This window comes from Mesocricetus auratus, unplaced genomic scaffold, assembly GCF_017639785.1.
Source record: "Mesocricetus auratus isolate SY011 unplaced genomic scaffold, BCM_Maur_2.0 Super-Scaffold_6730, whole genome shotgun sequence".
Classification (NCBI taxonomy): Eukaryota; Metazoa; Chordata; class Mammalia; order Rodentia; family Cricetidae; genus Mesocricetus; species Mesocricetus auratus.
The window spans coordinates 78,434,626-78,708,197 of NW_024429184.1; the positions used below are offsets into that span (position 1 = coordinate 78,434,626).

Sequence of the window (273,572 nt, forward strand, 5' to 3'; positions counted from 1 at the left end):
AAATCTTCTGAGTTTTCAATGTCCTTGTATTTTTTTAGTTTTTCTATCCATTTCTGCCATTTGGTAGCTTTTCCCTTGCCTCAGTGCTGACAATCGACTGGTTCCATCTCCACTGTTTTAAATGAAGAGCCAGCTTCCATGGACTGGTCACCACCCTTCCCAAGGGGCTCCAACAAGTGTTATTGCTTGAGTCCCTGTAGCCCTTCTCTCATTCTGAGGCTACAGTTGGAGAAGAAGGACAAGGTCCTCTGGAATGAAAACACGTGAAGAGGCAGGCTCTGGCATACTTTATTATCACCAGGTTACCGAGTTCAGGTTTGGCTGTTGTACCTATTCCTGTCCTCCACCTTAAGAAACAATTGAAGGACACCTTTGAGAAGCCCCTAGGGAAAGGCATGGCTTTGAGTCTTACCCCATCTGCTTTGCTTTTCAATAACCCCCTTCTCTATTCTAGGCAGAAAGCAGGGCCACTGGGACAAGGTCAGACAAGCAAGATGCAATAGTTAAAGAGGTGCCCAACCCCAGTGCAAACAAATGCAAGCTTGGCCCCAGAGAATGGGACCCCCCTTACATTTCCCACCTTGGACGTATTGCCTACCTCACCATAGCCCTGGCCCCAACAAGAGTATCTGCAGCCTCCATAGAACTCTGAACTCCAACAGTCCTAATCCTCAGCCCAACAGGAAGGAAGGAGGGAAGAACAATCCCTTTTGGGAAAAAGCTCCCTTCCCACTCTACATTTCCCTGCTGTCAAGAGAGCCCCAAGGTCTTTGTTGGTCCTACTGTGTGATGGACAGATGGGCTAGTATGACATATCTTCTCTGTTCATGCTCCTCTCTAGAACTCACAGTCAAGCTAACAAAAGAAGGATTGTGTTTCCATCTCCCCTACTGCTCACTCCCAGTCCAAAGTCTCTGGGGAATGAGGGCTCACATAAGTAGCAAGCTCTTTTTTTTTTTAAACAATGGTGGCTGAGCTCCATCCTTCCTCAACAATTTAGGGACAAGCCTACATTCAAAGCAATTTGGAAAGAACTATAGTTGTATTGCTTTCCCTAACAAAGTATTTTCAAATAAATATCCCCGAGGGTCTACTTTAAAGAAAAGATACAACCCTTTTCTATTAGCAAAGCTATTTGCACAAAAATGGTTGCATGAAGTCTAGAAAACACTTATGCTCTAAGTAGGTTCAGTCAAAGCCTTCCCATTTGATTTTCTCAGGCTGTGGGCTAAATCTTTTTGTCCAAGATTTTGATGAAGGTAGACCCAGCTTAATCCAGCTCTGATGATGTGGGATCCAAAACAGTATTGTGAGTACTCAAAGATGGATCGGGCATCGGGCATCCAATGCTCACCACTATAGAGGTCTCCGTATGGGATATAGAACAAGACTTGGGCAGCAGCAAAGGAGGTTGGGGTAGGAGAGGAGCCCCATGTGACCTATGTATGGTAAGAGACCATCTATGGTCATGCCTTTCTTCAGGCAACAGAAAGGTCCAGGTGACATGAAGGGATGTTTGTCCATCAGTGAAATTGAGTATCTTCTGACTTCCAGAGGTTCATTGGGGGATAGACAGATAAGTCTCCAGTTTCTCACTAGTACTCAAACCATCATCAGATTTGAGTTCCTATTTGGAGATGGTGTTTTCTGTTTTATTAAAAAATTAGAGATGTGTTTTTATTTATGTTTCTGTATTGAAGATTTTAAGAGGGGAGTCTTTGCTTTATTTTTGTTGATGTTTTGCTTCTGACACAGGGTTTTACCACAAATTGGCCGGGTTGAGTTCAAACTAGTAATCCTCCAACCTTGTTCTCCTGAGTGCTGGGATTACAGGAAACAAACTACCATACTTAGTGGTCTTGACTTAGAGTTAGCTAATGATAATAATACAAGAAGTAAAATTTTATGTACACACATATGTGAATGTGTGTGTGTGTGTGTATGTGTGTGTGTGTGTGTGTGCTTCTATGGGTCAGCACCACTCATGAAATACTGGAGGCCAGAAGTACTTCAGATTTTGTGTTATATCTGCATATACATAATGAGATATCTCAGGGATAGAGCCCAAGTTTAAACACAAAAATTCACTTATGTCTCCAATATACCTTATACACACAGCCCAAAGGTAGCTTTGTGCCATATTTTTAGTGCACCTGTGTTTTGACAGTGACCCTTCACAAAGTTGGCTGTGGAATTTTCCACCTGTGATAACATATCAGCATTCAGAAAGTTTTAGATTTTGGAATATTTTAGATTTAAATTAGGGCAATTCTTAATCTGCATTTACTCATTGTTCATCTACAATCAGAAAATGGAAAGTAAAACTTTCTCTCTACTCAGACTTGAAGATTAAAACCCCTTTGCTCTGAAAACTTTGGTCAAAGGATCACAAACTAAGAAACGCTTCATCTGCTGGCCGAGGAGACAATAGAAGTCTCAAAGTATCACAAGATGAAAGCGGGGCGATGAGATGAAACCATCTGGCCTGAGAAAACTAACACATGTTAGGGGTCAGGGAGCCAGTGTGAAGAAATACCTTCAGGACAAAGGGCACTAGAGTCTTCCCAGGGAGGTGAGGGGTGAGCACATACAAGGAGCTGACTGAGTCCGATGAGCAGTTAGACCACTGGGCTTTTATCCCACACCACCCCCTGCTGGGCCTTCCTGAACTCTTCCATGCCCACACTCCTGAACTCAAGGATTCATCTGCTTCGTGACAAACTTGAAGGGTCACCCTGGGCCAGGGAAAGTCACCTCAGGGATTGTGGGAATGAAAGCTGCACACCTTTTTTGATTTTTTTTGGTTTGTTTTTTTGTTCTTTTTCAAAGACAGTGTCTTACTATGTAGTTCTGACTGGCCCAGAAAGTTCCAAACTTACAGAGGGCTATCTTTCTCTGCCCCACTCTCCCCTGAGTGCTGGGACTAGCTTATCACACTTAGCTGCACACCTTCACTGAACATGAAAGTCCTGGCCCTACTCCCTGAGAATCTGACATCCACTCTCTCCTACTCTTGGGGAACTTATCCTGTTTCTTGCATGGGTATAGGGACCAGTGATCAGAAGAAAAGTTGAGAGCTTCTAATGCCCAAGCAAGCCTACAAGGCCACACAATGCTGGTGTCATCCACTGAAGATGTGGCTTTGGGGACAGAGAAAGAGAAAGAGAAAGAGAAAGAGTATGGGGTCAACACACTTAACTCCTGGATGCTTGTTGCATGAATGAGAGGCCAAGAGGAAAACTTAGTTTGTGAGCAAAACACAGCAACCACGCTGGGCTGAAATGTTCCTTTGCCTGGTGCAGATGTGATTGAAGGGTTTCCAGAAGGTTCTGTAATGTTAAGGCAATTAGAACTTTTTCTGTAATTTCCAGATGATGGGTTGGGGTGAGAGGAGGATGCATTTCGGCTTCACCAGTTGCTATAAAGTCTCAGCTCCCAGGATGGGGTTGGGGGAGTCTTCTGTCAAAGATGCAATGCATGCATGGGAGTAGGCCAGAGATGCAGAAAGAGACAGAAAAGACAAAGTCAAGATGTGTGTTTACAGGAGGCTGGCTGTGAGTACCAGAGAAGAGGAGGCATGGGCAACCTTGAAATCGATGCTCGACTTTTTTAGGACCTGTTACACCTGATTACTCCTGAGGCTGAAGTCATCCTGGTAACTGGCAGGAGGTCTCTCCCTCCACAGTGGCAAGGTGGCTTCCAGGCTGTAACCTCTTTTTGAGGAAAGGAAGGGTTAGGTTTGATTCTTGTTGCTGCAGAGGTCACAGTTGGGTAGCTCATGAGAGCAGTGGCAGAACATCTGTTTACTAGCTCCTGGAGGATGGAGTAGCTGCACTTTGTAGGCCCTTGTGTAAACCTGCTAAGCTGGTTGCTTAAAATGTTGGGTTTGTTTCTAGTTTCCAGGGGAAATGGAGACAGAGGGAATTTCCATGACTTGCCCAGGGTTATAGAGCTAGGAGGATACAGGATTTGGTTCAGACACTTACCTCATATTCAAGCTTTGACATTCCAGGGTATCCTAGGATGCCCAGAGGAAGTAGGAGGTGCAGGAAGAGTCCCCTTCTCAGAGTATGTTACTAAACATGCTCTCTGTCTTGAGTGTGGCACATGGTTTCAATGCCTGCTTCTCTACCCTGATGCCTAAAAGATGGTAGCTCCCATTTCCTGCCCACTTAAACCGATCAGCAAACTTCAAGCCCTTGCTTCCCCGTACTCGGCTCTTTGTCAAGAAATGCTGATTCAGATGATTGTAGTGGTTCTTGCCTGTGATTCCAGCACTCAAGGGGCTGAGGCAGGAGGATTACCACAAGTTCCAAACCATCCTGGACTGCATAGTGAGTTTCAGACCATCCTGGGCTACAAAGTCAAACAGAGACTAATTAATCTACTTAAGACTCTTGTTACACTAACATTTTCTTCCTACAGGTCCCCATGATTGTCATCATCCCACTTCAGCAGGAAGTAAATTTGAGAATTCCATGCCTCCTCTCCCTAATATTGATATTAGAGGGGAGTTTACACCTGTTAGTGTTAGTTTTCAATTATTTTAGGGTTGGGATTGGAAGGAGGTGTTCAGACTTGGGCATCCCTTCCAGATAAGTTTAGAATTTAGGTGGAATGGAAATGTTTAGCTTAGGATATAAGTAGATTATAACTTACTTATCACCCTCTATGTATATATGTTGTATATGTTTGAGTTTGTATCAAATTTAAATCTTCTGTTTAGACTAAAAGGGGAATTGTTGAAGTGAACACCACAAAGTTATCCGCCCATGAGGGCGGGGACAAGTATATTAGCACAGGTAGAGATAAAAAGAATCGAAAGGAAAAAGGACCTCCTCTTTTGAAAGCAGGCCACGCTTCTGATTCCCAGCTTATGTGATTCTCTCTCTCTGGTAAATAAATATTGTATTCCCTATTGCGTTGACTATCATCATTATCTTTATTTCCAACAAATGAACCACCATGGACTCCATTCTTTCATACGCACAGTTAAAACATTTTTGCCTTCATCAGCATCTCCTTGAATCTCACATTTCATGTTCAGCTGTTCAGGACAGTGTGTGGCTCTGCCTTCCAGGGAGGGAACAACCAGGTCATTGTGGACTACTCTCCCTGCTCTGTTCTTGTTACAGTCACTCTCCTCACTTGCTGAGGTGACTCTCATGGTCTCTCATCAGGCTTCCCTACTGCTGACAGTGCAGCACAGCAGTCTGGTACTGTCAACATGTAAGTTGAATGGTGCCGTCCTCTGCCTGTGAGCTCCAGTAGCATTCTCTTGCTGTCCAGCTTGTGCCAGGGACCTGCAAGTGCTCGGGAAGTCCTCTGGGACTTGTCACTGCTGACCTTGTTAAACACTTGGCTCCTTAAAGCTCCTTAACTGCCTTCATCATCTGGGCACCTTAACTTTCTCCCACTTTCAGAATTCATCCTTGGCGCCCCCTTTGTCTAGAGGACCGTTCCCTCTGATGTAGACATGACTTGTTGCCTCTCTTATAAGGATTTATTTTCTCCATGTCACCTTCCCACCACTTGAGTTAATGTGGCCTTATATCCCAATTACATTTTTCTCTATTTTATTTATTATAAATATTCATCCGACATACAGTAAGATTTATTTGTGTCCTAATTCATAGACTTTAAGTACCAGGAGGTCAGAGTTTTTATTGCTTGCCACTCTTTCCCTAGCATTGCCTGGCGTGGTGGCTTGAATGAGAATGGCCTTCATAGATAGCCTCATACATATTCTTGGTTCCCAGTTGATGGAACTGTTTGGGAAGGATTAGGAGTATGGCCTTGTTGGAGGAGGCATGCCACTGGGGGTGGGCTTTGAGGTTTCAAAAGCCTACACAATTCCCAGTTGTAGTGGCATCTTGCCTTGCCAGTGAACTTGTGGTGGTGGCTACATCCTTTGGGCATGGTTTCAGGCACAGATGTGACCAATTATAAGGTAGAGGAGGGGCTGGCTCATGCTCTCTTGGGTTGCGGAGAGCATTGGAAAGGCAGAGACTGAATCTTCTGGAGCAGGAAGACCTCGGCAGTTACTTACTCTTATCTGTGCTTCCCTAATAAATTCATATTTATCAGTTATCTTGGGTCTGGTGGACTCATTTAAACTCTGCCTTCACCCAGTTAGCTCTCTCTCTACTTTGTGGTTGTTATCTCAACATGCAAGCTCCTGGCTATTGCTCCAGCACCATACCTGCCTGCCTGCTGCCATGCTCCCCACCATGATGGTCATGGACCCACCCTCTGAAACTGGAAGCTCAATAAACTCTTCTATAAGCTTTCAAGAAATGAATAGCTCAAAACTGAACCAGGACTTCTGGCATTCACCTTCTACAACCCCAGAAATACACCTGAGTTCCCCCGAGACAAAGGGCTTACCATGGGATTCCCCTGAACAATCTTTTCTTTCATACACTGCAGAGGTAAGCTTGTGGAAACTGTCAGTTAATGTATAATATACATATCCCAAGAACAATTTTCAATCTGTACAATTTTTAGTACTTGGGAATTCCATTATTGAAAGAAGATTACGCAGTAGGTGTTTGGAGAAATGACCCAAACTGTCGGAAGGGCTTATGGAGAACTGGAAAGGATCAAGATCAAGAACATTTTGCTCTTGAAAGAATTTTGGCAAGAAATGATGAGATTGGGCACCCCCAGAGCTTGAGCCAACATGAATCTCAGCAGAGAGGGTATTGTAAGCTCTGAAATTAATTCAGCTGTTCATATATATATATATATATCCCTTTACCCTCTCAACAGCACATCCAATCACCTAACCATCTACTCATAATCTAGCCACCCAACAATCTACTCAACTATTTATTCCTCCATCCACCCATTCACTGTCCATCCATCCATCCATCTTCCATCTCCTCCATCTACCACCAACTCACTTAGAAAAGCAAGCATTATTCATCCACTTATCCTTCCTTCTTTCTTTCCTGCTCTCCATACACTAATCTTCCAATACCTGGGCCTTATTATAATTCTGGGGTCACAAAGATAAAGTAGACCTTCTGGTCCATCTTGAGGACTCATGGTCCCATTAGAGAGGCACCCACCTCCAACATACCATTCATAGATGTGGGCATATGAGGTCTCCCAGATTTATCTTGAGGGAGAGATAATGGAAAGATTTCCTGGCAGTGAATAAAGACCTCGAGTTGAGACAAAGAGCATAAAACACAGGGCCTGGTGAAATGGAGGGGTGGATGGGCAGCAAGGAAACTTATACCAGAGAGGGGAGCCTAGAGGGGCACAGGAGGGGAGACAGATGTGAGGAAATGATGGAGAGAAGTACCCTGGGCTTGGAGCTGTAAATGTCTTTCCCAAGCTAGAGGTGGTCCAAGTCTTAGGAGCCTGGGGAATGGGTGGGTAGACGGGTGGGGGAGGGGCCCTGTGGGCAAGCGTACACCCAAATGAACAGAAGTATCAATAGTTTCATTGGGAGTTTTCAGTAATGGCTTCTTCAGATCCTGACAAGCCCTCTAAGGAACACAAAGCAAACAGGGTACATGGAAGATATCAAGAAACTTGACCGTGTATGGTACATGGTGGAGCCAGGCCTGCCTTATCCCAAGAGCAGCAAGCCAACAGCTATACAACATATCAACAACAGAATGAAAGCCCTAGCGATAGTAGATGCCACATCCCACAGTGAGACCACCACGGAGCACACGTCAGAGGGGCGTGGCAGAGAGGTGGTGTGGACTCTGAGCTGAGGATCCTCTCCGTGTTATGGTAGGGGCTCTGAGAGGACCAGAACAGGGGGCAGGCTGGCAGACAGACAGACAGACAAGCATACAGGGGTGGGGGTGGGGTGAGGAGGATCAAGGTGTCAGGATCTGAGAGCACCTATTCTCTTGGTCTCTGTTAAGTGGAGGAATTATCTACTTTTCACCAGCTCATAGGGCTCCCAACACTTCCTCCTGATGTTTTTCTGCATTTGCCTCTGGGTTTGTTGAAACTGGGGAAAACAGATAAATTTCTTAGCACACAGATGCTCAGATGAGCTCTCTGTGGGGTGTGGTTGGTAATAATTTAATTAGCCCAGCTTTTTTGGGGAAAAAGTGTTAATTAGTTTTTGCTTAAAATACACGTCTTGACAACCTCTTCTTCTCCACTTGTCTCCCCTGAGTGAAGCTCCGATTTTCCATCCACATCCAGCCGCAAGCCCCGGCCTGAGTACCAATGCTATTAAAAAGAAAGAAAATTAAAAAAAAAACTATTTTGCACAGTCACAGATTATGCCATGTCATGAATATAATTCCTGTACGGTTGAGAGATGCAGAAGGTGGCTAATGCCACAAAGAGTCACTTGCAAGGAGCAGCTTCTGATGTGAGTACGAGATCTCAGGTCTGCGGCCGTAGCCCCACCCCCAGGAGGTCTTGGGTGATGGTTGATGAACACAGAGTAAAAGGTGTGGCCAGAGCATCTTAGACAGATGGGAAGAGGTCTCGCCAGGTGAGTCCATCCCCCCGAGACTTGTCTAGCCACCTGCCACAGTTGAAGATGGTGGCCACGCCAGTGCTAGTGTTGGTGACCTCCACCTTCTCCACCAGCCAGCCTGAGTAATAGCCGCTGCCGTCATGCTCCAGCCGGACCTTGCGCAGCTCTCCCAGCTCTAGCGTCTCCAGGAAGAAGCGGTCAGTGCTGCCCCGCTCGAAGAGGTTGCGCATCTTCTGTTTCAGTTCCCTTTTGCCCGTGTCCCCATTAGCTCCAAAGATGGTCACAAAGATGTTGGCATCCGTGCCCGCCCCTGGTTCGTAGCCTGTTGTCACGATGATCTCGTACTTGACTGGTACCAGGCTCTGGATTTTACTGGCGAAGCTCTCTGTCGTCTTAGTAACCTCAAATACCTTGAAGTACTTCCTCTTCCTCTTGAGCGGGATGAGGCAGTCACAGTTAAAGAAGTACCTGGCAGAGCATTAAAGAGAAGACAGGATTCAGCTCAGGAGACGCCACCCACGATACCGAGCGAGGCTGGACAACCCTTCCTTCTAGTTGTTCCTTGTTTCTTCTAATTCTTTCCTTGTTCCTCGTATTCCACACAAAATCCATAACCCAAACCTGTTGGTCCTGTCTTTCCCTACCCCATCCCCTAGTATCTCCCTGTTTGCTCTGCTATGATAAAAAAAATCACCATCCTTTCAGGATAGATATCAGGAGTCTGCTAACTTGTCTCTATGCTTCTTGCTCCCTAGGTTTGGAATAAGAAATTGCTACGGGTTCTTCCCAATCCAAGTTGTTGTAGCATGCTGTCTTCTGGCTCCTGTTGAACTCTCAGCAGCTGTGATTTTCCACCCACAGGAGACTAGCATAAGATGGAGCCCACTATCATTCCATCATGGAGCGGGAGAGGGACACATGAGCATTTATAGGTAGTTAACCATCCCCAGATGTGGGTCATGCTAATAAGGTCCTGTCCCTCCTTGAGAATTTATAGGCAGTTAATGGTTCTGAGCAGGAGGGTATTGTGAAGCCCTGCCCCTCTCTAATGCCCCTCTCTGAGAACAGTGAGGCTATCCGTTCCTGAGGGAGAAAGTTTTTCTTCAGTTGTTTAGTTGCTTATTACTTTCCTATATGCCTTTAGGTAACCCCAATTAAACTCACTGGTTTACCAGTCTAGACATGGATGGAATCCTTTCTTTGTTCTGCATTGGCCTCCTATCTGGAGTGAATAGCTGTTGGCTCATCTCCCCAGGAAACGTTCCCATAACACTAATAATTTAGCAAGTTTTGAAATAAGCAGTCCTGGTGCTTGCTAATGACTTCAGGAATGAAACAATGGAAAAGTGTGCCCAGAGGTGAAGACACTGGGATGTTTGGAGAGCAGTCATCCTACAAGGCTCTCCACAGCAGTGGCAAGGAGCCCACTGTAGGAGATCCCTGCTGGGTCAGCTCACACGGGGAGCCCCCAGCAAGTGTCCAGGGCTAGACGGAACCATTGTTGGCAGAGTACCTCTAGATCAGAAAGAGGGAGAAACTGTGACTGGAAATTGCAGTATTGGGCAAAGGGGCAATTCAGTCTGAGCTATAGTCTCCACTGGACACAGAAACAGGACCAGCCCTTGCCCTTCACCCTGTGATAGCCTGCACAGAGGCAGGACCTGCACCTGCTGCCTCCAGAAGAACCTTCCAGAGGGAGGGTTTATATCAGCACCCACCCCGTGAGAACACACACAAGACAGGCCCAGCACCTGTGCCAAGCATCTGCCTAAGTGAGAGACCACAGAGGTGGCTACATCACCCATGATCTAGGCACACCAGAAGACACACAGGCAGGTCCTATGACTATGATCCACCCCTGAAATGAGTAGCACCAATGTCCTTCCTCTGGGAAAACTCTAGAGAGTCCTCACACTGGCAGAATCAGCACCCAAGTCCTGTAAGGGACAGGTTGCACAGGCTAGTGTATGATTGGGAGTCTCCTTGCCTCGGTTTCTCAAGTGTTGGGATTATTTTAGGCTGTTAATTGCATCTCTCTCTCTTTCTCTCTCTCTCTCTCTCTCTCTCTCTCTCTCTCTCTCTCTCTGGTGTGTGTGTGTGTTCACACACATGTTGGCACACACACATGGAGAGGCCATAGGCAATCTTATATACAATTCTTCAGATGCTACCTACCTGAGTACCTGAGTAGGGTCTCTTTTTGAGTCAGGGCCTCTCACTGATTAGACGAGGTTGATTGGTCAATGAACCTCAGAGACCTGTCTGTCTCTGCTTTCTCAGCACTGAGATTACAAGTGTGTGGCACCAAGCCAGGCTTTTCTGTGGGTCTCGGGAATCAAACTCAGGTCCTTATCCTTGAGTGGCAAGCCCTTACTGACAGCTATCGCCCAGCTCTGACTGCATTCCTTACCACGTTTCCTTTTGATTCCATAGTCACTTGGAGCTGCCTTTATCCATTTTTTCTATTCACCTCCTCTTGTATTTTCTCTGTTGCTCTCAATACTAATTTCTAGCACTACTCTGTGTCTTTACTCCCTCCCCACCCAAAGTATCTAATATCTTAGGACATGACATATTCTGTCTCTTATCCCCTTCAGTTGTTTACATTGAAGGGTGATTGCTTTTACCTGACTACTGCCATGTTTTCCTAGGTCTATGTATCACCTGCAGTCACTATGAAGACAGGATTGTACTCTTGGAGCAAAGCTGGAATGCAAGCACGCAGACTGTGGTTTAGCCTCACATCCAGGCCAGTGAGGATAAATGACATCTTGACTTTCCCACAACCTAACACTACCTGAACATTCCAAATAAATAGACTGAACAAATATGCATGATTAAAAGTAAGATAAAAGGCACCCAACCTTCAACCCAATGTACAAAACCCAATGCAGAGACACAAGAAATATATGTAAAAAATCAAGCAATGCAACTCCCGAAAATCATTAATTCCACCATAATGGACTACAATGAGTGCAGATGAGATGTAATCCTAGGTAATAATTAAAAATGGTTATAAGAATGTTGCACAAAATCAAAGAGTACACAAATAAATCTCATAATAATCATAAAGAGAACACACACACAAACTGCTGAATAAAATAAAGACGTTAATGCAGGATATTAAAGGGAAATTCAATAGAGAAAAATACTATTAAAAATGGAGAGGGGAGAATGGAAATGAGAGACTCCATGAGGGAAAAACCCTTAGTGGAGAGACTCACCAATAGAATATATTAAGTGAAAGACAGAATATCAGGGCCTGAATATAAAATAAATTAAAACATTCAGGCAATTGCAATGATAAAACAATAAGAAAGCACAATGGAACACCCGAGACCTATGCGATGCCATAGAAGACATAAACACAGAAGATGGAGTTCAAGCTAAAGACATAGTGATCATAGTCAATAAAAGCATAGCAGAAATCTGCTTAAACCTAGAGAAAGTGATGACCAACTAGACGCAAGAGCCATTGAGAATGCCAGGCATAAAGGACCAGAAAAGAAATTCCCCACATGAAACATTAAATGAAACATTAAGACAATGGAGATGAATTGAAAGCTTTGAGAAGCACCAAGTAACATATAAAGGCACCTCCATTGGTGTAACAGCAGATTTCTCAACAGAAATTCTAAAACCCAGGAGAGGATGGGACAGTATATTTGAGTGCTGAAAGACAATAACTACTGACTCTGATTACTACATTCAGCAAAATCATCCCTCATTTAAAGAAAAATAAAAACTTTACATGCTAAAACAAGCTAAAGGAGTTCATGAGCACTAAACCAGCACTACTAAGGATATTTGAAAGAATCTATCTACTGTAGTGAAAAAAATATCCATGAGATCACAGGAAAGAATAAACTACACTAGAATAGCATATAAGCAGGAGAAGGGAAGCACCAAACATTACAAAATAGCAAAATGACAGTAGTCAATAATAACTACCGATATTAATGATCTCTATCTTCTAATCAAAAGACACAGGCTATTAGATTGAATTTTAAAAAAAAAAAAGCCCATCTGTTTACTGTCTACAAGAAACCCACCTCACTGGAATATATGAGCACAGCTTTAGTGTGAAATAATGGGAAATGATACTCCACACAAATGGAATTAGGAAACAAGCAGGTGTAGTAAAACTAATAGCTAGCAAAATAGGCATCAAACCAAAATTAATTAGAAGAGACAAAGAAGGCTACTTCATATTGATTAAGGAACAGTCTACTGAAAGGATATTGCAATTGTAAACCTATATGCAGTGAATATTGACCAATTAACTTTATAAAACAAACACCAATTGATGTAAAGGTACAGCCTGACCGCAACACAATAATAGTGCCCCACTCTCACCAATAAGCAGGCTATCTGACAGACAAAACCAAATTAGCAAAAAACACCAAAGAAATATCACAGCTAAATGCCACTGAATATCAAATGGACTTAACAGACATCTACAGAATATTCCACCCAAACATTGCAGAACATATTTTTTCTCAGAAGCCCATGTAACTTTCCCTAAAATAGATGACATTTGAGAACACTAAACAAATCTTAAAAATACAAGAAAGTTTAACTAATTTCTTCCATCTTTTTAATTTTGAGAATATAATTTAGTTGCAACACTTTTTCCTTCCAGTTTCTCACTTCAAATTCTACCCTATCCCCTCCCCCACTCTCCTCCATTATATCCTATCTTATTGCGACAAAATAAAATCAACAGCAAGAGAAATGATAGAACATCACTCATGAAGATTGAGCATACTACTGAATGATAAATGACCCATTCAGGAGATCAAGAGAGTAATTTCAAAATTCCTAGTATCAAGTAAAAATAAAAGCACAACCTACTGGAACCTGTGGCACATGATAAAAGCAGGGTCAGGATGTTTATATCTACAAATGCTTACATTTAAAAATTCAGAGAGGTCTCAAATAGAGAGCTTAATGGTACACTTTAAGGCCTGGAAACATCAGATCACGTCAAACCTAAATCAGTAGATGAAAAGAAATAATAAAGATAAGGCAGAAAGAAATGAAAACCAAAAGAATAATACAAAGAATCAACAAAGAGTTGGTTCTTCATAAAGATAAACAAGATTGAGAAACCAAACTACTGGAAGAGAAGACCCACATCACTAAAATTAGAGAGCAAAAGGGAGATATCACAACAGATACCAATGAAATTCAGAAGATCATTAAGACATACTTGGAGAACTTATATTTGAGCCTCTAAGATAGCTAGATGATAAGGGTGCCTGCTAACAGGCTTGACAACCTGAGTTCAATATCTGGAACTCACCTTGTAGGTGAGAACCAACCTCCACAAATTGCCCTCTAATTGTCTCCCTCTCCCTCTCCCAGAGTATTAAAAAATGAAAACACAGACTACGTAAATTTCTATGTATACATATGTGCAAACATTAAACCTAGATGACACAAACAATGTAAATATATGTACAGCAGGCAATGAGATTAAAACATGATTATGAAGTTTCTCAAGGCTGGGCCCAGATGGATTCACTGGTAAATTCCACCTGACACAAAGAAAAACCAGATTTTCTTTATTGTATGTCACAAACCAGAAAGGAGGATGCTACCAAAGCCCACTATAGGACGGTAGGATTACACTGAAATTAAAAACAGGTAAGGGCACACACACACACACACACACACACACACACACACACACACACAGAGAGAGAGAGAGAGAGAGAGAGAGAGAGAGAGAGAGGCCAATCTCCTTGATGAACATAGAATAATTACTTGTAAACTGTATTCAATCATACACCAGAAAGATCATCCAGGAATGTGAAGATAATTCAACATCATAAACCGATAAATCTACTCCATCACATCATAGATTCAAGGATAGAAGTCACACAATGATTGCAGAAAAGATTTTCTCACAAATGCCAACTTCCCTTCATGATAAAATCCCAGAAGAAACTAAGAATAGGACAATGTAATGATGATCATCTATGACAAACTTGTATCTAACGTTGCACTAAATAGGGAAAAAACTCAAGACATTCCCACTAAAATCAGGAATGAGACAAGGGTGCCAACTTTATCAATGCTTATTCAATACAGTCTTTGAAGTCTTAGCTATAGCACTGAGACAAGAAAAAAAAATAAAAGGGACACAGACATGTAAGACAGAAAGAAGCCAAACTATTCATACCTGCAGATGATGTGACATTGTAAGATTGTAGCAGAATACCCAGAATCAATAAACACTGTCAGCAAACTAGCACAATAAATGAAAATCAGCTGAAGACCTCTACAATGAAAACTTTAAAAAACCAAAAGAAAGTGAAGGCAAGGGAAGAATGGATCAGCAGAATTAGTTTAGTGAAAATGGATGTAGATTCATTTGCAATCCCCATCAAACTTCTGAGTCATTATTTACTAGAAACAGACACTCCCAACCACTTCCAAATGGATGATGCTGGAGGTACATTCCCAACCACTTCCAAATGGATGATGCTGGAGGTACACTCCCAACCACTTCCAAGCTATAGTTCAGAGCCACAGTAACAAAAGTAGCTCAGTATCCACAGGGGGAAAAACATAGTGGGAAAGATTAAAAGACCTAGATTTAAACTCACAGCTATAGACACCTAATTTCTTTATTTTAACCAAGATACCAAATAGCGTATGCAAAGAAAACAAATAGTGCAAAAGCCGGTGAGAGGGAGGGAAAGGGGATGCTTCTACACTGTGGTGGGATGTAAAACTGGACAGTTTCTATGAAGGTTAATGCAGGATTTCTCAAAAACTAAAATAGAATTGTCATACGACCCAGGCATTGCTCCTCCTGGGTGTAAATGTCAAGTCAGCACTTCACACCCATGCTCACTGAGCACTGCTCACAGGAGCCACGCCCATGCTGACTGAGCACTGCTCACAGGAGCCACACCCATGCTCACTGCAGCACTGCTCACAGGAGCCACACCCATACTCATTGCAGCACTGCTCACAGGAGCCACACCCATACTCATTGCAGCACTGCTCACAGGAGCCACACCCATGCTCATGCAGCACTGTGCCCAGGAGCAATGTAATAAAACCAGCCTCGGTGCCTGTTGACATGAATGGAAGGAAGAACATGGCATGCACACATGACAGAGTTTTATTGAGCCATGAAGGAAAGGAAAGGATGTCATTTTCTGAAAAATAGATACAACTAGAAATCATTATATTGGGAAAATAAGCCAAACTTCAAACTACTAAAAATCACATTTCCTTTCCTTTAGAGATCCTAGTTTTTAATAAAATAGATACTTAAACAGTTATGCCTGTATATGATGTGGAAGGAAGATTGGGACGGCAGGAGACAAACAGAAAGGGGGTACAGGGAGAAGGGGAAGAGAGTAGATATGGTAAAACTCCATGGTATACTTGAAAGAAACTGACCTTACAGAACCCGATACTGTGCTGTGAGTAGATGCTAATGAAGAATTAAGTACTCTTTTACATCTGTTCATTTATTTTGTAGCTATGTGTTTGAATGTGGGCAAGCACCTGGCATACGCTGCTGTGAAGGTCAGAGGACAATGCGTAAGAGTAAGCACTCTCTTTCTACCAGGGACAAACTAAGGTTAGCAGGCTCGGCGACAAGCCCTTTCACCTGCTGAGCCACCTCTCAGGCCCTTGATGCCAGTACAAACATTTTAATTGGAAAGAAAGGGAAAAAGAAATTTTGAAGGTAAAAAATGATCATACCTCACAGAAAATTTTTGTTCTGTTTTGAGAGCTCTCCTCCACAGATTTGTCACTTGATGTATTTGGATATTTTACATACCAGAATATCTTCAAAGAGATGCACATTCATTGTTCAGTTTAAAATTCTTTTAAAATGTGAGGGTTTTTTGGATTAGATTCATCAATATTCATGATTGGATGTAAATGCACAAATTGTATGGTCACATACATGGGTTTCCAAGTGTGGTCTCTCCCTTCCTCTCTGTTTGGCTACGCCTCCTTTCTCTCTGGTTCCTACCTCAGCACCCCGCTCTTACCTTAGATAACCCACATGACAGCCGAGGTTGCAGCCTGCCAGACTTCCTCCCTTCCACCCCTTCTGACAGACCCACGTACACACAGACATATGGGGATGGCAGTGTTCTCCTTTCTGCGTGGCACCGTACAAAATGCGTTTTCCTGTGTCTTGGTTTCCTCACTTGATAATACTTCCTGGGAGCTGCTCCAAGTCATCTGGTACACATTTAGACCATTATTTTAAATGGCTAAAAAATTCTCCGGTACAGATACAAGGACATGTTTCCTAACAGAACTGGAAACGCCACCCAAGATGTGGGACTCAAAGCCAGTGGGGTCAAGATGCTGGATGGATTCGGGGGAGGGGCTGTAAGACTAAGGCTGAAAACAGTCTGGCTTAAAACTCGGGTGTGGCATAGTCACTCCTCTGTGGACACTGTTTCCACAGGGATCAGGAAAGTATCAGGAGTGTGAGGTCCTCAAAGTGCCCCTGATGGCTGCCCCTAATGGGTAGGACCTAGGGAAAAGTTCATCTTTTACCCACTCTTTGGTCTTACTTGAATTTTACAGTGATTATATATTGGATAAATTATTCAGATAAAACAGAGTATGATTTTGTTTTTTTAAAATAGATAACAGCCTCTCCATGTGTCCTTCCACTGGAACCTTGAAGGTATTAATGATGAATAAGAATGCCAAGGTCTGTGATAAATGTATCTTGTGCACGGCTCTAGGTTCTATCCCCAGTATAAAAAGCACACTGTACATATATATACATACATACATACATGCAGAGAGAGAGAGAGAGAGAGAGAGAGAGAGAGAGAGAGAGAGAATTAAGGTTACCCCATACAGTGGACTAATGCTAAGTGTTGGTCAGCGGGGTCCCTTAACCCCTAAACAATAGAAGCTATTGGCATTGTTCTTCTTCATTCACTGAAACAAGATGCTAAGATCCTGCTTCTGAAGACACTTGAGTCATAGGAGTTGGAGATACCTGGCTGTCGCTTCTTTGTGGGCAGTGACCCCCTTCCTAGGGAAAGGAGGGGCTTCACCGTGTGAAATGAGCAGGGACAGTTCCTGGAAGCAACATGGTGGGAGCAAGACCAGCAGTGGCCCTAGGTGAGATGGCCTACAAGCAGCCAGTGCATGCCAGCTTGTGGGCCATGTAACTCGTGTCTTATCCCACCAGGTAGGCCTTGGCACTGGCTCTGCCCACTAGGCTTCCTGGCTTCTTCTCAACCTCTCCCAGGCCTTTCAGTGGCTTAGAGCAGTGGTTCTCAGCCTTCCTAATGCTGTGACCCTTTAATACAGTTCCTCATGGTGTGGTGACCCCCACCCATAAAATGACTTTTGTTGCTACATCATAACTATTTTTCTATTGTTAAGAATCATAATATAAATATCTGTGTTTTCCAGTGGTGTTAGGTGACCTCTGTGAAAGGACACTTCAACTCCCAAAAGGATCAAGCCCCACAGGTTGAGAAATACTGCCTTGGGGCCTTTCCTGGCTTACTGTAATAGTCCCAAGTAGTTTTAGCTTTACCAACTGATAGTTGTGACTGTGCTTCCTAGATATCTAAGGCTCTTACTCTCTCAGAAATAGTCAAGTCTCCAGACCCTGATGGCAGAAATGCAAAATCATAGGCACCTGGAAAGCAGGTGTGCTATTGAATGCCTGGGTGACCTATTCTTGCCATAAAAGACGTCCTCATGGAGGCCTCCTAAGCCACTCGCACAGGAACATCATTTCTGTGTCATTATAGAAGGAGGGAAGGGAGGGAGGGAGAGAAGGAGAAAAGGCTCCACTATCTACTTCTGTGTGCCTTCCTTCATGTTTTTGTAAGGAAATCTCCCTGGATTGAAAGGCAGGAGACACCCAAGGTCACTTAATCTAGTCTCCTGTCTCTGGTGGTAGATTCATATAGTTCAGATACCTCTAGCAGAGTGGTTTTCAACCTGTGGGTCTCAACTCTTTTGGGGGTCAACTGACAATTTCAAAAGGGTCACCTAAGACCATCAGAAAACACAGATATTTACATAATAACAAATTGCAAAATTACAGTTATGAAGTAGCAACAAAAATAATTTTATAGTTGGGGGTCACCACACCATGAGGAACCGCACTAAATGGTCACAGCATTAGGAAGGCTGAGAACCACAGCTTTAGCACATAGCAGCTGCTTCTTCCCGTCCTGTCTTTTGGGTTTATTATATTCATGAACAGGGTAACCTTGGTCTTGAAGAACACACCTTCCCACACATTGCCCTCTTGCCTATGTGTGGTTGAAGTTCCCACTGTACCCCAGGCTCAGCTCTGTACATACACATTTCCATACTCCATCTCAGTGATGGTGATTGTCTTGACATGCCAGACTAGCTCTCTCTTGGGGATGAATCGGTCCTCCCTGGCCAGGTGACCCACGCAGAGGGAGGCAATGTCTCCCAAGAAGATGCTGTCAAACTCGAATGTGTCTGTAGTCCCCCTGCAGAAAACCAAGATGTGATCAATGAGCTGCCTATGCCTAATGATGCAGGCAAACACTTAGTGAAAAGCCTACTGTATTCCAGGACGGTACGGAAGGAACATGTAATGGCACATCCAGCCTGGCATTACGTGAGGGATTCAGGATTTAGGCTAGGTGGTTTTTTGTTTGTTGTTGTTGTTGTTGTTGTTGTTGTTTCTGGTTTTCTTTTCTTTTTATTGACAAGGTTTCTCTGTGTAATAGTCCTGACTGTCCTGGAACTCACTCAGTAGACCAGGCTGGCCTCAAACTCACAGAGATCTGCCTGCCTCTGTCTTTGTAGTGCTGGGATTAAAGGCATGCATCACCATCGCCCTGCCAGGCTAGTTTTTAATCAAGACAATGACGATGAGAAAACCCTGCCAGCTGCCTGGTTCCCGCATGTAAATGTCAATCACTAAGCAGGCTGGGACTTGGAGGAGGCTGAAGACTGGGATGTGGAGCTGCAGAGGGAGGAGAAGGAAGAGCTCTCAACTAAGGATCTATCTTTGAAAAATCTTATGACAAGAGAAGTCAAGCACTGGGGGATCTACTTGGATGGAATTTGAACCCCTGAGGACATGGTAATGAGAAGGCAGGGTGTGGGCAGTCTGCTGGTACCAGTTTGAGGAGCACAGACTCTGTCCTCACGGAAGGGGGATATGAATAAAAGGTTGAGGTAAACAGAGTGGGCTGTCCTGCCAAGTTAGTGTGTTGAAATCTAACCCTGGGTGATGGAATTTGGAGCTGCGCCCTTGGAAGGTGGTGAAGTGGTGAAGGTGGGGATTCTGTGAATGGAATCTTATGAAACAAACCCCAGGGAGCTCCTGCACTCTCTTCTGTTGCACCAGGACACAGTGAGAGGACCCCCACCTGTGAACCAGGAGGCAAGTGCCACCAGATACCAAATCTACCGGCAGCCTCAAGAACACGGGAAAGAGGTTTCAGTTGCTTGTATGCCACCCTGTTTCATATGGCGGCTCGGATGGGCTCTGACAAGGGAGGTTGAGCAGGGAAAGTGGAGGAACAGAGATGACATGAGCATCTGAGGCCTCCCGGGAGAAGCAGAGGGAGAGCTCTGGGTTGGGATGTGGGCTAATAATTTCCAGGGAATTACAGGTCTGGCACACAGTAGGTTCTTTCTGGTTAGGTCCATCACTCAGTGAGGGATATTATTGGGGTCCCTGGGTTACCCTCCCCACCCCCATTCCATCAATCATCCTTCTTCTTACTTCCGAAAGGCCCGCTGTCTGGAAGAATTTTCCACAAGGAACTCCTTGGATCTGTTCTTCCTGCCCTCCAAGATGAGCCAGACGTTCTCTCTGGTTTCGCCTCCGTTGCCAGTTTCTATGACAATCTCGTAGGCTGCAGGGAGGAGGTGGGAGAGGGTCAGCAGCAGGAAGCAGCCACCTGCCAACAGCCAGTCCCTCCCCCTTGGGGACTTTTTGTTGACCTTAGGCCACTGTTCTGGGTGTAGGAGGCAGGTTAGCCTTGCTGACACCAAGGCACTGTCATCAGAACTGGTGACAGGGGCCTGCAGTGGGCAACCTCTTGGCTGGCCGGTATGGAAATGTGGCAGCCATAGAGAAGGACACAGGAGGTTGGGGTGAGTTCTCAAGAGATAGATGCTGGGGTCTGATTCTCACAGCGGCTGAGCCAAACTAAAATACAACATAGAAACCACATCCCCAGAAGATGAGGGGAAAGGGGCAGAGCAGGCCTGGCTACAGGAAGCACACTCCAAAGAAGGGCCCCAGAGAGCACACAGCTCTGCCCCATTTCCCTCAGACTCACAGTAGTCCCTGCCTTGCTGTCCCCAGTGTGACTGCACTGGCACCTCTCCACCAAGCTTCTATAAGGGATGCCAAGTGTCAGAAGTACCAGATGGGGGACTAGAATTCGCTTTCTAGCCCCAGGGATCTAGCTCAGCACTGAGCATCCCTAAGACAATGCAATGATGCCATAACGTAGTAGCAAAGGTGCCTCTGGATTAGAAGAGCTGTTGTTTGCACGTCTTCTGTCTCAGCTCCTAGTGCCTGCTCTCTTTCCGTCTCCAGGCTCTGACCTGCTAACTCCCGCATAGAGCTCTGCCAAGCTCCCTCTCTCTCTGAACGTGTCCACTCACTCCTCATCTCCTTCTGCGTTTTTGCCTTCTTAGGAAGGCCTCTGCCAGTGCCGTAATTAAAGGGATAGCCTGGTCCACAACACCTCCAGTCTGCCTCGCCTCACTGTTATTTCCCCTTGTTCTCAGCATCTTTAACATTCTACTATCATTTCATGTATCCATTATTGCTTATCGTACCCCTCTTCTCCCTTCCTAAGTGAGAGCAGCCTCCACAAGGGCAGGTGCTCATTAACAAATTTCCAACTGCCAAGAGCAGTGCCTGGCACATGGCGGGCCCTCAGTAAACATATTTTTAAATTTTATTATTTTATGTTCATGGTATTTTGTCTGCATGTATGTCTATGCACAATGTGTGTGCAGTGCCCAGGGATGCTAGAAAAGGGTGCTGGATCCAGTAGTTACAGATGGCTGTGAGCCACCAAGGAGGTGCTGGAAACTGACCTGGCCTCTTGAGTGCTGAGGCATCTCTTCAAGCCCCTCCTTCCCACCCCCACCATGTCAGTAAATATTTACTGAAGGAAGGGATGAATAGCTGTGTGGACCAATCACGGGAGCCTCCCGAGGAAGGGAGCCCTGGAGCGTGGCCTTGGAAGACAGCTGTGATACAAGGAGCAGAGGGGAGGATGGAGGTGTGTCCCCAGGCAGAGGGAAGAATGTGAGTGAAGGCATGGCATGTGAGGAAGCATGACATGTGACAATGTGAGGAGGCGTGACATGTGATCCAGCCCAGGGATGGAGCCTGCATGCGGGAGTACAAATGCTTGCCTGAGATGACCCTTGTGCATATAGAATAAATAAACAGATGACACATGACAGCCATGGGAAAAGGACAGGGGAGGACAGTGTGCTTCTGGTTGGCATCCAAAATTTGACTGCCTGCCCTTGTCAGGACTCTTGCCCATCGGGGAGCTCCCTGCCACGTGCTGGGATGGTCTGAGCCTTTCTCCCCAGGGACTTGATCTTTCCTCCTTCCCTGAGACTACCCAGCAGTAAGAATTCAGGCTGGTGCTGCCAGCCGCTGTCTTCCTGGGGTTCATGGAAACTTGCACTAAGTAAGTTAACATCCTGGGGGAAATCAAGCTGAGAAAAGAACGAGCCACACTGACACTAGTGTCACCTCTGGGGACAGCAAAGTTGGAGCTAGAGCCACCTCAGGTTTCCAAGTTCTGGGAGCAAATACATTTCCTGAATCCAGCAAAGACACGGTCTTTAGGCATGTTCCGTGAAGAGTCCTAGCCTCTCCCAGAAGCTTCTGTTGGGACCATAAGAGGATGGAGGCTTCGAGAACACGTGGGAGGGTGAGTTCTACCACCTGGTGGAGCAGTGCGTGTTCCATCCCCGGGGACTGACCAGCAGAGGAGATGTACCAGAGCTGGAAACAGTGCAGATACACAGTCAAAGCAGACCTACAGGCTGTTAAAGTAGCAGATAGAAAAATGAAGGGCTAGGAAGGCAAAGGCCCCCTTCAGCTCGAGGGCGTTCCAGCGGGAGAGGTGCGTGAACTCCCAGGTGTGTGTGTGTGCACATTCGCACACGGCAGCATGCAATCTCCCTGTTGAAGCCAGACCCTGGGAAAACTGCAGAGCAATGCTTGATGGCCCAGACGTCAGTGTTATACATGAAGAGTGCCGGCAGCTCTTGGCTCTGGGGGTATGTTGGAGTTACCTGCAGAGGTGAATGTCTGCATGATGGCTGGAGCAGCTTCTGGGGATATTTCAGAGACCTGGAGATGAAGCCTGGAAACAGGATGCTGGCTGATGTGGGCAGCGGATAAATCAGACGTGCCAGCCAAGTCCAATAGGGAGAAAGCATCCTAGAGCCATGCGGCTGGCCTTGCATAACCTTTCTGAAGTTTGTTCTCTTGAATTTTTGACACAGAGGTGTAAATTGCACCCTGTCTTCTCCTTGCGGGTAGATGTAGGGTTTCCAGGGCTTAATGGGAGTATGGTATAGAATGCCTTCACATAGGTGAGGCTTTGTTCAAGACTGAGGGGCTGTTTATACTCATAGACCACGTGCCCCAAATGACCCGGGGTCACCAGCAGGAGAACTCCAGGAGGGTATGGGAATGTCCTCTAAAAGTCAGAGTAGGGCATGGCACTTCTGACTTCTCAGCGTGTGCATTTGTCTCAACATTAAATAAAGGCAGCTGAGAGTTGGGATCAAGTTCAGAGCATGGCACTTACAGGATCAGCTGCCACCTGGGAATAAAGTTGTGGTTACCTGTCTGTCCCCATGTGAACAGCACAGGTGCTGCTCCTTACACAATCACAGTATTGACAGGTGGGTCCAGGCCCTCTCCTGGCTCCCTGCTTATACTCTCCTGTTTTCCACACCTACAGAACTCACTCCACTCCCAACAGCCCGAATTCTGCATGTAATGGCAGCTATTTGGCTGTTTGGAAATCTGAGAGGGAGACTTGGCAACGGAGACGGGCTTTACGGAGTGTTCCTCTTCTAAACACCAATGGTCTGAGCAGTCTCCATTGCTCATGTTGGCTTTGTGTGAGGAGCTTAAACGTCCCCCCTCTGAGTACATCATAAGACTCTGTGTAAAGAGAACACTGCTTCTATTCACTGAGTCCCAAGGTCCACAATACTCCAGAGGATGGGCAAACATGAGTGACACTGTCCTGATTCTGTGTAGGTTACAAAGCAAGGGATAATCACCCACAGCATCCAAAGCAAAACTGGGCACCCACTAATTCCTTAGTAATAGTAGAATAACAATAGCAGAAGTGGAGAACAATCCTCTAATCAGGCCGTGAGTTCTCTACCCTATAGAAAACTCAGCAAAGGGATGCTGTGTTTCCATCTGAGTGCATGTTCAATGTTCACACAAAGTTCACACCTCTCAAGGCAGCTAAGTTCACCATGGAGCAGTTTGAATGACCTGGCAGAGATGGTAGTAGTTTCTAAGTTAAGACACTCACTTCTCTCTTACAGTGTATAGTGGTCATGCAAAGAGCTGCCCAGTTAGGGCACAGTTCCCAGGTGCCCTTGCATCTGGTAGAGCTATGAGACAAGTTATTCTAAACAAAACACAGGCTAACATGCTGGACTGCCGGGGAGGGGGTCTTCTAGTTCCTTTTTGGTGAGAAGTGTGGAAGCCACATCTTAGAAATGGCAAAGACACAAATGGCAAGAGTTTAAGACGCTACATCACACTATGGAAGATAGCTGTCTTACTTTCACACTGACTATCCATTGCAGAGGTGAGAAAGAAACTGTGTAGTTCTAAGATGCTGAGATGTGGGAGTCTGCGCTAATAACTGGTTGAAAAAAATCCCTTGTTCAGTCGAGTTCTGCCTTTGGTGAATTTTCCTCTGATCACCGGGCCCAAATGCTGGCCTGGGTACTACAAAAATGTCTTCCAAAGGTTAGATGGCCATTCACCTCAGGAACTGGTCACTCATTCTTTCTCTGCATCCTACATGTCAGGAAGTGGCTGGTGGGGACCCTTGATCTCCCTACTTCTGTTGCTAGAAACTCTAGGTTGGCAGTCTTTGTCACATGTATCAGTTGGAACAATCCGTAACATAAAAACAGCCTGAGAGAGTGTCACAGCTGCCCTGCCTGGCCCTTGGGTCAGAGAGAGCCTGCCCCAGTGGGCTTTCCTTCATTAGCACCTGTGATTCGGGGTCATGAATGTCTTAGCAGTTCTCAGAATCTACTCTTAGGGGGTCTACTGAGGAATTTCCCCTGCAGCCACATGGAGTCATCTCTTTCCCACTCCTTTCCTACCCACTTGAGGCAGCCCTTCCTCAACTAGGAAAGTCAGCCCTGATGACACAGTGGGCTGGGCTCACACGGTCCCACTACGTACTGGTCTCTTCCAGCTCGTCACGGATCTCATTGTTGGCACACGCAAAGTCCCGGACGGTTTGCCTGTCACCCTCACTCTTGGACAGCCAGCAGTCACAATGGAAGCGGAAAGTCTCATCACGTGAGTTGTCCTTCACGTCAACGTAGTTCAGGTGCCAGCCAGGAAATATTCCTGTGGAAGAGAGGACTGGGAGTGGAAAGCGCCCCTCTCTCTGTCAAGGCCTCCCTTCTCCTATCATACATCCATAGCTGAGTGACCCCGGGCAAGTGCCTTATCCTCTCTATGGTCAGGTATCCTTGTTGATGAAGCGACCAGGTGGGTTAGATGGCTTTAAGGACTCCTCCAATCTGAGGAACACAGGGGACTTTGCAAAATTATTGGAGGATTTATGAATGAGATTTCAGTTGTGGGCTCCAAGAAACTGCGATACCTTCACCCTGCAAACGTCTTCCACTGAGGATTTATCCAGCATGGACCTTTCACCAAGGAAAAGGCTTGCTGCTTCCATCTGATTCATGGGAATTTTCTAGACCGTTCAGGAGACTTTTAGCTGAAGGATGGTTTCTGCTGATTCATTACCTGTGTTCACCAAGCTCCTGTTAATTACCCTTGACCCTTCTGCATCAGTTCAGGTTTTATCTCCACCAGGAACCCTTCCCTAATGTCCCCCATCATTCCAGAGGCTGTATCAAAAGTCTTTCCCATGCTCTATAGTACCCTGCATCTGTCTTGGGTACACACATTCAGATTCGTGTTGCCCTTACTTACACGTGTCTCTTCTCTGTGACCACAGATTCGTGAATGCAGACTGAGTCTTGACAGGGCTTTTAATGTTCAGCCTATAATTGACAGATCACTAGCTGCTCAATGAATTCTGAATGAATAAGTATGATTTGTGTTGGGGGTTCTTGGCTGAACTGTTCAGCCATCATTGAAGGGCCCAAACACTGCCATTCCCTGGGATGTGTTCCTGAATTTGGATACATCTTGGGCTAATCATGAGGACAGAAGTGTCCCCACCACAGCAGAACTGGCAGTGTGGGCCACCTTCGGTTTGCTTTGACAGCTGTGTGTGACTTACACTGTTTCCATCACTCTAACTTAAACTCACCGAGAAAATGGGGATTCCCACAGAGATAGCAACCCCAGTGCTCTGGCAGGCTGTATGATAATGTTAGCTACCACAACAGATCCACAAGGCAGTTGGGTTTACTCCCACATCCCTGTCTCTCAGGCCACCTACGGCTCTGGAGGCAGTTCTAGTGTCACAAATGCCTTTCTCTCAGATCAGACATTGTCTAAAGCCACACCTCTGGGGATCTTGCCTCTTCTCCCAAGAATATATAAAAGTTTTATAGATTTCAGGGTGTGAATGCTAAGTTCATGAGTGGGATACATATGCTGGCATTATTCCAACTTTCAAAAAATATTGTTTGAGGATCTCATACATAAATATAAAGTTTTGACCAAATCTACCCCCACCGCTCTGTTGCAATTGCTCTCATATTTCCTCTCTATATTCCTCACCATATTTCCTTCCTAACTTCATGTATTCTTTTAGAAACACATTGAGCATGCTTAGTGTTGCTACTATGCAAACAGGCGTTGGGCCATGTATTGGGACATGAGTAGCCTGATCAGGAGCTGAATCTGAGGAAAACTGACTCTCTGTCCCCTAGCACCCACCACTGGTTAATAGTTCTGGAGCTGGGATTTTGTAAGCCCCTCCCCATCCATGCTGGAATTTGGGTTGGCTTGCTCTTATCCAGGTCCTATGCATAAAGCCACACAGCCCCTGAGTTCATTTGTGCAACACCCCAGTCATGTTCATAAGATACTGCTTCACAGACATCTACTACCTCTGGCTCTTACAACCTTCTTTCTCTACACTCTGTGACAATCCCTGAGCCTTGGAAGTTAGGGTGTGTGGCGTAGATGTCACTCTAAATGTCGAGGACTCCATGTATTCTCAGCACGTTAGCTGGTTATTAGTCTCTGTATTGATCAACGTGTATTGTAAAAAGATACTCCTCTGATGAAGATGGAGCAATGTGTCCACTAAGCTGAATTCTCCCCCAAGGACCTATAGCCCACCCAGCCATGGGTTCTTGTCCCAGTTCACAGTATCAGATGTCAGTTCTGTCTTGTGGAATAGAGTTTAGATCTAATCATGAAGGAGTTGGCTATCCTCAAAACACTTGCACCACTATTGTAGCAATGGGCATATCATGCCAGACTAGTCATTACTGTATCTCTCAGTGTTCATAGCCAGGTAAGACTGCTGTTGACTTTCCTCTCCCAACATAGTCCCTTGGTACTATGAAAACTAGTCAACAGGGAAGAAGGCTCCATGTTAGTACCATCTTGATTTCTCTGGGCCTTATATGATTCAAGTATATGGTGTCTTCAAAGGAAGATCTTAGCATCAGCTTAGCAATGGCAATAGTCTGTATCATTTTGTAGGTTTATGGAACCCCCATTGACTCATAGCTTGAGTGGAAGTAACCCACTCTTGGCACTAGGCTTTGTGCTTCATAGCCTATGACATCTGGAGAAGCGTTACTCCCCTGCACAAGGTAACTACGTTTAGAATACTTTTTATAAGTTGTGTATCTATTTTAGGAAGTTCCTACAGCTGTAGGCTTCCATATAGCTTTTTCAAAGGTCTTTGGTGTTGTTTATCTCTCACTGTATTTCTTGTATTGTGTGTGTGTGTGTGTGCAATCAAATCTTTACTGAAGAAGGGAACATGAGAGTTAACAGAAGTGAGAGTGTAAAACACTGTTGCATTATACAGCAGTGAGGTGAGTTAGTTTATTCATGAACTTTCCTTGCACTTTTTAAATCTTTCTTGGTTTTCTACAAATTAGGGCCAGCACCATTTGTAAATTCATGGATTGTCAGCATATCGGGGATTGTTCCTAGTAGTACCATGAAGCTGATCACAGAGCTTAGGGAGACTCCATGCATGTAGCAAGGAAATGATTAAATAAGATGGTCAGAATCTACCTCTAAAGGCTTCTCAGTAGAACACAGAAAGGATGCACAGGCAGAGAAGAGAAGACACAGAGCTGGTTGTGTTGAAAGTGATCCAAATGAAAGAGAAGCTGGGCTTTCCCTCTCCCTACGCTCTGCCATGAGCAGTGTGTGAGTAGGTCGTCTCACCCCACCCGATTCCCTTTTGCAATTGGAATTCAGCGATGCAACTCTTTCCACTAAACAACAGACTAACCCCAACTCCCTCTGTTGATTTTCTTGCCCTGATTTAGAAATGTTGAGTGTGATGGACAGAGTCTAACTTAACAGTTTGTGCTACAAAAATTTTACCCAACATGCAAGCGGAAACATGCAGCTTATTTTTTTGTTGTTGCAGTCTGATGTCACCCAGATTTGCTGCTGAAGACAACAGGACAGACTCAAAGGTACAGCATTCCCAGCTGATGGCCAACACTAGTTGCCTAGTGGACCAAAGGGGAATCACCTGAAACTAGTTGTTAAGGAACTCACTTCTTGCCAAGTCCCTCTTCATGTCCCCATGCTTTTACCCACAGAGAGTAAAGGCTCCACACAGGTCACCACAGTGGAATACAGGTGTGTGCCCTGTATTTGTCAGAGCTACACAGATCACAAAATACTTACCTTGTCTCTGCTGCTGGATAGCTGACAGATTCCTCCAACTTTTTCTCATGTGCATGGTGCTCTTAGCAACACCCTGCATACCATAACGGCCTTTTAAAGTCACGAATCAGATTTTGACACTTCACCACATAAACGCTCCAGTAGCTTCTCACTACTCATGGCTGCTCACTGAGAATGTATAGCGAGACACACTGGAACCCTTTCCACTTCTCTACTCTGACTCCCGACTCCTCACACCCTCACTGACTACACCACCTGTATTGCACTTCTGATACCTTGATCGATGGAACCTTGTTTATCCACTGTCTGAAATGATGATCCCCAGGCTCTAGGTGACAACACTGTCTCATTGCTGAGGACTCTGAGAAAGTGCTCTGTTTGCAGGATTTCCTCATGCTTCGACACTCACTCTCAGTCTCTGTATACTCACCCCTGGAGAATCTGAAATCACTGTTTTCACATCATTCTGAATTGTAGTTCTTGTCTCTGTTAATGAGGTTACAAGCCCCTGAGATCAAAAGGCTTGTAATAATATCTAATAAAGCTTATTGCACATGAGTCCACAACACGCCTGAACATGAGAGAACAGGAAGAAAGCAGTGGTTGTAGTTCTAGGAGAGGAATTTACAGCCTTGCCTAGGAGGAATGGTCTGTCCTAGTACTATTGATTATTATATCCCAAATGTCCTAAAATCCACTTTGAGTAAAAAGGTCTAACAGATCTGAACTACTGTGGAGTCCCAATGTCCCAGGTAGGAGGTGACAGGCTGACTGTGAGTGAGGCTGGTTAATAGTTTGGACTTCCATACATGAATCGGGTTGCCTTCTGCATCTGGCGGGATGCAGGGGTCCGTGACTCCTTTAGTCTGTTTCAATCAACCCTGAGCTGTTCCCCTATGCTCAGTATCTGTTTGTTCTCTGCACGACGTGGCTCTAACTGCCTTGGAGCCTCTCTGCTGTCCCCCAAGCTCACACTGTTCCTCGTGTACTGTATTAGTTACTTTCATCATCACCATGACTGGGATAACTTAAGGAAGGGTTCATTTGAGCTCACTATTTCAGAGGGTGGAGTCCTCTCAGCCGGGAAGACACGATGGAGTTTATACAGTAAGAAAGTACAGTAAAGACTCTTACAGGACGGCAGACTCAGAAAAAAATGACAGCAGCCCCTATTTTCCTCCAGCCAGGTCTGGCTTCCCAAAGGCTCACAGTCTTCAAAATGGTGATGCTAACTGGAGATTGTTTTAAAATATAAGCCCACAGGGGACGTTTCCAATTAAAACCATGACATGTTTGTTCTCTTGGCCATGGGCACTGATACCCGGAGAAATCTTTGTTTCTAGGGTTGTAACTATGCCTCAACCTGCTTAAGATTATTTTTATATTCGTGCCTGACTTCTCTAACTTCAAGGGTTGGGAACCGTGTCTTATGACCTCTTAATCATATTACTTAGTATTCCAGGATCATAGAAGTGATAAATTATTTTCACTTTCAAAAAGCCAACTGTCAGTATTTTTATCCAGTGCAAACCATTGAGATTCTTCTCAGGTAGAAAGTTTCACTCCACCAAGCAACACCTTCCCTAAAAATAACTCAAAAGAAGCAAAAAGCCAATCTGGGTGACTCACATTTCCTCAGCAAGATCACGGATGGTTTGAAGTGAGCTATAGAGCCACCAGAGAGCTCTGGGTATGGAAGAATACAAGATTCTAGCTATTACCTTTCTAAAACTCTCACAAGAGTCTCATCTTAGAGACTGCCACAGGGAAGCCCCTGGGATTTGGCAGATCTGAGCTCAGGTCCCAGTGTATTTACCTAAGATCCCTATGATGATTTCTGAGGTCCTTAATATTTCTATGGACCAATAATTAAAAATGTCAATCATTTTGTGGTTAAAAATTCATTACTAAGCAGAGTTTTCATTTAACAAGAGGAAGCAAGAAGAGCAAGATGCATTTGAAAATAAACACTATTACAATTTGTTTAGTACTGTAAAAGCTATCTGGGTAATGAGAATTAAGTAGAAGAATTAATCATTTATCTTGATTTTCTTCGTCAAACTGCATTTCATGGCAATCAAATAGCCTAGGGATAAAATTTTGAGAAGAAAATCCCTAGCTAGTAAGTGGAAAAGAAAGTGACAGAATTATAACATCACATTTGTAATTCTAATTGATCATCACCAGATGAAGCCATTAGATAGAGAGGTATGAAGGAAATTTACAGTGCAGCAGCCAGGCTCTCAAGAACTGAATCCAGAATTTAATGCTAGCGCCAGTATGAGCGAGACTTCTTCCCTCGCGCTGCCATATCAATGTGCAGCATTTCTTCAGTGTTTAGTACGCTCTCCTGTGTACCCCACATACATTTATAAGTAAGTTTCCCTATGACATACACTGGGAAAATGCATTAAATAGAAGAAATTGAATAATGCAAACAAATCACTGGTAAGTGTGATGATGACGGTGGGGTTTTACAGAAAAATGTCCATTTTCGAAGGAGAAACACACCTAGTGGGTGTGTGTTTTGGGGTGAAGTGGCACAGAGTTTAGGGTTTAGTTTTATATCCTCTGGCAACTCGATAGGGGTCAAGAATGGAGGACATAACCAAAAGGCTAAAGCTGATGTGATAAATCATGATGAACTGGGATGATAGGCAGGTAGGAGCCGATGTTGCTTTTTTCACGTTTGTGCATGTTTAAGACTTCACTAAATTAAACAACCCTCCCAGAAGCTCAGAAGTTTCACTAATTTAACACCCCAGTAACAGATACAGGGGATGAAAAGAACACTATAATTTAACTAAACATTTGTAGCCTCATATATGTATTTGTTTAGAATCTTTACCTTTTGGTGGGGGAATCTCTAGCAAAACACATTTATCCTCACAAATTTCTATGCCAGGAAAAGATGGAGGTGGGGGAAAATTCGTAATATGAAGACAGCATGGCAAAGAGCTGTTAAAGATACTCAGCTGTAGTGCCTTCGAACATTTAATCTCCATCCTGGAAAGAGAAAGCTACTTCAGAGAGGGATTGAACTGAGGACCTGCTTCTTCTCAGGACTTGTATCCCAAATACAGGTTCACCTGTCCATGGTATTATCCGGTTCTCTTTTCTCTCTGCCTATTGGGAAAGAAGATCACATCAACGACTCAGAATTTCTTTATATCCAAGAGTCATCATAGGACCAGGCCATCAGTTAGTCTTCTGTATCCAAAGCAAGAGTCAGACTCTCTGGGGGAGTCTGGTATCTAATGACAGTTTATAGCTCCTAGCGACTGTGTGGAGGGGCTGGAGCTGTCCGCAGTGCTGAACACTCTCCCTCACCATGAAGGGTTTTGACAGCAACAGAGAGACGAATCTGGCTAATTGGGTCCATGTTTTTGCACAGTAGAATATACAACAAAAAAGCCAAAATGTCTAGATATGTTCACAATAACTGCCTGGATACGGAATGTAGGCATTCAGAGAACTTAATTATGAGCTCGGCTGAGGTTTATGGCAGGGCTTTTTATTAGTGTTGCTGCTGTTGTTGTTATTACTTTTATGCACAAAGAAACCTTTAATCCTGGAGGAAATGGAATCTCCTGTTACAAAGGCATGGAATACAAGGAAGGATTTGAGAGTCTTAGAGAAAGATGTAATTAAATTCTACTAAACTATATTAATTCCCTATTATATAACATAACAGGTAGTGGATTGACATCAGGCAAAGAACAATGGCCAAGTCAGCAGAACTTATGGAGCTGCAAGCCAAGTGTGCTGGCTGGTTTTATTGCAACTTAACACAAACTAGAGTCACTTTGGAAAAGGAAATCTCAACGGAGAAAATGCTCCTAACAGACTGGCCTAAGGGCAAGGCCATGGTGAATTTTCTTGATTGATGACTGATGAGGGTGGGTCCAGTTTACTATGGGTGGTCCCGCCCATTGGTTTGTGGTCCTGTGTGCTACAAGAGAACAGGCTGGGCAAACAATGATGAGAAAGCCAGTCAGCAGCACTTCTCCACGGGTTCTACATCAGCTCCTGCCTCCAGCTCCTGCCCTGAATCCCTTCCGTGGTACACTGTTATGTGGAACTAAGAGCTGAAATAAACCCTTTTCTCTCCAAGTTTCTTTTAGTCACGGTGTTCCTTCACAACAATGGAAACCGTAGCTAGGAGAGTCAAGTAAAGGAATCAGAATTCAGTCACATGTAGACCAACTGTTTTGGAGGCATTTTGAACAAGGCTGGCCAATAAGTTTCAGTGACAAGGTAAAAACATAAAGCAGCATTCTATCCAGCAGTAGGGACATACAGTTATGACAGGATGCCTGTTTGGGATCACAGCACAAAACAGAACACCTGTGGCTGGAATTAAATGGAAAGTCCAGAATGGGAGTCAAAGCTAGTCAATGAGCCTATTAGCATTAGACTGTTTCCTTTTCTCAAGCTTAGAGACTGACTCATTTCTGTTCCCCAGTTCCCACAAGACTGATTTCAAGGCCGTGGAGACACAACCTACAAAAGCTGATGCCATCTTAAACATCATGACTGAACCATTCAGCCTTATTGTACTTAAGTTGCGGAAGCTAGCTTCTCTGACATGGAGCTCATGATAGAACTGTGCTCCAGTTCTCTGTGTTTTCCTGGGCCCCAGTAGCCTTGAATCTCTTTTCGTTACCAGCAGATTCTCTGCAGCAGGCACATGACTGAACAGTGACCCTGGAGAAGTCTTTATTGTTCCTTAAAGGTTTGTCCTCGTTGTTTTATTTTCCTCGAGCTACCTCAAACAAAAACAAAAACAAAAACAAAAACACTACATATTGAGGTTTAGAAAAACAACAGGAAAGTATTATTTCATGATTCTGGAGACCAGAATTCTGAAGGTAAGCTTTGTCCATGACCATTTTCTTTGAAGAAGCTATTGGGTTTGTAACACCTACCCTTGAGGGACCTACTCTTATAAACACTTTACTAAATATCAGGTATGATGTGCTGCATCCAGAAACTGTTCAAATACATAGACAGGAGAAAGAGATTTCCATGGACATCTAGAAAAGAACCTAGAACCTTCTCTTCTGGCCTGACTGGAGGTTACTAAGGAGCCAGTCTCATGATGTGGCTGATAGACTCGGCTGGCTGGGATCCCAATCCTTCCTGCTCAGGCACTAGGCTTTGAGGCTGCTGCTTCTGAGGCGGAAGCTATGGCAGAAGAGGATCGGAGGACTTGGGGTTCTGAGACTTGTTTCTTTAGTGGGGAGCTATGTTTCCCACTGCATTCACACTCTCCTTCCACGCTGGCTCCGCCAGTCCAGCCCGCAAGGTTTTTCTAATGAGGCCTGTGCGCGCACACACACGTGGCTTGGGGTTTGCACACCTGTCTTGACTGAGCAAGTCACTGTGGCTTGTCATGTCAGGGACTGAGTCTGATCTTTTAAAGTGTCATTCATTCATTCATTCATTCATTCAGATCATTCAGACTTTGGGCTAACTACTGTTAGGATGATCATGGCAGACGCAGTGGGGGAAAGCAGTCAGGATCTCCTTAGATTTACTACCAATTTGTGGGAAGGTCTTACGAATATGTGTCTTTCCACAGGCCTGTGATACCACTTGAGGTGACTAATCTGACTATGCCGGGAAGTTAATAAAGCATAGTCTGGGATCTGGTTGATGAATCTAAAATGTGGACAGGTGTGTGGGAGGCAGCGGGACTGTGTGAGTGGGATTGGTGGAGGAAGATGCATTACTTGGGGGAGTTACTGAAAGGCAAGAGCTGAGGCCATTCCTATATTCCTGTCTGCCTATTTTGGATGCTGTGAGGCGAGCAACTTCCCTTGGCCACGCCCCTCCTCCATGATGATATTCCTCACTAGGAGCACAAGAGCTGACTGGACGGGAAGCTCCAGCATGGCTCCAGAATAAATCCTTCCTCTGTTACTTGCTTTCGTCAGACATGTTGTCCCAAGCACTGCAGCTTGTCGGGATGAGACTCCTACCTGTGCTTCCTGATGATAACGCAGATAGAGGATGCTACCCCTCCCACCGCCACCTTCCTTCCTAGCTCTCTGGCACAGGGGCACTGAAGGTGCAGAATTAGGATCAGCAGGATGGGCAAGGTGGGTCAACTCACTGTGGTCCTCAAGTGGACATCCTAAGACCCCGATGCTCTTTGGTTATAGAGCAGGGGGTCAGGAACACCTTTTTGTGATATAAAGTCAGGAAGCACACCGAATGTTCAAAGGTTTGCAACTCCCCCTGTATCACAGGGCCCCAGGCCCACCAGGAACACATAGGTATTCAGGTCAGCCATGACTGAATGGTGCAGGAACCATGACAACGGTGACAGCTGGGTAAGTCTTCATCATTATGTCATCACTTTGAAGAGCAGCTGTTTTCTCTGCTTGGTCTGAGTTTGTTGTCACATGGGAAATGCTTTGACTGTGACCTCATGTTGAAGCGAGTCAGTGATACTGCTCCTTCTGGAAGCTCAGCCAGCTGCTGAGCTGGGTTTGTCAGCAATCAGTTGCAGTGTGATTTGAGGAGGTAAAGTGAGGCAGGCAGCCTCAGGACCGCTCTGTGGGAGGTGAGGGTGCTTCAAAGACAGGAGAGGCCCTTGAGAGTACAGCTTGGGGGGAAGCCAGTTTCGGCTCAGGACACTAGAGGTGAGTTGGGAAAGCAGCAAGCATGGCGGTGTGTAAGTCAGGCAATGAACCTTCAACTGTGACATCAAACGGAGGCTGCAGGTGCAAAGCCAGAAGAAAGAGACCCCTGCAGAGAGCAAAGCAGTGGGCAAAGGCATGGGGAGGCCATGGACTCCATCACAGCAACGAACGAAGTGCCTTGGAGATAAAACGAGTAAAGTTCTCTCTTGGCTTGTATGTTCCTTAAATTTATAAGCCAATATAACTATATTCAGATGCAGGGTTGTAAGACTGATAGAAAATCCACAGGAAGTGGACATGGTGAGACTCCTTCCTTCCTCCCTCCCTCCCTCCCTCCCTTCCTTCCTTTCTTTCTTTCTTCCTTCCTTTCTTTCTTCCTTCCCTCCCTCCTTCCCCCTTCTTCTCTACTCCCCCTCCAATCCAGGGATAGAACACAGAGCCTTACACATGCTAAGCAATTATGCTACACTTGAGCTACTCACTCAACCCAATCCTTTTTTTTTTTCCTTAATTTTTATGCCCAAACTAAGTAGAATTCACATTCTGATATTGCAAAAATGAGGAATTATTACCCCACACACACCAGGGAGAAGGTAGAAGGAACTAAGCTTCGGGTATAATAACTGCCTAGGAACACAGACCCTCTAATGGACGGTACATCCAAATGGTGCAGTCCATGGCTGAGTTGCCTTCCTGCTGGGGTAGGCAGGGTCTACTCACCTAGAGAGGCAGAGGACCCAGGGAGCACTGTCCCAGAAAGGGCTACCCTTTATTGCCCTGGTGTCAGGTGGTAGCTACCTTTGTTGTCGTGCCAGACCCTCAGTTTGCAGAGGTGGCCCAGGCTCAGCATGTCGGGGAAGTTGAAGGTGTCCGTGTTGTTCCGCTCAAACTTGTTCCAGTTGGCTGACTGCTTCAGGGCCAGGGTCCCGCTGTCCCCATTTTCCCCAAAGATGATGATGAACACATTGGCATCCGTGCCTGCCCCTGGGAAATGCACAGGTGAAGTCCTGGGAACTGGCATCTCTCACAAAGCCCTCCACTCTGGCCTTATTCCCAGACTCCTGAAGCACAGGGGACAGAGTCTAGAGTCAATGAAACTGGGGTAAGGATCAGAAAGGCCAGAAGTGGTCTGGACCTCTTAGGTGTTATAGGGAACCATGGAGTTGACCTGGTCTAGCTGCCTTGAGAGGCACGCATCATAGGTTTTTCAAGTTGGAGTTCATATCTCCTAGAGCACTGTGTGCCTTTAAGTTCATAAGAAACTGAGGCACTCCCCCAGGTGGCGAAGCATTCAGGCCACCTTGTGATTCTCTGTGTTCCCTAAAAGTCAATGAAGCACACAAAAGTTTAACAGGACAATTGGTCTTGGATATTAATCACACACACACACTTTGTATAGCTTGCAAACATCATGGTATCATAGCAACTACCATTGTATTGATAGTGGCAACTGCCATTATATTTTGTTTCTGGTAAGAGTATAATTCTTGGAACAAACTTGTCTCTGCCTCAGTCTTGCTAAGACCCCTCCATCCTGGCCTGGTTAAGATTCATTTCTCAGTGGCCATATCAGGTAACCTTGGCCCAGGAAGTAAGCACCGGTACCTACAAGGTGTCCAATTCTAACCCTTACCTTCTCTTTGCATGTTTCTGTTACTGTTGGTCTAAGTGAAATTACAATAACATGAATACTTAACACAAAGATGCACCTGTCCTTAGGGAAGTGCTTCAAATGCATTGACCACTGTTAAGCAGCCAGAGCTCCTGGAGGAGGAGCCTGTGAGGTCACGCTGTCACACAGCTGTTGCTATCAATGAACTTAATTATTTTTCTGAGAGAACATCATGAAGGAATAAAAAGAAGCCCTTCAAAGCATGTTGTCACTGGGAACATCAAGCAATACAGAGGAAGGTCCACAATGATCAGAAAAGGGAGAAGGAACATGCTAGACACAAACTCTTCCAGATCTGCTGACCCATCTCTTATTCCTGAGATTCCCATCATGACAGCTCAGTTTCTTTGGTAAACTGCTCTGATAGATAAATCATCTATGGTGAATAGGAGTACATCTGCCAAATTCCTCTTAAAGGTCCCTGTAGAGAGGCCTTGGCTAGAGGGGGAAAGGCAGGAGGTACTGCCTTCTGGTTAGATAAGAGGCATTCCCTGTCTTTGCTTAGAAACCCTTGCTCTGGACATTCTATCCACTTAGTGGCTCTGTTTGTCTTTCTGGACCTGACTTTGACATTTTTCTGGGATGCTTCTGTGACTCTTGCCTGGATTCTGGCTCCTCAGAAGTGCCCGCACTGACATCTGTCTTGGCCTCGCCCAATGGTGTGTTAGCTCCACCAGATTATCAGATTTGTGGGGGCCCTGGAGTCAAACACAAATGACTGCGAAGCATAGATTGCCAAGGTGCATGGCACTGTGTGAGAGGCATCCAGCAGTTGCAGGAAGCGGCAGATTTTTGAACCAAGCAAAGGCTGTGTCCTTAAAACTATCCTCTCCATTTCTGCGAGGAGACAGGGACAAAACCAGTTTGGCCACTGGGAGGAAATACTTTGCCTCCACAGAAAGGGACACACTGAGGAGATGATTTGGCTTCAGCAGGTTATATGAAGGAAAATGCCCTGGTTGGAAGTCAGTGTCAAGCCATAACTCAAGAGTGGAAGGCAAGGGAAGAGGAGGCAGAGGGTCACAACCTACCCAAGATGTCACTAGTCTTCACAGAGACTGTGTAGGAGGTCCACTCCATCATCTCTTCTTCGTCAATGACTGCACACATTTCACACACCAGGGTCTTCTTGCCCTTCTTTTGGGACAGCCAGTCTCCATAGTAGAACATGGTCAGGTCTCCTGTGTTCATATTCTTCAGCAGGATCTGGAGAGGGGCCGTGCAGAAATACCCTCTCTTACCAAGCACCATGCCGTGAACCCCCATCCCAAGCTCCCTGACTCAGACTTTTGGGTGTGGGAAGGACTCTGCTTATGTGTTTTGCTGAAAGTACCTTGTGATCTGGAAATTGGAAATTTTATCTGAACAGGCTTCCACAGTAATGCCTAGAATGTGTGTAGAAAAATGTTTGTCGAATAAGTGACAGAAAAGAAAACTTATCAAGCCATTGTCAACCAGGGAGTAGGACACTGACTTTTGCCGGCTTGGTGTGGATGCAATGTTGTTGGCTCAAGGAAAGAGTGCAATGGCTTTGCAGGGGAGGGGAGCTTGAGGAGAACCAGGACAGATGGCCTTTGATGAGGGACAAGCTTGCAGGCAGAAGGATTTGAATTGTAAATTATGAAAACCATGTTCCTCCAATCCCGTGTGTGGTGTGTGTGTGTGTGTGTGTGTGTGTGTGTGTGTGTGTGTGTGTGTGTGTTAAACTCCCAATCTTCGTGTCTCCGGGTACAACCTTATTTAAACTATGGCTATAATCAATTAAGATGAGGTTACAAGGTGGGCTCTAAGCAAAATAAGATGGGGGAGTTTACACATGGAGACCTGTGTACATGGTAAGAATGTTGTATGACAGCTGGTAGAGTTTGAGGACAGTCAAGGCCAGATCCCATGCACAGTATTCAGGGAGCACATGGCCTGCCCACACCTGGGTTCCTGCTCTTCTGTCCCCCAAATTCTGGAGCTTTGTTACCCAGTTACCAGAAACTCTCCCACTGTACAAGATGGTCACCTGCACCAGCTCCAGCCCATTTGACATGGGGGCATGCCTGGGGGACTGTCATCTGTGTCATTTGTTCTCTTGAGAACATAGCAAGCTAGGCTGTGCACTGGGAAACCTCTGCTCCATAACAGTGAGTGTTGTGGTTGTCCTCTGGTGCCCAGTGCCAGCTGAGCCTGTGGCTGTGTGTGATGTGGGGTGTGCTCTGTATGCTATGCGATGGGGTGGGGAGTGGAGACAAAATAAACTTCATGAGTTTAACTTTCTCATCATCCCTGCCCAGGATGCCCTCAGCCTGCCCAGGAGCCCAGGGATGGGCCACAATCTGGCTGCCCGGTGGGCTCAGGCTCCTCTAGAGAGAAGGCAGGGAGGAAGAAAGCTGTACGGCAGTGTAATAGGGCACTGGACGCCCACCACCCACCAGCTCTCCCTGCCTCAGTCTGCTTCTCTCCTTATCACTCCACGTATCTTGTCCCAGATAACACCGCAAACCTTCCCCATCCCAGGTTCTGCCTACTGTGCTGTGTTCTCTAGCAATAATTCAGATCTTACTACACACATTAAAGTCTCATTCCCCGATTAATCCACACCAAAGACCATGATCAGGATAGCTGCATTACAGGCTCACTTATAACCCAATCACACGGAGGAGAGGTAGGTAGGGACAGAGGGAGAACACCACATTACCCTCTCCAGGAACCACTCTGGCCTGCTACCCATCCCATCAATGCGGATGCGCATCTTGGTAAAGGGAGCTATGTCCAGGATCTCCATGATGAAGGTGTCATTCTGTTCCCGCTCAAACCTGGGGGTGGAACAGAAGGGAAGCTGGTAATCTGGCCCTGGCCATAGACCAGACACCTTGCTGCTCCCCAGCTGCCCATCTTTTGCACCACAGGTGGGATCCTGGAAGACTGGGTTAAGCAGGTTTGCCTGATAGACATAACCCTGAGCCAAGAGCTACCAGATTTGGGTTCTGTTCTCATCGGCTAGTTTCTTATCTTCCTTTCTAGGACTGGGATCCCTCACTTATCATCTGGGAGGATGACATTCACCCTGTGGTTTCACAAAGCTATCCCAGAGAGCAAATGAATGTGAAGCTAACTTTAAAGGTAAACTGGAGTCCATACCAGAAAAGCTTTAGGTGATAGTCTGTGAGTGACAAGGCCACCTAAAGTCACTGTCTGGCACTAGAAGATGGACCAGCCTCATTTCTCTGTGTGAAACTGTACAGCGGATCACAGTGGCTCTGGACTGGTCCATATTCCCCCCTGACAGTTGTGAAGGGCAGAAAGTTGAAGGCAGAACTGTTTTAGTGGCCGCCATTCTCCGGTCCAGCGCTGCATCGTCTCAGAGATGTCTCTTTGGTCTTTGCTGCTCTTCCTGCAGGGCCACCTGGACAATGTGACCTTCAGTCCTAACTGCTCCCTTAGCTGCTGCCTGCTTCCATGACACTGCTGGAGGACCCCTGGGGTGGGGCTGGGGCTCCCAGGGAGGAGTCCCCAAAGGGCAGTTGTTATGCTTCTTTGGGTACGAGACCACACCCAGTGCAGTTGAGACTGTGAGTGCCACAAGGTGAGAGCAGGGCCTTGTCTGGGGGACAGTGTTGTTCACAGGTCACCTCTCCTTTGACAACCTACAGGTGTGCGTTTCATGGCCATTAGAGTTCTCCGGAGGGTGAGGAGAGACAAGGAGTAGCTCATGACTGTTGAGCACACAGCAGCTGACAATGGGGCCTACTCCAAGTACCCCCACAGTACCTCTGTCCATGTTTGTGTATACCCGTGTGTGTGCGCTGGCCTCCATCTTGACCACACAACTTTTCTTGGGGAATAAGCATTTCCTGACACAGTCTCATGGTGTGTACATGTCACATACCCAGTACTCTTTCTGCCTTCATCTACCACCAAGACACCCCAACAAGACCTCTCGGGCATGGGTGCCATGACTCCTGGGAGCAAATGCAGTAAAACAAAACATGGCTCAGAGAGGAGCTTTATACGAAATGAAGTAGGAAACGCAGCTCCCCTCTCAGTATAACCTTCCCAGAGAGAGAGAGTCCTTTCACCAAGCCAGGTCTCGAAGCATTTACAGTGTGGTCATGCTTATGATAGGACTGCAAGCCACAGCCCCGGAATTTGTCCCTGGAGATGACTTCTTTCCCACTCCTCCTTCTTACCCTCCCTCTCTCCTTCCCACCCTCCCTCCTTCCCACTCATCCCCCCTCACGCCTTCCCATCCTCCCTCCTTGCCTCTCATCTGCAATTAGGCTTCGGACACCTGCAAAATGGGTGGAACATAGGAACAAGACAATCAGCTGGAGAAAATCCCAGAAATTGTGATTTGGTGGGGCTTAATGTTGGAGTAGAGAGAAGAGACTAGCAGAGATCAAACACGCTATGGGGTCACAGATGGACCACACCTAGAAATCAAGCCCCAAACCACAACCTCTTTAGCACTTGGCTCACAATGGCCATTTGTTCAGAGACTACCAATGCCCTTACTTGGTTCCAGTTTCCCAACTAAGGACCAAAGAGAAATATAAACCTCTGTCTTTAATTCAGTCATATGGGATGCCCGATTCTTCTTCTTTCTTTCTTTCTTTTATTTTATTTTATTTTGCTTTTTTGTTTTTCAAGACAGGGTTTCTCTGTGGCTTTGGGGTCTGTCCTGGAACTAGCTCTGTAGACCAGGCTGGTCTCGAACTCACAGAGATCCGCCTGCCTCTGCCTCCCGAGTGCTGGGATTAAAGGCGTGCCCGATTCTTCTTAGGGAGCCTCACCACGCCTCAGCGATGCTTCTCCATGCGTCTTTCCACCTCACCATACCTGGTTAGGTTTCCTGACTTCTATTACAGAGAGCTTAAGTAAGCAGCCTTTGTTCTCATTGACGCTTCACTTACTCCCCAGCTTTCTGAGTTCAAATCCCAGTGACTATTTGCTTCGCTCTGTGTCTCAGGATGTCATTATAAATGGGAGACGCTAACAGTGCAGAGTAGAATTAAAACGGGTGGCAGAGCTCTTTCATCAAGGCCCGGCATGGAGTGGGTACTCAATATCAGCCATCCCCAAGGCTGTCACCGTGGGATTGTGTAACTAGAGTGCAGAAGTGCTAAGAGAGGGCAGTAGAATGTCCTTAGCAGCCCACTGGGATGGGCAGCTCTGTCTGTGGGAAGGAACTTCTGCCTGGTCCTCACAGCTTCCGTAGCCAAGTCCCCATCGCAACCTTCATCACTGCCATCATCACCCTAACAGACCATTTGTTAATGTTTGAATAACTGATCACTTTCATTTTCGCAATTATTTTAGAAGCAGAAAAGTCACAAAGTAGAATCCCATGCACCCCTCATGCTGCTTCTCCCACTGAGGGTGTCTCTTACCGACAGGGTGCGGAACAAAACCAGAAAATGAACACGGTGCAGTAGTGTCAACCGCGCAGGCCCTAAGGAGGTCATTTCTGAGAGACCAGGCGGGCGAACAAAAGAAGGAAAGAACTGGGTTGGAGAGATGGCTTGGAGGTTAAGAACGCTGGCTGTTCCTCCAGAAGGCCAGGGTTCTATGCCCACCACCCACATGGCAGCTCACAACTATCTGTAACTCCCGTCCCAGAGTGTCTGACACCCTCTTCTGTCCTCCATGGGCACTTAGCACCCAAGTGGCACACAAACATAATATGCAGGCTAAGCGCTCATACACATAAAATAAATAGTTTGTTTTAAAGGAGGAAAATTTGCTATGGCTTTGGTAGTCAAGGAAGACTTCCTGGAGGAGGAGTGCTTAGTCTGGCTCCTAAAAGGGAAAAGTGTTGGGAAAGAACAGCCAAGGCAAGGCAGCGATGAGTTCTCATTGTGTGCAGCGGGTGGGACAGAGCCAACCTGGCTGAGGATGGAGTTAGATGGAGGCTGGATGCGAGCAGGGAGCAGGGTCAGGCCCCCGCTAGGTACCTGGCCTTCTTTTTGTCCAGCTGCACCTCTTCTGTGCTCCCATTGATGCCGTAGAGGGTCATAAAGATATTGGAGTCAGTGCCGCCGCCGACCACGTCACCAGTCCAGACTGTCATTTCATAGAGCACCTGCCGGGGCAGAGACAAGTTCCTGACCCTCAGCCCCACTCACCAAAGCACCCAACCCTTCTCAGTGTCCCCAGGGAGCAGCGACATGTTCCCCAAGCCCTGCGACTCTGGCCAGACACAGTTGACTCAGTTGCTCCTGGCCCCACCACACTCACCCAGCTGGTGGGCTCTGGCAGAGGCATTGCAGCCAGTGACTCCCACTAGTTCTCTGTGACCCACCCATGTGTGTCCATGTGAAGGTAGGACAGTCATCTTGGGAGCATTCAGAGCTCCACCCAAACTCAGATGCCAGCCCGATCCTTGCTCCCTCTATGGAGAGCTGTGGGGCACTCCTTGTAGGGTCATGGGATGCAAAGGTGGCTCAAACACCATTGGTGCTGGTGCAGGGCCGACCATGTGGGTGCAATGGCTATATGCTATGGTGCCATGTGTACGATACAGCCATACATGTGTATAGTATGGCACCATCCATGTGGTACGGTGTCATGGCTGTGGCATGACCCTATGTGTATGGTAAGGACATACATTTGAGGGTACTGTAATGGTTTTAAGTATCCCCATCTTCCTGCCACAGCCAGCTTGCCTCTGATATCTGTGAGCAGGGAATGCCATTGTGGGATGGACTTTGAGAATTCTTCCTCAAGCCACCTATGGAGTGGGCAATTGCCTGTTCATTCAATTTCTGCTTTAGATTGGGATTTTGTTCCAAAAGGACCATCTTCTTCAGGCCCTGGGGGGAGGGAGAGCAGAGCCTGCCCTTCCTGGGTGTTTGAGTTGAGGCACTTTGAAGGCTCTTTGTGAGAGGCAGCCTTGTGTGGAGGTGTCACCTGTGTGCTGGATCCTGGGGGCCTGGGCTTTTACTCATCTCTTTGTAATAGGTACTCACAGACCAACAAGTAGCTCTGAGAGCTTGGGAGAGGCAGAGAGATGGCAAACCTACCACGTTCTGTCTTACCTGAGCAACTGCCTAATCCCCATGCTGTTCAGAAGACTTGGCTGTGGTCACACCCTGGCCACTGTTCCAGATAGGTGCTCTATCTGGACTCTTGCAGTACCTGGCCTCTTCTCCAGGGCACAACAGGGTCAGAAGTAGCATGTGAGAGCTTGGCTCACAGCAGAACATGTGACACCATTGTGGAGAATGGACAGGTGTGACCAGGGGAGTTACTGGGAACAGGCAGAAACCTGGTCCTTTATCTCTCTTATCCACACAGGCACAAAAGATAGAAAGGTCAAAGTGAGGGTGTTGATGGCCTGGAGGAGACCAGTTTCTGAGGCCACACCCTGCTCCCCCATGTTCTCTGTGTTCCTTGTTCCTTCCCTTTACAGACACATGACTCTCTGTGTTTCCAAAGGAGAGACGGAAGCAGGGCTCCGATCACTCTGGCTGGTATCCTGGAGAGAGGCCAGTCCAGAGGGCCCTGGTGTTTGTATAAGCGTCCAGCCCAAGATCATTGCCCTGTGACCAGCGGGATGTGGATCTGCATTTCTCAGACTGAGCTGGGAGGAGTTGTGGCGGCTATACAGGGTGTGGTGTGAGCCGGGAGCACCACAAAGACACACAGAGGCTGTGAAGCGGGTCAGGGCAGAAGCCCAAGGTAAGCAGCAGGTTCACCCACACCTCCACCTGGCCATGGAGAGAGAAGTCCATGCTGTAGAAAGTGCCCCTCCACTTCCCCGCTGGGGATGAGCAGGCACATGCACAATTTCCTGTGGGAGGACCTTCTTGGCCCTGACCTTGACGGGTGGCCTGACTGAATAGAATTGGGCTGTTATTGGCTCCATAGCTCATGTGGGAGAAAGAGCCGGACAAGGTCAGGTGAGCAGGAGGGCTCTGGATCACCAACTAGATGTGTGTCACTTGCCTCCTACATCCCTCTTGCCTGACAAGGACCACCTGTGAGGTTACACAACTTGTTCCAGCTCATATGACCCATTAGATAGAAAGTAAAACTCCTGTCCTCTTGGCTGTTTCAACTGTGAGGGGTCCCATGTGACCAGCAGTGCCACACTGTGAAATCTAGAGGCCTCCAGTCTCTGGTGTCCTTTGCCCCCTGCTGCTATGCTGTGGGTGTGGAGAGCATGACAGTGCACATCTGGGCAGAGCTGATAACCATCCAAAGCTCGTCAGGGACTTCTAGTGATCCGGTCAGTTTTTGCCAAGATTGATCATGGAACAGGCAATGAAGACAAATGTTATTTGAGTGTGGCATAGGAGAAGACCAAGGCCCAGAGAAACTAGGAGACTTCCCCGATGTCACACAGCAGCAGACCAAAAGAGCAGGCTCCTGGCTTGAGATAGGTGTCCAACCATCTTTCCAGGCTACGCTTCTGTCAGTGTCCCGGTGACAACTCTCCTATGCCCCTCACTTTCATCTTTCCCGAGTCTCCCACCCGCAGGGCACACACACACATACCTTCACTCCAATGTTCACCACCATGGCATCCAGGAGGTCAAAGACACGGGAGGTGACACCATCGCCTCGGTCCTTGGCAAGCCAACAGTTGCAGCGTAATGTGTATTTGGTACCCTGGGTAGGCACCGCCAAGCATAGCTCCTCTACCAGCCAGCAGCTCTCGGGGGAGGCTCCGTCATGGCCCAGCTGTGAGGTACACCATCCTTGTGAGGATCTGGGCAGAGCTGTGAAAGAAGTCTTCCCTGCTCAGTGTCCTCTGCCTGCCTTTTGCTCTCATCCCGAGGGGCTCCTCTTAATATGCTAGACACTCAGTGGCCAGGGGACCTTCCAGGGAGGAACAGAGGTTGAACAGGTCTCCGGGCTAATCAAAACATGACCCTGGGTGGGCCTGGCCTCACAAGCTGAGTGCTTTGAGGGAGAATGTGGATGTTAGGGTTAGAAGAAGTTAGAGATGTCTGAAGTGAGAGAGTTTGTCTCCTACTGGCCTAGATTGAGAATGCTGACTGCTTTGGATGAGCACCTTAAGGCAGGGACTGACAGGAATGGAAGGTCTCACTCCAACAACAGCAAGAGAATGGATCTTGATGACAGCTAGTTGACTTAGAGAAGGATGCAGGCTCAAGAAAATACAGGCTTCGCCACACTTTGTTTTTCTCTAGGACAGTTCATGTACATGAGTTGTTTTCAGATATCAACTTAATGGTAATTTGTTACATAGCAATGAGAAAATGAGAACGCAGGGTATCTCTACTGAATGACCAGAGCATGGGGAACTTGAGGTCACCCCTCCCCCCACCCTGACTGATGGTGGAGGCTGGAGATCTGCCTCAACTCAGAAGGGCTCCAGGTCGTAGTTCTGCTCCCAGATCCCTACCCCCACATGCTGACCAGTTTGTTTCACTCCCCAGGGGCAGTCACCATCATGGGGACCCAGGGCCAGCACCTCGATTTTCTTGATGATGCCCACATCCAAGCCGCCGACATAGAACTCCTCCACAGAGCCGCAGCTGAAGCCTCGCTTCCCCTGGGGATAGTCCAGCCAGATGCGGTTGCTGCGCTCATCATCTTCCCCAATGAGTAAGATGAAGGCTCGGCTATCAGTGGCTGCATCCTTGTGCTTCCCAGTGGTCACTGACACATAGTAGGGGATCACTGCGGGAGATGGTGGGGTTAACTTTACAACAGGCCCCACCCACGGGCAAAGGGCTTGGGAACTTGGCATGACCTTGGGAGGGTCATTTGGGAACTTTCCTTTCTTTGCTCAGAGACCAAGTGCAGCAAAGCCTTCCAGATAGGCTGCAAGTTCATGGTGGTATGTGTCTGCTCTGTAGGCATGAAGCAGTCAGTAATGCCCGAATGGGAAGACCAGAGAGTGCCCTTGTGTCCCTTGGTGTGCCAAGCTTCTGGAAAACTTATTGGCCAATATCTTCCTTGAATCTTTCCCTACCAGGTAAGGAAGTATAAGGGCAACTTCCTACCAGGTCTGGGGTTACATGCCCAAAATACTAACCACTGTTGAGGAGGAGGTTCTCACAGAGAGTAGAAATTGGGGAATACTAACCAAAGTATTTTACCTGTAACACAGATGAGGGAAGTCCTAGAGGCATCCATTTCCAAACCAAACCAGGTTAGTGGTATCATCAGACAAACTCATTTAGGTCATGAAACTTAGATTCTAGAGACTCAATCAAAATCCATTTTCCTTCCACTAGGGATGGTACTAATAGGTAAGCCGGTGATTGATGCATGGAATTCTGGGGTAATTGTTTTAAAGGTCTGGCTCTCCTAGAAGGAATACACTTCTATCCATTCTGCTTAAGATGAGCATCTGAGCCAGGCATTGGTAGCACACGCCTTTAATCCCAGCACTCGGGAGGCAGAGGCAGGAGAATCTCTGTGAGTTTGAGGCCAGCCTGGTCTACAGAGTGAGTTTCAGGTCAGCCTCCAAAACAAAGCAGAGAAACCCTGTCTCAAAAAAAAAAAAAAAGATGAGCATTTGATGGTTGGTGTTTCGGCTCTCTTCTCGGAAGGTTATCTTGGGTGACCTTTAGGATAGGAGCCTTTTATGAGGTTTCTGAGTGAATGGGTTGTAGAAGCCTAGCTCCCTGGGCATCCAAGACCTGTTGAATCAATTTTAAATGGCTTGCTTTTGAATTTCTATGCACTAGAAAAATGTTAAAGTTGTTTAGGTCACTATTTCCAGGTCCCTGACAATTGCAGCCAGGAATCAACAAGCCAAGGACCATTCTCCTGGCCAGTCATCTCAGATGACAGGGGGCATAACCTTGCTGCAGTAAGCTTAGATTGGGTATCTCTCTGAAAGGGTCCGGCTAGCCTGTCCTGAGTAGAGTCACTAGCCTGGCACTGTACACTAGCACATGCCTTGCTTAGCTCTCCTGACTTTTCCACAGGACATCCACTTTGTGGATTCTGCCATTTTTCACACAGTGAGATGGTGGTATACAGAGTGCCAATCTCTGCTGGCCCCATAGACCTGTGCCATGCTTTCTTAGAGGGGTCATTGTGCTGGTCACGCTCTTAAATCTAAGAAGGGAGGGCTTATAAATGTTCAAGAAATAAACATAGAATGGTCTTATTTAAAAAATATGATAGGTGAAATGAATTTCTCAAGGAGTTAGGATACTGCAAACACAAAGCCCAAGAGATTGGCTTTATCCAAAGCTGGTATTATTGTCAGAATGGGTATTAAGTCCCCCAAAGAATAGCTTGGGACCTCTTTCCTGAACACCAGTACATACTACATTACATTTTGGGTGGCCGATTTCCACTGTTGGTTTTGTTTTCTGTTGCATTGGCCCAGGTCACCTAGCCAGAATCATGTTCTGAGAACCTGAGTGAGGGCAGAGATTAGGACAATTCCCTTCTGGTGGATAAAGGAGACCATCACCAAAACTCTATCCATGGCTTGGTTTGGAGGGGGCTCCTCTCTGCCTGCTCACCTCATAGCGCTGTTGTACACAAGACCCAGTTCATCAATAACAGTGGGGCTACAGTGACAGCCTGTCTAAGAGTTTAAAGTTGTTTCCCCATGCCTGGTCATCTTCCAAAGAGCTCCCTGCTCTGCTTACCAGGGCCATCCTGAACATAGTCAGCCATGGGTCCTGTCACTGTGGCAATGTCCACATCTGCCATCTTGGAACTCAGGGCGATCTCCCAGAAATCAGCAGGGCTGCTGCAGTTGCTACTGCGGTCGCCAGTGTACTCCTGCAAGGAAAAGAACAGCCTCAGCTCACTGCAGCACCGGCACCTTCTGCTCCAAAGATCTTCCCTGAGCATAAAAACAAGAGGCTGTGGTTGTGTGTAGGTCTCAGTTCCCCTTGTACCTTCTCATAAAAGAGCCTCTCCAGACGCCCATCCTCCTTCTTCAAGGACAGCCAACGCCCGCACAGGAATAGAAACTCATCCTCGTTGGTGTCGTTCCAGATCTCCACCTTCTCCACATACCAGTCGGCACACCATTTGGTGTTGTCATGGCGGAGCTTGATCTTGTAGATGACACCCAGGTCAGCAGCCTCAATGATGAAGGTGTCGGCCTGGAGAGTCCAAGTATGGGGACTTGGTGGGGACACCTCATTTTAAGCCCCATAAACCCCATCTTCCTAATTACTGGGTTGAGTAGATATTCCCAGATGGGGATCCCCTCTAAAACCAATTTAAAGTCCAAGTTCAAGGCTCACTTCCTCACTGGCTCCATTACACGGTCTACTCCTATATGCCCCTCCTTGGGTGAAAACCTCCTTTGCCCACATTTTTATTGGGATGCGCCTGTGGGTGTTTGGAAGACAGTGTCTCACAACTGTGTGAAATGCTTGAAGACTATGATCAATGCAGATGAGGGATGTTGGCCCATGTCTGTTGACCAGAAACTGCAACTATTGAGTTCACTGGAGTCAAACTGAACACACCCTCCACTTGGTTGCCTCTGTGTAAAAGGAAGATCTTAACGTGTGCCCAGGAGTGTTTGCAGCAGGACAGCTCTTCCTGTGGAGAATCAGAAGTCATCTGGGGCCTCATCCCTTTGGAAATAGCAGAGCAATTGTGGGACATTCCCCATAGAGTGGATATGTGTGTGGTTACAAAGAAGAGTCAGTCCCCATCTCCATTTGAATGTCCTGGTGTAAAAAGTTCCACTACATCCCACTGAAATGCCAATGACAAGAAGCATTTAGCCAGTGCTATGCCTCATAGGCAAAGGAGAAACTAGACCTCACTGCAGCACAACAAGGAGCTTCTATGGCACATGGGCATGAATACAGAGAAAACACATGGAAAGGCATAGAAGCCGAAGTGTGGCTACTCTTCAAAATGTGCTCAGTGGCCTGCTGGGGACATAGCAGGCGGGCTGTGCATGGCAGGTCCTGAAAGTTGCAGATAACCATGGCAGATTTGGTGATATCTATGATTTTTGTGTCCCTGGGGGACTGCAGGTAGTGAGTGCTCTACTAGCACTGGATGGGTTGACTGGTGGGCTCGTGGCACCTGCTAGGGAGACCAGGTTGGGTTCAATGCAGAGGCAGATGAGGAAGGGCTGATGGTGATGGAAGAGCTGTCCTGCTGCAAACACTCCTGGGCACACGTTAAGATCGTCCTTTTACACAGAGGCAACCAAGTGGAGGGTGTGTTCAATTTGACTCCAGTGAACTCAATAGTTGAAGTTTCTGGTCAACAGATGTGGGCCAGCATCCTTCATCTGCATTGATCATAGTCTTCAAGCATTTCACACAGTTTGTGAGACACTGTCAGAATACCTGTTGCTTGTCCCAGGCCTATTTCTCTCCTTACCAGTAGCAGGTGCTTCAGTACAAAAGGGGCCTGTCTGGCTGAGCACCAGGCTCTCAGGACATGCACGACTGCCTGCACATACATGGCCACGGGCTAGACTGCCGCCAGACCAGTTCCATGACTGTTCTCCTTGGAGATCCCCTAGCCTGTAGGGTTTTGGGTAGACTTAGGCACATGGAGATGAAGGAAAGAAACCGAGGATCCAGTGAAGGGTGTGGCAGGAAGCACAGAAGGGAGAGGAGCTGTGGTGGGGGAGGGAGGCTGAGCTGTATAGAAGGGGAAATTTGGATGGACTTTGTCCTTGTAAATCACAGTGCATCAGAGCTAGAGATGCTGTGGATACTGACTGGTCATGTGACTTTCCAGCTTCTGTGTAGCCACAGAGCCTTAGTAGAGAGATGCTTGGCCCTCTATAGACAGGCCAGGTCAAGGTTAGTCTATCTGGGTGACAGAGAGGAGTCCTTCTGGTCCCCAGTATTATTTCTATTGTTCCTGGAGGCCTTAGCTCTGTATGACACACGTTAGACAATTTATATTTGATTCCTCATCCTGAGACACGGAAACCAAGGTCAGCACAGCTGAGTGAGACAAGGGGATGAAGGCAGAGCCAGGCTTCCAGGCCCCTCATCAAGTCTCAGTCAGGCCCGCCCCTGGCATCCTGCAGCCTCCACTGCCACATGCATGAACTGCCCACAGTGAGCTGGCTTTCTGAGGAGGCCACTTCCACATAGAGGACAATCTAGAGCGTAGACCCACCTTCCACTCCACCCCACCCCATGTACGGGACCCAGAGAAGTGCACTGACTGGGCATGAACCCAGTGTGTCTCTCCTACCGTTCCTCTCTCGAACTTGTTGGTGCGGTTCTCTGACTTGCCAAGGTACCGCTCCCCAGTGTCCCCAAGGTCTCCGTAGATGGTGATGTAGACCTTGGCATCTGTCCCGGCCCCAGGAACGTTCCCTGTGAAGATCTGTACCGAGTACAACACAACTGCACATCAAGTTGGATGGGGAGACAGACAGGGAAGAGAAGGGTGGCAGCACGTTAGCTTTAGTTTTCAATCACCACTCTTCCTTTCTTACTCTGATTACTCTTCAGCCACTGGTACCCTACACCTTGCCCTATACCCCAGGCAAATGCTTTCCCCCAAAGGTACAGTGACTGATGCCTTATCCTTTGTCCCCATGGTGCCAGTATCCAAAGCTCCTGAGGAGAATTGAAATTAGTGTGGTGTCTTGGTTTTGGTCTGCTGCCGTGGCTCAGCAAGGGTGACTGCTAGCTGGCTATTACAATTAGAAGACTGCTCGCCCAGCCTCCAGACCTGTGGACAACCAAGTCCTTCATATGCTTCTACAGATGCTCGGAAGGCTTTGTTCCCCTCTCTGTAGCCCTTTGCTCTGGGGAATTTGGAATTTCTAGCCAAGGATCACAGGACTTGGTTGGACTGTCCCTAAGAGAAGAGGATGGGGAAGAAGCTTTTAGAGCAGTGGTTGGAATCTGGGAGGATGAGGGGTTCCTGAAGCACTGTTTTTGGCCACCCAGAGAAATGACCCCCCAGGGTTAACACAGACCCAGAGTGCAATGGCACTGTATGCAGTGTGATACCTACCCTGGATTGAGGGCTGTTCCTGTGAACCCTAGTGACTTATGAGACCTTAGAAAATGGTTCTCTTTCCTACAGCGACTGAGATGGGCTTTCTTTCCAACCCTTGTAAGTGGCCCACAGCCACCTCTAACTCAGTGCAGCCACCTCTAACTCAGCGCAGCCACCTCTAGCTCAGCGCAGCCACCTCTAACTCAGCGCAGCCACCTCTAACTCAGCGCAGCCACCTCTAACTCAGCGCAGCCACCTCTAACTCAGCGCAGCCACCTCTAACTCAGCGCAGCCACGTCTAACTCAGTGCAGCCACCTCTAACTCAGTGCAGCCACGTCTAACTCAGTGCAGCCACGTCTAACTCAGTGCAGCCACGTCTAACTCAGTGCAGCCACCTCTAACTCAGTGCAGCCACCTCTAGCTCAGCTTGCACCCACAGTTACAGACACGTTCACACCCACACATGGTTCCTGGTGAGCCCTTTTCCCCGCTGGTTTCTGCAGCATCATGCTTCCCTCTGACGTAGGTGGGTTCCTCATCTTCCACACAGCCCGTGGCCACTAAATTCGTTAGTTCCACCTTCTCCCCTCTTCTCTCATTTTGCACAGTCTACCTTTGTTTTCCTTGACCTCATAAGTCTTTATCTTCAACCCAGGTCTCTGTGCTTCAGACTCCCAACTGCTGTCACCAATGACTGCCTCCACTGAGACTAGACCCCAGCGTCACACAATCATACATCTGAATGGAACTTTATCCCTCCTGTATCCAACCCCTTCTCCAAGCCAACCCTCACCTTTCCCTTCTTCATGGCCACTCATTCTCCTAAGCCCCCTGTTGCTTGATGGTCAGAGGCATGTCCCCTGATACAGACAAGATTTCAGGACCATTTGCTCCAGCTCTACCCTGCTTAGCTTGGTGCAGAACCAGCAAGCATGCCATGGGCCTCAATAACTGATGATAAGATTGTCTCTGTGTTGCTTATAAGAGACAGCATTACCCAAGTCTGTCAAGCCAATATCATTAGGAATCCTGTCACAGCTTAGACACAAGAGTTGATGACTGTCCTCTCTGTGCCATCTCCCTTCACTTCTGGCTGCATTGAAGCCTGCTCCACATTCTAAATTGTCACAGGTGGGTGAACCTGTTAAGACGCCTTTTCTACAGTCCTTGTCCCAGACTGGGCGGCTGTATTCTTGGGGCTGTGACCGAATGGTCTTCTCTCCCACTCTACCTCCTGCTGTTTTTCTCTGGTCCTTTGGGAATTAAGAAAGCCAATTTGGCCTCTGATGCTGAGCAATGCGGGTTCGTGGGATCCAGCTATTTCTGGATCCTCCTCCCTCCAGTCCCACCCAGGCCACACAGCTTGTGAGGGAAGAGGTGTTTCCTTAGAAACCTCGGAGTGAGTTCTGTGGTATACAGTTTATAGAGAACGTCTCAAGGGTGTTGCTGGAAACGGCAGCTCAGGGTCCAAGTAGAAAAGACACGTCTCCCTGACTGAACGGCAAGGAAAATTCAGAGAAAGATGTGGATGGAGAGAATTACTCTTGGGCAAGATGGCTCAGATTAAAGAAAAGCAGGGGCTGTGGCTGTTTTACAGAAAAGGAAATATGTTTGCCTCTTGTCTCTTGACTCTATCAGCAGGAAGATCTGTGCCCCGCCTCCACCAGCTTCATAAGAGAATCCTAAGTTTTACTGGAACCCTGGGTTTTACTCCAGTTCTTCCAAAAAACTATAGCACCATAAATTTGGGTTGGTTTTCCAAGTTCTTAGAGTTTGTATAGTCTGTGTAGAGTGTCCTGTTGGGAGGACTGTGGGCATCTTTTGTGTATCATCAGTGGTAGAAACTTTAACAGATAACATTGATTATTGAATAGTAACATAGGGAGTGACATGGACAGCACTAGCCATGTGGTAAGGGAAGGACACATGTGTGTGCCACAGTGCAGTGAGAAGAGAAGGCTGAGGAGTGAGCCTTGAATGCCAGTAGATACAGAAAAGACCCAGCACTAAGTGGACTACTTAGAGAGATAGGAAGATAACCAGAAAATGGTGATGTCACTGAGACCAAAGGGAGGAAGAAGTACATGAAGTGGGTGGTCAGGATGATTCAAACCCTACAGAGAGATAGCATCCGTGTACTATAGTGGCCCGTTCATGCAGAAAACCAAACCCAGAGAGATAGTATCTGTAGATGATAGTGACAGTTCATGCAGAAAACAAAACCCCAGAGAGATAACATCTGTGGAAGATAGACAATGGTTCATGCAGAAAACAAAACCCCACGACCCTAGATCAGTCCAAAGCTGTACCTAGACTCCAGAGACATGCCTTGCTTGGAGATTTCTTTTACACTACAGGGTTTCAAAACAGAGGCTCATGCGTTAGGCAAACACTCTCCCATTGACTACACTCCAGCCCTAGGCTGTGCTGCAAGAGTGGAAAGGACCAAACCACTCCCACTGGTGACCAAATAAACAGAGCATACAGAAAGTCAAGAGCAGGGTAAGCCAGGCAGAGGGTGACCTGTTGGGATGTGTCATGCTGTAGAAGTAGGAAGATATTAGAGCACAAAGCTTTCAGTGAAACAGGAAAGACTCTGGGGACTGGCCTGCTGTCTGTCAGCTGCATGAACTTGGCAAGTTCTTTAACCTCTGTGAGTGAGCCTCAGTTGCCCAGTGACAAGCTAAACCACTCTCATGTGTGGCCATGTTTAATCTGACAGGGCCTGGTGCTTTTCAGGGAGGTGTGTGGTCCTGGAGCTGCCTGTGTGACAAAGGCCACCTTTCCCACGCACACTTACTGTCCAGGGGCTCCTCCACTTCCTTGTAGACTTGTCGTAAGGACCCATCCTTCATGTACTTCTCAGTGAAGATGTCATAAGGGACCAGTTCTCGAATGGTCTTCTTGTCATCCTCGGAGGTGGCAAGCCATCGATCACATGGGAAGGTCAAGGTCTCTGTGCCCTGGGGTAAGGAGGCGGGAGGAAGACTAGTCTGGAAGGTGGGAACCAGAAGCTCCAAGATTTACCAGCATCCTCACCAGAACCAAAGACAAAGATGTTGCCTCACTGTACGAAAACACAGGGAACCTTTCTGCACCTGTTTCAGAAGACCTAGCCTTGGAGGCTCGCACACCCATAGCAGGATGAGTTAGCTTTTGAAGGCTGTTCCTCTTGGGTCACTTAATAAATATCTGAATTCTGTCTATGACACAAAGGGCTCTGTTTTTAAATTTGTCTTGTCATCAGCACCTCACTGTCTTTTAAATATGGAAGTTTGCATTTTTTCTAGTATTTCCAAATTGTTCAGGTTTGATTTTCCTCTGGGGTTGACCCTGAATAGAAGGAAGAACATGCTGGTCACTCACTGGTTCTGTGGCTTTGGGACTTGGGCAGAGACAGAGACCAAAATAGATTGCCTAAACTGTTGTCTGCCTCAGACCTGAGCTAGTTAACAAGCCCGGAGGCCGAAGCAACCACCAAGTCACTCTGCTGTGAACTCTTTCTGGACAAAGTCAGATGATGTAGCGGGGCAGACACATCTCAGACTTACGTCTTTATCAGGGAGGAGCCTGCGGATGTCCACATGGGAACAGTGCCACCCTGGGTTGACGCCTGTGTTATCATGACCAATCCGGATTTTCTCAATGATTTCACCCACATCTTCTAACTTCATCAAGAAAAACAGGCACCATGTGTTAGTAGAAGGGCTTCCATCACTCTGTGCCTCCTTGGAGCGCCCATGTTCAGATCCCCCTGAACTTCTGGGGGTAATTTGCTCTCCACATGTCTCTACTGACCAACCAGGCCAAGCCCCCCTCTAAATACAATATGCTAATGATTCCTTCCTTCAGTCTTGACTTAATTGACCCTGATTTGGGCATTCAGATCTTTCAGGCATGTCTGAATCTTCATAGAAGCCATTACCTTCCCCATCCTCCATGATTTGACGCCATAGTAGCACATTCTCTGAAAACAGAGTTTGGTCTCAGAAGATATCTAGTGCAGCCCATGCTCCTGTCTCCATAGACCATGTTCAAATCTTCCAACTCTTAAGAACCTCTCACTTTCAGTAATTCTTTTTCTCTACTCCTACAAATTCTATTCAAACTTACAGAAAAATGATGTCTTAGTCATCCAAAGTCAGGGTCATGGCTGTGGCAGTCCAATGATGTTATGACTAGGTCAAAGACCACAATCTGTTTCTTTTTTTCACCTGTTCCCTAGCTCTAAGTGCCTAGCCAATCACCATTCTACTCCACAGATTGAGGAAGATGTCGCAGTTGCCATGACTTTTCTGTCCTTCCAAAATGATCTACCCCCTGCCACTTGTTCTGGATCAGAGAACAAATTCCATGGTTACAAATTGTAGCACGAATAATAAAAGCCCAAAGACAGATATTGAGGTTAAAGCTGAAGACCAGAGAAGCAAAGTGGCCAGCCACTAGAGTTCCCACCTTTACCAATGCTCGGACAGAGGGGGCGATCCTGTCCTCTGATTTCATCTCCAAACTGCACTGCTCCTCAGGCTGCCTAAATTGCAATGAGTTCCTGTCTCCTCCCACCTTATATTCCTCTCTCTACCCAGCCATATCACTCCCGCCTCCACCTCCCTAGTGTCATCCCAAGTGCTGGTACCAAAGGTGTGAGCTCTGTTTCTCTTTTAGACTGATTCACTCTCACATAGCCCAGGGTGGCCTTGAACTCACAGAGATCCATTTGCCACTGTCTCCTGAGTGCTGGGATTAAGGGTGTGGCCACCATTGCCTGTCCTCTATGGCTAGCTAATGGCTTAGGTGTATGGCTAACTAGTGTTTTTGTGTGTTTGTGTGTGGCTAACTAATGGCTTAGCTCTTAACTAGGTGTGTTGTTAACTAGTAGCTGCGGGACCAGGCAGGACAAGGAAACCGCCAGCAACAGCACAATGCCAACTTAGTAAGTGGAAACATGTCCTACTCTGGGTGCTTATGTGTGAGAAGGGATTGCTGCACTGTCACCCTCTTGGGAATGTCATGAGGACTCAGTAATTTGGTCCATACTGAGTGCTTAGACAGAGCTGATGTTTCCAAAGAGCTCAGGAGTACCATCAGTGTTCTTCTCCCAGAAAACCCCTCGGGGTGGACTACAGAGGGAGGAGGCCATTTGCTAAGGGCTAATCCAGAGTCAGGACCAGAAGGTGAGTTGTAGACTGAGGAGACATCATAAAAGAGTAGAGAGCCTGAAGACTCAGGCAGGAAAGACAGGCTAGGAGACAAAGCCTTTTAATTTGTTTCTAAGCTTCTGCATACCCTAAGACCAGACAATTGAAAAAGGAAAACCAATAGCAAATGAACTGGTAAATTATAGCTGCCTACTAATGGGACCTCACTGATAAAAGTCCTCGAACATCCTGCTGAGGTGTAACTTAGGCACTGATGACATCACACTCTGTGATGCACCTGCCATGTTTGTGGAGAGCCTTGTATAGATGAGTGAACCAGCCCTGAATTTTCTGTGACACACCTCAAAGCTGATTCATCCCAGAATGGGTGGGGAGGAAGCGATGTTTCTGGGGTCACAACTGGCTGAGGATAAGAACAAGCTAGACACTTTGCTTCCCACAAAAATATATGGGCATGTCATCACTGGTCCCCATTAGTCAGAGAACTGAGGCTTCTGAGGTTCCTGGCTCTTCTCCTAGGCTGACTTCATTGCTATTCTCTTCCTAAATCTCTTTACATTCCCCCTGTGACTTCAAGCTCCATATTTTCCTGTTTCCACCCATGGACCATTGGGCATGCTGCTCAACTCCCAGGAATGCCTCTCCTCCTTGTTTTGAGAATGCCCACTTCCATGTCTGTCTCTAATCCATCTCCTGTGGGACCTTTTCCTTCTCTGAATACCAATAACAAGCCCATCCACTTGGGAGTCTACCAAGGCTGCCTGCCTGGAAGCCCTGAGACATGTATGCTAGAAGCATGAAGATATCCTGTTACCATGCTTCCTGTTCACTTAGGTCCTGGCCACTTATCATCATCATCGTCATCTTTAATCCTGACACTTATCTAGGAGGCCCAGCTAGCTTTATCATCCTCCTGTCTGGCTGGACATATGGAGCCTCAGAGAGGTTGCACAAGCTGCTCATGCCCCACTAACTATGGCCCATCTAGATGAGGACATTACTCTTCACCCAGCCCCTCCACGGCAGTGCACAGAAGCAGGTACCTCGACGATGAAGCGGGAGGCAGACTTCCTCTCGAAGAACAGCTTCTGCTCCCTCTTGTTGGTGCAGAGGAACTTTTGCCGGGTGCACACAGCATCGCAGCCATAGATGACTATGAAGATGTTGGCATCGGTCCCAGCAGCAAAGACATCACTGGTGTAGAGGGTGATCTCATAAGGAACAACTGAGAGGGAGGCCAGAGGACAAGGCCGGGGAGTGGCAGGAAGAAAACAGAAGACACCATAGGTGAAGTGAAGGTCTTTTCAGCATCAGTGGCCTTTCATACGGAGCTTCTCATGTCTGGTGTTCACAGACAGCCCCCAATCCTTCAGATAGTGGATTTACTAACACAGCATGGCTAAACATATGGATTATGTAATTTGAAGAGTTCATGTTCAAATATAGGACCTAACTTGATCAGTGAGACCTGGGAAAGTTACTTAGGAAACTTAGTTTCCATTAAAGTCTCATTAACGCGAGCCTTAGTAGGACTCTGTGACCTAGAGAGCTCTGGATTTCAGAGGCAAATGGCCGATCAGGTCAGCCAGGCTGCAGTGGTGGCATGCCATTCCGTTCTCATCCCGTCCATTGCTCGCAGCCCCCCATTTGCTCCACAATTGTCAGCTCCCTTGTGCTCCCATGTCACACCTGGCCTTTCTTTCAGCATCCCCAAATTTATAGATGCTTCTTATAGGGGAGTGGCCAGGAGGTGGAGAGGGATTCATCAGGGATTATTCAGTAGCTGCAGGACTATCTATCCTTAAAGGAGAGTTGGCACATTAGAGCTGCTGACAAGCAACTTCCCAGTGCAACCACTCCACGACCAGTGACCAGCATGTTTCCACGTGGGCTGAAGACCTTCATTCCAGGAGCTCTTGGAGGAGTCAATAGGTAGAGATTCCCAAGCCCCTTTTCAGATTGTCCAATTCACACCTCACACTGGTTTGAAGCTATTAAGCTAAAACAACGGTGTCAGCTATGGGGTGAGATTCATTAGCAGATTATGAGATGAGGCTAGTGAGTTGTCAGTCAGTAGTATTCTGAACAGAAAACACTATTGTATTCCACACAGACAGACACGTTTGTTTGTCTCACATGTATATGAATGAATAAACTCATTATGGGTTTCTGGGCACAGAGAAATCTATAGCTGTATCCATCTGTCCATCCATCAATCCATCTATTCATCTATTCATCCATCTATCTATCCATCCATGTACCTATCATCTATCTATTCCTATATATACATATGTATATACATACAGAGAGAGAGAGAGAGACAGAGAGAGACAGAGAGACAGAGAGAATAGAATATGAATATAGACTTGGAAGAAGGCTTAGTTGGTAAAAGGTCTGTCATGCAAGCAAGCATGAGGACATGAATTCAGATCCCCAGAACCCACATTAAAAGCTAGGCACTGGATCACATGCCTATAACATCAGCACGGGGGGGGGGTGGTAGGACAGAGAAGGGTGTATCCCTCAAGTTCAGTGGATAGTTAGCCTAGCCAAATTGATGAACTTCAGGTATAGTGAGAGAGACCTATCTTGAAAAATAAGAGGTACAAGGCAATTAAGGAACCACACAACATTGATGTTCAACCTCAACATGAGGCCACATACATGTATATACACTTACATACATCATACCACACCACACACACAATATATATATATATATCACATATGTGTACCAAACATCAGATGGACAGAAGGAAGGGAGATAAGGGAGGAAGGGAGGGAGAAAGAGAAGGGAGGGAGAGAGAGAGGGAGGGAGGGAAGGAGGGAGGGAGGGAGGGAGAGGTTTCATAGAAGTGACCACAGGCCCCCTGGGCTGAAAAATACCCTACTTATAGTTTGCTGAGAAATACGCAGCCTTGCCAGGCCCTCAGGAGTGAAAAAGGCTCCATCTGCAATGCAGATCTATCCCCGGAGACCTTGGAGGTTTCTCCCCGGACTAGGCCTGGAAACCTGAGAGCAAGATGGCTGTAGGTAGGATAAGGGCTTTCCCAACAGCAGCAGCAGGAAGAAGAGCTGAGGAGGCTTCTGGCAGGCACCAGATCATCCTGTTCCAGGCCTGGGCCCAACTTGGTTCCTGGTTCTGCGGCCATCCTAACTGTGTTCGTGCCTCTGTTTTCTTAGCTGTACTGTGAGGTTAGCTAAGTCTAGGGTTGTGTTCTTTAACTATGGGACTCTTATGAATATGTATCAAAGTTATCCAAAACAGCTTGACTTGAACACTGGGGAGCTATGCTAGATGATGTCGTGGGGGCACTTATTCTCTGAACTGGCTGTCCTGAGATATCCCTTTATCCACCTGGTCCCTCAGACCACAATGAAAGCCCAAGGACCCTCCTAGCCCTCTCACAGCACGACTCTGACATTCGTAGCTCCCCCCCACCCCCCCACCCCGTTTCTACATCTGGATCCTGACTGCATGTGTGACACCCCACAGGTCCTGTCCCCGTTCGCTGTCCTTGTGTCCCAGCAGGCCTCAGCAGGCTGTGCTGGCCTGCTCATCCCGGCAGCCTTGATTAACTGCCACATCTGGCTTACAAGACACTTCTCCAGTCCCCTGACTGAAACGGCTGGAGGGTTTTTTCTACTATCCCTAGGAACAAAGCCTTGCAGTTGGAACTCTTTGGCTGTGGGCCCCCTCACGCCCAGAGTGGATCTAATCAGATCCTTCTTCCTTGTTTCCTCTTAGTCTGCAGTTCTTTCCCTATCCACTCCTTAAAGAAAAGAGAAAGAAAGAAAGTGTGAGTCTACGACTCATCGTCTATAGGTGATGTTTGTGTGTCATGCCATCTCATATAAAAGGTCTAAGCATCCATTGTTGTTTGCAAGATTCCTGGAGCCAATATTTAAAGATACAGAGGGACACTCATGTACTCTGTCAGGTTACAAAAGTCTGGTGAGACACAAACCATGGCCTGTTCAGGTGCAAGAAGGCAGAGGGATGCCCCCGCTCACAGGGTCCCACTCAACCCTGCTGTCAGTTCTGAGTGTCGGTTTGGTCTGACATGCAGCAGCTCCTGGGGCGGGGCTAGATCCAAGCCTTGACTAGGGGACCAGAAAATACACTGTTGGCCCGTTGGCTCCCACTTTGGCTGCTTTGGAGAAGTGAAAGCACTTGGCTGACCCATCATGTTGGAATCTGAGTTATTTGAAGAAGGCATCTAGTGTTGTTCATATTAGCTAGAAAAAATATTGAATGCCCCATGATGGTTTCAGATTTCCACAAATTCTGACAGATTTCCACTGTTCCTCTGGTTTCAGTTTGGGTCTTAGCACCTAGTACAGACTCATATGCTTATGAACATTAGGTGTGAATATTTTCACAAGGAACCACTCACCCACCTTCCACCTTTCCCTTTTATTTGTCCAGTGAAAGAAATTACATTTACCCTCAAGGACACAGAGAGAGAGAGAGAGAGAGAGAGAGAGAGAGAGAGAGAGAGAGAGAGAGAGAGAGAGAGAGAGAGAGAGAGAGAGAGAGGAGGAGGGGGAGGAGGAGAAGCAAGAAGAAGAAGAAGAAGAAGAAGAAGAAGAAGAAGAAGAAGAAGAAGAAGAAGAAGAAGAAGAAGAAGAAGAAGAAGAAGAAGAAGAAGAAGAAGAAACTCTCAAAGTAGGGATTTCTCTGGCCTAATGGAATTGAATTAGTATTGTGATGGGGTGGACATGGCTCCTCATGATCACTGGTTCAGTAGTAGTCATCCTGCATCACTGCCTCTATTTTGTAGATGAGGATACTGAGTCCAAGAGAGTCTAGACGATGTGTTGTCATCAGCTAGTGTGGGGCTAGTTTAGAATAAATCTATATTATCTTTTTTGGATCTGGGTCTAGGCTCACAGTTCTCCCTCAACCCCAGAGCTCAGGACATTTGAAGAAGGGACAAGAGAGCTGAACAGAATCTCCAAGGTGGGTTTGGCACCAAGTCAACTGTGGAGCAGGATCTGATGGGGCTGGGTTTGACAGGTTATGGGGTCCCCTGGGAGGGCCAGCATTGTCACAAGGGTTCCTACATGGCGTGTAAAGCCGTGTCTGAAGCTCTGCGTGGAAGAGGTCCCTGACGATGGTCCCGTCGTCCTCATTCTTGGCCAGCCAGCGCCCACAGGGAAAGGTCATGCACTTTCCAAGAGATGGGGCATCCACCTCTACCCAGTCTACAAACCAGCCTGGGGCCTTGCCTGTAGATGAGAGACACACAGAGTGACAGAGAGGAGAGAGAGAGAGAGAGAGAGAGAGAGAGAGAGAGAGGGTCCATTAAGAGCATGTACCATATGGCTTCCTGTGGGCCAGCTCAAAGACTCCTAGCACCCTTCCTTTCTGATGTCACCCAGAGCTCCACCAGTCCTATAGCACCTTTCACTGACAGCACTGCCAAGACATCTCTTATTAAGATGCGCAAGTGACTAAAACTGCATCACACTCTGGGCTGGGTTAATGAAACCAGAGTGGATGAAGTTCTAAACAAGGAGCGAAGGGATGCAAAGGAAGCTTGTGTTTGTGTAGACTTTGCCATGTCACCATATGCTGGAGAGGACACTCATGGCTTTCTGGTTCTACTTGTGAAGGATGGAAGGTGAGGCAGCAAAGGCTCAGCTCAGGGAAGTAAATGAAAGCCAGGGAAAGACCCTTATCCTACAGTCCTGATGGTGCCTGCTTCTAGGATGGGGATTCTTCCTCAAGAAAAGACATGGAAGTTTGGAGAACAGCAAAGAGTCCTACTTTACCATGAAAAATATATGGACACACCCTTTGTCTGACTGCTTTGTCAGTGGGCTCCACAAAGGACTGACTGGCTCATTGGTTCCTCAGCTGGAGTCCTAGGCCAGCAATTATTCATGGCATTCTCAGAACCTGAGTCAGAGATGCTGGGGTGGCCCTAGGAATCATGTTCTAGTATCTCCTCCCCCTTGGGTGACTTCAGTGCACCATCAGATTAGAGACCCATTAAGCTATCTCAGGAGTTTTCCCAATCCAGTTGCACATTAAAATCACTGAGGTTGGGGTCTGGAGAAAGTCTTCCCAAGTCACCTGTGTCCAGGTCCCAGTGCAGATCAATAAGCCCAGAATCGGTGGCAGCCAGGTCACCAACTAGGCAAGTGGGACCGAGACACTTTGTTATTATGGAAATGGTACAGCCCACACTGTCTTGTCTATGGGCTCTCTAGTTCAACCATAGAACAGATGGGAGGCAAACCAGACCTGTGTTGTCATGGCCGATCCTAACTTTCCACAGGTCTCCCAGATCCAGCGTTTCCACGGTGAAGATTTCAATGCTGTCCCTTTCAAACTTGTCACTGTTGGTCTTGGAGGACTTCAGGAGGGTTATTCCTGGCAACCAGATAACCCCATCATGACCAACTTTCTGAAATTCCACCAAACCATCAAAAGTGCCATACCCCTCCCACTGTGTGTGTGTGTGTGTGTGTGTGATGTGTGTCTCTGTGTGTATTGTGTGCATGTGGTGTTTTGTGTGTATGGTGCCCAGTTTCTGAAATAACTCTGTCACTTCCTGAAGATCTTATAGTGGGGGGCCCTGGGACCCAGGGCTGAGTTTTATTGGACTTGAAAGAGCCCTTTCTTCCAGGTTATTATTGTGGTACAGTTAGGGCAAGGGCATCTTTGCAGCTACAACAGCAGTAGCCCCCCCCCTTTTCTCATGGGACCCAGCACTGTGTTCTGCTGTAGGATAGTGTGGCCTGGACTACCTGGGAACCATCTGCTAAGTCTGCCAGAGTGCCCAGAAAAATGCTGTCTTTCTTACCATTGTCATCTTGTGTGCCAAAGAGTGTGATGAAGACATTGGCATCTGTGCCCGCATTCTTCTTGTCCCCAGTTTTTATGGTCACTGAAAATGTGGTTGATTTGTCTGCCAGGAGAAGAGGACAGAGAAGTGAACTGTAGATCCCCTGGGGACCCCAAGAAACGGGAGAGGAGGCTACTTGATCTGTCCACTCCAGCTCCTCCCCTGCATCGTTCCTACACCATGGTCAGCAATGGGCACGTATCTGTCCACACGGTCAGTCCTGCAAACCGCTTTCCTTGCCCTGCCTTTAACTCTAGAAACTCCCTCGCACTATAGAAATAGCTCTGCTCTGCCTGCAGGAGCCCTTGATGTGTCGGGGTGGTACACAGTCAAGGAGACATGAGGCAACGGGTGTCTGCAGCCCATAGCCGGGAGCTCTGGTCTGGCTTCTCTGACCTCTCTAGGGTAGGCAGGGCTTCACGTGCTAGAGAAATACACCTCAGTACCTTAGAAATGTGCCTGGAGGGCTGGGCGGTAGTGGCACACGCCTTTAATCCCAGTACTCGGGAGGCAGAGGCAGGCGGATCTCTGTGAGTTCGAGGCCAGGCTGGACCACAGCCTCCAAAGCAATACAGGGAAACCCTGTCTCATAAAGAACCAAAAAAAAAAAAAAAGAAAGAAAGAAAGAGAGAAAGAAAGAAGAAATGTGCCTGGAGGAAGGACACAAAACAAATCAGAGCCAACTCGATCATTCTGTCCTTGAATAGTACAACACACAGCTGTGGACCTCCACATTGCAACTCTATGCTAGGCATATGGGAACCTGCCCTCCCCCAACTTCTACAAGGAGGAGAGGGCAGGACAGCTTGAGTATACAGGAGGAAGTACCCAGAGCCCATAGGTAAGGAGAGACCAGAGGAAGGGAATGGGAAAGAGAGATAGAAGTGGGGATGGGGGATGGAGGGAGGAGAGAAGAGATAATGGGGATGGGGGAAATCATCTCTAATACAAGAAACCTTTTTGTTCCAGAGCCAGGTTGTCAAGGGGGTTATTGCCACCGTGTCCCCCACCCTCCTCATCTTCGCTAGGTAGCACATAGGATTCATCCACTGGCAAGAGCTCCCTGGATAGCTGGCCATCATCCTCCTCCACTGCTAGCCACCGTTGGCATGGGAAGTAGTACCTGTGGGGACAGGGTAAGGAAGATTGGGGTGTCTCTCTGGAATCATATGGGAGTTGAAACAGGCTTAGAATGAGGGACCTGCCTGGGGCTGAGACTACCCTGTCTGACCTCCATGGCATTGCCCTCCCATCCTGCCCAAGTCTAGGAATTACCCACAAGTCTGCCTAAGATAAATAATAAACCCAGGGACAGGTTCAGTTTGTGATATATTGGGTGGAGAAATCTAGAAAAAGAGGCACATATGAGACCGTTATCACCCCTTCTTGGGCAATCGGAGTCAGCTCCTCCAGTACAACACAAGACAGGCACTCCACGGTGGCTTATGGAGTCCATGGACTTCGATGGCATGAACCAAGTATGCGGGGGTGGGTGTAGGGTGTGCCTAAGGAGAAGAATGTGGCCTTGCAGCTGTCGGGGAAAGGGTGCCCAGGAAGACTCCTCCATGGAAACGCAGTACCCAGCACACTGGTGGGACCCCGAGAGGAAGGTGGGCCAGGATGACAGGTAGACGGGTTACTAAGGACTCACTTCTTCAGTCCATCAACGTCTCCTGTCTCCACTCCAGCTAATCCTCGTATGATACTGAGCAAATGCCTTCCTAGGATTGTCAGATTTAGCTAGTGGAGGGCCAGGGTACAAACAATGGATCACGTTCTTGTTTGTAACCCATCTAATATTTGGAATGTACTTGTATGGCTAAGGGTAGGCTCTCTGTAGGAATCTACTGTTGCTCTCTTTCCTTCCTTCCTTCCCTTTCTTTCTCCCCAGCCATGCCAGGGCACCATGGAGGCTGCAGGCCAATGTCTAAACTCCGGAGCAGCTCGAAGGGTCTCTGTGTCCAGGCCCTCTGCAGGCTGGGGGCCATCGCTCTTTATCTGCACCTCTTCTCCTTGCCCTGATGTGGAAGCGCCATTTGTGAACTAGTCCAGCTCTGGGGTGGGCAGTACCCTGGAAAGTGTCTCCTCTGGCTGTCTATGTCCTCAGCACCTCCAAATGTCAGAGAAGCAGATCAGAAGGTTCGGCGTCAGCCCTGCACGCAGGTGGGTGAGGAAGGTGTCTTGTCCTGATTGACAGACAGGAGGACCACGGTGGCTGAGCTGGACCCTCAGAATAGACAGCCATGAAAGCGCTTCTGTGGGAAACGGGCACGGCTCTACTTCTCGGCTTTAAATGTGTGTGTCCACAGGTTAAAGTCTCACCCAGGAAGATGACTCAAGGACAATAGGCTGTCGTTCTAAGTTATGGCAGGGAGAGAGGGAGGGGTGGGTTGCGGCAGAGACAATGGGAGCCAGCAAGGGCAAGGACAGAGGCAAGGACAGAGGCACTCACAGAGAAAGAGCCTAGGAGGTGAAGGGATGGGAGCAGAAACCAAGCAAGAAAAGGTTCATCCCTCCCACAGGTGCCTGCTGAACACAAACTGCACCGACACAGGTTTCCACTTTGTGGAACTCCATTGTCCCCAAGAAGACACCAGCGGCAGGATCCCGAAGGGTGCCATACTCACAGCACCAGCCAGCGGATCTCCCCTTGAGATCCAACAGGAAGAAGCAGATCTCAGCGGGAACCTGGCCAGGGCTGCAAACTGGATGTTTAGCCTTCTTCCCCTAGGGCCAGTAACCACACATGGAAGTCCAGGGGGACTGGGCCTAGTGACCCTTCTGTCCTCCCACACGAATAAGTTCCGCTCAAACAGGACTCTGGAGTCAGATGTAGCAGGCAGGGGCTGGTAAGGAATAAAGCATAGGGGCAAGCAGGTGTTCTGGGTCAGAGAGGTAAAGCGCGCAGCAGCTCAGATAGGGTGAGGCAGGAGGGAGTCCCAGGCTGAGCGGGTAGGAGAGACACATGGAATCAGAAATTGGAACCAGCTTACACACACACACACACACACACACACACACACACACACACACACACACCTTACTTGAAAAATAAAATTTGCACACTCCAGAATTAAGTATGAATAGTTCGCAGGACCTGCAGTACTGAATCTGCAATCTGCACTGCCAGAATGGCTTGTGGCTGGGGTAGGAGGATCAGAAGTCTAGGTAACTTAGTGAGATGCTGCTTCGCATTGAAAGCAAGAAGAGGACTAAGTATACAGCTTGATACACAGTGAATGCCCCCAAACAAATGAGGAAGTAGACTAAGATGGCATTTTCCTGGTTTTAGGTGTAAGCTAACAACAGGACAACATTAAATATAAGTAGCAGATGCTGCTGTCGCCGATGACGATAGCCCCAGCCTAGAACTCAGGCACTTTGAACTTGACCCTTGCTCAGCCAAGCTTTCTTCTGGATGCTGGGGAAACACAATAGTGACAACAGAGACAAAATCATTTCTTACATGTGCCACTGTTGAGAAATGATAATGACTAAATAGGTCAGAATAAAAGGGGATCCAGAGAAAACAGTAGAGAGGGCATGCCAGGGGTCTACAACACAGTCTAGCAGGGGAGAGACCAGCCTAAACACAAGCGCAGGGATCTCTGAGGATGGAATGCCAAGGAGAGAGGACCACCAATAAAGGCTCCAGGAAGACCTGTTTTTGTTTGGCTCAAGGAATAACATGAACTGAGCAAAATGGACGTGTGTGGGTGGGGTCAGGGCAGGCTGGGAGCAGAACTGAGAGATTATAGAAGCCAGGAAGGACATGTTGGTGTTCATCCTGTAGAAGACAGGAGCCTCTGTAGGTTTTAGGGCAAAGGCCTACAGGATTCTGGTCTGGGTGACATCAGATGGCAGGTCAGGAGGTTGTGACCAGAAGGACAAAGCTGTAGGATGTCACCATAGACTCAAACCCGCACTCTTTTGTGCCAGGAGCCACCACAGTGGGCTAGCAGCTTGGGGGTAGCTGTGAGGCTGAGAGATCCAGGAGAACCAGTTGGAAGGGAGGTTGCAACCTTGGTCTCCAGTTAGGTGAGGATGGTGTCAGTGTTCCCAACCCCTTGACTAGTGGTCGTTTCCTTGCCCTGTGAAGGCTGAGACAGTCAGGGAAGGGCCCGGAACCTCTCTAGGCTAGCAGTGTTTCTAGGATATCTGCTATTGTGATTCTGTCTTCAGGACTGATGCGATTTTCTCTTTTTCTCCAAGACTAAGCTGTGTTCATCATCAGTGTGAAGGCTGCTGAAGCCAGCTCATTACAGACCCTCACCGATGAAGGCTTCTTACTAACAATGGACAAGCCAGTGACATGCACATGGGGCAGGATGGAGAGGTGGGTAGGGAAGGAAGACCAGCGAGAGGCCTTCCCTCCTAAAAACAACAGAAACACATTCTGTCTGGACACATAAGCAGAACTCCTCGCCGTTCAGAGCAGAAAATTCTTCAAATTAGTGAGATGCACAAAGAAACAGTTGGACAAGAGAGGAAATGTAGCCAGGGGGTGGCACTTTAATTTCTAAATATACAATTCCCCACACATTCATTTAATGGCAGAACAATCAAACTCCCAAGAGGAGCTTTTTTTTTTCTAAATCACTTAATGTCTTGATTTGGAAAAGGTAAGAATAGCTAATATTCTTACAGGATAATGAAAGAGGACAAGTGCTGACAGACATTCAAATAGATTACAAAGCTACAATAATTTTTAAATTGTTGGGCTGGACCAGAAATGTCAAATCAACAGAACAGAGTAACTAACCCTGACTGAGCCGGAGGGGAAGCTGGGCGAGTCTTTCCAGCCTGTCTCTCAGCACTTCTGTCCTTTCCAAGGTGAAAAGCCTTTGTTGCAGGGCATCTTAGGAAGTAAGCAGGATGGCATCACTAAGCCAGTTTGTTAGAAGAGGAGATGACAGGAGGCAGCAGCGTGTGCTGGCTAACCTAGTGTAGTGGCAGCTTGTTTTGCCAGTGGACTTCTTGCAGTAGTGACTACATCCTAGGGGTGTGGCTTCATGTCTGCATACCTGAAGCCACTCCCCTAGGATGTGGCCACCACCGCAAGTCCACTGCAAAACAAAATGCCACTACAACGTAGCATGAGTTTGGCAGAGGATCCACACAGGTCAGGACCCCGTGGTCCCCATCACAGGATTGTTTTGGCAGCCAGAATACTGAGTTGTCTGTGAGGTATACATCAGGTCCCCTTGAAATGACCGGGTAAGTTTTAGGGGGTAGGGTAAGCTCTGTTACCCCCTGTCCTGTATGGAGCTTGGCTCAAGGAGAGGACATGGTCTAAAATACAGCAGGCTGCAGGCCAAGAACTGTGCCCAACAAATATGTATTTATTAAGTGCTTACTAAATTTCACATATTGTCAGATCCTCAGCAGCCCTGACACCACTCCAGGGCTAGCATGCATTTGACTGTCACCACTGAACTCTGCACGGAAGAGTCTTCTTTCTGCTCAATTTCCCTGGATTTCCTCATCCAAGAGGCAGTGTGACCTAGTGGTAGGAAACACACCACAGCTCATATCAGTGGTCTGGATACTAGGCCCTACTCTGGCACAAGCTGGTTCTGGGTGTGGTGGTTTGAAAGAAATGGCCCCAAAAGGGACTGGCACTGTTAGGAGGTGTGGTCTTATTGGAGGAAGTGTGTCACTGTGGGGGTAGGCTTTGAGGTCTACTGTGCTCAAGCTTCCCTCACTGTGACAGACAGTTGACTTCCTGTTGCCTGCAAGAGGTAGGACTGTATGCTCCAGTACCACGTCTGCCTGCATGACATGCTCTCTGTCATGATGATAATGGACTGAACCTCTGAAACTGCAAGTGAGCCACCCCAATTGAATGTCTTTATTTCTAAGAGTTGCTGTGGTCATGGTGTCTCTTCACGGCAATAGAAACCCTAACTAAGACAGAAGTTGGAACCAGGAGTGGGGTATTGGTGTGATTGACCTGACCATGTGTTTACTTGGAAGAATTAGGATTTGGGATTAGGAAAGCAGTTGAATGCTTTAAGCACTGCTTAATGTGCCATACAAGTAGGAGCATGGAAGATATAATTGCTAAGAGTTATTTGAACTATGGCAGGGGGTGGCTGAAATCAAGAGATTTCAGAGGAGAAGAATTTTAGTATGTTACCTAGAGATCATTCTTGTGATATTTCAATGAAGAAAGTGGCTGCCTTTGCCCTTGTCTAAAGAGTTTGCTGAGGCTAAAGTGAAGAGTTTTGAATTAATTCCATTGGCAAAGGAAATCTCAACACAGACTAGCATATACTCTGTCACATGGATTTTAGTGGTAACTCTAAAGATATATAATGAAAAGTAGCAAACTGAGCAAGGAAAAATACTTAAGGAGACAAAAGGCACCAGAAAGTGGAATGGAGATAAATCCTCTATTCAAGAAGAAAAATGGATTAAGAGGTAGAATAAAGGGAATGGAGATCTCAGGGCAAGATCCCACCCAGCTATGTTTCCAACTTGTGAAAAGCAAACAAAGAAAATCTTAGAGTATGGTGTGGTGGGGATACACCTTTAATTTCAGCACTGGGAAGGAAGAGGCTGGTGGATCCTTGAGTTTGAGGCCAGAGTTTGAGGTCTACAGAACAAGTTTCAGGACAGCCAAGTTTAAGCAGTGAAAGACAGAGAACTGGTGGAGACGTAATTGAACAAGGAGGTCATGCTCCAACCCCAGGAAGCAGCAGAACTTGGGAGTTTCATCCATGTGCTTCCAGATTTAGAATAAAGGATAAAAGAAAGGAGTTATGAAATGAAGCCTCTGAGGCCAGGCACGTGTCATGGAGTCCCTGAATGGAGGCCCAGAGAGGCATTGATTGAAGCTGTGAAGTTGAAGCCTGGATTGCCTTGGAGACCCCAAGATGCTAGAGATGCCAAAGTCATCTCTGCCGAGGAGAGCTGCTAACAAGGAGTGGAACCAGCCCAAGAGAGAGAAGCATGCTGCAGTCAAGCTTGAAAGGAGCTGGAGATCTCAAGAGTGTTTTGACACCAGACATGAAGATGAAGAATTTGGAGTTTGCCCAGCTGGTGTTTGGTCTTGCTTTGGTCCAATATTTCCTCATTATGCTCCCTTCCCTGAATTTTGGAATAGTAATGTATATCCTGTGCCATTTTATGTTGGAAGTATATGATCTACTTTCTGATTTTGAGTTTTACAGGAGAGTTACAGTTAAGAGATTACATGCATCTCAGGAGAGATTTTGGCCTTTGAAACAAGTGTGAGACTTATAGACTATAGGGACTTTTGAAGTTGGCTTGAATGCATTTTTTTCATTATTATAAGGCCATAAGCCTTTGGGGACAAGGAAGTGTAATGTGGTGGTTTGAAAGAAAATGGCTCCCAAAGGGATGGCACTATTAGGAGGTGTGACCTTGTTGGAGGAAGTGTGTTACTGTGTGGACAGGCTTTGAGGTCTCTTTTCTCAAGTTTCCCTCACTGTGACAGTTTACTTTCTGTTGACTCCAAGATTTAGGACTCTCAGCTCCAATACCATGTCTGCCTGCACACTATGCTCCCTGTCATGATGATAATGGATTGAACCTCTGAAACTGTAAGCCAGGCACCCCAGTTAAAAGTTTTTTTAATAAGAGTTGTCATGGTCAAGGTATCTCCTCACAGAAATAAATACCCTAACTAAGACTTGGGGCTAGGGCTTAACCTCCCAGGAGGCAAGGGTTCTTTCATCTATGAAGAGGACCAAACACCTTATTCCCAGTCTAGGTCAGAGGGTGACTACAAGTCTCCAACAGGTATCGGTCCAGCCCATCATCTGCTTACATACATCAAGCTAACCATAGATTTTACATCTTGTTGAGAAGAAGTCGAAAGAAGAACAGCATTTTGGCATGAGATTCAAATTTCAGTGTCCACAAATGAAGTTTGGTTGATACACAGTCCCATTCCCCACTTCAGTGTCATTTAAAGTTTTTTTTATTTGTTTGTTTTGAGACAAGGTCTTACTATGTAGCTCTGACTTGCTATGTAGACCAAGCTGGCCTTGAACTCACAGAGATCTGTCTGTCTCTGCCTTCTGGGTGCTGAGATTAAATCTGTCCAACAGCACGCTCAGCTAAGGCTCAGTTAGTGATTGTCCAGTAGAGAGCCTTCTACAGAGATCAAATGCTAGTCAAAGCTGCAAGTGTTTTCTATGTGGCCCTTGTACAAAATATTGCTAGTTTCTGGCCCCCAGAACATTAAAACTAGGCACCCTAAATTGATTTCTCCATAGAGAGCTGTGGGTGAAATGCTGAAGTGGGTGTTCTACAGGACTGTTATCTGACAGGGCAAGAACCTCTGGGAGGAAGATAAGAGAGGCAAATGATCCCCTGATTCATTTATGGTCTTCCTGGCCTCAGGCAACTCACCCTTGCCCTCAGACATCACCTCCCAGTACCTGGTCCTCTAGTTTAGTGTCAGGCATGACCTTCTCTCCCTTCCTTCAAGTCCCACTCACGTGATCTCGTTATTTACGTCGGTGATGTCTACTCTATCCAGGAACCAGCCTGGCTTGTTGCCTGTGTTGTCATGGCGAATCCGAATCTTGGTCAGAGCTCCCAAGTCAATGGCATAGATGGTGAAGGTATCTGTCTAGGAATAGAAACAGCATGATTCAGAGGAGCAACTCATGTCTCTCATCCCTGCCTTCAGCTCTAGTCTCTCAAGCACCCAAAGGAAGACTATAAAACCCAAAGCAAACAGAGGGAGAGTATAGAAAACACAGTTCCTTAGTCTGGTGTTAGCAACATACTTTTTAAGGGATTATGAGCTCTGTGTGTAGCTTAGACTCATCTTGAACTTGTCATCCTCCTGCCTCTGCCTCCCAAGGTTACTGGTGTACACCGCTATGCCCAGTTCTTACACCGTTGCTTTATAACCTGGGCTTACAAGGATATCTTCTCAATTGCATTGTATCAAAGAAGGTAGAGGTAGGAGAAAGACAGTGATCTTTAGAGAAGCAGAAGGGAATCCAAGTGAGCTCCTGGAAGATGAATGGGATGGTGAGTCATGTATTCTGTGGGTCGCCATATGCATCAGAGGAAGGAGATAAAATGGAGAAGCAGTTAGTGGATGAGGTCTTCTATCCAGAAGACTTTTTAAAAGTTCTTTATTTTGAAAAATTTTCAAACCTTTACAAACCTTGAAGAAATAGATGTGATCATGGCCTGCCTTCTCTTAGATGCTACTCCTACATGCAACATTAGTTGGAATACTTCATTTTGTCTCTCTCATATGTTTTTACTTTCTTAGTCTTTTTTTCTGGATCAGTTTAAAGCAGGTGGTAAATACTATGATCCTTTACCCCTAAATATTTCAATCTGGATCCCTAATAACAAGGACATTCTCATTTAACATCATGCAATGATCCAATTCTGTTAACTTCAACACAATACAATCATGGGCACTTACGACTAGGGATAACGTTCTGAGGAACATGTTGCTAGGTAAGTTTTGTCACTATGCAAACATCATACTGTGTGTTTACACAAATTGAGATGGTTCAATGTCACTAGGTGATATACTCTTAGGGGATTACATAGCGTATGCCAATCATTACCAGTTATAATGTTACATGGCACATGGTTGTGCTATTATCAACATGCAGTCAGTCTTACACAGCAACTCTATCAGTCTATCCTCTACAGCAATGCCCTAGTCCAGGAATATAATGGCTATAACTTTCCAAGTTAAGGCACTGAGATGCATAAATAAAAGCCAGTACTGAATCATGGGAGGGAAGCTGAAGGGTTCGAAATAGCTCATGACATGAAATGGAAAGTGTCTTAGTGGATTTGATGTATTGTTCCTTCCTGTGTTGACAAGACAACCTGGTCTTGAGAGAAGGGCAAGAATAGGAGGGTAAGAGGAGGGAGGGATAGGAGATTTTGTAAAATCTTGAAGGACAGGAGAGCAGCTTTCTTTTTTCATGTGTTTCCCTTCCTTCAAGAACAGTGAGTTGCACACACTTCGTTCATGGTTTTCTTTCCTCTGAAGAAGGCTCAGGCTTGGTAGTCACTCTTTCAAGGTCATGGTAGGAATCTCTCTGTCCCTGTCACACAACAGCTACACCATACTTACCTGTCCAGATTAAGCAATTCCTGTCTACCAAGCCTCCCCAGAGTGTCATCTCTTTGTTTTGTGAGATAGAGTTTCACTATATAGTCAAGGTTGGTCTCAGACTCAGGGGCTGGAGAAATGGCTCGGCAATTGAGAGCGCTCATCCCTCTTCCAGAAGACTAAGATTTGATTCCCAGCACCCACACGGTAGTTTACAGCTGCCTATAACTCCAGTCCCAAGGGACCTCATGCCCTCTTCTGACCTTTGTAGGGACTGAACACACACAGTGCACAGACATACATGCAAGCAAAACACCCAACACAAAAAATTATAAATAAATCTGTTTTTAAAAGTCTCTCGACTCACTTGGTGTATGAATACAGTATTCTCTGTCCCTGAGGGCCAACTAGCTTATGAAATTCCCTTGCGAGGATCTGCCTGTAGTCTTTTCATAACTCTCCACAAAATACTGGTTCCTACAGAAGGGTAGCTGCAGCTGGGTCTCACTGGAATGAATGCAACACCTTGTCAGACACACAACGGACATGATACTGGCTGAGATTGCTGTGGACAAAATGTTTCTTATCTGGCTCTCACCCACCCATGGGCCAGAAAGCTCTCACCTTACCTGGCCCTGCTCAAACTTGTTGGACTTGTCTGATTTCTTCAGGGGCCGCTCCCCTGTGTCCCCGTATTCCTCACCATAGATGGTCAAGTAGACGTTGGCATCAGTGCCAGCCTTGGGCACGTTCCCTGTGATCACCTGGACCTCGTAGGTGTTGGCTGGAGACACAAAAGGATACAGCATTGAGAACACCAGGGCCACAAGACAGAGCAGTGGCACAGGCCCTTGAAGCCAGGTAGACCCTGGAAGCAGGAAGGTTCTACTGCTGTGGCCGTACCAGCTTACCCTTCTCCCACTCAAGACTGGCATTTGCCGTGAAACCAAGAGTCACTGGGCCTCAGCAACCCTCCTACCTTGCTTCCATATTCAGACATATCAAGATGTGTCAGAGTCCCTCCCAAAGCCAATGTTTCCCTTGAGAGGCACAGGTCAAGGGTAGCGCTTAACTCCAAACCAGAGGGGTCAATGGTTGCTTTCCGAGTGCTGGTAAGGAGAGCTGTTTATGAACCACAGTGGGGTCCCACCTACTCAGTCTCTACCTGAGGGATATTGGGTCACTCTGCCCCTTCCCTGGTCCCTTTAGGGGAAATATGCCCTCCCCCAATTCTTTTCCAGGCTTACGCTCAGGACCAGGCCGACCCACTGGGACCAATTCCACGACAAGTTCATTGTCCTCCTTGCCCCGGGCCAGCCAGCGGTTGGCTTCGAACTTGTACTGTTGGATCACCTCCTGCATCCCTGGCCCGAACTCCTCCTCTTCCTCCTCCTCCTCTGTCTCCTCCTCTTCTTCCTCTTCTGATGAGGACTCTTCAGACGAGGACTCTTCTTGCTCGTCGCCCTCATCCTCCTCATCACTGCCTTTCTTCTTTTTCTTCTTCTTCCTCTGCAGCTTGGCCTTCAGCCTTTCCTTCTTCAGCAGCTGCCGCAGCTTGTCCTTCTCCTTCTTCTTCCGGGCCTCCTCCTCGGGGCTCAGGTTCGCCTCCTGCACCACCAAGTGCCGCAGCCACACCGTGTCCACGAACCAGCTGGGCCCGAAGCCCTCGCCTGTGTGTCCCAGTCGGATCTTGTAGATCTCACCCACATCCGCCGCTTCCAGCTGTGCAAAGCGTGGGGGCACAGTGGCTGACATGGCCCCTGCCACCAGCCCAGCCTCCCCCAATGCTGAGCTGCAGTGTGGAGAGGTCTGGGCTCCCACTCAGAAGTTTGAAAGTCCCCTCCCCACACTGTGCCTGGCCCTTCCCGGGCTTAGGGAAAGACATTTCTTTCTAGCTCCCTGCTTTTGTCATTCTCTTGCCCCATTCTTGGGCTTCTGTGTCTTTGCTCGTGCGGCTCCCTCACAATGCCAGGCCTTCTGTTAGTCCCTTCTTCTTTTTTCCAAACAGGGTTTCCTTACGTAGCTTTGGAGGTTGTCCTGGAACTCGCTCTTGTAGACCAGGCTGGTCTCAAACTCACAGAGATCGGCCTGCCTCTGCCTCCCGAGTGCTGGGATTAAAGGCCACCACTGCCGCCCAGGTGTTAGTCCCTTCTTACCTCCAGCTCCAACCTGTTCACAATTCTGGGCCTCATTAGTACCGTAAAAACACACAGAGTCTCGCAGCGGTGGTGCATGCCTTTAATCCCAGCAATGGGGAGGCAGAGGCAAGTATCTCTGTGAGTTCAAGGCCAGCTTGGTCTATGGACTGAGTTCCAGGACAGCCGGGGCTACACAGAGAAACCCTGCCTCAAAAACAAACACAAAAACAAAAAAGCCAACCAAACAAAAAAACCACAGGCAATATCTTCACGTGATCACTATTAGGAAGATACCACTTAGCAATAAGCAAAGAGCTATTTTTCTTTTCTGTTACAAATAAACAAAACCCTCACCCATTTTCTCTGAGGTCCCCACCCTCCCCAGTCATACAACCTGGGTTTACCAGACCCTTGAGCTCAAAAGGGGCTCAGGACTTAGTTGTCCCTTGTCCTATCCTGACATCTAGGTGCTCTCGAACAGTGTTGTCATTTGAAAAGGAAATGATCCCCGAGGCTCCCGTGTCTGAACAGCCAGCCTTCAGCTTGTGGCACTGAAGGTTATGAGACCTCAGGAGGCCAGGCCCTGTTGAAGGGACTGATCACGAGGATCAGCCTCAGGGCTTTGTAGCCCAGTCACATTCCATGCAGCTCCCTACTTTGTCACTGCAGATGCAATGTGACCTCAAACCCTTGCCACCATGCCTTCCTTGTCATGGTGGACCCTACCATTCTCAAACCATAAACTGAGAGAAACCCTTTTGTCTTTACGTTGATTTTCCCCCCAGTATTTTGTCACAGTGATGAGAAAAGAAATTAATGCAAGCCATGAGTTCCTTTTTAGGACAAAGACCATTACTTGGGGTCTCTCTCCCCGTGGGCATGGGGCACAGTGGCTCATCCTCAGCCTCAGATCCATTGTCACTGCGTCATGAGTCCCACATTCTCAGGAAGAGGGGACTGAGGTTCATCCTTCATGGGGAGCCCAATATGAAGTGTGACTGGCTTCCCGAGTACCTTGATACTGAGCCCATCTTCACCGCTGACTCTTTTCAAAGTTGTATCCTACCAGTTGTCCCATTTGAGTGCCATCATCTGTCCCAAGGCTGTCCAGTAGTTCAGTGCCCTACACTTTAATTCTAGATGAGAACATAGCTCTCCCAACTTCACATTCGGGGAACCACAATGGAGCTAACACGCCTTTGTAAGGAAATCATCAAACAAGATGATGCCAGGGCCTAGAATTTCTCTTTCTTTGTTACTCAGGGGGTGGGAACTGTCCACGGTTCAATTGTATTTCTATGATTATGTATCTGACACTGGCTCCTTTTATTGCTATGGGAACTGTGAAGCCAGTCAGGTAATAATTACAGAGCTGGATTATACTGATGAGGAAGCTGAGAAGGTCCCAACAGGTCAAATACATAGGCTTGGGTCTGTCAGTAGAGTAGGAGGACATACGACCCCATGAGGGCCCTATACCTGTAATGTTCCAGACATTTGTAACCCTGGCCTGCCCCCCAACTCGGGACCTTTCCTGGGCATTGGAAAAGGCTCTTCACTGAAGACAAAGGTGTTTGTGGTGCAAAAACCAACATGAGCCTGTTTCCTCTACACACATGCCTACAGGTGCACACACGTGGTAGTACACACATAAACATACACACAGCATAAAATACTCAATGGCTTCTGCATCTTCCTCTACTACTGACAATGTGTTCACATTTTCATCCTTTTTTCCTTCTAGTCAAAGGCTTGAAATGTGAAGAGAGGAGACACAAGGACATTGAAAACTCATTAATAAGCTCTGCCACATTCCACAGGCCTGCTTGAGAAATACGGATTTGCCACTAGCCTGGGAGAAGTTCAGAGGCAGAGCCACAGACAGGGAGTAGACAGAGGGACTCAGCCCTGGTGCCATCATTGGTGAAATAAGAAATAGTCACTGCAGACTGACAGTGTATTGGAATTGCTAATTGAACTTCCAAGAGAAATCTATCTCAGAGAACATGCTCACTTCTAAATGCGGATGACTTGACTTGTTTAGGGTGTGGATGAGGCAGTAGTTTTCCTCAAAGATCACTAGGTAACTCAAGTATAAGGCCAGAAGGACTCCTAGTCATTTCAGGTCCACAAACTCAGGTCCAAGAAAGAAGTTATCTTTCAAGGGTACAAGATAGATCACGGATGAACATCCCCGTTTTCTCCTTCCTAGTTCAAAACTCTACACTCTGCTCATTGCTTCCAGGATTCCCCCAGGGAACCAAGGGAATTTTGGTTCAACCTGTCTGGCAGGTAACATCTCCCACTCAGTTGGAAGGAGGCAGCTTATTCTCCAGTGGGTGTTGGAAGAGGAAATAAGATTGCCCAAGGCACCACCATAGCAACTGCTAGTCCTGTGTTGGCACCCCCATTGCATCATGCTCACACACCTGGAATATGTCCTTGGATGCCCGCTCAAACACTTTGGAGCGACTGGAGAGGAAGAGGATTTCGGTCTTTCCTTCTTCGCCATAGATCTGCACATAGACTCGGGAAGTGGTGCCTGCACCACCCACATCCCCTGTCCATGTCTCTATCTCATAGTGGACCACTAGGTGAACACACATGGGAGAAATGGGGCATTTAGTAACAGTAACAATGACAGCAACAAACATTTCCCCAGCCCATCCCACATGTGCTTCCCAAGCTTATCCCGAATGCCTGATCCTTCACAGGCATCATCTCGTCTAACCTCCCCAACACAGTGAGCCAACGTTTTGTAGATGGACAAGCTTAGGCTTAGAGGAATTGAGTAGGTTGTGAAAATGGCAAACCTATACAATTGACTGTTACATCTAGTCATCCATGGCATCACATGTGTCCTTAGAGACCAGGAGAGAGGGGGACTTCATACAGCAGCTGTCACTCTCTATCATCTGCCTGTCTGCTATAGTTTGAATGTCTGTTCCCTCTAAGACTCATATCAAAATCTAATTGCTATTATAAGATGTAGAGGCTTAAGAAATGATCAGGCCATGAGGACTCAACCATTCTGGCTATGGCACCAGGTGCCAATTGGTGTGAGTACTGTAAGTCTTGTTAAAAGACAGCATTGGGATTTCTCTTTAGGTGTGTGTGTGTGTGTGTGTGTGTGTGTGTGTTTATGTGTGTGTTTTTATGTGTCTGTGTGTGCACATGCATGTGTTTGTGTATGTTTGTGTGTATGTGAGTGTGTGTATGTGTGTGTTTGTGTATGTATGTGTGTGAGTGTGTATGTGTGTATGTGTTTGTGAGTGTTGTGTGTGTATGTGTATATGAGTGCTGTGTGTATGTATGTGTGTGAGTGTGTGTGGGTATGAGTGCTGTGTGTATGTGTGTGTGAGTGTATACATGGAGTGTCAACCTCTATCATTCTCCACCTTAATTTTTTGAGTCTTTCATGGAAATTTTAGCTCATCAACTTAACCAGTTGACTACCTGGCCAGGAGTTCCAGGGATCCACTTATCTCCTCTCTCTCTCTGCCCTGTTCTGCACAGGGATTGCAGACGTGTTCGCCACACCTAGGTTTTTGGTCAGTGCTGGGGATCCTAACCCAGCTGCTAGTGTTTGCTCAGAAAGCACATCTCATTCTCATTCGGGCTGAAGGACAGCTGCCTCAGCTCTGTGTTGCTTCCTAAGAGACCTCCAGGAAGAAGGCCATGGAAGACAGCTGCAAGCATCTGCCCTCAGGAGAGATGTGGCTGCACAGTGGCCACAAGAAACCAGGATGTGGTCCCCAGCCTCTGGGCACCCTCGGGAGCCTCTGACCCGCCATGAGTGAGGGCTCACATCACAGACATTGGAAGACAGAGCCAGGGCCATCCTAAACTTCAGCTCCTCAGCAAAAGCTGCCCACAAAGCCTGTCTGCTCACCCTACCTCACCCTCTCACCCTGCTCCATCCTCCCTAAGTTCTCACTTCCGCCCTCTTAGGCAATCTGCTCACCTGCTCACAAGGACATGACTCTGGTCTGTTTTGTTAATAGCCACCTTCACAAAGACCAAGGTAGCACTGGCCGGAGAAACCTCAGTAGACAAGTGAAAAGTCCAACCTCAGTTTTCCTAAGGAAACATGTAGACTACACCACGAAGTTTGCCACAGGACTGAGAATATACATTTCCTACTTTTTTCTGTCTTTGTCCCTGATAAAAGTTCCATCCATCGGGTCCTCATTTTCCCCATCTTTGAAATGAGCCCTTGTTGCCTCCCAGACCCACAGCACTGTGACAACAGGAACCCGGACCCCCACTCCCACCACAGGGAGACAAGACTCAGTCACCACATGGCCTGGCTCCCTTCCTTTGGCCCCTCCTTCCTCTGATCCCATCATTCCTCTTCCCCTATTGAACAAGGGAACAAATGCTGAGTTGCCGAGGGCCCACCCAGCCTCGTCCATACATTTCTGGATGTCCACGACCTCGCTGGGGTACAGCTCTACCTCCAGCCGCCCATCAGCCTGGTTCTTATCCAGCCAGCGATTGGCAGGGAAGGTGTACTGCTTGCCTTGGCGGGGCACACGGATCTGCACGCTGCCTAGGAACCAGCCTGCATGCATGCCTGTGCTGTCATGCCCGATCACCAGCCTGCTAATCTGCAAGGAAATTCCAGGAAGGGTGTGTGACCACTGGTGTTCAGAAACATTCAAGCCTCCACATCAATTGGGACCTCGGGCCCCTTGGGAGAAGGCGCTGATCCAGCCTGTCCTGGCAATCAGGAACCTGGGGGATCACCTACCCAGGTGGTCCTTTCCTGCCCAGAGGCTCCATCCCCTCCTGCTCAATCTAACTCACTTCCAAGGTCAGCTGTGAGAAGCCTGTAGCCTGCAGAGTTGGCAAGAACTTTGGAATCTGTTAAGTACTTTAAAACTCGAGTAACCTGTGGCTACAGAAGCAGTAAAGTGCTCCACTTTACTGAGAAAAGTAAAGTCTGAAACTGTCACTGCTTTACCTCGGTTTGATTTGAAGTAATACAGTATTGTGCACATTTCCGCATTCCATCCTTGTCATTCCCTTCCTGCAGAGTGATAGAATTTGCAGACAATCTCTCCCGACATGGTGGTTCTGCACATTACCCTCCTCTTACTCTTGGACTGAGGAACATTGTTCTCTGTCCATTGACAGTCTCTAGTCATGTACTTTGCTGCCTGGCATGGCAACATCTTTGCCCATAGGCAACAGGGATGAGAGTTCAGATGGTCCCACCATCATGCTTGTGTGTATTTGGTTTCTCGGGCTTTGAACAGCTTTCATTTTTGTGAAAATGCTTTATACAGGTTGATTTTAACATTAGATGGGATTACCAGACAGCCTCCAAGTACACTTCCAGCCCTGAGTTTTTCTCTGTAATGGTTGGGTTGGGGGGGCTACCTATGCCTGGTGCCCAAAGTCCATATTTAGAAAATTGTCCACTCAAGCCCTGGTTTTTGCTTTCACACATACCAAGGGCCTCTTTGCAGCTGTTGATGAAACATGGCCACAGCCTTCACAGATAACACAGCTGAGTATATGGAGCACAAGCCCCTGAAACTGCTAGAAGAAAACCAGCTCAGGTTATAAAGCCCGGAGTTCTCCAAATGCCTGCCTAGGCTGAGGAGGATGCCATTGATTCTCTGTGCTGCTGGGACTGTCGCAGTTCCAGGGAGAGAATAAGGAGGAGCTGGACAAGGGCAGGTGTCTGTTGTCTGACATAACTGGAAGCTCCCAAAAGACAAGGACTGTCACTAGTTCTACATTCCCTTGGACCGGAGGTGGAGTATAAGCGTGTGGGTATTCTTAACACATTCAATACTAATAATAACCCCCCTGGCATCTCCATCATTGGGAAAGAGAAAACTGAGGAAGACAAGGTTAAATAACCTGTGCGTGGCAAGTCAGTGGAACTGCTAAGCTCCCAAGCTCTTGGCCACACAGTTCACCGAGAGAGCTTCATCACATGAGAACAAGTCTCCATGGCCTTCTACTGTCAACCCTCTCCCTCTTCCCTCTCCTCTCTTCCTTCTCCCCTCTCCGCTCAGGCACGCAGAAATCCTTCAGTAAAGGGACAAAATCGTCAATTCACGATTATTGATTGAGCTTCAATGTAAATACACTAGAAGTTCGTTAACCTCAGAGGTAAATGAATGTCACAGATCTTTCCCCAGAGTGCAGACTGATGAGAGAAAAGGGTTCCAGGGCACCTGAAAGACGATGAAGCCCACAGGAAAGGAGGGACAGGGACCCTGAGGTTGCAGAGTGCATGTCCCACCCCAGAGTTCATCATGTGACATTTGGAGAAGTACGCTCAAATCTGGAATTGGGAAATATTTTTATCTCTTCCCTTTGGTTCTTCCTACTCTCTTTTCCCTCCCTGAATCCAGTGTCCACCTCCCTTATGCTCCATCTGCACTAATCCTGGAATGGAGATAAAAATGTCAGGGGTAACGTTACTACAAATGTGTTTTACAGCTCAAAATGTTCTAGAAGCACAAGTATCTGTACCTGCTCTGGCCATGGGAGAAACTAAATGCCTCACTAGCAATCCCTAAGTGTGCAGTTCTTGTCCTTCAAAATGGGCTCACCTATGTGCACATCAGGGCAGACGTGAATATGTATGTGGACACATGTAGGAACATGGTGAGATGATGTCACCTGATTCTGCAACGAATACTTACAGTTCCAATGTTCAGGGTCTCCAGCGTAAACTCATCTACTCGACCACGTTCAAAGTAGTCTTTGAGGTTGTTGTCAGAGACAAGAAGAACTTGCTTGATGGTGTCAGATTTCTCTCCATAGAGCTTGATGTACACCCTAGAATCTGTGCTGGCCCCAGAGACATCTCCGGTCTTCACACTGATGTGATAGCGGAAGTCTGAACATGCCAAGGCAGACAGAGATGGGAAGTTAGTGTAGGCTGTACAACAGGCAGCGAGGTGTTGGAAAGGAGGGGTCAGACAAGAAAGACCCAGACTAGGAGTCAGGACACCTGAGCCTGGGGCCCGCATCCTGTAACAGTACTAGAGGCTCCTCCATCTCTGTGGAACACCCCAATCTGTAAAACTAGGGTCCCACCTCTTCCTGTTATATAGTAGATGAATGTGTTAGAAGTGGGAAAGTAAGTTTTAGACAACAACCACATTTCAGGTGTCACAGTGTCTCCAGAAATCCCCCGATTCAGGTTCTGACGGGCAAAGGACCAGTGCCAAAGGCAATAGACCTATCTGGTACTTAGCACATTCTATGCTATTATTGCTAAGTACTCTCATCCCAACCTTATCACAAGGGATGTAGAACTCAGAAGGTCAGAAGGTCAGGTGTTTGACTTTGAAATGACTGGTTACAAAAAAGTCACCATCCAGGAATAAAATCTTTATAATGTATTTAAAAGCTACTCCTTCCTCTAATAGGATGCCACGCAATGCTATCTCATTTTATCTCCCAGAAATCTTTGCATCAGTCCATGTGCAAGGATAAAGAACCCCAGAGGAAAAGGTAAGTTATGGGACAACACCAGCCAAGCTCTAGTTGTCCAGGCAGGCAAGCTCCAGGGTGTGTTTCTTAAACAAAGAAGAGTGTTAAAGGCCCATCACTCATTGCTCTGTTAGGGTCTTCCTACTGGAGAAAGTAAGATGGTACCCCATGCCTTGGGCAGTCATCTGCAGCCACCTGCCAGCTCAGCTCTACCAGGGTCATCCACAGGCACCAGGGAGAAACAGATCACTTTACTGGTGAGAGGCAGCAGGAACTAGAAGACTTCTTCCTTGTGTCCTTTCCTATATAAACCTTTCCATGGTTCCTCTAAGACAGCAGGAGGGTGGGCTCTGTCTGTATGCTGAAATGGAAGCCTGCTGCAGTGGGAAGAACAGCAGTCTAAGGCACAGACATTCCAGGAGCTGATCCCAGTTCCGTTGGCAACTGTAGGCCTGAGTGTTCTGGTCATGGGATGTCCTCTTATCATAAACATGGGTGACCTCTCCTCTTGAGCTCCTTCCCAGTTCTTAGGCTCTGTAATGCTGGGTCCTACACTGGATGTTCTGGTTCAAGTGTGCAATCTGATCTTAGTAAAGGTAAATATTAGTATCTATGGCTTCCAGGCCTTGGTTTCCCCATCTGACTCCCTTTGGGGTTGTTGCAGGGGTCATATGAGTCACACCCTGGGAACATGGGATGCTGTGTAGTTGGACTCTGGAGGCATGTCTCTCTTAAGTGTTATCTAAAGTGCCTGATCAGACCACAGCATCTGAACTCGTATCACTAGTAAGGGAAACTCCAGGGCTCCAGGACAATGCTCAGCAGTTTGAAAGTCCTCATTCAACAGCCCCTTCAAAATGCATTTCTGCTCACAAAGCAGGGACCCCTGCGCTTGGTGCCGACAGTGCCTAACACCATAGCCATGCCTAGACTGTGCATTCAAGCACAGACATGGGTTAAGTTCATAGGTTAAGTTTCCAGACCTCCATCAATGTGTCTCTTCTACCCTGTGTTGCTTTAATGAAATAAAGTGAAGAAGATGTATCTTCTTTGAAGGTCTAGGTCCTATTTAGCTGAGGAAATGCCACTGTTATGCCCAGGGGACACCCATCACCTGGCCATTGGGACAACTCACTCTTGAGCGTTGCATTGCTGTCACTGGGGAGTAACTCTCGGACCAGCTGTCCATCATCCTTATCCTTGTCCAACCACCTAGAGAGAAATGGGATGGGGTTCCTTGAGTGGAACAGGTAGACACTCTAACCATCATGTCCCTCATTCAGAGTCACCAAGAGGCCCAGACGTTTGAGTTTAGAAAAGAATGTGGGTCTTTGAGATCTAGCAAAATGTTCCAACGCAGACCAGAGGAAGACTTTCTGGAGAAGTCTGGGATTGGAAAGATGGCAAGATACTGGCCAGGAAAAGAGAGAGGGGCATCCCAAGAGAGAAACATATCCTAGGTGGAAGGTGAAAGGTCCATGCAGCGAGTGAGAGACAGAGGGGCTGGCAAATGATGTTGGGCAAGGACAGCCCACAGGTCATGATCAGAGGCCAGTGTTATTGTCAAACACATCTTCTCAGGGTCAGCTGTGTGTGTGTCACTGTGAAAAGGGCTCTACGTGGGAGAACCAGAGAGAGAGGACACTAAGATAACACAGCTCAGGCTACTGAAAGCCTACAGTGTGTCCGAGAAGACAGGATAGAGTGAATGAGACGCTGAGGGTAGGGTTGGACAAAGAAAGTCTAGAAGGATTTAGAGAAAGGAGAAGGACTTGTAAGGAGGAAGCTGAACTGGAATCTTCAAAGATGGGTGAGATTTGACCTCAGAAAAAGCATCAATATGTCATACTGAGAAGCATCAATATGTCATACTGAGAAGCATCAATATGTCATACTGAGAAGCATCAATATGTCATACTGAGAAGAGACTCCAGCCCTCTGCTGCCTGTGCCCCAGAGGAAGAAATGTGGAATATCCACCTTAAAGGCACCTTTCCCTTAGAACACAGAGGCCAAGCCCGAGAAATAAACCTATTGTGCAAGCATGGATTGTATATATCCCATAGGTAGGCTAGCTTGTAACCCAGTGCCAATCATTGTTCTCTAGGCTCTGGTTTCTTAAACTGTGGAGCATGAATGTGGGAATTGTGAAATTCAGGCAACAGTAAAGAGGTTTTGATGCTCAACAATGCAAGCTTAGTTAAAGAAAAAAGGATAATAAATCCAAGAAGGCAGTGCTTGCCTGTGCTGTGTGAGTTAGTTTACTTGGCTCTGCACACACAGCACACACACTTTCCCTGCACATGTCATCACCTGTAACACCAATGTCACCTGAAGCTCTTTGGTCCTGGATTCAAGACCATCATGTGTTATGAATTACAGTGTTTTTACATAATGGTTTCGTCATGGAACACAATAACTTGTAATATTTTCCTACCACCATTCCCCAGGAAATGTCAAAATAGTACATCTCTGTATTTTATTGTGTTAGAATATTTAGTTTTTTATAATTGTTGTTTGAGTTAGGTTTGACTTAAAAGATTATCGAATGAATGTTGCCTTGGGATTAAAGTAGAATTTCCAACAATTTCTGAAATGATAAATACCCTTCTGCCACTTTGTACTATCTACAAAAGCAAAGGAGAGTTATCAGCAGTGACAGCTAGAAAATCAAGATACCAGTCAGTTCTGAAAAATATTGAAGGGACTCTATATCCTGCAGAATCAAATATTCAGCCAATGTTTAGCTTTTCCTGTAAAAAAATATGTCCGCCTCATTAATAAAATAGCTAATTAATTAAAAACAGCTAATAAAACTTTTTGATTTTTGGCTCTAATAAATGGTAAAAATAATTTGTATACCAAAGAGTTGGCTTGTAACAAGTCTCTATGGTTTATTATCTGGAAGTGCTTTCTTTGTTTAGATATTTTATTGACCTAGACATCCAGGATCACATAAAATTTCTTGGGTGAAAAGGGACCATGTGTGGAAAAACTTTAAGAGCTTTGTGTTAGAGAACTGCAGAGACCAAGACTCTGCTGTCTTGGCCACATCTGTCCCCACTTTATGCCTTGGTGCTTGTCTTCAAAGCCCATCCCTTCATGACCCTGGAGGGTAGAGCTTTCTAAGCCTGTGATGATGCAATAGTCAATATTATAATAGAAATATCTCTTACATTCTAAGATACTGGAACTTTTGCAGGGTTAATAACACAGCCTAAAGTCACTTAAGACTGCTTTCCTATTGTGTACAGCCCATTTGTTTAACTTACCTTTAAGAAAACAATGTAACACCCAACCTTACTTGACTTGGATTTGCCATTAGCTTTTACAACCTAAGCTATGCATAGCTGTAATCTTAAATTATTGACTCTCCCATACCACTGACCCAAGAGTAAGGCATGTGAGTTTATATGTGTGTATGTTATGATAATTATTTGCTGAAAACAGAAAATGGGCTGAAAGCAACTTTATAAGATGAATATCCACCACCCAGGCTGAAAGCAGCATTTGGATCTATGGCTTGGTAGAGTTTGCTTGCCATCTGTGTCCACTGGGATAAATGACTCTGTATCATTCCTTCCCCCATGTGTTGTTCAATAAAGAGATACCAAAGCGCTTCACTAGGGACATGCAGACACATAGCCAGAAACAGACAAGTTCACCAAACAGTATCCAGGCAACAGACTAGAACAACAGAGGATACAGGAGGGAAAAGTAAAAAAAATATTCAAACTCTCTCTAGGTTAAATTGTACCAAGGGTAAGCTTTTTAATTTATTTTCCTTGGTGTTACACCTATACATCAATGGTGACTTGAGTTTGTCATCAATGCATGCAAACCAACATACAAGCATATATAGGTTAAGTCAGAGCCTTCAGCTCATAAAGGAAGCCAAGCACCACCTCCTCCCCACCCTTCTGGCATGCAGCTCAGGCCTCCTGAATAATGACCCCTTCCCAGGGCCCCATCTCTCCTCACTTTTTTCATACCCAAATCCCAAGGGTTCCCACTCACCCGGGGGCCTTGCTGTCAGATTGTATTAGCTAACACTAGAATGCTGTCTATGAATGTAGGCTTTGGAGCTGTGGTTCAGAACACTAGAGAGATGAGGCAGAGACTTCAAAACACAAAGATTCATGGTGTCACCCTAAGCATTTGTGACAAAGGATTTGGGACCACAGATTGCTAGCTACAGACCCTTATGTTGAACCTTTGGGGCTTTCCCTTTCTTTGTCTTTCTAAGGTCACTGAGGGCTCCCATAGGCTGCAGGAGAGATGGGCGAGATGTTGCCTGCCATGGATGGAAGCAGATAGGCAATAAGCCATCACAAATCTGTTGTTCCTAGTCTCTTCCATTTACCTAGCCCCAGTCCCTACCAAGAGGTAAAAGGAAGCCATGACACATCCTTTTGTCGCTACCCAAATACTTGCAGGTATTAATAGACATAGTTTTAAAAAAGCTATTTCCCTTTAGCTTCAAATGCTGCAACCTAGTTTTGCCATGAGGTGTTGCTAAATGGATGTCAGCATGCTGGTGGCTTCATGACTCCCTGGAGCTCACAGGAGTGTGCACAACACACAACACACTCTCTCCCTCCCTCTCCCTCCCCCCTCACACACACACACACACACACACACACACACACACACACACATGAAATAGTGCAAAACTACTTTGCCCTCCCTACTATGAAAGTTACACAGTTCAGGTGAAGACTGAATAAGTGTGTGAGCTCAGGCCCCAAGTTAATCTGGCAGTGTGTTCCTCCCAGGTATTAACATGGGTGAATGAGAGCCACTGGATTTCGCAAAACACTGACATTTCTCCTCCTTCTCCTGTCTCTATTGGCAACTGTAGGAATCACCAGCTCCTGGTTGTACAAGGGCTGTTTCAGAAAAACAGTGCAGAAACTTTTCCTCACTATTGTGAGATGCAAGTGAAGTTGGATACCTTGAAATGATGTAACCAGGCGAGAAATGTGGTAGGACTACCCAAACAGAAATCCAGCCGGGCTGTAGTGGCGCACGTCTTTAATCCCAGCACTCAGGGAGGCAGAGACAGGAGGATCTACAGAGTGAGTACCAGGACAGCCAGAGCTACACAGAAAAACAAACAAACAAACCAAAAATCCAACTTTTACCCATATTTCCTTCTACATCTGACTAATTCCCTTAACAAATCACTTAAATTAAAGAAATGTCAGGTTTTTGCTTTGTCATTTTGTTTGTTTTTCATGAGAAAAACCATCATGTTGGCACTAAGTGTGCACTGGGGTAGAATGTGAAACTCAGGTCTACACACCTCCTGAGAAGTCACTTCTTTCTTTCACCAACTGCCACCCTGAACCACTGTTTTTCTCAGTGTCCCATGTAAGAGGGATGAGTCTTTCTCTAGTGCCAGCTGGAAGAAAGGCAGGCAAAGGACACGTACCTGAGGCATGGGAACTCCACATTGTCGCTCTCGGGCTGTCCTTCCTCTCTCACCAGCACCCTGTCCAGGTACCAGCCGCTGCCTGAGCCTTTGCCATCATGTCTGACCCTCACTCGCCTCACCTTCCTCATAGTGACACACTCAATGGTAAACTCGTCGGCCTTTGGGAAAGAAAAGATGGCAAAGCCATGCAGATAGTGGCTCCCCCGAGACCCAACACCTGCACACTCCAGAAGTCTGAAGGCAGAAAGGAAGAGTGACAATTCTTTCATGGGTGCACACAAGCTACTGCAGGGAGCAGAAATATAAAATACATACAACCATAGCCTCCTTACTCCTCCCCAGATGGACCACAGCCTACCTACAAACACCTCCTCAAAAGGGCTTTACTGACACAACCTTCAAATGCGTATCCTTGGGTTGGCTGGGAGTCTTCTACTCGAATTCTCTCTCGTGCCGAGAAAAGGGTAAATGGAGGAAGGAAGAGCACAGAACCTACAAATCCCTCCCACCTATAGGTCACCACCAAGTTCACATCGCTGAAGCAATGACTCTTTACTGGACATCTACTGTGTCCTGTAAACCACATCCGAACCCTATGCAGCACATCAGTCCTCCATAATCTTCACAGTAGCTAATCACAGGTAGGAGTCCTCTCCCTTCTTTTAGATACAAGGAAAGTGTGGCATAGGAGAGTGAGTGGCCTAAGGCTGACTTTCCCTAGACCTATTTGATACTTTCTTCACTGCCTCTCAGTCCTTTGGTCCAGATTAACCCCACGTGATAGTTGTGGTAACATATGGAAATGCTTAGCACATTCTCACATCCATGTTCAGTGTTTTCTTGGTTTCTCTTGAAAGAAAGAAAGAGGAAGGAAGGAAGGAGGGAGGAAGGGAGGGAGGAGAAAGGAAGGAAGGAAAATATGAACAAGCTTTCCCTAGTGACTATGCCAAATAGAAAATGTGCATTGTCTTCTAATTTCTCCCAGTCTGGGTCCTCTAGGACACGCTTGAGATGCCCTTCACAACCTGAGGGGTGGAGAGGAGACCACAATTTCTCTATGGGGGCTCTCCAGCTTCTAGCTGCATAATACTAGGAGCCTTGTAGCTATCATCAATGTCAGTAAATGACAGCGAGCCAAATTTTCTCAAGGATCCAATCAACCTGATATTTCTGTGTCCTTAAAGTGGCTTCTACCTGGAGTCTCTAGACCCCACTCCCCTCAGCCAGACAGAACTTATCTCACGGATGAGGCCCTGACATTAGCTATCAGCTTTACTTTGAGAGAACAGGGAAGACAGGGGGACAAAGCAGGGGTGGGCTGGGAGGGGGGCAGTTCATCACTGCAACTTACATTGCCTTTCTCAAACAGGTCGGTGTTGTTCCTGCAGTTGTAAAGCAGTCGCTCCCCTGTGTCCCCCACATCACCATAAAGGCAGAGGTAGACATTGGCATCCGTTCCTGCACCTTCAAGTTCCCCTGTGCATACGGTAACACGGTACCGGGCCACTGACAGACAGAAATGGGAACACCATTGGCTGGCTGCTTCTGCTCCTAAGCTCTTTCAGCTGCTACCAGGGATGACTTCATCCCTTAACTCAACTCCCCAAACACCACTGCGTGTGTCACTTGGGAGCAGACTCATGAGAAGCCTCAGTTTACACAGACCAGAGGCTCTTCATGCCTGTCAATCATCAGAAACCCATGGGAAATGTTTATAAGAATTCAAATTTCTGAGGCCCACTTCAGTCTTCCCAAACCTTAATTTCCAGAGGAAAGACCCTTAAAACTGAGTCGTTAATGAACTCCCTCTGTGGAGTCTTATGGAGGGAAAAGAGTGGCACCTAGAACTGGTGTTCAGCGGAAATGGAGAGAAGGCAATACATGAGTGACCTAATTTAGAGGTAATTCCTGGTGATGGACCTGATAAGCAATCAAGAGAAAGAGAAATCGGGTTTTGGTTTGGGCAGCCAGTGAATAGAGTTGCTAATAAGGCATAGGAGGGTTCTGTTTTGGTCACTATACATTTGAGATGCCAGTTAGATATTCACAAAACAGAAGTCAGGATGGTATTTGAGTGTCTGGAGGGCCAGGTCTGGTGATAAGACTTTACTCATCACAGGTAGATGCATTCCATTTAAAGTCATGAAATCTTGTAGGAGCAATGAAGAAGGAGATACAGACAATGACTGAAAGAATATTTGAAGATAAAATGGTCCCAAACTCCCCTAATGTGAGTTAAAAACATTAATCTGTATATTTGACATTTTATATAAAATGATCTCTGAGTAGGAAAAACCCAAAGAGATTTACTTCCAAACATATCATAATAAGACTTCCAAGAGCCAAAGACAAAGAGGAAATAAAAAAAGAGCAACAGGAAATTGAACACAAGGGATATACAATAAAAATTCACAGACAACTTTTCATCCAAAACTATGGTACCAGAAGGTGGTGGGAATTTTTCACTAAGATGAAAGAAAAAGACTGTGATCCAAGGATTCTATATCCCCTGAAATTACCAGCCAGGGATGAACGATAAATTAAAGAGTTCCAAAATAATCAAATACTTTCAGAATCTTCCCTCACTAAAAGAAATTCTCTGTAACAAATATTAATGGGACATTGTCACGTTAAACAGTAACTTGAATTCACCTGGAATATTATGAGTCACAAGAAAAGATAAAGTGATAATGGCAAAGATACTGCACATGTATTTTTTCATTTTTAGCACCTGTCTTCTCACATTTTATATAAAAATACAACAGCAGAGAGCAATAACTATAAAACTTCACTGGCGAGCTTTTCATGTGTAAAAATACAAAATTTCAATATAGGGCATCACATATCCTAGGCAAAGATACAAGTCAAATGATAGTGACTATATGAAGGAAAGTGCATGGGAGTGAAGTTTTATATACTACTAAAATTAAGTTGACACTACTTTGACCTGGCTGTTCTAAGGTAAGCTTCGGATTGTAATTTGGGGGGCGATTACTTAGAAAGTAACTGGAATAATATGTAGTAAAAGAAGCAATGATGAAAGACAGATGGCACTTTATAAAGTCTATGTAATGCTAAAGACAGTAATAATGTAAGAATTGAGGGAACCAAAAATACAACATACAGAAAACATATGACATGTAATCTTACCATATTGATAACTACATTAAATGTGATATGTTACTAGTAAATGGACTTAAGGTTTCAATCAAAAACAGCTGAGTATGGTAGGCAGCCTGCAGAGATGGAGGCCAATGGTGTGACACTCAACCAGCCAATGTAAGGTGTGTGGCTGCCATATGAGGGACTCTAGGGAGGGCTTGACAGGCATTAAAGAAAGTCCACAAATATCTTGAGTAAGCAAAGACCTTGAGAATTTATGGTTGGTAAGAGGTGAGATTGGGGTGAAAGGATCCTGTAATGAGTCAGGTAGCACAAAATTTCCATCAATGCTGAGAGACAGGGGACCCATGTATTCCCACCAGCACGCCTAGGTATGAGGCAGGGAGGACAGAAAAATGATACAGTTGAAAATTGTTATTAGTTGAACATCCAAAGGAAATCTGTTGTACAGAGACTGTCAAAATGGATATGGGTCTAAGTATCTCATCACAAAGAGATATACTTTAGGTCCCACAACATAGTTGGGTTGAAGATAAAGAATGACTATCAAAACTGACTTGAGATGAAAGACTCTGAAAGTAAAAAGACTGAATAATTAACAAAAATTACCCACAAAGAAAAGTCCATGCTTTCTACATGTCTTACTGAAGAAATCTATACACTTAAAAAGAATAATATTTCTTCTCAAGATTGTGTAACAAGAGAAGAGTAGGTATACAGATTTACTTTTTTTCTAGTTGTGACCAAATACCCGAAAAGATTCAACTGAAGGGATAAGGTGTTTATTTTGGTTCAGCGGTTAAAGGGACTTGGGCCACCCTGGCAGGAAGACATTTGGGAACAGGACTTCTCGGCTGTGATGGTGGGAGCACGAACCTGCTTGCTCACAAATGGATGAGCCAAGGAGCAGAGACAGGAGCCCCCAGGCTCGGCTCACTTCCTCCTTTTCCCTCTTTTGCTCCGTCCACCCCTTGGCCCGTGTAATGCTTCCACACCGTTCTGTGTGGGTCTCTCTCAATCTGGGCAAGTCTCTCTCCCTCAATTAGTGTCCTCTAAAACACCCCCACAACACACCCAGAAGAGTGTCAGTCTCCATGGTGATGCTAATGAACAATGAAGATTAATCATCACAAATCCACCTTTGTCAACCTGACATCTAAACACATCTCTACCCTCAACCCAAAGGCCTATGCCCATATCATAATGTCAAACGCATCCAGTCAAACTTCATGTGGTACGACAATCTTACGATTCCTGGAGTAGGATCTTGCACCTGAGGCACACTTACTTTTGTCTGGGTTCAAAGTCTCTGATTTGTCTTAAGGTCACTAATACCTTTTAACATTTGCAGCCACTCTGTCCATACCCGCCTTGTCTGTGACTTTAACCAGGTTCACACTCCTTTTCTTTCCAAATGACATATTTTTTTTATCCAAAGAACTTCTGCTTTGAATTCTCACTGTAGACCTCACTAAATGCAACAAGCAGCAAACCCTGTCAGAGCCTGCATGTTATACCGAAGCTTGAAGTTTCTTCTCATCAAGCAAATCACTCCATTGCTTTTAATCCAGCCCCTCATGAGTTTTCAGGACACAGGTAGAATGCAGCCAGTTGCTTTGTCAGGACATAACATGCACGGCCTCTAGCCCTATTCTCCATAGCATTATCATTTACTTCTGAATCCTCCCAAGTATAGCCTTGTCTGTCAACAGTTCGGAGTGGCCTTCACTGCCACTTAGGGCAACGGTGACATGCAGACCTGGCTGCTGCCACTGAGGACCATACCTGGGTCCTATAGAAACTGGGGTCTGTGTTGAAGACCAAAGTCCACGTTGTCACCAAAGGTCACATGAAAGCCTGGAGTTGGGACAGGATCTCCATGACTCTGAGTGGCTGCAGGATGTCTTAGAGACGTTTCAGTGAGGGTCCAGTGATGATGGTATGCCAGAAACCAGAGGCTTTGAACCAGGCCAGTGACTCATTGCAAGGAGCAATTGCTAGTAAAGTGACTGGACAAAAGGGCACACTATGCGACACCCTGCTCCCAATACCACCAGGACAAATGAAGAGGTGTTGGAGAGGCAGGAAAGATGGAGGATAGAAGAGGGGTTTTTTTTTTTTTGCTTTTGTTTCTTTGTTTGCTTGCTTTGTTTTGGTGTGTTTTAATTTTATTAAAATTTTCTTCTGTGGGGGGACCTTGTGGGTGAGCTATCTCCAACTGACAAACACATGCAAAGGAAAAACCAGTTTTCTCCAGTGGAGACTCACTGGATATATAATCTACACTGAAGGGTAGGTCTCATGCCCAGCAATAGATAGCCAACACAAACAACTAAATGGTGATTTTGGAGATGTTTTTTCATCTCATATTATGTTGTTGCTTTGTTTTTATTTTGTTGTTGTTGGTTTTTTAGCCTTACTTGTCTTTTGCTTGTATATAATAGTTGGAATTTTATGTTTATGGGTTTTGGCTCTCTCTCTCTCTCTCTCTCTCTCTCTCTCTCTCTCTCTCTCGCGCGCGCGCGCGCGAGTGTGTGTTTCTTGTTCTTTTTAATTCTGGTTTGATTGGTTTATATGTCTGTTTATTTTCTATCGAGAGAGAGAAAGAGTTGGATGGGTGTAGAGGTGGGGAGGATTTTGGGAGGAGATAAAGGAAGAGAAAACATGATCAGAATATTTTGTATAAAATTATTTTCAGTAAAAAATCAAATGTATAACTTAAATAAAAATGTTTGATACAGTGAGAAGTTAAATAAAATAAAATTCCTAATTGAAGTTCACATGTACAAAGAATCAGACACTAAGACAAGATAGGTTTTATCCCAGGAATATAATTTGGTTTAACTTCTAAAAACCAATTAATATAATGCCATACTAATAGAATAAAAACCAAAAATCACATGATCATTTCAATAGACACACAAAAAGGATTTGACATACCCTTTCATGATTAAAAACCCAATTTTTAAAAGGAACAAAAGGGAATTTCGACGCATAAAGGTCATCTGTGAAACACCTACACTTAAAGGTTCAACACGATTCTAAAAGTCTTGAGCAAGGCAGTAAGGTGAGTGAGGATATACGGCACCCAGACTAGAAGGGCAGCAATAACGCCATGTCTGCTCATGCATGACAAGACCGTGTACTTAGAGGATCATAAAGGACCCGCTAAAAAAGCTGCTATAGAGAGTGCATTGAGGAAAGTTGTACAATATAAAATCTATTCTTCCATAATACGAACTTGAAACTGAAATTAAGAAAACACTTCTGGGCTGAGGATGTAGTTCAGCTAGAGGAGTGCTTGCCTAGCACGGACAAAGCCTCAGTCCTCAGCACTGCGTGAACTGGGTGCGGCGGCACAGGCCTGTAAGTCTTGCACTAGAAACGTGGAGGGTCATTGTCAGATATACAGTGAGTCTGTGGCCAGTGTGCCATAGGCGAATCCCAGTATCAGAAGAAGAGAAGAGGAGACGACAGGAGAGGAGCAGAAGGGAAGGGAAGGGAAGGGAAGGGAAGGGAAGGGAAGGGAAGGGAAGGGGAGGGAGGGGAGGGAGGGGAGGGAGGGGAAGGGGAGGGAAGGGAGGGAGGGGAGGGGAGGGGAGGGAGGGGAGGAGAGGGAAGGGAAGGGGAGGGAGGGGAGGGAGGGAGGGGAGGGGAAGGGGAGGGAAGGGAGGGGAGGGGAGGGAAGGGAAGGGAAGGGAGGGGAGGGAGGGAGGGGAGAGGAGGGGAGGGAAGGGAAGGGGAAGGGAGGGGAAGGGGAGGGGAAGGGGAGGGAAGGGAGGGGAGGGAGGGGAGGAGAGGGAAGGGAAGGGAAGGGAAGGGAAGGGGAGGGGAGGGGAAGGGAAGGGAAGGGAGGGGAGGGGAGGGAAGGGAGGGGAGGAGAGGGAAGGGAAGGGAGGGGAGGAGAGGGAAGGGAAGGGAGGGGAGGGACAAATCACTATGAAATATAGTACACAAAATCAATTTTAATAACGCACTCATTTCCATGTAGAAACATCTGAAAAATCAACCTGCCCATGAATCATGTGGGTACATGAAGATGTGGTGTCTGTGCCAAAGCGTTTGTTAGAAGACAAAGAAGCATTGCCCATGGAGGCCTGGCCTGAGTAAAACAGGCGCTACATGGGTTGGAGTTCAGGAAAACATCTCTTGCCCCCGACATTACCTCCCCACCAAATCACATTTCTCAAATATTATACCACCCCTGCCTCCCCTGGGAAACCTTCAAAATTCAAAGGCTACATGCCTTTGTATAACCAGTGTTGTATGTGCTATGCTATGGTCTGGATCTTACGTGTCCTCCAGAATCTCATGTGTTGGAAGCTTCATTCCCAGTGCTGCTCAGAGGTAGGACTTAGGGAGTGACAGGCTGTTCAGAGTGATAGGATCACAAGAACTCTAGCCTCATGAATAATCCATCCATGGGCTCCTATGCGAGGCTGCTGCTCCTATCGCTACCATGTTTCCTAGTTTCCATGGAACCTTGGTTTGCCACACACTCCCTGCCTTGATGGTTTGCGCCCTACACGCCCACGAACACGCATGGACTAAGCTCTCCGAAACTGGGAGCCCAAAGAAATACTGCCTCTTTTAACTTGTTTAGCCCAGCTTTTCGGTCACACTGACAGGAAGCAGACTGGAACATGTTCTCAGTGATATGATGTGATAATAAGAAGGTTGCGCAGCATTAGCTGGTGTGCGCCCACACAGGAAACCAGGGGAAAATCAAAGCCCACAGCCACAGCCTTGTTCCAGTCTGACTTGCTGGTTAGTCTTGCTTTCATGGTCATCTTGCTAAAAAAATTCCTAAAAGCAAAACGGTAACAAACATAGAAATCCCATTCCTGGGGATCACCATCCCCGTTGTCCCAGAGTTCAAGGTCTGTTCCTTTGGAGATCCTGACAAGCCCTTACTCTGTAAGGGTCCCTCTGAGCCTACCAGCCACTGAGGCCCCAAACTCTGTGTGGCAAGACGTCTGTGGACAACTGAAAATAATTAAAATTTTAGTCATCAGCAGCGAGAGACGTTACACAGATGGGCAAGTGCCAGAGCCTCTTGGGCTTTAATTCAAAAATTATGGCTGGATCAGATTAACAAGCAGCGACGATACTCAACACTCATGCCCAGCCGACACTTGCCCACTCATCATTACAATAGTGTGTAATCACAGTGGAGAGAGTGTCTCATTTATTTTGCCATCTCACGTACCTCCTGAGGGAAAGGCAAGGTGGAACAAAATTGCGAGGTGCCGCGTGCTTTGTCTGCATCTCTAATCAGTCCAACCACTCCAAAATGCCTGTGAACAACTAGACGCGACGTTAATTGCTTCCTCGGCCGACCATTATTTTGTGAGAAGTAAAGTGGGAGCACACAACTTCAGACTCCAAGGATTGATTTTATATCGGCATTTTCTCATTGTACACGACTGCAAGACACTGGCACTCTGGGAAACTACGCATGTCATTTGTTACCTGCTAGAGGACTGGGGCATTGCCTTTGTCTCTGAGGAGTGGCACAAGGAACAGCGCAGACCACAGGGGACCTGAGAGAAGACATGGGTGTGGGCTAAGCACAAGAACAAGTGAGCTCAAGGAATCTGAGGTAGCAGAGGCACCAAAGAGCGACCAAAGATGGGCAGAAGGTAACAAACTGTCTTACAGTCAGGACAGTCATTCTACCTATATTAACTACTAATTTTTTTTCTTATTGAAATGGTACTTTAACAGTACAACACTCAAATTACAGCAAGGAAAAGCCTGCATTCTATGCGTAGCCTACGTAGAGTCTGTGGAAACATGCTCTTCCCATGACCTCTCCTATCAGAGTTCTTGCCCTGACTTGGATGGGCTTTGTCTTAGAAGGACAACAGCTGCTCAGGTAGGCAGCTTACCATGGCTGGTTTCCACAGCATTGACACGCCATGCTCTGTAGTCCCACCTCCATGCCATTTCTTGAATGTTTCATCTGCCCCCCTGGTCTGCTCTTTCTCTGCCTGGTTTTAGAGCTTTGCCTCTGCACAGACAATCATTCATGGCTTTGCTTCTCAAACTCATCCCCTCACACAGAGAACAACCCTGGCACAGCAGAAGGATCGAGGGGATGAAGGTGCCAGAGGGGTCCAATGATGGGGTGAAGTGAATCAGATCCCAAGAAGGCTGGGGAGGCAAGGGGTGTGCTTGCTAATATTCACATTAACTGTGTCCTTTTCTGTTGCTGTGACTAACACACTAATCAAAGTCAGCTTTGGGAAGAAAGGGTTTATTTGGCTTACAATTCCAGGTCACAGTCCATTATTTCAGGGAAGTCAAGGCAGAAACTCGAGCAGCTAGTCACACCATGTCCACAATCAAGGACAAGGAGAGAATAAAGTCCTTGCTGACTTGCTGCTGAGTCTTACAGTTTAGGACCCAGCAAACGGGTGTTTCTAATCAACAATCAAGACAAATCCCAAAAGACATGCCCACAGGTCAACCTGATCAAAATAATGGTTCACTGGGACTCTTTTTCCTACCTAACTAGCACAACATGCATAGCCTTGGGACTCCAATTAGCATAGCTGGGATTTGGCCCAGGAACCTGCATTTTAATAAACACTGTGAGAAATCTGATATAAACTGACCCAGGACTATGCTTTAAGAGATATTGCCTATTACAGGTTGTACTGAAATCTAAATTCATTTGCTGAGATTCTAATCCCCAGGATCTCTAAGACTATTGGGAGATAGTTCTTTAAGGGATAATTAAGGTAAAATGAGGCTATATTGGCAGGACCTCATCCATTATGCTGACATCTTTGTAAGAGGAAGAGACTAGAACAGACAAGCAGCCACCAGAAGAAGACCTGAGGACACGAGTACCTTTGCTTCTAAACAGAGGAGAAAGATGCCAGGAGAGATGAACCTTGAAAACATCTTGTAGCTTCCAGAACTACTTGGAAACAAATCCCTGATGTGTAAGCTACCAAGTTCACAGTTCAGCGTCTTTGTTACAGCTGCTCCAATAAACCCACTTACTACCTTAGGATCACAGGACACCAAAAGTTGATGTCACTACCGTCAGTGAGGAAGGTGTGTTCCAAGAACCTAGAGCAAGGATCTAGAGATTCCAGGGTGAGTCAGTCAACAGACTGTGGCCCTGCCCTGTGCCACAAGGTTTTTGATGGCAGAAAAAGAGAAGTCTTGAGAGAAAGTCATGCTTCAGTCCAGGCAAAGGGCAGAGAGCATTCTGGACATTCTAGGTAAAACTGGCAGATGTTTCCTTTGGTTAACCTCACCAAAATGAGAGCCTATAGATGACTGTAAAGATCTAACCAAGATGTCTGGTGGAAGAGACAATTACAGAAACAGCAAGAAAGTTCTGGAAGCCATAAAACAGCAGAAAAGTGGGACATCCTTAGTGATGTTGGTTCTCAGTGTGGTTCCCTGGAGGCAGTGCTGATAGTCTTAATTTTGCTGGATAAGCATTGTGGTGGCTTGAAAGAAAATGCTTCCTAAAGGGAGTGGCACTATTAGGAGGTGTGGCCTTGTTGGAGTAGGTGTGACCTTGGCAGAAGAAGTTTGTCACTATGGAGTGGACTTTAAGGTCTCTTTTGCTCAAGCTTCCCCCCGTGTGACAGTCAGTCCACTTCCTGTTGCCTGCACTCTCAGCTCCAGCACCACATCTGCCACGTGCCCCATCATGATGATAATGGACTGAACCTCTCCAACTGTACGTGAGCCAACTCTTATAAATGTTTTCTCTATAAGAGTTGCCATGGTCATGGTGTCTCTTCACAGCAGTAGGAACCCTAATTAACACAAGCACCTTCTGGAGTCCGAATGCAGACCCAGTGAATTCGAAATTCTATCCCAGAGCCCAGCAAAGTGTGCTTCACCTCTGTTCGATAAGGTACCCTGAGAAAGCTGGTCAGAGCTGTGAGTGGAGAAGCTTCAAAAAACAGCCCCTCCCCCTAATGCTCAGGGATGAAAGTGCTAGAAAATTCAGGAGAAGAGACCGAGGACATAAAATTGTAAGATCTGGTTAGAAGGGCTCAGACAGTGATGAGGTCCCAGGGTACTCTCCCAGAGATGAGCAGAAACAATGCTCGTATAAACATACAGATCAGGCAAGACCAAGTGCATTTCTGCCTTGATGAACTCTGCCCTGAACTCCATTGGATGGAGATCAGCTGATGTCATCTTACGTAAAGAAAGGTGATAGCTTTGTTTGCAAAACAAAGATCACTGAATATACTAAGGTAGGGGCAGCATCTCAGAATAAACAGTCATTGAACCATTAAGTGGAAGACCTGTTCTAGCACTGACTGCCCATAGCCAACTGTTCCTCAGTTCTACTTTGGGCTACTGCTAGGTCTTCTGAATACAAATAAGAGTTCTGTGATTACATACTGAATTAATGCAAAACAGAGTGCCCCCCAAAAATGGAAGAAACACGGTACTAGTTTTCAGTATTGTCTTCTTATTCTAATAGATAGAATGACCTCACTTCAGATATTTGGTATCTGGAATATATACATATAATACACATGTGTATATGTAAATATATGAGTGTTTACCTCTATTCATTATTTCAATAAATAAAAACTTCTATTGAGTGTACAGCTAAACAGTGTTCAGAAGTATCACGTGCTCACTTGTGAATTGAGTATATTCAAATATTTAGGAGGGCTTCAGGCAGCATACCTGACTATAATTTTCCATATGCTCGTCACTTCCTATGATTTTTCAGTGTCCCTTCTAAAATATTCCTATTGAAAAATTAAGGACAGCCACAAGGATATAACAACTAGGTTAATTTTCCTCCATGCCAATTCTGATTGATTTGCAACATCAACTGCAGTGCTACATTGGCTACCAAGCTCATTTTAGACTGAGTGAGACGGTTGTCATCTCTTAGTAAGCAGCATTTCCCTGATAAAGGAGCAGAGCACATTCTTTGTATTTGCCATTGTACTGCTGTTTTAACCTGGAGGCAAATGAGCCCCACTTTGGGTCTTTGAAAGTGAATGCTGCACCACAGGTTAAAAGCCTGATCCTTCTCCTGCTGGCCTCAAACACAGATAAAGAACCCACTGGGTGCCAGCTTAGTGTGTCATAAAAAACAGACCAGATCCAGCGTTACTGTGTGAAGAGAATTTGCTAAATTTCACAGTTTAAAAGATCAAGGAGTTATTCCTTTTGATTCCAAGGATGTGCTGGGTAACTGTTGTTTAGTGCAGACTCATCTTGTCCTCTTTTGGCCAACTTGAAGACTATATATCTCTTCCCTCCCACCCATATCATACTTAACCCAGAAGAGTCTAGCATCATGGCCTGGAATGGATCCTTGAAGCCCATCTTGAGGCTTGGACCTTGTTAGTCCACTGCAGCATTCAGAGGGCGGATGGTGCACAGTAGACAAGACCTCGAGCCCCGGCTAGCACACCAAGCAAAGCCCAGCCTCCTCCTCGGACAGCCAGCAGCCCCATACTCACTCCCCATTATCCTCCGCACGGTTGGGCCTTCTGCAGTCATTTCCCTTACAATCTCGTTGTCGTCCTCATTGGCATCCAGCCAGCGATTGCAGTTGAAGTTATACTTGTCTTTATTCAGAGTATTCATCAGCGTCATCTACAACGAGGTCATCTTGAGGTAGGCAGGTGGGGTCCGTCAGGAATTTCCACCCAAGGCCTGGAATCCCCATTCTACTGTCTGATTTTTTTCTAAGCTTTGTGTTTTCTCATTTTTTAAATTTTATTTTAGTTTGGTTTTTAAAGACTCAACTTTTTGGGGGTGGGGGAGTTTGAGACAGGGTTCTCTGTATTGCTTTGGAGCCTGCCCTGGAACTCCCTCTCTAGACCCAGCTGTCCTCAAACTCACAGAAATCTGCCTGCCTCTGCCTCCTGAGTGCTGGGATTAAAATCGTGCACCACCACACCCAGCAACCCCAGAACTCAATAAATAGAACAGGTTGACCTCAAACAGGCAGATCAGCTTGCCTCTGCCTACCAAGTGCTGGGATTAAAGGTGTATGGCAGCATGCCCCATCTGCTGTCTCTTCATGGAGGGGCCAAGCCATCTCCTCACCATGACTCTTGGGGAAGGCAGATGATCAGCCTCCTCTTTTTTACCCTGGTCTCTTAAAAGTCTACACTCACCTAACTTCTGGATGACAGGACAGAATGCAGACCCATGGACACCTGTGCATTCTCTCTGTTTACTTTGGAAGACCTCTCCCTAGCTGCCCCATCAAAACACATGGCCTGTGTCCACGCTTCCCACCTCCAATCCTAACAAATACAAAGGCAAATGTATGACACAGTTATGAAGGAGGATGGCTCTGGCTCCTCTCAACTCCCCCAATGTACACCTTACCTTTTCTAAATGCCATCCAGAGCCAGGGTTCTGCCTATCGTGCCATGCCCGAATCTTATAAAACCTGCCAAGATCTGGGAGCTCCATCTACAAGGAGAAATAGACAGGTCTGTGTGGACACAATCTCAGAAATACATCTGTCCTCGTAGCTGGTCACAGGCAGGTGGGTGCTCCTTTGGGCTGCTTTTTCCCATTAGGGTAGCTTCTAGCTACCCTAAAAGAGTCCGTTCTCTAAAGTTCCTGGTAACCAGTGGCTCATAGGACCAAGATACAGCTATGTGAAACTAGTGTTCAGTCTGGGTTGGCAAAACTGAACAAAAATAACTGACCCACAGTGGGATCCAGCCAAGAGATCTTCCGGGGGAAAAAATCGGATGGCAACCCTGCAAATTAGCACAGGGCCACAGCCCCAGGAGTCTACTGGGCACCGAGACAGACAAAAAGATCAGTACAGCAGCCCTACCTCTTTCCCACAGGCCTGGTCTGGCAGAGAAGACAAACACATAAAGACCAACGAACTTGGTGATGGAATAGAGGTAGCAGTGGGGTGCCCAGAGAGGAGAGTGGCAAATTATAGATTCTTCTCTCCGAGGTCAAAGCAGGACTTCTGAGGGCAGGGACTCGCTCTATGTACACACTGCAAAGTTCAAAGCCAGATTCTCTCTCAAATTCATGTTTCCCCTTAAAAGTTCGTCCTTATGCTTGAATGCAGCCTGGTTGAGCAATCTGTGCTCCTGACCCCTGAGCCCATAATTCCCCAGGTCACCCCACTTCTGAATGCTCCCAGCATTGCTTTGCCCACTCGGCTTCATCCTAGACTATTTCAGATGGAAGGCCAGATATAAATTGTGTCACTTTCAATAAATTGCCTACAAATCATCAAATTTGCCACTGCTGTGGGAGCCCAAAGTCTCCAATGCACCGTTTTTTCTTTAAATTTGGTCCAAAATCTGGTGTAGAAAACTAAAATCTTCATGCTCAGTACATCCCCCTGTCTTTTTCCTGTCTCCCTCCCCTCCAGTCCCATTCCCTTCCTACCCTAAACTTCTCAATGATGCCTGGTTTAAACCATTTGTTGTTGGGATTCAGGAGAATCTCATCTGTCCGCCCCTTCTGTCCATAAATCTGGATGAAGATGGGTGAGTTGGTGCCAGCTTTCTTCAGATCAGTTGTCCAGACCCAAAGGGACCAAGGAAATTCTACAACACAGGCCAAGGTGCATCATAAACTCCAAGTGTCAGGGAAGGAGAAGGAAAAAAAATCAAACGATCAGGACAGGAGTTTATACACAGTTGTTTCCATTCTTAGAACCCATTAAACAAGCACCAAATACAAAGCTGAGCCCCTTGCTATTAAAGGTAAGACACCTGAGTGTCTCACTGAAGATTTACCACATTTCAGCAGTGGGAAGAGTGGACCCCGCCACCCTACGACGGTGCATTCAGGGTTCACTGTAGTGGATCACTCAGTTTAACCCCGTGTCCATTACAGCAGCGCCTTCAGTTTGGGGACACTGGAGTCATCTCTGCACCGGTGCACGGCATGTACCTTTCGGGACTGAGCTTCCGTCTGAGAGACCCCCGGATTCCGGGCCCCTCATGCTTACTTTTCAGCCGCTTCTTCCTCAGAGACACCATCTCATAGAGCTGCCTCTCGATCAGTCCATCTGCTTTCTTCTCATCCAGCCAGTTGCTACAGGGGAACGTTTGCTGGATGCCGGTGAAGGGGCACAGGACCACCACCTGGGAAGGCACACAGCACGAGTCTCCTGTGCTAGGCCCACGGATGGGACCCACTCGCCTGCCCAGCGGCCTCCGCGGCACCAAGTGCACACATGTCAGTGCTAGACCTTCAAAGAACCACACTTTTCCCGTTTCCTTTCTCATCACATCTCAGGAAAAAAAAAAAAAAACCTCTTTCAAGACATTGTTTGCAGATGAAAAATACCTTTAAAAAGTTACTATTGCAAAGAGAAGTCTTTCCCAGTAGCTGTCATTTGTCCTCCAATTCACTAGCTCAAGTGCCCAGTCTTTTCTTTTATATACTACATCCTCTTTGGACACCGCATATCTTCATGCGCATCACAAAATCTGAGAATATGAACCAAATTGCCCATGCCAACCACCCGATGAATTTTGTAGGAAGAAGGTGAGCATAAAGAAGCGAGTAAATTTATATCTAGAATGTAATGTAGAGCCGAATGCCCTCCTCTAGACTTTTCCCTTTGAGTCCTGTCTGCTAACCTTTGCTATCCACAGTTTATGGGTCTATGACATGGACCACTCATAATGTGGCTGTCAGAAGGAATGCTCCGGACACTGCGGAATCTTCTTGAGGCAAAGAAGCCATGGCTGGAGCATCTTTACTAAAACATTAGAAGCAATTGTTTTCAAATTGGTTCCTTGTCGTCAGGTGTTAAAAGTGATCACAGCTGACTGTACCTTCTTTAACGTGACTCTTGGCCCTTATGTTAGACCATGGTAAGCATTCACTTCACTAGGAAGGTATGTCTGTGCCTAACAGCATGGCCTCAAAACATGCCCAGCAAAGATAGTCAATTCTAGAAAAAGACGCTCAAGTATCTGCTACAGAGGTGAGAAATTAGAGACCTTTCTCAGCAATTGATAGATTAAAAAAGAAGAAAAGAAAAAATTATCACCAGTGATATAGAAGATTCAAATATCAAAGCTAACTAATACAATCGAATAAACAAAGCCAAAAAATTAAATTCAATGTTGGTGAAATACAAGAGGTTTTTAAAAGCACACCACAGAGAGTGTATTTTATGAGTAAAAACATACTAAAATTTTTAAAAGATGATTTTTAATAAAATAATATAATATCCCTGGTATTAAAACAGTGATAAGAAAGGAAACTTAAGTATCAGTGTCACTTGTATAGAAAACTTTTATATTAAATGTTGGCAAGTCAGTTATAAGAACACATAAAATTGCAATCCACCATCACTACATTTAACCTGACTGGGCATTAGAGAGCACAGTCATTCAAGTACAATGTACCAACTTAATAAAAAAGAAAGATCATGGGACTAACTCACTACAAACATAAACCAGTGTTAAAAGAGAATTCAACATCAGCTCAGAAAACAACTCAACATTGAAAAATAGAAAAGAATGTATTTAATTCGTTTAATAATATATACCAACCCATTCAAAAACAATTAACTAAATAAAACATTAGAAGCAATTGTTTTCAAATAAGAAACAAAGACTGGAGGGCAATTCAGTGGTAGAGCTTAGTGTGCGTGATGCCTACCCCCACAATCTCACACACACAATTAGAAACAAAACACACATATACTAGTCAACCTTCTGTTCAGCATTCTACTTAGATCTTAGGCTACGTGCTCAAGTTTTAAAAAGAAGCAGTAAGTTTCTCTGTGGGTAAGGAGACTGAAGACCAACCAAGTTCAAGACTTGTTGACAGAGAAAATGTTCAAAGAATATATGGAGAAGTGATTAAAATTAATGCAGAGTTTAAAAGATGACTACATGTAAACCCGGTACATGGGAAATACTTAATCAGCAACCACAGTTAAAAAAGATAAGTCTTAAGAGCATTTATGACAACACAAATTTAAGATATACACGAGTATTTCTAACAAAGACATACACTATCTTGAAGAAGAAAAAATACAAAACTACATGAAAAAAGTTTAAAGATCTAAATTTTAAGAAGTGTTCCAGGCTCATAGACAAGGGAAGTTGGTGTGTCGAAAATATTAGTTTTTCCGAGGGACTCTGCAGATGCAGTTGATACTTTATCAACTTGGCGAGGAGATTCTAAAATCCTATGGGATAGTAAATGGTGACAGATGTCAATCTACCCTTGAGTAAGTTGGGTTTACTTTGTCCTAGCCGAAATAGTATAAATACCTAAAGCGAAGACAGTGAATGCTGTATTGGTGCAGAAATAGACTAAATCAACAAATGGGACAGAGCAGAAAGCCTAAAGGAGTTGGGTGGCTGTTTGCTTTGTTTTGTTTGTTTTGGAGAGCACTGATTTTACTTCCAGTGGGAAGAGCAAAAACAAAAACAAACTTTCATTTCCCACTGAAAGTAAATCATTGCTTCCCAAACTTCCTTAGTGACAAGAACTATCCAGTTAAGTCCTTATGGTGCTGGTGTGTAAATCTCAGTTACTGCAGAGTTTGCCTAGCTATAGAGTGAGTGCAAAGCCAGCCTGGGAGATAGTGACTGTCTCAAAACTTATAAAAGAGACACATAAAGAGACACACACACACACACACACACACAGAGGGAGACAGAGAGAGAGAGAGAGAGAGAGAGAGAGAGAGAGAGAGAGAGAGATGACAGAGACAGAGAGATGGGGAGGAGGAGGGAGGGGGGAGGGATGAGGAAAAAAAGGGTTGAGGATATGCCAGTGGCAGAGCACTGTATAGCTTACACAAGGATTTAGTTCCCTGTATCTTCCCTTCTAAACCTAAAAAACTTGTTAATTATCCAGAATCTTAGAAAATCTGACTCAGTAGGTCTGGGTTAAAGTTCATGTATACTATTATCAAGAATACAGGTGATTCTTAAGAGGAACTTATTTTTTATTGCCTTGTTTTATTGTGCTATACATTTTGCCCTACTCCCCTTCCCTCCTCCCCTCTCCCCTTCCACCCTCCTTCAAGCCCCCATGCTCCCAATTTACTCAGGAGATCTTGTATTTTTCCTGTATTTAGTGGATCCATGTATGTCTCTCTTAGGGTACTCTTTGTTGCCTAGGTTCTCTGGAGTTGTGGACTATAAGCTGGTTGCCCTTTGCTTTATGTATCATATTCACTTATGAAGTGAGTACATATCATATTTCTCTTTCTGGGTCTGAGTTACCTCACTCAGGATGTTTTCTAGTTCTGTCCATTTGCCTGCAAAATTCAAGATGTCATTGTTTTTTACTACTGAGTAGTATTCCATTGTGTCAACCACATTTTCTTTATCCATTCTTCAGTTGAGGAAATCTAGGTTGTTTCCAGGTTCTGGCTATTATGAATAATGCTGATATGAACATAACTGTACAAGTGTCCTTGTGGTGTGAGTATGCATCTTTTGGGTAAATGTCCAACAGTGGTTTTGCTGCGTCTTGTGGTAGATTGATTCCCAATTTTCTGAGAAACTATCATATTGATTTCCAAAGAGTGTTCAAGTCTGCACTCCCACCAGCAATGGAGGAGTGTTCCCGTTACTCCACATCTCTCCAGCATTGGCCATTCTGACTGGTATAAGACAGGAAGACGAATTTAATTATGTGTTAAGTGTTTTGCCTGCATGTATTTATGTGCACCATATATATGCAGTGCCTGTGGAGGCCAGAAGAGGGCATCAGAATCCCTGTAACTGGAGTTACAGAAACTTGTCAGTAAGTGCTGGAAACCAAAGCCAGGTCTACAGCAAAAGCAGTAAGTGCTCTTAACTGCTGAGCCATCTCTCTAGCCTTGGAACTTTACTGGAGTTTATAAACCCTCTAATTTAGCTAAAGTATTTTGATATATATCTGGAAAAGACCTATCTCACAAAATAATTACTAGCATACTGTAGACAAGGATAGGAAAACCAAAACTTTACTGTTTTTAGAAGGGAAGTGAAGAAACATATTCTTATAGCTTTAAACAATTTTTTATCTATTTGATGTATATAAGTATTGGTCAGCATGTATGTTCATGCATTATATGTAGGTACCCTAAAGACCAAAAAAGGGTGTCAAACTCCCTGCAATTGTAGTTACAGATGATTGTGAGCTGCCTCGTGGGTACTGAGGGCTGAACTTAGGTCCTCTGAAAGAGCAGTCAGTGCTCTTAACAGCTGAGTCATCATTTCTCCAGCCCCTGACCTCCATATTTTCATAGTTTTAAGATAAATAGGCTTCTTTCAATAACACAGAAAACATTAAACATGAGGGACAGGATGATATCTAAATCATGTCATCTGTAACTGATGTTAAGTATCTATGGCAGCCAATGCCGTGTTTGGAGACAGTCCTCACTCCCATAAGTCCCTACAAACAAGACAAAAAGATTGACACGATATTGTGCAAGTGATTACTATGTACTCTAGAACTGGCTAGTTTAAGAGAAGTACAATATAGGACTGTTGTAGTCAGAGTCCTCTAGAGAAACAGACATGATGGAATGAATATATATATATGTATATGTGTATATGTATGTATACATACATGTATATACACTCATATAAATGGAATTTATTAGAGTGTCATACAGGCTGTGGTCCAGCCAGCTCAACAATTGCTGTCTACCAACAAGAAGCCCAAGAATCCAATAGTTTCTCAGTCCATGAGGCTGGGTGTATCAATTACTCTTCAGTATATGCCAGAATCCCAAAGAAATAGGCTCATGCCAGCAAAGGAATGGCTTTGTCAGTGAGAGAGTTGACAACTGAGAGAATCCACCACAGGGGTGCAGGGCAGAGTTTGCACGTCAAGGCTGAAGAGGAAGCAGGTGAACGAGAGAATGCCCACACATTGGCACCTTACCTTCTCACAGTACCAGCCTCGGTTGACACCTACATTGCCGTGCCCAATGGAGACCCGGCTCAGGGGACTAAGAAGGACAGCCAGGTCAATGTGGAAGATGTCTGTGCGGCCCCTGTCGAACACGCCACCCTCCAGGAAGATCTTCCCACTGTTCTTATTTCCTCTGGCTCCATACATGACCAAGTAGATTTTAGATTTGGTTCCAGCTCCACGGATATCCCCAGTGAAGACAGTGACAATATAGGTTATGGCTGGTGTGGAGAGAGAGGCAGAGATGATTCAAAGTGGACTGCATCAGAATACCCCGTTTCCATCTTGGCTACGCCACTACTCTAACACACACACACACACACACACACCCGTGTCCCCTCATGCTTCACTCGCTCCGACCACATCCAGAGCCCCTCACCACCTCAGTTTGTTTTTCAATATTGTGTGTTACAATATGTGAATTGTGGGGATGAATTGCATCTATTATTTCAGGAAACTGTCAGCACTGATTATGAGAAACAAAGAGAAGAAGGAAGTTGAGCTTCTAAGAATAGTACATATTATTAATGTTAATTACCGTGTGCGCATTATTAATAGCTGCTAGATAAATTTTGTTACATGTAATCTAATTATAATAGTCAAGTCCATTGATGGAAATTTATATCTGGTTTATCTGGTTCATTTAGCTTGCTCCTTGATTGGAAAATAGAACTTTCGAGAGGGGGCATTAATACCTCCCTTCTCACCTGGGTTGAGGAAGAGTGAGGGGCCACTCTTGGGTCATATTGGGTTTTAAACAGTCAGGAGGCATTGTGAGCTCTTGGAATTATGCAAAAGAACCACAGAGGGCTAAGTAAACTCCTAAATGGGGCAAAAAGCAAAAAGAGAGTGCCAGCATTTGCACCAGAAATTCTGTGAAGGCATCGCCTGCATTCTTTATTCTGTCCCAGGGTTTAGGAACAAAGGAAACCTCCAAACAAGGCAGGGAGAGGAGAGGAGGCGGGCGCGCAGGTGAAGATGTATGGAGGAGCAGAAGGTATGGGTGTTGGAGGGAATCATGGGTGGGGATCATGAGCAGGGCAACAGGGGTGATGGAGGCCTGCAAAGTTGTGGGAAAAGAGTGTTGGAGAGTCTCCTGACGGGCAGCCGGCTACCTGGAACCAACTTGTGCTACAACCTACATGCCACACTGCACAACTCTGGCTTTATCTACAGTCAAAGGAAGAGGAGCAAATTCTCTCATGTGTGAAGTACATACACACACACACACACACACACACACACACACACACACACACACACACACACGAGTTTTCTAGAACCCAAATGGCCATCTCAGGCAGGCTGAGGGGTGGAGGTTCCCTGTGGAATCTACAGTAGTAAGTGGACTTCAGGAGGCAGACCAAATGCCAAGCCTGTCTTCAACGGGCTGTGTGACCCTGGACCACTTTCTTAGCTTCTATATGCCTCCGTTTCCCCATCCGTAATTGGGAACAAGACAATGCCTATGCTGTAGGTGGCGCCAAGGATTATAGAAAATGTAAGAGGGTCACAAATTCTCCTTCTGGCTTCCTCTTTCAGGCCCCTCTACCCATAGCTAGTAATGCCTAGGGCCATTACCTGTCTCCCCTGATACTAACAGTCTCAGCTACAACCTAGAGAACCAGAGCATTTTCTGGGACAGCAAGGATGCTCCCACCTGACCACAGTCTTAAGCCCACAGACATGGACACTGACTCTGAGAAGAAAGGATGACCCAGCTGGGGCCTCAGCACTCTCCAACCAACCTGTGGTCTCAGCTCCGCCCACTAAGATGTCTCTTTGGATTTTGCCATCATCTTCATCCAGTGCCAGCCAGCGGTTAAGGGGGAAATCGTACTTCCTTTTGTTCCCAATGTCTTCAATGATAATCTGAGAAGAAGAAGAGAGGAAAGAATGTGCCTAAGTGTCACTGAGGGTACACCTGGTGATCTACCACTCCGTCCAGTCTCTAGTGTGTACTCTAAGGATGCCCTGGAGTCTTTGCACGCCTCAAGGAGAGCCGCTCACAGACAGCCGCTACTAGGAAATCCGCATGCAGCCATCCAGGGGTGACCTCTCCTTAGAATCCCAGCCACTAATCCTCCTCTGCTTGCAGGCATTTTAGACAATTGAAGCAAGAAGTGTGTTGGGGTGTGCTCGGCGAGTTGAGGTGAAAGAACTGGGGGGCAGAGCTTTGAAAACTGGCATACAAGACGATTGCTTCTCCCTGGCAGAAGGTTGTATTTCTGACCTTATTGGTGAGAAGCTAAGTCGATACAAGGGGAAACTGTGGACTGAAACCAGGCACAAGGAATTCTGGGACCTGGTGGTCATGTTATAAAACACCAGCCGCCAGTGAGGCAAATGTTAAGTGGCCATAAGTGAAGCCTCCCCAGCAAAACAACCATAAGCTAGGTTGTTGACATTATGTCTTTTAGATCATACTGGAGAGCTGAAAGTACCTCCCAACATATGCCTTTTAGTCCCAGCTATAAAACAAGACTGTAAAGGCAGACATACTATATGATGAACAGAGAAAGCATATACCTCAGGGATTTGTTTGTTTGGTGTGTGTGTGTGTGTGTGTGTGTGTGTGTGTGTGTGTGTGTGTGTATGCGTGCGTCCATGCGACAAGCAAGAGCCATTATCTGGAAGGAATATTCTCCACCTCCCAACAAGCCCATGAGAAAAGTAGATCTTCTGAGAGTCAAGAGCGAACTGGAGTGATGAGTCCTTATAGGCGAGACTGAGTCCAGAGAAGGGGACTGTCATAGTGATGCCATGTTTTGTATTAGTATTCTGTGCCTGCAGAGACACACCATACCACAAGGCAAGACTTCCCAATGTGAAGGCTAAAAAGGATAAAACATACCCTAAAATGGAAAGGGAAGGATAAAATTGCCAACAGAGGCGATTTGTTTATCCTTCCTAGATGGGTCGGAGATGCCATCAGATGACCCTGGATTACCCAGCCCTCACTTACTCCCTGATCCTGGGCTTACACAACCCTCACTCCCTGCCACACAGGCTCAGGATACCTGGGTGGAATAAGGGAGTGACCTTGAAGTCAATATGTTTAGGACAATACAGCATGTCAGTTGTGACTACTCTCCACACTTAGTAATTTCCGTAACTGTTATACAGCCTGACGGAGCAGGGTTCTGTTCTGTACAGATGAGGGGAAGCACACACACACAAACACACACACACACACACACACACACACACAGAGAGAGAGAGAGAGAGAGAGAGAGAGAGAGAGAGAGAGAGAGAGAGAGAGAGAGAGAGCAATTAGGAAGGTCAGGATCTTCATGGTAGAACCTTGAAGGATAGTTAGACCTTGGCTGGATTAGATGAGAGCACTAGGATTCTACAAGTTTTAACAAGTTCAAAATTCTACAAGTTGGAGGCCTCTAGGAGGGCAGCATGAATGGCCAGTGGACTTAAAGGGAGCAGGGCCAGGCAAATCTAGAGTGGAAAGCCAGGCTCAGTTTCAGGCCTCTGAAAAGCCAGACATTGCCCTCCCATGCCTCGGGGACTGCAGACAAGCCGCTGAACCTACCTTGGACAGGAACCAACCTGCAGAGCCCCCCTTATTGTTGTGGCCCACATTGATCTTCATCAGCTGCCCCAAATCCGGGGCATCCAGCATGAACTTGTCTTCAGCTCCCTTTTCAAAGTTGTCCTTTTCATTTTCCAGCCTACGCTCTCCTGATTGCATAGAAGCAAGAAGGTTAAAAAAAAAAAAAACAGAACAGAAGAGAAGAAAGAAGAACTGGAGGCCTTAATGGTCCACCCACTGAAAGAGCTCTTACAAAGTCAAGGGCGGCTCCCTGCTGGGATCTAACAGTTCCTTACATCCTTCCAGCTTCTGGCAAAGCCAGTTTGACTCCTGTGTGACTGGGTGACTGGTGCCTGGGTCTCATAACTGGGTTTCTCATTTTAGCCTTATTCTGCAGTCTTTGCCCTTGTGGACCAAATTGTACCCCTAGCCTAAGACTTGAGGACCCATCTTGCTTTTGTCCATTGCTTGTCCTAAACTAGAGCAGTGAACATGGAGCTGGGCATAGGGGCTGCTGCTGCTGCTGGGATCCTGGTCCCATTTGCTCCCCTCTGTCCTGGGCACTATGCCAGCAACTATCAGCAAACACTGTTTGTGTCTGACATGGATTTTTATCTCTTACTCCATGCTACGATCCAACAGGGACACACTATTAGCTTGGCCCTGCAAGTGAAGAAACGGAGACTTAGAAATTAAATAATTTGTCTGAAGTCACGTGAGCGATGGGCACAAAGCTTAGGGTTCCATCCTAAGCTGTTTCTCTGCTTTGCTATTCTCTGACATCACACCCACACAAGTTAGGCTTTCTCATCCCATCAAAGTGCCAAATTTGCTCAAATCTTTCCATGGTGTCTGTTTTCTAAATTTACATTCTGGCATCCAGAACGTTAGAAAATAATTACCAGCATTCAGGTACTCACCACCCAGATGTGAGAGGTGTAGCAATTGCTAACATTTTGTCTAGTTTACTCCAAATACTTCTTTCCTTCTTTCCTTTATTCTTTGTTTCTTTTTTTCCAAAAGATTTATTTGTTTTTATTTTATGTGTAGGAGCGTTTTTGGCCTGCATGTATGTAAGTTCACTGTGTGTGGTTGGTGCCCAAGGGAACCACAGAGGGTGTGACAGCCCATGGAACTGGAGTCCCAGAGGGTTGTAAGCAGCCACATGGGTGCTGGGAACAGAATTCAGGTCCTCTGCAAGAGCAGCAAGTGCTCTGAAGCCCTGAGCCGTCTCTCCAGCTCCCGGACCCTTTCACTTGTTTGTAAAGAAGCAAACCCAGTCGGCATGTGTAAGGCTTTCCTGTGTCTCTCCCTGCTGCTCGCCCCTCACCCCGGTGTGCATCATCCCAGAATGCATATATACGAATCTCTAAGAGGCCTAGGCCACCATGGCAATTTCTGATTTCCACATAAACGATGGCATAGCACACATCTCACCACCTCCAGCCCTTCATCCTCACAGAGATGCTAGCGACAGCGGCTGTGTCACAGGGTGTCTGTGAGTGAGGTCTGCTGCGTTCTGGTTCTCACACATTGGGCAGCCCAGAAGCACAGCAGGCACCGTGGCAATGCCACCGCTGCTGGATTGCAGACATCCCTCCTGCTGTCACCACCACAGGCCCTTGTGGAATCTCACTCCCTCAGTTATCGGCAGGTTGTTGAGAGTGCCCTGTGAATGCTGGTGACAGTTTGTTCTTTAACCGTCCCCTCAGAGCCAAAGTGACAAAAGAGCGGTTCCGCTTTCTTCTCCTGGCGTACATTTGCGTTGTTTCTGACTTAACTGTTGCAAATGTCACTGAAATGGACAGTTTTGTGCCCTTCCTCTGCACACTGGCAAAGCCTGTGCTACACACACACACACACATATGCAGGGACAGATGTTGATCTAGTGTACGCTCATCTTTAGTTTGTCAGGTAGCACTGCTCTCTGAAATGCTTACACAGCATTATTTTTATTCTGTGTAGATTGATATTTCATTGTGGTTTTAATTTGCATTTCCTTACTTTTTGGAGAGATTGACCATATGACATATATACATATATATTCTGTATCATTTAGACAATGTGCCTCAGTCATCTTTATTCTTATATCTTTTATTCCATTTTTTTAAAAAAATTCTTAGACTGCTGTGTTATTCTCTTTGATGTGTGTGCATGTGTACACATGCATGTGTATGTGTTCATGTGAGTACATGTGTACATGTGTGTGTGCACGTTTGGTAAATTGCCTACTAAATTGTACCCCTAAATTAAGATTAAAATTAAAAATTAGTATCTTAAAAATTCTTTCAAAAATTCTGATAATTTTTCATATTTAAGTCTTTAGCCTATCTGGAAGCTATTTTGTGCATTGTAGAACATAAGGATCTAATTTTATCTTTTCTCAGATGGCTAGACAGTTGTTCAAACACCAGTAATAAAACATCTTATCTTTGCCCTTTGATTTATAATTTATAATACTATCTGAGGATACCCTTTTTTGAAAGAGAATTATGTTAATAGCTCGGGTTGGCCTCAAACTCCAGTTCTCCTTACCTCCTGCAAAGTGCAGTGATTATAAGTGTGTCTGGCAAGACTGTCTATTCTTCACTAACAGATTTCCCTACTCCCGTGACAATCCATACATTTATGTTTGCTGTCAGCCGTGTTTTCTCATTGCTTCGCTGGAGTTGACTGACTGTTTGGATCCTTATTCTCTGTTATTGATCCTGTTCACTTATGGATTATATATACATTTCTATTTTGGGTGCTCGCTGTTATAATTGTAATACTCACACTTAGCTTAATGAAGTCTACAGTGCACAGTTAACTCCCTTGGGGATGGTGAGATGGCTAATGGACAAGATCTTCATAATGCTTTGACCAGTTTCCTTCTCAAATATCAGTAGTAAATATTTTGGGTAAACATTCCTCTTGTCCCTTGTGCTAGTCACCGTTACATTTTATGGTTGCTGCTTACTTAGATTTGTTACACAGCTATCAATGTTTTGTTCACTTTTGTGTGTGTGTGTGAGAGAGAGAGAGAGGGAGAGGTCTTCCTTTGTATGTAAATTAGGCTCGTCTTGAACTCAATATGTAGCCCAGGCTACATACCTCAAACACCTGTTTCTATTGCTCAGTCTCCCAAGTGCTGGAATTTACAGTTACAAACCACCACATCCAACAGTATATTCTAGTGGCTGTTTAAGCATGAATGTAGGACACATAAATCCTATTTCTCTTTGCTAGAATAAACAGTTGTTGATCCCGCCCCCTAGCCTGGAATGATAACTTATCTGGTACAGAATTACTGGTTGACACACATTCTTGCTGAGAATATTGAAGCTATGATTACATGAATTTATAACCTTTGCTGCTGACGATAAATATTTTCCACACATCTACGTGGTATTTTTATGGAATGTGACCTGCCAAATCTACTTCCTCTAAGATCTTTCTCTTTGCATTTGGTTTTACACTGTGATGTAGATTCCTTCATAGATTCTATTCAATGAGTCATGTAGCTATTTTAAACTGACAATTCAGATCTGTTGGATCTTTAAAAATCTTCAGCCATTGGTTCTTTGAATATTTCCTTTTGCCTGTGCCCCATATCCTCTGTTTCTGGAACTCATACTCAACCTTATCAGACCTCACTCGCTTCCCACCCCCACTCTCAAGACTTCTCCTGTCTCCTTCCCAATCCTTCCTCCCCTTTCTCCCCTTGCTTCCCTTCCTCCCCTCGCTCCCCTTCCTCCCCTTGTTCCCCTTCCTCCCCTTCCTTCCCTCGCTCCCCTTCCTCCCCTCGTTCCCCTTCCTCCCCTTCCTCCCCTTCCTCCCCTCGTTCCCCTTCCTCCCCTTCCTCCCCTTCCTCCCCTCTCTCCCCTTCCTCCCCTCTCTCCCCTTCCTCCCCTCTCTCCCCTTCCTCCCCTTTCTCCCTTCCTCCCCTTCCTCCCCTTCCTCCCCTTCCTCCCCTTCCTCCCCTTCCTCCCCTTTCTCCCCTTTCTCCTCTTTCTCCTCTTCCTCCCCTCCCTCCCTTTCCTCCCCTCTCTCCCCTTCCTCCCCTCTCTCCCCTTCCTCCCCTCTCTCCCCTTCCTCCCCTTGCTCCATCTGAGGTTTTACTCATGTACTCCAGCTCACTGCTTCTCTCTTCAGCATCTTTAATTGCATTGTTTAACTCATCTAGGAGCTGCTCATCTTTACTAGCTATACTTTCATTTCCTGTGGTTTTGTTTATTTTTCCTAATGTGTTGTTTTTAATGGTGTTGAACCTTCTTTAATTCCCTCTTTCATGCTGTCAACAGTTTAAAAAAATAAAGTTACAGGCTATCCCACATCACTCCATTATTGAAACCCCTGGGGATTTCATTCTGGTTGTTGTGTGGTTTGCAGTTTCATGGTGGTGGATTGTGTCTATAAGTGTTTTATAGACTTGGAAAATAAATTCACTCCAATGCTTCCTCTGTGGGAATCTCATGTGGTCTTAGACAGGTTTTTGCAGAAAGCTAACGGAGATTTACTTCCTAGGAATCAAATATTCTGATTTGATTTTGATGTTGTTGGCACGCTGTTGTTTTGAGACCGGTTCTCATTATATAGCCCCAACTGACCTGGAGTTCACTCTGTAGACCAAGCTGGCCTAGAACTCACAGAGATCAGCCTGTCTCTTCTTCCAGAGGACTGGGATTAAAGCACCATGCCACCATTCCCAGTTTGAACCAAATATTCTGCGTGGTGGGGAGGGGTCCTGAAGTCACACATCAAGTTGCTGTGCAGCATGGACTTTAGTTGATTTGTCTTTAGTTTCGAGCTCTGACTGGGACACAGCGACTGTGACAATAAGCCATGGCTCTGCCTTTTCACTGCAGCTGCTTCTGTGACTTGGGGGCTCCTGACTTCAGGTGCGGTCCTCATTTCAAATCTCTTGCCTCATTCAGGACTGACGTCTCGTTTTCTGACCCCTGAATGTAAAAACCTGTCTTCTAGGTTGATGAGCATGAAACCCTCTCCTAAGAGCCATGGTATCAATTCATAGCTAATAACTGGGCTGTCAGTTTCTCCTTTATGTCTGGTCCCCGAAGAGTTCTCTTTCATTCTTTGTAGGTTCAGCATTCCATGTTAAATTCTTTGATGTATTCTACCCCAGATTCACACATCTCCAAACTTTGCTGGCTCCTGCGCTATTCTGCTGAATTGGCAGAAATGAGAGAAAGCCACCTGTCTCAGCCCGTGACCCGAGCTTCCTCTCAGCGCCTGCATCTGTCTCTGTGTGCAGCTTCTGCTTCATCGAGTGTTCTTCTGTCCCTCAGTCCCACTCTGGGTCATCCCACTTCACTACAATGAGTTACACTACACCACGCAGAAACACGGAGCTTGTGGCAATATAGAAAATAAGTGAGAATAAATTCCTAGAGGTGGGAAATTTGGGTTGATTCGATTTTAATCAATCCACACCTAGGCATAACTTATTCTGAATATCACACCACACTCAGGACAAACCATGGCACATCACAGCACAGAAAGAAAAGAGAGATGCAGTACGGGGTATGGCTTATGAGAAAATGATTCAAACCCATTACCTGTGTCTCCATACTCTCCAAATATATTGATAAAGACATCAGCGTCTGTCCCTGCACCAATCACATCACCAGTGTATACCTTGATTTCATATTTGTTTCCTGGGGACAAGAACAGAGAAGATCTTGCTTCATTAGGATCCCGAGAAGAGAAAACCATAGGTATGTGCATAGCTCCCAAACCATCCATCCTTCCCAGGGATGTCCATATTAATTATCATCATTACTGTCAATAACAGGGAAAGAAAGAAGACACTCAACACTGGCTCCAAAAGGTCATCACTAAACTCTATGTAATATGTAAGTCATAGGTAGAACTCTATATAATACACATAGGTAAAAGAGACTTTGTGTTTTCATCTAGTAGGGCCCACTCCACTCAGTATTCCCAAATGGCTACCCAAAAACAACACCCACCATCATATCCCCTTGAACTACTGAAATGCTTCTAACTGGGTCCCCTACACTCCATCACCTTTTCCTGTCCATTTTTCCAAACTGTATAACAATACTGAAGTTCACTGGGAAGATTGGGTTCCGGAGATGAAAGTAAAAATTGTGTATATCAAGGCCGTGGCCAACACAATGGCTAGGCTAAAATTACCGACAGAAGCTAGCAAAATACATGTTAAAAGACCCACATCTGCTTCCTATGTTATTACTACACTCACTGGACAAAAATCAATTAATTGTAACCCCAAACACAGCCTCAGTCATGGCCTCATAGGATGGGGTCAACACAGCCATGACAATGTGCCGAGATCAGGCCATGCCTCGCCATCAGGAGCCTGCCTTAGGGTGGGGAATAAATGCCAGGAGATTATGTGCATGGTTAGGACAAGGAGACCCTTCCAGATTTTCTTGGATGACAATAATATTGAGGACTGAGAAAATTCTCCCTTTCCCTTTCTATGTGACTTTCTAGATTGCATGTGACTTTCTTGTTTGCATGTAGAAGGAACCCTTCCTACCAGATATATTATGACAAGTTGACTAAACTGATTAGAAACTAGTTATTCTAGCCAAGACCCTTTTGCCACTCCTTTCCTAGACGCTTCCGTGTCCTCCACCTCCAGGCTCCAAGGGGATTAGCCCTCTGTCTCCTCCACATGTGCTGATGTCTGCATAATGATTTTGCTACCGACTGCCTTGTCATATCCGCTGTTGCCTGAAAGTCTCTCATTTCCTCTGAAACTTAAAAAAGGGATATATGTACGACTTCCTTTCTCCTTCCCTCCTCTCTTCTCTCCCTTCCACGTCCGCTAGTACACTGCTGGCCCTATGGGTAATGTGTTGGAAATGCAAACTGAATTCCATCTCCTAAACCATGAAGTTCCAGGGAAGTCATTGAGGGCAAAGGACTAAGGTAAGCCCGCCCATTTCCCACAGGATCAGCCTGAGGGGCCATGTGCCACAGCACATGAAAGGGGTGCAAAAGGGCACCCCATCCCTCCACCACCTGGCAGGTGGTCCTGCTGGTGAGAGCATCAAGCCTGTAACAGATGTCACAGGCTTCTCCACAATCCTCACTCAGCAAAGCAACAGAGGAAGGGGTAGGGCCCTTCGATCCTTGTCCCCAGCTGAAGGCTCCAGGAAGTTGCTGCCAGAATCTATCCCATCTTTCTTACCCATGAATATCCATTTGTATAGCAACTGGGACAAGAGCCCTTCAGGAGAGGCCAGGCCTGGGAGCCCATGGAAAACTAACGGACTTGAAACTTGGTCCTCGAGCTGCCTGGAGAGTGGGTTAAAGGCAGATACCACATTTCTTTCTTTTTGGTTTTGCAAGAGAGGGTTTCTCTGTGTTAACAGCCCTGTCTGTTCTAGAACTAGCTCGGTTAGACCAGGCTGACCTTGAATTCACAGAGATCTGCCTGCCTCTGCCTCCCAAGTGCTGGGATTAAAGGCGTGCGCCACCAACACCTGGTTCAGATACCACATTTCCCACAATGGGTTCTAGGTTCTGTAGTTTGTAAGGATCAGGAAGAGCTTAGAACAGCCAATTGTTTCTGTTCTTATCACTTACAAGTTCCAGAGGCTCCAGATGCCCCATTGCCTTCTCCTTGTCAGAAAGGCCCTGTGGGACACTGATTTGATTCACAATCTGTGTCCATTACTTTTCAAATGCTATGATAAAATGCCATGACCAAGTCAACTTACAGGAGAGAGAATTTACTTGGGCTTATGATTATTGAGGGACAAGTGTCCATCATGACAGGAAATCATGGCAGCAAGTGGCAGAAACAGCTGAGACCACACATCTCAAACAACAAGCAGGAAGCAGAGAGAGCAACATCAAAATGACACAAATGGTTAAACTCTCAAAACCTGCCTCCAGTGATGTTGGTAACTCCTTTAACAATTCCACACCCCTAAGTGTTCCCAAGTAGCTCCAGCAACTGGGGACCAAGTATTCAAATGCCTGAGTCTATGGGGACATCTCATTCAAACCACCATATGACCTATTCCAGCACCACTTTAGGGTTCCGTGTACACAGAGCAAGAAAGACCTCTCTTAGTGGTGGCAAGTTGTCAGACCACTATAGCTGACTTCAGCTGGTGGTGCCAAGGTGGCATCCCAGGGGGCCTCTGAAGGCTGTTTCCAAGCACCATGCAGTAAGGAGAAGCAGTGGGATTGCACAGGGACCCAGGCATTGTGGAGCCAGGGTCAGATAAGAGAGTCAAGGAAACGTCTATATTATTCCAGAACACAGACTTGACATCACCTGGACAGCTCAGAACAAAGGCAATTCTATCTCTTAAAGATTTCTGAATAGCAAAAGAAAAAAGTAGCCACAAAGGGATGGGGTGCCCTTTGGGTGAGTCCTCCATCCCTAGAGACCCCTAAGCAGTTACTATGGGCCACACAGTCGGGTGGAGAATCATCCGTCAGAGACACAGGAGCAGAAACGCCCCTGGGGAAAGACTGTGGGGACACCAGGCTTCCTTGACCCTGGCTGAGCAGGGAAGCCAAGAGACCAAGGGAACCATAGTAAAATCTTTTTGGAAAACATCCAATATCACGTTTTAGGAGTTTAGACCATCCGATCTCCATTGCAATAAGTTGATCAGCACAAGGAAAGTCTGGGATGTGGGAGCCGAAGAGGGCTTTGGAAGACTGTGCCCAAGCACAGGAGAGTTTGGATATCAAGCCAGAATGAAGCAAACAGAGGCAGGCCAGGGCCAGGGCTCAAGAACCCAGAACTGGGAAAAGACACTTCAGGGCCTTTCCACTGCGGTGACAACAGATCTCAGCCCAGGAATCAGGAAATTAGAAGGACTCTGTGGGAGAAAAGGGGTGGGCTCTCTTCTGGCCTCTGGCGTTTTCTGTGTCAAGGTGGGGTCTCTAGGTGGTTTCCTGGGTGAGCAGCAGACTTTTGATGTTAGGTGACTGCTACTCTCACCAAGGAAAGGATAGCAGCACCCACGAGGATAAAGAGTTCACCTTACAATGCCATTATTTCCAAGTTCCCATAAAGGGGCAATGACAAGTATTAGATATTTTCCACCTCCTCCTTTCACACATTTCTTCTTCAGCAGAACTCTCTGCTATACCTAAGTGACCAGTTTCCAAGACAAGACCCAAGGGCACAGTGCCCCTAAGTGCAGCCCTAACTAGTGAGTAGGTGTAATATTGGCAGAGCAATTCTGAACAAAAATGAACAGGGCAGTGTGTGGAGCCTTCCTGCACATGCAGATGTGGTCACACATGGCGTCACGTTTGCATGTGAAATGGCCCCTACAGGTTCGCATTTAGAACACTTGGTCCCCAGATGGTAGAGATGTTTTAGCAGATGAGGTACAAGACCCTGGGGACATGTGGCCATTAGGTTGCACAAGTGCATCGCTGGGGACAAGCCTTCTTCTAGCCCTTCTTCCCTCAAGTTAGTTCTGTCAGATATTCTGTAACTAGCTTATGTGGGCTTTTGTGTATAGAACTCACCATAAGATCTGCCCATTGATAAGATGGCAAAATATCCCCAGCTTTGAATGCAGGACCACATACTGAGGCTGGCAACCTGGCGATCTGAAACTGTCCAGAATGAAGGGGCACTACAGAGAAGGCTTAAGAAAACCCTTCCCAAAGGCAGGAGGAGTTGGTCAAGCAGGAAGAGAGATTCTATGAAGAAAGCACTGAAAGAGGATTCCCAGGGGAAAGGTCACATCTCGTCCATGACAACAATGGTGACCCGCTTTCTCGGGTGAGCAATACTAAGCATTGGTGCAGGCCTTTGCAGCTGACAAAGCGCTTGCACATCTTTGAAGTTGGTCATATGACACAGGCAGGGCTGGCACAGTTGATACTGTCATTTATAGACAGGGAAGCCAGAGCTTCAGAGGGTGGGCGACCTGTCCAGGACACACAGCTGTGAACCATGCATCTCTTGTCTTTGGACTCTAGGCTCTTCCCAAGATGCACCGTGGCCTCCCTGCCCTGTGTGGGTTCGGTGCACTTTCTCTAGAAAGTGCCAGTTAGGACATATTTTAGTCTTTATAGGCCATTTGATCTCTGCTACAGTGACTCAACCCTGCTGCTATGGCACAAGCTCAACCACATGCTTTAGACCAGTGGTAGGTGAGGAGGGTTGGCCATAAAGAAGTGTAAGGAACTTTCTAGATGACGACGGAAACTGTCAGTTCGCATGTAGTAGTGGTTACACGCCTATATACCTTTCCCCAAGTCATCAAACTACCCTAAATGGACAGGTGTACATTGTACCTTGATAAAGCTCTTTAAACATTTTTTAAAGTAGCTATAGACCATACTACTTGAACAAAATGGGTGCACCGGGATCCCAGTAAAGTTTTCTTTGTTGACATTTCATTGGATCTCAGAATTTTGTGTAGCATGAGTAGTATTCTTCCTTTGGCTTCAAAATCATATACATACATACATACATGCATACACACACACACACACACATATATATATATATATGTATAATTCTTTGCCCATACAAAATAGATGACAGGATGACAGCTAGGTTTGTCCCCCCTTTTGTCTTTTAGAGACAGGGCTTCTCTGTATAACAGCCCTGGCTGTCCTGGAACTCACTCTGTAAACCAGGCTGACCTCCAACTCACAGAGATTCGCCTGCCTCTGCCTCCTGAGAGTTGGGATTAAAGGCGTGTGCCACCACACTCAGCTGTTCCCAGGTCTCTGTGTGTGTGTCCAGGTACCCTGGTACTCAGATGAGAGTAGAGCTGTCCCTGCTGGATAACACGCATTTTAACCAATGGCTGAGAAGCTCAGGGCTCTGGAGACTAGAAACTGATCCGTTTGTAGAGCATGTCCCTGGGGTGATTGATGACAGTTTGCAGCCAGCTCTCTCTGTCCACCATGCAGCATGCAGCGGAAGCTAAGCCTGAAGATACAGTATGACACATATCATTGGCACCAGTGCACCCCCCCCCCACTTTACACACACCGTGCCTTTCATCTCTGGCTTGGCAAATAGCAGAGACAGAGAGTGGGGAAGGTCAAATTGGATACGAAGAGTGATCAATGTGAGAAAATCTGCCTAGGGACAAACTACGAGAATTGCTGCTTGAGCAAGCTCTGGAATTGGCTTGTGACTTGCCCATCAGATACACTACTTGTAAAAATTCTCCTGAAACTGACTCTGTTCTTTCATCAGGGTTACCATAGGCCCATTAGGGCAGGCACTTCGAGCAAGTAAGAATCCCTTCCTCAAGACACTCTGGCGCCATCTGTTGGACAATTGTATTGAGTGCACAAACCTAAAGCGGATAGAAGTGTCTCCATACAAAGTTGTGTGGTGTTGGATGAATACGTCTTAGCTGGCAACCCTACCTGGAGGGCAACAGCCTCCCTTCAGAACAACATACAGGAGCGATTCAGAGCCGGCCTTGAGATAACGCATGACGCCCTCCACTGTCAAGCAACCGAGGCCCAGTCTCTGCTGGGGCGCTAGATTCTGTTTAAAGACAGTTGTGCCTCCTGGCTTCTGTCCTGCTCAGTGGATACAGACACATGCCTGGCCTTGCACCGTTTCCTCTCTGCAGGCTGGAGACAGAGGCACACGGGCTACCACCCTTCCAACAGGAAATCTGTCCCTGAAGGCCAGCGGAAGCGCCTGCGTGGGCTTCCAGAAAAGGCAGAAGCTGGCAGGCCCTAGCTGCCTAAGCCTGGTGCGCCAGCCGCCCCCACAGCCTCCCCTGCGCTGTCTGGAACAGTCAGCACCCAGCAGCCACACAACACTTCTCTCTGGCGGTGGGGGAGGCTCCGTGACAAGGAGCTGGTCCCCCAGATCTTGGTCCACATGCACAGGTGAGAAGCTGCTGGGCATGCTCCTGCCACATGTTGAGTGCGTGCTTGTCTCCAAGCCTTGTGGCCCTGCAAAAGGGCTGTCTCCCACCAACACCACTTTAGCCAAGGCTGGCGCTGTGCACGTGGCCTGCTTTCTTTCTTTTTTTTTCTCTTGAGAAATAGTCACGGGTAAACCTTGTCTTTCTCTTCCTTCCAAACACCCCTGGACCGTGTGTACATGGGCTGGAGCCTCGGCAGTTAGGACTGTGACAGGGCTGGGGAAGTTGGTGGTGTCATTTCACATTTCACCCCACAGCCTGTAGCTCATACCAGCTGAGGTGCTAGAAGGGAGAAATCACAGGAGCTGCGGGGGAGGAGATGAAAACGCAGGGGGAAAGAAGAGGGTGTGTATGGAGGGTTCCCCAGGAGGTAAGGATGTTCTCTCCCAGCCAGACAAGGCTCGCACTACTCCTTCCTGCTCAGATCAGGGAGACCAGGCGGGCAGCTGGCCTCTGGCCTGAGAATTCAGCCGGGAGATTCTTCTCCCTGACCCTGGCACTGCCCCTGACCCTCCTGACCACACCAGTGTCTCCAGTCTCCAGCAGGTGCAGCTGCCTCCCCTCACCTCCTTGTCCAGACTCCTCCGCACTCCCCTCAGCCTCTGGTGTGCACTGGGAACTCCTGGGTTAGGAGACCCCAGGGCTCTCCCTTTGGCTTTCTCCACAATGTCTTCCTTTATTCTATTGCTCTCTCTTCCAGCATGGCAAACAGGAGTAGTGGTTTCTGTTTGTCTTTAAATGGTCTCTACTTCACCGTTACTGCAGACATACCCAAACAAGGGTTTCTTCGTACTGAGGACCTTTGGAGGGCCGGTCAAATCTGTCACCTCAGGTCGCACAGCAATGACTCCAACAGTGGTTAGTATGTGGAATGCCCCCCCCCCCGGACTCTGGGATTTTTAACAGCTGGGCTCCAGCTATCCTGAGGGGTAATGGATCCTTTTGGACATGAAACCTACCTAGGAGACCCTAGCTGGAATATGTAAAGCTGTAGCAGTATGGCTAGACAATTATAGCTTGGCCCCAGGTCTGGCCTGAGCCAGCTCTGTTCCCTGGTCAGTGTCATACAACAAGCAGCTGCTGCAGCCTCCCAAAGCCGCGAAACTGCCTACAGCCATGTCTTCCTCGCCATGAAGGACAGTATCCTCTCAAACTGTGAGCCCAAACCAATCCTTCCTTCCTCAAGATTTTTCTGTCATGTATTCTGTCACAGTTTGAGGACTCAACAGGACAGACAGCTACTGTGCCACCACCTCTCTGATAGGGAGATGTGGTGATATCTTCCTGGTACAAATAAAGCCTGTCTGTAGCTCAGAGGACGGAGCTTGCCACTAGCTAACCATAGAGGTCAGGAGGTCTGTAGAGACAGGAAGTGAGGTGGCTGGGTGGGAAGGACATAAGCAGGAAGAAACAGGAACCCACTCTCTTTTCCGATGGGAAACTGAGATAAAGGTGACTTTGGCTTCTCCTTCTTCTCTCTTACCTCTCAGCATTTTCCTCTATATCTGACTCCAAGTTTTCTGTTTTTGTTTTTTTAGACCAAATAAGAATTCTACTTACAGGGTGGAAGGAGGTTAAGAAACATGACCAGGTTCCTGCTTGAGAAGTGGTTAGTTCTAAACTGGAACTCAAGAACTCTGAACCTGCAGGCTCCCACATGCCGTATTAGCTCCCATGCCAAGCTCTTCAGAAGCACTCACTCCTGAACCCACAGTGCACCCACTCCTAAACTCCTGGTGTATGTGGTGCCCACTGGCACTTCCATGCTCAAACACAGGCTTTGGGTTTACTCTCACCACAGCCTGGTTGACAGTGCATTGATACATCACTTGGCAGAGGGAGAGATGGCTCAATGAAGTGCTTGCCTTGCATGCAGAAGGACTTGAATTTGACCCCCCAGAGCCCCGTAAAAGATCTAGGCATGGTGGTATGTGCTTGTAATCCAGTTCTTGGGAGAACAAAAATGGTTGGATCTCTGGGTTCACCAGATAGCTGGCCTAGCCTGGTTGTCAAGCACCAGGACAATCAGAGACCCTTTGGTGTGTACATGCACATGAACCCACATACACATGTGCCAGCACAGATATTCACACACACACACACACACACACACACACACACACACACACTAAATGAATAAAACACTTGTTCTTTAACAATTGTTCATGAACTATCTATCATCTACCCCCTCGTTGCCTCTATAAATACACAGCATATTTTCCCCATAATCAGCTGGTGTGGTAGAGCACAGTGTAGAGGCTCCCTTGCAGTTCACATGCTCTCCCCACTTCCGTCAGCTCACCCCCAAGCTCTGCAGAGCTTTCTCCACTTGTCCCTTGGTGGCCGTTTGTCCCCGTTCCCACACCTGCTGCTCTGGTCCAACTTTCCTGAACACCTCCACCCCTCCCCCAGGAACCACTGCCACACTTGTCCCAAGCTTCTCTGCATTGCTACTGTTTATTCTCCCAGACACTGCTCACCTGTGGCAGGAGGAACTAGAACTTTGCTCAGCCTTCCTGGGAGTCAATGGATTGACAAATCACACATGCAAATGTCTAAACACATGCAAGCTGTGGGACTAACTGTGGGATCCCTGCACATCACAGTTTACAGGAAAGGAATGGTTCTGTTCTTTCTGCACAGAATTCTCAATAATGCTAAAATATCCAAATTAGGAGACTGATGGGTGAGCTGTGATGTTCTACCGCTCATGAGCTGCTCTCCTATGCAGCTGTTTAAAATAAATGCTTAGAAGATTAGGCAATGCTGTACTGTGGTCACGCATTGTGATAAAAATATCTCCTAGATTCTAAGAGACTGGAACTCTTACTGCACCCTACAGCCAGGTTAATAGTCCATCTTGAGTTCCCTGAAGACTTTAAGACTGCTGTCCTACTGTGTGCTCAGCCCATTTGTTCAACTTGCCTTTAAGAGAACAAGGTAATAACCAACCTTATTTGCCTTGGATTTCCTATGTAATCAGCCTTTACAATCTAAGCAAAGGTGACTGTAATCTTAAGTTATGTACTCTTCCATACCCTTGGCCCAAGGAAATGTATGTGTGTTTTGATAATAATTTGCTGGAAACAGCAAATATAGTCTGAAAATCCTTATAAAATAAATATGGATCATCAGTGTTGAACACTATATGTGGATATCATTTGATAGCATTGGTTTGTTTGTTATTTGGGTCAGCTGGAGTCAATAATTTAATCCCTTGTAAAACACTGTTAAAGATTTTGGTAAGGTATCCCTCAGTCCTTCTCCATGTGATGCATTCTGTGCTGTTCAATAGAGAGCAAAGCTCTTTGATAGGGACAGACAGACAGATGCAGACACATAGGGACAGATAAGGCTGCATTTGAGCAAGTGTCTGATAGATTAAGACCCATACAAGAGACAGACAGGGACAGTGGAAGACACAGGGAAAGTCAAATAGAGAATTCATGCGCTTGCTCTTGGCCAAATGATATCCACAGGGATTGCTTTATTGATTTCTATCCATGATGTGACACCAATGCATTATCGATGACACTGAGTTTATTATTAATGTGTTCAAGAAGACTGCACTGTGTGACAGTGTTCAGTGAAAACATGGTTACAAATCTAAATCTAAATTATTATGTTATATCTAATACATTTGTGAATCCAAGGGGTGGACTTTCACCAAGGGGTGACACCACAGAAATCTTACATGGGGACTGGTTTCCAGCAATAGGCTCACTCCCGGTGTTCCATGCTTCTTAAAGTGGTAACTCTGAGAAACATCACCTGTAAGAGGGGGTAGTGATGTAACATCTTCCTCACGAGTCATTGTGAATATTAATTGTACATGATGATAGATAGATAGACAGATGATAGATATGTAGGTAGGTAGATAGATGGATGATAGATTGATAGATAGACAGGTGGGTAAATAGATAGGCAGATAGATAAACAGACATTAGACAGATAGATGATAGACAGTTTATTAAGAATAATGCCTGTTGTGAGTAATTGCCAAAAAATTGCCTACCACCATCTTCAGATGATAGGATTATGAATATTTCTGGGTTTTTTTTGCAATTTTCCATACATGGAATTTGCAGACCTTGGTTTTCCCTATTACTGGAACTAAAGAATAAAGTTGTCTGCAGTCAATATTGGAAGAAGCCTCAGCCTCTGATTTGAAAGAAGCCCCTGAGAACCTTTGGCAATTCCCTGTGCCTTTGTGTTGGCTTTGGCACCAACGCTCTCCAGGAGACTAGGGGAAAGATTGAGGAGTGGATAGAGGAATAAGTAGAGATTCAAAGGCCAGGGGTGGACTTCTGGCCCCCAAGAAGTAGGCACCTTTCTGAGATTCTCACTGGCCTCACTCCAAACCACACCTGGAATTCAGGGGAGAGCTACCAGGAACCCACAGGTGCTGGACTGAACTACTATGATGGTTAGGACCAAGGCAGGGTCTGACCAAAAGTTCCTTTCTTCTTGGGTGCAAAATATAATAGAAAATATCATATTTCCATAAATGAAGGAAGGAGTTATTTAAAAAATGAATTCTTAAACATATTTAAGAATCAAAATAACCAAATCTGGAGAAAATCTTTGATTTCATGCTGTCTCCGAAGGTTCTGGCTGCTAGGATGAAGGAGACTGTGACTGGCTGTGGTTCTGGTGAAAGCAGAAGTCTCAGTGATGCTGGGGCTGGAAAGTGAGGGCAAGACACAGCCAACAGAGCCCATGGTTTCCCTAATGGCTCTCACTCTATTGAAGGCCCAGTAACCCACCACCACCACCACAACAGATTCAGCCTGAGCTTTGGCTTCTCCATGAATCCCTCCTGATTCATCTTCCACCATGCTCCCATTACCCTAAACCATCCCCACTTCGTGCATATTAGCTCTCTCCTATGCCTTGCGATTATCGGCTCTGCCTTCTGAAGCCTCTAAGCTTGTAGAGAAAGAGTTGCATACATCCACCGTGAGCACAGGATTTTACGCACACACGGAAATAGCAAAGCAGTTCATTCATCGAGTCACTGAGTGACTATGTGTAAGAGCCAGCATGAGCCCAGGGCTCCCGCTTTGCCCCACAGTTGGGCTGTGTGACCAACAGGAGGTTGCCGTGGCTCCCCTGGGCTTCCATTTCTCTTCTGTAAAGTGAAGGAGTAGATAGGATCCCTTTTAGTCCTAAAATTCTCTTTTATGCCTCACCAGAGCCTCGTTGTGAGTGGTTCTCTCTTCCCACTCTTTCCGGAGATGATCTTCTGCAGTGTGAGGTGGGAGCAGATGGGGTGGGCGGGAAGCTGCGGTGAAGTCAGAGGAGGTGAATGCTTCGAGCCTGGTCCCAGCTCTCCTGGCCCAGGCCCTTTCCCTGTCCCTGTGGGACTGGAGACCCCTCCATAGGGTTATAAGGAATGACAATCCACCCTCAAGCAGCACCCTCAGCCAACAGAGCCCTGGCAAGGTTTGAAGCTAGGTGATGGGGAGATGTCAGAGAGAGGGAGGAAAGCAGGGAAGGGAGGCTCTCCCTGAAGCCTCCAGATATTGTGGAGGCTGAAAGCCCATCACGGTTGTCCCTTTAGTCTGTTTGGGTCCTAGAGAGAACAGTGACACTAGTAGTCCTTTCTGAGAGGTCAGGGGCTGCAGTCTGTATCTTAATCACAAGAACCATGGCAGTTCTGAATGTAGAAGGGAGGGAACATCTGGACTGCGGCAGGCTGGCTGCCACATCCAGGCTTCATGCCCAGGTCCCCAGATGATCTTAGAAGAGAGAAACTGATACTGCCCCTGTATTAGTGACTTTTGGATCCTGGGGTCACAACAGAAATAGTGCAAAGGAAGAAAGGCTTATTCAGGCTCACTGTTTCAGGGGGTTCATAGAATCCACTTGTCGGGGAAAGCACAGGCTCTGCTCAGAACATAGAGGTAGGTGCATGTGACGGAGACTGTTCACATCATAGTGAACCGGAAAAGCAGAGGCCAGGCATACCCTTCAAAAGCTCTCCTCTAGCAACCTACCTCTGCCAACGTGGCCCCCACTTCCCAAGTGTTCTGTGGCCTCCCAAAACAGCAACATCAGCTGTGGAACAAGTGTGCAAAATAGCAAACTATGGGGAACATTTCCGGTTCAAAGAACAACACCGAGTGTCCAAGTGTCTACTCATGTTTGTGCGAGTGGTAGACTGGTCCAGCTAGGCTCTGGCCACAGAGAATAGGGATCCACAGGGTGAGAGGATGGAAAGAAATGGGGGAGATGTGCTTACAGCAGAAGAGAAGCACCCACCAATACTCTACACCTGCTGGACCCCAGACCACCTGGTCCAGCCAGTCTGCAGAGGAGATGTGTATGGAAGAGAAGCTGTGATCTGTCCCCAAGTCTTGTTGCTGCTGGCTTTTGAAAGCTAGTACTAGAACTCAGGATGAACAGTCACTTCATGGGATTTCTGAGCCAGAGTGTTGCATTTTAGAAGTAATGATTCAATCACTCTATTGTATTATTCTCTACATACAACTGTTTGATTATCCAATGGTATCCAGAAGAACCTGAGAAAGGGCATAACTACAGGTTTCCTTGGCAGAGCCCCATAGTTGTTTCTTTGCATTCATCACCTGACATAGGTGACCCATTATTGTCACCCCTCATCATCAGCCACTGACATTTGGCATAGGTGTTGGTGCCACACAGTGCTCTGGAAGGTCGTGATTCACTGCTGGTCAGTGCAGTTTGCATATGCCCTTCCTGTGCTAACCACAGCCCCCACTCATTTTGTACTCTCATCAGATACATGGGAGAGAAGAGCACCATGCCTAATGCGGTCTTAATGAGACTTCGTGCATATCTGTAACTCAGTGCACAAATCACGGTGTAGCGCAGCACAGGCTGTGATGAAGTTATAACCTAGATACCCAACGAAAAGCCCCAGAGAAATGGTGGTGGTGCTGAGAATAAACACAGTCCATTTCCACCTGTCCCGAGGATCTGGACCACCTCCAGACTGGCCTGCTGTTGGGCATAGCAAAAGGTGGGTAGCAATTAGACCAGCAGTCCTATGGGACAGGTGCTAGTGCTTCTTGAGAGAAATCATTTCTCTAACAAGCATTCCCTGGTCTCTATGAAACGTGTGACAAAACTGGCTGCAACTGTCCCTGCTATTAATTTGTCCAAGAAGGCTAAATATGTCTTAGAATATTTGTTCCTAATAGAGCCCAGGAAACAGGTGTTACCTGGGAGTCAGGGAAGGGACAAGTCTGGGTCCTCTGGACACAGGGGCTTTCTCCTACCATGCGTGACAGGGTTCATGCGTGACACATAAGTGAGCTGTTAAGCATGGGATCTGACAGCATGGACAGCGACTGGTATCCGAGCCTGGATAGAATGTGACTCTGGATCTCAAAGGCTTGCCCCATGCTCAGATGCTTCCCAAAAGTCATGCGGGTTGGGGTCAAATAAGTACTAGTTTCAGTCATACAATCTTCTCTACTTTTCAAGATGGATGCCTTTGTGGGTTGGACCTAGACTGTGGCCAGAAGCTAGGAGTAACAGCACGCTGGAAGGTAATGATTGACCTACACAGGTCTTGCTCATGCTACCAGACTACACACACCCCTAAGGCAAACTCTATAAGACCCAATGCTGTGGCACTCCAAAGATCTCATTATTTTGTCAAACCTCATCAACCTCAGATGTCTCTACATTGCATCCTTCAGTATTGCCCTGCACCCACCTCGGCCTCAAGAATGTGTCCTGAGTATCCTTGCCTCAGCAGGAACCTGTTAGCCTTGCAACATCAGCCTATATAACTCTGCATCATGCCTATCAATTGCATGTAGGGCTTGCGCCTAGGAATATCACAACAAAAGTGACCACATTGCAGCAGAAGTACAGAAATCAGTGAGTGAGAAACCTGGGACAGGCAAGAAAGACAGCTTGAGAGAAAAACAGCATAGTATGGGACCTCGAGTGGCTTCCTGGTAGAACAGGAAGAAGAAATGCAGACAGCAGAAGTGATTTGCCCAAAGTCACACAGTGGCTGAAATGTAACCACAGACCCAAGAGCTGCGCCTCCCAGGAGAGAGCTCTTGGCACCTGTCTGTTGCAGTCTTTATAGGTGAAACATCACACATAACCCTTCTCACATAGACACAAACCTATTGCCAACCGACGCTCACACAAGTCTTTAGGAATCAATTGAGGTGGCAGATGGTGGGGCGGGAGCAGGAAGATACCCCAGTGTTACTCTGGGAGTGGCACAAACTTGGAGAGAGACAGAGATAGAGACAGAGATTTGGTCATTAAATCCAAAGAGGCAAACAGTCATCCCCATGCAGTGCTGCTTTTCTTAGCTATTTATCCATCTCAGAACACCTGGGAGTTGCATCCCACGCTGTCAGCCAGAGAGATTTGCTTTTGGCAGCTACTAAGGAGGATGCTGTCTCAGAGAGCAGGAGGCTGAACTTGGCTTAGGGCCCAGGGCTCCCGTAGATGTGGAGACAGCACCATGGCTGCTCTGCCCCTCTGATTCTAAGTTGTAAGAGGGGGAGTCATTCCAGACAAGACACTAGGAGCCTTCCAGGAAGAGTCAGGCATGCATGATAATGGAAGGGATGCCAAGAGGCAGATGGAAGGACAGAAAATTCACAGCACTTCTGAAGCAGTTAAATAGCCAAGCCTGTGTTCCTAGGGATAATAAATGCAAATATGCTGGAGAAGTGGCTGCCAGCCTTCCATAAATTCCAGAAGATGCCAGGTCCCCTGGTACCCTCTCTAAGTGGGAGACAATCAGGGAGATAGCTGCCAAGTCCCCGTGCAAGCTCCACGTGTGCCTGAATTGCTTAATTGTGTGTGCTGCCTGCCTGGACCATTCCATCGCAATGCTGGGGAAGCCAGCCAACATAGGGACCCTGATGCCGCTGGTTCGTGTGGGGACATGTCAGGAGGATGCAGAATGTTTCTCCCATGGCCTGAAGTCCTGAGCAGGAATTGAAAACTTGGGATGCAGCAGATGCTCTCTTTTTTCCAGGTGAAGAGACTTGACTGTAAGTCAACATGATGCGATTTGTTGTTTAAAAACATTTAATGGCCATCCAGAATGAATTAAAAAGAAGTGGGCCATCAGGAGATACTGAATAGACAGAACAATGTTGAAAAAGAATAAAAGTGCAGGCCTCACAATTTCTGATTTCAAAGCTTACTGTAAGTGTACTGACTTGAGAATAAAAATTTATTTACCAATAGGAAAGGGACAGAAACAACCTGTGAATACACAGTCAGTTATCAAGAGTGAAAGGCAACTGGATGGATGGGAGGAAAATATTTATAAATCTTGTATCTGATAAAAGATTAATATTTAGAAAAATAAAGAACTCCTACAACCCAACAAGAAAAAAAACCAAACAACCTGATAGCTAAAAACATGTGCAAACGATTTAAGTGGATAGTTCTCCAATGACCAGGAAGAACATATTAAAAAATCATCAATATTATGTAAATGCAAATCAGAACCACAAAGAGATACAAATTTGTGTCTACTGGATGGTATTATCAAAATGATAAGCATTGGTCATGACGTAGAGAAATTGGAGCTCTCAACACTGTAGGAGAGGATGGAGAAATATTGCCACCACCATTCAAAACAGCATGGGGATTCTTCAAAGTTTAGTACAGACTCACAACATAACCTAACCCTAATGCTAACCTTCCCCCAGGTATGCATCCAGCAGAGCGAAAGCAGCTCTGTACACTCATGTTCCGGGAAGTCTTATTAATAAGGACCGAAAGGTACTAGCCACCCAAATCTACATGTATTTGCATATATATGCATATATATCACATATGATGATAGAGATGAGTGAAGAAGTATGTATTCAACTAAGTATTAGTTACCTTAAAAAGAAATTAGGTTCTGACACATGCTACTGGGTGGATGAAGCTTGAGGGCATTGTGCTAAGTGAAATAAGCCAGGTATGAAAGGATAACCATTGCATAATTCTATTTGCGTGAGGTTATTACATGCAGGCGGCTGTGGAAGTATACAACATATGGCAACTGGTAATTCAGGTGTTGACTCACCAAACAAGTAACTCTCTGATAAAGACAACCCTGTCTAGCAAGGCTTACAGACCATTGACTCTGAAAACCAGTCACTTGTATCTGCAATTTCTTTCATGTGTCACTTCATTTCTTCCCTGAGAATAGCTTTGTGTGTATTCCCACTACTTGTATGTTTATCTGTGAATGGCCAGGAAGAAGACTTCCCATTAAGCTGTATAATTTTCATATATAGAAAATGCCTCATAACTTGACCTATTGTTCCACGAGGCTGTAAGACACTTAAAGATTGCTTTGTTCCTTTTACTCAGACTAACACCAGAAAATAACAATCTCTTCACAGTCTAAGACAAAACTGAACACAATTAGCTCACTTTTACCTCAGAGCAAGTTCAAACTAGACTGAAAGTCTTGGTAAATAGATCATAAATTTAAAACTTTACAGTTATGCACAAGGGCAGAGTCACAGGTGGCTAACCAAGGTAATTAATACAAATCATACCTATCCCTTGCTTGCCAAGTCTGACTGATAAAAGACCTGTGTCTCACAGCTTGTCTGGCTGTGCCCCACCCTCTGATCACAGGCTTACTCCAGAAACCTTGAAAGTTTGTGTTGCCATGGTAAAGAGCTCTGCCCTTATTGCTCACCCAAAGGAATATGTTTCTGACCAATGAGATGTACTCTTGTGATTTTTTTAAATTATTGCTTCAAGCCTCCCGTAGAAAAGTGTTTTTAAGCTAGATGAAGAGAGAAGCAGAGAGAATTGGAACAGAGAAATGAAACAGAGAGTTAGAACTAAAGATTTAGAACTACAGAATTTGAACTAAAGAATTAGAACTAGAAAATTATTATAGACAATGCGGACAAGAGAATTAGAGTTGAGGAATTAAGAACACAACTTGACAACACGAGTGGGAGTTCATTCCGTACCCCTCAGAGAAGAAATTTTCTAAGTTCCCTTCGCTAAGCTGTAGCCTCTGACCTGAACCCTGGGAGGTAGTTTTGTGAGCTGGATTCACAAGCTATGGAAAATTAGAGTCGTCGAATTCAGAGAAACAGAAAAAAGACCTGAGGTGACGGGGCTTTGGAGGAGAGGAGATGCATGCTAGAGTTTAATAAGGACAGGGTCTCAGTTTGGGACGAGAGAAGGTTCTAGAGATAGATGATAAGCTGTTTATAAAACACCTAGAGTATGCTTACTGACACTGAACTATATATAACCTTAAAAGGGTTGAAATCGTCGTTTTATTTAATACACGTTGCACTAGAATTTAAAAAGAGAGAGAGAAATAAGATGATGGAGTCAAAGAAGTGTTCACCCTGACCTGGAGAAACCCGCCCTCCCTTTCTCTAAGACTGAATTCCAACCAGGAGAACCCTTCACTGAAGGTCTGTATGGACCAGATACAGCCGGCCAAGCAGGGCCTGGAGCAGGACAAGCACAAGACTCAGAGAATGTGTGCGGTCCAGTTTCCAAAATAGCTTTCTAATCTTCGGTGCTGCTTTGCCGTGGTGGGGGTCACTCTGGGAGGCTGAGAACTCCTGCCACTCAAGCAGGGCTGGCGTAAAGGTGGGGGAGGGCCACCGAGGACAGTAGCAGGTTGGAACAGCTGACTCCCACGACGCCATAGAGTGCTCAGAGCCAGACTAATTTGCCCTTGATCATGCCCTGCCCAACATACAAGCAGGAGGCAATTCAGCTGAGGAGGATAAGCGGACCCCCCATTCCATTCCAAGCCCTTTCAGCGATACTCATCTGGCATTGGATGAACCCCAGCATAATTAACACCTTCTTCACCTCTCCCTCATCCTCAGCCATAAGGGACCAGTTAAGCCAGGACTTAAAGACGGTTATGGTTGACACCCTGCTTCCCTTTCTCTGCTTTCGGGAGAGAGTCAGTGGTAGATGCCAGTATTCATATACTGGGGTTATCTGAGGAGGCATGGTGGCATTACTGCATACTGGTGTGTGGCTGCTATTTATAGCCAGAGAGAGCGGTGTTTACGGAAGAGCTCGGCCTTTGTGTTTCAGACAAGCTCACAAGGCTGCTGAAAGGTGAATAAGGAAGCATGAAGACTGATGGTGACTGAAGAAGGCAAAGCCCTTGCAGGTGGAAAGTGACTGACTAGGGTTGGGGAACCCTCAGGTGGATTGGGGAACCATCTGCCTAACTGAGCCCCTGCTGTGAGTCCCCAAAGCCTGACAGCCAGGTTCAGGGAAGCAGTGGACATGTTTTGGGGGTGGGCTGGGCTGCCTTTCTTAAGGAGCCCTATGGGGCATTTCTCAACCTGTTGTGAGGTTGGTCAGTGTCTACCTACTTCCTTCATGACCTCTTGCCTCTGCCTTTCCTGATGTCCTTTTTCTACCCACGGGGCTCCAGCAAAGGAGAAAGCAGTTTAACTAACAAGGCTGTCTCTCTTAACATGTTGGGCCCAGGAAGTGCATTTAAACGGTTGCTCCAGAGGGAAAGGCCTTCTGAGATCCTGCCGTGGGTCCTCTGCTGCCCTCTGCTGTCTCCCACGGGGAAAGCTCTCCTGTGCCCCATACTTGATACTTAGATCCTGATTAGAGGACTCTTCCAGGACCAGCTCCATCCTGCCTTCCCTTTCCATGGCTGCCTGATGAATGATCTGAGGGTGCTCAGGACATCCTAGAATGCCTGCCTTCCCTGAAGACAAGAAGGTTCAGTTGAGTATCAGTCAGAACTCGCAGCAGGCTCCCCTTGGGGATAGAGAGAAGAACAAATCCCAAAGTCCCTTTCCCCTTCAATAGACAAATACTAGCAGCGCAGATGGGATTTCACTTGGCCTAAGTCAAGAGAAAAGTATGGTGTGTGTGTGTGTGTGTGTGTGCGCGCGCGCGCGCGCGTGTGCGCGAGCGTGCGTACCGATGACTGCATAGCACAGCCAGGAGCCAGGCACCAGCAAACTAGCTACTGACCTCGAGGCATGTCCATGGGGTCGAAGCTGGCTAGGAGGTCACGGCACCACTGGCGGTCACCTTCCACTTTGCTCAGCCAGTTGTTGCAGTTGAAGTAGTATCGGAGATGGGGCCTCTTCATGTCGGTCACTATCACTCGGTCCAGGTACCAGCTGGCGTTCAAGCCTGTGTTGTCATGCTCGATCCTGGGCCAGAAGCCAACACCACACCTCACTGGCAGAACCAGGGTGTTGTCCCTTCCATAGGAGGGCACCCCATGATTCCTCTAGAGAGAGGTCCAGTCATTTGCTTCCTTTGGGTTTAAATTTCCTCATCAATTAATGGGGATGATTTGCAAGGTAGATGTGCATAATAATGACTGTCGTATTATCACACTGCCACAGGGAAATATTTTCCTCCATGGGAAAATACAAGTCCCTGGGGCTCTTGTTTGGAACCCCTTGGTCTGTGCCTGGCAGGTCCGGTGCTGTTTCCTAAGCTTAGCCTCTGACAGCACCACACCTTCCTGCTCTAACCTGAGTTGTATACTCATCACCTCTGGAAGCCTATCAGAGTCAAGACAGAAAAGTCAATCAATCAGTCCTCACTAAAGGAAGGCTCGAAGGATAAGGAGAGAGCAGAAGCCACCTAGACCTTTGGCCTTGGCAGGACACAGCCCCTGGGGTAAACTGTCCCTTTCCATCACTCTGAGTTGCTCAAGTCCCTCTCTTAATGACTCACCCCAGGCACCCTCCTTAGTGTCATCATCCAAGGGCCCCCATCTAAAACAAGACTGTCCCATGAAAAGTTCATGTGAGCCAAACAAACAATTCTAGATTGTTCTAGTGGCCTTGATTTTGAAGATACAAAGAAGCTAATAGAATGGATTTTAATAATATACTGTATCTCTCACATACCATTTTAGCACATAACCATTTAAAATTTAACAATATGTTGTACATTCTTTTTCTTCTGTTAAGTCTTAAAAATATACCCTGGTGTCTGTTTTATCCACACAACACACTCGGCATGGCTCAGCTGTATTTTAGTGTACAACAGTCACGTGCCTTCTGTGCTGGGTGACAGACACGGATTCTTCCTAATCCATGCCCCAAATCCTCACACTTCCTTCAGCTCCCAGCTCCTTCTAATTTCTCCTAGAGAGTGGCCATTGAGTGACCTCATAGTACACGGAACATCTCATCCCAGCCCATCAGTTCAAAGCTTTATCGCAAGAACCCATGACCCTGACAAACAGATGACCAGCTGATACATTGAGCCTGTCCTCTACGGGGTCACATGCCTCTGCCTGACACAGAGTGTGGCACCAAGCAAGACTTTGGTCAAAGACCGTTTCCCACATACCAGTTTCCCATCCTCACCTCCCTGAAAGAGCCCCCTCCCTGCTTACATCCCCTTCTGTGCATACAACCAGCGCCTGTGGCTCTTGTATCCCCTTTCAATCCGAGCAAAGGGACTCTGTGGTCCCAAATCTTCTAGTGGGAGAAAGAAAAGTCAGGACCAAACTGATGATGCATTTGAGCCTTTTCATACAGTTCACAGAAACTCCCCCAGTGAGAACTCTGGGTAGTTCTCCGTCCAAAGGCTTCTTGCAGCACAACCCTCGATGAGGCTTAGTGATTTTTCTGGGCACCGAACCAGTGAGTCCCAGCACTGAGTAGATAAAGAGTCATTATTGGAGAGGAGGAAGCAAAGTCCTGAAATCCTACAGCTAAAATCATCAGAGCAAGACCTTGGACTTGGACCTAGAGATTTGCTCCCAGTTAGCATACTTCATTGTGTGTATGAGCTTGTGTCTCAAGTGTGTGGGGACTTGTATGCAATTGTGTCCAGTGAAAACAAGTCTCTAATGGGGCAGTTTGGGGCTCTGTGACTCAGGATGAGTGGGGAGGCAAAGGATAAATGGGACACAATTCTGGTTTTTAGTAATTCCTCAAATGCCACTCAGTCAGTCTTGATCATCACCACCACTGTGACCACAGGCAAACACTCACCTGATTTTGTAGATGAGGCCCACATTATTGGTTCGCACCCGGAATACATCAACATTGGCTTTCTCAAAAGCAGATTCACTCCTGCAGTGAACACATGCAGTTAGTCCCACTCATAATGTGTCTCATGGACCCGGGAGCAGGGCGGAAGGTTGGTATCATCTTCTCCCTCCTCATCCCACTCACGGTAAGAGCTGCATGCAGTTAGCAACCATTCTGAGTTCTCGCTCTCTGACATGGTCTGAGAGGGGGAGGGGAAGGGCAGGCAGGCACCACTCTTAGGCTCACATCCAAGCATCCCTTTGGTTATTACTATGAGTCACTAACACATAGCAGGTGATACCAGTGCTATCGTGTGGCCATGCAAACCTCTAGCTGGTAGAAGAACCAGGGCCTCTTGGGGTAGAGGAGAAGGAGGGTGTGATGGATGCTTGGGGCCTCTTGTCTGCAGGTCCTCATGCAGCCCACCCTCGCCTGCTCCTTTCCGTGAGAAGAACTGCAATGGCGGCCCCAAGTAGATGCAGACCTTGGGTAGCAACCTGTGGTCCGGCCATTCCAAAGAGACAGGGGAAACCTATCCCCCACCCCAGTCCAGCAACTGTGGAGGCAGGAACAGTAAGGGAATCATGACTGACATCTGGAAACTGCAGTCAGAGGAGGTACCCCCGAGGTGTGAGGCAGTGTAGCACCTAGGCCAGTCCAGCTTCTGCCTGCCCCAAATTCAAGTAGCTGACACAGGGAGGCTCAACGTACCTTGCCCAGGGATCTTCTAACGTGGACACCTAGGTCTCATGTTGACATCTCTTTCAACCCCATGTGGGTCAAGGACTCAGCCGGGAGAGCCCAGACCTCCGAGCAGTTCTTTCTGCCTCATAGCTGGGCCCTCTGGTTTGAGAGACCATGCTCTCATCCCAGGCTCATGGGACCATCATATGCCCAGCAGAAAAGAAAGGCACAGAAGACATTTGCCTATGCTATGCTTTATACCTTATTGTGTTCTCAAAGCCCTTGTAAGCCTCACACACCCTACACATGCCCAGTTGCTATTTGGAAACCTTTAAGGGCCTGGAGTTGGGAGTTTAGCTCAGTGATAGAGTGCAGTTTCCAGGCATGCATGCGGCCCTGGGTTTGATTCCCAGTACTGTGCAATAAGAAAGTAGAGCCCAGTGGAGGGAAGTCGGGTCACTGAGGATATGCCCTTGAAGAGGATATGCCCTTGGGGACTCCTCTTTCTCTGCTCACTTCCTGGTTGTATAAGTTGAACAGCTCCCTCCACAAGTGGTGCTGAATTGTCATGTCCCCAAAAGCAATGCAGTCAACTGATCATGAACCAAAACCTCCAAACCTTCAGAGAAAAATAACCCTTTTTCCTTTTTGTTGGCTTATTGTAGGTATTTGTTACAGCCGTGGCAAGTTAAACAACCCAAGCTTATAATTATTACTGGCTGTCTGCGTTCTTCAAAATAAAGGGGTAAAGCTTTCTCTCCAGGCTGAAGGTCAGGCACAGAGGGCCTTCCAGGTTCTTCAGGGCACAGAAGCTGTAAGGAAATGGAGAGCCCCATGCTGGTGGCACATGTCTGAGCTCAGGTGGGTGTTGTACAGGGAGGAGGAGAGGGACCAAGCAATGCCATTTTAAGTGATGCAGACAAAGTGTTTCTTTCAAAGAATGAGTTGTCCCTCTTCCTGGGAAAATAAAGTTCCTGGATCCAGTGTTGAAAATGGAATCAAACCAAACCAGGCCTATGGAGGTCTGCTGATGTGGGGCTGTATCTGGAGGACTGTGGAGGTCTGCTGATGTGGGGCTGTATCTGGAGGACTGTGGAGGTCTGCTGATGTGGGGCTGTATCTGTGGAGGACTGTGGAGGTCTGCTGATGTGGGGTGTATCTGGAGGACTGTGGAGGTCTGCTGATGGGGCTGTATCTGGAGGACTGTGGAAGTCTGCTGATGTGGGGCTGTATCTGTGGAGGACTGTGAAGGTCTGCTGATGTGGGGTGTATCTGTGGAGGACTGTGGAGGTCTGCTGATGAATGGGGGTGTATCTGGAGGACTGTGGAGGTCTGCTGATGTGGGGCTGTATCTATGGAGGACTGTGGAGGTCTGCTGATGGGGGTGTATCTGTGGAGGACTGTGAAGGTCTGCTGATGTGGGGCTGTATCTGTGGAGGACTGTGGAGGTCTGCTGATGGGGGTGTATCTGGAGGATTGTGGAGGTCTGCTGATGAATGGGGGTGTATCTATGGAGGACTGTGGAGGTCTGCTGATGGGGTTGTATCTGGAGGACTGTGAAAGTCTGCTGATGGGGGTTGTATCTGGAGGAATGTGGAGGTCTGCTGATGGGGGTGTATCTGGAGGATTGTGGAGGTCTGCTGATGGGGGGTTGTATCTGGAGGACTGTGAAGGTCTGCTGATGGGGGGTGTATCTATGGAGGACTGTGGAGGTCTGCTGATGGGGGGTGTATCTATGGAGGACTGTGGAGGTCTGCTGATGGGGGGTGTATCTATGGAGGAATGTGAAGGTCTGCTGATGGGGGGCTGTATCTATGGAGGGCTGTGGAGGTCTGCTGATGGGGGGTGTATCTATGAAGGACTGTGGAGGTCTGCTGATGGGGGGTGTATCTATGGAGGACTGTGGAGGTCTGCTGATGGGGGTGTATCTGGAGAACTGTGAAGGTCTGCTGATGAATGGGGGTGTATCTGTGGAGAATAACAGGACACTCCAGTCCCCAGTTCTGTCACAGCAGCTGTGAAATAACTTGGAAAATACATGTGCATAAATTCTTCACATTAAGATTTTGTGAATGAGAAACAAAAAAGGTGAATAAATGGTATTTTCTCTTTCAATACATAACACAAAGTAATAGATTTTTAAAATAAATCGACAAGAATTTCTGCATTAAGTAAACGCCCCAAGGACTAGACCCTGGGAAGCTATATGATTGAATGCTTTGTAGCTATTAGGAATCCCATAATAAAAAGAACACAAAGTTTATAATACAAGCTTAAAAACATGTTAAGATGGAATCTGCGAGCAGAACAATCAGTATAAACAGGATGCCATTTCATTTAAAAGCAATGAGTGGGAGAATTGATACAAATAAACAATGTCACATCTAGAGGACAAGACTGTAAAGTCTCATTTGTTCTTGTCTATATGAATCTTCACATTTTCCAAAGGAATGCATACTACTTTGTGATTCCCCATGCTCCAGGACCCTTCACCCCCTCCTGATACTCAACCCAGCCCATGGGCTGCCAGGGACAGTCTCTGAAGATCTGAGGATGGTGGGTGTCATCTAAAGTTTCGAGGAATCTGGAGAACAGACTACAGGAAACAGAGGACAAGGAAGGAAGTGTCCCCAGGCCACTTCAGCCAATGACTGTGAAGGAAGGCAGCTGGGTTTCCAAGGTGCCTCTGAGGAGGATTCTGGAAGGGAAGTTCTGAGCTGCCTCAGCAAAGGGGAGTCCTAAGTCATGCCACCCTCCATTGTGCTTATTGAAAAACCAGCCCGTGCTGCTTTGCAGTCACTGTAGTGGGGAGCAAAGAAGCAGGGGAAGATCCATCTGATCAGCAGGAGCGGGACACTCTGGGCCATCTAAAGGCCACGTAGTTGGGGCTGGGATGGTTCCTTCCCAGATGCCATGCTCGTAGCTTCACCCATAAAGATCATCTCTTTCTTGGCATACAGAAAAACTCCATCTCCCGAGAAGAAAGGGCTGCAGACAAACTCCACTGACTGTCCATTCTCAGGGAAAGACTGGGACTATCCCAAACAAGCCCCAGCCCCACCCACTCTGGGATGGGATCTGATATGCCCATTTGTAGAAAGTCAGAATGCAAGCACCTTAGAAAACTGACCGAGTTGGGATGGAAATCCCAAAGGAAACAGAATCGCAGGCTCCTTGCATTTCCTGGTGGGAGGGGCCCCACCTTTGCTCCTGCACCATCCTAAAATAAAGGACACTGCACATATCATCACTCAGCAAGGACTTCCCCCAGAGAGAGCCTCAGGAGCCTGTGCCTGGCATTTTAGACACCAACTAGGCAGAGCCTCCAAACTAAAATGCCAGGCACTCTCTCACACACTGGGGTGTGAATTCTTGGGGGGAAACAACATCCATAAAATACATGAAATCTCATCCTTTTACCATATCTTAAACTCATAGCCTCCTGGGACCATTTTGTAGGGGCCTCACTGGGGTGGAGATTTGGAGGGTTCGCATGTGGGAAGTAAGTGAACGTCATTGTCATTGCTACCTAGGAGTCAGATAGCAAAGATCTTGAAATAGGAGTTGTGTTATATTGGGTAAGGGGTGAATTCTGCTAAGTCACATGGAATTCTGTGTTCTAGGACACAGGAAAGGGCACGGGAATGAGCTCAAATCAGAGTGAGACAGAAAAAGGGAGACAAGAGATGAGAGATGTATCCAGAGGCTATGAAAAGGGAGAAAGACCAAGATGGAGGTTAAATTTTAATAAAGAGGGAGCTATAACTGACCTGTTTGCATTAGGCAGTGTGAACCCTTCCTCAGGGCCAGAGTTATCAGACAAATCTTACATACAAAAGTGTGGATGTGTGCATGTGAAAGTGTGTGTGCCTGCATGCATGTGGGAGTGATACAAGGATCCACGCTGCAGGCACCTCAGTGGGTTGGGCTTAGAACCGGCCTGAGTATGGAGAAGAGGACCTGGCAGACAGTGACGAGTGGGGAGATGAAGGAGGAGGAGCACATCCTGCATTACACAGGGACTCAGAAGTGACTCAGCTGCCACCCATGTGATGCATCCCAAACCCTCAGAAAGCCACATTCCCCTCCGAAGCTTGAGCTGCAGGCATGCCGCAGGCAGAACTTCTACACCATTTTCTTTGTAGTCTTTCCCCTCGATTTCTCACTGTGGTCAGACTCTGGCCTCTTGCTTCTCCTCCATCGCGCTCACTAGTAGATGACATCAGCTGCCACTGTCAACTCAGCATCCACTGATTGACTTCCAGGCAATGCAACAACACAGCTCCCACTGGCTGTCCCAGCTGGCTCCACCCACAGGGCCTCCACTGTTCCACCCTTGCAAACTGTTTCTCTGGGTCTAATCTATCTTTTGTATTCCTCCCTTACCCGAGTTCAGTTCGGCACTGAAGGCCTAGGTAATGTCCTTCCAGACCTTTCCGGCCTGCACCACCAGGTAGCCTTTCTCATCCTGTTGAGAGGGAAAGCTAAAAGCCAGGCTCCCGGGTGGTGGGGACTCAGTGACAACCCTTCTCAGGGTGTTACATCAGTGATCTGGGCCTCCCTGAAAGAAAGTTTGGTACTGGCAAGCAGGAGGATGGGGGAGAGGAAGCAAGGAATTCTGGGTACATAAAAGGAAGAAAGGTTGTGAGAGCCCACTACAAAAAATTAAAGGGCTGGAAACTGCAGAAGCCAGCTGGCCACCTTCCCAGGGCTAGTAGCATCTCCTTCCTCTGGGAGGATGCATGGCAAAAAGGATGAATATTTCATGTATTCCCTTTACCGTGCCCACATCACAGGAGGAAAAGACTTCCACGAGAGTCACGTGCAGTGTGAGTAGTACAAGGAGGCAGGTACCCTGTTCTGCAGAAAGGGACAAAATAGGGTGTTATGCCCATCTCAACATTGCTACATGGGTGCCGTGGCTCTTATTCAGTACTTACACATGGCAAGACTAGTCACTCTGCATAGCACAGTGTCCCAAGTCTCCTAGCAAGGCCGCTCCACCTCTCTATATACATACCCCCTCTTGCCCCCGAAAGGTGCCAGGCCATACACCTTAGAGACCACAACCTGTGGCACCAGTAGGTCTAGAAGGGAGTCTATTGCATACTCCAGGGTCACAGAGTCATGTAGTCTATACCACAAATGTGAATGGAGGACCAGATTTCCCACAAAAAAACCTCTAGAACTCTGAGCTTCTCCCTCGGCCTCAGTTTTCCTATGAATGAAGAGGAACAGATCAGTAGATTTAAATGGCTGTAGAACTTTTCCTCAGTTAGAATCCTGCTCAGAAACCCAGTAAGTCAGATAATCAGAAGCAGGGCTGCTCTGAAAGATGAGGGCATACTGGGCCCAAACCCAGCTAGTCAAATCTGCCCAGACAGCACAGATTGAGTGAAAGCCAATAAGCAAGACCACTCCTTACACCCCCAGTCAACTCTGAAATCCTGTAATAATGCAGTGTGTTCTTGTGTCTGCTGGGTTTGCATGCATGTGCATGTGCATGCCTGTGCCTCTGCCTGTGCCTGTGTGCATGCGTGCTTGCGTGAGTGCGTGCGTGCGTGCAAGTGTGTGTGTGTGTGTGTGTGTGTGTGTGTGTGTGTGTGTGTGTGTGTGCAGTAAGGGGGCAGACGAAGGAGTAGACAGCAGTCTCTGCCCTCAGGGGTTATAGAACAGTGAAAGGCTCAGACGTATGCAGAGCACACACACACATACACATGACATGTGACTGAGAGTACATGGATTCCAGGCAGATTTAGTTGTGATGCTGGCCATCATGAGACCTCGACCCAAAGTGTCTGAAGATCATCACAAATGATCTTTGTGACATTCATTATCTCAGCTGCTCTAGGATGGTAGGTAAGGAAATCAAGGCCTTGGAGACCATGAGATTTTGGCAAAGTTACATGGAACAGGACAGTAAAGCTGGTCCTAGACCCAGGGTTCTTGGTCCTGATTGTTTATTCTCCAGTATCAAGGGATACATGTGAGTCCTTGGGATATCTAAACTAGACATTACTGTCTATAAAATTTAGAATGAGAAAAAGGAGAATTAGAAGGAAAGCACTGTGCAATCCTCAAGATGGTGCTTGGATTGTTGACAGAGAATTCTTATCATTCAACATGTCCGTGGCCTGATTGTCCATCTCTACAAAGGCAAAGGTCACCACTAGGTTCTAGAACTTGACCAACCAAACTAATGTCCTGGAAGCCCAACAAGCCAAAGTAGTACTCACTTGCTGGTGAGATGCAGCTTGGGAGAGAGCCCATTCTCTCCAAAAATTGTGATGAACACATTGGCATCTGTCCCTGCACCACGAACATCCCCTGTGGCAGTGACCACCTCATACACTGGAGGAGGAAAAAAAAACAGATGGCAGGCTCAGAAAGGAATGGAAAATCCAAATCTCACAATCCTAAACCAAGGTCAAATCCACATGAACTCCTGCTGCAAGACCAAAAACTCACTGTCAATGCCAGACACTGCTTGGCATCAAGGCCAGCTTCATTCTGCATGGGTAAGCCACCTAAGGGCTGAGTATGCAGTTTCCCCCAATGGCTATGTCTTTGAGTTCATGAACTCATGTCACTGAGTTCCCTCTCATGGTGTGCTTGAAGCTAGCATGGCTTGTTGCCAGCACCATTCCTGGCCAGGGTATCAGCACCTGCGCACTTGCTGAGAGAGAATCTATTTAGATTCTTAGAAATGGCAGTGTGGTGGTTTGAATGAGAACGGGGGTGGCATTATTTGAAAGGATCAGGACATGCGGCCTTGTTGGTGTAGGTGTGGCCTTTTCAGAGGAAGTGTGTCATTGGGGGTGGGCTTTAAGGTTTCAGGAGCTGAAGCCAGGTCCAGTGTCTCTCTCTTCCTGCTGCCTGCCAATCTATATGTAGAACTTTCAGATCCTTCTCTAGCACCCGCCGTATGTTGCTTCCTGCCATGATGATAGTGGCCTGAACCTCTGAACTGTAAGCCAGCCCCGATTAAAGGTGTTCCTTTACAAGAGTTACTGTGGTCATGGTGTCTCTTCACAGCAGCAGAAACTCTAACTTCAAGACTACCAGGATCTGCTATAACCAGGGGGACTGAGCAGGATGAGTGGGGCACTGAATGGCCAGGAGTGTTAGCAAAACTGTAGGAATGTGTCTTGAATCCATTTTTGGAATCAGTTACCAGAAAGCTAACACAGACCCAGCCTGGTCGCAGCCAACCACCTCCAGAGCCACATCACCTCGGCTAAGACGTGGGAACAGCCACACACCAACCTATCCAGCTGCTATTCCAAATGAATGTGTGTCCCCATTCTGTTTTATGAAGAGACTCCCTTCTGATGTGGGCTGGAACCTCTGATTCAGGGAACCGACCACACATGTGTGCGTCGAGTGTGGGGGTGGGGGGCTGACCAAATGACAGTGTTAGGAAGGAGGAATTTGCAATGCAGAGAGCTGGCCAAATGTGGGAAGGATATTTGAAATCTTCAGGGCGTGTGCCAGCTGTCCACCACATTATGGAAATGTACAGACACCAGTGCTTGATACTGTGTCATAACCAACGATGACTGACGACTTACTGCACAGCCCTGAGCTAAGGGCTTCATGCATGTTTTCACACTTGGTTATTTCTGCGAACCTATTCCCATTCCTACTTCAGGCCTTCTCAGAACAGGTCCCCACTGCAGAGTATATTTGAGCTCTCTTGAGGGGGGTCTTGTGGATTGTCTTGCCATTTGGGGAGTTAAACATTCCTTATCCAAAACTATCCATCTGCAGCCAGCCGTTCCACCAGATTTTGTCCCATGTACAAAGTAGCAAAGTTGAGGGGTAGAGGGTGAAGAGTAAGAATCCCTCTGAGAATCCTGGGCCTGTAGAAGGTGTGTTCCAGTTGTTATTCATCCTACTGCAAACCCATAAGCCTCTGTGTGCTGGGGCAAAGTGTTGGGTATCAGTGCCACAGAGATTTAGGGGTAATCGCTTAGAACCAGAATGGCTCTTTACAAGTTCCTATCTGCCTATAACACTGGACAGCAATATCTGCTTTGCAGAACTGTTTTGGGAATTGAAGATGTAGAGGCCCTGGCACACAGAAGATAGTAAATAGCCTTTCTCTTTCGAAGCTATTGTTCACAGGGAAAAAGCCCATCTCATCCAAGAGCTAACACCTGTTCCTTTATCCAAGCGTCATGGACACGGTGTGAGGCTAATTCCGAAACCCTTCACCAGTACCTCTGATTCTAATGTGACTCTTCTTTGCCTGGAAAGAATGGAATCTGCAGTGTCTGAGGCTGAGAGGAACACTGGATGTCGCTGGTGCTGACAAAGCTCAAAGAAAGTAGGGAAAGAAGGTAGCTCATGCATGTGGACTCTGCCTCTCATGAGACTCGTGACAAGGTTTGAGTCATCACAGCCTGCACATCATGGTACCCTGCTCAGCAGCAGCCTCGGGTACTGCCTGTGTGACGATCACCTGTGTGCACATAGGACAACAGCCTCGGGTACTGCCTGCACCACATGTGTGCTCGTAGGACATCAGCCTCGGGTACTGCCTGTGTGACTATCACCCATGTGCACATAGGACATCAGCCTCGGGTACTGTCTGTGTGACTATCACCCATGCGCACATAGGACATCAGCCTCGGGTAATGCCCGCATCACTTGTGAGCACACAGGGCATCTCTGAGTCAAGCAGACATGGGAGAATGGCCTCCCCGATGGAAATGCCAGGGCCACATCATTAGCTTAATTTAGAGAAGAGGAAGATCTGGGCTCCAGGACAGGGATGGGGGGGCTGACTCACTAACTCACTCAGGAGTACATAGCTACTCCTGAAGTCAGACACTCACCATATAAAAGTTGCTCATCTGAACTTAATTACAGTTAAGGCCATCAGGAAAATGACAGAGTGAGTCACGAATGACGATGTGGCATTTGGAATACATCCAACAAAGGACTCATGCCCAGAAAGTATGAATAATACAGGGACTGCAAACTTTTAATACACAGTTTCTTTTAAAGATAGACAAGCATTTACCATAAGGTCTAACACTTCCAATTTTAGGTTTTGACCCCCAGAGAGTCAAAAACAGATGCATACAAAGCCATGAACACAATGCTCATAATAGCTTGTTCTTAGTAGACCTCGATGAGAAGCTACCTAAACGTCCGTCTGCAGGTGAATGGGCAAACAAACCATGGTATATCCACACCCTGGGTTGCCCCTCAGCACGAAAAGCAACGAGCTACTGGCACACACTACGTAGCACATCATACAGACAGGAAACACTTATTCTTTACAATGCTATTTATGTGAAGCCATCAATAGCAAGTATGATCTACTGTAACAGGAGGCAAAAGAATGGCTGCTTGGAACTGGGAGCAATGCAAGGAGCTAAAGTAAATTTTTTTATGTTGGCTTGTCACATGGGTATAATACTAATCGAACAGGGCATTTAAAATAGAAGTACTTTAGTATAGGAAATTTTAGTAACACTGAAAAGTGAAAAAAATGGCTTAATATGTCATTAAAGATACCCAAATGGCCACCAAAACAGGAGATACATAAATAAACATGTTGGGCACCGTCATTCATCAGCGAAATGAAAATCCCAGGAAGATGCCACCATATGCCCACCAGAATGGCTGGAATAAAGAGGACTGGAAATACCAAGCATCTGCAGACTGTGAAGCTTCTGTCCCACTCTTACAAAATGGGGGTGCATGAGAGGCTATACACACCAATATGTGAACATAAGTTCACCCTATAACCTAGCTCTTCAACTTCCAATTACAAATCCAGGAGAATGTGTGTGTGTGTGTGTGTGTGCACGCACGCGCGTGTGCATGCGTGTGTCCAAGACCTGTAGCAGCTTTGTTCACAATAGTACAAAAATGAACACAGGAGAATCCAGCTGTTCATCAACAGGAGAATGGTCGAACACCGGTGATGTATTTATAAGATGCAATCGTACTTGTGACTAGAAAGGACCAAGCATGGGTCACCTCTCACATTGTGCCTCATCACACACAAACCTCTCAGGTGGGATGCTCAGTGAGAAAGAAGATAGACACAACAAAACACACAGCAAAGTGTGTAGCTCACCCAGGTAATCCCAGCACCAGGCAACTGAAGCATGCGGACCTCTGAGAGTTGAAGACTAACCTAGGCTCCATAGTAAGTAGCAAGACGAACTAAGCTACAGAGTGAGACCCTGGCACCCAAAAGAGTGTCTACTGTATGACTCCACTTATACCAAATTAAAGAACAGGAAAGATCAGCTTGTGGGGGTGCGACAGAGGTACGGAGAGCTCTGTGGGGGCTGTAAAATCTCCCACCCTGGTCTAAATTAGCGGTTCCACACTCACAATCACAAGTTCTCTTCTTAGCACTTCTGTGTCCTGTACCATGTGCATACTGGCCCTCAGTCTAATTTGTTTTTCAATTACAAAAGATGAGTGCAGCTAGCTGAGAATGCGAGGCAGTCCCAGCACCACCGCAGTCCTACTCTGTTGCACCGGAGCGCTGCCAACCAGTTCGCCTCATCTCCTGCGCCAGGGGGGCCCTGGGCTCCCCGACCCCCAGACTCACGGAGCATGGAGATAACTTGGTAAGCAGCGGGCAGGCACTGCAAAGCCCTCGGCAGAGGGAGACACAGATCCCACAACCCAGCAGGCAGCCCGCACCCTTGGCCTTGTAGTACTCGTGCTCCAGCTCGTCCTCGTCATCCTCTGAGTTGTAGTTCAGTAGCTCCTCCTCGTACAGGGCCAGAAAGTCGATGTCTTTCTTCCTCCGCTTTTTCTTCTGGGGCATCATTGTGCCACCTGCCTCTTCTGGGACCCGGCGGGCTCACTGGTCCAACTCCACCCCTTCCCTAGACCTGTGCCTCTCACTCAGAGACCTGCTGAGCCCTCGGCCCCTCCTAGGGCTTCAGGTCCAGATGTGTCACACTGGCCTTGTTCCCTAGGTCTTCTGGGTCCCCCATCCCAAAACTCGGTCCCACTTTCCTCCTCTCTGGTCCCTCAGCCCAACACAGTGCTTTTTCTTTCTATTTCTTTACTTCCCCCCACTTTCTGTGCCCAGCTCTTTGCCTGCCACCGTCTCTCACTCTGCACCTGCCTTGGGGCTTCTTGAGACTTATCACTTATTGATGAGGATGAGAAGGTCGCCCTCCTTCCTCCCACACACACCGCTTTGCAGAGACTCAAGTGACATAACGCCCTGGCATCCACTTCCCACCTGGCCTCACAATGGGGACCCCTCCAGGCCATTCCAAGGGCAGGTAGGGGCCCACTTCTAAGGAGACACCTGAGCTTGGTGACCCATGAGAGCACTGGTCAGCACCCTTGACTAGGGTTGGTCCTGGGGAGGGCAGAGCTGGGGGAATCCACCAAGCTCCTGGGCACAGAGGCTCGGTTTCTCTCCATTATGCATGAGCCCTGATCATCTTACCCAGAGGGCAGGTTCTTATTAGATATGTCTCTGTTTCCATCTCCCAGAAGAATGCTCTCTTCTGGAAGTGACCCTCCTCCAGGCAAGTCCTGCTGCCCCTCAAAACACTCGGCTGGCCCACAAGCAGTTTACTGATTTTGAGTTACCAACACTATCCGCCTGGAGTCTAGGACCTTGAGTAAGTCCTCCAATGGCCCCAGAAGGGCACAGATAAGCCAAGATGCACCTATATGGACCTTGCCATGACCATGGGGTACACTACTTTTCTCTATACTTTGGGAAAACCAGCCCCCAACCCTGCATAGCTCTGCTCTCGTCCACCCTCAGCACATGGGGAATTCTGAGTCAGGGCAGAACAAGGGTTAGAGGTCCTTTTCAGCCGTTAGTCAGCAGGAGAGCCTCCTGTGGCCATTAGACTCCCCACCCTTGCTCATTTTTAGTATGATTTTAAAGGAGATCCCTTATAACCTGGGTTGTAAAGTCTCTACATAGACTTCAAAATGCTAGAAAATTTCAGTTCACTTGAAACTCTTGCTCCTCTGCCCTTGCAGATGAATGTGAAGACAGAGCTAACGCCATCTGTGCTGCCCCCTGGCTGTGGAGCCTGGAACACAGCCCATTTTCCCATCCACAAAGGGGAATAATGACCCACTATTGAGTATTTGGTAGTTGGAGAAAAACTCTTCATTAATCAGAAGTTTCTAGAGAATATTAAAGGTTAGTTAGTGCCTGTAACTCCTGCAATAGACAAGATTCTGCTTCTCTCTTATATTTATTTGTATGTTGAATATTGACATGAAAGAAATCTCTGTATCTGGGAGATGCTTGGAGGTGGGGCCCATGCAGGGAGATGAGGTTGTGGAAGTGGGATGCTTATGGATGTGGTCAGTGCTTTGCAAAAGGGACGCCAGGAGCCGGAAGATAGGTAAGTCAGCAAAGTGTTGTGCAGGTTTGGGGGGGCCTGAATCGGCATAAACAGCCAGGCATGGAGGCCCACAGATGTAGCCCCGTGCAGGGAAGTTACAGTCAGTTCCCGGGCCTTGCTGGCCAGCCACTTTAGTCCAAGCAGTGAGCTCAAAGTTCAGTGGCACACTGTTTCAAAAAGTAAGATGGATTTTTAAAAAGTTGAATATCCCCTGAGTCTATTTAGTGTTGCCTGTATGTGCACAGGTACGGGAGCATCTACCGGAGCATGCATGGCTTATAGGGGCCTGCATCCCAGAGGTGACTGTCTGTATCTCTGTACCATCAGTTTTCCATGCCCATAGAAGCCCAGCACAGGCTGTGAGTTCGTGGTTGAGCTTCTGTTCCTCCCAGTTTCTGGTCTGGGGAGGGGCCTGTCATGTAGACACCCTCCCAACCCCATATCTCTTTAAGAGTGGAAGAGCCTGCCTCATGTTCACTGAAGCATGCTTAGGGTCAGTGCATTCATAAATGAATGCATGATGAAGATTGCAAGAGAGTCAATCAAACAGGTTCAAGGCTCATGGGAGAAAAGCGGTTTGGATAGACAGAACTCACCTCAAGGCAGAATGGATGTTCTGGAATGGACATCACTTTTAGCACATTTCAGAGGGTAAGGAAGAGAGGACTATTCATAAATAGATGGAAGGAACATCGGAGCTGCAGCCAGCACTGGAACCCCTCCCCTCCCCCATACTTGGAGAAGCTTCTTTCTCACTTTGTCCTTTTGAGATACCCAGATCCCTACCAAGGGAAGGCATCTCTGGCCCCAAATATCTCTAACAAAGGAAAAGCAATGCTATTTCCTCCCTTACTCTGTGGAGGGATCATTCCAGAATCATTGGAAAGGCTAGATGACTAAAAGTGGGTTAATAGTAGGTGACACGCTCCCCCTGCTGGCATCATTTGGTTCGACTTCCTGAACCTTGAAGGTTGGAACTAAGAAAACTTATTTTGTAGGGTCTGAGAGGGCACAAGCATGTGCGTGCGCGCACACACACACACACACACACACACTCTCTCTCTCTCTCTCTCTCTTTCTCTCTCTCTCTCTCTCTCTCACACACACACACACACACACACACAAATTTTCATGACTCTCCTATATAGTGACTCAGCAAACACATTCTGCACAACCCAGAAACTCCACTCCTGGACATCCACCTAAAGACAAAACTGCATTCCATTTTCTGGGCATGACAGGGATTCTGCACACATGAACTCACAGCAGCTGTGGCTTCCTGCACAGGAATTCCCAGCCCCAGATGTGGTGCTATTAACAATTGATGGAATCCGGGGGAGGGGGGCTGATTTTCCTTAGGAGTATGTGCGGCTCTTTTCTTTAAGTTAGAGGCACGATTGTGATGGAACATGAACCAGGAAATATATTAACCATGGAGTTTATTAAAGGGGGAGAGTGAGGAGGAGGAGGAGGAGGAGGAGGAGGAGAGAGAGACAGAGAGAGAGAGGGAGATGAGCAAGAGCATAAGAGAGGAGAGCAAGAACAGAGAGAGGACAAGAGAGGGTAAGTGGGTGGGGGAATGTCTTTTAAAGGGGTCCTTTACACCTGCATGCAAACTTAGTACTCATGGAGCCCTGGGCTGACTGGGTTCAGCTACTCTGCCAGGTGAGTGAAATCTGCCAGGTGACAGGGGCCAGCGCATTGCCTGAATCCTTACAGTGTGGCCACCTGAAAGTTAGCCACATTCCAGTGGATGATCCTGCATCCAGTAGCATACAGGCAGCATGAACTGGAATCATGGGTTACAAGAGAGAGGGATGGAGGACGTTGGAACTGGGAGGGTGAATATGATTAAAATACATCGTGTGCGTGGATGGAGTTCTGTCTCCCACCTGTGGGCCCTGACTTACTGGCCAAGGTAGCAGCTGGCCTTCCACCTCAGAATGCACTACCTCCCTTTTATCCTGGGGGACAGTGCTGAGTGCAATGCTGTGTGGTGGTGGCCCTCCTGTCCCCAGAAAATGTGAGCTCCCACACCTACTTTGGGCCAAACCTCTCACTGGCTCCAGATGCCTGAGGTAGTGGGAGAGTTTTGGCAGTTGAGGACAGTCTCACAGGGTAAGTGGTAAGTAAACGGGTCTTGGATCTTTATTGGATCTGTGGGAGAAGCATCCACTTCTCCTGCAGAGCTCCTGTGCCAAGTACAGGGTTTCACTTAAAAGAATCTGCAAGGTCAAGTCACTCCCCAGTTTACACACTCTAATGATTCTTTACACCTTTAGAATTAAATCTTGACTTCTCCCAAATGCCTGCAGACTCTCTCTTCACACACTAGCCTGCCCCCTCCTGCAGGTTTGGACACACACTAGCCTGCCCCTTCCTGCAGGTTTGGACACACACTAGCCTGCCCCTCCTGCAGGTTTGGACACACACTAGCCTGCCCCTCCTGCAGGTTTGGACACACACTAGCCTGCCCCTCCTGCAGGTTTGGACACACACTAGCCTTCCCCCTCCTGCAGGTTTGGACACACACTAGCCTGCCCCTCCTGCAGGTTTGGACACACACTAGCCTGCCCCTCCTGCAGGTTTGGACACACACTAGCCTGCCCCTCCTGCAGGTTTGGACACACACTAGCCTGCCCCTCCTGCAGGTTTGGACACACACTAGCCTGCCCCTCCTGCAGGTTTGGACACACACTAGCCTGCCCCTCCTGCAGGTTTGGACACACACTAGCCTGCCCCTCCTGCAGGTTTGGACACACACTAGCCTGCCCCTCCTGCAGGTTTGGACACACACTAGCCTGCCCCTCCTGCAGGTTTGGACACACACTAGCCTGCCCCTCCTGCAGGTTTGGACACACACTAGCCTGCCCCTTCCTGCAGGTTTGGACACACACTAGCCTGCCCCTCCTGCAGGTTTGGACACACACTAGCCTGCCCCTCCTGCAGGTTTGGACACACACTAGCCTGCCCCTCCTGCAGGTTTGGACACACACTAGCCTGCCCCTTCCTGCAGGTTTGGACACACACTAGCCTGCCCCTCCTGCAGGTTTGGACACACACTAGCCTTCCCCCTCCTGCAGGTTTGGACACACACTAGCCTTCCCCTCCTGCAGGTTTGGACACACACTAGCCTGCCCCCTCCTGCAGGTTTGGACACACACTAGCCTGCCCCTCCTGCAGGTTTGGACACACACTAGCCTGCCCCTCCTGCAGGTTTGGACACACACTAGCCTGCCCCTCCTGCAGGTTTGGACACACACTAGCCTTCCCCCTCCTGCAAAGCCAAGCCATTTCACAAGACGACTTGCCCATTATGTCCCACAGACGGTTTAAGTTGGCTCACCCCATGATGCTGTGGCTCTCATCCAAATAGACTCTTAGACTCTTAGATATGGCCACCCCTTGGGGTAGCAGCCCTAATGCCACGTCTGCCCTGTGGCACACCTCCATTCCCAAGTCTTCTTTGCCCACTTTAAATGACTCCTGGATGATCTTTGTGCTATGTGTCTCTGAAACCAAACCTCAGAATCATGGTCCTCCATCAGCTCAATGCTGTGTATGACCTGGGCCACTTTGGTCTCCTCAGCAAGAAGCAGGTCCCAGTCCTCTGGGAATCCATAGCCACTCTGACTGGGCCTGAGAGAGATGCTGTCTTTAGGCTGAGGCAGCATAGAGGCCATTGTCACTCTCCCCACAGGTGGCTCTCGCTGCACAGTCCCTGCCATTAAAGCTTTTAAAAAACAATCCTAACTGGGTGTGGTGGTGGACGCCTTTCATCCCAGCACTCAGAGGCAGATGCAGGCAGGTCTCTGTGAGATCGAGTAAGGCCAGTCTGGTCTTCACAGCATGTTCCAGGACAGCCAGAGCTAGATAGTGAGAGTTTGCCTCAAAAAACAGAAAGCAAGAAAGGAAGGGAGGGAGGGAGGAAGGGAGGGAGGGAGAGACAGACAGAGAGAGGAAGAGAGAGAGGAAGAAAGGGAGGGAAGGAGGGAGAGAGAGAGAGAGACAGACAGAGACACATACACACACACACACACAGAGAGAGAGAGAGAGAGAGAGAGAGAGAGAGAGAGAGAGAGAGAGAGAGAGAGAGAGAGAATGAATCCCTCATGCTCTGCCGTCTCCATCGTGTTTGTCATACGATGAGGGCCCAGGAGCAGTTTCACTGACTTTCTGCCCATCCATCTGGAAAAGCTGTGCATGACCCAGTACCTCCTTCGGGAAGCAGCATCCTCTGCAGCCTGAGGCCAGGACTAGACTCTCCAACTTGCTTTCCCTTTCTTGCCACACAGATCTCTCGCTCCTCCAGCAAGTAATACCACCCGGGGGGACAGGGACTTAGACTTCTGTGCGTCCCCACAGAAATCATTGCTGGCACTGGAATTGCCCCCGCACAGTCACACACCACACCCTGTGGATTTGTCTTCTTACTCCACTTACGTCTTGAGGCGTCTCATCCCTGTCCCTGTGTACCATTGCTACATCAATTACTGCTCCATCCCCACAGGCCTAGCCACCAGCAGGAGCCTCCTGAAGGGACATGGCCACATCCTCACCCTCACTCTGGTCCTCAGTGATCCTACAGTTCACAATGCAACCAGGGTGAGCTTTTCCAGAGCCAACCTGATGGTGTCCTCTTTCCGTCAAACACCAACCAACTCCAAGAGTCTTAGTCGCCACTGTGAACACTGCACACTCATTCACCTCAGCGTCTTTCTCTGTCCAGATCCTCAGTTTTACCCCCAGCCCCTTGTGCTCTTTCCCTTTCCTGGGTCCTAAACTCTTTCCAGCCAGGTGCAGAATTGCTTCTACTATTAAATCCCACTTAGAGAGCTCTCCATGGTGCTGCCTGGAGGAGGCTTGCAGGGCTCTAGGCTCCTCTATGAGACCATGTTGCATTTCAAAATCATTAAAGAGTCTGGCCCAGTGCTCAGAAAGCATTTGTTGAAGCCTATTGATGGAGGTCACATCTTTAATCCCAGCACTCGGAAGGCAGAGGCAGGAAGATGTCTGTGAGTTTGAGGCCAGCCTGGTTTACAGAGAGAGTTCCAGGACAGGCTCCAAAGCTACAGAGAAACCCTGTCTCAAAAAACAAAAAAAAAGAAAAAAAAGAAAAAAAGAAAGTCCTTGTTGGATGAATTACATAACAAACAGTATGCACCTCATAAATAATAGTAAATAAATAAATGAAATATGACCACCTCCATCCATCTTTAGATCATTCACATATTCGTTTATTCAAAAGTTTTATGGAAATCTGTATTACCATGAGAACACTTGTTCTTCAGCTGGTGGGGCTATTTAGGAAGTGGGGTCTAGCTGGCAGAAGTAGGTCACCAGAAGTGGACCTTTGAAACTTATATCCAGCGCCTGGTTCCAGCCTAGAAGCCTATTGCCATGACCTGGGCTACTCCTCAGTGCACCGTGCTGATAAGGCTACTCCTCAGTGCTTACACTCTCTGCCATAATGGATTGAAAGCCTCTGAAACTGTGAGCTAATGTGAATCTCTGCTTTAAAAATGTTTCTGTTGGCTGTTGTGGTAAGTAACACACCCTCTCCTCAAAGAACAGCAAACATGCTTCGCCCTCCCCAAGTATATTAAAAGGCATTGCCTAGGTCTCAGGGAGGACCCTTGGTAGAGGCAGATTGATATAAGGCTTTCTCAGAGGCCCTGATGAAAGGAAAAAGGGAGTGTTAGTTCTGTGTCCTCCCTTGTCCAGGAGCTGACTGAGCAAAGTCTAGTCTGGGGGTTGGAGTCAAGGGTCTCAGAAAAGTTAGGATTTCAGTTCCTGGGAACCCAGCTTTCCCCACTGAAGGACTGTGCTTACCAACCCCAGGCAGCTGTGTCTGAGGTACCCTGTGCTCTCTGCTCACCTTGGCTCATTATACCCTTGCACACAGTAAACAAGATGTTTCTTAATAAGCTTGTTTGACATAAAACATCAGCTTATGCAAGACCTCGCAGTCCCAGCTGTCTGTTCTTCCTTATTTCTCGTCCTCACCCTCAACCCCTCATCATTTGAGACCCATATTCCTGTGGGTTTGGATCAGCCCCTCCGAGAGCATCCTGACAGTTTATAAGTGTCATAACGAAACACTTAAATGTCTACTGCCAACAGCTGTCATCAAGTTTGTCTGAAAGAGAAAGGAGTCTTCCTCTTTGGAAGGTGGAAGCTGGCAAGTGATCTGTGATTCATGCTCAACAGGAGACCAGGCTTAAACAGCTGCAAAGAGGGAACAGTAGAAATGTGTTCTACTGTTGATAGTGAGCTAGGGACATGAAGAGAACTAGAGAAGGAACAGGCTGAAGGGATGGGTGAGAAAGGTAAGAGTGTCCATGTTGAAAGGTCAACCAATGGCTGGACAGCCCCCCTGGGAGGCTGCCCATGTCGAAGTGATTTCCATCCATCCCCTGTTATTTCCCATCTGGGAGCCCCTGGTATAAGGTGACCATCAGATACCATGGAAAGAACTATGTTCAACACCTGGATGGTCAACACATACAAAACAGAAATAACCCCACAGCAGGAATCTGAAGGCAGAGGAAGGTAAGCAGACCAAGTGGCTTGCATGAACCTCAGACACATCTTTATGTAATTCTATTAGAGGCACACTCAAGAAATTGGTGTTAAAAGTTTTGTTCTCATTATTTTATGAGGGTAATCAACATTCCAAGAGCTCCGATTCCAATTCAGCCTTCATGCCACTTTGCTAAAGAGGCGGAGCTGTAAATTTGGTCCTGTAATAGGGACTTAGAGGTTGCCTTTGATAAAACACCATCTCTCCACTTGGACCTGCAGATGCCCGGTGTGTGACTGAAAGCAGAGTGAGAGCTTGGCATCTCTGCCTTCACTTTGTTTCTGTCTCCTTTGGATCAATTCCTGCTCGTCTATAGATAGTCATGTTCATGACTTAGGAGTACTTGTCTGTAGCCATAGGAATAGGTTAGCCCTCTATCTGACCTAGCTCATCCCTTTTAGGATTGAAAGCATCCATACAAGAATGACGAGGAAGTTACTGCCAACTTTTAAAACATCTTTTTCCAGATCCTGGAATGGCACCTGAGTTCCTATTAATTGTTCTAGACCTGGATCTCCTTGGATTTCAGGGACAGTGGATCTCGCAGGCGGATGACCAGTGATCAGACTGCCCCATAAGTGGAAACAGTTACCCCTAAAGGGGCCATTACCCCTCCAGCTTCCCACCCCTAAACAGAATCAACTCAAAATGAGAGCAGAGTTTCCCCCTGTGCAGTGACAGTGGTCACATTTCCCCCTGTGCAGTGACAGTGGTCACATTCCCCCCTGTGCAGTGACAGTGGTCACATTTCCTCCCCTGTGCAGTGACAGTGGTCGCATTCCCCCCTGTGCAGTGACAGTGGTCACATTTCCCCCTGTGCAGTGACAGTGGTCACATTCCCCCCTGTGCAGTGACAGTGGTCACATTTCCCCTTGTGCAGTGACAGTGGTCACATTCCCCCTTGTGCAGTGACAGTGGTCACATTCCCCCCTTGTGCAGTGACAGTGGTCACATTTCCCCTTGTGCAGTGACAGTGGTCACATTCCCCCTGTGCAGTGACAGTGGTCAAATTCCCCGCTGTACAGTGACAGTGGTCACATTCCCCCTTGTGCAGACACAGCCAGGCTTAGCCAAATGGACCATTGGACTGGTTTTATTGGGCAGAAATAGAAGGTCCTTCAAACGTAGTGACAGACACAAAGTACCCTGATGATAATTTTAGGTCTGGTCACAACCGTCACTTTAGAATCACTACCTAGAGATAGTCACATGCAGCTAGAATCATGCTGCCAGCGTTTGTGGGAACAAATTTTCCACAACAATTAAAAACAGTCAGGCTAGAGAAAGTCTCCAAATGGCAGAGCATTTCTCTCCAGGGCTAAAGTTCTTCTCCACAACCCAGCAAATGCTGCCTCCTCCAAGGGAGAAGCTCACCTGTACCACACAGTGTGGTGTGGCTTTGGGATTGAAAAAAAGCAAAGGAGAGAAGACTGTATCAGGGAATTGGTGTCAGCCACTCAAGGACAAACCAGTGCTACCAAATGTTAGGGACAGACTCATAAAGTTTCCTCTGGGAAATGGTCATCATCCCAGGGGAAGACCCACCAGGTATCGATGACAAGTACCTGAGGGCAAGTGAGTGGCTTACATAGTTCCTCTGAAGGTCCCAGCATCAGTCCTAGCTTTATTTAGGGAGGTAGCAATGATGATCTCAGATGAACTACCAGGCAACCCACAAGGAGCACCCATTTTAAAAGAAAAAATAGCTGTTCTGCAGTTCAGACAATATGACAATTAACATGTACATGGCTTCCTATAGAAAGGTCACTCAGGTTCACCGAGGCACTACCTCATCTTTAAATCACGTGTGCAGAACATGGGCGCCCCAGAAAAGGCTGGCTGTGTCACAGTGACCTTGCTCAGTGATCAGCAGGAGCATGCGATGGCTAGCTCTTTAAATCACGTGTGCAGAACATGGGCGCCCCAGAAAAGACTGGCTGTGTCACAGTGACCTTTCTCAGTGATCATCAGGGGCATGTGATGGCTAGCGTTGGGGAGGCTGGAAGGAACTGCCACTAGGACCCAATGCCTCTTCTGCATGGCCACAGCTTGAGGGCTGGCAGTGCTGGACCCATGTCCATTCCCTCCACACTCATTTTGTCCAGACCTGTGGCCTTCGTGGCCACTCAGGCGGCTGGTTCCAGTGTTCTTCACAGTGGAGTAAACACCAAAGCACCTTCTACATAGATGCTAGGCAAGGGTAAAAGGGTAAAAGCCAGGCCTGGATCAGACACCAGATCATCAGGCTTCCCTCCCCCCTCCATGGCAGGTAGAACACCACCACAGGGGCTTTTGTAAAAGGCCACTGACACCTCCTCCTGCCTCAGAGCCTCCTGCCTGGGGAAAACATGGGTATCCAATAGGCATCTTCCATCACCAATGACCTGGGGTTTGTCTTAGCATCTTCCCAGGAGACATCCAGGGTTAATGAGAATAGATGGCAGACATATTTAGGAGGCGAAAAGTTTCGGCTGTGGAGAAGAGCAGTCTTGTGCTTAAGTCTGGAAACCCACACAGTATCCGGGGTGTAACTTAGTGGAGAATGTTTACCCATCATGCATATGAGGCCCTCGGTTCCATCTCTTGTGCAAGAAAGAAGAGGGGGAAAAAGAGAAACAAAGGCCTGAGTTACCAAGATGGTTTCCAGGTGATCATGCTGTCTAACAAGGAAGCCACAAGTAGAAAGGTATATCCGCAAGAGGTTGTACTCATGGCTGTGGGGCAAGGTTCTCTCCTCCTGCCCCTCTGTGTCTCTGTCTCTCTCCCTCTCCCCCTCTCTCTCTCTGTCTCTTTCTCCCTGAAAGAGGGCAGGGTGGTAGCAAAAGGGAATTATCAAGTCAGATGAAAGTCTAAATGAGGGATTTGCTCACCTCAGAGAGTGAAAGCTTCACTTACAGGAACATCAAGAAACCTGAGGAGCGATGTCCTAAGCACCAAGATTTCTACATAGACCTTTTTATATGTGGTCTCCAAGGATGGGCAAACACCTAAAGTACGATGCCTCTCTGCCTTTGAAACCCAGTAGACTGGCGCTGTTCAGGGGTTTCCATGTCTCTGTCTCTGGATGTCCAGGATGGAGGAACCTGAAGCTGTCTTGCCCTTGGGCTTATTACAGCACACGTAATTGCCCCTTGACCAAGAGGCTTCATGTCACCTAATGACTTCTGAGCCTTGTAGATTTGGTCCTTGCTCTCAGGCTGCTGGCAGTCACTTCCTGCTTTACCCAGAACCTGTCACTACCTTTAATCTGTTAGAAACCAGACCTGTGCTCACTAGATCAAAGCAAATGTCGTGGATGGCTTGCCTTTTGCAAAAGAACTGTTGAGATATGGTTTACAGCATCTATTTCTGTGACTCAGAACTCATTCTCCATCCATCAGCGCAGGTCTTGGCTACCAGGGACCGAGGGACCATTCTGGGAAGTAGTGAGGGCAAGTGAGGTGAATTTCAATGAAATAACAACCATTCTCTCATTTATGGAGCTTTCAGGATCTCTGGGGCTTTGTGAACTTTGTGGATGAGTATGGATGTCTAAGTAACCATGGGAACACCTTCAGAGGGAACAACAGAGTCTGTCTCTGGTCAAAGGGAGATGTCGAGGCATATCTGAGTTCTAACTAACTGGTTCCTACCTAGGCCTTTTCCAAATGCGGAGAAAAAGGATGAGAATAAGAAAGGAGCCTGCTGTAGCCTTCCTTGCTGAGGCATGACTTCAGGGTACCATCTTCCAAGTTTGCTGGAGCAACTGTGGTAAGTGAGCAGAGGCATGGGCCTGAATCAAGTAAGTAAGTACTTCCTGTGCTACAGGGTGTGGTGTGATGTTTGGGTTCCACCCTGGCACCAACCACAGAGTGACTTTTGCACAGATCCCAAGCTCCAGAACTACTAGCCCCTTAGTTCTGATTATAAAATATACCCCAATCCTAAATGTAGATGGTTTTTTAATTAAGACAAGCTGAGTCTAAATCCTAGAAGTCTGTTACTTTGCCTTGAAAAATATTTCATGGTGTTCTTTTTCAATGCTCAAAATATTCAGATGAATAAAAGCTGGTGGTACTTTAAAAATGTTTCACACCTGAATCAGATGGCTCTAGAGCAACCCACCCACCAGAGACAAAAAGAATGCAACAGTGGTGGTGGTGCAGGTGCACACCTTTAATCCCAGCACTCGGGAGGCAGAGGCAGATGGATCTTTGTGAGTTCGAGACCAGCCTGGTCTACAGAGTGAGTGCCAGGACAGCCTCCAAAGCTACACAGAGAAACCCTGTCTCAAAAAAAAAAACCAGAAAATGCAACAGATCATGGCCACAAACCAAATGACTATCCAGGACAGTGGTCCCCAAGTGGAGTTCTAGGTCAGTTTCAGCATGTTCCAGGACACCAGAAGAGCTTGAAACCCTAGTAGCTCAGGTCCCATCCCAGATACATCACATAGAAATGCCATGGGTTAGGAGGGGCCCAGGGATTTCAGAAACCTCTTCAGATGACCCCCATGAGCCAGACAGGATCAAAATCACTGCCTCACGATAGCATGGTGGCTCTCGACCACTTGGGAAAATCTTGGAGGGATCCTGGGACCTTTCCTCTAGCCTGCTGCAGTTGCCTCTGGGAAGACAAGGATATGACAGCAGGATCACTTAATATACAACTCCAGGAAATCCTCCTGTGCATGAGGTTTGAGAGCCACAGTTTGGAAGGAGACATAATGCCTATCCCAAAGCTGTGGAATGACCTCAGGGCAAAGAGCCATCTCCTCCATAGGAGGAGGCAGCCACTGGCTTCTGGATGCTGTAGTCAGGTTAGGTTATGATTGTGGTTATTTTTTCCTTTTGTCTTTGAAATGGGAAAATGTTTACAAGAGATCATGCAAGAGAAAATAGAAACAGACTAGCGAACCAGTCACTAAGCTCATGGGTCAGGCAGGACAGCCAGGCTCACTGGTAAAGCAAGGTCATGTCTGCACTTTCTGCCAGCAAAGGGCTCAAATCATCAGACAAGTATCAGATGGTTCCATTTATGTGAAGGCCTTAGAACAGCCAGATTCAGAGAGAGAGAGAAAAGGGCAGATTGTGATGGGCGGGATGTGGGGTGCGTTATCATGTCACTGGTTTCGAGTTTTCATTTTGCAAAATAAGAAACCTAGAGGTTAGTGGCACAGTGCAAATACTTAAGTTTTGTTTTAAGTTCACTTTTAAAATTTAAGACAGTGTCTCTACATCCAAGGCTGGCCTTGAACATGCTATGTAGCCCAAACTAGACTCCATCTCCAGTCATCCTGCCTCTGATTCATGAGTACTGCAATTACGAATCCTGGGATTACAGGCACCAATCATGGATGTTCTTAACTCTACTGTGTGGCTTTGTGTTGGTGCCAGGGGCACGAAGCTGAGTGTCCACAGAGGGTCGGGGACACTTAGCTGTGTGCTCTGAGCATAGTCTAATGGAAGTCAGTGATGGTTGCCACAGACTCACAGAGGGGAGAGTGTGTGACCCACTCTATAGAGGAGATGTGCAGGAGTCATAGCCTGACATCATTTGCAAAAGTGACCAGATAGGAAGAGTGGGGAGAGGGGCAGAGGAATGGGGTCATTCCAGGCATCTGAACCTCTTGCACACAAGCACAGGAGTAATATAAGAAGGGAGGCCCACAGAGGCGGGAGGTCTCTAGAAAGAGAGAGAGCCTGCTTTGTGACATGGCCAGTGTGACTTGAGTAAGAAAACAAAAGAAACAAAACAAAAAAACCAAAAACTTGGGCTTTGTGGTACCAGCAACAATGGACCTCACAAAAGGTATTTGGGGATGCTTATTCTCAGAATATATGAGGATCTCTCAAAAGCTCAAGGTATGGCCAAGGCAGAGGCAAGTACAGGGAGTGAATGAACTTAAGGGATATTTATGTTGGAATTAGGAACCAATAAACAGAGTGTGAAGAATGAAAATATCTGGGCAGAGACAGCCTGAGCTTGCCCAGTGTTTGTGCTGGCACTGTGCCAAGCATGTTAGGTAATCCTAGAAACACCAGAGACCTGAGGTTCTTGTCTGGTTTAGATGACGAATCAAAGCCTCCAGGGGCTTCAGGGACTCCCCAAGGTCGCAAGTCTACTAAACGGTGGAAGACACCCTGAGTCCAGACTCTTCTACCTACATCAGTGCAGGACAGTCAGGCTGAGGCCTGAGATGCCATGTGGAGGCAGACAGGAGGGCTAGCCTGCAGGTGGGGACAGCAAGGATTGGTGACTCTCGGGAGATGTGGTCTCAGCAGAAGTGCTGCTGTTTAGAAAGCCCCGGGAAAGTGTCACCAAGGGTGAGTGATGGAGAACCCGCAGAGAGACACTAAGAGGCTGGGCTATGTCCTAAAGAACAGAGCAGGAAAGAAGAGGGGACCTGGGGCCGACCTTGTCAAGTGTTACATGACTGTCAAGGATGAGACTAAGGCAGAGGTCTCTTTGGCAATGTATGCTGCTAACCTTCAGGACCCAGATTTGACCTTTCTGTCCTTCCTCCTTTTTTCCCTCCTTCTCTCCCTGATAACTGGGAACATGGTCTTGAAAGCCATACACACAGCTCCTGTGAGTGCTTGAGATGGGCTTCTTTTAGCATTGGTGCATCCACTTCTGGTCAGTACCAGAAGGGCATCTTCAACCCTCACATCTCCCCTGGCACAAGGAGCACACAGCAACACATGGCTGAAGTCAATAGGAAGTTCTGCAGCCTCTGCTTACTTCCCAGACTCAGGATATATAGAGTTGTTCCACGCATCTCCAAGTGTGAGCAGAAATATGGTAGCAGCAGCATTAGAAGATTCCAGAATGTAGCCTGACCTTGAGCCTCCTCCCTTTCTGCCTGCCTAAGCCCTGAGTCACCTACGTGGTGCTGCTGCTGCTACTGCTGCTACTGCTACTGCTGCTGCCACCTTTCAAGACTAGAGATGCATTTAACACAAAGGAGACACGATATCAGCTTGGTTCTTAGGGGAATGGATGTCTCTAAATTAGAATTTAACTCATAGTCTGTATTGAGTGATGTGATGGGGCAGAGAGGTCCCCAAATCAATATCCAGGTCTCTCTAGGCCTTTGATAAATATTACACATACAGCAGAAAGCATGTGGTCTGAAAGTCAAGAGGCTGGGTGAGGCTCAGGTGAGCCTCTTGCTTGCCATAGGTGACTGGGGCAAGTCACTCATGCTGTCACTTAGCATGGACCCTTTTCAAGCGTTTCTCCTTGCTCCAAATATAGAGATCCCTTTAGTTCTCCTCCAGGGCAACTGCATGACTGGTATAGAGGTTGGAGCTGGAGAGAGGCGCTGGCAAGCAGAGGCTACCTCCGGGGCCCCAGGTTTGGAGTGCAGTCCGGAGAGTTCTGCAGAGCCCTGCCCTGGAGGTCTGGCCATGAGCAAGTGCCTGAGTTGTGAAGTCTCAGGCTTCACCTGTACCATAATAGCCTCTTTACCTGAAGGGGTCTTGTGGTGATGACAGGATAGGGTGGCAAATGGGGAAAGTAGGCAGTATAGGGCTGCCACAGGGTTGTATAATGACACAGCAGTTTTAATAGTAAACACTATTTCTGGGTTAGATCCACACATTGTGGGTGTCCCCCCAGCTGTCACTGTAGACAGCCTATGAGTCCTTTCTAAGCCTTTATTTGAAGAGATAAGGAAACTGACACCCTGAGGGACAGAAGGACTCTGCCTTGAAATCCACAGGCAGAGTACCACCAAAAGCCAGGAGGATGGCCTAAGGCCCTCATATATGGTCATGGGATGGATCTAGATGTGCTATTCCCAGTTTCTGTGGGGGCTCCTGCTAGGTCAGGTTCTAAGCACTCTCAGCTAGGAAGATCCTGGTGTCTGGCCAGGCTATTGCCCACCTGCAATACACCTATTCCCCAGGTACAGGGCTTTGTCCCTGGCAGATATTCTGACCACTGACGTCACTTCTTTAGGCATGTCTCCTTAAGTGGGACAAATCTGTCTTGGTGAACCTTGCAGTTCTGACATTACATGGTTTTAAGAACTGGATTTGGTTAGGTGTGGATTCAGTTCATTTGGATCATTCTCAGAACTCCCTCCTTGGCAGAAATAGCCAGAGTCCAGAAAGCCATAAGCATTCCTGTCCTTGTGTGGTGGCTCCTGGTTTACCAATGTGTGTGGTCCTGTGTGCTTCTGCAGCTGCTCCGTGACCTTACATCCCTGCAGGGCATCCCGGGCCTCCACAGTCAGTCGGAACTCAGAAAGACAGTACTCAGACAGCTGGGTGTGCAATGAGCTCTGGGCACCTACAGGCCAGAGCCCAGAGGAAGCAGGCTCAGAAAGTCCTCAGAGGAGGAAGCTCAAGCAGGCCATAAGCCTGGGCCAGCTGTCTCCTCAGCCGGGTCTGTCCTGATTCCTACAGAGTGAGGTCGTGTGAATGGCTTGGGTGTGGCTTTCTCACAGCTGCTCCTCTGAGTGGCATGCCAGGCTGAAGTGTAGATGTGGTCCGTCCTGCTTCTCTGCAGAACACAAAGATGACATCTCTGTCAAGGAGTCGTTCCCAACCTAAACACAGACCAGATCAGAACAGGCTTTCTAGAAATGTCTAAAGGAGGAAAGAAAGGAAGGATGGGGGAGGAAGAGGATGAGGAGGGGAGAAGACAGAGGGAGAGCATTCAGGCTAAAGCCTTCCACACATGATCCACAGTTCCACAAGGCAATCCACCAACCGTGACAATGGGCACCGTCGTCACACTTAGGGTGGAAAGAGATGAGAGGAATCGACTGGAAGGAATTTCAGATGCAGATGATGTATGAACTCTCAGCCTAGGCACAGCTTGGTTCCTAGCCCCAGTCCTGGTGGATCCTGTGTCTGAAGACATCAGTCATACGCCCTGTGTGTGCCACCTTGACAATAGAAGCAGCAGGGAGGTTGATGTCAAAGCCCCAACTAGCTGCCATCCACTAGGCTCAGGTGACAAGGAGCTTTCCATCTGACGATTTCCTATTCGGGAACAGTTTAACAAGATTCTGCAGTCGTCAGGAACATAAAGAGGAACAGATCTTTATAAATAACTCTTGATTAAAATGGAGCTGAAAATAGGGAGACAGAACAGGAGGCAAATTGCTAAGCACTTACTGAGTCGATAACATTGGCTTGGAGATCTTAGTGCAGATGGCTGGTCTGGTTTATTTCCTTCTTGTCAAAGGTTAAATGCTGGAACCTAGAGGCACCAAGGCTGTGTGTGTCCGAGGACTGTTTCAAGGGGGCATGGCTCTCAGCTACTGGAGTCTTGGGGTGATGCTAACAAGGGCCTTGATTAGATATCCCTGAAGCCTTTTGGGTTCAGTCAGGTAGACCAGGACACTTGGCCACTGTTTGTTCCCTAGAAGGGCTAGCCTCTGAGCCCTGAGATTTTAGATGGTGATTCGTGGCTGAGTCCCTGGTATGAAACTTGGGCAGCCAAATGTCCAAATGAGACCTGGACTGTGCTCTCTCCTGTTAAGTGAATATCTTACCCACTAGTCTATTATCAGCAGGGCCTGACTGAGCTGCAAGCCGGCCACTATAGTTTGTGTTCTCTGGGAAGTTGAAACTGAGTGAAAATGTGCTTATGAGGTCCTGATCTTGGAGAGCAGCCCAGCAGCTAAATGGAGGCACAGGATGGAGATTCAGGATAGAGCTGACTTTGCATGGGTTCTGTCCTCCCCAGGACCCAAACACAAACCCTAAAACCTTAGGGAGCAACAATGTCAGGGCCAGGGAGTCCTGGAGGGAGACAGATGGAAGCTGAGACCCCGTGATGGGTCTGTGTCAGCCGTAATTACAGGTGCCTGTGTGTACATGGAGGATGCCGCGGCTGTGCAAGTGAAGGAAGGCGAAGATCTCAGAGGGCATGGCGTGGAAGCCGGGCTTGGGCTTGACGTTGTCATAGTAGTGGTGCGTAATGTGGAAGCCTGAGGGATTCATGGGGAAGGCCCAGAAGCCGAACAGGTGCACCTCCTCACAGAGCTCCAGCGCTGCGGTGACCAGGATGAGGCCGGTGCTAATTCGCTTTGCGCGTACACCCAGGCTGAGCCAGTAGCGCGACACACTTGACAGGTACAATGGGTGGAAGAAGTAGACCTGCTGCTGTGAGCCGAAGTCATCCAACAGGTACTTGACGCGGAAGGACACGAGGGTATTGCGTACGGTGTAGAACGCGGGCAGCAGCACCGAGGCATTCTTGTATATCTGCAGCACTTTGAAGAAGGGCCTCCGCCACTTCTCCAGCTTGTGGAACCTGCAGGGTGGCAGAGTGAGCAGCAGCAAGTCCTGTGCACCCTCCAGCCCACCCTCCCCATCTCATCCCCTGCCTCAGCCCCACCCTCACTCTAACACCACCCCTACCCCTCACCTCCCACCTCTCACTCCCTTCCCCTCCAGGCTCACAAAGCTTCCTATATTCCCCTCTTCTGCTTCCCTGTCCTATCTTTACATATTTATTATCTGTTTGTTTGTTTGCTTGCTTGTTTATTCATGGAGGGGGGGCGCGTGCCACAGAGCATGCGTGTGAAGGTCAGAGGACAGCCTGCCAGAATTTCTCCTTCCATCATCATGTGGGCCCTTGCTGTGGAATAACACAACTGTGTTATTGTACACTGTGAAGAAGTATCACTCTGCTTTAATAAAAAACTGAATGGCCAATAGCTAGGCAGGATTTCCTGACACAGAAGATGCTGGGAAGAAGGGTGGAGTTGCAAGGAGGTGAGGAGGAAGCATGACATGTTGGGGATGAGGTAACAAGCCATGAGCCTCAGGACAGCACACAGATTAATAGAAGTGGGTTAGTTTAAGCTTTAAGAGCTAGCTAAAAACAAGCCTAAGCTATTGGTTGAGCTTTCACAATTAATAATATGTCTCTGTATTGTAATTTGGGAGCTGCCTAGTGGGACAGAGAAAGACTTGCACAAATGCCAACCAACATGGGGCACATATATTCACATAAGACCTGAGAAAGCTTTTAAAAAGGTTCCAATACACGAAATCAGAGCCAAACACGGCTTCCTAGTCATGCAGTCTCTCATGCAGCCACAGTAGAGAGAAGCATCTCCCGGTGGCTGCCTGCGGGCTTGAGACACCGCGTACCATGAGCTAAGCTGAGTAGTGGTGTAAGTTTAGCTCATGCAGACAGAAAAGGTTACAGACACCCAGTAAAGCAGGTTCAGACAGGAGAAAACCTCTAAATAAGTTACAGTGTGTTAAAGTCTGTAAAGAAAAAATAAAATAACATAAAAGGGAGAGCCATGTAAAAATGGAAAGTATGCAGAGTCTGGATCCTGCACGGTGTTGTATTGATTTTAAATGTTTTGATTACTGACGAGCAAACAACAGCTGAGAGACACTGGATTATAAAAACTAAATTAAAGCAACATATTTTCAAAGTGTCAACTTCAAAATGGGAGTCAAAAATATATTGGGTAAGAGGTTATGCTTTTGTTCCCACAGGAAATGAGACTGTAGATTCATTCAAGGTTGGTAGATATCAGGTTTGATCAAAGAAGACGCCCCTGAAAATCCTGGCTGCAGACAAAAGAAATAAATCTAGAAAACCTACAAGACAGATTACATATATTTTACCTCCTCAAACATAAAACAAAAAAATCATCTTTGGTTGGCTTGTGTACAACACACAGTCCACACTTGTGTTACTGCAGGTAGGTATGTTACCTTTGAAAGTCTGTGTGTTTGCAGAGCATGGGGACTAATGAAAACAGGTGTCCCAGAGATTAGGCCTCTCAGCATGCCTCTGCCGTAGTTTCCTCAGAGTTCTGAACCCAGAGCAGCTTCAAGGATGCTAGCTGAGATGGTCCAGCCTCACATATTGTTCTAGTACTTTCCCAGTGCACAGAGACTGGACAACAAATGTTAGAACTAGTTTTCCCAGGACTTGGCCATTATCTCAATTTTCTCAGATTCCCTAAAGATGCCTTCATCCACAGACAACAGGAAGCAATCTGGAGAATACAACACCCATATTCCCAAGAGATGGGGTGGGTGGTTTTTGGTTATTTAATGGGTTATGGATTTTGTCATTGTTTAGGGAGAGGGATATACAAGTATAGGACTAAAAGACAACTATTAACATCAAGTGTTTTACGTTAATATGGATTTTGGTATATTGATACAAATTTATCTTTGTTATACTGAATGTATGTTTCTACTCTTGTTTGTAGTAATGTGCTTATGCAGCTCTTTAAAATATAATGTACAATTTAAAAAATACAGGTTAGTAGTTAGTCATTTGTAATAATCAAACTTGTAGACATTGTTAGGCATATTTTCAAAGTTAAGCAGATAGACTTTAAATACTTCAAACACATCAAAGACCTACAGAATGTGGCACTTAAGATGTTTTGATAACATAAGGCTTTTTGTGACAGTGAGACACACCTGTTCCTGGCAGCACCAATTTACTTCAGAAAAAGATGTCAAGCATTGGTGATACTCCAACTGGAGTTTACTCTCTTTGTGGCAAAGCTAGCCATTTGGGCAAGAAACTGCCCTTGCCTTGACTGTTGGCAGTGTGCTACCAACTGAACAAGCATGACACAAAAACAAAGGTGACTGCCCAACTCTGCCAAGTCAAGGGAAATCAGCCCTTCAAAATCCCTCTTTACAAAAAAGTCTGTCGGGCCCATAGGCTGAAGAGGAATGTCCAATGTTACAGAGGAACCTTGGGTGACTGTCCAGGCAGACAGATATCTCTGTCTTTTTCAAGTGGTTTATACTGTATTTTCTGTTATATTCTGATAATATAATATCTTTCTAGGGTCTGTAATGGAATTGAATACTAGATAGTTTTCTTTAGTTATGATAGAAGATAAATTATTTACAAAACTTTGGAGTCATCAAGAAAGTACAGATAATGGAGCATTTTCTCTAAATTTTCAAACTACAAATGGACTGGGCATTGTAAATGTAATTCTTACTTGATAAATGTTCTTATTATATATAGTTTCATTTGTAAAGTTAATACCTTTCCTTCCTATTTAGACAGTACCTAATATTTTTTCTTATTGTATATAATTTTACTATGTTAGAGTTAAAAACCTTTCCTTTTTATTTAGACAAAAAGGGGGAAATGTGGAATAATCTTTTTATACACTATGAAGAAGTGTCACTCTTATTGGCTTAATAAGAAACTGAACATGCAATAGCTAGGCAGGATTTCCAGGCACAGAGGATGCTGAGAAGAAGAAGGGCATGCCACAAGGAGATGGGGAGGAAACATGATCTCTAGGAGATGAAGTAACAAGCCATGAGCCTCAGGACAACACACAGATTAATAGGAATCGGTTAACAACTTGTAAGAGCTGGCTAAAATCAATCCTAAGCTGTTGGCCAAGCTTTCATATTAATAACAAGTTTCCATGTCGTGATTTGGGAGCTGGCTGCTGGGACAGAGAAAGACTCAATATAGGCCCTGGATTTGAACTCAGGTTGACAAAATGAGCAACCAGAACCTTTACCACTAAGCCATCTCATGACTCCCAGGAGCATGGCCTTTCTCGAAGATGTTTTGTTTTGGTAAATGGGCACCGGAAAGGAGACAATATGAGCCGAATTACTAGTGTGGGGCTACAGAGAGACAGTAGCACTCAACTTAGAAGATGAGGGAAGACAAAGAAGCCACAGAGGCTGTGGCTGGGTCACGGAGCCTCACATCACTCCCCTGCTGTTTTCCCTTAGACTGGGAGTGACCATCTGACCCAGCCTTCTGGTCTGGCTAGGACAGTCCTTGGTATCTTGGCTTCTGCCTACATGTCCTTTTCTGTGACCATCTGTCCCTCTGCAGCTCTCTCTGCTTTCTGAAGGCTCCTGGCTATTGGCATCTGACATAGTCTGGCAGCTCCTCTCCTTCTCCTGTCCCTCTTACCCACCCTCTAGCTAGGCTGACTATGTGCAGCTTTGGGATTTCACTGCACTAGCTCCTGCAGACCTCTCAGGCAGACCCAAAAAGAGCAGCCAAGTGAGAGTTGAGATCTTTGCCTGATCATACCCCCATATCTGGACACGGCCTGCCCCCAGCCCACCTGAAGGGTCCCTGACCACCTCTAGGTAACAGCTGCTCAGACCTGTACTGCCCGAAAGAAACACAACGCAGACCCCATGTATTGAATTAATAAGAAACGAGGGAAGTTATTAAAAATAATTTTCATATTTTATTTACCCAAATATAAGAATACTGTCATTTTAGCATGTGATTAATATAAAAATCAACAAGATCTGCCAACTTACTCTGTATTAAATCTCTGACACCCAATGAGTGCTTCACGTAGACAGTTGGCACGTCTCAATCAGGACCAATCATATTCCCAGCCCAGTGCCCAGTATTTGTAGGTGACTGGTGGCCACAAAAAAAGAGCACAGGTCTCGAAAAGAGGACCACTGACCTGTCAATGATAATGCTGGGGTTCACGGTGACTACATCTGTCTTCTCTCCCACATCTGTGGCATATTCCCCTGAGATGGGGGGCAGGTTGCACCTGCAGAGAGACAGCCTCACACAGTTAAGTGGTCAGTCATCTTCAGGTGGCTGGGAAACAGGAGGGGAAGGGAAGGATGTGGTTATAGGTCAGAGAGAAGCTGAGGCCTCCTGCTGGGCAGGATATCTATGGCTGGCTAAAAAGCAAAGGCTCTTCAGACCTTTATCAGAGCAGAAGAGCAAAAAACTCCAATCTTGGTCTCACTGAAGTTACAACCATGGAGATATTGAAACTATCACCAGAAACATGTCCTTGAAAGCTGAGGTCGTCCCTGGGTCTCTGGTGACATTAAGCAGAGAGGTACAGAGGGACTCAAGGCTACTCTGAGGAAGCTTGAGCTAAGGGCAGGAATTAGCAAAAGTCCCTGTGGGATATTCAAAGACACCTTTGAAAGTGTGACACTGAGGTACAAAGTTGCAGAAGTATTGCCTGCTGAAAGCCCCCAAGGTAGGAATGTGGGGTCACCATGGCAACAAAACCCTAACCTCTAAAGCTGGGTAACATGTGCCTTAATTAGCAGAAGGGACTCTGCAGCTGAGAATATGCTAGGATCCTGAGATAGGAAGGTAACTGAATTATCCAGGTAGTTCAGGGAAGTCACAAGAGCCTTTACAAAGAACATTGATGACAAGGAAGGTGTTTTAGTCTGCTAGTCAGGGTTCTTTAGAGGAAGAGAACAGATAGGTGGGCAGATAGATAGACAGACAGACAGATACATACATACATACATACATACACACATACATACATAATTAGATTTTATTAGAATGGCTTACAGGTTGTGGTCCAGCTAGCCTTGGTGAGTGGACCTAAGAGAGAGACCTCAAGAAACATTGTGGCAACTTCTTCATGTAACCATGTTTCTTGGCGTCCTCCCACATTAGCATAAGTTCAGAACCAGTATCCCATAGACCTGGCAAATCTGATTGCTTCCTTTCCCCCAGTGAACAGTTACCCTTGCAAAAGGCAGCAGGTGCCTAACAAGCAAAGCAAGGATCCCCACATGAAAAGAGGGGCATGCCGCATAAGACGGGAGAAAGACCCCTCCCCAGCTCAGTTAGAGCCCAGCTGAGGTCACAGGCGTCCCTCCTCCCACCAGTGTTTGTGGAAGGCGACGGTCCATGTAGGGAGTGAGGCTTTGGGTTCACTGTCAGTTCTATAGGGATGTTAGTTTTAGGGTCTCCAGTCCAGAGTACTATTAGCTCTTCACATGGCCCACCTCCGTTTTGAAAACTGGAAACTAGGGCCTCAGAGTCCAACAACCTGTTTGAAGGCATAGGGCTAGAGGGGTAAGAGGCCCCCAAATCATGAGGGTGTGCTCAAGGGGGCAGCAGGACACAGGAACGGGGGCGATGTGGGGGAAGGACTGCGAGAGGAGGGCCATGCAGGCAGCAGATGCATCTCCCTCACCGGAAGACAAAGTCGGCACTGTTGATCTCCTTCCCACAGCCACTGTCCTTCAAGATGCCTCCGTTCCCCACCACAGCACACTTCTTAAACTGAGATCGGTAGTAGGGCATTTCCTGGAGAGGTACATGCATGGTGACAAAGTCAATGCCACCCCACCTTCATTTAGGCTCCACCTCTGCCCCCAAAATATCCCATCTATGAGTTTTACCCAACGAGGCAGCCTTGTCTGGAATGTGAGAGAAAAGAGAAGTCAACTTGAGGAGGAGGAGGCAGGAGAGACTTGCCCCCAGCATCCACCAGACAACTAGTCTCTGAAGATACCACACTGCATCAGGAATTGGGCTCAATCAAGAGGAGCTGTCACACTTGAGTCTGTGAGTGACCCACTTTCCCTGTGAGGACAGGTTCAGGGTACCAGGGCAGGCAGGGCACTGGGGCCTCAAAGTCAATAGGGGGAGAGACAGAAGGAGTTACAGTAGCCTTAGGAAAAGTCATTGGAGTTTCTTGTGTTTCCCTTGAATATGTCCTAAACATGTATATATAAAGAACTGTCTGAAAAACAGTCATTTCTAGGCTCCTTCCAATAGCCACAGAATCAGAACCTCTGGGTAGGCAAGAGGCTGGAAAGCAAACTCTTTAAAACCTCAGAGACACCGCTATGCTAAGGGAAGCTCTTGTGTGCCATGACTCAGGGACTGCAAAATCATAGCCATGGGCCACATCTAGTCTACCACCTGTTTTTGTATGGCCAGCAAGCTGAGAGTAGCATTTTTATTTTAAATGGTCCGAAGCTACTCAAATGAGACATGTGACCTGTCTTTCTGATGTCTGTGCCACTGGGACGAAGCCTCTTTCTTCAGTTTACTCATGATCATGACCACTTTCATGCTGGGACCATGGTGATAAGTGGTGATGATATGACCTACAAGGCTATTTACTGTCCAGCCCTTTACAGAAAAAGGTGTAGGAACCCTGCCATAGCTCCCGACCTCAGCAACGCATGCCCTGGCTCTCCAAGGACCCGCAGGTCATCCCAGGCTACGTCACATGCTTCTGTGACCTGCTTAAGATGAAAGTTTATCTGGTACCCACCTTGAAAGGCTCACCTAGGGAAGGTGGATTGACACTAGCACTGTGCTGTACCTTCAGCTCATTTCCTGAGCCCAAGTCTTGCCAGATCACTCTTGCATCGGCAATAGGACATACAGAGAGACTCTGGTTTTATCTTGTCAGCACCTCTCTTGACCCACCAAAACATGCAGAGAATCCCAAAGCTCTCCTTCCAGAACATAGCCATGAACACACCCTTGCCACCTGCCTCTCTGACAAAACCACACCACCCCAACATCACACAAGCCCCCGAGCCAGCCAAAAGTACAATTTCTGCATCCCTTTCCCCAAGAGTCCAGAACTTGGATCTGCACCAGCTCTCAACCTTGGTGATCTGAACGGATCATGGATGGGGGCCCCTTACTCTGTAGCCCATGGGCAGGGAGCTACTATGCTATCACTGACCAGCCCACCTTCATACAATATCTCTGATATCGTAGATGCATTATGAGCCAAACCTATAACTGCACTGGAACCCTATTCTTTCTTTCTTTCTTTCTTTCTTTCTTTCTTTCTTTTTCTTTTTTGGAGACAGGGTTTCTCTGTGTAGCATTGGATCTTCTCCTGTCACTCTGTAGACCAGGCTGGCCTCAAACTCATGGAGATCCACTTGCAGACACTGAGTCTCTAAAGAGAGAAAAACATCACCCAAGTGCTACACCAACAACTGGCCAGGTGAGATGTGCCCACCAGAACGGTAGTGGCAAGTCTGTTGTGGAGAAAATTAGCCATGTTCTAACTGGAACTGAGTCCCACTGCACAGAAGAGAATTCGCATTTCATACTATAAACTTGGTCAAAAGCTCATGGTTGGGGAGGTCTGAAGGCCTAGTGAGGAACCCATAGCTGTTGATATACTAATACTGAATGGACTTGATATGCCCATCAAATTGCCTTCTAATAATTATATGTATCCCTAAGTGTCAGGGCCAGCTTTGCTCAGAGCTGTTTCTTTTGCAGTAGACAGGGTGCGAAGCTGCTTTTGCAGTGGGCAGTGTGTGTAGTTGCAGATATTAATAACAGACAAAGTGCTGAGAATAAGTGACAATTTATGACATACATAAATGGGACATTGCACATCACCTTCTCCAAGGCTCAGGGTACATTGTGGAAAGGAGAGAGGGCACAATGAAAGAGTCATAGGATAGGGTAGAGTGTGGTGGAAGGCTGTCTGGGCATCTGGGCAAGGTTTGATGGTGGCACTCTTGAATTCACAGTAGCTGTTATTACCACCTGAGATTGGACCAGTCAACATGCTGTCATGGAATGGGGGTGCACTTATGATTCCCAGCTCTTCTGAGGATCTATAGATAATTAATGGTTGCTAGGGAGGCAGAGACATTTCCTTCAGCAGTGTGCTCATGGGGAAGTTGCCCGTGTTCCTGTAAGCAACCCCAATAGAATCCTATGAGTTCCTGAAGAAAATCGAATGAGAGGGGACTAGTTGGGAAGGGGAAGGGCATGGGAAGAGAACAAGAGAAGGTGGCAGTGGTGGGAGTGGTAGGAATATGATCAAAATACCTATAGCCATGTGTGAAATGGCATAATAAAATCAATCGCTATGCATAAATAATCCACGCTAAGAAAAGGCATTCTTACACAATGACCCCAAGGTTATGTGATGTGGCTGACATTCAGGGCTGACTGTCCTGGGCCTGCTTTCTGATGTTCGTATGCCTTGTGTGTGTTTTTCTCTTATGCCTGCCTTGGGTGAATGATCAAGCATTCTAGATAGCTGTGGAATGCCCTCAGCACACGACAGCAGAGGCAGAATTGTAACCTCTTTTTGCCCCAAGTCATATAAACCACAGCTAGTTGGCATTGGCCACCAGTTCCCTCCCAGACCACACGTGGGGGCATACCTTGGGAAACATATGGAAGATCTCCTGATCAATGTGATAGAAACCACTGGAGTCCACCTCATACCTGAGATTCGTCTCTACTGGAGTGTTCTTCTGGGTGGTGAAGAGGAAGACAGGGGCGTTGCAGCACCTGGACAAGGTGGACCTGCCAGGCATGGAGACAGGGGTGACACGGGGCGAGCACAGAGGGACCTCCCTTTCCATCCCATTCCCATACTCACTTCCTACCCACCCTCCGCATCCTCTGGCACCTGTCTCTCTAGGGCCCAGGAAAGTTCCAGCTGTCATACTTCCGTGATGGCTATGGTACAGACTAACCACATACAGAAAGTGGAACATGGTTCCTGAGAGACAGTTCCGGAATTCAGTATAGAACGAAAAGGAGGGGGAAGAGGGAGGGAAGGAGGGAGAGAGGAAAGAAGGGAGGGAGGGAAGGAGGGAGGGAGGGAGGAAGTGAAGGAGGGGGAGGGGAGAGGGAGGGTAGGAGGGAGGGAGGGAGAAAGGGAAGGAGGAAGGAAGGAAGGAAGGAAGGAAGGAAGGAAGGAAGGAAGGAAGGAAGAAGGAAGGAGAATCCTGACAGTTTTGTCTCAGAAACACTCAAAGCAGAGCTGCAGAGGGGTTAAAGCTCAGACACTAGATTTAAAAAAAAAAAGCTCCAGAGGAACGGGGCTACTGAAGCAACCTGCTTTTCTCTCTGCTCCAGGACTTTCCAAGAAACCTTTTGAAGGGTGAGATCCTGGGCAATCTTGCCCCCTGTTTGGAAACTTAGGCTCTGGCTGTAGCCCTGGGCACAGATCACTGCCTCCTTGAGCTGGACTAGAGTACATACAGCTCCAGGATCAATGCCCCCACCCCACCCTGCAGTTTCCAGGGAACCCTGAGGGATGGACCTCTCTCTCTCTCTCTCTCTCTCTCTCTCTCTCTCTCTCTCTCTCTCTCTCTCTCTCTCTCTCTCTCTCTCTCTCTCTCTCACACACACACACACACACACACACACACACACACACACACTCCCACCCCTAGCAGGCCCAGGAGGCATCTGGAGTACACACAGCTCCAGGAAGTCTGGGGGATGGACCACCTTCTCCATAGAGCCATATGATGGCCAGGGACAGGTCAAGAGGAGGTCTGGAGTGTTCTCATGAGCTTTGGGGTGGAAATATGAGTTGACACCTAGCATCCAGAGGCCTGGCCTCTGTTTTTTGCTGTTTCCAGCACCTGTGGGCCCCAGTAGGGTGTCTTTCCACTCTGGGCCTCAGATTCTTCATGTATAAAATGCAGAGGTGGCTCTTCTGTTTCTGACCCTCTATAATTCAGTGCCTCCAACTTGTCCAAGCCAAAAGGCTAAATGTAAAGGTTATGATTTCACATCTTGGTGAAAAATCTTCACTGGGGCACTAGGCTGGCTATTAGTCATAAAGTAGTGGAGAATTGGATTTTAGAATATGACTAAAGCTTCCAAAGGAAGGCTGAAGCCTGGCAAGTGAGAGGCCACAGGTCAGCATCATAAACCATCATTATTATAATTATAATTATAAGCCAGACCTTTTAGCTCTGCAAATGCAGAAACAGTCTTGGCTGCCAACTAGAGAACACCCCATGTGAAACAAGCTGGCTACTGTATAAACCAGAATGGTAAGTGTGCAGACAGGAGGATGGAGCCAGCTGCTGTTGCAGGTCCTCTCCTGTACCTGAAACACCAGCATCTCACTCCTGCACTGACTCAGGTTCCTGCCAACCTAGATGGAGAGGCTCTCCGTTTTCCAGAAGTTTCAAGTGAGAGGCAACCGATGGTCCTGAGAGCTCTCTGTTCAGAACACAGCAAGATCCAACATCACCTTCTTTCCCAACACCTAAACCCACCTCACATCCCTCAACCGAGAGAGCTTCCGCTCCCACAGGGCTCTCTGTTGCCCACAGCCTCACCTCATAGAGCTGTCTCGCAAATGGAGCTCTGTATTTCTCTTGATAAATCATCTCCGGCCATGTAAGCATTGTTTTAGTTGAAAGCCCCCCTCCCCCGCTGCCTTGAGACCTCTGTTCCAACTCAGCCTGACCCACATCCTTGCACACCTCACTGGCTTGTTCTACGAATCAGCTTCCATGTGGTCAAGCCTCCCCTGCCCTGGGGACATCTAGAAGGAAGAGCATGAAAGTCATACTTCAGGGGGGGAAGATCCTGGGTCTGTTTGGCACACTCTGGCACTTTGCCCAGGCCCACTAGAACATTCCAGGCAGGCAGGTCTCCTCCAACCAGGGCTAGGATTCTGCAGGTCCACTGAGGCTTCTCATTATACCAAATAGCTATATTTCGAAACATGTGCTGCTTCATGCTACTATCCCCAGACACATGTCAACTCAGCACATGGGAGTTAGGAGCAGGATTGGGAGTTTGAAGCCAGCCTAGGCCACACAGTTAGACCCTGTCCAGAGAGAGAAAGAGAGAGGAAGGTAAGAAGGGAACAGGGGAGAGGAGATGAGAAGGGAGGTGGGGAGAAGAGAGCAGCAGAGCAAACTTCCTGGCCTAGAATCCCAAACTGAAGAAAGCATTGATAAAGAAAATACAAGTGCTTGGTGATACCCGCTCTCTCTCTACAGCTGCCTGTGTAGGATTCCTTCATGTGAGTAGCTCCTCAGTACATTTAAACTTGAACCTGGGTGACTGAAACCCAGTTTAGACACCAGCTGCCAGGACCACATCAATTTCCTAGTGGAAGGTCTACCTGCCCTGGAATGATACCGCAAGCTGGCAGGAGGCTAGCAATGGAGAAAACCCCAAAGCTCATCACTAAAGGAAAAGCAGTTTTGGATGCCCTGCATCGGCTTGGTTCCCTTGAGAACCTGGAAATATGGCTACTACCTCTCCCAGAGCTTACTATCTGTTAATTGTGGTTAGAGAGCAATTCAAACACTCAACAGCCAGGCTAGGACATCAGACAGAATCATAATAAACATAGGGGCTCCAGGAAGGTGGGTAGAGCCACTGTCCCAGGATGGGGAGGTAGGGACAATAAGACTGTGAGGGCTGTGGAAGAACCTTAAGCAAATACCTCACTCCTAGGAGCCTTAGTGCACACCAGCGTGAGCTAGATGTGACAGCCCAACCTTGTAAGGCTGCAGCAAAGACCGCAGCAAAGCAGGGAGGTCACTAGCTGACCAGGTGCTGGCCTTGTCACTGTTCATATTCCTAAGGCCCTTAGGGCCCACTCCAGGCAGGCGCCCACTGAGAAGCAGGTGTCAGAGATGATGGCTATCTGAAGAGGTGCGGTGGGGACCCGCACACGAGGAGGGACGGCAGAGGACCATGCATACTTGAACAGGCTGGCTTCGGAACTGTCCATTGCCCACTTGCATATCTGGAGGCTCTTCCATCTGTCAAACAGGTCAGACTGCTTCACCCTGTGGGAGCAACGGACAGAGAGCACATGAGAAGGTCAGACTGCACCGTGTGTGTGTGTATGTGTGTGTGTGTGTGTGTGTGTGTGTGTGTGTGTCTGTGTGTCTGTGTGTCTGTGTGTGTGTCTGTGTCTGTGTGTGTGTCTGTGTCTGTGTGTGTGTCTGTGTGTGTGTGTGTGCGTGTGTTGTCCCTGTTTCCAAAGATCTGCCCCTCCCCCTCCGTGTCTGCCATATCAGCAGCTAGTATGCTGCTTCCCTTTTTCTTGATGTGAGGGTAATTCCTGAGGGAAGTGCAGAAAGCCAAGAGCTGCCCTTCGTGTGCAAACTGTACAGTTAGCCATCCCTTAGCCAACCAGCCACTGTCTCCTATTCTAATCTTTCCTGAACTAGGCATCAGACCTGAGCCTTAGAGTCAGCTCATATTCAAACTAGCTGACCCTAAGCTAAGCTCCCAAAGATCTCACCCAGGCTTGCCCCTCACTCTCACCTCTGCTGGGCATGGAACTCCACCCTACCCCACCTGGTGTGGCCCTGCATGTGTGGCATGTTTCCTGTTTCTAGGAGTCTGCAAGTTTAAAGTCTCCCATGTCCAGATGTGGCAGTGCACACCTCTAATCCCTTGCACTGAATCCCACAAAAGAATTAGTATATAAATTATAAATTAATCATTACATATTTATTGTAGTACATTCTGGTAAAGTCTCGGTACTGGCAAATGTAGACCCTTGATAAATGTGGTTGGTTTGTTGAATGAATGAATGAATGAATGAGTGAATGAACTAAATCAAAACTGAAAATGAAGGAGCTGAGTATTGTGGTTACACATACTTATTACCTTAGCACTTGGAAGTCTACATAAGGGGTTTTCAGATTTGAACACAGCATCACCCTATATGCATGGAGATCCCAGACCGACAATGAAGACATGTTAGAAATGTAGATGGCCTTGTCTGGGAGTGGTAAATAGTATGGGACTAGGAACATGACTGTCAGAAGGAGTTTCTCCAGGTGGGGAACTCATGTAAAGGTGAGTCACATGACTATCTTGGAAAAGTGTAGCTCAATCAGAGTGAGTACCAAGGCTCTGAGGCAGGAGCATGCTTGGTAGTTAAAGGAGCCCTCTCCTCCTGCAGAAAGCAAGCTGACCTTGCAGCTTTTCCAAACCTCCCACAGTAGCCCCATCCCCCAGCCCACGGGACATCAGAGAGTAGGTGCTGTCACACTAAGCGCTCTGGCTCACCCTCTGCTCCTCTCCCCCTTACATCCCTACAGTTCACAGCCCCTGGAGCAGGATCCACTACTGACTCGAATACTTCAGAGAAACACAGCTCTGCTAACACTTCAGACCAGGGGCCCAAAGTTTGACCCAGTGTACAGACCTTATTCTGAATGTTTCCTGTGCCCTTGTCACATCCTGGACCAAGGTCATGGCTAGACACCCAGCCTTAAATCCTGGCTCCATGCCCAGTGCACATCTTGACCTGGGTAAGCTTAATCTCTAGGGAGACTCGGCCGCTTTGTCTGGGAGATGGCTCTTGCACCCTCGGCCCTGCTCAAAGGTTGTTCGAGAGAGCAAATGGGGTCACATGTATAAAAGTGTACTATAGGTTGCTGTACTGATGCAGAGCCATCCTCACATTGAAGATGAAGGACTCACCCAAACCATCTCTCCTTTCTCTGGAGACATCACTGACAGACATTCCAGAAGAGAAGAAAAATATCATTCAGTCTTGCCAGAATAAACAGTGACAGGGAGGGTTATCTCTGTGGAAAACAACTCTCAACAGGTCCACAGAAAGAGGAGGGGCTGAGTCAAGGACAAGATGACAAAGTCCCCTCCCTCAAAAAATTCTAAAACCAGGAGCAGTGGGCAGGGACATGGCCTTAAAAACGAGAATCAGTTGTAAGTGACCATGAGCCGTGAAGGAGGGGCTGGAGCTCAGTGTTAGAGTACATGCCTAGACCTCCTTCTCTCCCCATCCCCACCAGGACTGAAGAAAAAGCGAAATAAAGAAACAAAACCATCCAGTCCAATACACACCCGCAGCTTCCTCAACCAAATAATTGGTGTCCGATGAAGGGAGCAAAGGGAGGTCAGACAGCCCTTCCTTTCTAAAGCCCATGGTGTTCCCAGTTAAAGACATCAGCATTCTGCAGCATATCTCAAACAGCTTCAGACACAGAACCCCTACCAGCTTCTAAATGTTTTCGTTATGAACATGAACATGGTACCTAAACCTATGTGGAAGAGGCAGAACAAGATAAACCACCAGGTAAAAGGACCACAGAGAAAGCCACTGCAAAACAAGAGGCCAAAAAGACATCCCTGATGTCCCCAAAGATGTCTGTGACAATGCCACAGCCTTGACAGCCAGGCGAGGATGCTCCAAGAACAAAGCAAGGCTCTGGGCAGAGAGAGCACTAGAAGAGCTGGGAGATGACATCAAGGAGTTTTACCAAGATGGAGAAGCAAAGGGCAAAAAGAGAAAGGATGAAACTAAAAGATAAAGAGAGACCCTGTGTCAAAGAAATACACAGAAGAGCAACTGAAGAAGACACGGACATCCACACTCACACTCAGAGACAGAGAGGGAGGGAGGGGGAAAGGAGGGAGGGAGGGAGGGAGGGAGGGAGGGAGAGAGGGAGGGAGGGAGGGAGGGAGGGAGGGAGGGAGGGAGAGAGAGAGGGAGGGAGAGAGGGAGGGAGGGAGTGAAGAAAGGAGGGAGGGAGGGAGGAAGATCATTTAGACTTGGAAGGACCCAAACCCTCCCCTCTCACCCATTGCTTTCTGGGAGTCACTCGAGAAAAGGCAAAATTAAGGAGAAAATGTGAATCATTTCTGGGCTCTCAAAAAGCATAGGTAACTTTAATAGCCTTGTCTTTTGTGGTGCAGGGTCTAGATACACTGCCTGAGGTTGATAGGAAACCCATCCAGGGAAAAGCTAGAGCTAAGCATATAGCTTGGATTAGTCTGTTTTCTGTTGTTAAAACAAAATACTCAAGGCTGGGTGCTTGCAACAGAAAAGATCTATTTAGTTCATGGTGTTAGCCTCTGGCAAGGGTATCAAAAGCTATCACTGCACAAAGCAGAAAGCTTAAGGGAGTTAGGAGTTAGCTATTTAACCTCTTATAGCAACATAATACGTGTGTGTATGTGTGTGTGTGTGTGTGTGTGTGTGTGTGTGTGTGTGTGTGTTTGCGTCTGCACATGTGCATTCAGAAGCACAATATGCGTGTGTGGAGACCAGAAGCCAACATCAGCTGTCTTCCTCATACTCCACCTCATTTTTGGGGACAGGGTCTCTCACGGGATCTGGAACTCACCAATTCAGCTAGAGTATCCAGCCAGAGAGATCCAGGGGTCCTCCTGCCCCTGCCCCTCCAGCACTGGGGTTACAGGTACACACCATCACACCTAGCTCTTGTGTGGGCGCTTGTGTGAGTTTACAAATTGAACCATCTCCCCAGCCTTGCAACCCAGTCTCGAGGAAAGCCGGTCATTCTGTGACACCATCTTCAATCTCTTCTAAGGGTGATGCCCCAGTGATCTAATTGCCTTCCTCTGGGCTCACTTCTTAAAGACCAGCCCACCTCAAGCCTCCACCACATAACCCCTTGGGGGTAAACCACACCCGAACCACAGCACCCTTAAACTGGGAAGATGTGAGGAGGGATTTGGCCTGAGGGAAGGAAATGGAGTCTTCACCTACCAAAGTAGAAGATCTATGAACATGGGGGGTTCCCCAGCAGCATGCATACATTCCTGAGGAGGGTAGTGGTGCTAAACAGAAGAAACAGCTGAGAATCCAAAGGACTGGACCCAGGATGAGAAGGTTGGACCTGGATTTTCAGTGCTATATGCTCTTGTGAATTTTCTTGCCACAATGGTAATCTCACTGCCCTCTCTTGTTCTCCCATGTCTCCCTATTGTGTCTGCCCACTCTTCATTCTCATCTGCTTTCTCTGCCCTTGTTCTTTATACAAGTACTCGCTGAGTCCCTTCCGTGTCCAAGGTCCCTGAGCTCAGGGCCTGACTTCACTGAGCCCCGACAGACTTTTAAAAGCCTTCTGGATCTGAGCTTCGTGAGGCATGAAGGACATCCCAACTCAGGAAGTGGGGATTTTTGCCAGTGGCCACGGCTCCAAGCTGCTCTGTTTGGCCTCATTGCTGGACTCTGCACCAAGCCCAGCCCAGACAGGTAGGGAAGGAATCCAGGGAGGCTGGCATGGGAGTTCTCAAGCAAAACCCCCATGTGGGTGTGGACATGAGCAGCAACTGAAGGTTTGCCTTTAAAAACAGAGACACTCACACAACTAGAATCAAACATAAATTATTTGAACAAGAATCAGCAACTGACACTGTCATGATGAATAATCAGACTCGTATCTCAGGAAACAGGGCACTTTCCCTGTGGGGGTTTTCTGGCTGACTGATTTTTTACCATTGATTTGAGAAATTTTGGATCAAAATTACTCCTAAGGGAGTCACACAGCTCCTTGTGTCCTCAGACAAAATACCCACTGACACTCTGTGTGCCTGAAGGGACATGTGCGCATGCACCCAGCTGCCACCATCCACAGATGCAATTTGACCTTTTTCCTATTATTTGGGTCAGTCCTGCTGTGGTCCACATTGTGGTATGAGGCTAGAGCTTAGAAAAGTTCAAGAGAGCCCAGATAATATCAGCACTAGCTGGACAGAAGCCAGCCTCTAAGCTCTCCCATGGAGGAACCACAAACCCTCAGTTTGGGAATTACTCAGGAGGAGGGTGGGGCACTGGGCTTGCCATTCCCTGACACACCAGACTAACACAACTGATACCTGTGGATAGCCTAGTCTTGCCTTTACTCCTTCCTATACTTCCACAACTCAAGTCCCCAGACAGGACAGCTGCCACGGAAAAGTGAAGCTAAGAAAGACTGACTAAGCCTGAGGCTGCCGGATGGGATGGCTTTTCATTCCATGAATCCATCCTGAGGAACAAGACAAGGTATCCCAAAGACAGAGGTGAAACTAATGCAACTGAGGAAGGAACAAAACACCACCAAAAAAGAGCCCATGACTATGGACAAGAGTGGTCACAGGCACAGGGAAATGCGACATTGCTCTTTACATCCCAAGTATTTGTAGGTTCAGTCCAAAATACCCTGACTGCATTTGGAGAAGGGGTCTTTAGAGTCAAAGCTAGGGGGGAATGAAGTCACTGGGGTGGGCCTGGTCCAGTACAACTGGTGTTCTTCTAAGAAGAGAGCGAGACACAAGACACGGAGTGACACAGTGAAGACGCGGCCTTGAGCAGGCCAGGAAGGGAGGCCCTATGACTCCCACTCTTCATTTGCCTGCCTCCAGGACAAGGAGGAAGAAAACAACTCACCTGGGGTTGAAGAGATGGCAAGCGTGAAGAGTGGAGTTCGGATCCCCAGACTTCACTTAAAATGCTGGGTAGGCATGGTGGCCTGCCTATAATTCCAGCTCGAAGGCTAAGACAGAGGATTCCGACTGCACACCAGCTAGCAAGATTAGCCGTATCATTGAGTTCTGGGTTTGACTGAGACCCCGCCTCAATAAAGCGGATGGGAGAGCAATGGAGGGTGATTCTTGACATCAACATCTAGCCTCCAATGCATGCATACACACATACAAAAAAAATGGAAAAAGAAAAGAAACTAAATGACTTGATAATGGAATTTGGTGGTGGTGGCTCCAGAAAATTGATGTAGGCATCAACAACAATACGCAGAAAATCTGTAGGAAGACGGATGGGAAGTTGTGAAGACAGTCGTCAGTACATGTGCTTCCTCGGCACTTCCTGTCCAGACCTTGATGTACCCGGGAAGAAATTTTTGCTTTCTAATTGGAAAATTAACTGTTTTTCCTTTTAAAACTCGGAGGAACACTGCCAACAAGAATTCTCTGGGATCCCAGGCAAACATGTAAAGGTCGCAAATATTTTAATTCTAAGAAAAGATAAGCAGGGACCTTCTGCTTCTGAATTTAGCTCCTGCATGAGGCCTGGGTAGGCATTGTCAGGCAATTCCTTAGAAGCATTCCAAAATGTTTATCAGACCACACTCATGCATACTTCCTAAATGCTGTCCACAGGGTCCCACGGTCCTCAGAAAAAGACTCAGGTGCATCATGACCTCTGGTGCCACAGCTTCTGTTTCCTGCTCACATGCTGACTCACAAGCTACTCTGGTCCTTCAGAGCCAGGACCCAGCAGGGTCCTTCCTATCTCAAGGCTTCATATACACTGGAACTGTCCCGTTTGGGATCTTCTTGGCCTAGTTAACAACTAGGGGCTCTCTCCGCCCTTCCTCAGCAAACCCTTGCCTGGCATCACCTGCCCTAGATCAAGTTCCCCTGCTACCTTAAGAATTTATCTTTTAAGAGTGACTCACGTCTGTTTCACCACTGGGCTATGGACTCCCTGAAAGCTGTGACCACAGTAGTGTGTGCTCAGCACAGTACAAAGTAGACAGTGGGGGGGGGCTTTATTCATCTCTAGAAAGGGTACCCAGACTACTGATTATGACAGGGTCATAACCAATACAGATAACCCAACCGGGCTATCTCAAGGTCTTACTCTTGGGACATTCAGTGACTACATATGGAGTCTGCTAATTTGGATCTTACCCATCTCCTGAAGTCCTATGGGTTGAAGGCTGTTTCTCAGGGTAATAATATGGGGAGATAAGGCCATGTGGGAGTTCTCAAGGTCATTGGGACTGGTCCTTGAAGACACTGGTGGGAACCTGGTCTCTTTCTCTTTCTGCTTGGTCATGAAGACAGCAGCACTGTTCTCCCTATGATGGCATGCTGCTTCAACACAGCCACCAAAACATGGGCATGCTCACCTCCAAGTTATTACCTCATTATATACTCACTACAGTGATGGAAAGTTCACTGACACAGATTCTGTGTATAACTCAGAAAAACTGCTGTTGCCATAAGAGAAGAAATGGAAGGAAAGAGAATAGAATATCCACACCTACTGAGAGCCACTGCCACCCCAACCCCCTAGGCGATGCCTGCTATCTATGTTACAAACTATTTCCGCTACTCAGCAGCAATGCCTAAGAAGTAGGTAATGCCACCTCCACTTTATTAGTTAGGAAAGACTCAGTGAAACTAAGTAATTTGCCTGATAATTAGAGTTGACAAGACCCAGAATCAGCTTCCGGTCCTGGTCTGCCTATCCTTTCTCCAAGACCCACACTGCTTGACTTCTGGCTTCTGATCCTCATCTTTGAAATCATGTCAGGGGGCCATGAGTCCATAGAAGCATCCAACACTACCTCTGTATAAATTTGATTTTAGTTCGAGGCCAGGCTGGACCGACAACCTCCAAAACAATGCAGAGAAACCCTGTCTCGTAAAAATAAAAAATAAAAAATAAAAAAATTTTGATTTTGTCCATACCCAGATGGAATGGTTCGAAATGAATTCAGACCCTGACATAACTATGATCCAGAATCCTCTAGGGAGGGCCCCTGGATTCCTGGGAGTTGTAACAAGAAAGAGAAGACTCAAGTGAATACCCACATATGAGGCTCAAGTCTCCCTTCCACTTGCTGTAGGAGCACTGTAGGTGATGAACTCTCAGAGCAGTGTGTGTGACAGACGTGGGGACACTGTGGGTGACAGACCATGGGAGCACTGTTGGTGACGGACTGTGGGAGCATTGTGGGTGACGGACTGTGGGATGGGACGGAATAGGGGGTGCTCCTTTGCCATTTCTATAGAAATGTGTGGAAGGAATCTCCACACAGAGATGTTGTTTGTGCAGCGACACTCTGGAAGGATGTACTAGACCTTCTGGAACTAGAACTTGGTATCTATGAGAGAGATACACTTCACCACATACCATTTTTCAACACATGGATTTTCTATCACTTAAAGGATTGGCAAATCAAAACTTTCAAAGAAATTAAAATAGTAAAAGACAACATCAAGTGAGCAAGGCTTGACCCAACAATATAAAACACTGAATTTCCGGCCAAGCCTCTTGGATTTCCCCTTAACAGGAACCCTGCAATGACAGTCAAGGAGGCTGGTAACTGAGCTGGGTAGTTTCACACCCAGTCAGCAGAGGTGACCTTGCAAACCTGGCCTTTGTTGTTAAACAGCTTCCGGAGCTTTCTAATGCCAGCAGAAGCTGTAATTTTCAGACTCCAACATCTACCTTGTATTTCTGGTTTCCTCCAGTTCTGAGATCTACCTACCCACCTCCACATGCAACTTGTCCCCACTCCCAGCCCAGCACACTCACATGGATAGCACCTTCACGTCCAGGATCTCCTGCCTCAGTTCCATGCATCTCGTGGAGTTAAATTCTAAAGGCCCCTTGTAAAATTCAAAGTACCTGAGAACCAACAGAGATAACAGTTATACAGAGTAGCAGCCCAAGTTTTCTAGGACCTGCCAAGGGTCCTTCTGAGAGAAAGGACTCATCCTAGTCCAACAAACAAAGCAAACCAACCCACCCATCACAGGACCCAGCAAAGGGCTGGCTCTAGTAGGAGCAACCACACTACATTGTAAGCATGTACAGGAGAACAAAGCCCACTTCAGCCAACACTGAAAGGCAGGCACAGGTTTCATTTCAAGGCTGTGAGGGAGGAGACAGGGACGGGTGCTGTGCACTCTGATCAGACAGAGCAGGAGATTGACAGTACCCAGCAGCCAATCTGGGAGGCAGGAAGTGAGTTGTCCCATCCTTTCCCGCCCTTTTTACCTTTCTGTCACTCTTAGGACAATGTCCTACAACGCAGCCACAGGCAGGGTTGAGATGGCCACAGATTTTTCGCTTGACAAAGCATTTCCATTCCCATCTGCTTCCTTGGCTCACATGTTCATGCAGTGCTGTCTCTGAGACAAGGCTGCTTATCACAACAGCTGGTGTACCTACAGTCCTGGAGTAAGGAGTCACCTTCCAGGGCAAAAGCCAGATGATCCTTTCCCCATGGGTCTCTCCCACTCCTAAGGTGGTTCTGCAGCTGGGCATATGGAACTAGGATCATGAGGCTGTAGGGTCTACCAGACTAACCGTGGGGTCAGTGGTCTCTTGATAAATAACCCTCAAGAACTAAAGTGAAAGAAGCACATAGAGTTGTAGGGGAGAGCTCACGTACCCGAGATACTGTCCACGCCCCTTTGGGACATGGGAAAGGCGAAAGATATATAGGAGAAATAGAATCATCACAGAGCCAAAGCCAAGTGTGAGGGATGTCGGCATCCTTGCAGCATGTCTCAACACCTTTCAACCATGGCAGCAGTCACCCCACATGTATCCCATTGCCAAGCTAATGCTACAGACATGAGCGTGCTGATTTAAAAAACATAACATATACACCTTCAGCAACGTGGCAGGATACAAGATTAACTCAAAAAAAAATCAATGGTGCTGTTGTATATAGAAGATAAATGGGCTTAGAAAGAAACCAGAGAAACATCATCCTTTACAATAGCCCCAGACAACATTAAATATCTGGGGATAACACTAACCAAACAAGTAAAAGACCTGTATAGCAAGAACTTTGAGTCTTTAAAGAAAGAAGCTAAAGAAGATACCAGAAAATGTAAAGATCTCCTATGCTCTTGGATAGGTAGGATCAATGCAGTAAAAATGGCAATCTTGCCAAAAGCAATCTGCAGATTCAATGGAATCCCCATCAAAATAACCGGCACAATTCTTCACAGATCTTGAAAGAAAAATAATCAACTTTATATGGAAAAACAAAAGACCCAGGATAGCCAAAACTACCCTGTGCCATAAAAAATCTTCCGGAGGCATCACCATCCCTGACTTCAAGCTCTATTATAAAGATATAGTCCTGAAAACAGCTTGGTATTGGCACAAAAATAGATAGGTAGACCAATGGAATCGAATTGAACACCCCAACATTAACCCATACATGTATGAACACCTGATCTTTGACAAAGAAGCTAAAAATATACAATGGAAAAAAGAAAGCTGCTTCAACAAATGGTGCTGGCATAACTGGAGGCTGGCATGTAGAAGACTGCAGATAGATCCATGTCTATCACCATGCACAAAAATTAAATCCAAATGGATCAAAGACCTCAACATAAATCCAGCCACACTGAACCTCTTAGAAGAGAATGTAGGAGGTACCCTTGAGCAAATTGGTACAAGAGACTGCTTTCTCAACATAACTCCAGTAGCACAGACACTGAGACTGACAATTAATAAATGGGACCTCCTGAAACTGAGAAGCTTCTGTAAGGCAAAGGACACAATCGGCAAGACAAAAAGGCAACCCACAGATTGGGAAAAGATATTCACTAGCCCCACATCTGACAGAGGACTGATCTCCAAAATCTACAAAGAACTCAAGAAGCAAGTCTCCAAAACACCAAAGGATCCAATCAAAAAGTGGGTTACAGAACTAAATAGAGAATTCTCAGTAGAAGAGTCTAAAATGGCTTAGAGACACTTCAGAAAGTTCTCAACATCCCTATCCATCAGGGAAATGCAAATCAAAACAGCTCTGAGATACCATCTCACTCCTGTCAGAATGGCTAAAATCAAAAACTCCAATGACAGTTTATGCTGGAGAGGATGTGGAGAAAGGGGAACACTCATCCATTGCTGGTGGGAGTGCCAACTTGTACAGCCACTTTGGAAATCAGTATGGAGATTCCTCAGGAAAATGGGAATCAATCTACCACAAGACCCAGCAACTCACTCTTAGGCATATACCCAAAACATGCACATTCATACAACAAGGATGTATGTTCCACTATGTTCATAGCAGCATTATTTGCAATAGCCAGAACCTGGAAGCAACCTAGATGCCCCACAACTGAAGAGTGGATAGAGAAAATATGGTAAATTTACACAATGGAGTACTATTCAGCAGAAAAAAAACAATGGAATCTTGAAATTTGCAGGCAAATGGATGGCACTAGAAGAGACCATCCTGAGTGAGGTAACCCAGTCACAAAAAGACAAACATGGTATGTACTCACTCATATATGGATTTTAGACGTGGATCAGGAGAGTGCCAGCCTACAATACCACTGCCAGAGAGTCTGGGACACAATATGGACCCTAAGAGAGATATGCATGGTACCCCAGAGAAAGGAAATGAGCCAAGATCTCCTGAGCAGATTGGGAGCATGGGGGAGGGAAGAGGGATCTGGGAAAAGGTGAGGGCAGAAGAGAAGGGCAAAGAAGGACATGGGGGAGCAGGAAGGATGAGTCGGGGGGAAGAATAGAGGAGAGCAGGGTAAGAGAACCATAATAGAGGGAGTAATTGTAGGTTTGAGGAGAGATCTGGCACTGGTGAGATTATCAGAAATCTACAAAGATAACACCAACTGGCAAACTAAGCAATAGTGGAGAGACTACCTTAAATGCCCATCCCTGATAATGACTTTGACAACTACCTTATATGCCATCCTAGAACCTTCATCCAGTGGCAGACAGAAGCAGAGGCAGACACCACAGCTGAACTCCTGGAACCCAGTGACAGAGAGGGAGGAATGAAGAGCAGGGGGGTCAAGACCGGGCTGGTGAAGCCCATAGAAACTGCTGACCTGAACAAGGGGGAGCTCTTGGACCCCCGACTGATGACTGGTAGGCCAGCATAGGACTGATCCAGACCCCCTGAATGTGGTTGTCAGTGAAGAGGCCTACGTAATCTATGGGACCTTAGAAAGTAGATCAGTATTTATCCCTGGCATACAAATGGACGCCCCTCCCACAATGAGGGATGCTTTCTCACCCTGGACTCTTGGGGAAGTGCCTAGACCCTGCCCTGAATGAAATGACAGACTCTAGAAATCCCCATGGAAGGCCTCACCCTCCCTGGGGAATGGAGTGGGGATTGGGTAGAGAGCTGAGGGGTGGGGAGGAGGGGGATGGGGAGGAGGGAAGGGAAAGGGAGCTGGGATTGACAGGTGAAGCAAGCTTGTTGTTAATTTAAATAAATAAATAAACAAACAAACATAAATAATTGACTGTAGAGTGCTTGCCTAACATGCTCAAGGCCATGACAGTAGACAAAAAATGTTCTGTACAATGAATTGTCTCCTATTTCTAAAATCAGATGACTGTGTATCTTTATGTTATAAAAAATTAGACAGAGTTCATAAGAACTAGGAATTGAGGCTCTTCATAATATCAAACTGACTCTCCCTGTTTCCCTCTTGTTTAGAGCTCCTTTCTCTGTCTCTCACTCAGCAAACACAGCTTCAGAACCTAGGTCAACAGCCTATACCTTTGGGAACTCTCATGTGGTCCCTATCCCTGGGCTCTATACACTATCTTAATTAGAACAAATAGCATCATGTTATCATAATTTGCCTCTGTGTCTATGGCCCTTCCTAATGGTGAGCATCTGAAATATAAAAATTAAGTCCTTGTTATGTCTTTCCCATCTATGCTACAGAAACAGACATGCTAAAGACTACATTTCCCAGACTCCTTTGAGGTTAAGGCTCTGGAAACAATTTAGGTCCAACCAATCAGAAACATACTCATGAGATTGACTCCAAGCTCTCCTTGAAAAGCATGAAAAGGAATATGGAGCAGACAGGGGTGGCATGGTTCTCAGAAACTAGTCAAAGCAGCAGCTCGTGTGATGGTCCCATTTCATAATGCTGTTCCTCAGTGTGATGGCTACTCTTGGTTGTTACTGTTGTGCCAAGTTGTGAAGATCCCCAAAGACCACCAGGTAGACAGACCCACTGAACTATAAAAGCAAGGTTTTATTATTTCATCCAACCATGGCAGGGACCTCATCTAGCTGACTGACGCAGCAGCCACCAGAGGAAGTGAAGTTCCCTGTCTACTGCTAGGTTTTAAAGATAAAAGTTACAGGATTACATCAGTAATATATGAGTTAGTTTCTGATTGGTTGGCATTTGGGAACAATTAGGAGAATTTCTCAAAGTCATAGTTTGGCATGAAATACCCATGTACCAATTATTCTCATTGATCAGTGCTGAGAGGGAACTTTGCCTTGTTACTTGCAGGTGGACTGTTGTACATAGATACCAAGTGTTTTCATAACTGGAGACTACAGAGGAGTTTTTGGTGTCCCATGGAGTTTGTTTTTTTTGTGGCCAAACAGTTCCCAGGAACCTAGTATCTAGGATGCTGGGAGTGAGAGTCTAGAGTTTCTTTGTGTTCAGTTTTGGTCCTAGACTCCAGGAGGCCAGAGGATCTGGAGTTTCCTTGTGTCAGAGGCCTACATGTCTTTTCTGTAGCCTGTTATGGCTGCTAAAGCAGTGGGCTGAGTGAGGGTCTGTTCCCTTCAATTACCTGACTATATCTGGAATTAACTAAACAATTGCCTGGGAACACCTGTGAGAGATCTTTCTTCAGTCTAATGCTCTCCCAACTGAGCTATTTCGGCTTGAGAGATCTTTCTTAATTAAATCTTCTAAGGTGGGACGACCCATCTGTAATCTGGACCACATCTTCCAGAATGTCTCAGTTATATTGTTCTGGAATATCACTGTTAGATTGCTATGAAGGGACAGCATGACCAAGGCAACTCTTATAAAAGAAAGCATTTAATAGGGAGCTTGTTTATAGTTTCAGAGGTTTAGTCCATTATCACTATGGTAGAGAGCATGGCAGCATACAGATGGTTGCTGGAACAGTAGCTGAGAGCTACATCCTGACCCATAGGCAGAGAGAGAGAGAGAGAGAGAGAGAGAGAGAGAGAGAGAGAGAGAGAGAGAGAGAGAAACAGACAGACAGACAGACAGACAGACAGAGAGAGAGGGTGAGAGAGAGAGAGAGACTCTGGATGTGGCATGGGATTTAGAAACCTCAAAGCCACCCCCAGTGACACACTTGGTCCAGCAAGGCCACACCTCCTAATCCTTCGAATCCTTTCAAATAGTGTCATTCCCTGGTGACTAAGCATTGAAATATATGAGCCTATGGAACCATTCTTATTCAAACCACCACATTCTACTCTCCAGCCCCCATAGTCTTATAGCTATCGCATAATGCAAAATATGCATTCACTCCAACTTATAAAGTACCTATAGCTTGTCACAGGCTCAACATTGTTTAATAGGTCATAGTCTCTTCTGAAACTGTTGCACCCTTCCCCCATGGGGGTCTGTCTGCTGACTGCTTGTTACTAGGAGCTTTTAGCTAAACACTTTTCATCCCCTCCTCCCAGTAGGCCTGCATGCAAGTTCCTGTTTTCCATCTATCCTTTGACTGAATGCTAATTCCTGTTTTTGGCCCACCCTTTGCCTGAGAGCCCTGGGAACATAAGCTTCTACCTTGGGGATTTTCCACTATGCCTGCCTTTGGTATTTAAGGCTCTACCCTTGTAATAATAAACGCCATTCTCCTTATAAGAATGAGCCACTGTCTTTGTCTTCATTTTACATCCTTAGACCTTTGCCTCAGATCGTTGTGAAGTATGGTAGCACCATAAACTTGAGCACACTAGCGGCTCACTACATGAGACTCTTGGCAATCTCTTAAATATCACTCCCAGTAAAATCAAAATAAAAAAGCAGATCACATACTTCCAACATACAATGGGACAGGATATACATTACCGTTCCAAATGGGAGGAAAGGAGCACAGTGAGGAAATACTGGACCAAAGCGAGACCAAAAACCAGCTGGGAAAATGCCAAGCTGCATCTCTATGTCTGATGCCAAAGCACTCTTCAGATCTCCAACTTCACTCCTCTTTGTTGGGCTGGTTCCACACCTAATTTGCAGCCTTTATTGGCTGGGGACCCACAACTCTGGTATCTCTAACATCTTGGGATTTCCAAGGCAATCCAGTTTCACATTCACAACTTCACAAAATGCCCTCTTCAGGCCTCCAAGCAGGGACACCCCGACACACCCCTAGCCTCAGTGGTTTTCTAAACCACTTTCTCATCTTTCTCCTAGGTGCCCTCCAGCCCCCACGCTGAATGTCCCACGGGTCGGGTCACCTCTCTCTGGCTCTGGCTCTGGCTCTCTCTGGCTCTCTCTGGCTCTCTCTGCCTCTCTCTGCCTCTCTGTCTCTCTGTCTGGCTCTGGCTCTGTCTCTCTCTCTCTGCCTCTCTATCTCTCTGTCTCTCTGTCTGGCTCTGGCTCTCTCTCTCTCTCTCTCTCTGCCTCTCTGTCTGGCTCTGGCTCTGGCTCTCTCTCTCTCTGCCTCTCTGTCTCTCTGTCTGTCTCTGTCTCTGTCTCTCTTTCTCTGTCTCTCTCTGTCTCTCTGTCTCTGTCTCTGTCTCTCTCTCTCTTTCTCTCTCTCTCTCTCTCTCTCTCTGTGTGTGTGTGTGTGTGTGTGTGTGTGTGTGTGTGTGTGTGTCTTTTGGATTTGTTTCTTTGAGACACGGTTTCTTTGTGTCCTGGAACTCACTCTGTAGACAGGGATGCCCTCAAACTCAGAGATCTTCCTGCTTCTGCCTCATGAGAACTGGGATGAAAGGTGTACACCACCACCCACACACGGTGTTTCGTCATAGCAATGGTAACCCTAACCAGACCTGGCATATACAAAGGATGTGGAAGAAAGAAGCTTTTGATCTCTGCCTGCTTGTCCTTGATCTCACAGGCAGTCCAGTCCCTCACTAGCCTTAGAGCCTGCTTCTTCATGATTCCAGTGTATAATGAAGAGAGGCTAAGACGTCCAGTCTCACGGACTGAACAACCACTGGATTCTTGGTCTGTCCGTTAGTAGAAACCTTTGCTGGACTAGCTGGATCACAGCTTGTAAGTCACTCTAATAAACCCATTATTATCTATATATTCATTCTTCCACTATCCACATTTTGTATTTCATTGTTCCACTAGATAGCCCTGACTAATACACTCAGTCACTTACTCATTTTTCTCAAAGATTCTGAGCTAGAAGTGCCCTTGATAAATCCCTTTCTCCTTTAAATAGTTGACAAGCATTCTGTTATCAACTTGGAGCCACCATACATGACCTTGGCTCTAACTCATGCAGTTTTCTAGAAAGTAAGGTCTGATGTCTTGCAACAAACAATCTCATTTGAATGAAACAAGACCCTGCAGGTGTCACTAAGCCTTTGGAACCACAGGTTGAGTGAAGTCATGACTCTAGACTGCTGCTAAGAAAAACTACAGATGCAAATGTTGCCAAGATAATTAAAAGTCTAGAGCAGCAGTTCTCCACCTGTGGGGTGGTGACTCATTTGGGGATCAAATATATTATCAGGTATCCTGCATAGCAAATATTTACATTACGATTCTTAGTTATGACATAACAACAAAAATAATTTTATGGCTGTGGGCCACTGCAACATGAAGAACTATATTCAAGAGTTGCAGCATTAGGAAGGCTGAAAACCACTGATCTAGAGTCTGCAGGAACTGGAGACTTGTAGACATGACTCCCATGTTTACAAACCATCTGGGTCACTTCCCCTCTCTGTCTCTTTTTCTCACCTAATTTTAACTAAAGAAGTGTCTTCCATTTGACCAGTCAGCCTCCCTCTCCTCCACCCAACCATGCTTCCTTTATCTGTCCTCCTTTCTCCTGAATCCCCAATCTCACTCATACAGGCAACTGAGCAATTCTCAGCAGTCTTGTTTCTAAGGGTTCTTAGGCTGAGAGGTTTTCAGAGCCAGGCTCACATCCCTTACTAGCTGAGTGCCTGTGGCCCTCCAGAATCCATAAATTGAAATCCCAACCCCTGAGATGATGGGATTGGGATGTAATGGGATTAGATGAACTCTGTTTTTTTCCACCCTATATTTATAAGATAGAACCTTGTAAAATTCCTTATAAAACGGAACTGAGAGAGACACTTTGTCCTCTCTACCACATGAGGATATAGAAAGAAAGCATGTCTATGAGCCAGGAAGCAAAACTTCCTTTGAAATTTGGACCCCCAGTCAAATCTCTAGAAATACATTTCTGTTGCTTATAAAGCCCCAGCCTGTGTATTCTGTCTCAATAGCATGAATGAACCCAGACAGTCATTTCAACCATGAGGCTTCTAACCTTAGCCTCCAGTCTATAAAGATTGAATGCTACGTGAGCAGCTACCATGACAATGTTGACATTTCCAGGAAAGCATAACACACAGGAAGTGTAAGAATTGCTCACCCCCACTGTACCGCCATTGAAGGGCAAGCGGTGCCAGCAGACACCACAGGGAGACCCAGGAAGTGCAGCACTGGCTTGTGTACGCTCAGCTGGTTGATAGCTGAGTCACGGATGAACAGTGCTGACGTTTCGCTACCATCTGCTCTAGTGACGCTGCCTTCTGCTGAGTTTACTAAACCTCCGTCCTTCCGCCTCCCCACAGCTACAGCCCGTGCCAAGTCCTGCCTGGGTGTTAGATGTCCTTGATCACCCTGCCTCTGCTAAGCACTACAGATGGAAAGGCTGGGTTACTGCTGGGTGTGGCGGCACACACCTCTAATTCGAGCACGTGGGAGGCAGAGGATGCTGGTCTCTGAGTTCCAGGCCAGCCAGGACTACATGGGAGACCATAATCTCAAAAAACAAGAAGAGCATTTCTGAAGCCTTGACCGCTGGACCCTGTCACCCTACAGGGACTGTCCCTCTCAGGGATTCTAGAGATTGTGACAGACTGACCTACGAGTGCCTCTGCCATGCCACCCAACCAAAACAGAGCTATTCTCAGATCCTTCCTTCTCCAGCTTCCACACTCTGTGCCCATCATCCCCTGCCATAGCTACCCTAGGGTCAGGAACAGGCAACCTTGAGCCACCCCTATAGCATGGAGCCTGAAGAAAATACTCAAGTAGGCTAATTCTAAGACTGAAAACCCTGCCTTGCCAGTTCCTGCCCTTGTCCACACTGCTACCATACTTCTGCCGCCTCCTAACTGGCCTTTTATCGGCCCGGTGTGGTGAGCTGTGCCCTTGTTTCCAGGAATAAATGAGTATAAACCCCTTCCCTCTTGACAGGTATTTGCATATTTATATCTTACCATTTCTAATTAACACAAGTCCTAGGCCCCTTGGCTAAGTCATCCAAACTGCTCCATGACTGTGTCTAAAGCCTCACTCTTCAGTCAGGAAAAGGAAATGAACAATTCTTGCTTCTTTCTCCCACCCTTGGGGGCTCTGCTCTTGGGGGTGCACTGTTCCAGCCTGATCTTTGCCGATGACACACTCGACAGTCCAGCATTTCAAGGAGCACCGCCACACTGGGAACCCCAACATTCCGCCGTGACAGAAAGCCTGGGGGGGTGTATCTGGAGGACGATGTATGAACTGGGAGTTCTCTCAGCCCCCAAAAGGGACGCTCACTTACTTCTGTGTGGGGGAAGAAGCCCACTAGAGAGTGACAGGATCAGCACGCAAGAACAGACTGTGACCCGAGGAAAGCTTCACACATGTGTGTGACAGTACCTGGGGGGGGGGGGGTGGCCTGTGATGAGATGTTTCTGGGACCTCTCAGGGTCATGGGGTGGGGATCGCTTTTAAAGTGTCTTTTCTGTGTTGTTTCCTTAATGGAGTTATGATTCTTCTGCTATTGAAAATTGCTGATAAATGTTCTTCTCTTTTAAGTTACAGGCCTCCCTATAAATAAATACCTCCGGCTTTACTTATGCGTGGGGAATCTGACCACAGCATCCCTCCGTCTTCTCAAAGTCCCAGGCTTTGTAAGCAAGTTAGTCACCACCTCTTCTTTCCATTCCGGAAGCACTCTCTCCACTCAAAGGAGGGGGACCTGGCACCGCAACTGGCATCTACAGGTATAAATAGCCTCAGAGCCGTGTCAGAAGCCTAGCTCCTCTCCAGTGCCATTAGTATGTTGGTTTTCAACAGGCAGATCCAAAGTCGGCTCCAGGCTGCATTCACCCTGACTCTGATGTCACTGTGCCCTCAGGGACCTTGTGGGTCGATCAGCTCTAACTGCCTGGTCATCAGGTAACAACCTCCATTGTGAGAAAACAAACGCAGAAGACTGAGGGTCCTGGTGGCTGGGTGTGGCTTCCCTTCTCGAAACCTCCAGGAGGGCTCCAGCTTTACAAACTGAGACTGGGTCTAGGTCTCAGCAGGTTGGAGCTGGGCAGCTGAGAGTTCACACTGGGCCACCAGCCTTTGCTTATGAACCCTCCACAAAGGTCCCTTTCTTGTTTCCTCTTCAGTCTGCCCTGGGCTGCATCCCCTGCCCAGGGTAGCAGGATGGTCACAAAACTCTAAGCCCAGGTAACCAATGGTTGATGTGAGGTGCGGCCACTGCGCTGTCTTTCTGATCCCACCCCACCCGACTGCAGACACTGGTGGTATCTAAGAACCCAGAAGCCCAGAGGGTTCCCTGTGCCACATAAGAACACAGTTGGTAGGGGCAGGGGCAGGAGGAAGGGAAGCTGCCATCGTCTATCAGTCTGGACCCTTTTGTCCTGTCATGCCTGGGGCATTCTAAGAGAACTGATTCCACCCTACTAGGAACACTACTAGTCCATATGGTACCTCCAGACAAACAAAATTAGGAGGCCCTCGAACCCCATTGATTAAGCCACATGCCAGCAGCACTGCCTGTTGGGGTGACAGTGGGCTGGGTTTCAGCCCCACCTGATTCCCATCCTGCCCAGCTGAGCGAGGCAGCCTGCTCCTAGACCCAAACTGTCTGTTTCATTCTCGTAACAGCCCAATGAGACATGCTTGAAATTCAGACTGCAAACAGCAAGGTCCCTTGCCCAAGGTCATCCGGCTACTAGATGACACCAGGAGAAAACCTCAGGCTTCTGAGCTCCCAGGACCCAGGGACTCCATCGCTTCCAAGCATTCCTTTTCCCAACTCTGACAGCCGAAGCTCCCTGGGGGCTTTGTCGGTAAGCAGCCCCCTTCTCTCCCAAAGGTGACAGCCCTTCAGCAAGTGCTATTTCCAGCACAAGAACAGCTGCTGTCTGGAACCAGCAAACACCCCGTCAGCAAACGCAGAAAGTGGTTGGAAAGCTGAAGCCTGGCAAGTCCCAGAGCTGCCAGTGTGATCCCAGTTAGGTGCAGAGGGACACGGGCTTCCCCACTACCAGTGGTCAAAGGCTGCAACTGCCATGAGGAGACTTTGCAGAGCCACCCACCCCTCCCCATGCCAAGAATCACTGGAGATAAAAGGTCTAAAAGCTCTGGTGGCAAGGACTTATGAACCCAACCACTGGAGAGGCTGAAGCAAGATGATCACAAGTTCAAGGTCTGCCTGGGCTACAGAGTCACTTCAAGTTTAGCCTAGGAAACTGAGGAAGATTTTATCTCAAAATTTAAAAGAATTAAGACAAAAGAAGGCTTTTAATACAGTTCATTGGTTGAATATTAGCCTTAGCTGTGCACAGCCCTAAATCCAACCCCTAATACTACAAAATAATAAATAGCAAGTTAATAAGCTAACTGAACAAAAGCTCTACCACATCACTCATCACACCACTCCCCAAGGTCTGGACTGTCATTTCTGCCATTGGATAGAGCCTGGGTAGATCAATCCCTAACAGGAGCAATATCAAGTTCAGATAGTCCACTCTCCCTTTCTCAACGGCAGGGCCTCTATTTGATGACCAGCACATTCTCTGTAAGGTGACCCTCTGTAAGCCAGCCCGGGAAAGCCTGAAAGCATGCCTGGTAAGGTCCAGCTTAGCCCTGGATGCTCAGCATGTCCACCCAGGACTGACTCACTGACCCTATTGGGCTTTGGCCACCACCCCCTAATGCTACTCCCAGAGTTATACCCTAGTCACCTCCTCCTTTTTCATCTCCTTCCAAATCTCTGCTCCACAGTGGCCCTGGTCTCCACCCCAGCATAAGCATAATTGGTTCTGCCTGTCTCACTGATGTCTGACTCTGGATCAGCGTTGCTCCTCTCCTATGCCTTCCTCGTTTCTTCTTTTGCAGGTCAGCATTCCCAGACCACCTTCTTGCCCTCCCTTCCTTGTGGGCTCATCCCCTCCCGCCCTAGACAACGACTTACACACGATCCCTCATGGTCTGCCTGTGGCCCTCAGCGCTGGGGAGGGCTTTTCTCTTCCACTCACACCTGGAGGTTTGCTGAGTCTCCACTGTATGCCAGGCTATTTCACCCCTAGCCGTCACCAGCTTACCCCGCAAAGTCCCCCACCTCATGGAGCTTCTCAACAGAGTGGCGATGAAGGACGAGTGCTACAAACACAAAGGAGGTATGGGGCTGAAGGGAATCTGAGAAAGCTGGGTCGGTGAAGGACTCTCCAGACAGGGAACAGGTGCAGCCCTAGGCAGATGTGCAGCCAGCAAGAGCTGGGCTGGCCACAGGCATAAGCGCAGCCTGGTGGCATCAGAAAGCCTCTGTCCTGCAGGGTGGCCCACAATCCAGCCTTTTGGATGCTACCACCATGTTTTGCCTGCTATGGACTAAGATTGAGCACTGAAACTGAGAGTTTTATAACAGAGTTTATTCACAAGGTGGCTGTGGGGAAATGTGAAGACGGAAAACAAGTGAGAAGCTAGCCTCCCCAAGGGCAGGATTTGGGGATTGGAAGTGAGATGAGCAGTGTTTCGCACGTGTGTAATCCAGACTCATGTCCCTTCATAGGAGGGATGTTTAGGAAATAGGGGTTTGCCATGATCCGTGGGTAGAGTTTTGGCTTTCTTACACCAAGAAGTCACCCACTGGGCACCTGTATGTGCTGCAGTATGTCAGAGACCACCAGGGAGACAGACCCACTGAACTGTAAAAGTAAGGTTTTTTTTTTTGTTCATCTAACCATGACAGGGATCTCATCTAGCTGGCTGATGCAGCAGCTACAAGAGGAAATGAAGTTCCCTGTCTAGTGCTAGGTTTTGAAGACAAAAGTTACAGGATTACATCAGTAGGTACAGGTTGGTTTCTGATTGGCTGACATTTGGGAACAATTAGGAGAATTTCTCAAAGTTATAGTTTGGCATGAAATACCTGTGTAACAATTATTCTCATTGGTCAGCGTTAAGTGGGAACATTCTGTAGTTTCTATGGCATTGTCTTGTTACTTGCAGGTGACCTATTGTTCATAGATACCAATAGTTTTCAGAACTATATCCTAGAGACTACAGTGGAAGTTTTGGTCTCCCCTGGAGTTTCCTTTGTGGCAAAAAAGTTCCCAGGAACCAAGTATCTAGGAGGTTGGGGGGGTGGCCTGGAGTTTCTTTCTGTTCAGTTTTGGCCCTAGACTCCAAGAGGCCAGAGGATCTGGAGTTTCCTTGCGTCAGAGGCCTACGTGTCTTTTCTGTAGCCTGTCATGGCTGCTAAAGCAGGGGGATAAGTGAGGGTCTGTTCCCTTTCTTTCTAGTATGAATAGTAAGAGTTGAATTGGAATTTAAGGCTTTGTCACATTCATATAGTTTTTCCCCAGTGTAAATTATTTAGAAGTGAATCCTTTGAATTTAGTTTATCCCTTTCATTCCCTCCTCTTCTTATAGGTAACCCAATCCTGGGTTACTAGTGGACATTTTTATTGTTATCTTGTTCCCTGTGTAAGGGAGTTTTCTTTTTTACTTAGCATCTCAAACAGGGAAAAGGGTCAACTTATTCTTTACTATGTTACATTCTGCTGAGTTTGGGGTGTTGTAGCCAGGGGTCCAAGCAGGCTGAAATGCTAGTCAAAAGCAAAGAGGGAATTTAGGCAATGGAGTATTTATCAGAAGCATCTGGTTGGCAGACTCTATTGAAGAAACAGGCAGTGTTCACTTCGACTGGACTGGTTCATATCCATAGTAAATCTAGGGCTCACAGTCTTTTGGAGCAGGCTATAGTCAGTAACCGATGCTAAGATGTGTCTGCCATAAATGGAAACCTGTTTGAGACATGTTTAAACTGGGAGCAGAAGTTAAAACTTATGTCCATAGTTTTAGTGATCAGAAATAGCAGGAGTCCCAAGACCAGGGGAGAAAATCCCATCCTCAGGAACAGGCAGGTGGGATAACATAGACTGTACTTATCTGCAGTCCTTTTGACCTGTGAGAAGTGGGTCTAAGCTTTATGACTTTTAATCCTCTGAAGCCTATGTGAACTTTATTGTACAAAAGAACATACAAGTTTTAGACACGTTAGCATTATTAATCTATACTGGAATCCACATTGCAGAAAAAGCAGATACCTTTGAGTCCTAGTAAAAACTATAGATTTGGGTTAGAATCATATAAATTTTTCCTTCTGTCCAGAGAGCTTGGTATAGATTGGACACAGGTGTCTTTGATATGATGAAAAGCCTTTTAAGTTTATATTTAGATGACAACCAAAATAAATCTAAAAGCCTTGAACTTGTGACTGAACATCAGGTAGTCACTGTTCTATCTGCTTATCAGAACTTTATTAAATGAGCTATTAAGTTGGCTATAGTCTAACCATTAATAATATCGAAGGATACATTTTATACAGTTTCTAAATCTATTAAAAATGACAGGGTCCAGTCTACATACAGTTAGCCATACCCAAGTTTCCATTAGCAGGCAGAAGTATCAAAGAACAGCATCAATCTTTGCCAGGCCTACAAGGTGAAAGCTGTTTTCTCTCTGTGGAAGAGGGACATGGAAAAAGATTGACCTTATTTTGTCTAGGCAAAAGGGGCACAATCAATCCTCCAATGTCCTGTCACTTGTCCACAGTCTGGTTCAGGCCCTGGCAGCAGGTGTATATAGGGACATCCTGCTCCCTGGACAGCATTGTATAGACATTGAGGTGTCCCGTAACCTTCTTTGGAGATTTTGGGTCACTGTCAGGATCTGGGATTCTCTGTCTGATATTATAAGTTTTTCTACTCAACATTTTAAATGCCATATTCTGTAGATCTCTGGAGGCATCAAGAGTGTTGTCTAGGTAAATCTGGATAGACAACTTTGTTTTTAGATATTTGTTTTAAGCTTAACCTTTGAAAACATATATAGGTGACTGTTAAAATATAAAGTTTATATAACTTTTTTAGAACAGAAAACCCTAATTAACAGAAGATTTCATTGCTCCTTAAAAGGGAGAAGGCATAAGTCAGAAATGGGAGTTTCCTGCTCTACTGACTTATTCTCATTGGTCAATGCTGAGAGGGAGCATTCTGTGGTTTCTATAGCATTGTCTTGTTACTTGCAGGTGGCCTGTTGTTCATATAGATACTAATAGTTTTCAGAACTATATCCTGGAGATCTTGGTCTCCCCTGGAGTTTCTTTTGTGGCCAAACAGTTTCCAGGAACCAAGTATCTAGGAGGTTGGGGGGGGGGATCTGGAGTTTCTTTGTGTTCAGTTTTGACCCTAGGTTCTGGGAGGCCAAAGGATTTAGACTTTCCTTGCGTCAGAGGCCTACTTGTCTTTTCTATAGCCTGTCATGGTTGCTAAAGCAGGAGCCCCAGTGAGGGTCTGGTCCCCTTATTTCTTTCTAGTATGAATAGTAACAGTTGAATGGAAACTTAAGACTTTGTCACATTTATACAATTTTCCCCAGTATAAATTATTAAAAATAAAGCCTTTAAGTTAATTTACCCCTTTTACAGTGGAGAGCCGGTTTTTGTGTTGACAAAAGCAATTTACAAGACCCACATGTCATCAGCTCCAGGAAGGCCAGCAGGAGGTCAATGACATATGCTTGGCTCTGAGACCTCTAAAATTAGTGAGTTCCGAATTCAACCAGAACCCAGTGAAGCCAGAGGGTTCACACAGACTTTTCTTCAATTTTAAGGAGACACAGTCCAAATACAGGGTGTTACTTCTGCAAGACAATGCTGGGATCAGACCCTGCCAGGAACCACTATTCAGGGGGCCTCAGCAATGCCTGCATGAGGCAGAGCAAGCTGTGATGATCTCATCTGTGTGAGGCATTCTAACCATGGAGCCCTTGACCGGCTTCTGAGCAGGTGACAGACCTCCTTTCTATCAACTGAACAGGTGAATTAATGTCCCCAGTTCACAGGAACAGAAACCGAGGCACAGAAAGTTCATGTGAGTGAAACCATGAGTATAGAGGTCACAAAAGTCTAGGACACTCTGCTGAGGTTCAGTCGTGGTCCCCAAATCTCAGGGGTTGGAAACCCATAAAGCAACATCATCTACGATGCTGGCTGGCACAGCACCCAGTTCTGTCAACAGCCTCCTCTGCCTGATGCCTGATCCTGTCAGGCTGTGGGAGGCCTACATCAGGTACGTGGGATTTCAGGAAGAAGACACCATATTTGGTTTTTCTTATGTGTCTCCCCAGCACCCAGCCAAGCACATTCTGCCAAGGCCAGCTCTCCAAATTCTTCTCACTTGGATGGAGCCCAAGAGTTCTTTCTCTCTTTTGTGTCCCCTTTACTTTTCTAAATAAGTGAAAATTCACCAGAAAGGTTCACACTAAGCTAGCCTGCACCCCTAACTACCCTGTGGGGCAGGTGTATCTTACAGCAGGCAGGACTGAAGAGCAGTCATGTAGGCCAGGCTATCAGGAGGACGCTGCCCAGTGTTCAACCTCACCGCCACACCTGAAGTTTCACTGTGGATGTGGGATTAGTCTGAAATGCAGACACCCCCCCAGGTACAGTCAGAGACGGTCATTTTCCATAAAAATCAGGAAAACGCTAAACCCAGAGGTCAGGAGGTCATGAAAACCCCCCTTCTGGCCAGGCGTTGGTGGTACACGCCTTTAATCCCAGCACTCAGTAGGCAGAGGCAGGCGGATCTCTGTGAGTGTGAGACCAGCCTAGTCTACAAGAGCTAGTTCCAGGACAGTCTCCAAAACCACAGAGAAACCCTGTCTCGAAACCCCTACCCCCAAAAAGAAGAAAAGTGAAAAAAAAGAAAAAATCCCCCTTCGAGATAATGGGGGGAAACAGAAGGCAGAGTGGTAAAGAGATGGGGGAGGGAGTAAATGAGCCAAAAGAGTATTGTGTGGCAAACGCCAACAGCACAGCTTCCCAAAGGAAACACGGAGACAGGCGGTCTACTGAAAACCACACATCCTTGTATTTTGGCCCAACAGTCAAGGTCAGAAACAGATGGTATGGATGGACATGTAAGTGGCACCCCCCATCATGGGTGATACGCCCACAGCCCAGAAAGAAGAAATCCTGTTTCACCTCCCACCAGAGCTGGGGCTCCAGCATCACCACTACACAGACTGGCTGGCCCTCCACCACTTGCCACGCAGAGGTGACTCAGTCTCCTCACCTGTAATGTGAGGTGGTTATAGCGTCCAGGGCAAAGGGTAGAGGGTGGGAATTACTGGCAGTGATTTACAGAGTGTTCTCAGCAAATGCCTGGCACACAACCACACTCCGAGGACGGCAGGCTGTGGACAGGGTCCTCCAGACCCAAGCCGAGTCTTACCCACTCCGGCAGTGCCTGTGACTTTCACACTGAGCTCCGGTGAGCCTGCCATCTTCATCCCACGGTTTAGTGTCTAGATATACAGTGTCTCTGAGCAATTAGGGAAGAAATCACATAGTAAAGTACAGAACTGAATCCGTCAAGTCCCTTCCAGTCATGGAACGTGACAGTCCCACCCCCACACTCCACAGGACTTGCTAGACACACACACACGGGGACCCCAACCCTGGCCCCTGAACTTCCGTTGCTTTTCTCACACCTTGATTTCACTTCCTGCTGTTTGCTGTGGTAGAGACCACCCTCCATTTTCCATCATAGAAGCTAGTAATCCTGGGAGAACAGGATCTAGCCACAGGCAGCTTGGTAGCAGCATTTGAACCTTTTCTGATTTAGGCATCAGTTTGTCTTTCTTGAATCACCTCTGGCTATCCTGTTAGAATGGGGGGGGGGTAGAGGTCAGTGTGGAACCCAGGAGGCGCCAAGGAGGTCAGGCTGCACCTGGGGCCCGAGGGACCAGAGGGAACCAAGATGCATACATAGACGCCAGCTCACGCCTCCACAGGGAGAGGCTCTTTAGGATTCGGTAGCCGAGAAATCTCAAAAGCACCTATGTGCACTTACCAGGGAAGTCCATGTGTGCAATGGCAGAAAGTGCCTACAGGGCAGGTGTATCTTACAGAAGGAGGAGTTAAAGGGAAGTCATTTGTGCTAGGCTATCAGAGAGACCAAAGGAGGAGGCGGTAGAGGGGGAACCGGCAGGCAGACAGAGTTCATTCACAGCACTGAGTGAAGCCCTTGTGCTGTAGCTCTAGGCTAGGCTGCCAATCATCGGTGACTGGCAGACAACTCTTACAGTGGAAAATGAGGGGGGGTCTCCTGCCTTAGCTGCCCTCAGCACCGCGTGACTTGGGGTATCTTTACCTGAGAATGGCATAAGGAAGTAGATACAATGTTGTCCACCCTGTAGACAAAGTGGGCAACCATGAAGGAGACAGTTACCTCCCCAGAAAAGGGTTTTGTAGTCAGATACTGCAGGTGTATATAGCACACTGACTCCTCTCTGCTTTGTACACACACACACCCAACTTTTGGTATCTCCTTTTCTGTCCAGGATCGCAGGACCCTCAGACCACTCATCCATCTGCTCTTCCCAAGAGAGCATCTTGGATAGTTCCAACCTGGGAAGGAATGAATTTAAAGACAGCATCAGGAGATGACAAGGTTGAATCCAGAGGCCAGGTCTGAAAATGGAGACTGGAGTTTTTTCTCTTCCCATTAGCCTCTGTGTCCTCTTATGCTGTCACCACGTACTGAGCACCTGCTATGGCAGGTGCCACTGTGTGTGGGGAACTACCAAAGGGCTCACAACCACTGCCCCACCGAGGGGGTGGAAACATGAACTCATACTCTGAACACAGGAGCTAGGATCTAAACACGCGTTTAATATTGCCAGTTAACAATTACTCCATTCTGCTCCGTTTGCCCCCTAAGGATGCTTACTGGGCAAAATTTCATAGGCATGACTTGAACTCCCTCAAGATGTGTGCAAATGGCACACTTCTGGTCTGTGTCTACCAGATCTAACGGTAGCCTTAGCCAGGATTTTCTTTGAGGTTCTGTTTGGAGTTTTTCGACTAACTCCTTTTCCTCATGCTTTCTGCTGGAAGAGAGACTAGAAGTCATTTGCTGGTGTACTCCTCCTTGTCCTCTGGTTATATTTGGTTTCTCCTGGCTTCCTTTCCAACCCTGTTAATAATAAAATGCTAACAGGCTGCACCACACTTCCACATACCACACAACTATAGAGTGTAAAAATATGGCAAGCACTGAATTATTCAGTAGGAAGATATTCTATATCCCACATACAAAGTTGTTAGCTGGGATGACATATATGACGTCTGTCCTTGTTTAGTTCTCCCTGGGGGCTGCAAATCTGCTGCCAGGAGCTGTCCAGCCCATCTTAAAGAAGGCACAAGCTGCTCCTTCAGGCAGGTGAAAAATCTCCCGTATGTGGCCTTTTCCGATTTTGTTACTTGTTCTTCCCACACATGAGAACCACACACACTGCACACTGTCTTTCATACATGAGGCCAACAGTAAGCCAACTGCTGTGACAGGTCAGGTGTCAAAGCTGGGGCCTTCTGATCCCTGCCCTCCTGCTCATTAGGCATCCTTGCTCTGACCCTCCCAAAGAAGCAGCTGTGGGATTTAGTTCAAGTCAAGTTCAAGCCATGTTGTGTCCTTACTTGTCACCAGTCTTCCATCAGCAAAGCCAACACCTGGCATACACACATGGACACACACACGTGGTAAGAAATGCGAAAACAAGACCATTACTGCCTGAGCAGAGGCACCTCACCAGCCTCTGGCTAAAGGGACGTGCTATTAGCCATGTATGGTTCACAGCTGTTCTCCGCAGAGGCATGCCTTCCAGAGGGCTTCAGCTTTGTCTCACGTCTTGTAATAGAAGAAAATCCAAGTGTTGAGACAGGCTTGTGCTTTCTAAATGAACTTTCTTTTAGGAAAAGAAGGAAGTTGAGGCTTGAAATTGGAATCATTCCTGAAATTTTTGGGTGTGTGGACAAGACACTTATTCTGTGACCAAGGGGATTCTTGGTCAAATGGCAGCTCTCCAAAAGGACCTCCATTGAGGGGGTAGTGTTGCTGGAATACGAGCCTCTAAATTCCAAAAGTAAACAGAGTCTGGCAGGGTCTCCGCGCCTGAGGGGTCCCACATGATGAGAAAGGGAGGCTCTGAGTTCCAAAGTGGAATAGAGAAAAATAAAGAGCAAGGGAGATGAGAACGGGAAGGAGAAAGAAATGTGAGTCAAGAGGCAGAGGCAGGCAGATCTCTGTGAGTTCGAGGCCGGGCTGGACCAATAGCCTCCAAAACAATACAGAGAAACCCTGTCTCATAAAAACCAAAAAGAAAAAGAAAAAGAAAAAATGAAATGAGAGTCAAGAAAGGTGCCAGGAGACAAGAGAAAAGCGGGTGGTTTCCTAAATGCATGCAGTGCACTTGATCACTTGATCATAGTCACTCCTCCTTCCTCCCAAGTCTTCCTCCTACCCACCCATCTCACTTCATGCCCTTTTTAAACTTATACCCTTATTGGGTCCAAGTAGTGCTGCTGTGTGAAGCTCCCCAGGGAGACCCCTGCTGATTTACCTTGACCACCTCACATCTGGATGGGCAGGACAAACCGCCAACCAACCTGGGCAGCCAAACATCTGAAAGACAACTTTGGTACACTCACTGCCCCGTGACATCCAGGACCCTGCTTGGTTGGCCATGAAACCACTGCCCGTATGAAGAAAGAACTCTTCCCAACAGGCAAGCATAAGATTCTTGAAGTCTGATCGTGACATGTGGTCACCCTACACACTCTGGTTGCTCTGTGGACATGTGCTCACTTGGCTTTTGGTACAGTAGTCACACTTTTACTTTTCAATGTCTCCACAGAAGCTTGTTCGGGATCCTGCAAAGCACATCAATTCTTCTCACCAAGGTTGATTCAATGTTTAGGGTCAAGACTAACTACAAAGAAAGCTCAGGCCTTTTGCTCAGAGAGGCAGATCTGACCATTAGAAAAGCTTGGAAATTGTGGGGGGAAAAATCTAAGTACAAAACAGTTTAGTCAGCCCCAAGAAACTGTTACCTGGCAGATCTCTGCCATGCACAGCTCCAAACACAGAAGGCATCTGGTCTCATCTACACAGCTCCTCCTTGTAAAGATTGTGTTCACATAAGAACATTCCACTTCTGTGCATTCAACAAGCATCGAAGCACTCCTCCCGTGTAGGCAGAAGACCCCTTAGTTACTGACTTTAGCTTTAAATGTTGCAACAGATCAAGAGGAAATAAACAGAAGAAGATGAAATGAAAGTCACAGCATAGTGTTGTCTTGAAAGAAATGACTCTGTTCCAGCCCTGGGAAACCTCTATATCCAGGCAGTGAACTTGAAAGCATCAGGGAACCCCTGTCCAGTATTCACTCCTTGATGCCACCACACCCTCCTCCGCACACAAGCAGTTGCCAACTCAAGTCTGAAACCTCTGCTGTGTAAACACAGCTCTAGTTCCCACCTAAGAAAGGGATGGAAACTCAGAGCTCCCATCTCACCCTACCCAGAAGGTCAGCGTCTCCACAGTGTTGGGGGGGTCCTATCCCCCATCCCTCATATCTGTTCACCCCTCAATGTGGGGGAGGTCCTATCCCCCATCCCTCATATCTGTTCACCCATCAATGATGCTGTATTTTCTTGTCCCGCCTAGTCCTGCAACATTTGAGTCCCAAAATAAGCACACATATGCTATATTAATTATAAAACTGTTGGTCAATGGCTTGGGCTTCTTACTGGCTAGTTCTGTATTAATTATTAACTCATTTCTATTAGTCTATATATTTCCATGTGGTCTTATCTTACCAGAGAACACCTGGCGCGTCCTTTCTTCCCAGCCCTTACATGGCAACTGTTTTACTGTCTTCCTCTGCCTACCTTTCCCAGAATTCTCCTTGTTTCCTCATCCCAACTATCTTCCTGTCTCACTGACCAAACAGTGTTTTATTCATCAACCAACAAGAGAAACATCTATATAGAAGGACATCCCCCATCCCCTCAAGTAAAGGACACAGGAGCATCCCAAATACAAAGAGCTATGGAAAGGAAAACCAAGGCACTCATCTCTGAGGCAGCTCTAGAGGCAGGCAATGGGGTAGGGGCTGCAGAGTCCCCTCCTGTTGGGCTTCCCCTTCCCCCGCCATTCACTGGGGTCTGTACCTGGATCTGAAGTCACTGATGCTCTGCTCTGATGGGCTGTCGCTGTCATTAAAGAGCCCAGTCCAATTGGCCTGCTGGTCGCCCCTCTGCCAAGCAAACTGGAGGCCTCTGGCAAGAAAATGAGGCAATCGATATACACACTCACATGTTAGGTCAGGCCTGTCTAAGAGCCACATACTGTCATTACAATCATGTGACACAATTCCTTGATTACACATCAGAAGGAGAAGATGGTGGTAATTCCATCCGTGGGGATGATGGTGGCAAGTCATGGCTGCCTGTGTCCTCCTTGCCCTCCTGCATCCTTCTCTCGAGCCATCTTTTCCACATTTTACAGGCAGGGAAACTGAGGCTTACTGAGACTAAAGTCACAGGGATCTTCCTATCTGGTACCCTAAAAGAATTCTATCACCAATACTGTACCAGACACAACTTCAAAGATTTTAATCCACCAAATGAGGATCCCGATTCTGGTTTAAGAGGAGGGACTTTGCATATTCTTATCTGGTCCCTCCCCAGACTTGGGGATGATGGCAGCAAAGCTATGATTCAGAACATGAGAATGGAAGGGAGGTGACAGAAGGGACCAGAAACATTACTGAAAGACAGACAGCAAGCAAATGGGCAACTGACTCAGGCCAGCGAGAACAGCGTCCTGATGGCCTACAAGGAGCAGATCCATTCTCAGGACATAACTCCAGAAGGACCGGAATGGAGAGGGTCAGGGCATACAGGTGAGCATGAGGCATGGTACCCAAAGCAACAGGGCTTGCTTAAGTTTATAAAGGGATCATTTAGGTACCCTCCCCTACATGTGTGTACACACAAACCCTCAGGCTCCGGGACCCCTCAGACAGCAGTAGACTTGCTCCTGGGGAAGATGGCTCATGGAGCGGTACTGTATCCAAAGCTGCCAGTGCCCAACAGCCTGCCTGGGTGCTCTATAACCTTGGTGGAGCACTGCCCAACCCAAACCTCTGATCTGGTGAGGAGTGTATTGAGGGAAGACTGACCACATTTTTAAAAGGGCTAAGAAGAAGACGGGGTACCCTCTCAAGTATCTTTGGACAAGCTTCCTCCGGCTAGTGCTATGAACACCTGGGGCTGGAGAACCCTTTGTCTTGTGCTGCATAGGGTGTTGAATGATGTCCCCAAGTCTTTCAGATGCATTGGCCTCCAAATTCTATACAACAATGCATAGAATTTCCAAAACCCTCTAGCAACCGCCAGGCCCTTACATATGAGGAAACTAGTGACCACTTTAGTGAAGAAAACTTGAATTTCAAAGTCTGAAATTCCTTAGAAGGAAGGAAAGGAGGTTACTCCTGACAGGGGGAAGAGGAGACAGATGAAAAAACTGGAGAAAATAGTTAACAAAATTATTAATAAGTAACCTCTTAACTAAGGAATGGGGACATCAGATTGTTTTGGGAGCTGTTACATCCATACCCCTCCAATTGGCTGATGCCCCCAGTCAATTCTCTGTACTTCTTGTAGTCTCTGTCCCCATAATTCAAATGAAGAAACAGTCTAGGATGTCTCTGGGGTCCTTCATGGAAAGTGTCATGGAGGCGAGCCATCTGCTTTTGTACCAGTCAGCTGGCTGAGGTCCTTTTGCTCATACAGAAATCACCAGCAGTCAAGGAATAGCATTTCAGAATTGGTAGGCCTGGGTGCTTGGAAGCCTGGGATGGCAGATTCAGATGCTTGTAGCTGACAAGCCCTGGGACGAGAGGCTTGTGGCTCCAGGTTCTACTAGACAGAGGTTTACAGTTCTGGGTGCTCCAGTTGTAGGCTGACTGCTCTGGGCCCCGACCAGCAGCATCCCAGCAGTTGGCAAGTAGCGTGGATTGTGTTAATAGCAACTGCCGTTGCCGTTGCTCAGCACCCGCCTATGCCGCAGTCCCCAAGGCACTGGAGCCCTTGACCCTCAACAGCACCTGTAAAGTTCTCGAGTCTTGTGCATCAAGACCCTTGGGCCTATAGTCTTTGGAAGTTCTCTGGAACCCAAAGTCTGCTGCAAAGCCTTCATAGTCCTCTGCTTGCTTCTCCATCTTCTCTGTCTCTATACCTTCACCACCATTTACTACGTCTGCTCCCTGCAGGAACTTCTCCAGCTCACCCTTGAATTCTTCAACCACTTTCTTGCTGCTACTGCTACTGCCAAAGCTGCTGCTGCTACAATTGCCATCATTGGCATAGCCACAGCCCTACTCCTCACACTGTCAATTCAGCCTGTCCCACCCAGGACAAAGACCACAAGTGGGCAAGAAAAGGTCACTTAGTAGACTCCTTTTATTGGAACAAATGGTGCAACACAAGAAGGCAGAACACAGAAGATTCCCTCACTGACTCAAAGTGTAGGGCACAGCCTGGTCATATTGCCACACTCAGAAAGGTGTGGCATGCAAATATGGGATTGTACTTTGTACCAATAACAGCACACCTTCCAGTTTCCCCCAGACCAATCACAATCCTTCCTAAGAAGTAATCACAAGTCATATATAATACAGCAGGTATCTGCCAACCACAAGCTTTTCACTGAGTCACTAGGGGTCCACTATGCCTCGTTCTACCTGTTGATGGTTAGGGCAGAACTCTGCAGGGACTGGGGCTTTCTGGAACAGCTTCAAGGTTGGTCATCTGGAAATTCCGGAGGCCTGGAATGACCAGAGTGAAGTTTTCCAGTGCTGGCACAGACTGGAGTAGTTATAAGTGGAACAAGGCTTCCTGAACAGCTGCAGCCACCAGCTATGGTTGAAAGTGTTGCTTGTAGCAGGAGTGGAGTTTCTTCAAGGTGTCCATTAAGCATTCAAAGCTACCAAGCTGTCAACCCAATGGGTCACCTGAAGAGGAGCTTCTGAGGTAACAGAGCATAAGGGTAGAGTCCATTAACTGTCAATCAAGGGGGATAAATGACTGACTTCCTACAATTTCCTCATTCACCAGGAGAAAAAAAATTAAAGTACACTCACAATAAAAACCTAGGAAATACATACTATTTTCAGTATAGCAGTGCTGAACACCCAGCTATAAACCCTTACTGCTTACTGCAGTGCCTACCATCTCCCTCCTTGGGAGTCCTGCTCACCTGCCACAAGCATGCTGACCCACCTTCTGGCCAATTCTAGGCTTTTGGGACCCTACTAAGGATAGCTGCATACATGATGTACTCGGCTTGTGCTTTGCTGAATGGCTCTTGCTGCTTTTCTCCCTCTCCAGTCTCCACAGCAGAGAGAGGAACAGATGTAGCCCCTGAAGCCAAGGCAGAAGAATATCTATCCATCTAGTTGCTGGGCTACTTGGAAAAGACAGCAATTCACTGTGGTCCAATTCTACAGTTGTATATAGATATGTTTGTTAAACTTTGAGAAACCAGCATGGATCTCTGCATCTACTTCCACCAGTTACTGGATGAAGGTTCTATGATGACAATTAAGGTAGTCGTCAATGTGATTATAGGGAAAAGCCAGTTCAGGGAGCCTCTCCACTATTGCTTAGCATCTTAGTTGGGGTCGTGGATTCCTGGGAATTTCCTTAGTGCCAGGTTTCTTGCTAATCCCATAATGGCTCCCTCTATCAAGGTATCTCTTTCCTTGTTCTCTCTCTCTGTTCTTCCCACAACTTGACCATCCCATTCCCTTTAGTTCTCCTCCCCCTCCCTTCTCTCCTCCCTATCCCCTTTTCCCCTTTCCCCATGCTCCCAATTTACTCAGGAGATCTTGTCTATTTCACTTTTTCAGGGGATCCATGTATGTCTCTCTTAGTGTCTTCCTTCCTTGTTACCTAGCTTCTCTGAGGTTGTGACTGTAGGCTGTTTACCCTTTGTTTTACATCTAGTATCTACTTATGAGTGAGTACATAACATGTTTGTCTTTCTGAGTCTGGGTTACCTTACTCAGGATGACTTTTTCTAGTTCCAACCATTTACCTGCAAATTTCAAGATGTCATTATTTTTTTACTGCTGAGTAGTACTCCATCGTATAAATGTACCACATTTTCTTTATCTATTCTTTGGTTGAGGGGCATCTATGTTGTTTCTGGCTATGACGAATAATGCTGCTATGAAAATAATTGTGCAAATGTCCTTGTTACAGTATGAGTGTGCATCTTTTAGGTATATGCCCAAGAGTGATATTGCTGTGTCTTGAGGTAGATTGATTGCCAATTTTTTAGAAACCACCATGCTAAGCCCTGGGCCGAGCTCCAGTCGAAGAGAGAGAGGAGACATAATATGAACAAAAGAGTCAAGACCATGATGGGGAAACACACAGAAACAGCCAACCCGAGCTAGTGTGAGCTCACTGCCTCCAGACTGACAACTAGGGAACCTGCATAAGACTGAACTAGGTCCCCTCGAATGTGGGTGACAGTTATGTGGCTTGGGCAGTTTGTGGGGCCACTGACAGTAGGAACCAGTATTTAACTCTAGTACTTGAACTGACTTTTTGGAGCCCATTCCCTATGGAGTGATACCTTGCTCACCCTAGATACAGGGGGGATGGCCTAGGTCCTGCCCAAAATGATGTGATAGACTTTGTTGACTCCCCATGGGAGGAGGTCTCACCCTCTCTGAGGAATAGGTGGGAGAGATGGTGGGGGGATAGGGAGGAGTGGAGGGAGAGGGAATTGGGATTGGTATGTAAAATAAAAGATTATTTCAAAAATATCAGTGAGTTATTCATCAGCTTGTGGGTGTGGTTTGTTGAGCTCTTATTAGGAACAGGCGCTATACATGCAGAGGGTGTCAATACATTTACAAATGAAAAGCATGAGTCCCATAGAAGTTTAGTCCCATGCCCAAGAGCCTGAGGCTAAAATGTGGGTAAGACTGCTGCCCAGGGCTGACTTTAAAAGTTTTTTTTTTCTAAAAGCCCATATAAAACTACCTATAGGCCAAGAAGACATTTCCACCTGAAATTTTGTCAACTAGCTGTTTGTGCTGATTAATGTGTATGTCAACTTGACAGAAGCTAGGGTATTTGGGAAGAGGGAAGCTCAGTTGAGGAAATACTTCATTAGATTGCCTGTTACAGAATATGTGGGGTATTTTCTTGAGTAGTGGATTGATGGGGGAGGGCCCAGCCCACTGTGGGTGGTGCCATTTCTAGGCAGGTGGTCTTGGGTTATATCAGAAAGCAGGCTGAGCAAGCTATGGAGAGCAAGTGTCTTAGTTAGGGTTTCCATTACTAGGATGAAATACCATGACCAAGTTGGGGAGGAAAAGATTTATTTGGTTACACTTCCATATTGTAGTCCATCACTGAAGGCAATCAGGACAAGGACTCAAGCAGTGCAGGAACCTGAAGGCAGGAGCTGATGCAGAGGCCATGGAGGAATGCTGCTTACTGATTTTCTCCCCATGGCTTGCTCAGCCTACTTTGTTATAGAATCCAGGACTCGCAGCCCGCAGATGGCATTTCCCTCAGTTAGATCTTATGGAGGCACTTTCTCAATAGAGGTCCCCTCCTTTCAGATGACTCTAGCTTGTATTAAGTTGACGTAAAACTAGCCAGCACAATTGATCTTTGTCAACTTGACCCACAAACATATCACTGTTAAAATCATAACCTTTCCTTTCTTGTCCATTCCCAAGATCACACACTAAAATCAACATCACAATATAAAACATTTTACAAACTTAAGAAGTCCCAGAGTCTTTACAAATTAAATCTCTTTAAAATTCAGACTATTTAAAAATCCAAAGTCTCTTTTAAAACCTAAAATCTATTTTAAAATTCAGTCTCTCGACTGTGGGCTCCTGTAAAAAAAAATAGGTTAAAATACTTTCTTGCTTCAAGAGGGAAGAACCAGAGTGCAGTCACAGTCTGAACAAAGCAAGATCAAACTCCAAAAGTATAAGTAGTGAAACATCCAGTTCTCTAGGAAACACATCTTCTGGGCTCCTCCAAGGGGTTTGTGTCACTTCTCCAGCTCTGCCCTCTACAGCACACACAACTTGTTTTCTAGGCTCTGGCTGGCTCAGCTCCAAAACTGCTACTGTTCTTGGTGGTCATCCCCTGGTACTGGTGTCTCCAAAATGCTGGGGTCTTTGCTGCAACTGGGCTACACTTTCACCTCTCTTCAGCTTATTTTATGGTGCCAAGCCTCAGCTTCTCACCATGACCCCTTCAATCGTGAATTTCAGTTGTCACTGAGGCTACGTGAGCACCAATGGCTTCTCCAGGTTTCTCACCGTGACAGACTTCAGCTTCTTTTCTTTTTTTGTTTGTTTTTGTTTTTTCGAGACAGGGTTTTCTCTGTGGCTTTTGGAGGCTGTCTTGGAACTCGCTCTTGCAGACCAGGCTGGTCTCGAACTCAAAGAGGTCCACCTACCTCTGCCTCCCGAGTGCTGGGTTTAAAGGTGTGCACCACCAACGCCCAGCTCCTCAGCTGCTTTTCATGACCCTTACTTGACTTCAAAAACAGCACTACCTGAAAACTCTTACACTAGCAAATTCTGCTGCCAACACAAGATACTCCTCTAGAACACAGCTTCTGTGTGCTGCCTCTCAGGAAACACTACCCAGGGTATTTCTCCTCAGTGATGCTGGTCTTTTTTTTTTTTTTTTAAGATTTATTTATTATGTATACAGTGTTCTGCCTGCATGTGTCCCTGCAGGCCAGAAGAGGGCACCAGATCTCATTAAAGATGGTTGTGAGCCCCCATGTGATTTCTGGGAATTGAACTCAGGACCTCTGGAAGAGCAGTCAGTGCTCTTAACTTCTGAGCTATTTCTCCAGGCCCCACTGGTCTCTTTTTAATCACCTCTAATTTCTTAGTTCCAGCCAACCAGCATCTATTATCCCAGTAACGCAAAGGTTTTACTTTAGCAGTTCTGGCCTCTTGTTTATCACAGCCGATTCACCGGCTCCAGTCAACCAGACACCATACAATCTTCATATAAAAGACCTGGTAGAGTCTTTGCTTCCATCTGAAACTTCACAACCCAGGCCTCCATGTATGCACTGCTCTCAGCATTCTTATCTTCCAAGCTGCTACAAAACAGCTCACCAAACTTTAAACACTTTATGGCTTTTCCAGTCCAAAGTTCCAAAGTCTTTTTACAATCCTCCCCCAAAACAATATGGTCATGTCTGTCACTGCAATACTCTGTGATTCTAGTACCATTTTCTGTCTTAGTTATGGTTTCTATTGCTCTGATGAAACACCTTGACCAAAGAAGGAGTTGGGAAGGCGTGGAATTTTTTGGCTTACACTTCCACATTGTAGTCCATCATGGAAGGAAGTTGGGGCAGGAACTCAAACAGGAAACGAACCTGGAGGCCAGAGCTGATGCAGAGGCCATGGAGGCATGCTGCTTACTAACTTTCTCATCCTGTTTCATTATAGAACCCAGGACCACCAGCCTAGGGATAGCACAACCCACAATGGCCTGGGTCTTCCCCATGAATCACTAATTAAGAAAATGCCTTACATCTGTTTTGTGAATTTCCCTCCTTTCAGATGACTCTAACTTGTGTCAAGTTGACATAAAACTAGCCAGGACAGCAGGCTAACAAGCAGTGTTCCTCCTTGGCCTCTGCTTCAACCCCTGCCTTTGGGTTTCTGCTTGAGTACCTATCATCTCTCAATGATAGACTGTGGTGTGGAAGTGTAAGGCAAATAAACCCTTCCTCCCCCCTGGTTCTTTTGGTCATGGTCTTTATTATAGAAGCAGAAAGCAAACTAGGACACTGGTTTACAACTATATTTAAATAGTCTGGTGAGGAAAGCTTTCCCACAGACTGCTCAAAAGGTCAGCTAGGCACACTGTCACCTTCCCACCAATAGAAGACAGCCTCTCCCAGAGTTATGCAAAGATTTACATAAGGTCACTAAGTGCAAGGTCCAAGCAGCAGATGAGGCACTCGCTATATTAAATTAAATGGATGAAAGCAGGCTACCAAAGAGGGTATGTATCTTAGTTAGGGTTTCTATTGCTGTGAAGAGACACCATGACAATGGCAACACATTTAATTGGGACTAGCTTACAATATACATTACACCATTGCAGGAGGCATGCAGGTAGACATGGTGCTGAAGAAGGAGCTGAGAGTTCTACATCTTGATCCACAGGCAACAGGAAGTGAGCTGTGTGCCACACTGAATGTAGCTTGAGCATAAGAGACCTCAAAACCTGTCCCCATAGTGACACACTTCCTCCAACAAGGCCACACCTACTTCAACAAAGCTATACCTCCTAATAGTGCCACTCCCTATAGAGGTCATTTTCTTTCAAACCACCACAGTGTGGCACATCCCACTTTTATAAGATTTTCAACCTCAAGCTGGTTATCTTTGCATATGGCACTAAAGTTTATTCTTCTTTTAGGCTAATAATACTATCTGGTCTATCAAAAAATTGAATATACTATTTCCAAAGCCACTTGTTGCATAATTTAAATTTTATTCCTGAGCTAAGTATGAAAACTGTGTTTATTGCCCAATTTAACCTTCGTGAGAAATGTTTACTTAACATGAAACAGGATAACACAGGGAAGAAAAGTTTTCTTCACTCCTCCCATGAACTAGCAAACATTTTTGAAGCCTCTGGGAGGACTAATGGGGAGCACGTCCTTGTGTTTGTTATCATGTAGGTGAGGGGGCAAGCTAATTCATATGAAGATCTCAAGCACTGAGGGGCTTACGATGCTCCCTAAATGCCCATAGTTTCTTCTAGATACATGCCTGACACAATAGTTTGGATCATAATTTCCTGGCTACAAAATAAGAGACAGATCCACTGAGGCTCATCTCTCTACTGTTGTGGTTGCTAATGACAAACACAAGGCTTTGCAAGGACCCCGGTGCATGACCTTCAGATATGGAATTGACTCCTCTGCTCCCAAAATGATCCCATAGCCATCTGAGGGTCCAGGGAGCTACCTAGGCTTAGAGTGGCTACCAAGGAAAGTTTGGGGGAAAGGGAAAAATCACTTCTCAGGGAATTTAAAATAGGGGGAATTGTCCACTACAGTTTAATTGCCTCTTTTGATAATATCCTCCAAAAACTGTGAGACATTATCTTATTTAAAATTTACTAGTGGGGCCTGAAAAAACTCATATGCTGCCCACTTTCCTGTTTCCTATACAACATGGGGTAAACTTTTTCCTCTGCCACATTCCCACTGCCGTAAGATTCTACCTAGTAGGCCCCTTAGGAAAGACAGCAAGCATTGAGAGGAAACATGAACATAAACCCCCATCCCTAAACCAGAAGCTGTCTCCAACTGATAACCACTTGCAAACAAACAAACAAAAAATGGTTTTTTCCAACTAAGCCTCACTGAGTATTCAAACTACTCTTAAGGGCCAGGCCCACACACAGCAGTCTGTGGCCAACACAAAATTTACTCAATGACATCTTTGGAGGGTCCTTGTCTCATAACATTTTGTCAGGGCATTATTTTGTTTTTATTTCTATTTCTTACCTTACAGTTCCTTTATATATATGTATATATATTATATATATATATATATATTATAGCTTACAGTTTTGTGGTTTAATGGGATTCCTGTGTATAGTAATGTGTCTCTGCATCTAAATGTTTCTTGTTCTTTTTCTTCTGTTTGTTTTTTACTGCTCTTACTTGTTTTGTTTTTTAAATCTCACTTTATTTTATTGTATTATTATTGCTTAGGTGCTTGCTCGTTCTCTAAGAGACAGAAGAGTGTGGATTTAGATGGGAGGGGAGATGGGGAGGATCTCAGAGGAGTTGGGAGAAGGGAAAACATATCAGAATATAGTGGATGAAAAAAAAACTATTTTCAATAAAAGAGACATGGGGAACAGAAGCCCCGGAGAGAATGCTTGTTTGGGTCAACTGGACCTGAACTCCAGAAATTTTCAGAAAGCAAAAGGCAGATCAGCTGAGAACACTATAGTTTAGGGAGTCTGCCAGAAGTCTTGTTCCACACAAGACATCCAAACTCTTCACATGACCTTATGGGTAGAGAGAAGGCACCTCAACAGTGATAAATTCCCTGGCTAGTTGTGGTGCTTCAAACCTGGGATCTCAGCATTTGAGAGACTGAAGCAGGAAGATGTTGAGTTTGAAATCTCTCTCAAAATTAATTCACACAAGTGGCAGATAAGTTTTAATGGTACTTTTAAATTAATAATTTTAAATGATCCATTTCTTTCTCACTAAGCCCAGATTGTAAAATGAAATATATAACAGTCCTCAGTTATTAATCATCAATGTTTAACATCTGTGCATCACAGGTGACCCAGGGCAGATTTCTTTTATCCATTCATTCTATTTTTGTTGCAGTATGTTACATATATTCTATCATATCACTCAATATTCATCACACAGCCATGAGTCTGGGTGCCAAGGTTCAGTAGTAGTCCTGACCCAAGTGCTGAATTCCAGCTAGAGCAGTGGTTCTCAGCCTGTGGGCTCTGACCCATTTGGGGGGTTGAAAGACCGTTTCACAGGTATAACAGGATAAATAAAGGGCCCAGAGACAGACAATTGGGTTCAAGCTTCAAGCTGAAGATCAGAAAAGCAAAGCAGCTGGTCACTAGCTCTTACTCTACCTCAGACTAAAAGGTAGTCCTGGCTCCACCAAACCTCAGACTGCTGCCTCTCCTCAGCATGGCTGGAGAATCCTGACTCTTCCTATCCTCAATGTGGCTAGATAATGAATTCTTAATTTTACTATGTTAAAATTAAAACCTTCCTTTTTTATTTAGACAGGAAGAGATGATGGGGGATGTCCTTCTGTATGCTGTGAGTATATGTTTCTCTTTTGGTTGATAAATAAAACTGTTTTGGCCAATGGACAGGCAGGATTTAGCCAGGAGGGAAATCTAAACAGGGATAGAGAAAGGTAGTAGGTGGAGAGAGAGACTGATGCCACGTAGCTGCCAAGGAAGCAAGAGACCCGGGCATTCTCTGGTAAGCCAAGACCATGTGGAGATACACAGATTAATAGAAGTGGGTTAATAATTCAGAGAGAGCTAGCCAAAAAGAGCCTGAGCCATTGTCCAAACAGTTTATAATTAATAGGAGTCTCTGTGTGTTTATTTAGAACTAACAGCTGCGGGACCCAGTGGAACAGAAACTTGCATCTACACACAGGGGCTGCCTAAGACCATCAGAAAACACGGGTGTCCATTATGATTCATAAATGTAGCAAAATTATAGTTATGAAGCAGCAACAAAAAACCTTGTTTGGGGGTCACCACAACCTGAAGAGCTGTATTAAAGGGGCACAGCATTAGGAAGGCTGAAAACCACTGAGCTAGAGGGAGCAGGACACCAAGACAATAAATAACTTGCTGACAAAAGAATGTGCCAGAAGGTGAAAGGCATGATGGAAAACAATAACCAGTGGAAAGAGGGACACAGAACAACATTGGGGAGGGCTCTGTGAGCAGAGACTTCTGGGAAAGCCTGCCCAGCAAGGATGGGCAGCAAAGACCTGAAGCATATGGACTGTGCAACCAGAAGTAGGGTGACAGCTGGTGATGCCTCAGCTCATGGAAGTGATGCCACCTGTCTCTGCTCCCTTGAAACTTTCACCAGGGAGGTGGGCCAATTTCAGAAAAGCCCCAGCATTTCTGGGGCATTAACAGTGTAATCACCAGGCTCCTCTCTGTGGCTGTCCTGCCCCTCACTGTTGACTGATTCATGATTTTTCTTCTCAACACTTCAGAATAACTTTGCTAAGAAAAACATGGGGCAGGGGTGTGGAGTGGAGGGGGGTTGCTGTTCATTCTCTCATGATTTGTCCACTGGGCATGATCATCAGGCTGGCCCCCAACTCTCCCTACTCCCAAAACAGGGAAGGAGGAGACTGCCTGGCGGGTGACAGAGTAGAGCAGATGAGGGCTCGGAGTGGACAAGGTGTGGTTTCTTGAGTCCCTCCTGGAGAGCAGCGGAGCCAGGGAGAGTCTGAAACCCTGGAGCTCTGCAGAACCTTTTGAAGGTACAAGACCCACAGTGCAGATGACAGAGAAAAAAGGGGGAACTCCTGGGTGTCATCCAGCCAAGTATGGGTTCAGAGAAAGAACACAGAGCACACTCCAGGCTGGGTTCTGGGACCAGGGCCACAATGGCCACAGTGCTGCATTGGATTGAGGATTCCCCACGCTGTCCTGGAACTCACTCTGTAGACCAGGCTGGCCCCAAACTACAAAGATTCGCTTGCCTCTGCCTCCCGAGTGCTGGGATTAAAGGTCTGTGCCACCACTGCCCAGCTTAGTGCTGTTATTCTTAACATTTGACTGGAATCTAGAACTTCTACTGTACCCATCCTCTCCCTGCCCACCTCCCCCAGTTCACCTCCAGTGGACACTTGGGTCATCCAATACTGCCAGATCCTTCCCAACTGCCCTTTGTTAAGTACCTGCTCAACATTTATTTCAAGGAGGGACTGTTCAAGAAGTAACAGGTAGGGGTAGGGGAGGAAAAGGAGTACATGCCTGTCTTAGGCACATTCACAACAGCATAAAACCTCCCATGAGGCTCCATCTCTTGAAAATACCAAGCTGAAAGATCAAGGCCTTATCTAGGAAACCTTTGGGGATCATTCCAGATCCAAATTACAGCACTTCCAAGTCTAGTCTCCAGAACCTGGCAGTTCTCCAAAACCAGAATCTCCATCTTTTCCCCCAGTGAGAAGCTGAGTTGGTGTTTAATGAACAATCATTAGAAAAAGGAGCTTTCTGATTTCTTTTGTGTTCATCCAATCACTTGATGCCCAATGGGAGTCCCTGAGCTGGGTCCTGAGAACTGAGATGAAGAAAGCACCTCTTACCAAGACCTTACAGGCTGTATGGCTTCACATAGGTTCCTCTGTACTATAAATCAGGTCCTCAATGTCCCACAAAGACCCCCCCTGTTGAAGGTCACCAGCCTGTGGTGCTATTGAAAGATGGTAGAATCTTTAGGGGTGGGTCTTCCATTGTTGTGAAGAGACATCATGACCAAGGCAACTCTTATAAAGGAAATCAGGCAATTGGGGCTGGCTTACAGTGTCAGAGAATTAGCTCATTGTCATCATGGCAGGAAGCATGCTGGCACACAGGCATGAGCCTGGGATCTACATACTGATTCACAGACAGCAGGCAGAGAGAGAGACAGAGAGAGCGAGAGAGAAAGAGAGAGAGAGAGAGGGACAGAGACAGACATAGAGACAGAGACAGAGAGACAGAGAGAGACAGACAGATAGAGAGACAGACAGACAGAGACAGACAGAGAGACACAGACAGACAGAGACAGAGGGAGAGACAGAGACAGACAGAGAGAGACAGAGAGACAGACAGAGACAGAGACAGAGAGGCAGAGAGAGACAGACAGAGAGAGAGAAAGAGACAGAGACAGACAGAGAGAGACAGAGACAGAGAGGCAGAGAGACAGAGAGACAGAGACAGACAGAGAGAAACAGACAGACAGAGAGAGAGAAAGAGACAGAGACAGACAGAGAGAGACAGAGAGACTAGGCTTGCCCTGAGCTTTTGAAACCTCAAAGCCCATCCCCACTGACACATATCTTCCAACAAGGCCACCCTCCTGTTCTTTTCAACAATTTATCAACTGGGGACTAAGAAGGCAAATGTTTGAGCCTATGGGGGTCATTCTCATTGAAAGCTCCACAGACGGGGTCTGGAGGAAGGAAGTTTGGGTAATTAGGGGTGTGCCTTGAAGGGTGTACTGAATTCTAACCACTTCTGTCTCTAGTGCCCCTGGCTATCATGAAGTAAGCATCTTCACTCCTATGAGCTTCCACCATGACTTACACCTTACATACTCAACCTTGCACAGAGCTCCATCTGCAAATCCAGACAAACTTTGCCTTCTGCAAATCAGCACTCTTAGGACCACTGTCCCCATGGCATTTACCATCTGTGCACGAGGGTGAAATAGAGAACACTATCTGTTGGATGGGGCTGCAGCATGGGTAAATAGAGAATCCTCATTTTGGAGTTAGAGCCTGGCTCATGACTCTTCATCAGTATTTACAGTAATGAATATTACCTGATGAGTCCTTTTCTAGTGTGTGGGGGGATAGGGGTGGCCCATAGAATAATCATTAGGGTTAAAAGCTAAGTGGGGAAATATTTAGACGAGAGGTAAATGAACTCGAATAAAGAGCTAAACCCTATACAAGGTTAACTTTCCCCCAAAAGAGCATGGCTCAAAAAGGGCTGGAGAGAGATAGGTGAGAAAGAAGAGATGGAATGCAGGGGTGCATGGGGGTCTCACCACAGTCTGCTCAATGTCTTTTCTCCATTCTAGGACATCCAACCCCACAAGAGCCACGCTCTGAATGGGTAGATCCACCCACCACGGTCCCAACCTTTTTGGCTGCACCTGTTTCACTGGGAAATGGAACAGCAAGCTTTGTCCCTGGGGCAGGATGGGGGTGGGGGACTGGCTCCCTGATAAGAGCCTCACAGCACAGAGGCAGGCTGTCCTTTTCCTTGACCCAATTTCCTAACCTCAGTCGCATGGTGCAGCCTAGATTTGTACCCTGCGGGCACCAGAAAAAGAAGGCTGGGCCGTATAGACAAGTCCTCTACACTCACACAATCAGAAGAGACCTTGGGTCTGTTCACTGTACAAACACAGAAAGCCACCGCACAGTACTAGGCATAGCATCTGAGTAGAGCCAGCATGGGTGCTAGGAATTCAAGGGACAAAGGAACACTGTGGGCTGAGAATGGAAGTAGTGGGGGGGGGCTTAGATGGCCAGGCAGCCAGCTAGGAACAGGAGGCTTAGGCACAGCAGGGCTAGAAGCATGGTGATGTCATGCATGTAAAAGACACTTTACGGAGAATCGAAACACTGGGCTTTAGGTGGTCTTCCAGCACGAACTGATTTCCATATGGGTGTATGGGGTGGGAAATAAAGCCACTCAAGGAGTTCAGTTCCCAACAAAACAGTAGATACACTGCCTTTATACCCACGGGGATGAAGGCTCCTTCCTCATCTCCAGGGAATACTACCAGCTGCCAGCCATCAGCTCTCAACACCCCACCCCACCTTGGAATTTTCTTAGATGAGACTTCTTCCCCAAGATTATGTCCCCTTCCAGGGACAGCCCTGAGCCAATAACTGATCCACACATAAACACAAAGACTTCTCCTCTCACTCCAAATCAGGGAAAATCTGAAGGACCACCCCAGTTGAAAGCACCCTGTGTTCAGCTGAGGCTGCCTCTATTTCTCCCTCTTACTCCTTTTCTTTGATCTTGATCCCCAGAGCTTTCCTCAGTAGACATCCCCACTCTAACATCAGGCTCTCCTCAGTAGACATCCCCACTCTAACATCAGGCTCTCCTCAGAAGACATCCTCACTTAACATCAGGCTCTCCTCAGTAGACACCCTCACTTAAAATCAGGCTCTCCTCAGTAGACATCCTCACTTAACATCAGGCTCTCCTCAGTAGACATCCTTACTCTAACATCAGGCTCTCCTCAGTAGACATCCTCACTTAACATCAGGCTCTCCTCAGTAGACATCCTTACTCTAACATCAGGCTCTCCTCAGTAGACATCCTGAATTCTAACATCAGGCTCTCCTCAGTAGACATCCTGAATTCTAACATCAGGCTCTCCTCAGTAGATGACATCCTCACTCTAACATCAGGCTCTCCTCAGTAGACATCCTCACTCTAACATCAGGCTCTCCTCAGTAGATGACATCCTCACTCTAACATCAGGCTCTCCTCAGTAGACACCCTCACTCTAACATCAGGCTCTCCTCAGTAGACATCCTCACTCTAACATCAGGCTCTCCTCAGTAGACATCCTCACTTAAAATCAGGCTCTCCTCAGTAGACATCCTCACTCTAACATCAGGCTCTCCTCAGTAGACATCCTCACTCTAACATCAGGCTCTCCTCAGTAGACATCCTCACTTGACATCAGGCTCTCCTCAGTAGATGACATCCTCACTCTAACATCAGGCTCTCCTCAGTAGACATCCTCACTCTAACATCAGGCTCTCCTCAGTAGATGACATCCCCACTCTAACATCAGGCTCTCCTCAGTAGACATCCTCACTCTAACATCAGGCTCTCCTCAGTAGATGACATCCTCACTCTAACATCAGGCTCTCCTCAGTAGATGACATCCTCACTCTAACATCAGGCTCTCCTCAGTAGACATCCCCACTCTAACATCAGGCTCTCCTCAGTAGACATCCCCACTCTAACATCAGGCTCTCCTCAGTAGACACCCTCACTCTAACATCAGGCTCTCCTCAGTAGACATCCTCACTTAAAATCAGGCTCTCCTCAGTAGACATCCTCACTTAACATCAGGCTCTCCTCAGTAGACACCCTCACTCTAACATCAGGCTCTCCTCAGTAGACATCCTCACTTAAAATCAGGCTCTCCTCAGTAGATGACATCCTCACTCTAACATCAGGCTCTCCTCAGAAGACATCCTCACTTAACATCAGGCTCTCCTCAGTAGACACCCTCACTTAAAATCAGGCTCTCCTCAGTAGACATCCTCACTTAACATCAGGCTCTCCTCAGTAGACATCCTTACTCTAACATCAGGCTCTCCTCAGTAGACATCCTCACTCTAACATCAGGCTCTCCTCAGTAGACATCCTCACTCTAACATCAGGCTCTCCTCAGTAGATGACATCCTCACTCTAACATCAGGCTCTCCTCAGTAGATGACATCCTCACTCTAACATCAGGCTCTCCTCAGTAGACATCCTCACTTAAAATCAGGCTCTCCTCAGTAGACATCCTCACTCTAACATCAGGCTCTCCTCAGTAGACATCCTCACTCTAACATCAGGCTCTCCTCAGTAGATGACATCCTCACTCTAACATCAGGCTCTCCTCAGTAGATGACATCCTCACTCTAACATCAGGCTCTCCTCAGTAGACATCCTCACTTAAAATCAGGCTCTCCTCAGTAGACATCCTCACTTAAAATCAGGCTCTCCTCAGTAGACACCCTCACTCTAACATCAGGCTCTCCTCAGTAGACACCCTCACTCTAACATCAGGCTCTCCTCAGTAGATGACATCCTCACTCTAACATCAGGCTCTCCTCAGTAGACGCCCTCACTCTAACATCAGGCTCTCCTCAGTAGACATCCTCACTCTAACATCAGGCTCTCCTCAGTAGACATCCCCACTCTAACATCAGGCTCTCCTCAGTAGACATCCCCACTCTAACATCAGGCTCTCCTCAGTAGACACCCTCACTCTAACATCAGGCTCTCCTCAGTAGACATCCTCACTTAAAATCAGGCTCTCCTCAGTAGACATCCTCACTTAACATCAGGCTCTCCTCAGTAGACACCCTCACTCTAACATCAGGCTCTCCTCAGTAGACATCCTCACTTAAAATCAGGCTCTCCTCAGTAGATGACATCCTCACTCTAACATCAGGCTCTCCTCAGAAGACATCCTCACTTAACATCAGGCTCTCCTCAGTAGACACCCTCACTTAAAATCAGGCTCTCCTCAGTAGACATCCTCACTTAACATCAGGCTCTCCTCAGTAGACATCCTTACTCTAACATCAGGCTCTCCTCAGTAGACATCCTCACTCTAACATCAGGCTCTCCTCAGTAGACATCCTCACTCTAACATCAGGCTCTCCTCAGTAGATGACATCCTCACTCTAACATCAGGCTCTCCTCAGTAGATGACATCCTCACTCTAACATCAGGCTCTCCTCAGTAGACATCCTCACTTAAAATCAGGCTCTCCTCAGTAGACATCCTCACTCTAACATCAGGCTCTCCTCAGTAGACATCCTCACTCTAACATCAGGCTCTCCTCAGTAGATGACATCCTCACTCTAACATCAGGCTCTCCTCAGTAGATGACATCCTCACTCTAACATCAGGCTCTCCTCAGTAGACATCCTCACTTAAAATCAGGCTCTCCTCAGTAGACATCCTCACTTAAAATCAGGCTCTCCTCAGTAGACACCCTCACTCTAACATCAGGCTCTCCTCAGTAGACACCCTCACTCTAACATCAGGCTCTCCTCAGTAGATGACATCCTCACTCTAACATCAGGCTCTCCTCAGTAGACGCCCTCACTCTAACATCAGGCTCTCCTCAGTAGACATCCTCACTCTAACATCAGGCTCTCCTCAGTAGACATCCCCACTCTAACATCAGGCTCTCCTCAGTAGACATCCCCACTCTAACATCAGGCTCTCCTCAGTAGACACCCTCACTCTAACATCAGGCTCTCCTCAGTAGACATCCTCACTTAAAATCAGGCTCTCCTCAGTAGACATCCTCACTTAACATCAGGCTCTCCTCAGTAGACACCCTCACTCTAACATCAGGCTCTCCTCAGTAGACATCCTCACTTAAAATCAGGCTCTCCTCAGTAGATGACATCCTCACTCTAACATCAGGCTCTCCTCAGTAGACATCCTCACTCTAACATCAGGCTCTCCTCAGTAGATGACATCCTCACTCTAACATCAGGCTCTCCTCAGTAGACACCCTCACTCTAACATCAGGCTCTCCTCAGTAGACATCCTCACTTAAAATCAGGCTCTCCTCAGTAGACATCCTCACTCTAACATCAGGCTCTCCTCAGTAGACATCCTCACTCTAACATCAGGCTCTCCTCAGTAGACATCCTCACTCTAACATCAGGCTCTCCTCAGTAGATGACATCCTCACTCTAACATCAGGCTCTCCTCAGTAGATGACATCCTCACTCTAACATCAGGCTCTCCTCAGTAGACATCCTCACTTAAAATCAGGCTCTCCTCAGTAGACATCCTCACTCTAACATCAGGCTCTCCTCAGTAGACATCCCCACTCTAACATCAGGCTCTCCTCAGTAGACATCCTCACTCTAACATCAGGCTCTCCTCAGTAGATGACATCCTCACTCTAACATCAGGCTCTCCTCAGTAGATGACATCCTCACTCTAACATCAGGCTCTCCTCAGTAGACATCCTCACTTAAAATCAGGCTCTCCTCAGTAGACATCCTCACTCTAACATCAGGCTCTCCTCAGTAGACATCCTCACTTAAAATCAGGCTCTCCTCAGTAGACACCCTCACTCTAACATCAGGCTCTCCTCAGTAGACACCCTCACTCTAACATCAGGCTCTCCTCAGTAGATGACATCCTCACTCTAACATCAGGCTCTCCTCAGTAGACGCCCTCACTCTAACATCAGGCTCTCCTCAGTAGACATCCTCACTCTAACATCAGGCTCTCCTCAATAGACATCCTCACTCTAACATCAGGCTCTCCTCAGTAGACATCCTCACTTAAAATCAGGCTCTCCTCAGTAGACATCCTCACTCTAACATCAGGCTCTCCTCAGTAGACACCCTCACTCTAACATCAGGCTCTCCTCAGTAGATGACATCCTCACTCTAACATCAGGCTCTCCTCAGTAGACATCCTCACTTAACATCAGGCTCTCCTCAGTAGACACCCTCACTCTAACATCAGGCTCTCCTCAGTAGACACCCTCACTTAAAATCAGGCTCTCCTCAGTAGACACCCTCACTCTAACATCAGGCTCTCCTCAGTAGACATCCTCACTCTAACATCAGGCTCTCCTCAGTAGACATCCTCACTTAAAATCAGGCTCTCCTCAGTAGACACCCTCACTCTAACATCAGGCTCTCCTCAGTAGACATCCTCACTCTAACATCAGGCTCTCCTCAGTAGACATCCTCACTTAAAATCAGGCTCTCCTCAGTAGACATCCTCACTCTAACATCAGGCTCTCCTCAGTAGATGACATCCTCACTCTAACATCAGGCTCTCCTCAGTAGATGACATCCCCACTCTAACATCAGGCTCTCCTCAGTAGATGACATCCTCACTCTAACATCAGGCTCTCCTCAGTAGATGACATCCTCACTCTAACATCAGGCTCTCCTCAGTAGATGACATCCTCACTCTAACATCAGGCTCTCCTCAGTAGACATCCTGAACTCTAATGTCTGGCTTAGATCATGCTCTTTAGGGAGCCCAGCCCCATCTTCAGCATCCTTCTACACAAATACTAAGACAATGATGGAAACATCCCTAAGTGTCTTCTTAAATGCAGGAAGATGACAAGGAAGTGTGGGGTGAGTCTGAAGTCAGAGCTACTCAGGGAACATTAGCCAATCCCAAAGATCTGTAGTACCCACACAAAAACCCAAAATGGCCTACCTAAGAATGAAGGGTCCAGTTAGGGGATTTGATACCTCGTCTGTCCTCCATAGGCATCAGTCATGCACACGATATGCATAAAACATGCACCCAAAACTCATCTAAGTAAAATTTTAAATAAATAATTGAAATATATACAAAGAAATAAGTAAGCAAGTTAAATTTAAATCAACTTTAAAGAAGACAAAAATACAGATATAACAAAGATATAATTGATACTCATAAACTTCATGTCATTAAAATTATTTTTTTTAATTTCTAGAAAAATCTTAAGCAAAAAGAGATAGAAAACCTAAACTTAGGTGTGGATAGCTATAGAGGCTAGCACTACTGAATTTTTCACAGGACTGTCTCAAAACGTTGTACAAACAAGAGGTTTGGGTTTTTGTAATTTATTTTATGTGGGGGCAGTGTTTTGCTTACAGGTATATCTGGACACCACATGTATACCTCATATCAGCAGATGACTAGGACTAGATAGTTGTAAAACATCACGAAGATGCTGGGAATTGAACCCAGATCCTCTGGAAGGACAGCCAGCAAGTGCTCACAACCACTGAGCCATCTTTCCAGCCCCCAAAGAACAGTTTTAAAAGGACTCTTTCTAATTCATTTCACAAGATTTTCTTTAAAGGCAAAGACAGTATGGGAAAGGTAATTGTGCCAAGATCATCCTAACTAAAAATAACAGTCAACAAATTTTCACACTGCATAACACATGAAAAGCTAGGCTCATCCCTAAAGCTATGCACTGAAAATCTACTAATAGAATCTTTTGGAGATCACTTTTATAAGATGGGACCTTTGATATAGCCTCAGCTGGCTTCAAACCCCAAATCCTTTGCCTTAGCTTCCTGAGTGAGTGACAGGGTCATGGGTACACTACCATAATCAGTTGTATGAATGTAATCTACCACATTAAAAGATTAGAAACAAATGACATATCATCCAATAGATGGTAGATGTAAGAAAAGGGTAAGATTTAAAAGAAAAAATAAACCTTTGTAACATAGTCTATGAGTGCGAGAAACTTTCATAACTACTTGAAGATGTCTACCAAAACTACTATAAACTAAGTAGTCCCAGTGGTCATTCTTTTTGCAACCAGGATTTACAATTCATGTACAAAAATTAACTCAAAATGCCTTAAAAACTGAGTGTAAGAGCAAAGGCCATGAAAATGCTTTGAAGAGCATATGTGTAAATCTTTTTGCTCATGTCCTAGATGATGGTTTATAGGTGGATGGTTAATGAGCAGGCAGCCAGCAGCACCAACAACAAACTGATGGCTCCAAGAACACCAGTAAGAGAGTGAGAGGTGAGGCCTGGGGCATGGCCGAGTGGGAGCTCATTTGCCTGCCATGGCCCAGGGCCTTATTTGATCCACAGGGCCACATCGGTTTTAATTTTAAAAATAAAGGAGGAGCTGTGGAGGTGGGTCAGCCATCAAGACATTTACTGCTCTTGCCAAAACCCAGGTTCTGTTGTTCCCAATGCCCTCACTGTAGCTGATAACCCTCTGTGTCTCCAGATCCGGGGCATCGGACCCCTCTTCTGGCCTTTGTGGGCGCTACATGCATGATGTGGTGTGTATGAGTACATGAAGCAAACAAAACACTCATACACATAAGATAAAAATAAGTAAGTAAACTCTGGGCTGGAGAGATGGCTCTGCAGTTAGGAGCACTGGCTGTCCTTCCAGAGGACTCCCATTAGATCACCAACACCCATGTGGCAGCTCACAACCATCTGTAATTCCAGTCTCAAGGGATCTGACTCCTTCTTTCGATCTCTGAGGGCACCAGGAACAATATAGTGCACAGGCATACATGCAGGCAAAACACCCACACACATAACAATAAATGAATTAATAGATTTTTAAAATAAATAAAATGGAAAATATAATTCATAGAATGAGAGCAACTCTTTCCATGGTAAACACTGGCTACCATATGGTCAATAACTCCACTCAGACACACAGCCTAGGGAAACAGAAGTACTGCCACAGAAAAGCCTGCACACAAACCAGTCATAATGGCAGACACACAGAAACAACGTCAAGATCTGAGACTTGCAAGATGGACGAACAACGCCCTCCGACCCCGTTCCCTCTGCCGCCGTGCCCCTCATCTCTCTCAGCCTCCAGTTCCAGAGGCAGCTCCTATTACTCATGAGTGAAGGCATTCATTCCTCAAGGGGACCTTTGTGCTCAGCCCACTGTCACTTGTCACTCTGTCCCTCCTGTTCCATCCAGCTTTATCACACAGATCAGGGAGCGGACCATGGTGAGGTCTGAACCCAGGACCTTGCACACAACAGGACCTTGAACACACCAGGCAAATGCTCTACCCCTCAGCTACACCCATAGTCCTAAAGATCAGCATTTTTATAACTAAAAGCATACTCCCAATAAAACCAAATTTTACTATAGTAAAATACACAGCCTGGGGTCAGCAAGATGGCTCAGCATATAAGGTTCCCTGCTGCCACACCTGACAGATGGAGTTTGTTTTCCAGGACCCACACAGAGGAAGGAGAGAATCAACTCTCAACAAATTGTCCTCTGACCTGCACACTCATGGCACCTGCAAAAATACACATGCAATAAATAAATAAGTGTAAAAAAATTCATACTCTGAACTTGGCCGTTTTACCCCATTGTGAGTGTAACCATTTTGTTTTTTCATCTTCTCCAGCAGAAATTTTTTGCTCATTGAATGATGACTAACATCTCACCCTCCTCAAAGCATGCAGCAACCACCTTTCTGCTTTCTGTCTCTGCGTTTGACAACTCCAAATGCCTCATCAAAGTGGAGTCATACAGCTCCTGGCCCTTTTGTCTGTCTCATTTCATTTAACATAATAACTTCAAGGTCTGTCCATGTTGCAGTCTGTGTTAGAACCTTGTTCTTAAGGCCAAATAATAAATATGTATATATGTACAGAGAGAGGGGGAGGCAAGGAGAGACAGAATGAGGAAGAGAGACAGAGACAGAGACAATCACTGTAAACCCAGCTGGCCTGGAAATTTCTGGACTTAAAGGCATGTCTCTTTGCTCTGTGTGTGTGTGTGTGATGGAATACAAAAGTGGGTATTGGAGATTGAATCCAGGGCCTCGTGCATGCTATGTAGTGCACCATTATCATAACGATACATCCCGAGTCCCAGGATGCTCTTCTAGAGATGTTTTTACTATTTTCATTTATGCATGTGCTTTTGCCTGCATGTGTGGAAAGTGCACCATGTGCAATGCTCACAGCCAAGAGAGGATGTTTGATCCTCTGTAACAGTTGGCTGTGAGTCATCACATTGGTACTGGGAACCAAACCCGGGTCCTCTGCAAGAGGCTGCTTAGGCCATCTCTCCAGCTCCCCTACAAAGTTTTGTTTTAATAGAAAAGATCAGAGCAGATTTTCACAGTAAAGCCAATTATTACTTCACAGAATTCTTACTGTCTCCGAGGAGTGTGGATTTCCTTACTGAACATCACAATCATAAAAGTTCAGAACATACTGATTTGATGGCAAGTGATTCCAAAATCCTCATTGCTAGCCTGGCTCTTCCCCTGTGTCATTTCAGAGTTCCTTTCCAAATAGTTGCTGTTGTCCATGTCCAAGCAAGTACAGACTCGAACTCATGATTCCCCATTCCTCCACACGCTCCTTTTCACACACAGTCCAACTCTGTTCTCCACACTCTGCCTGCCTCACCTGACTGGACAATGCAGCTCTAACCCGGCTCTATGTGCACTGTTCAGTCATCATTGCTCCTTCTGAACCTCCCTCCCACCTCCACTGCGCCCAAGGAGCACTCTTTCTTTAAGACCGTTTCAAATGCCCTCTGCGAGCCAAATAAGCCATTTCCTGAAGCAGCTCCCTCCTGGCTGTTAGGGTACCTTGTCCATGCCTCCATGCAAGCCCTTCTGTCTTCCTCGAAGTCATGAGTTAGTTCCCTTTCTCTACACCTGGGGTCTTGTACATACTATCCTCATCACTCCCAGTGGTACTCAGTGTACAGCAAGTACTCAGTATACAACAAGTACTCAGGGTATAGTATGTTCTCAGTGTGCCAAAATTACTCAGTGTACAGCAAGTACACAGTGTTAGTATTCAGGCATCTGTACTGGCCAGCCCTTGAGGTCCTGGCGGGATATGTCCTCAGCTGCTGCCATTAAGAGCACCACCTGTGCACATTCACCATTCCCTTTTAAAAGCACCCTGCCCATTTGAAGCAAGCTTGTTTCTAATTTAAATAAAAAATAAATAATAAAAAAAGAATTTTGCAAAAAAAGTGCCCTGCCCACCTCCCATATCTCTCTCTGTCTCTCTCTCTCCCTTCCTCCCTCCCCTCCCTCTCTCTCTCTCTCTCTCTCTCTCTCTCTCTCTCTCTCTCTCTCTCTCTGCCTCTCTGCCTCTCTTTCCTCACTCTTGCTGCTCCTGTCTCCAGAGGCTGGTCTGCTTCCTTCCCTTTCCCTTTTCATGATCCTTTTCCCTTAATAAAAACCCCTCCACTTGAACTCTGTTGCATGGTGTCTTTTTCTCCAGCCACTTCTTAAAAATCACAACACTCTGTGTGTAGTATGTTCTCAGTTAATAGTAAGTACTTAGTGTAGGAAACACTCATTGAATGGTATGTTCTCAGTGTATAGTAAGCACTTAGGAAACACTCAGTGTATAGTAAGTTTGAGCAGGCACGGGAACAAACACATCACAGCTTTGCTCTTCCTTGTCATTTCCTCCCAAGCCATGGAGTGTGCCTTCTGCTCCACAGAGCTAGCTCTCACTGCCCCCTTTGTCCCCTACCAAGATACATCCCTAGAATTTTGGTGGCTCACGATGGACCTTGTCAAAAGTTTCCATGGCACATCCCAGGGAAAGTCTGAGAGTTCGAAATAAGTAAATAGATACATAAGTAGGACACATCAATCCACATCACCCACTTCCTTCTGTAGCAGCATCACATCCTTAGACAAGCTTGCCACCCTTGTGCCTCTAAGGTGGCCTTCAGAATCCCCTGAGATGCAGCCATACTTTTGAGTGGCTGTGATTATCCCCCAGTGTCTCTCCTTCTCCAAGCCTTCCTGTACAACACCATTATAGTCTTCCTTTCCAGGCACTTTTTTCAAGTTTCTTCCCTACTCAAGGAACACATGTGGCTCCCCATGACCTATGAACCAAGCTCAACCTTTCTGAAGCCACTAACCACTGCCTCTGACACAGTCCATCTTTTCACTGTGTCCCTTCCAATGACTACACCTACACCCATGCATGCATGCATTCACACACACACACACACACACCTCTTCAATCTTGTGTTCATTATTCATGTTTATTAACGACTTCTTATTTCCAAACACATATGTGACACATGTAGCCTAAATGGAACAGTTATCCCTACCCGACAGCTTCTGACTCAGGGCCATTATCAACATCAGCACCACCTACATTTGGGACTGAAACGTCTTGGTTGTGGCAGGCAATTTGGGCCTTGAGGGGTTTTCAAACATCTCCCCTGGCTTCATCCTCAATGACAGTAGTATTTCCTCTCCCCATGTGACAACCAAAAACATGGCTACTCAAATGTCTAGGGCAAAATTGAGCTGACAGATACATACTGGCCTGTAGCATCAAGTGGAGCTTGCTATTTGTCTCTCAAGGGGCTTCCTAGAGAGGCGGGTTTCCAGATGACCACCCAGTAGGGAGTTCAGTCCAAGAGCCTAGGAATCTCCATTCAGGGCCTTCTCAGGGAACTCCAGTGCAGGTCTTTGCTGTTGCCTGACAGACACAAACAACACTCCCCTGGAGCCAACACATAGCAACTATGATATGTGATGAAATAGGTCACATAAGCAAACGAGTCAGTCACAAGACACAGGACCAGAAATGGAGTCAAGTATGGCGGTGCAGGTGAGATCAGGTGAGGGAGAGACAGGAGGGAATGGTGCCTGCATCCTGTGCTGGGATGCTGCTTCCTTCCATTACAGATGGGCATGTCCCCTCCCTATCCAGAGCTCACCTGCTTTCAAGGCCCATGAGAGCTCCACCTCCCCCAAGGAGCCCCCCGCAGCCCATCAGATGTTCTTCTCGGCCATTTGCTTCTTACCTCACCTGTGGCCATTTGTTTCCCCAGATAGACTTAATCCCACTGCACACTGGGCCACATCATCACCTTCTTTATAGCATCCCTTCACGGTTCCCTTCCAAGATGGAACATATGCCAGTCTTGACTAAAGTTTGGTTGCATTAAGCAGAGTTCCTGAAGTGAGGCCTGCAAGGTCTCAGTGTCTCTCACAGATCAGTGTCTGTAAGAGATGGAGAATGGGAAGAAACCGATACAACTGCTGAGCTCTGGGCAACCAGTTCATCCATCCAAACTCAGGCAAGTTTGCCAGAACAATCGGTCAATAGCGTGGTTGACACCTACTCTGACCCTGGTGTCTCTCTCCGGTGTCACCGGAAGCCCTATGAGGCCCTGGAATTCTAGATAGTTACCAGCCGGTAGCAGAAACCAACAGCAGCTGCCCCCACTGAGAAGTGGGTGCCAAGGTCCAGCAAGGTTGCCCAACAGACAGTTCAGGAACCATCTCAGTGGGCCCGATCAAGTCCAGCAGGTGAGGAGACTAGAAAGTGTTTTTAAGGACATTGGTGCCACACAGAGCCACGGAGCCGGTGCCAGCTAGGGAAGAAAGTTGTCTGAGGAAGTCTGGAGCAGTGGGTGGCTGGAAAGGAATGTATGAGGCAAGGGGCCACATATCCCCCGGTTCTGGAGAGTTACAAGGAAGGACAGCCAGGCTGCTTGGCTCTCCTGCGGGGAGCAGATCACCAGCCGCAAACCTTGCCCGCCCCTCTCTTTGGGCAGCCCAGACTAGGAGCATATGTGACCAATGCAAACTCAGAACTGGGAAGAGAACAGCTTTGAGTTATCAGTGCACTTTTGAGGTGGGATGTGTGTGTGGCTAGACATTTTCATTCCCAACCATTTGAGTGGATGGCAGTGAGGTTACATAGGCACTGGTGGTGAAGGAGGAGCCTCCAACAGAGAGGAGAGGGGTGATCTCCTTTGGAGACTCTAGCCTGGGAACATCCAGAGGAGAGCTCCCACCTCCTATCCAGCAGGTACATGGCGGCAGCTCCAGCTCCACAAGGCAGCAGAGCTATAGGGACCTGGCATGTCCCTGTATTCGCCACACACAGGCACTGAGGCTGTGCCTGAATTTTGAGCGATGCCTGCTGCCTTTTCTCTTAAGGGGTTTGGCTGCGGATGAGGAAGGGGTGAGAGAGCCCAACCTCTGCAGTTTCTCTGACCTTTGGTGCTAAGGACGCAGAAGAATCATCTACTTTGGAGGCCATCAGCTTGTCTTACAGATCTAGAATTCACTGTCCCTTTGCGTGGCCACAGACCAACCACTACCACCCCACCTAATCTGGGGTTCCTGGGGAGAAAGGAGCCATTGCTTCCAAGGTCCCCTACAAAAATGTATGACATGCCAAACTAAGAAGGAAAAAAAAAAGAAACCTTCGACCTTCCGGTCACAGCAATGTAGGTTTGGGGAACAGTACAGTTCTGAGCATGCACATGCTTTTATGGTCAGTTTAGCTGCTTGGCATTCCAAGGAGCTGCCCACGTTCACAAGACAATAAAGTTCACACCACATACCACACACACACACACACACACACACACACACACACACACACACGTCCTCATAACCCCACCACGACAGGCACACAGTTAGCGCTGTCCTCTGGCTGGCCCGGAGATGCCATAGGGCACACTACGGAGGTGCTCCGGCTAAGGGCAGACCTCCTGGCACTTGCTCAGGGAACACTCCCGCTGGCCTATCGGCCACCTCTAGATTGGGTGTATTCCATCCCTCAGACTTTCTTACCTCTTGATGTAGCTCCTGCTGTACAGGATCTGCTGCAGCAAGGTCACCAAGGCGAAGGCGCAGATGAAAATAAAGAGCAAAGTTCGGTTCCCCAACAAATCCCGGTTGGCCGAGGGGTCTGCGTAGCGCATCCTGGCGGCCCGGCGCCGCGGATGCACTGTGCGGGACGGCGTGGCAATCACGCGCGCTGTGCGGGGCCCCGGGGGGCGTTAGGTGAACTGTCACGGTGTGGCCAGGAGGGCAGACGACTTCACCAGGCAAAGTTTCCCGCGGGCGCAGCCGGGGCCGCAGTGGCGAAAGGACAGGGCCAGCTGCAAGGAGATCCGCCGAGCCCCAGGCCTGCCCTCGCGTGCTGCTGTCTCTGGGCGCCAGTGTCCCGCAGTCGCCAATCTGCCCGCGGAGGGGCGATGGCAGGTGCGCGAGCCCAGCCGCCCTCCCGCCGAGGTGACGACCAATGAGGAGCAGGGCCGGCCAGGCTGGGCTGAAACTCCGTGCGGCGCACCGCCCCCTCTGGGCAGACTCGGGATTGGGGGCGACTGGAGCTTGCGGACGGCCGGGGGACAGCGCGTCTGACCCCAGCGCCCGCAGCCAGGGAGTGCGAAGGTTTTGCCCTTTGGTACCGCGGAGGCGAGGTCGGGCGACCCAAGCTAAGGATGCCGGGCTTTTGTCGGGGGGAAGGGAAGCGGCGGAAAGAGCCGCGTTGGAATCGCGGGTTTTGGAGGAGCGCGGGGACAAACGCAGACCGCAGAGCTAGCCTCGTAGGAGACGGGCATTTGCATGCGGTACGCAGCGCACTGAGTCACCTAGGCAGCCCGAGTCCTCGCGCGCGCGCTGCTGGAGAATCCCCGGTGAAAGCGGTGCAAGGTCAGCCGGGTAGCCCTTCAAGGACGGCGCGCGCGGCCCCTGCATGCTAATGGCCTGGGGCTAGACTCCCGGCCCCTGCTGAACAGAAAGTCCGAGTCTACCCGGCCCCCTGCCATGGGCCTCTACCCTCTCACCATCTGCAGCTCGCCCGGCCTTTCGTCAATAACCCTGTTGTCATCCAGACACTGGGACTTTGTCTCATCCTTGGAACTATTCATAGACTGTAGGTCAGCAGCCGGTCGCCTTCGGGTACTACGGTTCCCCAAAGCTTTAAGTCACTAGGTCCAGCAGCGAGTACTCAGCGCTTCAGTGTAAGCCGGGGAAAATGAGCCCAGAAATGCACGGCGGTGGTATCACAGAAATCCTTACCCCCGAAGAATGCCACCCCTACCGGGTTCCAGGCTGGCGACAGCCCTTCCATCCCCACACCGCATAGGCTTGGGAGTCAGTCACGTGCTTCGAGCATCCACTACTCAACTCACTCTGTGTGCTAGGGCGCCCTTCCCAGGACCTTCCAGACACTCCCGAGGTTCCAGAGTCAGGCCTGCTTTGCACTCGAAAATTGACCAAAACTCAAATCGCCACCAAAAAAAAAAAAAAAAAAAAGGAAAAATGCCCAGACTCCAACCCCTTCAGCCTTTGCATTTAGCAATTTCCTTTTTGACCAGAAAGATCAAGGGATGCATGCTAAGCTTCTATTATTAGAGAGCCAGCAATAATTGCAACTTGTGTTTGTTCACAGGGCTGAAATACTGTTATCTTTGAAGACTGTGTGTAGTTTTCTGTCCCCTCTGCCATCTGTGGGTAGGCTTTTTAGCCAATCTAGAAATTGGGAGGGCTCACCATTGTCTGATTACCGTTGAATCCTTGCTGTCACATATGCTAATGAATTTTTACCTCCTATGTTCTATCATGGTCCAAGGTTGAATGGGCCAATGTGCACTTCAGATTTCCTGTATATGCTGGGAATGGGGGGCCTGTACCCCACAAACAGTATTGGCTTAGTGCTTCTTTCTCTCCCACTTTCTTCTCTTCCATTCTTGCTTTTCCTTTTCACTGCAGGATTGTGTTTTGTAGCCCAGGCTGGCCTCCAACCTGTGATCATTTTCGATGCTGGGGTTAAGGCATGCACCACCATACCACGCTCAGCTGTCTTCAAACTGAGCAGAGGTTCCAGCATACCACTTTCTACTGGGCTACATACTATGTAGCAGGTCCCACACCCAAGTTCCAAGCAGAGCAGGGATTTTCACCTAGTTAGTAGTGACTGTCAACCCTGTGGCTTCCTCATGTGAAGTTAGAGAGGAGGATAGACCCAGAGAGTCTCTCGATACCAATACAAGCTTCAGGACAATTCAGCTGCCGAGGGGGTCTTTAGTCTAGGAGCCAGAATCCACTGTCTGCTTCTAAACTGGGGTAGTTAGAGAGCGGAATGGGGAAGGAGGATTAAAAAGTTAACATTTTTTGGCACATGGCTGGCCCTCTGTATGCATAACCAGGGAGTGGGACATCAAACAATGTCAGGTGACAGATTAGCACTTCTTTGGGCACATTGCTGGGATCAATAGGACAGGATGGACAGGCATTCAGAGAATCAGGTTACTTTAGTTCTGAGAAACTGATTTAGTTTTCAGATCTGCTGTTGTTTAGCCATATGGAGGAGCTATACAAAATGGGGTGACTAGCCCCTCCCTCTGGCCTTGGTACCTTGTTTCCTTTCTCATCCTCCCTCCCCGTTCTGAGAATTGCCTTTGGATGCAAGCTTCCCTGGAGAAACAAAACAAATCCATTTTACAGTAATGAGTACAAATTATCCCAAGTATAATACATTTACCAAAACAGCCATGGACCATCAATGTATAGCTCACTGCATTTTCAAAAGCTGAGCACAGCGATGTGACCAGAATATGAACCAGAGCAGTCTCCCCACCCACCTAGGATCTCCTCATGCTCCATTATGGCTACTGCTCACTCAAGGGTTCTGAGGATCAAACTCTAGGCATTAGGTGCGCACAGCCAGGGCTCTAAGCCACCTCACAGTGCTGCTCTGACTTCTAACACCAAATTAATGTATTTCCGGTTCACACATTTCCTGTAAATGGGATATATTTTGTGTCTGGCTTCTCTGGCTCACTGTCATCTGTGAACTTCATCCATGTCATTGTATATGTATGGGTGTACACATGTGTGTGTACACCCTCTTGTGCACACACCTTTAACTGAAATTCAGCTGAATGTTAACACAGGTGCTGCTGGACAGAGGGATTTAGTATGTCATCGGGCTGAAGTCATACCTCTTGGCAAAGTACTCAGATGCCCTCTCGGAGCAGAGACTGACTTCTGGCCAATAGCCAACAATCACATGCCAGAAAGAAAGAAAGAAAAAGAGAGAGAAAGAAAGAAAGAAAGAAAGAAAGAAAGAAAGGAAGGAAGGAAGGAAGGAAGGAAGGAAGGAAGAAAGAAAGAAAGAAAGAAAGAAAGAAAGAAAGAAAGAAAGAAAGAAAGAAAGAAAGACTGAATTCTTCCAACAGCCTGAAGAGGCTTGGGAGAGGATCCTGGACTCCAGCAGCCCCGCAGCCCTGCCCTTGACTTTGGTCTTTGAGACGATCAGAAAGAGACCCTGTAGATACACAACTTGCAGCTGGTCTGTGTGCTCCTCACAATAGTACCTGTGTGCTCCTTTCCCAAAGAACAAAACCCATATCTAGTGTGCAGTCTTTCCGCTGTATAGCACTGTGGCACACCTGTGCATCTTTCTTTTTGCTTTGTGTGTTTAGGGCCTCGGATTGAACCCTGTGACTTGTGGGAGCTAGGCAAGCATTATGCCACCATACTACCACATGGCCAGCACTAACATTTCTACTGTTGATGGACATCTGGCAGCTGCTGCCATGAAGCTTCCAACGCCTGCTCTTTGATGGAATGATGCACGCATATCTTTTGGGCATCTGTATTTGGAAGAGAAATTTTCAGTCAGACAGTGTATGTATGTTCATCTTTCATGACTACTGCCAAATGGTTTTCCAAAAGGACACACTGTTTTTAAATAGATATTTATTTTGTATTTCTGTCACCAAATGAGGTGACATGAGAATTAACCTTCTCACCTAACAGAAAAAAAAGTGCCACAATTACTGAGGGACGATAGCAGCCCCAGGGAATAGCTTGATGCAGGTGCTGGGTACAGCTGGGATTTTGTTACAACACCTACGGGGTAGATCTTTACCACTCAATACTCTGCAAATGGCCAGCAGTAATCTAGTCCATCTCTGCTGACACTGCTCATCCAGCCCAATGGCATTTGAAATCTGGTTTCTTCAGATCAAATCAAAGAGTTATATTTAACCCACCCACAAATGTCGTGCAAGTCTAGTGGAATCAGAGAACGAAGGTCATGAAATGGCCAAGTTTGAAATCTTTGATGCTACTAGCCATGTGGAGCCAGGCTCTACCTTAGGCCAAATTTATACACTATAGAATTGCAGCAAACACTCAGAAGGACTTACGAACAAAAGAGTAAACACGTGGCCAAGTGATTGCAATGCCAGATTCAGTGGACACCGTTTTTGTATTGTAGTGGCCAGGAATGGGGACAGCTGCATCATTGTTTAAAACACACATGAACGCACAATTAAGCCAAGAACAAATGTCAACACTGGCACAGACTGCTAAATTACTGATAACTGATGGGCATTACTCATGCTGCAAGCATTGTCTCCAATATAAAATAGAACAGTTTAAAAAGAGGAAGGAGCTTAGCAGTTTCTGTGGGCTTTTAACTCACGCAGCCCAACTGCAGCCTGCGATTATGTAAGTGACATTCCACGCACGTGTTCAAGGAATGTGTGATAAGGGTGTGCCGTGCGCATGCCTCTTTACATTTGAGCTAACAAGCCAGGCCTTTGAGGAGCTGCTCTTGGCTTTGGGACAATGTTTGTGATGGACGCATCTGTTACCATGTGAGCAAATTGTTCTGGTTACAGACAGCCTCATCATCTATGGAGCTGGGCTAACCACTGCAGAGTTCACTGCAGGTGCTGGCTTTTGCGTCCTCCATCTTGAGTTTTAACCACTTAGTGTTGTGTGCTGAAGCTATAATTTGTACTGGAGCTATAATTTCCTCCCCTGGTTCCTTTCCATTATGAAGCATGGGTTGTGTTCCAGGTTATGTATAAGTCGCCTGTAATCCTGAGCCTTTCTGCCATGGCATTGGCAACCCCAGAAGCTCCGCCTTCTCACCCCCAGCACTCAACCACTGCATCAGAGAGCAGAAAGGTTCTGGCCCACCTCAAGTTATGTTCCCACAGGCATAACTCGCTGTGGGATAAGGTCATTTGGGTCCCACTTAGATGACATGGCAGCTTAATTGAATGACAAACCTCTTTCACTCATCCTAAAGACTGGATCCTGGGAAAGAAACATGGACTTCAGTTCAACTCTTTTGGGAATGACCACTGGTGAACAGGGCTGAGAGAATAGTTTGGATGCTTATCAAGTTTAGTGCTCCTTCAGTACCTACAAAGGGACAGGTGTCCCACTAGGATCATCCACTTCTAAAGCATGAATGCACCGCCCCCAATCCTCATACCTGTCTACAGCAAGGTATGTGTCACTTAACCATCACTCTAAGTTCCAAAGCTCCATGTACTCCATGACATGGCTGGGAGGAGCCCTACATACAGGCGTTAGTTTGTGCCTTCACAGGAGATTAAGTCTAGTGAGGAAGTCACTATATGCTGAGCAACTGGGAGTAACTAGGAAGGATGGCTGGTAGGATGGACCACAAGGAAGGTGTCTAGAGGTAGTGTTTGGGGGCTGCACTGGGGGTGAGAGAGGATGGTCAACAGGTGAAAGCAATGGCTCTGGGTGTTCTAGGTAGAGAGAGGAATGTGAGCAAAGGTTCTGGTGGAAGCTGTGGCATTGCTGGCTGCTTGGGTCTTAGAGATGAGGGTGGTATGTGGGCCAGAGGCAGAGTCTTGCGAGTTGGGACTCCATCCATGGACTATTGCAAAACTGTGCAACATAGCTAATCAATCTGTGAGCTGATGGAACAGCACTGAGGTAGCAGTGCTTCTGAGGCATGACCTTCTACTCGCTGCAGGCATCAGACCCTCTCCCTGGCGTGCATTCTGTCACCGCATCAGCAGGCAGCCCTGGCCAACGTGAGACAATTTTTTGCCTTCTTTCATGGAAGCAGAAGAGTAGGGAAATGTGATCACTGCTTTGTGAAATCTGTCACCATATTAAGTGACTCATCATTTAACTCATTTGAGATCCGTAGAAGTAGGTTAAGCATGTCTAGGGATGGCCCACTGCAAAATTATGCAGTTGCTAGAGCTTATATCTAGTGTGCCCTGTCTCTGCCTTCTGGGCCCCTCTGTCCTCCAGATTCCTGGTGTAAGGGCCATGCTCTTCTCTGATTTTCCAATCTCCCCTCTTGGGAGAAGCTTTGGGAACTTTCATCTAAACCCTTGGTAAAGAGACTGAACCTATAGTATCATTTGAAAATGTGGTCAATATTGTGTCCCTCTCAAATTGTGCTCCCAGCACTGTAAAGGTATATATAAACAATTGACATCCTAATCACATCTTCAGACATTTTCCACTCAGCCTCCTGCTGCCGGGTTTCCTAAGGAACATATACTTGATTTTCTAACGGAATTAATGGGAACCGGAATTGTTGTACAGAAATGTTCTTCCTCCTACTAGTCAATACCTAAGACTGATGTGCTCTGCCTGAGTACCTGAGAGGAGATCAGGGTCCACAACACATGCAGTCACCAGCTTGAAGGTCTGTCTTTGCTGTGATGTGAGTTTAGCCTGATTGTCATTCTCACGGGCTGAGTGACCAATGAGATTTCAGAAAGGGCAGATGGCAATTGTCACAAGTTTCATGAAACATAGCTTCTGTGGCCAGTGCCCCACCGAGTTGCTGTAATATGGAAGTATAGCCGGTCTACAGATTGAGCTGGCCCATGGCTGTGTTGCTGACTCCACTGCACACTGGTATGTGCAGAACCTATGCACACAGCCCCAGCCCACTGGCCTGAACAACACAAAAGGCCCTCCCTTGTGTTCAGATGCTGTCTCCACAAAGCCTTGCTAACTTATATGAATCTATTATCCACTGCCAACACATTATGATTTATTTCCCCTTGAATTGAACCTGGAACTCACAGTGTGACATTTATATGCATAAAGGACCCTGCCTGTGACCTACAGTCTCATACATACTTGTCTCTGGTCACTATGGATCACAGAGCAAGTGTTCAATATGATGTTTGATATGACTACATCTTTCTGCCTGGAGACAATAGATTCCTAGGTCCTTAAGGCCAGTGTCAATTAGCAAAGCAGGAACCTCAGAGAAATTAATTAGCACATCAGCTGTGGTGTATACTTGTGATTCTCTCCTGGGGAAGTGGATTGAGGGGTGCTGAGAGAGATTGGGGGAGTTGCACATATGGCTATCATCAAGCTCACACTGAATAAATGAGTCGGGTCAGCCTCCTTCCAAGGGTGAATTCAGAGTCTTTGTTGACCGAATGCCTTGGTGTTTGACTGCAAAGACTGTGACAAGGCTTAAGGAAGTGACTGGTGGTGTCCCAAAGCCAGGGCAGCATTGAGAGCTGTGAGCAGGGATGAAGGTATTTGTTAGGATCAAACGCAAAGCTGTAAGAGTGCTCTGTGAGTGGAGACTCTTTTCTGGTGAAGTCTTTACTGTGACCTTAGATAGGGAGGACATCGCAAAGAGCAGATGTGTGACACTAGTTGGGTGTCTTCACTGCTCTTCTTTATCCCTGCCAGCTTCACATTCGAGCTCCCAGAACTCTGACTCTTCAGCATCCTCACTCAAGCCTAAACCACAGTTGCATCTCTACCACCCAGACTTAGCCAGCCCAGAAGCCAGCCGTGGGCATAGGCCCATGTCCAGGTCTGGCTCTGCCACTGACTGGCTGTCTGAATGACAGTTAGCTAGTATTGGATTGGAGGAACTGTGGAATTTCACCTAAATGTCTTCAGATTCTTACCAGATATCATTTGCAAAAATGCAAATGAGAGCTACATAGTTGCAAATGAGAGCTACATTAGGACTCAGTAGTTAGATGCTGCAAAAATACTTTTCCTTGTAACCTTTGTAAAAAGTAGGACATATGCTCCAAAGAACACAGCAGTCAAAGTACACAGCTCTCTGTGAATAATCACAACATGAAGATGACCATATAAGAAAAAAAACAATGAAGAAACGATCATTCCGAGAGCCCCTCATGCTCCCTTAGGATCAGGTGCCATATTGAACGCTGTTATCTCCACTACTCTTCCCAGCCCTATCTCCTCTGGGGTGCACCTCACGGGATCCTGGGATACCTCCGGACTAGCACAGTGGAAGAAGGAGCATGTACTTTGGAGCCTGCCTCCACAGACTATCTCTCGCCTCCACCACTCACTAGTGTGCAGATCTGGTAAGACATACTATCTCCCTGATAGTCTCTGAGCTCTGTCCTGAGGACTCAATGTGCTGTCCACTTCCCACAGGACAGGGCGGTAGGTGCTCCATATGCAGCCACTAAAGTTTCACACACATGCTCTGTGGGCCTCAAAAGCCCTGTGTGGGAAGTAGCTGTGTCTGCTTCACAGGTTACCTCTGGGATTCTCATGAGAGTTGTCTAGTCCAGTATCACACCCTGGTCAGGGCAGGGCAGAGCAGAAGCTATTTGTTGGCTTAGAGATTGACCAGTGTGACTCAGAGGTGATGAGACCTGGGAGAGGATTCAAACTTACCCACAGTCCCATGGCCATCTGAATGCAAGTTTGGGCCAGAGTGCTGGTCCTTTTAAGAGATTATTGTCACTAATATTTATCTCAGCCTTGCCAGGATGTTTCCTAAACAGACACATAAATGCCAGCCTTATGATGCTTGCTAATAAAAGCCAAATCCGTTGGCTTGACTGGGTTGCAGTGGTGCCTAATAATAGCTGCAGAGGCAGATGAGCGATTAGCTGGCCATGCAAAGACTATGTGGGACACTCAGAGCTAAGAGAATGTAGAGCTGTCAGAGCCAAGGACAGTACCAGTAGTCAGGGCAAGGGTCAGTCTGGCCTATGACTGCAACCAGCACTTGCGTGGGGAAGGGGACAGGAAACCAGTCAGTCCCATCCTGGGCACATCAGCAAAACCAGGGAACATCATGCTGTCACACACATAAAATAATTACACTGGACAGAGACTTTGGAACAGACACATTCAGGTTCTGAGCTCAGGTATTTGTTCGGATGGAGATCAGTTTCCTTCTTGTGTTAGAAATACAAAGCCACCATTTGTTAACTCTGGGCAGAGGCCTGAGGAATGAATGCATCGGGAGCATGGGGTTCCATGCTGTATTTATTGGAGGCTGGCTAAGGGAAGGGCGGCACAGCCTGAGTCTGCTTGTCCACTGTGCAGCCTCTCTTCAGCCGCCACAGCATCTTGGTCCCATCACAACTCCAAGCCCTGTCCAGGAGCTGTGAAGTATTCCCCACGGAGTCCAGGTTTCCCTCCCTATGTGCAGGGAATGGCTGAGTATTCCCTCGTAGTCATCGCAATCTGGTGAACAAAGACCCGGGAGTGTATGTACCTGACGCAGGAAGATTCCAGTGTCACCTCTGGCCTCGGACTCTCTAACAGCCACACAGCAGAGGAAAGAGGAAGAAAGAGCACGAGGCGAGCTCCCCCTACCAGGAACCTCTCATCCAATGCCTTCCTCCCATCTCACCCCAGACTTCAGGCACATAGCCACACCCTGATTTTGCCCACTTTCTGAGCCATGTTAAAGAAAGAAGCAGAGAGGCTGCCCTGAGCACTGAACTGGCATGGCTGGTCTGCATCATCATGAGCTCTGCTCCCTGCTGCTCCCAGCTAGAGACAGACAACTCCACAGCTCTGATAGTCAGAACCAAGCCCTCATCACTCTTCGTTATGCTACATAGCTATCTGCCCAGGTATCCCATCATTTGCCTGCCCTGTCATTCTGGGGAGGCCAGGAGTCTTGTCTATTTCCCTCCCAGCCTCCGGCCTTGGGCGTCCCCTTCATCTATGGAAACTCCATCCCTGCAACGTTGAGCAAAAGCAGGTGGTTCCCACATCATCACAGAGCCACCAAGCAATCAGCAAAACAGGCCTGAGAGCTAAGACACTAGTAACAACAGCTTCATACATTCTCATGAAAAGCAGATCCTAAAGCAGAGCCTTCTCTAGGGGAACTCAAGTCCCCAGCCAAGAAGGCATCTTGGCACCCTAGCACCCGCCGCCTTTCCTCGAATGGGCTTCTGAACAAATAATAGTTTTTCCTGCAGAAGCTTAGGATCTCACTCTTCCATCAGCTCAGCTGGTGACAGGCCAGTCACCATGTTTAGTCCCTAGGGTGGCAAGAGTGTCGTGCCGATACACAGTCCACCTCTAATAAGGAGAATTACTTTGTGGAGAATGTCAATACTTCCTGAGCTGAGGGAACAGCATCAACATTCTTACTGAATATCTGCTTACTTTACTTGTTGTTGCCTAGATCTACAGGTCCCCGACTGAGGTAGAAAGGTGATTACTAAGTACAGGAAGGGAGAGAAGAGTGGGCATCCGGAGGCCACCCAAGACTTCTGCACAGTCTCTGGTACTGCAGACCAGGAGGCTGTCCACCCTGGCCCCAAGCCTAGCATTCTGTTCCCCTTTCTCCCACTGGAGCTAATGAGGCCTTGGGTCAGGAAATCACTGAGACCTTCGTGTGCAAAGTCAGACTTGAAGGTTGCTATAAAAAGGAGCAAAACAGCAGATGTGACTTTTGTCTGTCTTCTGCTCCATCTCATTGAGCACACACAATGTAACAGCTACTCTCTCACATTTACAGCCACTTCCTCCCTCCAAGGTGCGTGATTGAAATAACTCTTCCCAGGGTCAGCCTTGCAGCCATACCAAGAGAGGAGCTGCTCCAGGACTAGGGCTGAGTATAGATGAAGCATTCAACTTGGCTCCTGTTGTGTCCTGCCGCTTTCAAGAAGTCAGAGGTATCGGAGTGAGGAGACCGGTGCTGGACACTCCTGAGGATAAGCTGGGCTATGAGAGTAAGAGAAAATGCATGGATGGACAGAGCCCCTGACCAAAGGCAGCACCTAGATTCTGTTGGGCAAGTTGTCAGCGTGCTGTGTAGCATGGGGAAGTTGCTCTCCCTCTCTGAGCCTCAGGTCCCTTATCTACAATGTAGAATATTTGAGGGCCTTTCCAGTGCTGGGTCCACAGCTAAGCCTCTCCCACATTCATCATTGTCCTAAAGCACCTTCCTTTGTTTCCCAGAGCAACTTAAATTGGCTTGCCCTTGAATTTGTTAGCCGTCTATCTATTTAAGAACTCTGGCCTTCTTCCAGCCTCCAGGGCCAATACTTGTCCTGAAGTTTGTTCTCCATCCTGCCCCCAAGATTTCAATGCCCCCAAAATGTGGTACATAGTTTCATTTTTAATGCTTTTTATTATATGAAAATTTTCATTTTAATAAAATCAGTCCCTCCCCCCTCTCCCTTTCTCTCATTCCTCAGGACTTTTGTGCCCTAAGAAATCTCCTACCTAATTGCAAACACATCTGCCAGTATTTTCTTTGATAAGCTTTACAGACTTCCCTTTTATAGATAGATGATGCAGCTCAAGTTATGTTCATGAATGGTGCGAGGCAGAACTTGGATCTCACTTCTGTCCCTTAAGAATTTTCATCTTGTTCTAACACCTTTTACTAAAAACATTCTTCCCACACTAAATTGGCACTTTTCATTAAAATCCAAGTTGCTACATGTATGGGTTTATTTCTGAATTTGAAGTTTTATTCCATTTGTCTAATCAAGTATAGATATGCAATAACATAATTTATCTGTTGGTGACAGTCAACCTCTCAAACAGTACCTGAATAAGAATGTAAGGATTAAAAAAGAGACAAGAGACAGAAGATAGAACCAGGAGGGCTCTCAGGGAATAATGCAGCAGTACTGAATTTATTTTTCATAGCCCTTTTATACTCAAAGCAAAAAGGGATGGACAAAGGACTTCCTTACCATGATACAAGGAACAAGGGCCATCACCTCCTTCTCAAAACATCTAGTCATTATACCTTTGGTCAAACATCCTATTAGTTGGCCTTGAGAAGCAAGACCAAGCTTGGACACGTTGACCTTAAGTCAAGATGGAATTGAGTCACTGTGGGCTCCCACATTTCTCAACATAGCTTTCTGGTATGTTTTGAAATATGGAAGCATAAATCCTCCAACTTTAGTCTTTAAGATTATTTTGGAATCACCTTATCAATTTGTACAGTCTGATAAAAGTCTAGGAATGTCATTTAACAATGTCAAATCTTATCGATATTAAATCTTCAAAATTATGGGCTTAGAATGTCTATCATCTATCTATCTATCTTCTAGTTATCTATTCATACTTCTTTAGTTTCTCTCAAAGAGTAGTTTATTTATTTATTCATTCACCCATAGACTGGGTTTTCTGTATCTTGGGTTGGCTTCACACTTGATATATAGATGAAGGCGACCTTGACTTCCTGGTTCTCCTGCTTCAATCTCCCAGGTGCTGAGACTGAAGGTTTTCACAACCACAACCAATTTATGTTCCCCAAAATGCTAGGGACAAACCCAGGACTTTATCCATGCTAGACAAGCACTCTACCAACTGAACTACATCCCTGGTCCAAGCCTCTTGACTTTCCTTGTTGAATACTTCAAAAGCCTGGAAGAGCACTGGGCAGGCCTTTTTTAGAATGCCTGTCAGTGAAGACTGGTGTTTTTGCCATGGCTCTGAAGGAAGCTTAGGGGGGATAAGGTGTGGCTTTCATCATATCAAGGACATGCACTGACAACATTACTAATTACTGTTAATTTTGACCTTGATCACCTGGGTAATGCTTTCCTCTACAGACTGACTTTCTTCCTACCCTTTCCATATTATATTCTTGAGAAGGAAGTCACTATATACAACCTTCTTAAAGAATCTATATGTTCCAAATCTTTCAGGGTTTTATAACTATGTAAACTATCTGAAAGTCTGCATAGAATTGTCCCTTGTCTTCCAGTTACTGAATCATAAATACACAAATAAACTCACAGTGTTTATAAAAGCTGAGTTATAGTCTAATACTAACTTTTTGTTCTTACTCTGAATACTTGTTCTGCTTAAGCCTGTGGGTGTCATTAGAGGAGTGAGATGTCTCCATTTTGTTGTGGCACTCCCTTCCATTTCTTTTTAAGACAGTCTCCGCACTTCAGGCTCATCTGGGTCTCCTGACCCTCCTGCCTCTGTGTCCTCAGTGCTGGGACAGTAGGTGTGTGCCACCATGCCCTGCTTAGCACTACTTGTCTTTCTGATACTGAAATGCTTCTGGCTCATATGTTTCATGCCTCTTCTAGAATCTGCCATATACCCAAAGAGCTCTGACTCCTGTTATAGAGAATGGCTTTAGAAGCCAAACCCTTGTCACTCTGTGTGCTCACCAGTATCAAGAAGCTGCAAAGAGGGCAGCCTACCAACTCCGTTTTTCCAATAATCCGTTACCAGTATATATAAATAAATGCAAACGTGCATTTGTTAATGTGATTCACTTACTAGTTCTAAGTGTTTCTTGTTTAGCATTTTCTACATAAATGGTCATATTATCTGTATAACAACAGTTAAGCATTCTTCCCTTAGAGCTCTCTTTTGTTTTGTATTTGCCGGGTCTTTCAGAATTCTGACTGGAAATGAGGCTGTTCAAGAATAGTGGCTATTGTTATTTTGCTACTAACATTTTGGAGAAAATGCTTAATATCTCACATTCATTATGATACTATCTCCAAGCTTTTCATGGGCAGTTTTTATCAAGTTGGGGAAGTTCCCATCTATTTCTAGTTTGCTGGGAGTATCATGAATGGGTATTCATTTGGTTTTTGAATTAGTTTCTCAAATGTATTGTCCTGAATCTACTAAAAATTATATTATCTTTCTCCTTTATTAATACATATAATTTGCATATAGTAAAAACTGCCCTTTTCAGTGTTTAGCCCCATGTATTTTTGTTTGTTTGTTTGTTTGTTTGTTTTTCAAGACAGGGTTTCTCTGCATAGCTTTGTAGACCAGGATGGCCTCGACTCACAGAGACCTGCCTACCTCTGCCTCCCGAGTGCTGGGATTAAACCACCACCACCTGGCAATAGCCCCACATATTTTAACAAAGACATTTTTTAATTGCTATAAAAATTAATTAACAGGTGACGGGAAGATAACTGTTTGTAAAGTGCTTGCCACACAAATTGGAGAGCTTGAGTTCTATGCCCAGTACTCACTATGCCTGGAATGGTAGCAGGAACTTGTGGCATTGATGAGTTGAAGACAGTCAAATTTGTGGGTCTTTCTGGCTAGCTCCAAGCCAATTAGAAACCCTGTCTTAAAAACAAACAGCACATATTCTCAGTTCCAGAGTGTTCTTGGGGACTGGAAGTTCACCTGGGGGCGTCACTGGGGACTCTCTATCTCCCCTCCCCCTGACAACCTGAGTGGGCTCCAGGACAGGCCTGCCATGTTTATCAGCATTGTCTCTGCCTTTTGCTGGTCCCTAATGCCACTCCTTCTGCTCTCTTGTCACCTCACTTTTGTAATTTCTTCTGGGATGATCTTTGTGATTTGGAGGCTGATATGTGGAAGTATATGCCTTGATTTACACTTTCTGCAGGAGTTTGCTCATTTATACCTTTAGAATATTTGAAAGAAGACACTGAAGCAGGAAATTTGCATCCTTCTGCCGGGGCTCCTGGTTCTTATCAGCCTTGTTTAACTTTATCCTTATGGAAACCATGCAGTATACATTTGGGGTCACCGTGGCAAATAATTTGCCTTCTGGATTCTTGTGTTTGCTCTGTTTGTACCCTTTTATTGCTCCATCCCATGAGCCCCAAGTGGCACAAAGTCTGGGCCTGTTGTCCATAGCAGTCAAGACACTGATGAGCATATTGGGACTGCAGCTTTTCACTGCTGGTTCCTGCATCTGCATTGTAACCATAAGTGGACTTATTTCCGGCAGTGCTATGACCAGAGTGTTCCAGTTTCCCCAGGTACCCTACATGCACAGCAGGTTGGCCCACTTCTTCTCTTGAGTCCTTGGGCCCATATTCTCATCTTCAGAACCAACCAGCAAGGCCAGAGATGGGTTGTGAGCCACAATGGACATCCAGAGGCAACAGAGAATGGAACAGCTTGACCAGCGGCTGATGCTCTCAGTTTGCACAATTGAGGTGACAAAAACAGCAGCAGAGAGGAATGATCAATTGAAATCAGTCTTTTCCTCATTTTGAAACTTATCAAGATGGTCCTTGATCTGAACAGCAAACTCCAGGAAGTTTCTGAAGAGCAGGCTTTCGAGATCACAGAGATGGGATTTTCCAAGATGCCACAGAGGCCCTGAGGGCCTCAAACAATGACCTCACTTTGGTCACAGCTTCCTGCTGCAGCAATGGCATTCAGTCCAGATATTAAATGACAGTAGTGTGTCACTGTAGTGGCATCTTGCTTTACCAAGTGAACTTGCAGTGTTGGCCATACCCTATGGGTATGGTTTCAGGTGTTCAGACTTGATCCTTTATAAGGTAGAGGAGGGACTGGCTCGAAATTTTGGGTTGCAGTGAGAGCATCAGAAGGGTAGAGATGAATCTTCTGAAGCAGGAAGACCTTGGTGGTTATTTACTCTTATCTGTGTAAGTGCTTCCCTAATAAATACCTAATTATCATTTATCTTGGGTCTGGTGAACTCATTTAAACCCTGCCTTCATGTCTCTGCCACTGCATCAGCCCAAGGACCACACAGACTTCAACAAGGATGATCTGGCCTTAACTTCAGGATGGAGACACAGTCAGGGAGGTGGAGGCAGGAGGCAGTCCACTGGGAGCAATACCAGTTACAGAAGGAGTTGACCATTTCCTGTAAGCAAATTGTACCTATTGTGTTCTGCAAAATGAGCAGCAATGTCAAACTGATGCAAATTTAGAAGTGTTATACTTACAATCATGTTTTTATGTGGTTTTGGTTGTCTTGTGTTCTTAAATGAACAAACAAAAGTCCCAGAGTGCATAGAGCCCCAGGATACCTGAAGTTGATCCCTAGCTCTCCAATGCCCACATGCACACATGCAACCACATAAACACATTCCCAAATACACACAGCTACTTTTTAAAATTAAGGAGCAAGTTCTATTGCATCTCAAATTCCCCATGGCCTTTTGTAAACCTTTGCTCACCCATCCTCCTGTCTACTGCTGGTTTTCCTGAATGTCATTATTGGCATTACCTATTAGGAGTTTTTTGAGGTTCGTGTAATCCCTCTGAGATTAACCCATAATACTGTAAATATAAACACCATTTCTTTTTCATTTCTGTTCCCTAGCGTACATGCACCACTGCTCATTTATCCATTTCGTGTTTCCAATTGTGGGCAATCATTAATAAAAGTGCTATAAATGTGTGTGTCCATGTTTTGATGGCAGAAGTGCTCCTTTCTTAAAGGTAAACTCCTAGGATGGGATTACTATCCTACTGTAAGTGCATTATAAGCTGGAGTGGTAGTCCACACATCTGAAATTCCAGCATTCAAGAGGCCGAAGCAGAACTATGCCTAAAGAGTGACACCCTACCTCAAAACACCAGAGAGATTTAGATCCTTTAAGAATATATATTTTTAGGTGTGTGTGTGTGTGTGTGTGTGAGAGAGAGAGAGTTCGTGCGCATGCTTGAGTGTATATATATATATATATATATATATATATATATATATATATATATGTACAGCACAACATACCTAGAGCCACAGAGGTCAAAAAAAGGCCTCAGATCCCCTGGAACTAGAATTAAAGGTGGTTGTGAGCAACTGTGTATGAGCTGAGAACTAAACCTGGGTCCTTCGCAAGAGTTGTGATACTCTTAACTGCTGAGTCACCTCTCAAAAGCCACCAAAAAGATTCAAATACCACAAAATAATTCAACCCTTGCCTGATGTGCAGCAGTTGCAACTGCAGGCACTAATGTTGCCAGGCTACCCTTAGCTATTCCAACAAGCGAGTAGCTACAAATAGATGTAACTCTCATTGTAGAGGTTTATTTCTTTTTAAGATTTTGAACATTTTAAAATTAATTAACACATATATTTTATGGTGCTGGGAATTGGATCCAAGGTCTCATGCATGCTAGGCAAGGCTTTACCAGTGAACAATATCCACAGTTCCTCAGTGTGGTCTTAGTTTGCATTTGCCTAACCAATGTGTTAGACATGCCTTTGTGTAAATTTATTGTACAATATGTATACAGAGAAGTCTGTTGATATGTCACAGACTTTAAAATAAAACATAGAAACATACCATATTTACCTAAATTTTTTGGTGGATGAGGTTAACTAAATGCCAATTTCTTCTTTATATGTTTTTATAAAAATACATTTTTGTTCCTAGAAGCTAACATTGTGAATTTAAATTTGTGAACATTATACATAATGCAAAAAACAAATGGCAGTAGAGATAAAGCAGTAGTAAGACAAAACATATCAACATTTTAAATAAGAAATTAGGTGTGAGTCCTTCCAGACCCCAACCCTGGTGCCCCCAGATTCAGGTGAGCTTGGGTCCTCCTGGGGCCCCCTCCCCACCTATCACATGCTCCTTCAATATTCTGGGGGCTAGTCCTGGCTACCTGCCCATATGGAAAGACTGCCTGGCTTCAGAGAGGAAGAAAGTGAGTCCTGCCAGACCCCATCCTCCTCTCTTCCCATACCCATGCACCTGGCTTCAAGGAGACCAGTGGAGACAGAGAGACCCCACTGGAAGAAGGGATGGGAAGACAACAGTATAAGAACACACTCAACAATAGAAAGACCAATATGACTCCACCAGATTCTAGAGACACCATGCCAGCAAGACCTGAAAAGCATAACATAGATGAAGCAGAAGAGACAGATGTTAAAAATTATTATATGAAGATGATAGAGACCCTCAAAGAGGAAATGAGAACAATCCTTAAAAAATAGAAGAAAAACAAACAAAAATACATGAAATGGAGGAAAAGACGAACCAAAAAATTCAAGAAAAAAACAAATCTCTTAAAGAATCTAAAGAGAGCTAAGAAAAAACAACCAAACAAATGAAGGAAACAACTCAAACAGTTGAAGACTTGAAAGCTGAAATAAAAACAATAAGGAAAACACAGAAGGAGGAAATTCTGGAAATAGAAAAGCTGGGTAAACGATCAGGAACTACAGATGTAAGTATAACCAATAGAATACAAGAGATGGAAGAGAGAATCTTAGGTGTTGAAGACTCATTCGAGGATATACAGTCATCAACCAAAGAAAATCTCACGTCCAACAAATCCCTAACACAAAATATCCAGGAAATATGGGACACCATGAAGAAGCCAAACCTGAGAATAATAGGTGTAGAAGAAGACAAAGAAATACAGCTCAAAGGTACAGAAAACATATTCAACAAAATCATAGAAGAAAACTTCACTAACCTAAAGAAGGATATGCCTATGAAAATACAAGAATCTTATAGAACACCAAATATACTAGACCAAAAACAGAAGTCCCCTAGTCACATAAAAATCAAAACATCAAACCTACAGAATAAAGAGAAAATATTAAGAGCAGCTAAAGAAAAGTCCAAGTAACATATAAAGGCAGACCTATCCAAATTACCCCAGACTTCTCAATGGAAACTATGAAAGCCAGAAGATCCTGGACAGATGTCCTACAAATGCTAAGGAAACAAGGATGCCAGCCCAAACTACTGTACCCAGAAAAGCTCTTAATTACCATAGATGGAGAAAACAAAATATTCCATGACAAAGCCAGATTTAAACAATACATATCCACGAATCCAGTCCTATAGAAAGTACTGGAAGGAAAACTTCAACCCAATGAAGATAATTACACTCATAAAGACATAGGAAATAGATAATCCCACTTTACCAAACACCAAAAGAAAAAAGGAGGAAAACCTACACACAATAACACCACCAATAAATCAAAAGCAAACAAGAATCAACAATGAATGGTCATTAATATCCCTCAATGTCAACGGCCTCAATTTGACTATAGAAAGACACAGACTAACAGAATAGATACAAAGACAGAACCCATCCTTCTGCTGCATACAAGAAACACGTCTCAATGTCAAAGACAGACGTTACCTCAGAGTAAAGGGCTAGGAAAAGATTTTCCAATCAAACAGACCCAAGAAACAAGCTGGTGTAGCAATTGCAGTATCTAACAAATTAGACTTCAAATTAAAATCAATCAAAAGAGATGAAGAAGGACATTTCATATTCATCACAGGAAATGTCCATCAAGATGAAGTCTCAATTCTGAATATCTATGCCCCAAATACAAAGGCACATACATTCTTGAAAGAAACACTACTACAGCTCAAATCGCACATAAAATCTCACACACTAGTAGTAGGAGACTTCAACACTCCATGCTCACCACTAGACAAGATCTCCAGACAGAAACTTAACAAAGAAACAAAAGCAATAACAGAAGTTATGACCCAACAGGGTTTAACGGACATCTATAGAACATTCCATCCAAACATAAAAGAATATACCTTCTTCTCAGTGATACATGGACCCTTCTCTAAAATCGACCACATAATCGGAAACATAGCAAACCTCTACAGATACAAAAAAAAATTGGAATAACTCCCTGTATCTTATTTTACCACCATGCGTTAAAATTAGAATTCAACAACAACACGAAATGCAGAAACCCTACAAACTCATGGAAATTGAACAATGCACAATTGCATTATCCGTGGGACAAGGAAGAAATAAAAAAAGAAATTAAAGACTTCTTGGAATTCAATGAGACTGAAGATACAACATACCCAAACTTATGGAGTGCTTTGAAAGCAGTGCTGAGAGGAAAGTTCATAGCACTAAGTGCCCACATGAAGAAATGGGAGAACAGTCACATTAGAGAATTAGTAGCACAACTGAAAGCTCTAGAACAAAAAGAAACAAATTTACTCAGGAGGAGTAGACACCAGGAAATAATCAAATTAAGGGCTGAAATCAATAAAGTAGAAACCAGGAAAACATTGCAAAAATTGAAACAAAGAGTTGGTTCTTTGAGAAAATCAACAAGATAGACAAACTTTTATCCAAACTAACCAAAAGGCAAAGAGAGAGCATGCCAATTAACAAAATCAGAAATGAAAAGGGGAACATAAGTACGGACACTGAAGAAATCCAGAGAATTATCAGGGCATATTTTGAAAACCTGTACTCCAGCCAGGCAGTGGTGGCACATGTTTTTAATCCCAGCACTCGGGAGGCAGAGGCAGGCGGATCTCTGTGAGTTCAAGGCCAGGCTGGACTGACAGCCTCCAAAACAATACAGAGAAACGCTGTCTCATAAAACCAAAAAAAAAAAAAAAAAGAAAAAAAGAAAAAAGAAAAAAGAAAAAGAAAAAGAAAAAGGAAAAAAAGAAAACCTGTACTCCAAAAAAAATTTGAAAATTTAAAGAAAATTAACAATTTTCTGAATAGATATGACTTGCCAAAATTAAATCAAGAACAGATGAGCAATCTAAACAGATCTATAACCCCTAATGAAATAGAAGCAGTCATTAAAAGTCTCCCAACCAAAAAAAGCCCAGGCCCAGAGTGCATAATTTTACAAGAAATTCAAAGAAGAGTTAATTCCAATACTCCTCGAAGTGTTCCACACAATAGAAGCACGAAGTTGGCTGCCAAACTCTTTTTACGAGGCTACAATGACCTTGGTATCCAAGCCACACAAAGACACAACTAAGAAAGAGAACTACAGACCAGTTTCCCTCATGAACATTGATGCAAAAATACTCAATAAAATACTAGCAAATCATATCCAAGAACACAACAGAAAAATCATCCACCATGATCAAGTAGGCTTCATCCCAGGGATGCAGGGATGCAGGGATGGTTCAACATAGGAAAATCTATCAATGTAATCCACCATATAAACAAACTGCAAAGGAAAAAACACATGATCACTAGATGCTGAAAAAGCCTTTAACAAAATCCAACACCCCCCTTCATGATAAAGGTCCTAGAGAGATCAGAGATAACAGGAATATACCTGAACATAATAAAAGCAATTAAATGGAGAGAAACTCAACACAATTCCTCTAAAATCAGGAACAAGACAAGGCTGTCCACTCTCTCAATATCTCTTAAATATTGTACTTGAAGTTCTAGCTAGAGCAATAAGACAACAAAAGGAGATCTGTAAAGAGAAGCTTTTTCCTTCAGAGAAGCCTTCCCGCCAGCCTGGTTCCAAAGCCACATCAGTCCCAAATAAACACACAGGAGGCTATATTAATTATGAAGCTGTTGGCCTTGCTTGTTTCTTACTGGCTAGCTCTGACTTAAGTAATTACCCCATAATTGTTAATCTAAGTATTTCTCTTACCGGAGAATAGTTCCAGGCTTCCTACCCCATGGCATTACATCTTGACTCTCTGTGTTCTTCTTCCCAGAGTCCCCATGGACTCCTAGTCCCACCTATCTAGATTCCTATTGGCCAGCAGTGCTTTATTGACATATACATAGGACTTCCTCCACAGAGAGCAAGGGGACACAAATTGGAAAGGAAGGAGTCAAACTTTCACTATTTGCAGATGAAACGATAGTTTACATAAGTGACCTGAAAAACTCTGCAGGGGAACTCCTACAGCTGATAAACACCTTCAGCAATGTGGCAGGATACAAGGTTAACCCCCAAAAAATCAGTAGCTCTATTATATATGGGCTGAGAAAGAAATCAGAGAAACATCACCCTTTACAATAGCCACAAACAGCATTAAATATCTGTGGATAATGCTAACCAAAAAAGTGAAAGACCTGTATAGGAAGAACTTTGAATCTCTAAAGAAAGAAATTAAAGAAGATACCAGAAAATGGAAAGATCTCCCATGCTCTTGGATTGGTAGGATCAACATAATAAAAATGGCAATCTTGCCAAAAGCAATCTACAGATTCAATACAATCCCCATCAAAATACCAGCACAATTCTTCACAGACCTTTGAAAGAATAATAATAAACTTTATATGGAAAAACAAAAGACCCAGGATACCCAAAACAATCCTGTACAATAAAGAAACTTCTGGAGGCATCACCATCCCTGACTTCAAACTCTATTATAGAGCTATAGTCCTGAAAACAGCTTGGTATTGGCACAAAAATACACAGGTAGACCACTGGAATCGAATTGAAAACCCTGATTTTAACCCACACACCTATGAACACTTGATTGTTGACAAAGAAGCTAAAATTGTACAATGGAAAAAGAAAGTATCTTCAACAAATGGTGCTGGGTACTGGTATGCAGAAGACTGCAGATAGAACCATGTCTATCTCCATGCACAAAACTTAAGTCCAAATGGATCAAAGACCTCAACATAAATCCAGCCACACTGAAACTCTTAGAAGAGAAAGTGGGAGGTACTCTTGAATGAATTGGTACAGGAGACAGCTTCCTGAACATAACACCAGTAACACAGACACTGACATCAACAATTAACAAATGGGACCTCCTGAAACTAAGAAGCTTCTGTAGGGCAAAGGACACAGCCAACAAATGCCCTGACCCAGGGGACATTGAATGTGGGAGTTGGAGGGCACCTAGGAGAAAGATGGGGGATGGGGGATACGAGAAAAGAGGACGCCAAGATAAGTATCTGACCAAGGTGACAACTTTATTTCATCCCAAAGGGATTTATATAGGGGAAGGGAGGAGTGGAAGGAATGGGGGATGTGCTGCAGTTGCAATGAGCCTGGTGAAGCAAAGGTAAGTGGGATGGGTAGGTCACCTTGTGTCCTTTGGCAACCTAACTGCAGATTCTAACTTTCACATTCTTCCTTCTATTGTTCAAGCCTATGCCCTAGTGACTAGACAGATAAGCCACAGGTCTGTTTCCTCAGAACTTGCTTCCTAACTTGAGAGGTGGCATTTCAGCAATGTGACCTGAAGTCACGTCTTCTCTATGAGGAGGGTGTGATAATGCTATGGCTGGATTATGGCAAAGGCCCCCAACATCTCCCCCTTTCTGGTTAAACAAAAAATAGACACAGCTGGAGAATGTTACTGGAAAACCACAAGGATGATGGAGCCTGTCTTAGGAATCGATCTGAGAGGCTTCATCCCTTACCTATCATCGGATTACTTAGCCAGCCTTCAAAGCTCCTGTCTGAGGGGGGTGAAAGCATCAGAAGGTAGCCCATCCTCGGTCAGCCATCAATAGGGGATTTATATAGGGGAAGGAGGAGGGGAAGGAATGGGGGTGTGCTGCAGCTGCAATGAGCCTGGTGGAGCAAAGGTCAGTGGGATGGGTAGGTCATCCCATGTCCTCTGGTAACCTAACTGCAGATTCCAACTTTAACTTTCACAATCTACTTTCTATCGTACAAATGTATGCCCTAGTGACTAGGCAGATAAGCAGCAGGTCTGTTTTCTTGGAACTTGCTTCCTATCTTGAGAAGTGGTATTTCAGCAATGTGACCTGGAGTCACATCTTCTCTATGAGGACATAATAATGCTATGGCTGAATTATGTTGAAGGCCCTCAACAGTCAACTATACAAAATGGCAGCACACAGAATGGGAAAAGATATTCACTAACCCCATATCTGACAGAGGGCTCATCTCCAAAATTTACAAAGAACTCAAGAAGCAAGTCTCCAAAACACCAAAGGATCCAATTAAAAAGTGGGGTACAGGACTAAATAGAGAATTCTCAACAGAGGAAACTAAAATGACTGAGAGATACTTGAGAAAGTGCTCAACATCCTTAATCATTAGGGAAATGCAAATCAAAGCAACTCTGAGATACCATCTTGCTTTTGTCAGAATGGCTAAAATCAGAAACACCAATGACAGTTTATGCTGGAGAGGATGTGGAGAGAGGGGAACGCTCCTCCCCTGCTGGTGGGAGTGCCAACTCGTACACCCACTTTGGAAATCAGTATGGAGAGTCCTCAGAAAAATAGGAATCAGTCTACCACAAGACCCAGCAATTCCACTCTTAGGCATATATCCAAAAGGTGCACATTCATACAACAAGGATGTCTGTTCTACTGTGTTCATAGCAGCATTATTTGTAATAGCCAGAACCTGGAAGCAACTTAGATGCCCCTCAACTGAAGAGTGGATAGAGAAAATGTGGTACATTTATACAATGGAGTATTACTCAGCAGAAAAACAATGGAAACTTGAAATTTGCAGGCAAATGGATGGCACTAGAAGAAACCATCCTGAGTGAGATAACCCAGTCACAAAAAGACAAACATGGTATGTACTCACTCATATATGGATTTTAGACATGGATCAGGGGAATGCCAGCCTACAACTCCACTGACAGAGAGTCTGGGGAACAGGAAAGAACCTAAGAGAGATGTGCATGGTACCCCAGAGAAGAGCAATGAGGCAAGATCTCCTGAGCAGATCGGGAGCAGTGGGGAGGAGGGTGGTAGCTGGGAAGAAGAAAGGGGGAGAAGAGGGGGAGAGAGGAGGTCATGGGGGAGCAAGAAGGTTGAGTTGGGGGAAAGATAGGGGAGAAGAGGATGAGAAATACCATAATAGAGGGAGCCATAGTTTTGAAGAGATCTGGCACCAGTGAGATCTCTGGCGATCTACAATGATGACACCAATTGGCAAACTAAACAATAATGGAAAGACTACATTAAATGAGTTTGATGACTACCTTATATGCCATTCTAGAACCTTCATCCAGTGACTGATGGAAGTAGAGGCAAATACCCACAAACTAAACACTGAACAGAACCCCTGGGACCCAGTGACAGAGAGGAAGGAGTGATGAGCAAAAGGGTAAAGAATGGGTTGGTGAAACCAGCAGGAACAGCTGATCTGAACAAGGGAGAACTCTTGGACCCCAGACCAACATCTGGGAGGCCAGCATGGGACTGATCCAGATCCCCGAATGTGGATGTCAGTGAAGAGGCCTGGACAACCTATGGGGCCCTGAGCAGGAGATCAGTATTTATCCCTGGCATACAAATGGACTTTATGTGTCCATAACACAAAGAGGAATGCTCTCTCAGCCTGGACTATTGGGGGAGGGGGCCTGGACCCTGCCCTGAACGAAATGACAGACTCTGGATATCCTGTATGTGGAAGGGAGTGGGGATAGGGTGGGAGGCTGGGGGGATAGTGGTGGGGTGTGGAAGGAGGGGAGGGAGAGGGAGCTGGAATTGACATGTGAAACAAGTTTTTTCCAAAAAATATAATGAAATATAATGAAAAAAAGAAATTAGGTGTTTAAAAGAAAATGGAGAAAACAGAGGAAACTTATGTCACTGAGTCACTGTCTTCTAAAAGTTAAACAACTCTGTGTTCTCACTTGGTCATATGCAACCTAAAGGAATCTTCACAAGATCAAAGGCATGACACATGCCTACAATCCAGTGCTTGAGAGTTAGAGACAGGAGAATTAGATGTTCAAGTTCACCCTCAGCTACTCAGTCGGTTTGACATCAGTCTGGGCTACAAGAGACCCTAATCTTTAAAAACAAACAAAATGTTAGATGTGGATCATACCTATAATCCCAGCAATTGGGAGACTGAAGCAGCGGAGATGTAAGTTTGAGGCCAGAATGGGCTATGTCATGAGTTGCATGCCAGCCTGAGCTACAACGAAGCCCCATTTCAAAATTAGCAAGAACAAAATGCATTCCCATAAAACTGCACAGCCTTATAGATTAATGAATCTCTCAGTCCTCATCAAGGCATATTTTATTTGCAGTAGATGGTGATTAACAGAGACAAACTAGCCAAAATGCATAAATGAGACTGGAATGTTCAGCCCTAACTGAAATGTGTAACACACACACATCCTTCCAAGGCTTAGGTATCATGTGGAAGAGAGGATCAAAAGGATGTAAGAATCAGGCCATGGATGACTATAAGGGAACAGTGTCTTCTAGACACAGAAGGACAGCGGCACATATGAGTTCAAAGGTTGTGGCAGTGTGTAAAGACCTGGGCAAGACCAACACAGACCCACCTGAGGACAGAGCTGGGGATGAAGTCCCAGCCATAGCCAAGGAGCTGTTTACAAATGATAGCTGCAAAGGGAGTCGGTATTCTTTAAGAGTGCACCCTAGTGAACTGACCACACTACAATGGAAGGCCACACACCCAAGGATATTTTAGCAGCACAAACTGGCCTTGATGGGTTTAAAAAGAACATAAAGTTGGGTAGGTAGGAAAAGGGGTGTGGATTTGAGAAGAGTTTGGGGGGAATATCAAAACATGTTCTACAAAATTCTCAAAGAACTAATAAAATATTTTTTAAAAATGAATCGACTTTCCTTAGTTCCAAGGCACAGCTTCACACTGGAAAACTGTTCCAGGGAGCTTGTAGGCTCCGTCACTGCAGCAGCCATTGGTTTTGAAAGAATACATGGGCAACAAGAGCACATTGTCCCAGGTTTGGCAAAAGCCTGCACTGGCCAAGTTTTCATACTCAAAAGGCAGTGCTCTTTGAGGAAAGTTGGCTGGTGTGGCTCTCTTTTTAACTTTTCTTTGCCAATTTCTGCTTTTCCCTTAGATTCCCCAGTTTGAAGCTTACCTTTTGTTTCTCCATGAGATACTTGACTGTTTATTAAGCCATTGTTAATGTCAAACACTCTTGTGAGACATAAAGTTTCTGGGTTTTGCACATAGCTCCATCTGATTGTTCTCTCTCCCTTTGAAGCTGGGCCTGTTGTTCCAGGCTCTTCTTGCCTTGCTCCACACGGACAGCCATCCTCTTTCTACACTCTAGTTGCTCCTCCAAAAGAGTCCCCGACTGGGCTGTGTTTAACTGTATACTCTTTACATGGGTCACTCCTCCTACATCCTAATAAGGTCGGTCTTGTTTGAAATAACGTGTTACCAAAGACAAGAGTAAAATAACTGGAAGCAGGAACAAAGTGGGAAGCAATTTGTAGCTATGGACATGAATGAATAATGGAAGTCTCAGTAAATTTGTTGCAGTTTTACTTAATTTTTACAACCCAGTCTTTGAAAACAAGAGAAGGCAATAGCTTGACCAGATGCTACGCCATGTTGTAGACCTGTCAGTAGCATCAAAGGAGAGCTTGCCTTTGGAGACCTCCACCCAGATAAAGGCAGACCCTGGACTATACAGCAGAAAAGAATTTCAGGATGAACCAGAATGAAGGAAAGTCAGCAAGTTTATTAAGGCGTGGCTTACATGGGACTTACATTCAAGTGCAGGCATTAGAGAAAGAGCCAGCACTAGGTGTTTCCACAATGGTTATACACACGATTCTGGCTTTCTAAGTTACCTTGACCAAACACTCAATTTACAGGGTTTAATGATTAAGCACAGTTTAAGTTTTATTTTCTTATCTTAAGGAATTTCCTTTTGTATGTGAAATTGTAGGTTGTCTGTTGTTTTGACAAGCACTGTTTAGAGTTAAGGATGTGAGTGGAGTGAGGCCACAAACACTATAGCTGTTTTAACATTCGTATTTAAGATGTCTTTAGGAATACAAGCACTATTTCTGTAGGCAACTGCAAGTTTACCAGCTGTATTAATGTTGAAACTCTCAGTCAGATTTCAGTGTAAAGGGTTTCTTTCCACTCCTGCTTAGAAGGTATGATAAAATGGGCATGATAGTGAAATGTGAACTGCACTGACAACTAGTGGAAGAGAAAAGAATACACACAAGCAGATCAATGTGAACATGAATTTATTTCAAAGAAACAAAGGTAGTCTATGAAATGGTTTAAGTATTTGAACCTCTCTGGATCTGAAGGCTTTGCAATTTGAGATTTTTAAATTTTATTTACTTATATATTTGGTAAAACTGTTCAATTTATCTGAAATTTTACTTTTAACCATTCTGAGACTTTTTGATGAAGTAAATTATCCATAAATTACCATCACCAGTTTAACTCAAGAAACAGTAGGGTGTCTAACTAAACAGAACCAGAAGTCCTGAAAGAAACTAAACTCTCAGTAATGACAAACACCAGACATGAGTCTGGACCTTTAACTGGCTGCCATATTAAACTCAGCAATAATGGAATGCCACCATCACTTTCTTAGCTGGAGATGGAGCCCAGTTCTCACACCTAATGCTCACATCATCCCGGACTGTCTTAGTTAGGGTCTCCATTGCTGTGGAGACACCATGACCACAGCAACTCTTATGAGGGAATTAAACATTTAATTGGGGGCTGGCTTACAGTCCAGAGGTTTGGTCCATAATTGCCATGGTGAGAAGCATGGTGGCACACAGGCAGATATGGTGCTAGAGAGTTCTATACTCAGATCTGCAGAAAGTGACACTGAGCCTGGTTTCAGTATTTGAAACCTCAAAGTCCACCCACAGTGACACACTTCCTTCAACAAGGCCACACCTCCTAATGTCACTCGCTGGTGACCAAGCATTCACAAATGAGTCTACGGGGACCATTCCTATTCAAACCACCACACAGGAAGAATGCATTTTCATACCCACATCTATAAAACTCCAAATGAACAAAGACTTTGTTTTTTGCCTGCATGTTCATTATGTCCCTTACCAGTGTAAAACCTTTGCCTCAAATCTGGTGGTTAAAAGCTCTGCTCTGGACCATTTGGTTCTTTTTATAGGCTGCCCCACCCAAGGATCAAAGTGCTTTTCAGTTCTCTGGAGGAGTACAGGCCAATGCTGATTTCTGAACAGACATTTGTTCTTTTCTGTCTTAAGAATACTTTAAGTCACCCTTTAAACTTACATTATTGTAATATTCACTGACTTAAGCCTGCTTTATATGTACCTAGCTCAGGCTTTTTTTCTCTCTCTCTCTTGCAATGTCTCCATTTCTTTTGCACTTAATTGTTTTTGAGACAGGGACTTGCTCTGTAGCCCAACTGTCCTTGAACTCATGGCAATACTCCTGCCTCCATCTCGAGTACTAAGATTACAGATTTAAGACACTATGCCCAGCTGATGTCAAATATTTGTCTTAAAAGCATGAATTTAACTGTCTATAGTAGCAATTATCTGGAGAGGTACAGGCAATAGGATCACAAATTTAAGGCCAGCCTGAGCTATATAAAAGGATTTTGTCTCAAAAATAAAAATGTACTACTTTTAAGCTGCATACTACAGGCTCTAAAGTGATACAACTTCATCATCATCTAAAATATCTTATAATTTTCTATATGGTTTCATTTCTTTTTTAGTACTTACCTTTTAAAATAATTCTTTTATTTGACTGAGTAATTTGCTTACATATATGTAAGTGTACATATGAGTGCTTAGTGTCCAGAGGCCAGAAGGAAGTGGCAGACCCCCTGGAATTGGAGTTAAAGATAGTTGTGAGCCTACATGTGGGCACAGTAACCAACCCTGAGTCCTGTAACAGCAGCAAATGGTCTTACCTGATGAGCTGTCTCTCTGGCCACCATGTGATTTCATTTTCAATCCATGGAATTAGAACTGTAGTAGCTAAGTTTTAAATATCTAGGATCTTTGCAGTTCTTTTTAGTAGTTTAACACACTGTAGAAAGAGAATATCCTATTTTTTATTGTTGTTGCTGCTTTGTTACTGATACAGCTGTGGTCAATTCTGGCAAACAATTCAAGTACAATTAAAAAGAATTATTAGGCTGGGGAGAGTACTCATTCAGCAAAGCACTTGCCACATAAGCACAAGGATCTGAGTTTGAGTCCCCAGCACCCGTATAAAAAGTAGTGAATGGTGGCACACACACACACACACACACACACACACACACACACACACACACACGGTGTCTAAGTTAAACTAGATTGAATGATAATTGTTCAGATTTTCTGCTCATCTGCTCTAGAAAGAAGTGGTTAAAATATTACTCCCAAATTACATTCTGCAATGTATCAGTAGAAAATAAATTTTGTTTTTGTTCATTAGTTCACATATCAACTGTCAGGATTAGCATACCAGCCTTGACTCAACTATTCACTGAATTCTATAAATATTTAAGAAAAAAATTGTTTTTTTGAGACAGGGCTTCTCTGTGTATCTTTGGCTGTCCTGGAACTCACTCTGTATACCAGGCTGGTCTCATAACCCAGAGATCCACACACCTCTGCCTCTCAAGTGCAGTCATGCACCACAATTGACATTCTTCCTTTTTTTTTTTTTAAGAAATTGTATAAATACCTCATCAATTTCTTTTAGAAAAGTTAGAGCAATTTAAGAAAGGAAGGGTTTATCTTGGTTTTCAGTTCCAGGGAATATGTGTCATAATTAGCAGGGCAAGTATGGAGGCAAGATAGATGGCTGACCACACAGCAGCCACAATCTGGAAACAAAGGGTGAGAATGCCTGTGGTAAACTGGCTTTCTCCTTTTTGTCCAGCCTTGGATCTCAGTCCACAGAATGAATCAGCTTAATAATCCCTTAGAGATGCCCCACAGAACTGAGATTAGTTTCCATGGTGATTTTGAATCACCGAAAACTGACAATTAAGATTAGACACTCACAGTCCCTATACCTGAATCTGCTTCCGGAGTTTCTAATAATTTCACCACAACACTCTATAGAGGATGTTGGTAAGGAAAAGGTGGGGGTAACACCAAATGGGAAAGCAATTAAAATGGAACCTGGTTAAAATAAAAATTAGTAAAATACAGTTTACTACACAAAAAACATATCCAATGAGCAGTTTAAAACCACGTTGCTTTTAAACACAGTCTGTGAATACAACTGGTATGTACTTTGATACATCTGGTCTGCTAATTTTTGTCAGCTTCACTACCTCAGTACTTTAGTACTTCATGGTCCTCATGAAAGGTAGAAAATAGTATTTGGGGTAAATTGAGGGCTTGAAAAATGAGGGCCATTTATTGCAAGCTAAACCTTAGTAATCCATTGTTAGTCACTTCTACAAGAGATTACCTCTAAATAGATGCCAAGTATTGATGTAGTATCTTTGCATGTATTTCCATTCTCAGAAATGAAAAGCTATCCTGTGCTGGATAGTTTTATTTCAATTTGATACAGGCTAAAGTCAAATGAGAGAACCTCAAAATGCCTCTGTAAGCTAGAGCTGTAGACAAGTGTGTAGGGCATTTTCTTAATTAGTGTTTGATGAGGGAGGATCCAATCCATTGTAGATGGCGCCATCCCTGAGCTACTAGTTCTGGGTTCTATATGAAAGGAGGCTGAGCAAACCATGAATGAGCCAGTAAGCAGCACTCTCCTGTGGCCTTTACAGAAAGAAGCTCCTGCTTCCAGGTTTCTGCTGATTCAGTTCCTGTCCTGACTTCCTTGGATGATGAACTGTGATGTGGATATGTAAGTTGAATAAATCCTTGGCAAGTTGCTTTGGTCACGGTGTTGTGTGTATGTATATATATATATACATCTCGATCTATCCCACGGGCTAGGAAGATAACTCGACTGACAAAACACTTGCTATGCAATCATTAGACCTGAGTTCAATTCTGAGTGTTCATGTAAAAGGCCAGGCATAGTATTGTGTGCTTGTAATTCCAGCACTAGAGAGGCAGCAGAGACACAGCAGAGACACAGGCTTGCTGCCCAGTTGGCTTTACCTAACTCAGGAGCCCCAGGTGACACCGAGAGACCTAGAATCAGAAAAAAAAGTGCACTGCTACTAGAAACAACTGAGATTAACCTCTGGCCTCCACACACATGCACATACATACCCACCCACCCACCCCCACACGCAAATATGTGTATACAAATGAGCATAACATTCATAACAGCAACCAAATGGGGATAGTTGACATGTCTATGACAAAATAGGTAAGCAAATGCATATACAATCAACAGGAACAAGTCACTTATTACAGTGTGGGTGATCCTTGAAGATCTAGGACAAATTAAAGCTACCACCACAAAGACCACATATTCTGACTCAATGTACACAAAATATTGAAAAAGGTACATGATACAGTAAGTTAATTAGTGTTGCCTAGAGCAGCATGTGAGCGTGTAGTAGGATGGAAGGAGAACTGGAAAAGTAATTGCTATTGAGTATGGGGCCCCTTCAGGCTATTGTAGGATGTGCCTATATCCGTGTTAACTTATTCTTGTACTATTTAGTTCTCAGTCCAATAGTGGGTGAGTTTGCCAGCCTCAAGACTAAAAATAAAGTATGTTTACACATGCTATCTTCTAACTACACGTATCTTATTACTTCTGCCATCCACTGTAAACATGTTCCTCTTTTTGCTTTCCACTCCTGGGAAATGCCTACTACCGAATTTTCAACAGGTAATAGACTCCCATACTTAACATAACCCAAAGGCAAATGGTTATCATTGTTCCTTCATTAATAAAATATTATCATGTTACTGTGGGATATGAACAAAACCACTCTGCCCCAATGGAACTTATAGTCTAGCAGAGGCGTTATGTGGTGAATCAATACATAATCATCACTATTAACAGGACATAAACAAGACGCTGTTAGAAGATACTACAGAGCACTTATGATCAGGAAATGTGGGTGTAGCTTAGTGTTGGAGCAAATGAGAAGAGGGGGGCGGAGGAAGAGGAATCCCAACCAGAATGATCTAGCAAAGCCCTTGAAGAGATTGCTAGAAACTGACTGTATAATCATGAACAAGTCATTTTGACTATTTCCCTAATAAAAAGAAAATGATATGAGTTTTACAACAAACTGAAGAACTGTCTACCATAGGCTCATGTATTTGATTGCTTGGTCCTCTGCTGTGATGCTGGTTGGGAAGGTTACAGAAATCTCCAGGTAGTGGAACACTGCTGGAGGAAATACAACATTCATTGCCAGCTTTGAAGTTTTATAGCCTGACCTCACTTCCTGTTCTGCTCCCTGTGCTCAAATGAAATGTAATCAGTCAACTTCTTGACTGTCATGACTTCCTGACCATGATGGACAGTCTCTCTTCTAGAACAACAAAGCAAAATAACTTTGTTTTCTGTTATTATACGAAAGCAACAGAAAATACACTATTCATCAGTAAGTTCTCCAGTGCTATTTCATAAGGCCATTCAAGTTCTCCCTCCCGCAGGCAATCTTTCTATAAAAGCAAACAGGCAGTAACTACCTCTTGAGTATGGAGAATATGAATCCACTAGTGACTAAGCTGTGAGGCAGCAGGGCCCTAGATGGTATTGCTTGGTACCATGAAGCAGTGAAGTAATTCCAGGAAACAGATGAGATGCTGACTAAAGAAAAAATGGGAAACTGTGAGAATATACACACTACAGAAAAGAGGCAAAAATGGGTGACAAGGCAGTTTGCACTTAACTGCAGAAAAACCAGAGAAGGGCCCGACAGTTCTCCCTAAATAGGTCATGCTT

The 273,572-nt window shown here is 46.3% G+C and overlaps 2 protein-coding genes and 1 pseudogene across 5 annotated transcripts; 1 reads left to right on the forward strand and 2 right to left on the reverse strand.

The window, feature by feature from the left end:
• Nucleotides 1-7,897: 7,897 nt before the first annotated feature.
• Nucleotides 7,898-151,117, reverse strand: Loxhd1 (lipoxygenase homology PLAT domains 1). The gene is made up of 41 exons (XM_040741564.1): nucleotides 150,712-151,117; nucleotides 146,271-146,385; nucleotides 139,312-139,392; nucleotides 137,318-137,502; nucleotides 118,019-118,117; nucleotides 112,461-112,609; nucleotides 110,665-110,788; nucleotides 108,887-109,137; nucleotides 103,977-104,112; nucleotides 103,409-103,569; nucleotides 102,371-102,457; nucleotides 101,491-101,626; nucleotides 90,246-90,400; nucleotides 88,892-89,052; nucleotides 84,594-84,670; nucleotides 82,663-82,859; nucleotides 80,412-80,604; nucleotides 78,424-78,584; nucleotides 75,104-75,578; nucleotides 74,486-74,640; nucleotides 72,256-72,389; nucleotides 64,741-64,907; nucleotides 63,743-63,847; nucleotides 63,181-63,309; nucleotides 61,995-62,159; nucleotides 57,971-58,152; nucleotides 55,320-55,436; nucleotides 54,569-54,731; nucleotides 51,009-51,163; nucleotides 48,716-48,925; nucleotides 48,461-48,596; nucleotides 46,315-46,523; nucleotides 45,372-45,557; nucleotides 42,827-42,954; nucleotides 39,571-39,688; nucleotides 37,916-38,090; nucleotides 36,011-36,196; nucleotides 24,924-25,094; nucleotides 20,205-20,337; nucleotides 18,796-18,954; nucleotides 7,898-8,929 (listed from the first exon to the last, which is right to left on the reverse strand). Exons 1-41 carry the CDS (start codon nucleotides 150,839-150,841, stop codon nucleotides 8,449-8,451), a joined length of 6,837 nt encoding a protein of 2,278 aa, XP_040597498.1. The 5' UTR covers nucleotides 150,842-151,117; the 3' UTR covers nucleotides 7,898-8,448.
• Nucleotides 151,118-160,062: 8,945 nt separating this feature from the next.
• On the reverse strand, nucleotides 160,063-240,799 carry St8sia5 (ST8 alpha-N-acetyl-neuraminide alpha-2,8-sialyltransferase 5). Of its 4 annotated transcripts, XR_005875668.1 has the most exons (9): nucleotides 240,323-240,799; nucleotides 212,286-212,393; nucleotides 189,536-189,628; nucleotides 181,179-181,265; nucleotides 177,867-178,011; nucleotides 174,896-175,008; nucleotides 173,393-173,485; nucleotides 167,686-169,239; nucleotides 160,063-167,475 (listed from the first exon to the last, which is right to left on the reverse strand). XR_005875668.1 is itself a non-coding variant. In XM_040741565.1 (8 exons), exons 1-8 carry the CDS (start codon nucleotides 240,451-240,453, stop codon nucleotides 168,771-168,773), a joined length of 1,239 nt encoding a protein of 412 aa, XP_040597499.1. In that variant the 5' UTR covers nucleotides 240,454-240,799; the 3' UTR covers nucleotides 160,063-168,770. The 4 variants fall into 4 exon arrangements, 3 of the variants coding, with proteins under 3 accessions (XP_040597499.1, XP_040597501.1, XP_040597500.1); XM_040741565.1 differs by having other exon boundaries at nucleotides 160,063-169,239; XM_040741567.1 differs by lacking the exon at nucleotides 212,286-212,393 and having other exon boundaries at nucleotides 160,063-169,239.
• Nucleotides 240,800-241,688: 889 nt separating this feature from the next.
• LOC121138810 lies at nucleotides 241,689-255,964 on the forward strand (annotated as a pseudogene).
• The last annotated feature ends 17,608 nt before the right edge of the window (nucleotides 255,965-273,572 follow it).

Excerpts from the sequence above, each read along its gene's own strand:
- Loxhd1 (XM_040741564.1), bottom strand. The coding sequence starts at position 150,841 with ATGATGCCCCAGAAGAAAAAGCGGAGGAAGAAAGACATCGACTTTCTG. Across the intron at positions 84,671-88,891 it reads GTGGAGTTCCCATGCCTCAG|GTGGTTGGACAAGGATAAGG; the intron begins GTACGTGTCCTT and ends ATTTCTCTCTAG. Across the intron at positions 63,848-64,740 it reads CCTGGCTCTGGAACAAAAAG|ACAAATCAACCACATTTTCA; the intron begins GTTTCTTGTATT and ends TTCTCCTGGCAG.
- St8sia5 (XM_040741565.1), bottom strand. The coding sequence starts at position 240,453 with ATGCGCTACGCAGACCCCTCGGCCAACCGGGATTTGTTGGGGAACCGA. Across the intron at positions 189,629-212,285 it reads ATCAGTGACTTCAGATCCAG|GTACTTTGAATTTTACAAGG; the intron begins GTACAGACCCCA and ends GTTGGTTCTCAG. Across the intron at positions 173,486-174,895 it reads AGTGCCGACTTTGTCTTCCG|GTGCAACCTGCCCCCCATCT; the intron begins GTGAGGGAGATG and ends GTCTCTCTGCAG.